This window comes from Scophthalmus maximus, chromosome 7 (genome assembly GCF_022379125.1).
Source record: "Scophthalmus maximus strain ysfricsl-2021 chromosome 7, ASM2237912v1, whole genome shotgun sequence".
NCBI lineage: Eukaryota > Metazoa > Chordata > Actinopteri > Pleuronectiformes > Scophthalmidae > Scophthalmus > Scophthalmus maximus.
In genome coordinates, this window is record NC_061521.1 from 6,884,687 (window position 1) to 7,156,804 (window position 272,118).

The 272,118-nt window shown below is 42.7% G+C and overlaps 3 protein-coding genes, 174 non-coding genes and 2 pseudogenes across 179 annotated transcripts; 176 read left to right on the top strand and 3 right to left on the bottom strand.

The window, feature by feature from the left end:
* Nucleotides 1-16,156: 16,156 nt before the first annotated feature.
* LOC118315843 (paired box protein Pax-6-like) lies at nucleotides 16,157-34,600 on the bottom strand. 3 transcript variants are annotated; one of them, XM_035643452.2, is made up of 10 exons: nucleotides 34,552-34,600; nucleotides 28,066-28,196; nucleotides 26,942-27,157; nucleotides 24,776-24,938; nucleotides 21,662-21,814; nucleotides 21,128-21,210; nucleotides 20,605-20,755; nucleotides 18,942-19,051; nucleotides 17,879-18,020; nucleotides 16,157-17,188 (listed from the first exon to the last, which is right to left on the bottom strand). In XM_035643452.2, exons 1-10 carry the CDS (start codon nucleotides 34,562-34,564, stop codon nucleotides 17,103-17,105), a joined length of 1,248 nt encoding a protein of 415 aa, XP_035499345.2. In that variant the 5' UTR covers nucleotides 34,565-34,600; the 3' UTR covers nucleotides 16,157-17,102. The 3 variants fall into 3 exon arrangements, with proteins under 3 accessions (XP_035499345.2, XP_035499348.1, XP_035499347.1); XM_035643455.2 differs by lacking the exons at nucleotides 24,776-24,938; nucleotides 26,942-27,157; nucleotides 28,066-28,196; nucleotides 34,552-34,600 and adding an exon at nucleotides 23,792-23,932; XM_035643454.2 differs by lacking the exons at nucleotides 24,776-24,938; nucleotides 26,942-27,157; nucleotides 28,066-28,196; nucleotides 34,552-34,600 and adding an exon at nucleotides 23,568-23,775.
* Nucleotides 34,601-64,458: 29,858 nt separating this feature from the next.
* LOC118315660 (zinc finger protein 135) lies at nucleotides 64,459-69,194 on the top strand. The gene is made up of 2 exons (XM_035643120.1): nucleotides 64,459-64,709; nucleotides 67,816-69,194. Exons 1-2 carry the CDS (start codon nucleotides 64,544-64,546, stop codon nucleotides 68,481-68,483), a joined length of 834 nt encoding a protein of 277 aa, XP_035499013.1. The 5' UTR covers nucleotides 64,459-64,543; the 3' UTR covers nucleotides 68,484-69,194.
* Nucleotides 69,195-75,414: 6,220 nt separating this feature from the next.
* Nucleotides 75,415-75,487, top strand: trnav-aac. The gene has a single exon. It is a non-coding gene; the product is annotated as a tRNA-Val (tRNA).
* Nucleotides 75,488-76,395: 908 nt separating this feature from the next.
* On the top strand, nucleotides 76,396-76,468 carry trnav-cac. Its single transcript has one exon. It is a non-coding gene; the product is annotated as a tRNA-Val (tRNA).
* Nucleotides 76,469-77,267: 799 nt separating this feature from the next.
* Nucleotides 77,268-77,340, top strand: trnav-aac. Its single transcript has one exon. It is a non-coding gene; the product is annotated as a tRNA-Val (tRNA).
* A 908-nt stretch (nucleotides 77,341-78,248) lies between these two features.
* Nucleotides 78,249-78,321, top strand: trnav-cac. Its single transcript has one exon. It is a non-coding gene; the product is annotated as a tRNA-Val (tRNA).
* Nucleotides 78,322-79,656: 1,335 nt separating this feature from the next.
* trnav-aac lies at nucleotides 79,657-79,729 on the top strand. Its single transcript has one exon. It is a non-coding gene; the product is annotated as a tRNA-Val (tRNA).
* A 908-nt stretch (nucleotides 79,730-80,637) lies between these two features.
* trnav-cac lies at nucleotides 80,638-80,710 on the top strand. The gene has a single exon. It is a non-coding gene; the product is annotated as a tRNA-Val (tRNA).
* Nucleotides 80,711-81,524: 814 nt separating this feature from the next.
* Nucleotides 81,525-81,597, top strand: trnav-aac. Its single transcript has one exon. It is a non-coding gene; the product is annotated as a tRNA-Val (tRNA).
* Nucleotides 81,598-82,505: 908 nt separating this feature from the next.
* trnav-cac lies at nucleotides 82,506-82,578 on the top strand. The gene has a single exon. It is a non-coding gene; the product is annotated as a tRNA-Val (tRNA).
* A 335-nt stretch (nucleotides 82,579-82,913) lies between these two features.
* On the top strand, nucleotides 82,914-82,985 carry trnad-guc. Its single transcript has one exon. It is a non-coding gene; the product is annotated as a tRNA-Asp (tRNA).
* A 1,396-nt stretch (nucleotides 82,986-84,381) lies between these two features.
* trnav-cac lies at nucleotides 84,382-84,454 on the top strand. Its single transcript has one exon. It is a non-coding gene; the product is annotated as a tRNA-Val (tRNA).
* Nucleotides 84,455-84,789: 335 nt separating this feature from the next.
* On the top strand, nucleotides 84,790-84,861 carry trnad-guc. Its single transcript has one exon. It is a non-coding gene; the product is annotated as a tRNA-Asp (tRNA).
* A 392-nt stretch (nucleotides 84,862-85,253) lies between these two features.
* On the top strand, nucleotides 85,254-85,326 carry trnav-aac. The gene has a single exon. It is a non-coding gene; the product is annotated as a tRNA-Val (tRNA).
* Nucleotides 85,327-86,235: 909 nt separating this feature from the next.
* Nucleotides 86,236-86,308, top strand: trnav-cac. Its single transcript has one exon. It is a non-coding gene; the product is annotated as a tRNA-Val (tRNA).
* Nucleotides 86,309-86,643: 335 nt separating this feature from the next.
* Nucleotides 86,644-86,715, top strand: trnad-guc. The gene has a single exon. It is a non-coding gene; the product is annotated as a tRNA-Asp (tRNA).
* A 1,396-nt stretch (nucleotides 86,716-88,111) lies between these two features.
* Nucleotides 88,112-88,184, top strand: trnav-cac. The gene has a single exon. It is a non-coding gene; the product is annotated as a tRNA-Val (tRNA).
* A 336-nt stretch (nucleotides 88,185-88,520) lies between these two features.
* Nucleotides 88,521-88,592, top strand: trnad-guc. Its single transcript has one exon. It is a non-coding gene; the product is annotated as a tRNA-Asp (tRNA).
* Nucleotides 88,593-89,001: 409 nt separating this feature from the next.
* On the top strand, nucleotides 89,002-89,074 carry trnav-aac. Its single transcript has one exon. It is a non-coding gene; the product is annotated as a tRNA-Val (tRNA).
* Nucleotides 89,075-89,982: 908 nt separating this feature from the next.
* Nucleotides 89,983-90,055, top strand: trnav-cac. Its single transcript has one exon. It is a non-coding gene; the product is annotated as a tRNA-Val (tRNA).
* A 336-nt stretch (nucleotides 90,056-90,391) lies between these two features.
* trnad-guc lies at nucleotides 90,392-90,463 on the top strand. The gene has a single exon. It is a non-coding gene; the product is annotated as a tRNA-Asp (tRNA).
* A 519-nt stretch (nucleotides 90,464-90,982) lies between these two features.
* On the top strand, nucleotides 90,983-91,055 carry trnav-cac. Its single transcript has one exon. It is a non-coding gene; the product is annotated as a tRNA-Val (tRNA).
* A 335-nt stretch (nucleotides 91,056-91,390) lies between these two features.
* trnad-guc lies at nucleotides 91,391-91,462 on the top strand. Its single transcript has one exon. It is a non-coding gene; the product is annotated as a tRNA-Asp (tRNA).
* Nucleotides 91,463-92,451: 989 nt separating this feature from the next.
* trnav-aac lies at nucleotides 92,452-92,524 on the top strand. Its single transcript has one exon. It is a non-coding gene; the product is annotated as a tRNA-Val (tRNA).
* A 908-nt stretch (nucleotides 92,525-93,432) lies between these two features.
* trnav-cac lies at nucleotides 93,433-93,505 on the top strand. The gene has a single exon. It is a non-coding gene; the product is annotated as a tRNA-Val (tRNA).
* A 335-nt stretch (nucleotides 93,506-93,840) lies between these two features.
* Nucleotides 93,841-93,912, top strand: trnad-guc. Its single transcript has one exon. It is a non-coding gene; the product is annotated as a tRNA-Asp (tRNA).
* A 1,396-nt stretch (nucleotides 93,913-95,308) lies between these two features.
* Nucleotides 95,309-95,381, top strand: trnav-cac. The gene has a single exon. It is a non-coding gene; the product is annotated as a tRNA-Val (tRNA).
* A 335-nt stretch (nucleotides 95,382-95,716) lies between these two features.
* On the top strand, nucleotides 95,717-95,788 carry trnad-guc. The gene has a single exon. It is a non-coding gene; the product is annotated as a tRNA-Asp (tRNA).
* Nucleotides 95,789-96,203: 415 nt separating this feature from the next.
* On the top strand, nucleotides 96,204-96,276 carry trnav-aac. Its single transcript has one exon. It is a non-coding gene; the product is annotated as a tRNA-Val (tRNA).
* Nucleotides 96,277-97,185: 909 nt separating this feature from the next.
* Nucleotides 97,186-97,258, top strand: trnav-cac. Its single transcript has one exon. It is a non-coding gene; the product is annotated as a tRNA-Val (tRNA).
* A 335-nt stretch (nucleotides 97,259-97,593) lies between these two features.
* trnad-guc lies at nucleotides 97,594-97,665 on the top strand. The gene has a single exon. It is a non-coding gene; the product is annotated as a tRNA-Asp (tRNA).
* Nucleotides 97,666-98,080: 415 nt separating this feature from the next.
* trnav-aac lies at nucleotides 98,081-98,153 on the top strand. Its single transcript has one exon. It is a non-coding gene; the product is annotated as a tRNA-Val (tRNA).
* Nucleotides 98,154-99,062: 909 nt separating this feature from the next.
* On the top strand, nucleotides 99,063-99,135 carry trnav-cac. Its single transcript has one exon. It is a non-coding gene; the product is annotated as a tRNA-Val (tRNA).
* A 1,803-nt stretch (nucleotides 99,136-100,938) lies between these two features.
* On the top strand, nucleotides 100,939-101,011 carry trnav-cac. Its single transcript has one exon. It is a non-coding gene; the product is annotated as a tRNA-Val (tRNA).
* Nucleotides 101,012-101,346: 335 nt separating this feature from the next.
* Nucleotides 101,347-101,418, top strand: trnad-guc. The gene has a single exon. It is a non-coding gene; the product is annotated as a tRNA-Asp (tRNA).
* A 415-nt stretch (nucleotides 101,419-101,833) lies between these two features.
* trnav-aac lies at nucleotides 101,834-101,906 on the top strand. The gene has a single exon. It is a non-coding gene; the product is annotated as a tRNA-Val (tRNA).
* A 909-nt stretch (nucleotides 101,907-102,815) lies between these two features.
* trnav-cac lies at nucleotides 102,816-102,888 on the top strand. Its single transcript has one exon. It is a non-coding gene; the product is annotated as a tRNA-Val (tRNA).
* A 335-nt stretch (nucleotides 102,889-103,223) lies between these two features.
* trnad-guc lies at nucleotides 103,224-103,295 on the top strand. Its single transcript has one exon. It is a non-coding gene; the product is annotated as a tRNA-Asp (tRNA).
* A 415-nt stretch (nucleotides 103,296-103,710) lies between these two features.
* Nucleotides 103,711-103,783, top strand: trnav-aac. The gene has a single exon. It is a non-coding gene; the product is annotated as a tRNA-Val (tRNA).
* A 909-nt stretch (nucleotides 103,784-104,692) lies between these two features.
* trnav-cac lies at nucleotides 104,693-104,765 on the top strand. Its single transcript has one exon. It is a non-coding gene; the product is annotated as a tRNA-Val (tRNA).
* Nucleotides 104,766-106,568: 1,803 nt separating this feature from the next.
* trnav-cac lies at nucleotides 106,569-106,641 on the top strand. Its single transcript has one exon. It is a non-coding gene; the product is annotated as a tRNA-Val (tRNA).
* A 335-nt stretch (nucleotides 106,642-106,976) lies between these two features.
* On the top strand, nucleotides 106,977-107,048 carry trnad-guc. The gene has a single exon. It is a non-coding gene; the product is annotated as a tRNA-Asp (tRNA).
* Nucleotides 107,049-108,429: 1,381 nt separating this feature from the next.
* On the top strand, nucleotides 108,430-108,502 carry trnav-cac. Its single transcript has one exon. It is a non-coding gene; the product is annotated as a tRNA-Val (tRNA).
* A 335-nt stretch (nucleotides 108,503-108,837) lies between these two features.
* Nucleotides 108,838-108,909, top strand: trnad-guc. Its single transcript has one exon. It is a non-coding gene; the product is annotated as a tRNA-Asp (tRNA).
* A 525-nt stretch (nucleotides 108,910-109,434) lies between these two features.
* trnav-cac lies at nucleotides 109,435-109,507 on the top strand. Its single transcript has one exon. It is a non-coding gene; the product is annotated as a tRNA-Val (tRNA).
* A 335-nt stretch (nucleotides 109,508-109,842) lies between these two features.
* On the top strand, nucleotides 109,843-109,914 carry trnad-guc. The gene has a single exon. It is a non-coding gene; the product is annotated as a tRNA-Asp (tRNA).
* A 562-nt stretch (nucleotides 109,915-110,476) lies between these two features.
* Nucleotides 110,477-110,549, top strand: trnav-aac. The gene has a single exon. It is a non-coding gene; the product is annotated as a tRNA-Val (tRNA).
* Nucleotides 110,550-111,459: 910 nt separating this feature from the next.
* Nucleotides 111,460-111,532, top strand: trnav-cac. The gene has a single exon. It is a non-coding gene; the product is annotated as a tRNA-Val (tRNA).
* Nucleotides 111,533-113,320: 1,788 nt separating this feature from the next.
* Nucleotides 113,321-113,393, top strand: trnav-cac. Its single transcript has one exon. It is a non-coding gene; the product is annotated as a tRNA-Val (tRNA).
* An 814-nt stretch (nucleotides 113,394-114,207) lies between these two features.
* trnav-aac lies at nucleotides 114,208-114,280 on the top strand. Its single transcript has one exon. It is a non-coding gene; the product is annotated as a tRNA-Val (tRNA).
* A 909-nt stretch (nucleotides 114,281-115,189) lies between these two features.
* Nucleotides 115,190-115,262, top strand: trnav-cac. Its single transcript has one exon. It is a non-coding gene; the product is annotated as a tRNA-Val (tRNA).
* Nucleotides 115,263-115,597: 335 nt separating this feature from the next.
* trnad-guc lies at nucleotides 115,598-115,669 on the top strand. Its single transcript has one exon. It is a non-coding gene; the product is annotated as a tRNA-Asp (tRNA).
* A 1,397-nt stretch (nucleotides 115,670-117,066) lies between these two features.
* Nucleotides 117,067-117,139, top strand: trnav-cac. The gene has a single exon. It is a non-coding gene; the product is annotated as a tRNA-Val (tRNA).
* A 335-nt stretch (nucleotides 117,140-117,474) lies between these two features.
* trnad-guc lies at nucleotides 117,475-117,546 on the top strand. The gene has a single exon. It is a non-coding gene; the product is annotated as a tRNA-Asp (tRNA).
* Nucleotides 117,547-117,938: 392 nt separating this feature from the next.
* On the top strand, nucleotides 117,939-118,011 carry trnav-aac. The gene has a single exon. It is a non-coding gene; the product is annotated as a tRNA-Val (tRNA).
* Nucleotides 118,012-118,920: 909 nt separating this feature from the next.
* On the top strand, nucleotides 118,921-118,993 carry trnav-cac. Its single transcript has one exon. It is a non-coding gene; the product is annotated as a tRNA-Val (tRNA).
* A 335-nt stretch (nucleotides 118,994-119,328) lies between these two features.
* Nucleotides 119,329-119,400, top strand: trnad-guc. The gene has a single exon. It is a non-coding gene; the product is annotated as a tRNA-Asp (tRNA).
* A 415-nt stretch (nucleotides 119,401-119,815) lies between these two features.
* Nucleotides 119,816-119,888, top strand: trnav-aac. The gene has a single exon. It is a non-coding gene; the product is annotated as a tRNA-Val (tRNA).
* A 908-nt stretch (nucleotides 119,889-120,796) lies between these two features.
* trnav-cac lies at nucleotides 120,797-120,869 on the top strand. The gene has a single exon. It is a non-coding gene; the product is annotated as a tRNA-Val (tRNA).
* A 335-nt stretch (nucleotides 120,870-121,204) lies between these two features.
* On the top strand, nucleotides 121,205-121,276 carry trnad-guc. Its single transcript has one exon. It is a non-coding gene; the product is annotated as a tRNA-Asp (tRNA).
* A 415-nt stretch (nucleotides 121,277-121,691) lies between these two features.
* Nucleotides 121,692-121,764, top strand: trnav-aac. The gene has a single exon. It is a non-coding gene; the product is annotated as a tRNA-Val (tRNA).
* Nucleotides 121,765-122,672: 908 nt separating this feature from the next.
* On the top strand, nucleotides 122,673-122,745 carry trnav-cac. Its single transcript has one exon. It is a non-coding gene; the product is annotated as a tRNA-Val (tRNA).
* A 334-nt stretch (nucleotides 122,746-123,079) lies between these two features.
* Nucleotides 123,080-123,151, top strand: trnad-guc. Its single transcript has one exon. It is a non-coding gene; the product is annotated as a tRNA-Asp (tRNA).
* A 392-nt stretch (nucleotides 123,152-123,543) lies between these two features.
* On the top strand, nucleotides 123,544-123,616 carry trnav-cac. Its single transcript has one exon. It is a non-coding gene; the product is annotated as a tRNA-Val (tRNA).
* A 909-nt stretch (nucleotides 123,617-124,525) lies between these two features.
* Nucleotides 124,526-124,598, top strand: trnav-cac. The gene has a single exon. It is a non-coding gene; the product is annotated as a tRNA-Val (tRNA).
* A 335-nt stretch (nucleotides 124,599-124,933) lies between these two features.
* Nucleotides 124,934-125,005, top strand: trnad-guc. Its single transcript has one exon. It is a non-coding gene; the product is annotated as a tRNA-Asp (tRNA).
* Nucleotides 125,006-125,397: 392 nt separating this feature from the next.
* On the top strand, nucleotides 125,398-125,470 carry trnav-aac. The gene has a single exon. It is a non-coding gene; the product is annotated as a tRNA-Val (tRNA).
* A 908-nt stretch (nucleotides 125,471-126,378) lies between these two features.
* trnav-cac lies at nucleotides 126,379-126,451 on the top strand. The gene has a single exon. It is a non-coding gene; the product is annotated as a tRNA-Val (tRNA).
* Nucleotides 126,452-126,785: 334 nt separating this feature from the next.
* Nucleotides 126,786-126,857, top strand: trnad-guc. Its single transcript has one exon. It is a non-coding gene; the product is annotated as a tRNA-Asp (tRNA).
* Nucleotides 126,858-127,249: 392 nt separating this feature from the next.
* trnav-aac lies at nucleotides 127,250-127,322 on the top strand. Its single transcript has one exon. It is a non-coding gene; the product is annotated as a tRNA-Val (tRNA).
* A 900-nt stretch (nucleotides 127,323-128,222) lies between these two features.
* Nucleotides 128,223-128,295, top strand: trnav-cac. Its single transcript has one exon. It is a non-coding gene; the product is annotated as a tRNA-Val (tRNA).
* A 334-nt stretch (nucleotides 128,296-128,629) lies between these two features.
* Nucleotides 128,630-128,701, top strand: trnad-guc. The gene has a single exon. It is a non-coding gene; the product is annotated as a tRNA-Asp (tRNA).
* Nucleotides 128,702-129,116: 415 nt separating this feature from the next.
* trnav-aac lies at nucleotides 129,117-129,189 on the top strand. Its single transcript has one exon. It is a non-coding gene; the product is annotated as a tRNA-Val (tRNA).
* A 900-nt stretch (nucleotides 129,190-130,089) lies between these two features.
* trnav-cac lies at nucleotides 130,090-130,162 on the top strand. The gene has a single exon. It is a non-coding gene; the product is annotated as a tRNA-Val (tRNA).
* A 335-nt stretch (nucleotides 130,163-130,497) lies between these two features.
* Nucleotides 130,498-130,569, top strand: trnad-guc. The gene has a single exon. It is a non-coding gene; the product is annotated as a tRNA-Asp (tRNA).
* Nucleotides 130,570-130,992: 423 nt separating this feature from the next.
* Nucleotides 130,993-131,065, top strand: trnav-aac. The gene has a single exon. It is a non-coding gene; the product is annotated as a tRNA-Val (tRNA).
* Nucleotides 131,066-131,973: 908 nt separating this feature from the next.
* Nucleotides 131,974-132,046, top strand: trnav-cac. Its single transcript has one exon. It is a non-coding gene; the product is annotated as a tRNA-Val (tRNA).
* A 6,493-nt stretch (nucleotides 132,047-138,539) lies between these two features.
* On the bottom strand, nucleotides 138,540-144,679 carry ska1 (spindle and kinetochore associated complex subunit 1). Its single transcript, XM_035621619.2, has 7 exons — nucleotides 144,573-144,679; nucleotides 143,447-143,532; nucleotides 143,216-143,331; nucleotides 142,030-142,124; nucleotides 140,125-140,262; nucleotides 139,469-139,638; nucleotides 138,540-139,033 (listed from the first exon to the last, which is right to left on the bottom strand). Exons 2-7 carry the CDS (start codon nucleotides 143,526-143,528, stop codon nucleotides 138,885-138,887), a joined length of 750 nt encoding a protein of 249 aa, XP_035477512.2. The 5' UTR covers nucleotides 143,529-143,532; nucleotides 144,573-144,679; the 3' UTR covers nucleotides 138,540-138,884.
* Nucleotides 144,680-155,107: 10,428 nt separating this feature from the next.
* LOC118293254 lies at nucleotides 155,108-155,226 on the top strand. Its single transcript, XR_004787212.2, has one exon. It is a non-coding gene; the product is annotated as a 5S ribosomal RNA (ribosomal RNA).
* A 430-nt stretch (nucleotides 155,227-155,656) lies between these two features.
* On the top strand, nucleotides 155,657-155,775 carry LOC118293261. Its single transcript, XR_004787219.2, has one exon. It is a non-coding gene; the product is annotated as a 5S ribosomal RNA (ribosomal RNA).
* A 430-nt stretch (nucleotides 155,776-156,205) lies between these two features.
* LOC118293269 lies at nucleotides 156,206-156,324 on the top strand (annotated as a pseudogene).
* A 430-nt stretch (nucleotides 156,325-156,754) lies between these two features.
* Nucleotides 156,755-156,873, top strand: LOC118316035. Its single transcript, XR_004795042.2, has one exon. It is a non-coding gene; the product is annotated as a 5S ribosomal RNA (ribosomal RNA).
* Nucleotides 156,874-157,303: 430 nt separating this feature from the next.
* LOC118316012 lies at nucleotides 157,304-157,422 on the top strand. The gene has a single exon (XR_004795019.2). It is a non-coding gene; the product is annotated as a 5S ribosomal RNA (ribosomal RNA).
* Nucleotides 157,423-157,852: 430 nt separating this feature from the next.
* On the top strand, nucleotides 157,853-157,971 carry LOC118316024. Its single transcript, XR_004795031.2, has one exon. It is a non-coding gene; the product is annotated as a 5S ribosomal RNA (ribosomal RNA).
* A 436-nt stretch (nucleotides 157,972-158,407) lies between these two features.
* Nucleotides 158,408-158,526, top strand: LOC124850147. Its single transcript, XR_007031051.1, has one exon. It is a non-coding gene; the product is annotated as a 5S ribosomal RNA (ribosomal RNA).
* Nucleotides 158,527-158,960: 434 nt separating this feature from the next.
* Nucleotides 158,961-159,079, top strand: LOC124850149. Its single transcript, XR_007031053.1, has one exon. It is a non-coding gene; the product is annotated as a 5S ribosomal RNA (ribosomal RNA).
* A 429-nt stretch (nucleotides 159,080-159,508) lies between these two features.
* Nucleotides 159,509-159,627, top strand: LOC124850148. The gene has a single exon (XR_007031052.1). It is a non-coding gene; the product is annotated as a 5S ribosomal RNA (ribosomal RNA).
* A 430-nt stretch (nucleotides 159,628-160,057) lies between these two features.
* Nucleotides 160,058-160,176, top strand: LOC124850154. The gene has a single exon (XR_007031059.1). It is a non-coding gene; the product is annotated as a 5S ribosomal RNA (ribosomal RNA).
* A 430-nt stretch (nucleotides 160,177-160,606) lies between these two features.
* On the top strand, nucleotides 160,607-160,725 carry LOC124850152. Its single transcript, XR_007031056.1, has one exon. It is a non-coding gene; the product is annotated as a 5S ribosomal RNA (ribosomal RNA).
* Nucleotides 160,726-161,160: 435 nt separating this feature from the next.
* Nucleotides 161,161-161,279, top strand: LOC124850153. The gene has a single exon (XR_007031058.1). It is a non-coding gene; the product is annotated as a 5S ribosomal RNA (ribosomal RNA).
* Nucleotides 161,280-161,715: 436 nt separating this feature from the next.
* On the top strand, nucleotides 161,716-161,834 carry LOC124850156. The gene has a single exon (XR_007031061.1). It is a non-coding gene; the product is annotated as a 5S ribosomal RNA (ribosomal RNA).
* A 435-nt stretch (nucleotides 161,835-162,269) lies between these two features.
* LOC124850163 lies at nucleotides 162,270-162,388 on the top strand. The gene has a single exon (XR_007031068.1). It is a non-coding gene; the product is annotated as a 5S ribosomal RNA (ribosomal RNA).
* A 436-nt stretch (nucleotides 162,389-162,824) lies between these two features.
* Nucleotides 162,825-162,943, top strand: LOC124850155. The gene has a single exon (XR_007031060.1). It is a non-coding gene; the product is annotated as a 5S ribosomal RNA (ribosomal RNA).
* Nucleotides 162,944-163,373: 430 nt separating this feature from the next.
* On the top strand, nucleotides 163,374-163,492 carry LOC124850157. Its single transcript, XR_007031062.1, has one exon. It is a non-coding gene; the product is annotated as a 5S ribosomal RNA (ribosomal RNA).
* A 434-nt stretch (nucleotides 163,493-163,926) lies between these two features.
* LOC124850150 lies at nucleotides 163,927-164,045 on the top strand. The gene has a single exon (XR_007031054.1). It is a non-coding gene; the product is annotated as a 5S ribosomal RNA (ribosomal RNA).
* Nucleotides 164,046-164,474: 429 nt separating this feature from the next.
* Nucleotides 164,475-164,593, top strand: LOC124850174. Its single transcript, XR_007031079.1, has one exon. It is a non-coding gene; the product is annotated as a 5S ribosomal RNA (ribosomal RNA).
* A 430-nt stretch (nucleotides 164,594-165,023) lies between these two features.
* On the top strand, nucleotides 165,024-165,142 carry LOC124850185. The gene has a single exon (XR_007031090.1). It is a non-coding gene; the product is annotated as a 5S ribosomal RNA (ribosomal RNA).
* Nucleotides 165,143-165,577: 435 nt separating this feature from the next.
* On the top strand, nucleotides 165,578-165,696 carry LOC124850158. The gene has a single exon (XR_007031063.1). It is a non-coding gene; the product is annotated as a 5S ribosomal RNA (ribosomal RNA).
* A 435-nt stretch (nucleotides 165,697-166,131) lies between these two features.
* Nucleotides 166,132-166,250, top strand: LOC124850196. Its single transcript, XR_007031101.1, has one exon. It is a non-coding gene; the product is annotated as a 5S ribosomal RNA (ribosomal RNA).
* A 429-nt stretch (nucleotides 166,251-166,679) lies between these two features.
* On the top strand, nucleotides 166,680-166,798 carry LOC124850207. Its single transcript, XR_007031112.1, has one exon. It is a non-coding gene; the product is annotated as a 5S ribosomal RNA (ribosomal RNA).
* Nucleotides 166,799-167,228: 430 nt separating this feature from the next.
* On the top strand, nucleotides 167,229-167,345 carry LOC124850343. The gene has a single exon (XR_007031250.1). It is a non-coding gene; the product is annotated as a 5S ribosomal RNA (ribosomal RNA).
* A 434-nt stretch (nucleotides 167,346-167,779) lies between these two features.
* LOC124850151 lies at nucleotides 167,780-167,898 on the top strand. The gene has a single exon (XR_007031055.1). It is a non-coding gene; the product is annotated as a 5S ribosomal RNA (ribosomal RNA).
* Nucleotides 167,899-168,328: 430 nt separating this feature from the next.
* LOC124850344 lies at nucleotides 168,329-168,445 on the top strand. The gene has a single exon (XR_007031251.1). It is a non-coding gene; the product is annotated as a 5S ribosomal RNA (ribosomal RNA).
* Nucleotides 168,446-168,880: 435 nt separating this feature from the next.
* LOC118316097 lies at nucleotides 168,881-168,999 on the top strand. The gene has a single exon (XR_004795100.2). It is a non-coding gene; the product is annotated as a 5S ribosomal RNA (ribosomal RNA).
* Nucleotides 169,000-169,434: 435 nt separating this feature from the next.
* On the top strand, nucleotides 169,435-169,553 carry LOC118316026. Its single transcript, XR_004795033.2, has one exon. It is a non-coding gene; the product is annotated as a 5S ribosomal RNA (ribosomal RNA).
* A 429-nt stretch (nucleotides 169,554-169,982) lies between these two features.
* LOC118316108 lies at nucleotides 169,983-170,101 on the top strand. The gene has a single exon (XR_004795111.1). It is a non-coding gene; the product is annotated as a 5S ribosomal RNA (ribosomal RNA).
* A 430-nt stretch (nucleotides 170,102-170,531) lies between these two features.
* Nucleotides 170,532-170,648, top strand: LOC118316119. The gene has a single exon (XR_004795122.2). It is a non-coding gene; the product is annotated as a 5S ribosomal RNA (ribosomal RNA).
* A 434-nt stretch (nucleotides 170,649-171,082) lies between these two features.
* LOC118316130 lies at nucleotides 171,083-171,201 on the top strand. Its single transcript, XR_004795133.2, has one exon. It is a non-coding gene; the product is annotated as a 5S ribosomal RNA (ribosomal RNA).
* A 429-nt stretch (nucleotides 171,202-171,630) lies between these two features.
* Nucleotides 171,631-171,749, top strand: LOC118316027. Its single transcript, XR_004795034.2, has one exon. It is a non-coding gene; the product is annotated as a 5S ribosomal RNA (ribosomal RNA).
* Nucleotides 171,750-172,179: 430 nt separating this feature from the next.
* LOC118316009 lies at nucleotides 172,180-172,298 on the top strand. Its single transcript, XR_004795016.2, has one exon. It is a non-coding gene; the product is annotated as a 5S ribosomal RNA (ribosomal RNA).
* Nucleotides 172,299-172,728: 430 nt separating this feature from the next.
* On the top strand, nucleotides 172,729-172,847 carry LOC118316020. The gene has a single exon (XR_004795027.1). It is a non-coding gene; the product is annotated as a 5S ribosomal RNA (ribosomal RNA).
* A 435-nt stretch (nucleotides 172,848-173,282) lies between these two features.
* LOC118316015 lies at nucleotides 173,283-173,401 on the top strand. Its single transcript, XR_004795022.2, has one exon. It is a non-coding gene; the product is annotated as a 5S ribosomal RNA (ribosomal RNA).
* Nucleotides 173,402-173,837: 436 nt separating this feature from the next.
* Nucleotides 173,838-173,956, top strand: LOC118316031. Its single transcript, XR_004795038.1, has one exon. It is a non-coding gene; the product is annotated as a 5S ribosomal RNA (ribosomal RNA).
* Nucleotides 173,957-174,390: 434 nt separating this feature from the next.
* LOC118316039 lies at nucleotides 174,391-174,509 on the top strand. Its single transcript, XR_004795043.2, has one exon. It is a non-coding gene; the product is annotated as a 5S ribosomal RNA (ribosomal RNA).
* Nucleotides 174,510-174,938: 429 nt separating this feature from the next.
* On the top strand, nucleotides 174,939-175,057 carry LOC118316042. The gene has a single exon (XR_004795046.2). It is a non-coding gene; the product is annotated as a 5S ribosomal RNA (ribosomal RNA).
* A 430-nt stretch (nucleotides 175,058-175,487) lies between these two features.
* Nucleotides 175,488-175,606, top strand: LOC118316053. The gene has a single exon (XR_004795057.2). It is a non-coding gene; the product is annotated as a 5S ribosomal RNA (ribosomal RNA).
* Nucleotides 175,607-176,036: 430 nt separating this feature from the next.
* On the top strand, nucleotides 176,037-176,155 carry LOC118316064. Its single transcript, XR_004795068.1, has one exon. It is a non-coding gene; the product is annotated as a 5S ribosomal RNA (ribosomal RNA).
* Nucleotides 176,156-176,590: 435 nt separating this feature from the next.
* Nucleotides 176,591-176,709, top strand: LOC118316075. Its single transcript, XR_004795079.1, has one exon. It is a non-coding gene; the product is annotated as a 5S ribosomal RNA (ribosomal RNA).
* A 436-nt stretch (nucleotides 176,710-177,145) lies between these two features.
* Nucleotides 177,146-177,264, top strand: LOC118316086. The gene has a single exon (XR_004795089.1). It is a non-coding gene; the product is annotated as a 5S ribosomal RNA (ribosomal RNA).
* A 435-nt stretch (nucleotides 177,265-177,699) lies between these two features.
* On the top strand, nucleotides 177,700-177,818 carry LOC118316096. Its single transcript, XR_004795099.2, has one exon. It is a non-coding gene; the product is annotated as a 5S ribosomal RNA (ribosomal RNA).
* Nucleotides 177,819-178,254: 436 nt separating this feature from the next.
* On the top strand, nucleotides 178,255-178,373 carry LOC118316098. Its single transcript, XR_004795101.1, has one exon. It is a non-coding gene; the product is annotated as a 5S ribosomal RNA (ribosomal RNA).
* Nucleotides 178,374-178,808: 435 nt separating this feature from the next.
* LOC118316099 lies at nucleotides 178,809-178,927 on the top strand. Its single transcript, XR_004795102.2, has one exon. It is a non-coding gene; the product is annotated as a 5S ribosomal RNA (ribosomal RNA).
* A 436-nt stretch (nucleotides 178,928-179,363) lies between these two features.
* LOC118316100 lies at nucleotides 179,364-179,482 on the top strand. Its single transcript, XR_004795103.1, has one exon. It is a non-coding gene; the product is annotated as a 5S ribosomal RNA (ribosomal RNA).
* A 436-nt stretch (nucleotides 179,483-179,918) lies between these two features.
* Nucleotides 179,919-180,037, top strand: LOC118316101. The gene has a single exon (XR_004795104.2). It is a non-coding gene; the product is annotated as a 5S ribosomal RNA (ribosomal RNA).
* A 430-nt stretch (nucleotides 180,038-180,467) lies between these two features.
* Nucleotides 180,468-180,586, top strand: LOC118316102. The gene has a single exon (XR_004795105.1). It is a non-coding gene; the product is annotated as a 5S ribosomal RNA (ribosomal RNA).
* Nucleotides 180,587-181,021: 435 nt separating this feature from the next.
* LOC118316103 lies at nucleotides 181,022-181,140 on the top strand. The gene has a single exon (XR_004795106.1). It is a non-coding gene; the product is annotated as a 5S ribosomal RNA (ribosomal RNA).
* Nucleotides 181,141-181,576: 436 nt separating this feature from the next.
* Nucleotides 181,577-181,695, top strand: LOC118316104. The gene has a single exon (XR_004795107.1). It is a non-coding gene; the product is annotated as a 5S ribosomal RNA (ribosomal RNA).
* A 435-nt stretch (nucleotides 181,696-182,130) lies between these two features.
* On the top strand, nucleotides 182,131-182,249 carry LOC118316105. Its single transcript, XR_004795108.2, has one exon. It is a non-coding gene; the product is annotated as a 5S ribosomal RNA (ribosomal RNA).
* A 436-nt stretch (nucleotides 182,250-182,685) lies between these two features.
* LOC118316106 lies at nucleotides 182,686-182,804 on the top strand. The gene has a single exon (XR_004795109.1). It is a non-coding gene; the product is annotated as a 5S ribosomal RNA (ribosomal RNA).
* A 436-nt stretch (nucleotides 182,805-183,240) lies between these two features.
* LOC118316107 lies at nucleotides 183,241-183,359 on the top strand. Its single transcript, XR_004795110.2, has one exon. It is a non-coding gene; the product is annotated as a 5S ribosomal RNA (ribosomal RNA).
* A 430-nt stretch (nucleotides 183,360-183,789) lies between these two features.
* LOC118316109 lies at nucleotides 183,790-183,908 on the top strand. The gene has a single exon (XR_004795112.1). It is a non-coding gene; the product is annotated as a 5S ribosomal RNA (ribosomal RNA).
* Nucleotides 183,909-184,343: 435 nt separating this feature from the next.
* LOC118316110 lies at nucleotides 184,344-184,462 on the top strand. The gene has a single exon (XR_004795113.1). It is a non-coding gene; the product is annotated as a 5S ribosomal RNA (ribosomal RNA).
* A 436-nt stretch (nucleotides 184,463-184,898) lies between these two features.
* LOC118316111 lies at nucleotides 184,899-185,017 on the top strand. The gene has a single exon (XR_004795114.1). It is a non-coding gene; the product is annotated as a 5S ribosomal RNA (ribosomal RNA).
* Nucleotides 185,018-185,453: 436 nt separating this feature from the next.
* On the top strand, nucleotides 185,454-185,572 carry LOC118316112. The gene has a single exon (XR_004795115.2). It is a non-coding gene; the product is annotated as a 5S ribosomal RNA (ribosomal RNA).
* A 430-nt stretch (nucleotides 185,573-186,002) lies between these two features.
* Nucleotides 186,003-186,121, top strand: LOC118316113. The gene has a single exon (XR_004795116.1). It is a non-coding gene; the product is annotated as a 5S ribosomal RNA (ribosomal RNA).
* A 435-nt stretch (nucleotides 186,122-186,556) lies between these two features.
* Nucleotides 186,557-186,675, top strand: LOC118316114. Its single transcript, XR_004795117.1, has one exon. It is a non-coding gene; the product is annotated as a 5S ribosomal RNA (ribosomal RNA).
* Nucleotides 186,676-187,110: 435 nt separating this feature from the next.
* Nucleotides 187,111-187,229, top strand: LOC118316115. The gene has a single exon (XR_004795118.1). It is a non-coding gene; the product is annotated as a 5S ribosomal RNA (ribosomal RNA).
* A 436-nt stretch (nucleotides 187,230-187,665) lies between these two features.
* Nucleotides 187,666-187,784, top strand: LOC118316116. The gene has a single exon (XR_004795119.1). It is a non-coding gene; the product is annotated as a 5S ribosomal RNA (ribosomal RNA).
* A 435-nt stretch (nucleotides 187,785-188,219) lies between these two features.
* On the top strand, nucleotides 188,220-188,338 carry LOC118316117. Its single transcript, XR_004795120.2, has one exon. It is a non-coding gene; the product is annotated as a 5S ribosomal RNA (ribosomal RNA).
* Nucleotides 188,339-188,774: 436 nt separating this feature from the next.
* LOC118316118 lies at nucleotides 188,775-188,893 on the top strand. Its single transcript, XR_004795121.1, has one exon. It is a non-coding gene; the product is annotated as a 5S ribosomal RNA (ribosomal RNA).
* A 436-nt stretch (nucleotides 188,894-189,329) lies between these two features.
* LOC118316120 lies at nucleotides 189,330-189,448 on the top strand. The gene has a single exon (XR_004795123.2). It is a non-coding gene; the product is annotated as a 5S ribosomal RNA (ribosomal RNA).
* A 430-nt stretch (nucleotides 189,449-189,878) lies between these two features.
* Nucleotides 189,879-189,997, top strand: LOC118316121. The gene has a single exon (XR_004795124.1). It is a non-coding gene; the product is annotated as a 5S ribosomal RNA (ribosomal RNA).
* A 435-nt stretch (nucleotides 189,998-190,432) lies between these two features.
* LOC118316122 lies at nucleotides 190,433-190,551 on the top strand. Its single transcript, XR_004795125.1, has one exon. It is a non-coding gene; the product is annotated as a 5S ribosomal RNA (ribosomal RNA).
* A 436-nt stretch (nucleotides 190,552-190,987) lies between these two features.
* LOC118316123 lies at nucleotides 190,988-191,106 on the top strand. Its single transcript, XR_004795126.2, has one exon. It is a non-coding gene; the product is annotated as a 5S ribosomal RNA (ribosomal RNA).
* A 435-nt stretch (nucleotides 191,107-191,541) lies between these two features.
* On the top strand, nucleotides 191,542-191,660 carry LOC118316124. Its single transcript, XR_004795127.2, has one exon. It is a non-coding gene; the product is annotated as a 5S ribosomal RNA (ribosomal RNA).
* A 436-nt stretch (nucleotides 191,661-192,096) lies between these two features.
* LOC118316010 lies at nucleotides 192,097-192,215 on the top strand. Its single transcript, XR_004795017.2, has one exon. It is a non-coding gene; the product is annotated as a 5S ribosomal RNA (ribosomal RNA).
* A 436-nt stretch (nucleotides 192,216-192,651) lies between these two features.
* LOC118316125 lies at nucleotides 192,652-192,770 on the top strand. The gene has a single exon (XR_004795128.2). It is a non-coding gene; the product is annotated as a 5S ribosomal RNA (ribosomal RNA).
* Nucleotides 192,771-193,200: 430 nt separating this feature from the next.
* Nucleotides 193,201-193,319, top strand: LOC118316126. The gene has a single exon (XR_004795129.1). It is a non-coding gene; the product is annotated as a 5S ribosomal RNA (ribosomal RNA).
* A 435-nt stretch (nucleotides 193,320-193,754) lies between these two features.
* Nucleotides 193,755-193,873, top strand: LOC118316127. The gene has a single exon (XR_004795130.1). It is a non-coding gene; the product is annotated as a 5S ribosomal RNA (ribosomal RNA).
* Nucleotides 193,874-194,309: 436 nt separating this feature from the next.
* Nucleotides 194,310-194,428, top strand: LOC118316017. Its single transcript, XR_004795024.2, has one exon. It is a non-coding gene; the product is annotated as a 5S ribosomal RNA (ribosomal RNA).
* Nucleotides 194,429-194,864: 436 nt separating this feature from the next.
* On the top strand, nucleotides 194,865-194,983 carry LOC118316013. Its single transcript, XR_004795020.2, has one exon. It is a non-coding gene; the product is annotated as a 5S ribosomal RNA (ribosomal RNA).
* A 429-nt stretch (nucleotides 194,984-195,412) lies between these two features.
* LOC118316128 lies at nucleotides 195,413-195,531 on the top strand. The gene has a single exon (XR_004795131.2). It is a non-coding gene; the product is annotated as a 5S ribosomal RNA (ribosomal RNA).
* A 430-nt stretch (nucleotides 195,532-195,961) lies between these two features.
* LOC118316018 lies at nucleotides 195,962-196,080 on the top strand. Its single transcript, XR_004795025.2, has one exon. It is a non-coding gene; the product is annotated as a 5S ribosomal RNA (ribosomal RNA).
* Nucleotides 196,081-196,515: 435 nt separating this feature from the next.
* On the top strand, nucleotides 196,516-196,634 carry LOC118316019. The gene has a single exon (XR_004795026.2). It is a non-coding gene; the product is annotated as a 5S ribosomal RNA (ribosomal RNA).
* A 430-nt stretch (nucleotides 196,635-197,064) lies between these two features.
* Nucleotides 197,065-197,183, top strand: LOC118316030. The gene has a single exon (XR_004795037.2). It is a non-coding gene; the product is annotated as a 5S ribosomal RNA (ribosomal RNA).
* A 435-nt stretch (nucleotides 197,184-197,618) lies between these two features.
* On the top strand, nucleotides 197,619-197,737 carry LOC118316021. Its single transcript, XR_004795028.2, has one exon. It is a non-coding gene; the product is annotated as a 5S ribosomal RNA (ribosomal RNA).
* A 435-nt stretch (nucleotides 197,738-198,172) lies between these two features.
* LOC118316022 lies at nucleotides 198,173-198,291 on the top strand. The gene has a single exon (XR_004795029.2). It is a non-coding gene; the product is annotated as a 5S ribosomal RNA (ribosomal RNA).
* A 429-nt stretch (nucleotides 198,292-198,720) lies between these two features.
* On the top strand, nucleotides 198,721-198,839 carry LOC118316025. The gene has a single exon (XR_004795032.2). It is a non-coding gene; the product is annotated as a 5S ribosomal RNA (ribosomal RNA).
* A 429-nt stretch (nucleotides 198,840-199,268) lies between these two features.
* On the top strand, nucleotides 199,269-199,387 carry LOC118316036. Its single transcript, XR_007031299.1, has one exon. It is a non-coding gene; the product is annotated as a 5S ribosomal RNA (ribosomal RNA).
* Nucleotides 199,388-199,823: 436 nt separating this feature from the next.
* On the top strand, nucleotides 199,824-199,942 carry LOC118316032. The gene has a single exon (XR_004795039.2). It is a non-coding gene; the product is annotated as a 5S ribosomal RNA (ribosomal RNA).
* A 435-nt stretch (nucleotides 199,943-200,377) lies between these two features.
* LOC118316023 lies at nucleotides 200,378-200,496 on the top strand. The gene has a single exon (XR_004795030.2). It is a non-coding gene; the product is annotated as a 5S ribosomal RNA (ribosomal RNA).
* Nucleotides 200,497-200,932: 436 nt separating this feature from the next.
* On the top strand, nucleotides 200,933-201,051 carry LOC118316033. Its single transcript, XR_004795040.2, has one exon. It is a non-coding gene; the product is annotated as a 5S ribosomal RNA (ribosomal RNA).
* A 436-nt stretch (nucleotides 201,052-201,487) lies between these two features.
* LOC118316129 lies at nucleotides 201,488-201,606 on the top strand. The gene has a single exon (XR_004795132.1). It is a non-coding gene; the product is annotated as a 5S ribosomal RNA (ribosomal RNA).
* Nucleotides 201,607-202,040: 434 nt separating this feature from the next.
* On the top strand, nucleotides 202,041-202,159 carry LOC118316131. The gene has a single exon (XR_004795134.2). It is a non-coding gene; the product is annotated as a 5S ribosomal RNA (ribosomal RNA).
* Nucleotides 202,160-202,588: 429 nt separating this feature from the next.
* Nucleotides 202,589-202,707, top strand: LOC118316014. The gene has a single exon (XR_004795021.2). It is a non-coding gene; the product is annotated as a 5S ribosomal RNA (ribosomal RNA).
* Nucleotides 202,708-203,142: 435 nt separating this feature from the next.
* LOC118316037 lies at nucleotides 203,143-203,261 on the top strand. Its single transcript, XR_007031057.1, has one exon. It is a non-coding gene; the product is annotated as a 5S ribosomal RNA (ribosomal RNA).
* A 429-nt stretch (nucleotides 203,262-203,690) lies between these two features.
* Nucleotides 203,691-203,809, top strand: LOC118316132. The gene has a single exon (XR_004795135.1). It is a non-coding gene; the product is annotated as a 5S ribosomal RNA (ribosomal RNA).
* Nucleotides 203,810-204,244: 435 nt separating this feature from the next.
* On the top strand, nucleotides 204,245-204,363 carry LOC118316133. Its single transcript, XR_004795136.2, has one exon. It is a non-coding gene; the product is annotated as a 5S ribosomal RNA (ribosomal RNA).
* Nucleotides 204,364-204,792: 429 nt separating this feature from the next.
* LOC118316134 lies at nucleotides 204,793-204,911 on the top strand. Its single transcript, XR_004795137.1, has one exon. It is a non-coding gene; the product is annotated as a 5S ribosomal RNA (ribosomal RNA).
* A 436-nt stretch (nucleotides 204,912-205,347) lies between these two features.
* LOC118316016 lies at nucleotides 205,348-205,466 on the top strand. The gene has a single exon (XR_004795023.2). It is a non-coding gene; the product is annotated as a 5S ribosomal RNA (ribosomal RNA).
* Nucleotides 205,467-205,902: 436 nt separating this feature from the next.
* On the top strand, nucleotides 205,903-206,021 carry LOC118316135. Its single transcript, XR_004795138.2, has one exon. It is a non-coding gene; the product is annotated as a 5S ribosomal RNA (ribosomal RNA).
* Nucleotides 206,022-206,456: 435 nt separating this feature from the next.
* On the top strand, nucleotides 206,457-206,575 carry LOC118316004. The gene has a single exon (XR_004795011.1). It is a non-coding gene; the product is annotated as a 5S ribosomal RNA (ribosomal RNA).
* A 435-nt stretch (nucleotides 206,576-207,010) lies between these two features.
* LOC118316005 lies at nucleotides 207,011-207,129 on the top strand. The gene has a single exon (XR_004795012.2). It is a non-coding gene; the product is annotated as a 5S ribosomal RNA (ribosomal RNA).
* A 429-nt stretch (nucleotides 207,130-207,558) lies between these two features.
* LOC118316006 lies at nucleotides 207,559-207,677 on the top strand. The gene has a single exon (XR_004795013.1). It is a non-coding gene; the product is annotated as a 5S ribosomal RNA (ribosomal RNA).
* Nucleotides 207,678-208,113: 436 nt separating this feature from the next.
* On the top strand, nucleotides 208,114-208,232 carry LOC118316007. Its single transcript, XR_004795014.1, has one exon. It is a non-coding gene; the product is annotated as a 5S ribosomal RNA (ribosomal RNA).
* Nucleotides 208,233-208,668: 436 nt separating this feature from the next.
* Nucleotides 208,669-208,787, top strand: LOC118316008. The gene has a single exon (XR_004795015.2). It is a non-coding gene; the product is annotated as a 5S ribosomal RNA (ribosomal RNA).
* Nucleotides 208,788-215,068: 6,281 nt separating this feature from the next.
* Nucleotides 215,069-215,187, top strand: LOC118293280. Its single transcript, XR_004787238.2, has one exon. It is a non-coding gene; the product is annotated as a 5S ribosomal RNA (ribosomal RNA).
* A 436-nt stretch (nucleotides 215,188-215,623) lies between these two features.
* LOC118293292 lies at nucleotides 215,624-215,742 on the top strand. Its single transcript, XR_004787249.2, has one exon. It is a non-coding gene; the product is annotated as a 5S ribosomal RNA (ribosomal RNA).
* Nucleotides 215,743-246,911: 31,169 nt separating this feature from the next.
* LOC118316038 lies at nucleotides 246,912-247,029 on the bottom strand (annotated as a pseudogene).
* Between the last annotated feature and the right edge of the window lie 25,089 nt (nucleotides 247,030-272,118).

Below are 272,118 nucleotides of genomic sequence, written 5' to 3' on the forward strand. Positions count from 1 at the left end.
TAAACTGAAACACAAACAACACATGTGCTGCGCTAGCACAGTTACATATATATAATTAAACTATACATATACACATATAATATATGTAATTCAAAACTGATATATACAGTATATATATATATAACTAATAAAAGTATGTGCATTTAATATCCTAATTTAAAGCCTGACCTTGCCACAATACAGTTAGATATTATATCAAATATCTAACTCATTTTATCAAAAAGACATTTATGTGCCAAACCATATCTGCATTTATTGATGATTAATATGTTGATTGTCCTTGGCCCAGTTTTGGATCCATCTCTGCCGATAGCGGGCCCATCACACATTCTTTGTGAAGCACCAGTTCAGTTCTGTTAATCTTTCTCTGTCTGACTTTTTCTCTCTTTGCCGCATGTGTGACACGTCGTTCCTGCAGTTCCAAAAAAATTCCAAGGATTTGGGGATTTTTTAATCTTTATTGAACCGCCTCTCCTCTCGGATAAATCCCTCCATTTTATTAATGAGGAGTCCATCACAGTGATGAAGCTTTAAGTGTAATTGTGGCATCTGTGTGTGTGTGTGTGTGTGTGCGTGTGTGCGTTGTGTGTGTATGTGTCTGTGCGTGTGTTGCTATCCTGGTGAGAGTTTAAAGAATGTGACAGAGGGAGTTAGTCCCTGCTCAAATGGAAACATATTTCTGTTCTTTGGGCAGAGTTGTGTATTTATGTGTGTTTGTGGTTGTTGATGTGTTATGTGTGTGACTGCTCTGTTGATTGTTGGGTATGAGATACACTTTCACACAGGCCACAAAACTTTTATTTGTGTAGTAACTGTTAAAGAATGCATGATCAGGCTGATTTATTAATAACATCCTGTTTAAAATACCACCCCCCAGGCATAAAAACCTTTGATATGTCAGTTAATATTATGCTTAACACAGACGTAATGTATGTTATACATAAAATATAAAATGTTATACCCGTTTATTATTATTATTATTATATTATTGTTGTTGTTTATTTAATGAATCTGTTTATATAATTAAACATATCATCAGATTTTTTTTAACATGGTGCACCAGACAGAGATTACGCAATGTCAATTATACTCTTACCATATGAGTATCTGTTCACAAAAAACATAATACAGTATAATATAATATAAAAAATTTGACTTTGTATTTGAACCCCACCTTCAGACACATGAATTGAGTCTAAGTAAAAGCAACAGCAGTATCTAAATACAGCGTAGGTGATTTTCTTTAATAATGTACATTGCTTCATAAACGGGCCACGTTGCGTTCAATTAGACAAGGCTGAGTTATTAGAAGTGAAAGGAAATCTTTCTAAAAAATTTTAACAGTTCCCAACTTCAGTTTGTCTGTTCCCATCAGTAGTTGTCATGGTGACAGGCTGCAGTATAGGATCAGGGTTTAAATAAGAATGACGCAAAACTAACATTTAAAATGAGTAATGCTTCATTTCCTGCGCTGCACAATGATCATTTGATGAATAATTATTCATCCTGAACCTTCTCGTTTTTAGCCTATTGGTCCCATTTGTGTCGGACTCGGCAGTCTGGAAATTGAATGTAAGTGTTGTCCTGCTTGTCGCGTTAAAACTGGGGTTTTAATTACAGCCAATCAGCATCACAACTGTGGACTGCAGTGAAGCTCCTCTAATGACTGAAGTGTTGGGCCGTTGTTGTTTATTGTGTGTTGGATTGGTTTCAGCGGTTGTGACACGTGAGGCACGAAGCGCCGGTGTATCAGATGCATCGTAACAAGCACTTTGCCCAAGCGGTTACAAGCCTCGTCAAAGTGTGCAGTCGTCCATTCAGAGCTCAGGGGAGGACAGTAAACACCGGCACACGTTATTTGGGGTAAATGTTGATCCAAGGCAAAGTTAGAGATTCTTAGAACACCCAGCTCTGGCCAACACACTCCGGTTAGCAGCACTGACAGCCATTCAGTTTGTTAAGTCAGCGTTACGCTCCCGTCGTTATGAGTCAAGCTGAACTCTTGACTGAACGTCCTCGCTGGAATTCACTCCATTCTGTCACTCATTCATCCTCGGCAGCGACGAGCTAAGCCCGCGGCGCTGAGGGCTTCAGGTGGTGAATCCCGGCCGCTGAATGGTTTCATAGACCTGCTCGGCGTTCGTATTTAGATCGGCCGCGGCTGTATTGAGATGTACTGAGCCGTATTAAGACGTGGGCGCGGTGCATTGAGAAGCACTGAGGTTGAAGTGAGATGTTTTGAGCCATATTTAAATTGTACTGAAGCCGTATTGAAGCTGTATTGAGATGTATCAGAGCACAGCTAATTGAAGCTGAGCAGCAGAGAATGTTGTGCTTTGTCGCCAGACGGGATTGTCCATGCTGCAGCAGTACGGCATTGTGGCCTAAAGGGATCCTTCATGCTATTGTGGCGTAAGGAGATTGTCCACAGTCGAAGGTAAGAAAAGGAGGAGAAGCCACGAAGCGGAGGAGCACTCGAGCCGCCAGAGGTGATGTAAGTCCGCCCGCCTGTGTGTTGTCCGTCTGAGCTCTCCGTCCCAATAGGAGGGCCGGGCTCGGATTAAATGTGTCCAGTGTGTGGCCCAGTGCAGCCTGGCCGTGTGATGTGTGGCCCCGGGCCAGTCGTGGATCAGTTTGACCTCCGCATTTGATGTGCAGAGCAGCCTGACCCTTTTTTTGTCCCCGGAGAAGAGCTTATAATGCCGAGAGTAAAGACTTTTACAAGTCTCCGCCCGCGCAGGAGCTGCTGCGACACACCGACATTCTGCTGCACCACGTCACCAGGCAGTCCAACATTTCTCTCTATTTATCACAGTATGACCTTCCTCCAGACATGTCCAATACCTGATATTTCAGCTAGCTCAGCGATGTCAGTTTCATTTTTAAAAGTTCATAAGTTTTACTAGACATTTATTTGTCAAAAGAGCATTGTGAGTTTGGAATTTTTGTCATGCTGTCAAGACAGTAAACAGTTTTCTATTGAACTACTCCCCAGCAGTTATGGACTGAGCCAAGAATATTATATATTTAATTATATAATAATTATAACAATCAGTCTGACAGATCTTTTTACAACAGTTACACAACGGTTCCTGTTCTCGCTCCTCTCACCAACCGGTCACAGCTCCACCCCCTTTATATGCCCAACATTCATCACCACTTCATTATTAAAATGAACACTTTACTGCAAGAAATCAAACATTGTACAACATCTAAGTTATGGCCAATATATAATAATAATAATATTAATAATAATAATAGTATATTTATACTTTAAGAAACTTTTAAGAACTGTTAACAAGAATAATTTTGTCAGTTTTCAACTGATTTTACAGCTGCAACTCAAAGGCAGGGGCCTGTTCCAGGAAGCAGGTTTAAAAATCTTTGAAGTTGAACCTGAACTCTGACTTGATCTACTCTCAGATGGGAAACTCTGAATTTTCGGTTCCAGAAAAGCAGTTCTGAGTTAGTTAGATCAACTCTAATTGTTTTCACACGGAGTTACGCGTTTGCCCGCTGAACAGAGAAACGCCATCATCAATGGAGCTCCGATACTACGAGTCACCATGGCAACACAGGCGGAAACAAAGTCCTCCTATGTCACGCCGTTAGAGTTGGAGATACGACTTTGTGCTTATGGAGAAAATAATTTCATTCTGAGAAAGAGGAGAATCACAGCTGCAGCTGGTGAGGAGAGACAGTTACTGCCCGGGTCGACTTGTAAGACTGAATAAAATAATCAAATGATTTAAAACATTCTTATATTTTCTCCACAAATGTCTTGTCTTAGATGCTGGCACAATGGTTAGTGACACTGTCGATTCTTGTTGCTCACGTCTGAAAAACGTGCAATGTTATTTCATCATTTGTAATTTAGTTTCAATCTTACTGGCACAAAAATAACGTGGCTGCACCTGAAAATGAATTATAAGAACATAGTGCAGATAGGCAAGGCATATGGTTTTGATCAGATTCCACGTGTTAAACAAAGAAAACATCAGTGGCTATTTCAACTTGTTGTACAGAAAACTCGACATTAAAATGCTATAAATAAGGTCGGAGAATATTGTTCAGATATGTGATAGATTGTGAGAGAAATGGAAAAGTTCTACTAAGTAGTCATCGGAGAATAAAAGCATCTACATGGGGTCTAAACATCCTCTGCTTCCATATCGATCGGGTTGACGAGGAAAGGGCACGTCAAAGGGAGGAGTTAAGGAGAAACTCAAGAAAATCTGCCAGCGAGCAGGTTAGGTTCCCAGCGTCAGTTACCATGGTAACTGACCTACAGTTTAAGTTCATTCGCTTTCTGGGACGGAAAACCCATAGATTCCCTCTTTCCGGGGTTGAAATACCCTGAGTATAAGCAAAACCTGCTTCCTGGAACAGGCCCCTGGGAAAATCATCGAATAAGATCTTAACAAAGTCATAGAAGAAGCTGTCGAGTGTTAAACAACAGATCATTGCACGATAACCTCAGATCCAAGCCCATAGACATAGATTTCTTTTCCTTTAAAAATATACCTTAGACGACCAAAAAAATTCATCATCAACATCAAATACCAGATACACAAATGTCGATGTGCCAAATCATCCCCATTATGGACTAAACAAAAAATATCCATGCCAAAAAACTTAATATACTTATGTCTGACATATTCTAGCCCCTTGTTTAGTCTTTTATTATTTGTTGTTTTATATTTTTCTTTATGAATTAATTAATGATTTAATGATTTATTTTTCTCCTTGACATGATATTGTACTTTAATACCTGCATTGTTGTGAGTAAATTCTTTCTCCTCAAGTCTTCATCTTAAAGGTTTACATATTGCTGTAGTAGTCTTCACATAACGAGTGTGAGCAATGTCTCTGTATTTCGGGTTTTGTATAATGTACATTTAAATAAAGTTTAAAAAAATAAAATAAATTACTTTCTCCACGGCCAAGGCACCTGAGGGGCCGACTGGATGTGAACATGTTCCAGGGTCTTGCCTTACATAGTGGACGAGAGGCAATTTGCAAATGATTAATTCACTAATTCATGGAAAAAATCATATTTTTGGTTGTTTACCTTGTTTTGGTCAACACCTTTCCAGGGCTTCCACCTGGTAACCCTGTGTTTCACGTCACAACCTGAGTGAGGACATTGAGATTGGCTTTCGCTCTTGCTTTATCTGGCTTTGTTGGGGGGCGTGTCAGACGCTTTATTATTCTTTTCAGAGCTTATTTTTTCAGCTCCAGTTTGAATCGTTCACAAGAGTTGTGAAACTGGACGTTCTTGTTTCGGAAACCTCAATTTAAAGTGAAACGTTTTGAAATGAGGTCCCTGGTCCTTGTCGAAGCCTTGAGCTTTGATCATCACATCCTGATCCACTGCAGGAACTTTGCCCAAAACCCATATTTCTGAAGGGTACCGAACATAGTGCTGCCCAATGAGGGATATTTTTGGCGTACTGAGTAAGAAATTTAATAGTTTTTAAAAGTGTTATCAGATGAATCCGGATCAGGTCAGTGCAGTGTATCAGCTTTCTGCGTACAATGGAGTCATCTTGCAGTGTGTATGTTGGCGAAGATATTATTATATAGATGGGCGAATGATATTGGATGATGGTTATTACACAATTAAGGATCCTGCTGAATCCATCCATCCATTATGTATACCGCTTCATCCTTTGAGGGTGGTGGGGAATATGAAAAAAAATATATTCCAAATGTTTGACATGTGCATTATATGTATGTGTATGTAATGTGTAAGAAAAAAACTGTGTACTCAGTAACTGTTGTAGTGGAGCTGTGAGAATACTCAAATGGTTTCATTTACTTCCCTGTAAAGAGGTAAGGGGTTGGGGGGTTGAATGAGTGAATAATTGCTTTGATAGGATCCCCCCATTGGTTCAATAATTCTCTGCTGACAGTTGACAAGCTTCCATTGTGGTCCCAACCTCCAGGTCTTTTATTTAGTTGTTATCGGAGGCCGCAGGACAGCAGCTCTCAGCACAATACGCGTTTATTTATTAAGGCCCGTGTGTCCAGGGATCTCTGGGGGGGGGAAATCCCACTGGTTGAAATAAAGACGTCAAAGTGAATCAGACACTGAACTGATTCCCATCTGCTGCGAGAGGTTTCATTTCAGTTTGCCTTTATCTCTCGGTGTGTCCACTCTGTCCGTCTGTCTCTTTATTTGTCTCTAAACAGGCCGAGTGCCTCCCTGTCACAATACACTCCTGCGGTGATTACCATGCAAATGTATTTTCATTAGGATGTAAATGATCAACATAATGATGATTTTTAATTAGAATGTAAATGATGATTATTTGTATGAAGATATCAGCAGCTGTGGGAGAGGACTGTGACAGCGGGCTGTTGTCTCTGACTGAATGGAGAGATGGCTGCTCTTTCATTCATCCACTGACAATATTCTGTTCTTCCCTCCTCTTTCCTCCCTCTATTTCTGTCTCTGTTCCTCCTGCCTGAGGACTCCAAATTGGGTATGCGTATTTTTTTGTTGTCTCTGAATTAAACCCTTCACATTTGAAGCACTGAATGTTTTTTTGCATTGAAATTATGTTTCTGAATTTGGACCCTCTTAATTCAGCACTTCAAAATTTGAAAAAACTGATTTTCAGAGTCTGTTGAGACAGCTCCGCTTCCACCGTTGTGGTGAAATCCAGTTGCGTTTGACCTCTGTGCAGTGCGGGCGGTCATTGTTTTGAAACTGAAACTTTTTCAACAAGGGTCATTAGAATCATTGGAGTCACCTTTGTCCACACAGTTTCTTTTTTTGGGGGGGGGCTGACAAGAGGCTGTCTCCGGGGAGGAGCTGTTAGGACAACATTGTCAGTGGGAGAAAGATGGTGTCTCAGACCCGCTCCTCTGTTGAGGGATGGTTTCTCTATTTTGACATATGTCTGTGTTTGACATATACTATGACCTGGATGAATGAGAATCTGAAAATCATCCAACCATCGTGCAAGTTATGGTGAAGTGTACTGGTTCATTTTAATGTGTGCGACTCGGTCCTGGTCATTGCACATGACCTCATTTGCTGTTAGTGACGCTGTAACATGTCTGATCAGGATGTGCTGGGTATGTCTTTTTATCGTGGCTCAAATGTTACGCTCAGTGACCTGTGTTTTTTGAGTTTTAGATCAGTGACTATCAACGACTAGCTGCTCAGTTTGAAAGGCCCCCTCCCATCTCAGAGAAACTTTTCCAAGCATTCACAAATGAATGATAAAACTGGCCTGCATTTCTTACCAAGTATAGTGAGTATAGCTTTTTTTCCTTTTACTTTACCAGTGTAAAAAACGCCCAAAGCACTTAAAGTCACCATGTATCTAGAATCATGAGTCCAACCTACACCAGGGACTAAATGAGCATAGGACAGGAAGTGTTGCTACTTTTTTATAGAGTGACGTCTAAAAACAAAGAAAAGCATAGAATCAACCACCCCTGGGGGTCATCTGGCACTTGAAGGCAGCTGGGCCCTGTTCTTCTTATGTGTGGCAATTAAATCAATTTTGAATTCACAGCCCTCTTGGCATGTTGCTGGTTTTTGAAACTTTAGTTAGGTCGGGAGCAGGTGATGGTAATGGTCTCCAGCTAAAAGCCTCAACAAATAAATAAATTAATGGACCTGCTACTCATGGCCGATACCAATACCGATAACCGATAATAATTTTAAATTTTGGTATTTTAAAAATAACTGTAGCTGTAGTTTATGCACCCCTGAGGGTGAGCTAAGATGACTTGTTTAACATCCCTATCCCCAACATTTGGCATCCCTATTGTTAACACAACTAAAACAAAGAACAGTTCTGACCCAAAGGTATTTTTTCACAAATCAAATATTCTGCATATGAATTCAAAATAAATTAAATGCACTGATAATCTCAAATCAGACCTGTTGATGTATTAAACACTGTATTAAAGTAATTGTAACAAAAAACGTGCATCCCTCAATACAAAATATAAGCATAAAGACAAGTCTATGGCTGCTTAGTCTGCCTACAAAACATTGGCAGAAGGCATGTACAGTAGTTGGCGTTCACATTTTCACAAATCAACAAAGCAAATACCTTTCATATCTCAGCTCAGAATATGTGTGTGTGTCAGTCAGTCATATCTCAGGAACCGTTCATCTTATCAGTCTCACACTTGTCATGTGTGTTGTTTAGGGACCAAGGAAGCACAGTGCTGGACACACATTACGTTCAGTGTTGAATCAACAGCTGAACAGCTGTGGAGCAGCTCAGTAAAGACGTTGCCAACCGTGCTAGTCTAGCGGCCCGATATATATTGTGCATCCCTAATTATCACGTAGGGCTGCTCATCGAAATAGTTGGCAAGTAATTTCAGCATCGATTATTCGGGTCTGCTATGATGCACGGCATGCGTTGTGGCAACATCTCCATACAGTTGGGGCAGTAAGCCCATTCATCCATGAGTAAGCCAGCCAATATAGATCATGTGATGAATTACAGAAAATGTGTCCGTACGAATTTGAAAGATCTGTCTCTTTACTTGACTCACTCCTCGATTCTGAAACCAGCAGTGAAGAAGAGCATAGAGAAGGGGAAGCTGAGGATCTCAACGGCCAAGTGAGGAGAGAGGTCCTCGCATACTTTGGTGGAGGCCCCTTGCCAAAGAAGAAAACCCACTACATGGGTGGAATGCTAACGAGAATAGATCCCACCATGGCCAGGTTGGCAAAGTCCTACTTATGCATCCCTGGCACCTCAACACCATCTGAGCCCACTTCAAGATAGAAGCAACATAGCTTACAAGAAGAGAAACAGTATTAGCCCGGACAATGCAAAGTTCTTTGTGAGTGAGTGTATTCCTGCAGAACCATTCCTCCATAGTCAAGTTCTACCTCCATGGCCTGTTGAGGAGCAGTTTGATGTCAAAGCCTGTTAAACACTTGGTTTGTTTTTGTATTTATTCATTTTTTAAACCATTGTTCAACTCATTTTTTAAACTGAAGAGAAACAGGTTTTTGTTTTGAGAAAAAGTGTCAAAGACCTGCTATGTACACTTTTTAAAGCACTCTTGATGTAGCATACAATTGCTTTTTTTTGGCAAGTTGTCTGATAGAGCATTGTACAAGAAGACAAGGTAATACATTTAGTTTTTTTAATAATATGTTGGATATTCTAAAATGTTATCTTTTTATCCAATTATAATCATTTAATCAAAGTAATAATGGACAGATTAATCGATTATCAAAATAGTTGATAGTTGCAGCCCTATTATCAAGTGCTGTGAATGTAGATGTAAAAGGGGATTTAATAAAAGGGAAACAAAAGAACAGACCTCCAGTCTTTTACAGGGAAGAAATAAACAAGATCCAAATCTCAGGAGATCAAAAACCTAAACACAGGAACGTGGACATAAAGCACTTAGCTGATACATGGCATGGCATGGCTTAACATAGAGACAACCAGAAATAAACAGGGGATCCAACAAGAACAAATGGAGGCACAACGACTATATACACACACAAGAGTGCACAGGCTACCAGACACAGATGAGACACATTTGGAACAGGTGCAAACGATCACAGAGAAACACAAGAGCGCAAAGTAACGGAAAACCAGACACAGGAGCACAGGAAATGAATTACACAATAAAACAGGAAGTACAAAACGCAAGATGCACACAACACAAGGGATCACAAGAAAGTAACTTAACATAAACCAGGACACAAAGGAAGGGCAATCACAGAAATCATACACAATAAAGTCTACGAAGAAACAAAGGTTCACAAGAGTCTCAAAAGGTCAACAAGAAACAAAAGTCTTGGTCCTCGCGGACCATGACAGTAACATTTTCATGGCCCAGTGAGCCATCTTCCATGTTACCATCAGAAGGATTGAGTGAGGTGCAGGATTCAAGATTTGATGGTCAACAAACTACGTATTCCTCCAGATGTTTGCTACAGATATATCAGACATTAGCTTCTGTTCTCTCTGTTGTCACTTAGATTATGAACTTTTAGACAACAGGCGAGTGAATCAGCTTCTGAGTGATCTGCTGCTCTGCAGTAGAGGGAACGGTTAGCTGCAGCAATGCATATTGGGAAAGTACTGGAGCCTCGCTACGAAATCCCCTCATGCACCAACGTCAGTTCAAAGATCATGCCAGATATTTATGAACAGGAAAAGATGGCGATTGTGAACAATTTATCAAAGGCAACTTCTGTTGCCCTCACCACAGACGGATGGACGTCCAGGGCAACGGAAAGCTCCTTGAGTGTGACTGCTCACTACATAACAGCGGAGTGGGAGATGCAGAGTCTAGTGCTGCAAACACGTCCCCTCTATGAGAGTCGCACAGGCACAAGTCTGGCCCAGGCTGAAGACAAGGATTCTGCAATCCATGGCCCCAAGCGAAGAAGACAGCGTTATCACTACAGATGTCAAGGCTGCCATTAGAGGAGACCTGAATCCCAGATACACTGACCCTACCTTCGTAGATCTACTGCACCGGATCCGAGGTCTCAGGCATCTCCCCAACAAAAGAAGTCAGCCATGGAGGAGCTTTTCGAGGAGACCTTTGCGAGCACAGACACAGGCAAGAAGACGTTTGCCAACACCATTAAAGAGGAGGTGGCATCATTCAAGGTAGCAAGTGGCATTCCAGTGGATCACCATCCACTGGAATGGTGGAATATCAGTGAGTGTAAATACCCTCATATTGCTATGATGGCAAGACACTACCTTGCTGTTCCTGGCACTTCAGTAACTAGCGAAAGGGGGTTTCTCCACAGCAAGGGACAACGATGTCCGCTCTCTTCCGAGACAATGTAGACATCCTCATCTTGTTGAAAAAGAATTTGAAGTTATGCTGTAGAAGCAATTTTTTTCCAGCTATTGCTTTTGCACTTTAACATTAGAATTCAATATTGAATATTTTATTTTAATATATTCTTTAAACATTACTCATCTTGAATGTTATTTATTTTAATTTAATACCATGGGCAAAAGTTCTGTATTAAAGGTTTTCTGGAAGTTGTGTAATTAATAAATGGAATCCGTGATACGATCCGAGCCGTGACTTTTGTGATCCATTGCACCCCTAGTGTGAACCATAAACCAAAGATGGATGACGTGTCTCCGTTATAACTATACCTTGCACAATATCTCCTTTTGTTGCACATCTGTCGGCTAAACCCGAAATACTCCTGTATCACCGAATTTTGGCTTTTCTCTGCTAATGCAATGTTATTCTTTGGTTTCACCCGCGTGCTGTTGGTGGGCGTATACGTAGTCACCCTGGACAACCTCTAATTGGTGAGAATGACTAGTACGTGTGCAGCACAGCATTTTTGATTGGTGGAAATGTATAAATCCTAGGTAGGATGCGCTGCATTATAACACATTCTAAATTACAGCCTTTTGCGACTGGCAAATGATTGATCGTTCAGCCCTAGTCTCCATGATCTCCCATTGTGCAAAAAAGTCGCAGATACTAGTGCCGCTCATGCTTTTAATGACATCGGGAGCCAGAGTCTGTGCAGTAGTGATTGTTGTGTGGAGCCTCAGTATGGAATGACAACAATGGATGTGCTATACCAACCGTAACAATCTACTGTACCTATTAGATTTGTTGATAATGTTCAAGTTATAGCTTTGACTGCTGACTGCCATCCTTATTATAGTTATTTATATTGTAGTCCTTGAAGTGTTCCCGAATGACAATTGTGAGTTCAAATTCATGTGGATACTGCTATCACAACTTTAATGGTTTTCTCTTCAATTTTTTTCTGATTGTAGGTTTTGAAACAATTCCCCCAAATGAAATGACATCACCAATACCTTCTAGAACGACACAGATTAGTGTCTTGATGTTACGCTCCTATCAGCTGGATGAAACATTCATGACACTCAGTATGACATGACAACCCTATGGACAAGTGAGGTGAAGGTGAAGTGCAAAGAAATATCAAAATTTCGATTCAATATTAACTGGGTTTCGTGTTAGGGGGCAATTTTGTTTTAGGTTTAAACGGTCACACCATTAAGGTTAACTTTGTTGTCATGGTTACAGTAAAGTCCCTCTCACACTGGCCAAAAACCCAGTTTAATCCCGCTAACACCCGGCTTTTTTTAGTGTGAACGGGGTACTTTATTTCAACCTTTCAGCGGACATACACGGCCTCATCAGGCGGTCTCTCATTACACAGTGGCCATAAACTGTTGGTAACATGAATGATGTGCGGATCCCATTCTCCATGTGGCTGCAGCTACGTACACAAATACAGCGTGCAGCGCCAACCTTCTTCTTCTCTCACACACACACACTTCAAAACCCATATGGCCACCTGCTTAAAGGGCCAGGCTTGGCACCTAACACTGCGCTGAGTTTTCTAAACTTTGAAAGAGTGACAAGGAAAAGATATAAGGTAACATTGACCACTGGCTCAATGGCTACCATGCTCTCTGTTGTTTACGACACTGTTCTTCTTCTTTGTTTTATAGCGTGCACCGCTCTCTACTGCGGGTCAACCCGCGTTTAAAAAACCCGGGTCTACACGATAATTTTGGTGTGAAAGAGGTATAATTAACACTTTGTTAAGGTTTTGGCATGACTGTGGTGATACCTGTTCCACCTGACCTTGCCCTACACAGATTGTGTCATTCTGTAATATCACCTGACTTCCTCCTTTGCTGCTGTCATTATCATCACTTTGACGGCTTGAAGGTTTTGTCATGCGAACGGAAACAGATTTCATTTTGCTGTAACAACTGATGTCACTTTTCCTGTTGGGAGTACAGTCTCAAAGCTCCAGCAGAATCCAAGGGGTCAGGCTTGTCTAGTGTAGTCATTTGGTCTTCATAAGGAAAATGTTAATTTTCATGGATGAAAAATAGCTTAAAAAAGAAAAGGTGTGGATAAGCCTTGCAAACACTGCAGGGTGTGGCTGATCACCTTGTGCGCGCAGACACACACACACACACACACACACACACACACACCAGGATAACCTAATGATCTTGTCATCCCTCTTGTTTCAGTGATGGAAGGTAGCTCGCCATCATTGATCACTCTCCCAATGCTCTGCGATGATTAGAATTCCTATAATGCTGTTTGATGCAGACAGTAATTGATAGGTGCTGACATGATGTGGATTGTGTGAGATGTAATGGAATGAAACTTTTCAGAGTGAAGCTGCAGGTCATCTGTCTTGGATCCCTTCTCTCTTTCTCTTCCTGACAGCCATCAGCTCTTCTTTCTCTCTCTCTTTTTCCCAGTCTTTTGTTAGGTAAATGAGGAGAGTTGACCCCATTCTCATTTTGCAGCCACCCGCTGGCCGATGGAAGGCAGAAAGAAATGACAGGCTGAATGAATGAATGAAACAGAGGGAGAGAATGAATAGTCTTTTTCTTTTCAACAAAGCCTCACTTCTGAATTTGTAGTATATGAATTTTGTGTGAACCTTCATGTGTCTGTGTAGTTGTGCGTGCATGCTAACATTACAATACTCTCAGTATTTTGAATGCCCGTTGCTGGTTTATTGTCAGTTTCCATCGCTAGTCTCATAGAGCTCAAACCTGACTTCACGCAATTCTTATCAACTCATAAAGTTGGAAAGTCGAACGTTATGGATGAGAGAATGAATGTATGTATGGAACATTCAAAGATATAAAAACTAGAAAAATGTGTAGTGTAGTAAGGCTCTGAGTAGAGCGCATACCTCCCAGGCCCAACAGTCTTCTTAAATTCAATCACACCGCACCAAACTCCACCCACTTTGAAGCAATTATACGTATATAAATCAAATAAAATGCATAAAAATGATAGCAAAACATATACATTTCACCTCATAATGTTGACATTATTCTGTTTAATTCTGCAATTCGAATTAAAATATAACTCTACATGTAGGCGTGTAAATGCTAGACAATGTTGCTCGATGGCCAGGGGAGTGCACACCTTTGGAAGTTGGCATGTGCTGTACAAGGCGCGCACAGAGTTGCTGGCTTGATATGTCAGGCTTGTTGATTGTCGCAATGCAAAATATTTTCAGATCATTTACCTATAATTCACTCAGATTAGCTCACGACATCTTTGGTCAACTCGCAGATGATCAGCATCATACACCAAGCGTTATATGCGCCCTTGTGCTGTGGTAAAGTGCACAGGTGGATGAGCCCTAACACCGCTGGTGGTGGTGAACCAGGGTGAACTGATCCAGTACCAGCAGAAAAAATACCAGTGCAACACCGCCTGCACATATTTTTTCATCCATATCAGTGACGGAGACTTTACCTTGACCTCCTTGCAGCCATCGATCTTCTTGCGGTGATGAGTGTTTTTTTAAAGCAATTCTAATATCGAAGCGGTTAATCTATATTTCAGTGACTTTTTACTCTTCAATGCCATTTTCATGAATAAACACTCCCTGACATGGAGCAGGAAGCAAATCCTTATATGGTATTATTGGGGTATTGATCGATCCACGAGCACGCTCTCTCAAATATGCACAGGTGGCATTCATAGTGTTTACGCATGTAATTTACACACTTTTCTGAAGATCGAAATGTTTGATGAATCCGACGTCGCCTGTTCTCATGGTACAAACAAATGTATGAGAAAATTAGGATGAGAATATGAAAATGTTTTCGCATGAGGCCCATTGCCTTGAGACCTTTTATATATTAAACCCGAAAATATTGTGCTGTGAGTGTCTAATCATGAACTGTTAAATGATGCTATGCCTACATACTGTATGGGTATATATCATCAACGCAAAACTGCCTGTCTTTTAGGTAGGACATGAACAAATGCAGAGCATTGCCACTGATACCCTAGAACAGGTGCTGGTTGCAGTCTATGTTAATATAATAAATGCTGCAGTTCCTCAAGTTAAAAGAGAAGTTTCTGTGTCTATGTTACGCTGTTGAGGAATGTAAGGGGGTTGGAGACAGTGCTTCGGCCCTGGAGAAAGTGAAACTTCTCCCCTCCTTCCTGACTACGTCTGGACGCCAAGCAGGAAAAGATCAACAGTATGACAAAGTGTTGGTGCTATTTCTCTTTTTTCTTTCAAAAGAATCGACACTGCAAGGATAGTTATGATAATATGATGAGCTGCTACCACGCTACCACCTTGTCTCTTCATCTCAACCCTCATTCATCTGTTGCTGTCTATGTTTTCCTGCAAAAACCTTGCCTTAATGTATACATGAATGCAAAAACCTGCTATATAATGACAGGCAGAGTTCATGCCATCAGATGAACAGCCAGCGCAGGGTTCTAACAGTCTACAGTTCTGAGTGACCGTAGTTGCCCCCTGCCATTTTAGCTTTGATTTACCCATTTCATTTCACAGTTTAATGCTGACCTTACACGCCCAGCCTTCTGATGTCAATAAGCACCATGTTTAGGAGACAGGACTGCTTCAGAGTACCTGCAGTGCTCCTCATCATTGATGGGAGGGATGAGCAGCATTTACTGTTTTGATTGTGGTGCTTGAGGGCAACACTCAACTTCCCTGTGGTCATGTGCATAGTTCCTCAATAAAAGCAGCAATTTTACCACTTTTTAGCACATCCCGGCCACCACACCTTGGCTGCTTTTGTGTCTGCATGGTGCATTCGGGATTTGAAAGGTGTCAAATGACTCTACACAATGCGATCTGGCCTGTGTGTAGTGGTCATCACGCAGCCCCAAAATTAACCATGGTTGTTTGATTGGGAGATACCGTGTCTGTGAACGGCATTGCATTTGATTCACATCATTTTCAGTATGAAAGACTTCCCCTTGGTCTGTTGGGCAATAACTGCTGCATCTTTCTGGTTCTTAACTTACTATAAATTCTTTACAAATGTATTTTAATTTTAAAGGTTTGCCACCTATTATAAAGACTTGATATATAACACACTATATAGCTAGAATTGTGCTCAGAGATCTGAATCCATCAGTTTTTCAAGGTCCACTCCAAAATTGGGTTGGTGCCCCACTTTGCACAAAATGTCAGGTAAATTGGTTTGGTAATTTTTCAGTATTTACTGCCGACAGACAGACAGTAGACAAACAAATGGCAATGAAAACACTAGAATGGCACTCATTAGATCACATTCCTCCACCGAGGCCAAATCCCCACCAAGGCTCTTAATAAAAAATCCATTACAATAATGTAGAAAGCAACACAGAAGATAATTGAAATAACTTTATTAAGGAAACCCTTCCAGACCACTGGAGAAGACAAATACTTGACACTTTGAAATAAGAAACAGATTTACATCCCGGCACAATCTAATGTTTACTGTTTTTATAAGCTAGCAAAGTGTTTTCTGTTCTGTCTCCATTTCACTGTCAAATCTCTGGACGTTGGAGCTTTTGGAATTAGAACAAACTTAACCTCCATCCAGATTCCATCCATGTCAGGGCTTTTACAATACCAAACACAGACCACCAGATTCCACATTCTGAAATTCTGTACACATCCCAGGCCAGGGATTTTGGGATCTGCTGATGAAACAAATTCACAGCAGACAATTCTTTTTCAAGTTTCATTAAATGATTCCCTTTACTCTCAAGTCGACATTTTTGTTTTTGCTAAAAATACACCAACATGATATAAATAAGGAACTTAAAGTAGAGGTAATATGCTGTCCCACAGAATGTCCCAATGGACACTGACCAGTTTATTCCAGTTTGGAGTTCATTCTCCCCAAGGACGGTCCACCTTCCTGAGCTTCCTGAGTACAGCTCAGGCTGGAGCTTTTCATTCTGGGCCAGTGCCAGTGTCCTACCAGCCACGCAGATGTGGAGAGAAGACTCCTCAAGACCTTTGATCCAGTTGCAGCAGAACCTGCAAAAGTTTACACTAATATTAAAAGCTTTCTACTGGAAGGAGCGCTCAAACTCCCTCTTTCCTGCTTGTCTCCAGAATTTGGTTTGAATATTTTTCTTGCGAGCATTAATGAGTCTAATTTCTTCATATTCATTTGCTGTGGTGCCGTGGCTTTCATTCAATAACGGGTCTTTTTCACATTGAAGTTGTAAACTAGGGATAAAGCAAGCTTTGATGACCCATTCAGTCTTGATTACTGATGATCACTGCAGGCAAAAAAACAATGTCGTCAGAAGTGACATCACTGCAGACGGGACCAGTAATGTGACATGTCTGCTTCACTTCCCGGAACTTGCACTGGAACTGAGACGCCCGGGGAAATCAGACCTGGTTAAAGAACAGGAAACAAAAACATTTTTAAGGTCTCTCCTAAATGAACACAAAGTCATTTTTCGAGGCAACACAGTTGCACTCGAAGGTAGTGCAAAGACAGAAGCAGATTGAGGTCTTTCCATACTAATAAAGTCCACACAGGCCAATAATGAAACCGCTTCATTGGAAGCTCTAAGAGGAGGTACAGTGTAGGATTTAACATGTGTTTGCAATAACAATCAACAAAGAATAAAATGTGAATTATTGATTCATTTTTAAACAATTTTTTTAAATGTGGCGTGTTGTATGTTTTAGCTTGAATCTGACAGGCTCTGCTGGACCTTCGTTCATTACAAACGAATCCACAGAACTTTAACGTTAATTTGAGTGAAAATTAATATGTTTCCCAAAAATCAGGCATGACAGAAGATTTGGGCATATTAGTATAAAAGGATTCACAACAGTTTAACAATGTTTCCATCTGATTGAATGGTGTGGAAAATAGGATAAAACATGATATATTGTGTAGTGGTTCTGAAAATATTTAGAAAGGCCATGTTTTAATAGCTATACGACTCATTATCATGTTTGTGTGTAAGAAATCTATATTAATCTGTCCTGTCTGATCAAACTATAAATTATTACTCCTCCTTTTAGCACACACAGAGGGGAAGGTATGTAGAATGTAAAAAGGTATCTTCCTACCTGTTGACGACGTTGCAGAGGATGTCATCGATTGGCTGTTGATGTGTGGCTGCATGTGTGGAGGAGTATATGTCTCGTAACTTCTTCCATTTACAGTGGGGCTGGTGGGCAGCATGCAGGAATACGAGGTATGGCTGGATGCCTGGAAACGTGAATGAATTGAACCCATTAAAACAGCAGAATGTAACATCCTGCTTCATAACTGTCAAGGTTATTTCTTTAACTGCCACTTTAACTACTAATGCTGCACCGCTGGAGCAAATCCCGATTGACATCTGAAATGGATGGATGGATAAATAGATAGACAGATAGATAGATAGATAGATAGACAGATAGTAGGGATGAACCGAAATGAAAATTGTTGGCCGAAACCAAACAAAATTAAACAATTTTTAATTTATTTTGCCAAATTTTTCACCATTGAATAAATTAAATTGCCTCAATTAGATTTTTTCCTTAAAAGATCAAGACAAAATACATTTACATATCACTGAACTTCTTTTTCCCTGGCAAATATTATACCAGGTAAGCACAATATAACTTAATAGAAAAATAAATTGGAACAAAATAAAATAAGATATATATAATATTGTAGAGAGAGAAGTTTGTGCCAAGTTATCTTTGTGTTATTCTCTGACATTTTCAATGCTTCCACACTGGCGATATGTTGGTTCGCGCACCTCATTCTTATTTTCACTTGTTCGGCCGAACACCTAAAGTGCTTTTTTTTGCTATTTTCGGCCAAACAATTCCGGGGGCCGAACATCTGGTGCCTCCCTAATAGATGGATGGATGGATAGACAGAAAGATAATTTTTTGAACCCGATAGGTGGGGTACACCCTGGAACACTGAGAACGTTGAATTATGCAATATTTAAATATCAGCTGGACTGGTCGTGTGTACCAGGCAGCCCAAGCTGAAGTCAGATTGAGACACACTGGAGACATTTCCATTGTCATGCAAGAGTCTTTTGAAGATGCCATCTTTTGTTCTGGTGTTGTAGTGCTTGTATGCAGACGGTGGATTAGATGTGTATTGTTTCGTCTTGTGAAAGGATCTTACTTGCATGGGCAGGCTGGCTGCCATACTGAAGCTGGGCATGGCTGGTATGCTATAGCTGTTGGACAGAACTGGGTCTGGCCTCCCCAACACAGATCCTGATGAGAAGGACACTGGAGAGATAGGAAGGGGGAAAAGGTTTGAACAAAGAAAATTTGTATCGTATCCCATGAGGCAATCGTATAACCGGGGAGAGATATTTGGTCCAAGTAATTTTTTTTTTTTATCTCTAAGTCACATGTATCTAGTTTTGATGCACAGAACTGACCACCTGAGCTTCTGTGGTAGAGCAGATAATCCATTAATTCTTTAGTTAGTGGGGTAAGTGGTTTGATCCCATCTCCTCCAGGCCACAGGCCACCATGTATATTTTAATGTGACATTGATCAGACCTTAAAGAAATTGTGCATAGGAGAAATAACAATCATCACTTTGGCCAAAAGCAGAAATGTTTTCATACAACAGCTGATACAGTGCCTGTGATTCACAAAATGCCTTTTCTTTAAACAAGGAATATATGTATTTAAAATGTTAAATGTTGTCTAAACAGCCACACAAGAACGTCACCTAACTAAAATACATTAAAACCTGGAACCATATGTTCAGAGGATGAGTACACAAGATTACAGATTTTGTTTGTGTTTTGCCTTTTCCCAGTCTGGGTTTTCTCAATGTCCCCCCTAACCCATAACCCCTAAACCCTGAACCAACACTTCATTGATGTCACTTGTAAGCGATTGAGTGGGAGAGTCTGAATGGCCTGATCTTGTATAAACAGGAAGTGGACAGCAGCTTACCTTCACCACTGTGACAGCGCAAAAACCTCTTGCTGACTCTGGTGGGTTTAGGACTTTTTATTTTCCGAATTTTACTCTCATCACAGCCAAGGCACTTGAGGAACTAACTGGGTAATCCGTCAGGCAAAGTCTGCATCTGATTTACAGAAAGTGGGCATAAAGGGCTGAAAAAGTCTGCGAGCGAGCACTTGACGACTTTACGGATTTACTGGGAACTCGCCTCAGAGTCCATGAGCGTGGACATTGAGATTGGGCCTTAGTGTGTGCTGCTGGCTGGGCGTGACCTCTGGTAATAATTGGTGGAAGGTGCAGACCTTCCACCAATTATTCCACACAGGGCACTGATCTCTCAATCATCTACTCACCTGCTGCAGTATTTAAGGACCGTCTGATAACCATCTTACCTTGTGGCATTCACACCTTCAGCCAACCTCTGCCTCAACCTGGCCACAATCTGTGTCCTAATCTGTGTTTGTGTCAGGATCATCTGCACATCTCTCTTTGTCAAGCACTGCCAGCTCCCCTGCCACACTTCTACCTGGATCCCCTCTGGAGCTTCTTTTGTCTGCACTCCAGGATTCCCATCCGAGGAAAACATTGTGGGCCACTTCACTGGAGAGTGTACATTTCCTCACAACTTCATGGGTATTTGTTCTTTTTTTTTACTCATCTTTGGTATTACACTGTTGTGCTCTTACAACGTGTCCCGAGAATTGTGCTCTGCCTTAGGAAACATTTGATGACTCTATTTGGAAATTCCCAGTTCTGGAAACTATAAGCTACTTGATATTGACACATTTTGAATGGTACCAAAGTGACATAAGGGGTTGGTGGACTGAGCATTAGAATACTGTTGGTGTCATCAGTACCTGGTGTCGCAGGCTGTGGTAGAGGCTGGTAAACACTGGCGTTGAAGCTGCTGCTAATGGGGATGTGGCTGGAGGAGTTGGACACCTGACGACGTTGGTTTCTCAGCTTCTCCTCTCGTCTCCACTTTGCTCGTCTGTTGGAAAACCAAACCTACATGTGCCAGCACAGAAGAGGACCGGTTATTATAAGGTTGAAGGATAAAGTTCACATTCTACTGACATGCGCATATGTAAAATGAGATTACTCTGTATATATTCCACTTCAGCCCATGCTCGCTGTGAAATACCCTTCCTAAACCAATTTCAATGTAATGTAATTGGAAAATACGTTCTAATGTCTATCTGAGTTAGGCTTCAACTAGCTAAGATACCCACTTGTCTTGTCTAACTCAGACTGCCGAGGCCTATTGTTGGCTTCAGCTGAACCTCTGAATATATTTCTGCACAGAACGTATAACAAGGACTGTGGATCTTGTCCTGGAACACTTGAATTAGTGAAAGTATAATAAATACAAGAACCTACCTGTATTCTTGCCTCTGGAAGATCTATTTTGTTGGCAAGGCGTTCTCGGGCGAACACATCTGGATAGTGAGTCCTTTCAAATTCTGGAGTAAAAACACATTGTGTCATTAAGTAATAACTGATATATCAAGATAGTAAATATGACAAAATTGAAGCAATGGTTTTGTCTGAAGAACAAGACAGGGGAAATAAATACAATCAAAAACAATTTGAAATAGTGTATTTTTCCTTTTGTTATATTCTCACTTTCCATGACAAATGAAGCTATTATGATAGATTAGCATCAGTTGCACAGGTAAATTACAGTACCACAGGAAACACTGCGACATCTGCACATAGGTGATTTTTTTATATAGTGTGGGTGTCGAGTCTCTGGTACTTTTATTTTGGGGGTCGGGCTAAAAGGTTTGGGAACTGCTGACTAGGGATTTAAGCTGCACAGTTCACACATACAGTATGTGAATAAATGTATGTATATGGGTATGTGATGTCCTTCGCAGATGTATGGTGCACTGATGAACAACTAGAAGTTACCTTTCTCCAGTGCTTCTATCTGGTCTTGTGTGAAAGACGTTCTGTTCCTCTGTAGTTTCCGCTTCAGCTGCAGTCTCATCTGAGTCTCCTCCGAGTCGTCCCCGTTGGAGCTGACTGATATGGTGCTCTCCGCTGCCTCTGCCTGTGGACACTCTGTGCCAGGGAGGACAGTAGAACCAAAGCAGAAGTAGTAGGAAATCTTAAGTAAACCAATAACACCAGATAAAAAGCTGAATATTCTCCCCTGAATGTCATTATTATTATCATTTGCATTATTTTATTAGGGTTCACACTTTAGGGGTATAACCCTACAGTTTTTGTGTTGGTCCAGAGAAATCATTATTATTCTCATTACCTCTAATTCCCGTGAGCTGGAATAAGACAAAACTACGAAACTTTGCGCATCAACTGAAAATGTTAAGATGTGCATTGGCTTATAAAACCTTAATTATCAAAATTGGCCACATAGTGGCACTATAGTTAAGGCCCAAAAATGTAATTTTGGAAAGACCATGCCCCTCACATTGTGACTATGATTGACTTGAAATTTGCCACACGTGAAGTTCAATGTGCTCTACAAAAAACATTTTGCACTAATTAGTATAAACTGAAAAAACAGTGATATGAATAGAGCTTTTGAAATTTTTACTTCATCAACAATAAATAAGATATACAGCCTTAAGGGACTCAGTTTTTTATTACTATAAATGAACAAGATTGGTCAAAAAACTTGGCCGCTACTAGCCAACATGTCTTCGCAAAGGACGGGGCTTAGAGGGAATATTAGCCATAAATCAATAACCATTTGTCCAATCTGCACAAATGTTGGTACATAGCTTACAGCTGTGATTAGCTACCTTTCTGCTTGAAGCATTTCATAACCAACCTTAAGGGGGCGCCACAAATTCCACAAATATGTATCTCAACAACCACTGAACAGAATTGAACCAAAGTTGGTGTGCATGCTCTGGGGGGCAAGTATTGATCAAAATTTGAGACGCCATCTTGATTCGTCAAAGTGTGTGTGGCCCATAGCAAGCATGCTAATGACTCAAGATGCCAATTACCTATCATGACCCAACTCACTGGCGACCTCTCATGCCATCGGTTGAACATACACACAGAGTTTGGTTTACTTCTGATGAAGGGGAGACAAATGGCAGAAGGTTTGAACACTCCAATCGCGCTTGCAGTTATATCTCGCATTATTAGGGTTCAAACCCCCACAGGGGTAGAACCCCTTTTGTTTTTGTGTTGGTCCATAGAAACTATTATTATTATTCTTGTTGTTCTCCTGAGATAGAATGAGACAAAACTAAGAAACTTTGCGCAATAACTGAAAATGATATGTTATATTAATTTTTATAATTATTATTATGGCTCCATCATACGCCATCATATGGCTGTTATCACTGATTATCAATCAATACACTTGATTTGTATAGTCCTTTTTATGAAAACAATGTAACACAAAGAGCTTTACAGGTAAAAAACAATTAAGAAAACAATACCCCCCACCCTCATCGCCTGTAAGCCAACCACTGGCCTCCAAAATATTTTACCAGACAGATTTCCAGCTGCAGCTGGTTATAGTGACAAAGCTGATGAACACGATACTGCTCAGTTTATATCTTTTTCTTTTAAACTTCAACTGTATGGTTACACTTATTTGCTCTTTCCTCTGTATTCCAACATATTTCATTTTGTCAAATTAGCATTTTCAAGTGCAATGCTATGAGAAGCTATGAGACGCTGCACAGCCAAACAGGTATAAAGCAACGACAACTGAAGCAATGGCTGCAGTATATGGTGCTTTACTAAAAACCAGGCTTGTGATCGAACAATGTAATACGTAATATTCCAATCCGTGTAATTAAACCAAGTGCATGAGTTAGATACAGGGCACCTGAGAGTGGAGATCTCCCACGCGTGATCTCTGAGCAGAAGAGGGCTTGACTCCCGCTCCCTGTGGAACTTGTGTTATTTGTGGTGCTAGCCTAATTATTCATTATCCCCAGCAGACAGAGCCTCCGAAAGAGAATGAAGCCATTGCTCAGTGTCACAGTCAGTCAGGCAGAAAGAGACACAAATGCGAGCAGACGACCCCCCCCCCTCCTCCTATGCACACACATTGACGAGCACAAACATGCTGTGGACTGGTGGGGAGGCAGCAGCCGTGGCAGTATAGCATGACTCCGTTTCACTGTTGTAAATCCCATGGTGCTGGAGGAGGAACAGCAGCATATGAGCTGACTCCACTCAGCAAATGGGGCCCTGAGTCACAACCGAAATTGTATTTCTTTTGTTCTTTTTGTCCTTCTTTCTCTCCTTCTTTCTTTCCTTTGTTTCCTTTGATTTTACTTTGATGTTAAGTAATTTGGTGCAGGCAGGCAGAGCCAGGATTATAAATTAGTACTCAAGTGTTGTGGGACACGCAATATGAACACAAGCTTTCACTGGAATAAAGGTGCATGAGCAGTCAAAAGGAAGGATGCTGTCTTATATCATGATCATCAATAGCATGCACGCAGAGACAGTATGTGTCTTGTGCTGCTCTTGAGTATGGTGTACAGAACTCAGATTTTCAACAGCGAAAGTTAATGATTGTGTCCAAGTGCTTTGTAATGTTTTCAACTCCACGATAAAATGAATGTACAATGAAAGAGTTTAACAAAAATAACCTTGATTTTAATTTCCTACTGTCAACTGCATCATATTGTCCGCATCAGTTTGATTTGTGTTGCGCCAAATCACAACATACAGTATCTCAATGCTCTTTACATAGTGAGGTGGAGACCTCACAATATTACAGAGAAACACAACAGTTCCCACAATGAGCAGCTCTGAGACTGTGGAGAGAAAAAACTCCCTTTTAACAGGAAGAAATCTCGACCAGAACCAGGCTCAGTGGGCGAAACATCTGCTGCGACCGGTCAGGGATGAAGTTTGATTGTGTATTTAGCCTTCACCAGGTCTTCCCCCGTTCACACACTTCCAAAACAGTATGTTCTCGACCCAGAGACTGTGTGGTGTCTGCCCTGAGAGTCACAGCAGCAGCAGTCCCGGTATTACAGTAGTAATAAGGTGGGAGCAGCAAATGATTTAGTGTCTTACCAGTGGGAGTGAGCGTAGTCCCGGCATACCACCCCGACCGTCCTCCCCAGGTGGTTTGTCCATTGAGCATCTTGAGTTTGTCAAACATCCCCTCAACCCCCACTGTGCCCATCTGCTGCTTGTCACTGGTCAAGTTCCTGAGCACCCGGTTTATGGATGAAACCTGCCGATAAAACACAACGTGAGTACACAAGACAAACTCTTGAATATGAAAGGCATCGGTGGACAGAACCTAAGGAACCGAAACACAGTATTTCTGACCCAGAGTCAACCTTCAGCCTGCCTGGTCATGTCCATTAAAAGAAAACACTACAGAGATCTACTGAGCTCTGTTACTTCCACTTCGTGAAGAGGTGATACCTGTCATGTTGTGCCTCAGCCTTTTCATTATTTCATGATGTCATTCATTTCACAATAAACTATCAACCAGTATAGTCTAATATTAGTCAAATAGTCTGCCCCCAACCACCAAACATCACTGGGATGGTACCATGTTGAAAGAAAAAGACAGCAGCTTCCCAACAGCACAACTGTGTAAATCCTCTCAACTTTGTAGTTCCTTTCAATTTCAATCCAAACTCCACAAATGTCTCGTAACTACACTACTTGGCTATATACAGATAGCTGTATATATATATATATATATATATATATATATATATATATATATATATATATATATATATATATATATTCTGCTGTCAGAACTGTCCATGAAGTTTGAGAGGACTGTTTCTTGTCTGATCTGCATGAAGGAAGCTGTTGGACTGAAGAAATACAATCCTAAAATGGTCTTGCTTTACTGAACAGCAGCGCAGAGAAGCACAAGGGACAAGACAGTTGCTCAGTTCATGTACAGCTAATATATATTGTTGGACAAAAGAAAATCCTCAGAACTCCCAACAGCGATCATTGACACATTGGAGGAGGACCAAAGGGAATTTAGTCCTCCTCCAATTTGGACACTTTGGATTACGATGACATGACACTGTCTAAAATTAATCTCATGACTCCGCCATGTGTTTCCTAACATGTGGCATGGTGGCATCGAGTCTCTGCGAGGGGTTTCAATTCTGAATTCTGCCTTGGGATGTGTATTGGTCACTAGCACCCGTGGCTTTTAGGCTCCCATGCCCAAGATTGCGAGTGCGAGACCCGACCAGTGCGATCAGAAAAAAACAAGCCGCATAGTGGGCGAGTCAATTCTCCTCACATTTTTTTCTTTGGTTCACTCAAGACTGCCACACCCCCCGGTCGAAAATACGTTCCCACGGCGATGGTTACAGACCTTTTCTTCTCATTATGAGCAGAAGCCAAAATTTTGTTTTTTTAAGACTCTTATTGTCATCATAATTTTGAATTTTCACGGGCAAGTGTCACATCACGGTAACTCATAAGGAAGTCATCTCAAAAACAGAAGCAAAGCACTGCATTATGGAACATTTCGTAAAGATTATTGCCGTGTAGAAAGCACCCCCTCCTATGGTTCACTCAGTGGTGAGCAGTAATTTGATATTTCAGAATCAACTGGAAAATTTCATTTGCACCATTTCTGTCAGTTATTGAGCGGTGCAATGTTAATCTTAAATGTGTTGCACTGTGTGATTTTTTAGCAGAAAGTAGTGGATAAACATACATAAGTTTATGTAGCATAATATTGTAAATAGAGAGACTTTTCGTACACAGTCAATGGTCATGCTTTGTATACTTTCATTACTTTTCTGCTCTTTAACTTGACTTGATTTTGAACTTTCAAGTGTCCGAGAGTCAATATAAAGTATGAGGCTGTTGCTGCCTTCAAATGAAACTCATGAGTTCATGGTTATGGAAGTCGTGTGCACAGGGTGCTTGGTGTTAAAGTGGTAAGTTGCTAGTCAACATAGACAATAATATTAACATTACTGTCAGCCTGTAGACGACACAGAGGCTTGAAACTACATACAGGAATTACAACGCAGCCTGTTATAAAATGCTGAGAAAAAATGACAACAGCCTCCTGTGTTTGACTCTGTGAAATATAAATGTGTGTCAGTTTGGTACACACCAGTCCTGACTTTTGATATGTAATTTAAATAAAATCTATATTAAATACATGTGACAGCTCAACTGGTTTTTGTGCCCCACCTCCTGCTGATACATTGTACCAAATAGAACATAATCTCTTACACTGGGTATGTTGTCGTTGGTGCAGACCCCTTCTGCCAGCAGTCGGTCCCTGATCTCCCAAGCGAAAATTGACGGACACTCTCTCTTGTACAGAGCGATCTTTCCCACCACCTCAGGAGTGGCGACCCTGGGTTTACTGCCTCCTATGGCCCGAGGACGAATCGAACCGGTCTCGTAATACCGGCCCAAGATCTTACTTACACAGCCGTTAGACACCTGGAACGAAGATAGTACATAATTAATATCTACACATTATTTGGATGGTCCAAAGAATGATAACAATGGTTAAAGTGGATCAACGCCAATTGACCACATCACAGTCGGTTTATAGGCGTTGGATCGTACTACTCGTTGAATATAGTTGAATTAAGCCTTCGATGGCTCCAGAGGGAGCTGTACACATCTGATATACTGCCTCAACTGATGTCACTCTAGTCAGCTGCGGTTAGTGCTACAAGACTAGGTGGCGGATTTTGATTCACGGTGGTTTTAAGGTTCTCTTTCCGTCAGTGGTGTTGGAAAATGTGATAAAAAGAAAGTGTTTTTGATTTATTTTAACATTCAGAAATTTCCCTTGGCAACAACAAGCGTGTCCAGACGTGTGCATCACTTTTAAGTGTCCACTTGAATCACTTCCATTTCGATGCGGCCTATTTTACAGCTCTTTTTCTTAATGAGTTGTGTTGCGGTCTTTGCCGTGCATTTCTTTAAATGCTGTACATGTGTTGTCAAATTGATGAAGAGGTTTTCTTAATTTGTTTGTCTTTTGTCTATTTGCATGTGTTTATAAGTCTTGAGGCAACACCTTAACATGCCCGAATCCCCCAACCAATGGTTGGTGGTTGAGTTGTATTGGGGATAGTGAAGGCCCCAGGGTTTGACAAGGAGGAAGAATTTGTGGAATTAGAATAAGAATATCTCTGGTTCACTGCTGCATCAGTTTATAAACATATTTTTACAGTGTCCATTTTATGTCAGACAATGTAAAAAGAAGCATGCTAAATCCGTGCTAATGCTAAATACTTAGTGACTCTACATCACCGTCCAGCAGTCTTAATTCACACAGTTACATGTAAACATATATGATATATGTCATACAGCAACTCTCAACATGATGAGTTTACCTGCAATATTCTGGATATGTCACAGGGTCGAGCCCCACTGTGCGCCAGCTCCACTATCTTCTGCCTGGTAGAATCAGGTAGAGGCCTCCCGTTCACAAACACACCGCCCAGCTGGTTTACTCCACTGTGACCTACACACACACACACACAGAAGAAATGGATTTCAGTAATTGGTTAACTCTATTTCACAAGCAGACACATTGAGTGTTAATGAAGAGAGAAGTGTAACTAGGATGAACGAGCCACGTTGATCAGGCACATGCATGAGAAGAGTGCGGAGAAAAGGGGAACAGGTGAGGAGTAATAATCTGATACACTCAGCTTTATTCATTTGAGTCATAGTATTTTCCTCATAAAACAGATAATTGATGAATAAAAAACTGTATTAATCCATTTTAATAAAATCTTAATAACCGTTCATCTTTTCTTCTGTAAATTTGTATTTTCAAAGGACTTATTAGGAAATACAAATTGCTCCTACCGACAGCAATTTCCTGCTCTTTGCTTTCGCTTTATTCCTATGGAGACTTTCAAAGCATAATTCTGACAACCAAGATAGGAAGTGCGACCCTGGAGCAACAATAATTGGCAGATTGAAACGATGGTCACAGGGTCTCATTCTGTCACGTCAAAAAATTCTGACAGCTGGCCAGCGAAGAGCAAAACTGTTCAGTTTGAGCACTGCCGCCGAGTTCCAGTTTACAGGTGGAGAGGATGGCGCTTGAGATCAGCTGTCTGCTCATCAACACATTGACGCTCTGACATGTTTCTCTCGGCGGCACCGGCAGCAGATGTTCGTCGTGCTGTGATACTGTGCAGGTTAAGTAGGGATTTACGCTGAATCAATTGTCTATTGTCTGTTAATGGCTCTTTGGGGAAAGCATATTGCAGATTTATAAATCTCTCAACGGGACATTACTAAATCATGTGCCCCCACCCACGCACACACACACACACACTGCCCTGTCTCCATTATTTAGGACATTACACTGTCGTGTACACTATTGGAGACTTACTCGAACCCTTAACCCGCCTCCTAAACCTGGGCTGATGTCAATCAGAGGTTTCACTAAAGACACCCATCATCACAGGAAAGACTAACATGAATATGAATAACAATTATTATATTTGTGTCAATGTTTTGTATTTTACACAAAGGTACAATATTTAAGTATTTGGGAAAAACACTGCAATGATTTCAATCTTATCACAAGTCCGAGAATACATTTTTTCTTTACAAAAACGTGAAATAAGATTGCTGATGTTGGGGGGAGATTTTTGTTGTGCTTGCAGTGATTTTTTTTTTTACATAAGTTGTACAATGTTTATGCAAATCACTACTGGTGAGATAAATATTTTAACTAATAGATATCACCACAGAACTTCTCCAGTTGGTTAAAAACATTAAGAAAAATATTTTTCCTATACAATTTTCCTCAAACTTTATATTATATTCTATATTATATGTTGATTACGCATTATCTATTTAAAAATGCTCGAATGTGCATACATTTCCAGAAGGGAGATCAGATTGTTGAATGGCAAGGTTCAAAATTCAAGTTAGGGTAAGGCAAAATCTTTTTTAGCCATTTACATAAAGCAGAAAATACTACCAACAGCCTTTAGCGATAAAATGTTAAATAAATTAGGCTGTGAATACATTAACCAACCCCTCTGTAAAAATCAGGGGGAATAAAACTGGAAAGTACTGCGAATTTCGTGATTCTAAAATTGAGATCTGTGTTGGGGACGCAAAATAGCACAAAATCCCAAAGTTGACTTGAATGCAATAACAACAAAAATGTTTTTGCGTGTTAGTGTCTCAAACTGTGGTTTGAGCAATATTTTTCTTGAGCAGCAGCTCAGGTTAGCGTCATTTAATCAATGAGCTCTTTACTTTTTTCCAGACACATCCCAACATGGCCATTAGATTTAAAGAAGCACAGAAAACAGTTATGTCCTGTGCAACCAGCAGCTGTCACCTTTGTGAAGAAGAACATTGAAACCATCCTCTGCTACCAGTGTTTCCTTAATTTCCTTGTGATCAATACATTTTCTACTTTAAATATCTATCACACATTAAACAAGAACTGATGGCGTCAATCGCTTGTTCACAGATATAAATATCATCCGTGTTTGCGTTTGCCAAGATCATCTAATTCTTTATAATTGCTAATCAAGGGAATGATTGGTGGTTTGATTAAAACAGAAGGCAGTCCTGCGCTGGGTCTGGGCGGTTGGAGGCCGATGGGAGATTCTCTGTGACCACCACACACAGGAGTGGAGACACTGATACACCTGACCCCGTCGGGGTGCTGAACTTCTCCCCTGCCTAATTAAATTACAGGAGGAGCCTGTTGCACATTACAGTAAAACGTAGCGTCTAAAGCAAACTAAAATGAATAAGAAATAAAAACAAAACATATTGATACAAGTGTATGGTTGTTAACTTTAGTGCGCAACGCTGGCTCACTTTAGCCTCCAACTCTCCCTCACGCCCGTCTCACATCATGTTCACTTTGTGTTCATGGGCTCCGCGGTTTTTCGCCGCAGAAATTGTTAATCATGGTGTCATCTCCCCGAGGAACACACCCGGGCTTTCCTCTGCTGACACACAATTAATAGACAGACATATGGACTCAATTTGGCTGAGGTCCCTCTGTGGCACACACGCACGCACACACACACACACACACACACACTCAGAGCGGGCAGACGGGCCCGTGGGAGCTGCTCAGCAGCTTTCACTTTAAATCAGCTCATTCACTCTGAGCCTGACTTCAATTAATTTTCACTTTCACCATGTACATGAAATGTTATTATCAACAAAGTCGTCCGAATCAAAATCAAACACAGTCACAGGGTGTTCCCTGATTGGACAGCCCATTCAGCGAATCACATTAACAATCAGCTTCTTCTAAAACTGATAGCGGTCCCTGTTTCAACAATCGTTATTGTTAAACAACTTGGTTTGTGGTTTGGTTTTAAATAATGATCTGGAGTGGAGATTTATCGTCATGGTTGCAATGATTCAAACTAAGGTTCGGTTTGGGGGGTTAACAGAAATCATAATTACGACGACCCATGGAGCGCTTCATTTTGGGAACTTGCTGTCATTTGCCTTGTTCCTGTGGCAAATTTTGCACCGTCTGTCGAGTCGGAATAACACTTTAGATGAATGAATTTCCCATTGGTATAAAATCAATCTTGCTGCAGATCCGTAGAGGCAATACTTTTAGACTCTCTTTTTTTTTAAATTGAAGATGGGACAATAGGTTTGTATAGAATACCACTTCCATTCATCTTCTAACTTCATGGGCCATCAGAAACTCGAAGAGTCTGCAGATTCACAACTGGGGAAACCTCCACTCCACGATCTCCTCTGAATGCACACACTCTCACTGTTTAGGCCTTGACACTGACCTCTGCATAGAAATGTGTTACCACTTCTCACAAAGCACTTCAATATCTCTAATAGACCATAAAGCACCTCATGCATTGGAGCGATTATAGAGTTTGATTGACAGCTAGTACCATGCATGGTTGTAGGTGTATGTGGGCACGCAGCGGACGAACTCTCAGTCAGACCCAACAGCAGCTACGTCTGGTTTAAAAATAAAAAAATGGCGCTGATGAAAATGCTTAACTCGAGGCTTCAAAGTGGCAGTTCCCAAACCGATGGGTGACATCACTTCACTACATGACCACTGGGAGAGGACATCACCGACTGTCACAATCAATCCCAGCAAACCCTGGGAAGAGGTCACAGGTCAACGACCGAGAGTGGTGGTCGGAGAAGAACCATGGAGAACAGTCACATACGTTTTGACCATCTCAGATCCGTTTGCCTACAAGGACCCAAGATGTGGGTGAAAGCTCCGAAAAATATTCTGTTGTTGTGCAGTCATTGTCAGATTTATTCCAAACCTGTTTTTCAAAATAAAAAGTCTAAATGTATAAAACATCAAGAACAGAGTCCGCTCAATTTCTTTCTGTAATAGCCAAAAGTATGCCAAAGTATTTTAAAAATCAAACATTAAAGTATAGGCAATATATTTCTCCCAACTTGTGTAAAACATCTTGTCCCAACCTTTTATTATGATTATGATGATGATTGCTTTTGGCTCGCTCGCCAATGAGCTACATGGCTAATAACTGACTTGATGGAAGTGATGGGGGCTTATGAGGAGGGGGCTCGGACATGCAGATATTTTGCGTTGTTGATGGCGCGTGACATTGCAATGTTTGTAGTTTCTGCAATGTCCGCAATTTGGAACCCAGCCAGTAATATTAGAAAATCGAAAAATCCTCTTGTCCAAATTTATTTTTTGGACTTTAAAAAAATATATATTTTGGTTTACACAGTGTGCGTCTCTGAAATTCTTCAGTTGTTATATATTTTACAGCAATAGTTTAACATAATGGACTGTCAAGTTCATAAAATACTTGAGAAACTAGACCAACGCTGTCTTCTACCCATGTACTGTGTATACTGCACACACACACACACACACAAACACACACACACGATATAACACGTGGTTCATTCATATGGATCGATGTGTCCTTGGGCAAGACACTTAACCATGAATTGCCTCTGACGGCTCTTCTGACAGTGTGTGAATGTGACAGAGACACACACATAGCAGGGCACGTGTGAATGTGTGTGAATGTGACTTCTGCTGTGGAGCACTTTGATCATTTACCATTGATGATCTGTCCACCATCAGTTTCCGATCGCCACCCTCCCGCTGCTCCACTCTCACTGTCTGGAATTTGAGCTGATTCAAAGGAAGGTGGTGTGATAAAGGCACCAAGTCGGACAACTTACACCCAGTGCTCCTGTCCAACAGGGACCTGGCTACAATTTGGGAATGCGCGGCACCTATCCGGTAACATCCGGGGTGAGATGGACACGAGCGGGTGAGAGAAGCGTGGCGAAGGGGGAACAGGCAAAGACACACACACAGAGAGAGAAATGATGCACACACCTTCACTGCAGACGGCATGGACCTCTTGTCCCGCAGTAAGGAAGAAGAAATGAGGCGGATGTCACTGTCAGTCCCACCCAGAAGCTTTGACACAGCACAGCATTGTGACTTCATACGTTACAGTGACATTCAAAGGTCCAATCAGTCGCCCCCGATGAAAGTCGACATTCACAGGCAATACATGACAAAAGAGCCACTGAACTGATCCGACCGTGCGTTTTAGGCCGAGTCCAATTTATTGCCACTTATTTTTGTAGTTGAATCCATGATTCATTAGTAATATGGTATTCACCAGAAGACAACATGACAACATCGCTGTCATGAAGTCCGTCAACAGGCACAAGACCAGACGCCTCTTTCTCTTTCTTGATGTTGCCACATTCCCAGGCTGGTGAGTATACAATGTCATTAACATCGACATAAAACAAACACAGAACTACAAAAAAAAAAAAAAAAAGTCATCGCACACCTGATCCAAAAAGAGTCAAAAGAAACAGTGTGTTTGGGAGTAGAACCTTTTCATTTGACTCTAAATCGCTGTTGCACCGAATCGAGACTCGTTCCTATTTCAGCTGGCGGCTTGTATTGTTTCTGTGACGCAGATCTTTTATTAAAAAAAAACAACATTTAACTTAATTTTAAAAAAGACATTCTATCGTCATTACACAGAGAAAGATTTCAAACATCCATTCCTTATGGCAAATTGCAAAATCAACAACACCACCGACACGCTTTTTTTTCTTCGTATGGCACCAAATAAAATCTATGTGCCGAGCAGCAACAACCGTGTGGGCACACATCATCACATCCAGCAGTTATCGATGTGGTCGACTTTAGCTCCTCCACTGTGAAGTTTTTCCACCTTGTGTAAATATTTTGTCATCTGTTTTTTTGTTTTGGGAATAATAAAAGGATCTTGATTTTTAAAAAAGCAGGGCGTATTTAGGGGACTGATATCTATTTTTGGTTTTATTTAAGGAGACTGGTCGGGCCTGAGCAGAGGTTTGCGCTCTCCTGAGCGCCATTCTAGTTTTCACATTGTTTTTATGTTTCAATATTTTTGCACATTGTATATAAAAATGTCAGTTATAGCTGGTTTAGGACCCAAGATGTTGAGAGATATTTCAGAGAAAATTAGAGAACAATTTAAGAGAAATGCAGTTGTGACTTAATCATAGCGAGAAATGGAATTACAGCAACAGCTTCAGGTTTGACTGTCTGTCGTGTAGTTTGTATTTCATTAATTTTTTTTTATTTTCCTCCTGACACGTCGTGATTAACAATTTAGGGAAGGTGCTTATGTTGTGGCTTGATTCTATTTGTCCTGGGTCGACAGCAATCTCTCTTATCTTAGCCACCGTAGGTATATCTTCTTCTTCAAATTCTTAATGAGAAGTATCAAATGTAATTATCCACACACGTTTAGCTGTACATACAGTGACATCGAATGCATAAATATTAATTCCAACAAATATAGGTTTGAGATGTGACTCACTGTTTTGCATCATGGAAGCCACGCCAGTCTCCCAGCTTGTCTGGCTCCTGTAATCTGTACAGAAAGAAAACACACTGTGACTTTGTGCAGCACACACACACACACACACATACACACACACACACTCACACACACACACACACACACACATAACACCACACACACACATACACACATACACACACCAGACACACACACACATAACACCACACACATACACACACACACACACACACACACACACACACACACACACACACACACACACACACATAACACCACACACACACACACACACATCCATGTTCTACAGCAGTGACAAACAGTAACGGAAAATAACACCTCTGATTTTCCTTTTTTACACGTGTTTGTAGAAAGATTATAGAGGAAATAGTCAAACTTTTTCATTATGAGAGAAAAAAACTGTCTGGACCGACTGGCTGAACGCCACGCCACCCCGGGATTACTTCATATGCTAATGTATGATAATGTCCACAAAGTTATGAGTCAGACCAGTGTGCAGCCACTGTAGTGTAGATATAAGAGTTTGTCCACACTGCACTGAAGGCTGGAATGCTGAAAATGAGAAAATCAGTGTGTATAAAAATATGGAATATTAAGACATGACTTGATCTATCTATGTAAAGAAGAACACAACACACGCAATTGTTTGTTTTTTTATTAAACAAAACGTAATTCAGGCTCATTCAGAGTTAAATGCTGAATCGTGTGGAGGACGCACGCAAATGTGACACATCATCTGAGAGTGAGATCACGTCCAGTAACACATTCTGATAAATATCCTCATTGCTGTGAAGAAGATTTACATGCAGGGCTGAAATTGTGAAGACCAAAAAAAATCCCAAATCATTAATCCAATAAAAAAATCTAAATCATACAAAGAAATGGCCATCAGAAAAAATGGCCTTTATCATATGATCATGAAATTGAAATTGATCCTGATATATATTTGTTTTTCCCCTTTTATCAAGCGGTGTTAAAACATTACATTTTTAAAAATGTGTTTACATATAAGCATAGGTAGATAGATTATATATATTGAATTTTGTGATTTTTGTTTTGTTATATATATTTTTGTTTTTGATTCTTAACAATTGGGGTCCATATAAAATGAAGACAACCTCCCAGGTTGTCTTCATTTTTTAATCAGACGATTAAAATCCCAAAATGAGACGCTGTTGTAAAATGTAGTGTATGAATGCTTATTAGTAGTTTATTAGTAATTATTGGTGTGTTGCTACAGGGCAGTGTGCAGTTTGTTGTTGTTTTAGTCTATGTATGCATGTGTGTGTGTGTGTGTGTGTGTGTGTGTGTGTGTGTGTGTGTGTGTGTGTGTGTTTGTGTTTGTGTGCGTGTGTGTGTGTGTGTGTGTGTGTGGTTGTGTGATTGCATAGAGACCTGAGACCTGAGTTCTTTTATATATGTATTCCATGTATGCACTACTTTTGTGTTGTTGTTTTTTTAACAGCAGTCACTGTGTGTGTGTGTGTGTGTGTGTGTGTGTGTCCTAAAAAATGTCCCCATGGCACAACAAAGTATATGTAATCTTAACTTACAGTTGCAGACATTTGTATGATTTGAAGTTTACTCCTACGACCATGAGACCAGAGAACGGTCGGATGTTATCAATGATGACTGTTCACACCCCACAAATTCAGAACTCTCCGACGGAGTGTGTGTCCATCAGACCGCAGCCCGGTCCTCCAACCGAACATAGAAAAAAAGGGCTTCATACGGATCCTGCTCCTGACACTCTTTGTCATCAACGACCTGGATTAATGAACATGAAGCGGCTCCGCGCGCGCGCGCACGCACGCAGGCACACACACACTCACGCACGCACGCACACATACACACACACACACACACTCACGCACACACACACAGAGAGAGAGAGACAGGACGGGCTGCGGGCGCGCTGTCCCCGCTGTACCTCTGCGCCCTGGTGCCAGTGAATGGGGACAAAGCGCCGGAGGAGCGGAGCCGCGGCTCGGCTCGGTAAATACCCGCCGGGGCTTTGTGATTCCGCGGGACTTCCATGTCGCTCCCTCGTTAGCTGCGGCTCGTAAAAAAAAAAAAAGCCCCGCGACAACAAAGCCGCGGCGGGGAGCCCAATTTGACCAGCGCAGAGCACATGAAAGGGGTTTCTGTGGAGCGGCCCCGTCGACAATGTGGAAAAGTTTCATTCAGCGCTGACGTGTGGGGAGAAGAGGAGAGCAGAGACACCGAGCGCCACCGCAACCACCAGCATCATTTTAAGAAACAGAATAAGATTAATTACAAATAACAATTTACGTCCAGTAGAGGGAAATCGGAAAACACAGACGTGGTGGTGATCTGTGTCCGCACTCAGCGCATCTTAAGATAACATGGCGCAACACCAGGCGGCCGCGCGCGCCGCGTCTCCGAGGACGCAGAGGAAACTTAAACGAAACACGAAAAGTTGTTGAGTTAAAGGAAGGGACATGAATAGACTGTTGAACGTATAAACGCGACCAGCGCGATGTCTATGTCCCTGCTGTCCGTTGTGTCAAAGTCATGTACACATTTAATAATGATTAATAAAAAAAACAACTTTCCGCAGAGAGGTAACGGGGAAATCAGCCGATGCGCATAATCTGTAGCCGCGTGTTAAATAGATCTGCATGTTCTCGGTCGCGGTGGTGTTCGGCCTACTGAAACTTTTTGAGGCGAGGGGCAGTGCAAGTCGCACAGGTGGTGCCCACCAGATCCGCGCCGTGGCTCAGGTGGCGCAACAACAACAACACCGCTCACGCGCCGGATGATCCACGATGCGGTTAATTGGCTGCGATTTAATTAAGACCATAATTAAGAGGCGACCGAGATCATCAGCTAAGACGACCCCCCCCCCCCCCCCCAAAAAAAAGTAAAATATATATATATAATAAAAATAAATGAATCCATCCCGGAATCATTTGAAAATATCAAAATGACAGAGCCGTGGTGTCCGCGCGGCGCGGGCCTCTCCGGCTGCATGGAGGCCCGGACCACACACACACACACACACACACGTTTAAATCGTCCAGAGGTTCACACTATCTATTTAATTGTCAATTATAGAAACAAACGCATTGCTTCCAACTCGTGTTTTTCAGCTGACGATCAAAAAGAAAGAGAGAAACAGAACAATGCGATAAACGTGAAGGCCTTGACTCTCTGCTGTACAGACATAAAATGAAGGCGAAAGCGGTTCATTTTTCTTGAACTGTGTAGCCAATGTAACTGTTAAAAAGCCTGTGTATGTATTATCCAACGCCAAGTTAGCTACGCTGTAGGACACTACGGGTAAATTAATGAAAAACAAAAAAAAACTTCCTTCCTTAAATGACCGATTTGTGTTTTGTTTTTTTAGCGTTTTTTTAACCACATATCAGAAATCTGCTACAGAGACGCAGTCTGGTCCAGGATGTGTGACGACAGGGTGAAGGAGAACAGAATGGAAGAAGAAAAAAACCCAGAAGAAACAGTGCCAGAGGGGATGAGGTCGTTATGTAGTGCGGCATCAGTGAGGGAGGGGTGCGTCAATAAAGCCCGCAAGAAAAACTTTATGTACAAAGTGGCAGAGGATCACAGGTGTCCCGACACTGATCCACATCCCGCATCCATCAGCTCGCCGTGCTCCCACTGTCTCTGTTGCTCTGCTTGTCCGGTGTGTGTGTGTGCCCTCCACAGTGTTGCTCTCTCTCTCTCTCACACACACACACACACACACACACACACACACACCAGTGTCTCTGGATTTGTTCAGGTGGACCCTGTGAGTCCGGAATCTGTTGTTGGTACATGGGACTGTTTGAGTTCCACTTGTAATAAATCCAGATGAAATCCACAGATGTTCTACTCTCCCTCTCAGGTCTTTCTGTCACTCTGTCCCTCTCTCCTCCTCTTGTCTCACTGCTCCTCTCTCTTAAAGCTTCTCAACGGATCAGTTGTTTTTATTTTCTATGAATTTATAAAACCGTCCTTTTTTTCCCTTTTTTAAAAAACAAACAACCTTTTACCCTTGTCATCCTTACTTCACATTAGACTCAACAACAACGTTGTCCTCCGCTCTTCGCCTTGTCCTAATCTGCTAAACACACCAACTTTTGAACTCATGTGCTCGGACTGATGGAGAGACAGAAGAGAGAGAGAGAGAGAGAGAGAGAGAGAGAGAGAGAGAGAGAGAGACAGAGAGAGAGAGAGAGGGAGAAAGAGAGAGAGCAAGCTTACCTTTCTGTGGCATGCTGTAGAGAAGTAAAGTTTTGGTGCGTTTAGTTTTCCAACAGCTCCTTTCTTCTATTCTTCCCTCCAATTAGTTTCTCCTTGACTGAAGAGACAAGTGCAGAGAGAGACAGAGCTGGTCCTCTGAGGAGGAGGAGGAGGGAGGGAGGAGGGAGGAGGAAGGGAGGAGGGAGGTAGAGTGGGAGGGCCCAGAGAGAGAGAGAGAGAGAGAGAGAGGGGAGGGGAGCTGGAGTTCGTTCACAAAGTGATAGAGGTAAGTGTGTGTGTGTGTGTGTGTGTGTGTGTGTGTGTGTGTGTGTGTGTGTGTGTGTCTGTGTGTGTGTGTGTGTGTGTGTGTGTGTGTGAGAGACAGAGGGAGAGTCCTGTGTCCCTCAGTTGATTGGCTCGAAGAAGGCAGACGTTCACACTAACTCGGTGTGGACACAATATCCACCGAGTTGCCTCCAGGCTCCATGTTACATGTTCCCTCCCTCCTGCTCTCCTCTCTCCTCCCGTCCTATCTCCAGTCCGGTCCGGTCCAGTCGTCCGGTCGGTCAGTGTATGAAAGGAGGCACACCTGAATGGACACGATCTCCATCACTCTCCCTGTTGCCTGCCAGAGCTATAATGGTAATTAATAATAACTTTTATTAACAAATAAAATATTTGTGATCGGAGGTCATATTCGGTGTAGACTTTACATTTTCATTTGAAATTATTACCATTATTAATGTATCATTTGTGTTTAGGTAAGATGACAATAAATCCCCTTCATTTTCCCAACTGCTTTTACTCTGGCAAGTATTCTGATTGTTTATGTCATTGTCTCCAGACACACATTTAAAAGAGACTTTTCTATCTAATTTGTGCTTCAGTATCTTTTACCCTTGCAATTAGTAAAAAACTACCTAAATTCTTAGCATATTAAGCATTTAGCATATTAATGATCGGTGTCTTTGTCGAGGAGAGAAGCTGAGAATCCAATAATTACACCTTCAAGAAAGTTTTTCCAAGGGAGCCGGACAGGAGGCTTCAGGCAAATGTGAGTCAGAATCTGGAAAGTATATACAGGTTGTGAATCAGCTGAATCTCTTCACACTCACATTCAGGGGAGTTTGGATATCCAATCATGCTATTAGAACTTGGAGGAGGTCTTTGACCGTCTCACTGATGTAAACCCACTCCGTGTAGGAAGTGTCTGTAATGCAGGTGGAGTCCGATGCACTTCGCCAGAAATTTCTTCCTTTGGCATTGATGCTAGTTTCTGTGTGAATGTATGATGGTCACTGCTACTACTAATGAAAGAGTTGTGGTAGTATTGGGGAAAAAAATAGAAAAAAGTGCAGTAGTAGTAGTAGTAGTGCTGCAGTATAGGTCTTAAAACCCCCACCTCCCCATGTTATTGGGTGGGACTTGAACCAAACTACAAAGTCAAATTACATGTCGAAAACAATTTTTCTCAAAAATGATTTCTGTCAATTTAATTTATTTTAATGCCCCAGTGTATAATTTGTGTACATTTCTGGCGGCATCTGGTGTTAAAGTTGCAAACCGCAACCAACTGAGCATCCGACAGGGGACATTTTATGGTGGCACACCGCAAATTCCATTTCCATTATTTAACTTGTTCAAAGTTGACGAAAAAACATTGGTTCTTTGTTGCAGGTGATTTTAGATATATGAACCCATAGTTATTGACAATATATTACATTTCTGTGAATATACGTTCTTCTAAATATTACACACTGTAGCTTTAAGTTTTTCCTCACTCAAGTCGAGGGTTAAGGACATAAGATGTGGCACCTTGTACAGATTGTTAAGCACTTTTGTCGTTGGTGATTATCGGCTCTACAAATAAAGTTTTATTTATTAATTTGATGATTTGATGATTTGCGTTTAGAATATGTTTTATTTTATTAACATGTAGACAACGTAAAAAATAGCAAATTCAATTCTGAAAAAGTTTGTTCTGAATGTTCAAATTTTTATGTACAAATGTGTAGCTTTTCACTTTTTGTGATATCTGAGCAGCAGCACTGTCGCTGACATTGAGTGGTGTAAATGTTTGAATACTTAGAAAAAGAATACAGTGTTTTCTCACTCAAATCTGGCACTGGACTTGTTGGATTTGTTGCATGTCATCCTACCCCAGCTCTCTAAACTCTCTACACTGTTCCTATAATGACGGCTAAAGATATATGTAAAAAAAATACAATACAATTCACAAAACATCTCAATATTTACTTAAGTCAGTGTCAAACCACCAAATGCCATAGGAGAGCGGGACAGTACGGTACATATAAAAACACTTTAGAGTAACTGAACAGCACTGTACATTTCTCTTGAAAAATACCTGACATCCTCACTGACCCTCTGTGGCAGTATAGTCTGACTCTGACATACACTACTGCTCAAAAAGTTTTGGAACGCCCCCCTCCCCTCTTTATAAGTCCATATCACAGACTCACGAGTTTGGCCTTGTTTTCTCTTTAACAGCTGAATATTCACCGCAGACAAAAGTCAAAGTAATTCAGCAGCACCCAGCATGCCAAGACTGAGGATAGGACCACTTACCTCGGCCGCATCAAATACATATATGAATATAAAAAATGATATATGACTTGTTCTTGTTTCTGTCATGTTTTATTTTGCATGCATCCATTTGATATCTGACGATGGTCAGAAAAGTTTGAATTTGTAAGCACTAAAGCCAACCTGATTTGGAATCAGAGAACTTTATCTCTGCGTGGCAAATATGCAAAAAACAAAAACTGCACATTACCAAGTTACAGGCCTTGATGTTCACATCTTTTAGATGGAAGACATCAGAGAGTAGATTATTCAAAAAAGGCTGGAAAATATTTCTGAAAATATTAATCCAAGACTTTTCTATACGATGTTTTGTAGACATCCATTACAATGATCAGCACTTTCTTGATTTCGTAGGGGTAGTGGCTGTGAAGAAAAGTGACAGGATCCCTGAAAAAAAACTCTTGCTACATGAATCTGCATGTACAGGTTCAGCAGCCCAATAGGTGCATGGTTGCAGGTATAGGTGGACGACCAGTGGATGAGCTCTCTGTCAAGGCCCTCTTCCCGCTCCTCCAAATATAGTTACTTTTGGTTTTAAAAAAAACAAGTTTGCGCTTGCCAAAATGCTTTAGCTTTGGGTGGCCGTGCTGCCTTGCTTCAGCTGCTTTGTGTGCACAATACTTGGACCCTTTCCGTTCATATGCCTCATCTACAGCAGTCTCCCAGGACACGGTTAGCTCCATGATGCATAAGGACATTTATGAGATAGGCCACAAGACCATAACTTTTCATAACTTCGTTTTCATGTTCATTTTAGTATTTGCATATTGACTACCCATTTCCCCCTTTCCAACTCTTGATACTCAGCTTCTTCATCCAAATTCAAGCCACCGTCAACTTTTCAGAAGCCAGCATTCACACTGCAATATCTTCAGTCATGGCCTTTTGTAGTTTTCTGTTAAGTCCCTCCTCCTTGCTGAGTGTGTGTGGCAGTAGGGGAATTTCTGCTTAAAAGCTATTGTTCCCGGTTTCCTCATCGCCAGATTGTTCTGCCTGTTCTGTGGTACACGGCCAACCTCTCGCCTGGGATCTGTTTTTGACTCTTGTGACTGTTGCTCATCACTCAACCTCCTCTCTTCTGCCTCAGAAACTTCAACCAGCTTTTATTGGTTCGGAGTCCAGCCACGACTAGAAGCTGTACACCATTACGCCAAACGCCAGTCGCAATCCATTTAGCCTCGCCACTTCTCCTCTGCCAACCTTTTCAGCCCTTCACCTCTCATCACATTATTATTCTGTGAAACTTTCTTTCAAACCTTTAAATTGCTTCCTGAGTCTGTGGTCTGCACTAGATCCAGATCTCTCTGAATTCAACTCCTCTGCCTGTGCTCTTGGTCCCATTCCAACCACCTTTTTTTTTCTCGATATCTACAATATTAGACTAACTAGTGAACGGGTGGACAGATCTTTATGAAACTTTTATTACATTTCACTCGTCTCTTTAAAAATGCATTTACAGGTGACCTATAAACTACATGACCATACATATACAAACTGAAGCCAATTAGTAGACCACATTTGACCTTTTAATGTAAAACTCCATGGTCATATAACCAGTATTTGTGGAAAAGTGACCATAACTCTGGAAATGGGTTATACAGTATTTGACGGAATTTTTTTATTAAATAGCCATATGGGTTCATAGAACAATAACTGTAATGAATTTGATAATGACATGAACATTTTTGTCATTTTCTGATGATTTGGCAGCATGGCACCATGATGTGTTGTGGTTCGACATGGAAATCAAAGACCAGTTTGACAGGGTTAGGTTTAATCTCTTCCTTTCATGCGGCCACCTGACTTCCCCTTTTGCTCCTGTCATCGTTACTACGGCCACTAGAGGTCGCTAATGATGAAATCTAACTATGACTCTAAATGACGATCTATGGGGTTGTTCTTTTTAGGAAAGTCTTGATTTTAAAGGATACGTTTGTTATGCTGCTTCACTTAAATCCATGTTAGGAGATTTTTTAAGCACTTTCTCTCATATTAATTGAAACTCTCGTAACATACCGATAGCAATGAATAAATTAAAGAATCTGACATAGAAAGTGCTACAAACAAAAAGTGGTTGGATACTGCTACTCTTTGGTGAAAGCGGTTAATTTTCTTGAACTGTGTAGCCAACGTAACAGTTAAAAAGCTTGTGTATGTATTATCCAACGCCAAGTTAGCTACACTGTATGACACTACAGGTAAGTTAAGCTGCGTTCCATTATACCTCTTGGAATTCGGAGCCCGGAAGTAGGGGTGGTGATTTTCTTTCTGACCTTGGAAATTGCAACTGTTGAAATTCCAACAAATCCAACTGGGAGGTCTCAGAATTCCAAGATTATACTGGAACGATAAACCTGAGTTCCGAGGTATAATGGAACACAGGGTAAACCAACACTATGTTGGCTTGTGTGTAATCATAGCTAATTGTGTGTTCACCGGGTGTCTTCATTGTAGTAGTGAGCAAATGTCATTTGATTGTTCATATTGTTCATATTAGCTGTGAATGGGACGTAGCGTTACGTGATCTTGAATGTAGTCTAACTAACGTTATCTTTGTGTACGCCTGGTGTCTGCAGTGAAGTTGTGAGAAAAAGGAAAAAATTATTTTACTTTCCTTTTACAGTAAATTAATATGTTGTGTGAATAATACTCTGTATTTTATTACAATATGGACTGGGAAGATGATCCATGGCGTCCTGATCAGGAGACTGAGTCTGTGTCATCTCAGGAGCAGGACCATGCTCGCAGGGCCTGGACTACAATCACCACCAAGAATGATGGCTCAATTCTGTACGTTGTGTTATAAGTAATCCTATCATTTTAGTTAATAAAGTTATAGGTGCGAAATCTGGTGTCCCTCCCCCAACCACTCAGGAGCTAGAGAAGCGAGTCACACTGCAATTGTCACAATAAGTCATTATACAGCCATATGAAAGTGTGGCTTGTCCACCAACACAAATGCACTAACAAATCACTAAAACAATAATACTTGGCTCACACAAAAGTAGACATAGAAAACTATCGTCAATGTTTGTCACTGCATAAAATGCAAAAAGTGTTTGTCAGTCTTTGACAGTAATGTTGTTTTGTGACCCGTCAGCCCACAGACCTGTTACGATGCTAAAGAGCTAGGAAACGGCAGACACGGTTTTTCCTTTTATGTACATATGACGTTTATGCTATAATATAAATATATATATATATATATATATATATATATATATATATATATATATATATATATATATATATATATATATATATATATATATATATATATATATATATATATATATATATATAAGTCTCTTGTGGCAGCCTTGAAACACAGCAGTCAGTAATTTGGCCTGTAACGGGACGGGGACTGCAAATCTAGTTTTCTGTGACTTTGAGAGTCTCATACTTAATTTTGTAATTGGTATTTGGTGAAATAACAATCAGTAATGTATCTTTTGATTCTTTTGTCTTATTATACCTATTTGCTATTTGTAAAAATATATTTATGTTCATATTAAACTCACAGTGCATTGAATAACTTAGTTGCAGTGTAAGGTTCAGGCAACTCTAGGAAGCTCAGTTTTTTGAGTAATTGATAGAGGAATTTCTTTTCCAAATTCACTGCTGGCTTGTTTTAAATTTCATGTCATGTCTTTTTTCCCTACATTTAACTCACATTCTGTTTAAATAAAAGGTTTCCCTCTCTTCGCTACACAGCTGACAGAATAATAATACCTGTTCCACTGCCTGTTCATGTTCATACTAATCACATATTTCATCTTGATGTGTCATGACACAACACTATGAATAGTTTTTATATGTTATATATATATATATATATATATATAATCCTAGCACACGTGTCCTTGTTGCGCTCTTTCAGGGGCATAACATTTATTTACCTATTTTCCATCTTGTTTTAAAGAGATTAGAGTTCTGAAAAACTCTGATGTGATTACATTCCCCTAAAAACAATGTTCCCAATAAAAAAGAAGCCTGTTAGCTGTTCTTCAAAAGTACAACGTTGCCCGTTTGCTTGTCTTTAACAATGACCCACTAACTCAAAACTGCTATTTTAACCTGTTTTGCATCATTGGCGACAACAGATTTTCAATTCGTTGTGCCCTCTTGTAAATTCTGCATGAGCGTTAGGGAACCCTCCATCTTTACATTGTAACTGTCAATGTAAATGTCATTCCCTGTCCATGCCAAGTGATTAACCCTTTTAACCCTCTCGTGTTCAGATCAATCGAGACAGATGTTAATAAAATTAGGAGGGCTTCTCTGCATCACAGTGCACTACGCTGCTTATCACAGGTGATTCATTCCTCAGTCGACATCTTACATTAAAGGTTGAATGGCCCTGCCTAACTTGCACTGGGAAATTGCATCATTTTAGTTATTTGTTTTATCCATAACTCCCTAATTATGTCTTCTCTCTGGTGTCATATTAACACAGTACTTACAATGTCCGGCGGGTCACAGCATATTTTAACATGAGCTGTAGCACTTGGCAGAACTGAGTTCATTGCCATGGAATGAGCCGCAGAAACTCAGTTCACTTGAAGTTTTTATGAGACTATACCCGAGTATTTGCATTTTCACTAGTGATTGATAAACCAATAAAACTCGTTAATATGTCTGTGTCCATGCATGTTTGAACTGTAAATGTTTCAGTTCTCTTTTGAAAGCGAGTTCAGAATTTCATTCGTACTTGTCACGCAAACATTATGGTCATTACAATAATCCCTGAATGACAAAACTAACCAGCCAACAGCAATATGTGCGTGTGATCAAACCTGTCAGCAGACATATAACTCTAATGATGAGGCTGCTGAGTATGTCCAGTTAGCTCACTTTGCACACTCAGAAATCTTTTGCTAATCTAGATAACATTCAGGTGTTTCTCAACTATACAAAATCCACACAGTCCACTTAATATTTGGGAGGCACCACACACTAATTTTGACATTAGACACCTTTCGTACTATGGCCTATTGGTCCATGGAAAGAAAACATTAGTCACTGGTGAGCAATGAGTGCTGGGTTAGGTTGGGCAATGAACGATGCACCAGTTTGAAGAGCCTCTGAAGGTCCTTGCCTCTGAATTGGGACTAAGCTTGTATGAATAGTTGGCAATTACCTTTCTTGCAAAAGCAACATCTGCTGACCTACTCCTTTTCTCCCATCAGAATGCCTTTGGCCACTAGGGGGAAGCTGCCATTTGAGCATAAACATGTGCCGTTTTGAGCCACTTGCTGAATTGACTGATGCTGTTGTTTTTCTTGTGCAGTCAACACAGTCGTTTGACGGAGCATTTGCATATGCCAGGGGTCGCTCCTGTGCTTAATTTTATTCAGAGCAGCAGTGGTAAATGCATTACTATAATTGGCAGTTGTGAGTATGTTCATATTTTAGCCAGTTCACGTCATCCACACATTCAGATGTGCTCTTCTTGTGGCTATCTGTCTCTCGGCGGTGAATGGGAATGAAGTGATGCAGGCTAATGTATTATCAGATGCTGCTGACCTGAACATTAAACTCATGTCCTGTGTTCTCTATTAGTCATATTAATGTCTTTAAATGCATGTCTGTAACAGGGTGATATCTCTCCATCCCTCCCTCCTCATTCTCTGCCTTTCCCTCTCCCTTCCTTCATCACTCCCTCCCTTTGTCCATTCATCTTTGCTTTGTACCAGTCCTCTCATCAGGATCTGCAATTCAGTGATATCTCCCTGTGCCTTATTCCTGCTATGAGGCTGTCGCACAGCACATACTGTTTGTTTGCCATACGGTATCGAAAGGTAAAAATAACAGATTGAAAAAAGGTTTTAATGTCGTTTATGTTTTGTCCTGTGCTTCTTTGGGTTTTGATTCAATTTGTCTGGGTCATGATTTTGGTATGAAATATAATGCTACTCTTTGTGTAGCAACAAAAACTACATACAGGTTCTGTGAGGCCCATTATATGTTAATAGGTTCAAGGAATATTAATCATTAGCCTGTGAATATAGCTGTATAAACCTCCTTGTCCTTTGGGTCCTTAAAATAAGGTAAAATGATAAGGCAACCTCATAGAGATGTGATGTCAGTTCCTGCTCGAGACTTAAGATAACACAAATATCATAATAAAAAACTTGTATTATAAAGGAAAGATGGTAATCTTAACCAGGCAGAGGCAGGCTGATGAGAGCTCTAACCATGTTGCATTTTGGAAAATTAAAGATGCCTTATTAAGTGTGCTTGACCCATATAAAAGGGGAAGGTAAATATCAGGTTATCTGAGGTGCTGCTTCCTCAATACTGACCTTTCTTGTGAGACATCTGTCCGTTCACCAGACCAACATTCATGAATGGTTGTGGAATCTCTCTTTTTGAAATTCAAAGGAAATTATGGACGGCCATAAAATACCTCTGGATGCAAACGGCTAGACCAGCAACCAATCAGGTCAATGGAACATGTGATGTTGCATATCACCAAACACTGTTGGTTGGTTCCTCTTCTTTTAGAGAAAATATACCATCTAGTTCCTTTAATACAGTCGTAAGAGTGGATTTAACATCAGCAGCAGCCAACTTGGTTTGGGCACAGCTCTATCCTTCATTGTATCATAACAAGATAATCATAAGAAGATAAAGTAAGGCCACAGTTATGTTTCAAGTTCACTCAACCCTTTCTGCCAGGTTCATTTAATTTCTTAGTCTCAGCTGTTTCCAGTGTAGTTTAGTGTTGCTTAGCCCATTTACACATTGCAAAGTAAATTCCCACACTGTTAATTGATATCTATAGAAGCTCTAGTGGAAACTGGATTGCTGTGTTTCTTGATCCATCCTTCATCGTCACATACAATTATCTGCAGTCACTGCACTGCAATAATTAACAGTTTCCTGTTAAAATTAACAGTCCCACAGCAACAATTAACAGCTCTAACCAATAGATGACTGTGATGCTCATGGAACACGACAATGCTCAGGTCGTGGTACGTGTGTTCAAGTTCAAAGACCTTGTGTACACATCACGACATGTTGAGGTGAAGGATATAAGGTCCTGCTTTGGATTTCAAGCAACTTGGGAATTTGATAGGAGCCAAAGGGTTTGTATGTCAAGTCTTTCATACTCCAGAGGAGTCCAGACCCAGGGAACCAGATGAAAGTGTCCAGTGTTTAAATTATACAAAATGATATTCTGCACAACTTTAACACCAGATCGTTTTCAGCAGGTTGCATCAAATCTCAGCCACCTGTGAAATTGAGCAAGTTCAACCTTCAAACTAGCACTTACTGACATCTCTCAGCATTGTGAGGACTATCGCAGATTATCAGGACTAATTAAAATCATACCACAGCTAGGTGGTGTAAACTGGTTGCTCAACTTTTCCTCCATCCCTCGCCAAGCCCTTCTCTTTTTGATTGAGGTGAAATGTCAGACCTTTTCTTCGGTATATCTGATTTGTGCATGTGAGTCCTGTATTTGTTTTGAGCCGTGAACAAAAAAAGCACATAAAAGAACATCAGGTTCTAAGGATTAGCCACTTCTTAACATTTCCACCTGACTGTCACATGACTTGTAGAAATAGCAGCATCACTGTCATCAGGGAGCAGATCAGTAGCCCTGCAATTACTGCTGCTGTCAGAGGTCTACTTCATCTCTGCAAATGAAGGGGGGGATTAATTCACTGGCACACTCTGATGGACAGCAGCTGAAAGAAGAAACAGCATCTGCTTGACCCTGATTGACAGAAACTCATGTGAACACTGCTCTCTGTCCTCAGCTCCTCCTCCACCCCCTCTGCTTCTCCTCAGTCCTCCTATACACTGCTCCTTCTCCAGCACTTCCTCTTCTTTGTCCTCCTCTTCTCCCTGTCATCTTCATTCCTACCAACTCTGCCCCCTTCCAACTTTTCCTCCAATTCTACCTTCCTCCACCTCCACATCCTCCCCTTCCTCCTCCTCATGTCTCAGAAGCAGAGTTTCTGTCTGATGCTGACAGCTAACAAGTAATTACAGGTAATCATCTAAACAGACAGTAATTACTTCAATGAGAGGGGGGAGGGGGGTGTCTTTACAATATTGTGAGTTGCTGCCTAGCCCTTGACTTGGTTTTGTAAGTCCTTCACCAAGCAGCAGCGCACATGCCTGCACACACACACACACACACACACACACACACACACACACACACACACACACACACACACACACACACACACACAGGCAACTTTGATTATGTGACTTTCAGGAAATTTTCTTTCACTTACATTGATTCACTGTACCGAACCTTAATACACACACACACGTCAGTACTCCTGCACTTCCACACACATCCTGCACACGTTGCATTCACGAACCTGTGGTCCCTCTGTTGAAACCTGTCCTCTGGTGATGCATGTGAATATCCTTCTTAAACTCAGCCTGACTGACTCTTGGTCAGTGACCTTTGACCTCTTCCCAGTAGCTCAGTCGTTGAGCCTTTTGACCAACATCTATAGACGAGCATTATCCTGAAATCGTCCGGTGTACATAAACATGCATAGAAGCCCATAGATGCTGTGATGGCATAGGTAAAACAACGCTTGCATACATTTCTATCTGCCCAGAAACTATTTCTTCTTACTCAATGCTGTCATGGTTGCTATTAGGGTGTGTGTGTGTGGTGAGAACAACTTGAGAGTACAGAAGGATTGAGGACTGATCTCTATATTTACCTCACTGATGTTAGATTTCTTTCCAGTGACACATTATTGAGTTGATTGTCACTTTGCTGTTTTGAACATTACTCTTGCTCCTCTAATATAAGTAATTGTCATGTCAGATTCTCCATATCATGTTTTATATATAAAATATGATATATTGAAACTTCCTGCAGTAACATATATATTTATGGTCAATATGTTTCTCCATATCCTACATCTTATCCACGCTATGTAATTTTCTTTCTCATTCTCATTCTAAATTTTCCATTTCTCATTTGCAATAATTCACTACATTTTAACAGTCAGGTGGACAAATAATAAAATCTGCACTAATCAAGATCAGTAAAAATGACTGAATAGTGCAATTAGAATGTATCAGAGACAAGAGCTTTCACTTTTCTCTGTGTAGAGGTTTCTTTTAAAAGTGTCAGATCAGTCAACCTCCGTCAGTCTTTTGTCAGTCAGTCCGACAGATGTCAGAGAGAGAGGTGGATGGTTGAGGTGGTGACTTAAAGGCTGTCTTGCCTGTCATAAAAATGGTAAGGTAAAGTAAGTTTAATGGCCAGAATACACTGCTGTGAACCACAGAGCCCCCCTGACAATAACCATTGGTTAAGTAAGACTTTTGGATCTGATTCCAAACAGGTTAGTGTTGGCTTCAATCTTCCCATAATGTCATCGTACTTTCTTCATCATAAAAATGATTGAAATTAAAATTTTGGAGCGTTCGTCCTCCGTCCAATTGCAGATTCATTTTGAACACTGTCGATGCTGCTTTGAAGCACAAAAATTGGATCAATGCGAGTCATTAATTGTTGACCAACAACTCTGAAAGATATTCTTGTCGTCTTTGTAATAACTTCAGACATTTCTCAAAACTTTCAGTGAATATTTAAAACACCCAGGAAGTAAATCTCATTATTCATATCACAAACTCTATCTCGTTGAGCTCCTGTCCAAACAAGACCTCTTCTGTTTGTATTCCCCTCTCCCACCAAGTTAACAAAAAAATAAATTGTTTTATAGAATATATAAATGTAACTTTATCTCACACATGCTGCCTTTCTGTTCTTTTTCAATAAGACCACAGACCTCACATCAACCCCTCAACAACACTACCATTGTTATGTAAGATATTTTCACTAACCATTTTATTTTCTTTAAAAGCAGTCAGACCTACAAAGTCATTCAGTTATGCAGAGCTGTCAGAGATATTTAATAGTTCATATCAATTGATTCATTGTCAGATTGTTTTTTTTCCACAAATTTTTACAAGCCATGATGACAGATTTTATGTCTGACAATTAGAAACCTTTATATCGATATTCTGAACATGTATGAAATATGGGCCTAATCAAGTCAAATTGACCCAGAGCGGTAATTTCATTACTGGTGTCCAATCTTTTAAAATGCAGACCGGATTGCCGTGCGACTGCCCAGTCAATTATTTATATCATCTATGTAATATCGGTGTTGCTAACACCTTCTGAGTGAAAACAGAATGAATGCGACTGCGAACAGGAGCCACTCGAGGTCAAACTGCACCATTAATGTAAAGTGGCTTTTGGTGTAGTTTGGAATTTATATACCAGCATTTAGAAAATGAGTATCCTTCATGAAAATAACTCAAATCACATTGACAGAAGGGCCTTTAATAATTGAATCATCCATGTTGAACTGATTTTTAATGTAATCAGGTTTAGCCTGTGTATTCCTTGAGGTGAGAACAGTCAGTCATGCTCATGTTTCTTTTTGAATATGACTTTATCACTGCTGAGTGACATCTTGTTAACATCAGTTCAAATGTGGCAGCACTGTTCTGTCAGACTCTCACAGAGTGAGAGACCACAGCCATGGTGGAACAGCGAGGGAGCGAGAGGTGAGACAACTTTGGTCTGTGATAGCAGTAAAAACTTAAGGTATCACATCATGGATCAAAAATGCAGATTCAAAACAAAGTGATTAAAAGTGGAGGTGCTGACAGTGTAGTTCTGGAGATTGGTTTCTGGACATGCAATGTTTTCAAATGAGCAATAAGATTTTGACATATATGTATATTATGAATATGTAGAAAAGAGGCGTAATCATCAGTGAAATGTGTCTTATTGGGTTTGTACGTCTTCACTTACATTTGGCTCCCATCTGTTCCTTCTTTCAGACAAGCAGCTGAATACTGAGCCACCGCCGTGTTAATCCACATCCCTCCGCCGTGCTCTTGACACAGAGAGACCATCATTCATCTTTAGAGTGGTGACATCTGCCGTCTCAGTGTGATGGGTGATCTCTCTTCTCGCTCTAATGACGATTATCTTTAATTCGCAGTCTCAATTAACAGCTTACTGCAGGTCAGTGATTAACAATTAGCTGATAAAGACCCCGACACACTAACAGGCCCAGGGAAGGGGGCTGAAGAGCCCCATCACAGAAAATGTTCAAACTCAAGTTCTTCATTCTTTTTTTTATAAGGCAGGATTTTTTGCAAAGAAAATACTTTATAACATTAGGAAGGCGCCAAAATCATCCACGATATAATCATATTATATTGCTTAAAAGAGCGCTGAATGTTAAAAGGTGTCAGGAAGATGGAGGAGGACTTAAAGAGGCTCGGGGAGCAGGGCCACACCACAAGCACACTTGATCACAAATCATCTGAGCCTACACATACCTGGTCGCTCTGTTTGTCTCAGATTTCTTGACCCGCCCTTTCCCTTCAGGCTCATCCCTCTTTCTACTCATTCCTACCCATATCCTGTCATCCCTTTTTATTCAGTATGGTGCATACATCTCATTTCTCAGTCTAGGTACTGGTGTGCTGCTGGGTGTCTCCCTCAGCCCAGTCTAGACCAGCCGATCAGACACATCTTTACCTCCACCCTTTCCGTCAGGCCAATACATCCATTTCCATTAAGATCTTTAAAGACCCCCTTCAGTCATGTTTTGAAGTATATAAAAATAATCAGCTATGCCTAATATTTGGTTTAACATTGTTAAAACCCTCTGAAATGGGGCTGGAAACCATCCACTCTCTCTCCCTCCTTGAGGTATTCTGAGACTATGAATATTCATGATATGCAAATAACAAAGGCTACGCGGCCCGCCCACCACAGCTGCTCGCACTAGGTTGACCGGTGGAAGAATGTGCGCAACAAGATGGCTAGAGGCAACATCGGCGACATTCAGGAACAAAACCTTCGGGGACTGCTAACGCTAACGCTAACTGTATGCTGACACACGTGCCGTCCACTCGTGGATGCTAATGCTAATGCTAACTGTCTGCTGACACACCTGCCGTCCTCTCGTGGATGCTAATGCTAACGCTAACCGTCTGCTGACACACCTGCCGTCCTCTCGTGGATGCAGCACAGAGCTACAACTTTAGAGAGCCAAGTGACGCTTTTTGTGCTACAGCAAAGCAGGGAACGTGCATGAAAGGACAAAGTCTTTTCCTTAAAAACAGTAAATAGTGGCCAGTGAACTTAATAGCATAAGGAGAGTTGAAACACCCGCCCTCCACCCACACACACACACACACACAGAGCACAAAAATACCTTGCTATATCCCTCCCCCTCTCTTTCACTCCACCCACACACACAGTTAATAGCTGCTAAGAAATCACATTTGGTAAATTGCGTTGTGGCACTAACCTTTTCTCTAGTAATTAAATGAGTGAGGAGAGGAGGCCTGCCTTAATGAAGTCAGCAATTTACTATTACGTTCCCACGCACATACAGGCGCACAACCATCCACCATCCACCAACAGATCTGACTGCAGAGGATCTTCTTATAAACATTATTTTAATTGGATGTTTTAATTTGTTGATAATCAAATTTCCATATTGCTAAGGGTTTTCCCCACGATTAAACTAAATATGAGCTGAGATGAGAGTCAAATCATAAACAGTAAGCTCAGAAGAAATGTCAGAAATGAATGGGGGCATTCGAGGGTGAGGTGGTGGGGATGGTATTTTAACTGAAAGGAAGCGCTGGCCTCCATTACAGTTCCTCGTCATGATTCTGCTTTTGACTTTCATGGACACGGACAATAGCGAGGCTTATTTACTGTGAGCTAATCTTGAGATGACAGGCAGGTTAATGCCACAATGCCCTTCTGGAGTCTGAGGATGAAGCTCCCCACTTACAGGGCAGTCTACACTCAAGCTCTCCCCTCATGAAATTTGGATTATGACTGAAATAAAATGTGATTAAGGCTAGACACTCATACTACTATAGTTTAGCTGTAGGGGAAGGGGAAGGTAAGGCAGGGTAACGTATAAGACTGACATCTACATCTTGAGCCTCTAAAACAGAATCTTCTGGAAACGCTGCTGGCCCCATTTTACATGACATTACATTCATTTAACAGACGCTTTTGTCCAAAGCGACTTACAATAACTTCATTCAACTATGAAGATATTACCCAAAAGTGCCAGAATTGAGTAAATAAACATTTATCAAATAGGCAAAAACAGCTTCAAGTGCTCATTTAGATAAATAAAATAAAAAATTCAGGGAGCAAGGTGCAGCCTGAACGGGTGAGATTTCAGACTGCGACGGAAGCATCGAAGGGGTTCTGCTGTCCTGAAGTCAATGGGGAGCTTGTTCCACCATTGAAGAACCAGGAAGGAAAACAGACAGGATTCAGATGAGCAGTTGCCGCTGCCTCCTCGCAGTGAGGGAGTAGTTAGCCATTTGGCTGACTGGGGTGTACGTTTTTACCGTTTTCTGGATGTAGGAAGGGCCTTAACCATTCGCAGTACGGTAGGCGACTACCAGTGCCTTGAATCAGATTCAAGCCACCACTAGAAGCCAGTGCAGGGCGCGATGTAGTGTGGGAGAAGTTTGGTAGGTTGCAGACCAACCGGACCACTGCATTCTGGATGAGCTGCAGAGGTCAGATGGCACATGTCGGCAGACCAGCTAGGAGGGAATTGCAGGAGTCCAGGCACAAGATGACAAGAGCCTGCACCAATACCTGTGTTGCCTTCTCTGTGAGGAACGGACGTGTCCTCCTGATGTTGTGGGGGATGAATCTGAAGGAGCAGGTCGACACTGCGATGGTCGTCCAGTGTCACACCCAGGTTCCTTGCAGTTTAAGCAAGGGCCACCACAGAGTTCTCAGTGGTGATGGAGAGGTCGTTGATGGGAGACACCTTCCCTAGGAGGAAAAGCACCTCGGTCTTGTCCAGATTGAGCTTCAGGTGGTGCGGCGACATCCACTGAGAAATGTCAGCCAGACATGCAGAGATTCATGCTGCTACCTGGGTTTCAAATTGTGGAAAGGACCACACATGAGTTGGGTGTCATCTGCATAGCTATGGTAGGAAAAGCCATGTGAGTGAATGACAGAGCCCAATGACCTGGTGTACAGAGAGGAGAGGATGGGGCCCAGAACAGAGCCCTGAGGGACCCCAGTAGTGAGGTTGCAGGGTTCAGTCACAGATCCTCTCTAAGTTACCCTGTTAGTGTGGTCCTTGAGGTAGGATGCAAACAGGGAGAGTGCTGAGCTTGAGACTCCCAGTTGTTGGAGGGTGGAAAGGCGGATCTGGTGGTTCACTGTGTCAAAAGCTGCTGAAAGGTTGAGTAGGGTGACAACACAGGAGAGGGAGGCTGCGTGGAGTTAGTCTGAAGACTCTGGGGTTGTGTTTTAGTCTGGATGAAGAGAAACAATGACACAGATACCTACATTATCTTTCTGATTAGTTGTTATCAGTCATCACTCAACTACTAGCAGTGAATGCAAAGTGTTTCTTACAGTGTTTTCTATTTTCTATAATTAAGCAACAAACACGAGAGATTGTGTGAAGAAAACATATTAGTGTGGACATAACCTAAAGATGCAAGCGACTTAAATTCACAGCAGAGATTGTGAAGGAAGCTCAGACATCCAAAGGGATGTCGGAGAAGAACTGCTGCTGCTTTGACCTAAAACTCCACTGTTTTAATGTGAAGGAACAGCAATGCAATCAGAGCTCTTTCTGGATGTTCCAGCTGCTAAGTCAAACTCCAAGAGTGAGAGTGAGCCCGGACTTCCTGCAAGAGGAGAGAGAGAGAGAGAGAGAGAGAGAGAGAGAGAGAGTAAAAGTCCAAACAATGGGAGAGAGAAAACACAAATTTAGTGACATGTAATGTAAAAAAGAAATTATATATATAATACATTTTACAAAAACACTTAATTTACATGTTTTTAGAGACAGTCCAGTTCAAAACAGTGGCTGTGCATACTTCACTTTTAAAAACCAATCGGGCCAGTTAAAAGTTGTGCAAAATGCAATTCATCATCATTGGCAGAACAAATCATTTTTTTCGTAGCACGAACATTTTTTAAAAGCTTTTATGTTTTATCAAATCTGAACTCATACATTAATATGTATTAATACATTAACATTAATCGCCATCTTTTCTTCACCTAAAAGAAAGTTTAGGAGCCTCCACTTTTCTTTTATTGTTTTTCTTTTAGCCAGCTCCCATAATAAAAACCCAGCAATAGCAGCTCTAACTAAAATCTTTATGAAGGAGGAAGGTTTTAAGTCTAACTTTAAATGTGGAGAGGGTGTCTGCCTCCCTGGTTCCAGAGGAGAGGAGCCTGGTGGCTGAAGGCTCTGCCTCCCCTTCTACATTTACACACTCTCAACCACAAGTAGTCCTGACTTTACAGAGCGAAGTGATCTATCGGGACAATATGAACTATGAGCCCAGTGAGATATGATGGAGCCTGATTATTAAGGGCTTTGTAGGTGAGGAGCAGGATTTTGAATTCTATTCTGAATTTTACAGGAAGCCAATGCAGAGATGCTAACAATGGAGAAATATGATCTCTTTTTCTAGTTCCTGTCAGAACTCGTGCTGCTGCCTTTTGGATTAACTGGAGGCTTTTCACAGACTTATTGGGGAAACATCCTAACAGTAATGAATTACAGTAGTCCTCAGTTTTGTCTGAATTTAGAAGTAAACAATGACATGTCATCCAGGCCTTTATGTCTTTAAGAAAATCCTGAAGTTTGCGTACGTGATTTTCACCTGGCTTCATAGATAAATAAAGCTGGGTGTCATCTGCATAATGTTAATCTAATGAGTGAGTTTTTCACTCAAACCTTGTCCCTGCTCGTTAACATGTTGCAGAAACACACCCCATGCACTAACTGTGTGCGTGCGTGTGTGTGTGTGTGTGTGCGTGTGTGTGTGTGTGCATGTGTGCGTGTGTGTGTGTGTGCCTGTGTTTGTGCCTTCAGGGTGACTAACGGGCCCCCCAAGTGTCAACAATTCCTCCCTGCTCATGTAAAACCCAATTCACAGGTGAGTTTCAACACAACTGGGCATTGTTTCATGAGTTCTCAATAAAAATACAAGCAACATGAACATTACTCTATGAGCGCAGCAGCCATGTGGTGAACCCAGAGGAAAGTCTGGATGCAGAAAAATAAGGTAACATATTCTCATGAAGTACTGACTATTCATGTTCATCTTGAATAATGGATCAACCAGCTAAGTGTGTCAGAGTCTGCAACATCAGCTCTGGATCTTGGCTCAGAATCCAGCTCGCCACTGACTGTGATGTTTTGTCCTCTCTCTGGGTCAGGAGGCCTCCAGCTGCTCCAACAGTCCCTTGGCTGGTGTACACGTTCAGGGTTTCAGTGTGTGTGTGTGTGTGTGTGTGTGTGTGTGTGTGTGTACTGTATCGTGTGGTAATGGATGACATGCTTCAGTTGATGTGGAACAGCTCAGCTTCCCTCAGGATGTTGTCAGCAGTAACAACTCTCTCTCCTTCCTCCCAGGCCTGGGACAAACTTACAGGGATAACAACCTTTTGAAATACGTTCTTTAAGCACTGTTACGTGTGACATTGTGAACAATAATACTTGGTATATAATACGTGATTACCAAAACCCTCATTTTCTTTCAGAGTAATCAACTCTGGTTCAATAATCAAAGGTGGGTGGAACTCATTGGGTTCACTGTGGGAGTCCCATCTGTGTCAGAGTGGTATTTCATGCAGTCTTAACACCAAGTCGTCCAACTCAAAGGGCAGACTATGCCGTATGTCGTATGGGATAAAATCGACCAAATCAACCGTTTCCTAAAATAGCACCCCTACTTGTGACAGGAGGTACACCACAAATACTTTTAGCCTCAGAGAATTGTAGGGTTTTATTTGCTTTAGCAACGCATGGTTGGTGAGGTTGTAAAGGTCAGTGTGATGGTTAGGGTTAGTGTGACATGGCAGAGAATCAGCACGATTACTTTACAGAATATAAGTAAATCCATTTAAATACACAAACTTCACGGACTTACCAGGTCCACCGCTGACCTCTAGTTGCAGTGTACATCACGGCCGCTAGAGGTCTGCGCTCTTTAAAACAACCACATAGGTCGTAATAAGCTGCTTGAACATTGACCTTATCTTGTATTTTTTTGGTGGACAGTCTTAAATGTGTATTGGAAATTTCAAATACAGCTTATACTGCTGTAGACCTTGTTCATACCTGGTATAAACAATGCAACTTAAGTGATCAGATCTCACTTGACCAAGGAAACTTCGGTATGTGCAGGAGACTAGTCAGTGAATGACCCGCGCTAACAATTGGGACACACATCAGTTCTGTTTGCAAAGACCAAACAATGTTTATATTTTTTAACCAATGGCAGGCAGCAAATCGTTTTATCTGCTTAGTCTGCCGTAGATTAAAAGAAGAAGAAATCATATCCATACAGACTGGATCATTACGTTACATTTATTTAACAGACGCTTTTGTATAAGCGACTTAAATTAAGTGCATTATATATATATATATATATATATATATATATATATATATATATATATAATTGATGATATATATATCAATTCAGGGAGAAGGTGCAGTCTGAACAGGTGAGTTTTCAGTCTGCGATTGAAGCATTGAAGGGATTCTGCTGACCTGATGTCAATGGGGAGCTTGTTCTACCATTGAGGAACCAGGACAGAAAAAAGTCGGGGTTTGGATGAGTCTCTATGGGCTTTTAAAAATTTTCAGACATCATGGACAAAGCCAGGTTATGTGATATGTATGTGACTATTTGCAACTGAGTTGAAGACCTGGCTAAACCCCTAACCTTGGGAAGGTAGAAAATAAATTCGGCACATTGTTTTTGGACCCAAAATTACAAGTACATACCTCTCTCTTGGGTTTCCAATAAAAAATACTATGTTTAAATCTCTCCAAGGCATAGACAAATCTACATTCAGCTAATTTGTTTGAGAAAGCTGCAGAAAAGGCATAATCTCATATTCTGAAATATCATCAACCCCAGTTTGCTGTTGTTTTGTTGCGATAATTCCAATTTCTGGCCAATCTGTAATATTAGCTCTTTAATCTGTTGTACTTATTAAATATATTGCATTTTTGGATCAGTCTGAACGATTTCCTCTTGGCAAATTCATCACCCTCACTCTCACTGAAATCACTCTGTTTCTAAAAGACCATTTCATTAACTTCATCCATTAAGTTCAAAATTGAAAATCTAATTGAGGAATGGCTGTGTGTGTGTGTGTGTGTGTGCGTGTGTGTGCGTGCGTCCGTGTGTGTATGTGTGTGAGTGTGTTTGTTAAAGAGAGAAAGAGCATGCGTGTATGTCCAGTGAATAAAAGAAAGCTTTTAATTGCATTGTTCTTTGATCAATGCATGTTTATTAGTGGGTGAAAGCCACATTAACCTTTCCATCGGCCCTGACATTTCCGCTCCTCCTAAATGGAGAATTAAAGACCATTGAAAAGTCATTAGTCAAATTTACTGCTTCTCTTGGCTGGTCAGCCATTAGAGAGGCTGCAAGACCACAGAACGCTGTTCACAGTCTCCTGCCAAGTCTTTTTATTGTTTAAAGCAGAAGTACGTGTGGACAAATGAAGAGCACAGGACCGCCTGGTTGTTATTTAAAAGTAGGTGAGCATCTCACCTTGAGTATTACCTACCACATCTCTCAGTACAGAGAGTGTGCAGCCATCTCACTACAGAAGAACATGAGGAAGTTAGTGGCTTAGTTAGCATTTTTCTTGAAGAATTTTCTTGTTTTCTGCTTAAAAAGCGAATCATCATCGAAGGCCTGTATTTCAGCAGATGTGGAGTCACTGCTATTACTTGAATGCCTTTACTCCATCTGTGACTATATCCAGTTTCCAATGTCTCTCCGAGGCCTCTCTATATCAAAATTTTATCATTTGGATTGGTCTCCTCCAATGACAAAGCATATTGGGCTCAGTGTACACTATCGCATTTCACAGTACCACTTGCAGGTTCTGAATTATGTGCTTTATAGTCATTTGGTTGGGGACCATATGGAGAGAACAACAAAAAATGGGGTAGCAAAACCTCAACTTTGCTCCCCCCATTTGAATACTGTGAACGAATTTGCTCCACTTGCTCTTTTGTTCAGATAGACATGTTTGAACTATCTGAATGTCAATACGTTTTCCAGAAAATGTTGGTCAAATTTGTGGTATTGCATGTGTCTCCTCAGGCTTGTCTTGGACTTTTTACTGCAGGTCTATTGATGGTATTAGGGATTTCCAATTTATCAACATAGGCTTGATCTTCCAATCCACAGCTATGTTTGTAACATTTCTACCCATACTGCAGACACTGGGGATGTTTTAAATGCGCAATAGCAGATTCAAAGGGCCTGAGTTGGTTGTGCATCCAGCATTTTGAGGTTTGTTTCAGCAGCAAACGGAAGTTATACAGCTGTAATCAAGAACTACTTTCCTAAGAGCCACGTAAATACTTCCGCTTGCACCCATCTAGCCTCCTTTTTTTCCTTTATGTGTTGACAACTGGTAAGCTTTTCACCACCGCTCAAACATGTTCAAGTATTTGTCCATGTAAATTCAACACGGACGCATGTGACTTATGATTTTGCTATTTACAATTTAAATGCACATTTATTTGTCAATTTTTCTACTTTGTATATTGCACATTGCATGTTGGCTATTATGTACCCATCATGTTGAGTGCCCATCAACACAAAGTGATTTTCTGACAATGTGCTCAACCTGTTCAAAAATGTATTTGATCATTATGTTAAACAACATTGGACTGCACACTCTACCCTGCGGGGTTCCATTTTCTACTGAATAAATATTTCAATATTCCACACATGTCACTGATGGAGCAACAAAACCATTGCTCCCCCAGCTGGGACCTCGAATACCATTCATTACGGACAAGACTTGCTTTTTTCCTCCCTCTTTTGCTTGGTTAAATTTTCTGTTTCGCCTTTTTGGAACACTTTTTTTCTTCCTTGTCAAAGGCTGTCGTTGCATGTTTGTTGGTGAGAAGGACACTGACCCAGTGGCCATTTGTCTTCTGGGGACCGGCTTATTGCTCCTGCTGAACTTCACAGCATACACACACAGCAGGCAACACATGCGTATTTCATTTTTAAAATTGGAGAAATGGAGAAGCAGCAGGGGATGGCCTGGGGGGCAGATGCCACAGGCAAAGGTTGTCACTGACGCTCTCTCTGTCGTACAGCCACATATAAATGCAGCTAAGATGTGCTTCACATTCTGAGAAGATGCAACAGATTGGTCACCATCTCTTGCAGGTCCATAGGTGGATTCTTCCAGTGCTACTTGTCCATCCAACCATTCAAATGCCCCTATGGATTCTTCCAGTGCTACTTGTCCATCCAACCATTCAAATGCCTTTTTGGTTGCGCATTAAACAGGTCAATCCAGTGTTTGGAGTTGGTGCATGTGGTGAAAAAAGACGGGAGAAAAAGACAACCAGACAAACATGGGATGAATTGCTGTTCAACAAAATGCTGGAGGTAGACAACAAAGTCCTGCTCCTGCATCTAGTCACTAACATTGGCTGTGCCAAATAAATAGAGGAATGTCCGCTGATTTTCTGAAGAACCACTCACCTTAAGAATTGTGATGAAAAGTTACCATCTGAAATATCTCTGCCAGGTCTGAGATCAATCGGATAAGGAGTTGTTCAGCAACTGCAGACACACAGACAAATGGACAGATTCTGCATTTATCACTAGGAATAATAACTCTGGCCCTGTTCAGACCTGGCCTGAACATCCATCACAACTCCTGACTTTATCAGTTCACGTCTGGCATTAGAATGTGTCCCCACACGTTTCCAGTGACCACCTGCTCTATATGCAAATAAACATATACATCCTGGTAACCAAGTTCAAATGATGTTGTTTTAGTCAGTGTATGACACGCTGATTCATGATCAATGTGTGTGTGAGTGTGTGCGTTCGTGTATGTGTTTGAGAGAGAGACAGAGTTGCCAGGAGAAGCTGACTGAATGGATGCGCTGTGTGCAGCTGTACAGTAATTTAAAAGAAAATCAGTATGTGTCAGTCTACTCTGCTGATATTGTGGCCACAAACAGTTCAATGTATGTGAGAAACTGAAATAATGAAATTGGAGTGGGTAAGAGGAAGGGGTGTATGGATCAGAAAATGTCAGAGAAATTTCCTTGATTTTTAAATTGTTTTAATTTATTAAAACTAACATAAGAAGGTATGATGTTTTTTTCTTTTACTTTAAACAATGATGGAGCTATACTTGACCCACCTGGGGTGTCTTGTTAGCTGCATACAAAACAAAAGCAGCTCCTAGATTATTGTTTTTGCATCAATTCGAACCTTGGTTTCCATGTTTAGCATGAATCAACCCGCTAAGAACTCATGGGATGAAGTGGTTCGGAAAAGGCAATAGGAAGGACAATCCGAATCCACCCTTGGACTGATTGTGTGTGTGTGTGTGTGTGTGTGTGTGTGCAGCAGTGAGGGTGATAGATGTTAAGTGACTTCACTCAAATAAAGATGGTGTAAGGTAGGACAGTCTGTTCATATTGCTAATATTTGAGAGAATGCTTCCTTAAGACATTAGAAAGGGGTGGATATCTGTAACTATAAAGTACGAGAAGAGGAAATGCTTCAAGAAAACAGTGACGTATTGAAGAAAAATGATAGAATCCAACTCTTGCTGCTGAGATAACTTTCATTAGTGGACTGTGTGGAGAGGAAAACACAACTTAAAAAATATTCTCAAAAGAATGCTTTACTATTATTATTTGTTTTCTTATTCAATTGTATTTACATATTCTAAATAAACATTTCAATCAATCAATCTATCAATCAAAAAACCAATATTGTTGCTCTAATTTGTGCAGATGAAAAGTGGCATAAGTGGATTTGTGAAGAAATCCAATCTATATTTTCACCTGTGCACTTGCAAGATGTGTTTGTTGGATTGTCAGTGTGGAAAAGTTGCAAAACTTATTCGACGGAATTCCCTTATTACATCAAATAAGTTTGGGAGGAAGTTGTTGAAACCAATCAGTCATCTGACAAGCACTTCACATGAAGCATACATGTCCCTAAAGGAAATACGTGCTGACCTTCTCTTTACAGAGGAGGCTTCATGCACTGATGATGCCACCGTAGTCATGTAACCATTTAGAGCGGTCGCACCAACAATAAATTAACACATGCTGCACAAAATGATTGTCATCTGTAAACAGCTACTTATCCAGTGAACGATCGGGAACTCGCGCTGGTGCAGAGAATCAGCGTATCACTCTGCAAATGGCTCAGTATTACCTGGCCGAAGTACACTTGAAAAAAAAGTGCAAATTTAAATGGCTGTCTGCCAGAAAACTAAATCAATGAAAAAATACATCCTTTAGCGTACAATTGAACACATATATATATATTTTTGGTAACTTTTTAAAATGTGTCGAAAAATTTGTTTTTCGGTGGTCCCCTCTGCAACAGTGGGACTCCGATTTTCACTACTTCCATTTCTCGGCTGTGGCTCAGCAATGGCTCAGCAGATAGAGTCGTTTGTCCACCAACCCGAAGGCTGATCGATCCCAGCTTCCGCCAATCCACATGCCGTTGTGGCATGACACTTAACCCTAAATAGCCTCTGACGGCTCTTCCTTACCACGCACTGTATGAATGTGTGTGAATGGGTGAATGTGACTTTCCTGTAAGGTGCTTTGATTGGTCTATATGACTAGAAAAGCGCTAAATAAATACAGTCCATTTACCATTCTCCTTCAAACTCCGTTAAATGACATTGCCGATCAGCATCTCCATAAGGTAAGATGTTAACTATGCCTAAGTACAATATGGTATACAACCCCACTTCAAAATCACTGAACTATCCCTTTAATGTAATAAAACCATTTATAGTTTTAAAATGATTTACATCCGCATCATCTCAGGTCTTCATAAATATCCTACATATTCCAAATCATGTAGGAATTTTGTTGATTATTTTTCGTTTTATTATAAGTTTCCTGTTTTTGGGGTAGTTTTAGAAATTTCCAATACTCCTCCGCGCGGAATCGTGACGTCACAGTCGCGCGCCAAAGGCAGAACGTTGGAGCCTGGAGCCACACAGAGCCGAGCTCGTCATCTTGTTGTTGTCGGGAGAAGTCGTGCGTCCTGCGCGACGATGTGTAAGATCCGAGCTCTGCGGGCGCTGGTGGACCAGCGGCTGGGCGCGGCGGTGGAGGAGATCTTCAGGCTGTTCGAGGCGACGCTGGCGGAGTACGAGGAGGAGATCGAGAGGCAGCGCGGTCTGCTGGAGGCGGCGGCGGAGCGGCCCGTCAACAAGGCGGGTATGTGGAGGCTTGCTGTGTGATCTCGGTGACACGTGTGAACCGGAATCCGCTCCAAAGTACCTTGCACCTGCCAAAACGAGCAACCTGTGAGAACATTCGAACGAGTGGCAAAAGAATGAACCAAAAAGGCATGCGTGGATGTTGAGTGTGAATTATTCACTCCACACAGCTTTGAGAAGTGGGCACGTTCAGTGTGTGTAGGCAGGTTCCGGAACTGAGGAGACCGGAAACACGTGACCTCCACTCCACAATAAGGAAGTAGCTGCGTGATTCTCGATTTCAGAAAAAGAAAAAAAGAACTCAAATTAGTGTTATCAAATCATATTTCAGTATCTTAGTCAAACTAATGTAATTGAGAAGATAAATATATATTTTTTATTATTATTATTTTTATATAGTAAATGATAGCGGTGCTTATCCACACTCTCACTCCATATCACTTGGTGGCGGTAATGCACCAATTTGTTGTTTGCCAACCGCCAAAAAAAGAAAAACTCAAGACGAAGATACGCGGCAATAAACGATTAGTTTGAACAAAAACAAACTAACATGGAAAACCATTTCAATAGGTTTCATCACAAGGTGGAGGTCATCTGTTTCAGGTCCAGGTGGAGCTCCACAGCTGCAGCGGTCTGAAGCCACACCCTCTTTTGAGTGAGCTGGGGTCTTCGCCAGGAAGCATCTGCAGGCTCATTTAGGGCTGGGCGATATAACGATGATTGTCGCGAAATAACTTTTCCTCGATAGAAATATAAGACACGTCAAAATAATGTTGATAGAACTCATTCCATCCATGTTTTGACAGCCAATGATAATTTGAATAGCGCCATGCTGAGCCAATCATGTGGCTGGAACCACGTTACGTTAGGTTGACGCACACAGTCGGAGAAGCAGCCGGCAGCAGCTCACATGTTAATGTTTGGGCTACTGTGGTCGTGTACCCCAGGAGTGAGGGCGAGATAAAAGACAAAATGACGACAGGAAATGTTAACTTAAGCGACAGGAAGAAGATTAGATTAGTTGATTCCTGACGGATGACAATGTTGATGCTTTTACTGTCTCACTGCAGGAGGAGAAGACGGGACAGGGTGACGATAAACAAATGAAACCTAAATACCGTATCTTTTATTGAAAAATGAATTATCAATGAACAATTGAGTCTGATTGAGCTCATCACACATTAACTACTTCTCTCTGCTTTAGCAGGAGAAGCCGTCTTGCATGACTTCAGCTTCACTTCAAATAAGTTTGATCATCAAAAGGGAAAAAATACCAACTTCAAATTTCTCTGCTTATTTACAGTATATTCTTAGGGTGGATTTTAAATATCAAAAATTTTGTAGAGTGGTTATTTTCTTTTCTAGATATTTAATCATTATATTAACATTTCACTTTATAGAAAACGACTTTAGGATGTGGCTTAACCAAATTTATCTGCAGAAATCAGCGTTTCTTCTCATATCAAGAACTTTATCAATGGTTTTGACAGTGTAGTATTAATCAATGACTCGGCCTCTTCCACATGAACATGGTCATAGCTGGGAAAGAAAACCCAGGATTGACTGAGACAGTTGATGTCCAGCTTTGTAGTAAAGTTATCATGACGGCGGAAGAGCAAGCTCATTTCAAACCACAGGCGCCGGTACGTTAATGCGTGACATAGACAGTCAGGTCCTGGCAGATGAATAGAAACCTCCTGGCAGGTCTTCACGTCCTTACAGATAACCGATAAGCAGAACCGAAATTTACCTTCATCCCACGGGGTATATGGGAAAAAACCCTGGCCCTACTGTCCTCATTGTCTCTCTCCCTAATTCTCCTCGGGGGCTTGTCGCTCCGTCATTGTCGTGTCAAAATAAAAGCTGTCGTCGCAGAGACAATTGCGATATTTAATACAATTCTGAAGCAGCGGCGGCAATAATTTTGCCATATGAACATAGCGGAAAGCTGCTGAGAGAAATGTTATCCAAAAGTGTCGACACCGTTTGTGAGCTGCGCCTGTGACACAGCAGTGTTCCTACAAACACAATGGCGATTACCGAGGTCAATAAAAAACGATCGCGCTGATTTTCATGTATCGTGCGATAAGTCGATAATGTAATCATCGCGACAGGCCTAGTGGTGGAGGACCATGGTGGTCGCGAGCTGGATCAGTCAAGAGCTCTCGGAGGTCAGGCAAGTGCAAGAGAGGATGGATAAGGCTAACCTTATAGCAGACGTGCTAGGAAGATATAAAGCAATGTAATTACCATGAATATTTTGAAGCTACATAAAAATACCAACAAATCTGAGCGACACTCTACCATCCCTACTTAGATTTGCTGCAGTTCTGTGGTTGTCTGAACTCCCCCCTGGTGCTCGACTCCTCCTGCAGTTGATCTGCAGATTCCTGTACGCAGTCGCAAATCTACACATTTGCTGATTCTTTTACACATATACAAATCTGATAAGGCACACACAGAGTGAGATGCAGTTCCACAGCTCGGACACAAATAATATTACTACAACATTGGCCCCATAGGTGAGCATTCAAATGAGTCTGTGTGATCTGCTCTTCTGTCTCATCCTGCTGTCTAAACCTTGTAGCTGTCAATTTAGCCCACGTCGAGCCTCCCTTAGTGGCCGCTGGATTTCCAGACCTTTACATATTGTGGATTTAATGTAAAAATAATATCTTATTCACCATAATCACACACACACACAAACACACACATTTATTTGTTTTTTCTCCCGCATTAATCTTTACACCCCGCAAGCAGAAATGGAATTTTAGAACCTAGGAATTTTGCAAATGGATTTAAAATGTATGACAGAAATATATTTAAAAGATGTATTCAGACAAGTCTCTCAGTATTTGACAGTGCTCACAGCCTCGAGTCTTTGTTGCTGCACACAGAGGATCTTCAAACTAAATACAATATATTGTGAAATGTCGATCTGTCATTAATTTACGATGCAATCTAAACAACACATGCTCGTGCATCTGTTACTGTTGAGTCAGAGGCCAAATAGTTTTGTTGTGAAATTACTATTTACCTTTATTTTGCTTGAAAATAAAATGCTTATGTAGCAACTTACCTTTCTTTTTTCCTTCTCCTTTTAGAGGTTGCACCACTGTTGACAGTTAAACAAGAGGCCCCCTCTGAGCAACAGGGGGCAGCAGAGCCCCTGTACATTAAAGAGGAAGAGGAAGAATTCTGGAGGAGTCAGGAAGGACCGCAGCGGCAAGGACCGGAGGAGGACGACATGGCCATGGTCCCATTGGTTGCTGTCTCTGCTAAGATGGAAGGCGGTGAAGAGAAAGCTCAGGAGAACCGAGAGGCGGAGCCTGCAGCCAGCAGCTCGGAGCAGCAGATGGAGGCCGACTCTTCTGAGTCTGAGACTGAGTGCAGTGACGACGATGCGAAGGCGACCAGTGAACCTCAGCGAGGTGCAACTTTTGTCAAACAAAACGAAGTCCATATCATCGTGGAAAAATGTCTCTGCAACATTGGCAGGAAAATGTACAGGTGCTCCGAGTGTAATAAAAGGTTCAGCCTGAAGGGATCTCTGCAGAGACACATCAGAGTTCATACAGGAGAGAAACCATTCCCCTGCACGGTGTGCGGAAAGAAATTTGGCCGGAAACAGCATTTGCAGGAACATTTGATCATCCACACAGGAGAGCGACCGTTCAGTTGTTCGGTGTGCGGCAAAAAGTTCCGTTACAAGGCGGGCATGAGGAAGCACATGAGAACACACGAGTGTAACTGTGGAGACATTCACACGTGACGGCTCACGCGGGTTTATCCTGATCGGCCTCTCCTCCCTCACATCTGACTCTGTGGCTCAGATGCAGACTGAATATGTACATCTCAGTTTCTTTGTTAACGTGTTGGATGTGAAAAGTTCATTCTTGTCCTTGGAAACACAAATTACCTTCATGATTAATTTACTATCATTTTCCCAATGGTGAACAAATAGTTTCTTGCCGAGCTAACTAAGAAAACTCCAACCTGATGACCATGAGTGGGAGGTCAAAAGCTCCAGAAAGAGCTGTTGACTTGAGTTAACGTTATTTTGTTTTTGCTTCATATTCTGTTAAAATGTGATCCGAGACAAATTGCCTTGTCATGTCTTCAGCTTTTACTTTTTACATTTAACTTTTTACGTTTGACTTCTATCATTGTCTGTTTGAATGTACATTTCCCGAAGGTGAAATGTCAGTTAGTGAACAGGGATTCATGCTGTGATGATTTAAGAGAAAGATAAATTACTGATCATTTTTGAATACCATGTCAAATTACAGATGATCCGACAGGACGCAGATTTTATCTTTATATTGTGAACTGCAGGTTTTTTTCTCCACACGTTTGGACAGCTGTTTGGGTTTTTTTTATCCGGAAAGTATCAAAACGACAAGTACACGCGAGTGCCTGGTATTACGAACTATTACTGCATGATGCACTAAAATTTGTATTCCAATAAAATAGTTGCAATCAATGCATTTTAGTCCTTGTAATATTTACAGTAGTGGTTACACTGTCGCTTCAGTATTTGGAGGTGATGACTTGTATAGTTGGTACTTGGGTCATTCACGAACTCAGCGTTGGTTCCTCTAAATTACAAAACTTGTACTACCTTCCATTTTTGCAAGAAATATTTCCATTCTACGTAAGAGTTCCAGGTAACTTGATATGTGGATAAACTAGCAATGTAAGCGTTTCTTAACATTTCAAAATTGTTACCTGACAGAGTACAGCAAAACCCATTTACCAATCCCATTCACCTCTATTTTATTAAATCAAAGTTAGCAATCTAGTAAAACCAAAAGTATTTTTTCTGGAAGGAAGACAAGACTGAGTGGGTTTTTGTAGTTTAATATTGTTACGGTCACAACTAACATTGATAAAAAAAAAAAACATTCTGGCTCAATCTTGTGACCAGTTGCCATAACCGAGGATCTGTTTTTAACTAAAACTATTTTATTTACAGGAACATAATTAAATTAATTGCCAAATTTTCTCAAAACTATCAGAGACAGGTAGCCAGCCAAAAAGAGGGAGATGTGTGGGCGTTGCAGCTATAGGCCGTAGGACCCACAACTTCCCATAATCTATCCAAAACTTTTAAAGAAACTAAACTGGAAATAAAGCCGTGAAAATAGGACTGCCAGACTCCCCGCCTCAACGAGAAAGAAAGAAAAATAAAAGGCAAACTAAGCACTGAGGTGCAGGCTACTTACGATTCCTCACAATTCAATCAAGGGGAGAAGCACAGACAAAAGAAATGGTTGTGTCAAAATAAAAGCCGTCATGGCAGATCCACCGATCGGGAGGAGCGCGTAACGATGTGGATACAGATATTTCCTGTTATGGATATTTTAACAGTGGCAATTTGTTCTGTTGGGGATGTAAATATGGACTCTTCTTGTGAACAAGGTAAACATGACCCCATTTGCAGGCAGAATAAGAGCTGGTTGACTTTCCGAAAATGCTTCATTGCTTCCTATCTTATCCCCTTTAGCATAGAATAAAAGGAAAGGAGATAATGTTTTTGTAGATTGTAGTTGCACCAGGGCAGAACCACAGAGCATCTATTTTATATTTGTGTCACGATTCCAAATTGTATGGATATCTTTGCTTGATTGGCTGAGGCCCAAATCCATCAATACACATTTCTTCTCTGTCACATCTGTCCATAAGTCATTTAACATAATACACTATAAAAAAGAAACAATATAAATGTCTGACTATCATCTTTGCTCAAATCTTTTTTTCATTCAATTATTATTTTTATTGCTACACACTTTCTCTACCCTGTTATTATTTCAACACATTTATCTTTATTTTCAACAACATCTGTGTTGTTGTTCGTTCCTGTGAGTAACAGATGGTGAAATGTTCCCCTGTTGAAACTGAAAACTCGGCGTGATTCTGTTTGTCACTGTACTTACCCCACATGTTATAAAACAAGCCCTGTGGTAACTGCAATCAGATTCTCTCAACACCGCGGTTATCTTTTCCTAACTCCAATACTGTTTCAGATTTACCAGTGCTCAACAGCAACTTCACTACTGCTACTGCTAGATGCAATTTAACATTTTTTGGGGGTTACCAGATCAATGTCAAGTATCCATCCATCCATTATCTTTACCCCTTTATCCATTAAGGGTCGCCTGGGTGCTGGAGCCCATGTCAAGTATCCTCCACGTCTAATCCACATCTAATCTCTTCATCGTAATAACCAATATTTTGGATAAAATTACAGTTTAAGTGGCAAGATTGTTCAAGATGCATCAATATATTGGTAGGGAGTATTCAGCATCACTTTGACCCTGGTAGGGACATGTCCCTACTGTCTACACCCAAATATATACGGACGGCTAGGCTGTAAGTGCTGCAAGACGCTTAAGAGAGTGGAAAGGAATTGTAAAAACTATTAGGAAGTAACAGGGGCTGCACGGTGGTGTAGTGGTTAGCACCTTCGCCTCACAGCAAGAAGGTTCTGGGTTCGAATCCCGGTTCAACCAGGGCCTTTCTGTGTGGAGTTTGCATGTTCTCCCCGTGTATGCGTGGGTTCTCTCCGGGTTCTCCGGCTTCTTCCCACACACCAAAGACATGCAGAATGGGGTTAGGTTCATTGGAGACTCTAAATTGACCGTAGGTGTGAATGTGAGAGTGAATGATTGTCCGTGTCTGTATGTGGCCCTGCGATAGGCTGGCGACCTGTCCAGGGTGAACCCCGCCTCTCGCCCAATGTCAGCTGGGATTGGCTCCAGCGACCCCCCGCGACCCTTAAATGGATAAAGCGGTAGACGATGAATGAATGATGAATTAGGAAGTAACATAGTAAGACATGTTACTTCCGATGAATGAATGATGAATTAGGAAGTAACATAGTAAGACATTTGCTATCAGTCTGCTTTCTATACTGTATGTTATAACAATGAAGGGATACAGATGCAGTCCAAGAAGACAAAGACATTAATAAAGTAAGATAAGACTTTATTGACCCCCAGAGGGGAACTTCATTTGTTACAGCAGTGCTGCATATTTATATGATTAAAAAAATACAGTACAGTAGACATAGTATGGAATAAAAGTGATTCTCATTATCTTGATTTTGCTTTTCTTCCAGCAAAAGACTGTGAACACAAAAACACAAAGTCTTTCACTTGTACAGCAGTGACTCAATCTGATTGATATAAATAAGTTGAAGCAATTAAAGTCAGCTCAAGGTTATAGGTGAAAATGGGGTCATGATTACGATAATGCTAATGTCTAGGGCTGCCCCCTAAAAGTGAATGATTCAATGCAGCAAGATGTCGATAATGGAAAATCAAGGCTTTGTCTTAAAATGAGAAAACCCCAAAATCGGTGATGGAATTAAAAGATGGGTGACTGGAACGGAGGGCAGCACAACGTCAGACAGCGTGAATACATGGACAGACCACTTCTGCTGTGCTGATGCTCTGCTGCCCTCTACTGCCCCTCGCTACACTTGCACAGAAAATTGTCAAGAAAAAAAAAAGTGATTACCTCACTTGGGATGGGGTGGGTTTGAGCTGTGCTGAACCTGAAATACAATTTATCCAAATGTCTGGTTGTGCCTATATTAATTTGTCTTGTTATTTTAGATTTATATGCAGATGCTGAGCACCCCCACATGTTACAGAGAAACAAGAGCACCTCTGCAGCAACCAGTAGGGAGAGCAGCTCCAATGACTTGTTTCTGCGAAGAGTGAAGAGCGCAGCAGTCGACGCAGCAGTCGACTAGAGCTCTGACCACCGTTACAGGTGCACAACAAACTAAATAATGCAAAAATGAAATCCCCCTTCCAAGTATTTGTGCTTGGTGACGATTCTGTCGGTCCAGGTTTATCTTTTGTCTCTTGGCAATAAGCCTCTTGCATTTCGAGGGAGAGCCCTCTAACGGTGGGGATCCGGTTCAAATGTGGTCAAATGGGCCACTCGCGCTTGTGAAGCTAACAATTTATTGATTTAAAAAAATCTATAATTTTTATATTATATATTTGGAAATTGACTCGCAGCCCGCACTGAGTGACGGTGGGGGCCGCCAGTTGCCCATGCCTGCTTTAGCTTCTACATTTGTGATAAAATATTTTGTCAAAGGACAGGTTTGGGCACACACACAAGAACAATCACACTGGAGAGAAGCCATTATCCTGCACATTATGTCAAAAACACTTCATCCAGAGTGGAGTTCTGGTCAAACACATGAGATCTCACACAGGAGAAAAGCCATACAGTTGCTTGGTGTGTAAATAAGCTGCTTGGTGTGGGGTAATAATAATGACTCCTCAAATGAAACCAGAAATTGAAGTGAGACAAAGTGACAACCGAACGTGTCATCACCCATTGTGAACTGACAATTTAAGTCTCAAGTTTAGCATTTTGGCCATCTTTGTTATTTGGAACCAGATATAGGATTGATGGTGAGTCTGACTGAGAGTTCTTCCACTGCGCACCCACCTACACCCACAACCATGCACCGCTTGAGTCGGTCCCCCATGGTTGAAAACGGCGTCGCTAAAGTGCCCTCTAGAGTGACAAAAACAAGAGGAAGTTCCCTATTGGCTGCCATTCACATGGCATAATAATGCCATGTGAATTTTGAGTGCCCTCTAGGGTGCCCATTCATGCAATAAATTATGACGATGTGCCCTTTAGAGCAAGAAAATTTGATAATGTGTCTTAATGAGTGGAGAAAACGTGATGCAGTGCCTTATAAGGTGCCCTTCCACTGGTCTAAACTTGACGTCCCCTATATGGGTGCTCTTCCAATGGAAAAGGGTGCCGTTATGAAGTGCCCTGTATGCCGCCCCTACAGGACAGTGCCCCAAAGGAGGCTATTTGTGTTTTTGTAGCGTTACTTCAGCAGAGCAGCTCTCAGTCTGTCACCCAGCAGTGCACTTTTCAAAAGAAAAAATATGACAATAACTGTGGGTGCACTTACAATGGGATAAACTCAAGTAACCTCTTAGATGCCCTTCCGGGTAAGAAGTCTATTTCATCATACTTGACGCATTGTACCTTTTTGCATGTTGGTGGGGCCCCATGTCATGCAGTAGGTGCCCTTTTTTCCCGCCCCTGCCCCTCAAGCAGCCTGAGTCCGCCACTGCAACTGTATACCTGCGTGTCCTGCAGGCAAAATTCAGTTACATTGCTACTCGCTCTATCATATTGGGCCAAGCGAAGACACTGCAATGTTGCCTCTGAGCTTTCATTTTTCATTAATATCAAGAACCGAATTTCTTTCATTCAAATCCTCAAAAAATGTATTAATTGTTTGTGAGGATGTGTCACATGTGGGGGATAAACTTAACTGAACTGAAACTACCAAAGATCTTATGTTGTTTTGACAGAGAAAAGGGCTTACTCAGCAGGGTCGACCTCTGCAATGTTGTGACTGTATAAAAATATATAATTCTCAGATGTTGATGTGGATGTCACCTTCAGAAGTGAGGCTTTGCAGATGGGGGTGGTGATTACTAAAGTAGCTGCTGAATCGTAACTGCAGAACTGCAGATTAAGAAAATTGGACTCCCAGTTTCACAGTGAGCTTGAATGCCTTTACTCTATCTGTGATTATGAATTTAACTCAAAGGCTTCTTTGTATCACAATCCAATCTTTTCCGTGATGCAGCTTAGTGCTGATTTGGTACCCAGAGGCCGTTTCTGTAGTGTAGTGGCCATCATGTTCGCCTGACACAGGAAAAGTGGGGCACTGCAAATGGGGCTTAGTGCTGCATTTCACCAAATCAGGTGCTGATTCAGCACACAACAGCTGTTTCCGTACTGTAGTGGTCATCACGTTCGCTTCACACGCGAAAGGTCCCCAGCTCGAAACAGGGCGGAAACAACCGTTGTCTCCCTCTGGGTTGGCTTAAAAGAAGTAGAGTAAAACTTTGTGCACACTTGCTCGACGCATATAGCAATTGCCTTTTTTTTTAGGCATAGTTGTGATTCTTGATAAAGACAACTCAATCTCCATCGCCATGGATATCAGTTTCATTGAGTGGGGCTTTGCAGATGGGGGTGGTGACCAGATCCTGGGGAAGGTTATTAGCTAACTGTAAGCTTATTTATCTGATGTGCATATATCAAAGCTCTACAATGTCATAGTCACCCAGAGTAGAGTCCGATGCGGGCATTGGCTGACATGGCCCTCCGGATGGCGTTTGGGCGTTGTGATATCTGTGAAGTCCTCGTTAGTATAGTGGACAGTATCTCCGCCTGTCACGCGGAAGACATGGTTTCGATTCCCCGACGGGGAGTTTGACAGTCTTCTTGACCTGGAACCCTCTAATATCATATGCTGGAGTAGCAAAAGGTACCTATACTTGTGACTGTGCATAAAGGCTGGTGTATCAAAAGGTATAGTCGTGTGTATAAAGATACTTCACGGTCACACACAATTTATGTAGATGTCAACTTCAGAAGTGAGGCTTAGCAATTGGCGGTGGTGACTACTATAGCAGCCGGAATCTCTGCTTGTGCAAGAGTTGCTTTAATTTTCATAACTGCTAAACCGTCACTGCAGGCCTGCATTTTAAGCAAGGCAGACTAACTGGTTCACGATGATCTGGAATGCCTTTACTCTATCGGTGATTAATATCCTTGTAACTGAATGGCCTCTTTATATCACAATCCAGTGCTGTATAACGCTGTGTCAGGTGCTGATTCAGCACTCCACGGACGTTTCCGTAGTGTAGTGGTCATCACGTTCGCCTAACACGCGAAAGGTCCCCTGTTCGAAACTGGGCGGAAACAACCGTGGTCTCTCTCTGGGTTTGTTCCAAAGAAGAAGAGTGAGAAAAATGCATTCTTTTGACTGTGGATGAAGAAACCGCATCCTCAGTTTCCATTCTTGTGAATGTTGCCTTCAGAAAGTGGGTCTTTGCAGAGTCGTAGGAGGATTAGAGACAACTGAAGGGAAGCTGCTGATTTGGTACCATCGTCCCTTTCTGCAGTTTGAAGGTGAAAAGGTCATCGCGTTCGTCCAACTTACCTCATGTGGATGGATGAGCCAGACAAGGTCAAAATGCTGTACGACATGACAGGAGCCAAGAGAAGATCCGTTCTTCCTTTGCAATGAAAGCAGCCGCTCGGTGTGATGGGGAGATCCACTCGGGATCAGGGATGACCAGCAGAGGTAGGTCTTCAATCCCACCTGGGGTTTACTCTGATAATCTTGCACCTCTTGTAATGTCTGCCAGTAGGCTTCAAATTTACAACCAGAAAGGAATGCACAAAGATACAAACAAGCGCTGATAATTGAAAAGGACATTATTGTCCTTGTCCTCCAGCTTAGGGTGCAATGCAGATATTGATTGATTAGTGCAGTACCTGTATGCCACCACATGGCTGGTAGGCGTACCGAAAAGTCCTTGGCAGTAAAGCGGCCTGTACCTCTGCGCGTCACACGGTTAAGGGTTTTTATTTTCTTGCTTCAGCACCAAACAGCTGAATATGTAACGCAAACCGATATGAATTCACTGGTTCACAGTGAGCTAGCCTTTACTCTAAATGTGATAAATATCCAAATATCCACTTATGAATCTTTCCTCGGATATCTTCATGGCTTCGTTACAGCGCAAGCCAATTATTTAGATGAAAATGCAAATGGGGCTCAGTGCTGCATTTCAGCAAATCAGGTGCTGATGCAGCACACAACAGCTGTTTCCGTAGTGTAGTGGTCATCACGTTCGCCTCACACGCGAAAGGTCCCCAGCTCGAAACTGGGCGGAAACAACCGTTGTCTCCCTCTGGGTTGGCTTTAAAGAAGTAGAGTCAAACTTTGTGGTCGACGCAAATAGCAATTGTCTTTTTTTTTAGGCATAGTTGTGATTCTTGATAAAGACAACTCAATCTCCATCGCCATGGATATCAGTTTCATTGAGTGGGGCTATGCAGATGGGGGTGGTGACTAGATCCTGGGGAAGGTTATTAGCTAACTGTAAGCTTATTCATCTCATGTGCATATATCAAAGCTCTACAATGTCATAGTCACCCAGAGTAGAGTCCGATACGGGCATTGGCTGACATGGCCCTCCGGATGCCGTTTTGGCAAAGTACCACCTGTGAAGTCCTCGTTAGTATAGTGGACAATATCTCCACCTGTCACGCGGAAAACCGGGGTTCGGTTCCCCGACGGGGAGTTTGACAGTCCTGGGAACCTCTAATATCATATGCTGGAGTAGCAAAAGGTACCTATACTTGTGACTGTGTGTAACGGCTGGTGTATCAAAAGGTATAGTCGTGTGTACAATTTATGTAGATGTCAACTTCAGAAGTGAGGCTTAGCAATTGGCGGTGGTGACTACTATAGCGGCCTGAATCTCTGCTTGTGCAAGAGTTGCTTTAGTTTTCATAACTGCTAAACCGTCACTGCATGCCTGCATTTTAAGCAAGGCAGACTAACTGGTTCACGATGATCTGAAATGCCTTTACTCTATCGGTGATTAATATCCTTGTAACTGAATGGTCTCTTTATATCACAATCCAGTGCTGTATAACGGAGTGTCAGGTGCTGATTCAACACTCCATGGACGTTTCCGTAGTGTAGTGGTCATCACGTTCGCCTAACACGCGAAAGGTCCCCAGTTCGAAACTGGGCGGAAACAACCGTGGTCTCTCTCTGGGTTTGTTCCAAAGAAGAAGAGTCAGAAAAATGCATTCTTTTGACTGTGGATGAAGAAACCGCATCCTCAGTTTCCATCCTTGTGAATGTTGCCTTCAGAAAGTGGGTCTTTGCAGAGTCGTAGGAGGATTAGAGACAACTGAAGGGTAGCTGCTGATTCGGTACCATCGTCCCTTTCTGCAGTTTGAAGGTGAAAAGGTCATCGCGTTCGTCCAACTTACCTCATGTGGATGGATGAGCCAGACAAGGTCAAAATGCTGAAAGACATGACAGGTGCCAAGAGAAGATCCGTTCTTCCTTTGCAATGAAAGCAGCCGCTCGGTGTGATGGGGAGATCCACTCGGGATCAGGGATGACCAGCAGAGGTAGGTCTTGAATCCCACCTGGGGTGTACTCTGATAATCTTGCACCTCTTGTAATGTCTGCCAGTAGGCTTCAAATTTACAACCAGAAAGGAATGCACAAAGATACAAACAAGCGCTGATAATTGAAAAGGACACTATTGTCCTTGTCCTCCAGCTTAGGGTGCAATGCAGATATTGATTGATTAGTGCAGTACCTGTATGCCACCACATGGCTGGTAGGCGTACCGAAAAGTCCTTGGCAGTAAAGCGGCCTGTACCTCTGCCCGTCACACGGTTAAGGGTTTTTATTTTCTTGCTTCAGCACCAAACAGCTGAATATGTAACGCAAACCGAGATGAATTCACTGGTTCACAGTGAGTTAGCCTTTACTCTAAATGTGATAAATATCCAAATATCCACTTATGAATCTCTCCTCGGATATCTTCATGGCTTCGTTACAGCGCAAGCCAATTATTTAGATGAAAATGCAAATGGGGCTCAGTGCTGCATTTCAGCAAATCAGGTGCTGATGCAGCACACAACAGCTGTTTCCGTAGTGTAGTGGTCATCACGTTCGCCTCACACGCGAAAGGTCCCCAGCTCGAAACTGGGCGGAAACAACCGTTGTCTCCCTCTGGGTTGGCTTTAAAGAAGTAGAGTCAAACTTTGTGGTCGACGCAAATAGCAATTGTCTTTTTTTTTAGGCATAGTTGTGATTCTTGATAAAGACAACTCAATCTCCATCGCCATGGATATCAGTTTCATTGAGTGGGGCTATGCAGATGGGGGTGGTGACTAGATCCTGGGGAAGGTTATTAGCTAACTGTAAGCTTATTCATCTGATGTGCATATATCAAAGCTCTACAATGTCATAGTCACCCAGAGTAGAGTCCGATACGGGCATTGGCTGACATGGCCCTCCAGATGCCGTTTTGGCAAAGTACCACCTGTGAAGTCCTCGTTAGTATAGTGGACAGTATCTCCACCTGTCACGCGGAAAACCGGGGTTCGGTTCCCCGACGGGGAGTTTGACAGTCCTGGGACCCTCTAATATCATATGCTGGAGTAGCAAAAGGTACCTATACTTGTGACTGTGCATAACGGCTGGTGTATCAAAAGGTATAGTCGTGTGTACAATTTATGTAGATGTCAACTTCAGAAGTGAGGCTTAGCAATTGGCGGTGGTGACTACTATAGCGGCCTGAATCTCTGCTTGTGCAAGAGTTGCTTTAGTTTTCATAACTGCTAAACTGTCACTGCATGCCTGCATTTTAAGCAAGGCAGACTAACTGGTTCACGATGATCTGGAATGCCTTTACTCTATCGGTGATTAATATCCTTGTAACTGAATGGCCTCTTTATATCACAATCCAGTGCTGTATAACGCTGTGTCAGGTGCTGATTCAGCAATCCATGGACGTTTCCGTAGTGTAGTGGTCATCACGTTCGCCTAACACGCGAAAGGTCCCCTGTTCGAAACTGGGGGAAAACAACCATGGTCTCTCTCTGGGTTTGTTCCAAAGAAGAAGAGTGAGAAAAATTTGACAGTCCTGGGACCCTCGAATATCATATGCTGGAGTAGCAAAAGGTACCTATACTTGTGACTGTGCATAACGGCTGGTGTATCAAAAGGTAATGTCGTGTGTATAAAGATACCTCACGGTCAAACACAATTTATGTAGATGTCAACTTCTGAAGTGAGGCTTTGCAATTGGCGGTGGTGACTACTATAGCGGCCTGAATCTCTGCTTGTGCAAGAGTTGCTTTAGTTTTCATAACTGCTAAACCGTCACTGCATGCCTGCATTTTAAGCAAGGCAGACTAACTGGTTCAGGATGATCTGGAATGCCTTTACTCTATCGGTGATTAATATCCTTGTAACTGAATGCCCTTTTTATATCACAATCCAGTGCTGTATAACGCTGTGTCAGGTGCTGATTCAACACTCCACGGACGTTTCTGTAGTGTAGTGGTCATCACGTTCGCCTAACACGTGAAAGGTCCCCTGTTCGAAACTGGGCGGAAACAACCGTGGTCTCTCTCTGGGTTTGTTCCAAAGACGAAGAGTGAGAAAAATGCATTCTTTTGACTGTGGATGAAGAAACCGCATCCTCAGTTTCCATTCTTGTGAATGTTGCCTTCAGAAAGTGGGTCTTTGCAGAGTCGTAGGAGGATTAGAGACAACTGAAGGGTAGCTGCTGATTCGGTACCATCGTCCCTTTCTGCAGTTTGAAGGTGAAAAGGTCATCGCGTTCGTCCAACTTACCTCATGTGGATGGATGAGCCAGACAAGGTCAAAATGCTGAAAGACATGACAGGTGCCAAGAGAAGATCCGTTCTTCCTTTGCAATGAAAGCAGCCGCTCGGTGTGATGGGGAGATCCACTCGGGATCAGGAATGACCAGCAGAGGTAGGTCTTGAATCCCACCTGGGGTGTACTCTGATAATCTTGCACCTCTTGTAATGTCAGCCAGTAGGCTTCAAATTTACAACCAGAAAGGAATGCACAAAGATACAAACAAGCGCTGATATTTGAAAAGGACATTATTGTCCTTGTCCTCCAGCTTAGGGTACAATGCAGATATTGATTGATTAGTGCAGTACCTGTATGCCACCACATGGCTGGTAGGCGTACCGAAAAGTCCTTGGCAGTATAGCGGCCTGTACCTCTGCCCGTCACACGGTTAAGGGTTTTTATTTTCTTGCTTCAGCACCAAACAGCTGAATATTTAACGCAAACCGAGATGAATTCACTGGTTCACAGTGAGCTAGCCTTTACTCTAAATGTGATAAATATCCAAATATCCACTTATGAATCTCTCCTCGGATATCTTCATGGCCTCTTTACAGCGCAAGCCAATTATTTAGATGAAAATGCAAGTGGGGCTCAGTGCTGCATTTCACCAAATCAGGTGCTGATGCAGCACACAACAGCCGTTTCCGTAGTGTAGTGGTCATCACGTTCGCCTCACACGCGAAAGGTCCCCAGCTCGAAACTGGGCGGAAACAACCGTTGTCTCCCTCTGCGTTGGCTTTAAAGAAGTAGAGTCAAACTTTGTGGTCGACGCAAATAGCAATTGTCTTTTTTTTTAGGCATAGTTGTGATTCTTGATAAAGACAACTCAATCTCCATCGCCATGGATATCAGTTTCATTGAGTGGGGCTTTGCAGATGGGGGTGGTGACTAGATCCTGGGGAAGGTTATTAGCTAACTGTAAGCTTATTCATCTGATGTGCATATATCAAAGCTCTACAATGTCATAGTCACCCAGAGTAGAGTTCGATGCGGGCATTGGCTGACATGGCCCTCCGGATGCCGTTTTGGCAAAGTACCACCTGTGAAGTCCTCGTTAGTATAGTGGACAGTATCTCCGCCTGTCACGTGGAAGACCGGGGTTCGACGGGGAGTTTGACAGTCCTGGGACCCTCGAATATCATATGCTGGAGTAGCAAAAGGTACCTATACTTGTGACTGTGCATAACGGCTGGTGTATCAAAAGGTAATGTCGTGTGTATAAAGATACCTCACGGCCAAACACAATTTATGTAGATGTCAACTTCAGAAGTGAGGCTTAGCAATTGGCGGTGGTGACTACTATAGCGGCCTGAATCTCTGCTTGTGCAAGAGTTGCTTTAGTTTTCATAACTGCTAAACCGTCACTGCATGCCTGCATTTTAAGCAAGGCAGACTAACTGGTTCACGATGATCTGGAATGCCTTTACTCTATCGGTGATTAATATCCTTGTAACTGAATGGCCTCTTTATATCACAATCCAGTGCTGTATAACGCTGTGTCAGGTGCTGATTCAGCACTCCACGGACGTTTCTGTAGTGTAGTGGTCATCACGTTCGCCTAACACGCGAAAGGTCCCCTGTTCGAAACTGGGCGGAAACAACCGTGGTCTCTCTCTGGGTTTGTTCCAAAGAAGAAGAGTGAGAAAAATGCATTCTTTTGACTGTGGATGAAGAAACCGCATCCTCAGTTTCCATTCTTGTGAATGTTGCCTTCAGAAAGTGGGTCTTTGCAGAGTCGTAGGAGGATTAGAGACAACTGAAGGGTAGCTGCTGATTCGGTACCATCGTCCCTTTCTGCAGTTTGAAGGTGAAAAGGTCATCGCGTTCGTCCAACTTACCTCATGTGGATGGATGAGCCAGACAAGGTCAAAATGCTGAAAGACATGACAGGTGCCAAGAGAAGATCCGTTCTTCCTTTGCAATGAAAGCAGCCGCTCGGTGTGATGGGGAGATCCACTCGGAATCAGGGATGACCAGCAGAGGTAGGTCTTGAATCCCACCTGGGGTGTACTCTGATAATCTTGCACCTCTTGTAATGTCAGCCAGTAGGCTTCAAATTTACAACCAGAAAGGAATGCACAAAGATACAAACAAGCGCTGATATTTGAAAAGGACATTATTGTCCTTGTCCTCCAGCTTAGGGTGCAATGCAGATATTGATTGATTAGTGCAGTACCTGTATGCCACCACATGGCTGGTAGGCGTACCGAAAAGTCCTTGGCAGTATAGCGGCCTGTACCTCTGCCCGTCACACGGTTAAGGGTTTTTATTTTCTTGCTTCAGCACCAAACAGCTGAATATTTAACGCAAACCGAGATGAATTCACTGGTTCACAGTGAGCTAGCCTTTACTCTAAATGTGATAAATATCCAAATATCCACTTATGAATCTCTCCTCGGATATCTTCATGGCCTCTTTACAGCGCAAGCCAATTATTTAGATGAAAATGCAAGTGGGGCTCAGTGCTGCATTTCACCAAATCAGGTGCTGATGCAGCACACAACAGCCGTTTCCGTAGTGTAGTGGTCATCACGTTCGCCTCACACGCGAAAGGTCCCCAGCTCGAAACTGGGCGGAAACAACCGTTGTCTCCCTCTGGGTTGGCTTTAAAGAAGTAGAGTCAAACTTTGTGGTCGACGCAAATAGCAATTGTCTTTTTTTTTAGGCATAGTTGTGATTCTTGATAAAGACAACTCAATCTCCATCGCCATGGATATCAGTTTCATTGAGTGGGGCTTTGCAGATGGGGGTGGTGACTAGATCCTGGGGAAGGTTATTAGCTAACTGTAAGCTTATTCATCTGATGTGCATATATCAAAGCTCTACAATGTCATAGTCACCCAGGGTAGAGTTCGATGCGGGCATTGGCTGACATGGCCCTCCGGATGCCGTTTTGGCAAAGTAACACCTGTGAAGTCCTCGTTAGTATAGTGGACAGTATCTCCGCCTGTCACGCGGAAGACCGGGGTTCGATTCCCCGACGGGGAGTTTGACAGTCCTGGGACCCTCGAATATCATATGCTGGAGTAGCAAAAGGTACCTATACTTGTGACTGTGCATAACGGCTGGTGTATCAAAAGGTAATGTCGTGTGTATAAAGATACCTCACGGCCAAATACAATTTATGTAGATGTCAACTTCTGAAGTGAGGCTTAGCAATTGGCGGTGGTGACTACTATAGCGGCCTGAATCTCTGCTTGTGCAAGAGTTGCTTTAGTTTTCATAACTGCTAAACCGTCACTGCATGCCTGCATTTTAAGCAAGGCAGACTAACTGGTTCACGATGATCTGGAATGCCTTTACTCTATCGGTGATTAATATCCTTGTAACTGAATGGCCTCTTTATATCACAATCCAGTGCTGTATAACGCTGTGTCAGGTGCTGATTCAGCACTCCACGGACGTTTCTGTAGTGTAGTGGTCATCACGTTCTTCTAACACGCGAAAGGTCCCCTGTTCGAAACTGGGTGGAAACAACCGTGGTCTCTCTCTGGGTTTGTTCCAAAGAAGAAGAGTGAGAAAAATGCATTCTTTTGACTGTGGATGAAGAAACCGCATCCTCAGTTTCCATTCTTGTGAATGTTGCCTTCAGAAAGTGGGTCTTTGCAGAGTCGTAGGAGGATTAGAGACAACTGAAGGGTAGCTGCTGATTCGGTACCATCGTCCCTTTCTGCAGTTTGAAGGTGAAAAGGTCATCGCGTTCGTCCAACTTACCTCATGTGGATGGATGAGCCAGACAAGGTCAAAATGCTGAAAGACATGACAGGTGCCAAGAGAAGATCCGTTCTTCCTTTGCAATGAAAGCAGCCGCTCGGTGTGATGGGGAGATCCACTCGGGATCAGGGATGACCAGCAGAGGTAGGTCTTGAATCCCACCTGGGGTGTACTCTGATAATCTTGCACCTCTTGTAATGTCAGCCAGTAGGCTTCAAATTTACAACCAGAAAGGAATGCACAAAGATACAAACAAGCGCTGATATTTGAAAAGGACATTATTGTCCTTGTCCTCCAGCTTAGGGTGCAATGCAGATATTGATTGATTAGTGCAGTACCTGTATGCCACCACATGGCTGGTAGGCGTACCGAAAAGTCCTTGGCAGTATAGCGGCCTGTACCTCTGCCCGTCACACGGTTAAGGGTTTTTATTTTCTTGCTTCAGCACCAAACAGCTGAATATTTAACGCAAACCGAGATGAATTCACTGGTTCACAGTGAGCTAGCCTTTACTCTAAATGTGATAAATATCCAAATATCCACTTATGAATCTCTCCTCGGATATCTTCATGGCCTCTTTACAGCGCAAGCCAATTATTTAGATGAAAATGCAAGTGGGGCTCAGTGCTGCATTTCACCAAATCAGGTGCTGATGCAGCACACAACAGCCGTTTCCGTAGTGTAGTGGTCATCACGTTCGCCTCACACGCGAAAGGTCCCCAGCTCGAAACTGGGCGGAAACAACCGTTGTCTCCCTCTGGGTTGGCTTTAAAGAAGTAGAGTCAAACTTTGTGGTCGACGCAAATAGCAATTGTCTTTTTTTTTAGGCATAGTTGTGATTCTTGATAAAGACAACTCAATCTCCATCGCCATGGATATCAGTTTCATTGAGTGGGGCTTTGCAGATGGGGGTGGTGACTAGATCCTGGGGAAGGTTATTAGCTAACTGTAAGCTTATTCATCTGATGTGCATATATCAAAGCTCTACAATGTCATAGTCACCCAGAGTAGAGTCCGATGCGGGCATTGGCTGACATGGCCCTCCGGATGCCGTTTTGGCAAAGTACCACCTGTGAAGTCCTCGTTAGTATAGTGGACAGTATCTCCGCCTGTCACGCGGAAGACCGGGGTTCAATTCCCCGACGGGGAGTTTGACAGTCCTGGGACCCTCTAATATCATATGCTGGAGTAGCAAAAGGTACCTATACTTGTGACTGTGTATAACGGCTGGTGTATCAAAAGGTATAGTCGTGTGTACAATTTATGTAGATGTCAACTTCAGAAGTGAGGCTTAGCAATTGGCGGTGGTGACTACTATAGCGGCCTGAATCTCTGCTTGTGCAAGAGTTGCTTTAGTTTTCATAACTGCTTAACCGTCACTGCATGCCTGCATTTTAAGCAAGGCAGACTAACTGGTTCACGATGATCTGGAATGCCTTTACTCTATCGGTGATTAATATCCTTTTAACTGAATGGCCTCTTTATATCACAATCCAGTGCTGTATAACGCTGTGTCAGGTGCTGATTCAGCACTCCACGGACGTTTCTGTAGTGTAGTGGTCATCACGTTCGCCTAACACGCGAAAGGTCCCCTGTTCGAAACTGGGCGGAAACAACCGTGGTCTCTCTCTGCGTTTGTTCCAAAGAAGAAGAGTCAGACAAATGCATTCTTTTGACTGTGGATGAAGAAACCGCATCCTCAGTTTCCATCCTTGTGAATGTTGCCTTCAGAAAGTGGGTCTTTGCAGAGTCGTAGGAGGATTAGAGACAACTGAAGGGTAGCTGCTGATTCGGTACCATCGTCCCTTTCTGCAGTTTGAAGGTGAAAAGGTCATCGCGTTCGTCCAACTTACCTCATGTGGATGGATGAGCCAGACAAGGTCAAAATGCTGAAAGACATGACAGGTGCCAAGAGAAGATCCGTTCTTCCTTTGCAATGAAAGCAGCCGCTCGGTGTGATGGGGAGATCCACTCGGGATCAGGGATGACCAGCAGAGGTAGGTCTTGAATCCCACCTGGGGTGTACTCTGATAATCTTGCACCTCTTGTAATGTCAGCCAGTAGGCTTCAAATTTACAACCAGAAAGGAATGCACAAAGATACAAAACAAGCGCTGATATTTGAAAAGGACATTATTGTCCTTGTCCTCCAGCTTAGGGTGCAATGCAGATATTGATTGATTAGTGCAGTACCTGTATGCCACCACATGGCTGGTAGGCGTACCGAAAAGTCCTTGGCAGTATAGCGGCCTGTACCTCTGCCCGTCACACGGTTAAGGGTTTTTATTTTCTTGCTTCAGCACCAAACAGCTGAATATTTAACGCAAACCGAGATGAATTCACTGGTTCACAGTGAGCTAGCCTTTACTCTAAATGTGATAAATATCCAAATATCCACTTATGAATCTCTCCTCGGATATCTTCATGGCCTCTTTACAGCGCAAGCCAATTATTTAGATGAAAATGCAAGTGGGGCTCAGTGCTGCATTTCACCAAATCAGGTGCTGATGCAGCACACAACAGCCGTTTCCGTAGTGTAGTGGTCATCACGTTCGCCTCACACGCGAAAGGTCCCCAGCTCGAAACTGGGCGGAAACAACCGTTGTCTCCCTCTGGGTTGGCTTTAAAGAAGTAGAGTCAAACTTTGTGGTCGACGCAAATAGCAATTGTCTTTTTTTTTAGGCATAGTTGTGATTCTTGATAAAGACAACTCAATCTCCATCGCCATGGATATCAGTTTCATTGAGTGGGGCTTTGCAGATGGGGGTGGTGACTAGATCCTGGGGAAGGTTATTAGCTAACTGTAAGCTTATTCATCTGATGTGCATATATCAAAGCTCTACAATGTCATAGTCACCCAGAGTAGAGTCCGATGCGGGCATTGGCTGACATGGCCCTCCGGATGCCGTTTTGGCAAAGTAACACCTGTGAAGTCCTTGTTAGTATAGTGGACAGTATCTCCGCCTGTCACGCGGAAGACCGGGGTTCGATTCCCCGACGGGGAGTTTGACAGTCCTGGGACCCTCTAATATCATATGCTGGAGTAGCAAAAGGTACCTATACTTGTGACTGTGCATAACGGCTGGTGTATCAAAAGGTAATGTCGTGTGTATAAAGATACCTCACGGCCAAACACAATTTATGTAGATGTCAACTTCTGAAGTGAGGCTTAGCAATTGGCGGTGGTGACTACTATAGCGGCCTGAATCTCTGCTTGTGCAAGAGTTGCTTTAGTTTTCATAACTGCTAAACCGTCACTGCATGCCTGCATTTTAAGCAAGGCAGACTAACTGGTTCACGATGATCTGGAATGCCTTTACTCTATCGGTGATTAATATCCTTGTAACTGAATGGCCTCTTTATATCACAATCCAGTGCTGTATAACGCTGTGTCAGGTTCTGATTCAGCACTCCACGGACTTTTCTGTAGTGTAGTGGTCATCACGTTCTTCTAACACGCGAAAGGTCCCCTGTTCGAAACTGGGTGGAAACAACCGTGGTCTCTCTCTGGGTTTGTTCCAAAGAAGAAGAGTGAGAAAAATGCATTCTTTTGACTGTGGATGAAGAAACCGCATCCTCAGTTTCCATTCTTGTGAATGTTGCCTTCAGAAAGTGGGTCTTTGCAGAGTCGTAGGAGGATTAGAGACAACTGAAGGGTAGCTGCTGATTCGGTACCATCGTCCCTTTCTGCAGTTTGAAGGTGAAAAGGTCATCGCGTTCGTCCAACTTACCTCATGTGGATGGATGAGCCAGACAAGGTCAAAATGCTGAAAGACATGACAGGTGCCAAGAGAAGATCCGTTCTTCCTTTGCAATGAAAGCAGCCGCTCGGTGTGATGGGGAGATCCACTCGGGATCAGGGATGACCAGCAGAGGTAGGTCTTGAATCCCACCTGGGGTGTACTCTGATAATCTTGCACCTCTTGTAATGTCAGCCAGTAGGCTTCAAATTTACAACCAGAAAGGAATGCACAAAGATACAAACAAGCGCTGATATTTGAAAAGGACATTATTGTCCTTGTCCTCCAGCTTAGGGTGCAATGCAGATATTGATTGATTAGTGCAGTACCTGTATGCCACCACATGGCTGGTAGGCGTACCGAAAAGTCCTTGGCAGTATAGCGGCCTGTACCTCTGCCCGTCACACGGTTAAGGGTTTTTATTTTCTTGCTTCAGCACCAAACAGCTGAATATTTAACGCAAACCGAGATGAATTCACTGGTTCACAGTGAGCTAGCCTTTACTCTAAATGTGATAAATATCCAAATATCCACTTATGAATCTCTCCTCGGATATCTTCATGGCCTCTTTACAGCGCAAGCCAATTATTTAGATGAAAATGCAAGTGGGGCTCAGTGCTGCATTTCACCAAATCAGGTGCTGATGCAGCACACAACAGCCGTTTCCGTAGTGTAGTGGTCATCACGTTCGCCTCACACGCGAAAGGTCCCCAGCTCGAAACTGGGCGGAAACAACCGTTGTCTCCCTCTGGGTTGGCTTTAAAGAAGTAGAGTCAAACTTTGTGGTCGACGCAAATAGCAATTGTCTTTTTTTTTTAGGCATAGTTGTGATTCTTGATAAAGACAACTCAATCTCCATCGCCATGGATATCAGTTTCATTGAGTGGGGCTTTGCAGATGGGGGTGGTGACTAGATCCTGGGGAAGGTTATTAGCTAACTGTAAGCTTATTCATCTGATGTGCATATATCAAAGCTCTACAATGTCATAGTCACCCAGAGTAGAGTTCGATGCGGGCATTGGCTGACATGGCCCTCCGGATGCCGTTTTGGCAAAGTACCACCTGTGAAGTCCTCGTTAGTATAGTGGACAGTATCTCCGCCTGTCACGCGGAAGACCGGGGTTCGATTCCCCGACGGGGAGTTTGACAGTCCTGGGACCCTCGAATATCATATGCTGGAGTAGCAAAAGGTACCTATACTTGTGACTGTGTATAACGGCTGGTGTATCAAAAGGTAATGTCGTGTGTATAAAGATACCTCACGGTCAAACACAATTTATGTAGATGTCAACTTCTGAAGTGAGGCTTAGCAATTAGTGACTACTATAGCGGCCTGAATCTCTGCTTGTGCAAGAGTTGCTTTAGTTTTCATAACTGCTAAACCGTCACTGCATGCCTGCATTTTAAGCAAGGCAGACTAACTGGTTCACGATGATCTGGAATGCCTTTACTCTATCGGTGATTAATATCCTTGTAACTGAATGGCCTCTTCATATCACAATCCAGTGCTGTATAACGCTGTGTCAGGTGCTGATTCAGCACTCCACGGACGTTTCTGTAGTGTAGTGGTCATCACGTTCGCCTAACACGCGAAAGGTCCCCTGTTCGAAACTGGGCGGAAACAACCGTGGTCTCTCTCTGGGTTTGTTCCAAAGAAGAAGAGTGAGAAAAATGCATTCTTTTGACTGTGGATGAAGAAACCGCATCCTCAGTTTCCATTCTTGTGAATGTTGCCTTCAGAAAGTGGGTCTTTGCAGAGTCGTAGGAGGATTAGAGACAACTGAAGGGTAGCTGCTGATTCGGTACCATCGTCCCTTTCTGCAGTTTGAAGGTGAAAAGCTCATCGCGTTCGTCCAACTTACCTCATGTGGATGGATGAGCCAGACAAGGTCAAAATGCTGAAAGACATGACAGGTGCCAAGAGAAGATCCGTTCTTCCTTTGCAATGAAAGCAACCGCTCGGTGTGATGGGGAGATCCACTCGGAATCAGGGATGACCAGCAGAGGTAGGTCTTGAATCCCACCTGGGGTGTACTCTGATAATCTTGCACCTCTTGTAATGTCAGCCAGTAGGCTTCAAATTTACAACCAGAAAGGAATGCACAAAGATACAAACAAGCGCTGATATTTGAAAAGGACATTATTGTCCTTGTCCTCCAGCTTAGGGTGCAATGCAGATATTGATTGATTAGTGCAGTACCTGTATGCCACCACATGGCTGGTAGGCGTACCGAAAAGTCCTTGGCAGTATAGCGGCCTGTACCTCTGCCCGTCACACGGTTAAGGGTTTTTATTTTCTTGCTTCAGCACCAAACAGCTGAATATTTAACGCAAACCGAGATGAATTCACTGGTTCACAGTGAGCTAGCCTTTACTCTAAATGTGATAAATATCCAAATATCCACTTATGAATCTCTCCTCGGATATCTTCATGGCCTCTTTACAGCGCAAGCCAATTATTTAGATGAAAATGCAAGTGGGGCTCAGTGCTGCATTTCACCAAATCAGGTGCTGATGCAGCACACAACAGCCGTTTCCGTAGTGTAGTGGTCATCACGTTCGCCTCACACGCGAAAGGTCCCCAGCTCGAAACTGGGCGGAAACAACCGTTGTCTCCCTCTGGGTTGGCTTTAAAGAAGTAGAGTCAAACTTTGTGGTCGACGCAAATAGCAATTGTCTTTTTTTTTTAGGCATAGTTGTGATTCTTGATAAAGACAACTCAATCTCCATCGCCATGGATATCAGTTTCATTGAGTGGGGCTTTGCAGATGGGGGTGGTGACTAGATCCTGGGGAAGGTTATTAGCTAACTGTAAGCTTATTCATCTGATGTGCATATATCAAAGCTCTACAATGTCATAGTCACCCAGAGTAGAGTTCGATGCGGGCATTGGCTGACATGGCCCTCCGGATGCCGTTTTGGCAAAGTACCACCTGTGAAGTCCTCGTTAGTATAGTGGACAGTATCTCCGCCTGTCACGCGGAAGACCGGGGTTCGATTCCCCGACGGGGAGTTTGACAGTCCTGGGACCCTCGAATATCATATGCTGGAGTAGCAAAAGGTACCTATACTTGTGACTGTGTATAACGGCTGGTGTATCAAAAGGTAATGTCGTGTGTATAAAGATACCTCACGGTCAAACACAATTTATGTAGATGTCAACTTCTGAAGTGAGGCTTAGCAATTAGTGACTACTATAGCGGCCTGAATCTCTGCTTGTGCAAGAGTTGCTTTAGTTTTCATAACTGCTAAACCGTCACTGCATGCCTGCATTTTAAGCAAGGCAGACTAACTGGTTCACGATGATCTGGAATGCCTTTACTCTATCGGTGATTAATATCCTTGTAACTGAATGGCCTCTTCATATCACAATCCAGTGTGAGCTAGCCTTTACTCTAAATGTGATAAATATCCAAATATCCACTTATGAATCTCTCCTCGGATATCTTCATGGCCTCTTTACAGCGCAAATGCAAATGGGGCTCAGTGCTGCATTTCACCAAATCAGGTGCTGATGCAGCACACAACAGCTGTTTCCGTAGTGTAGTGGTCATCACGTTCGCCTCACACGCGAAAGGTCCCCAGCTCGAAACTGGGCGGAAACAACCGTTGTCTCCCTCTGGGTTGGCTTTAAAGAAGTAGAGTCAAACTTTGTGGTCGACGCAAATAGCAATTGTCTTTTTTTTTAGGCATAGTTGTGATTCTTGATAAAGACAACTCAATCTCCATCGCCATGGATATCAGTTTCATTGAGTGGGGCTTTGCAGATGGGGGTGGTGACTAGATCCTGGGGAAGGTTATTAGCTAACTGTAAGCTTATTCATCTGATGTGCATATATCAAAGCTCTACAATGTCATAGTCACCCAGAGTAGAGTTCGATGCGGGCATTGGCTGACATGGCCCTCCGGATGCCGTTTTGGCAAAGTACCACCTGTGAAGTCCTCGTTAGTATAGTGGACAGTATCTCCGCCTGTCACGCGGAAGACCGGGGTTCGATTCCCCGACGGGGAGTTTGACAGTCCTGGGACCCTCGAATATCATATGCTGGAGTAGCAAATTATTGTCCTTGTCCTCCAGCTTAGGGTACAATGCAGATATTGATTGATTAGTGCAGTACCTGTATGCCACCACATGGCTGGTAGGCGTACAGAAAAGGCCTTGGCAGTATAGCGGCCTGTACCTCTGCCCGTCACACGGTTAAGGGTTTTTATTTTCTTGCTTCAGCACCAAACAGCTGAATATTTAACGCAAACCGAGATGAATTCACTGGTTCACAGTGAGCTAGCCTTTACTCTAAATGTGATAAATATCCAAATATCCACTTATGAATCTCTCCTCGGATATCTTCATGGCCTCTTTACAGCGCAAGCCAATTATTTAGATGAAAATGCAAATGGGGCTCAGTGCTGCATTTCACCAAATCAGGTGCTGATGCAGCACACAACAGCCGTTTCCGTAGTGTAGTGGTCATTACGTTCGCCTCACACGCGAAAGGTCCCCAGCTCCAAACTGGGCGGAAACAACCGTTGTCTCTCTCTCCTCGTTAGTATAGTGGACAGTATCTCCGCCTGTCACGCGGAAGACCGGGGTTCGATTCCCCGACGGGAGTTTGACAGTCCTGGGACCCTCTAATATCATATGCGGTAGTAGCAAAAGGTACCTATACTTGTGACTGTGTATAACGGCTGGTGTATCAAAAGGTATAGTCGTGTGTACAATTTATGTAGATGTCAACTTCAGAAGTGAGGCTTAGCAATTGGCGGTGGTGACTACTATAGCGGCCTGAATCTCTGCTTGTGCAAGAGTTGCTTTAGTTTTCATAACTGCTAAACCGTCACTGCATGCCTGCATTTTAAGCAAGGCAGACTAACTGGTTCACGATGATCTGGAATGCCTTTACTCTATCGGTGATTAATATCCTTGTAACTGAATGGCCTCTTTATATCACAATCCAGTGCTGTATAACGCTGTGTCAGGTGCTGATTCAGCACTCCACGGACGTTTCTGTAGTGTAGTGGTCATCACGTTCGCCTAACACGCGAAAGGTCCCCTGTTCGAAACTGGGCGGAAACAACCGTGGTCTCTCTCTGGGTTTGTTCCAAAGAAGAAGAGTGAGAAAAATGCATTCTTTTGACTGTGGATGAAGAAACCGCATCCTCAGTTTCCATTCTTGTGAATGTTGCCTTCAGAAAGTGGGTCTTTGCAGAGTCGTAGGAGGATTAGAGACAACTGAAGGGTAGCTGCTGATTCGGTACCATCGTCCCTTTCTGCAGTTTGAAGGTGAAAAGGTCATCGCGTTCGTCCAACTTACCTCATGTGGATGGATGAGCCAGACAAGGTCAAAATGCTGAAAGACATGACAGGTGCCAAGAGAAGATCCGTTCTTCCTTTGCAATGAAAGCAGCCGCTCGGTGTGATGGGGAGATCCACTCGGAATCAGGGATGACCAGCAGAGGTAGGTCTTGAATCCCACCTGGGGTGTACTCTGATAATCTTGCACCTCTTGTAATGTCAGCCAGTAGGCTTCAAATTTACAACCAGAAAGGAATGCACAAAGATACAAACAAGCGCTGATATTTGAAAAGGACATTATTGTCCTTGTCCTCCAGCTTAGGGTGCAATGCAGATATTGATTGATTAGTGCAGTACCTGTATGCCACCACATGGCTGGTAGGCGTACCGAAAAGTCCTTGGCAGTATAGCGGCCTGTACCTCTGCCCGTCACACGGTTAAGGGTTTTTATTTTCTTGCTTCAGCACCAAACAGCTGAATATTTAACGCAAACCGAGATGAATTCACTGGTTCACAGTGAGCTAGCCTTTACTCTAAATGTGATAAATATCCAAATATCCACTTATGAATCTCTCCTCGGATATCTTCATGGCCTCTTTACAGCGCAAGCCAATTATTTAGATGAAAATGCAAGTGGGGCTCAGTGCTGCATTTCACCAAATCAGGTGCTGATGCAGCACACAACAGCCGTTTCCGTAGTGTAGTGGTCATCACGTTCGCCTCACACGCGAAAGGTCCCCAGCTCGAAACTGGGCGGAAACAACCGTTGTCTCCCTCTGGGTTGGCTTTAAAGAAGTAGAGTCAAACTTTGTGGTCGACGCAAATAGCAATTGTCTTTTTTTTTAGGCATAGTTGTGATTCTTGATAAAGACAACTCAATCTCCATCGCCATGGATATCAGTTTCATTGAGTGGGGCTTTGCAGATGGGGGTGGTGACTAGATCCTGGGGAAGGTTATTAGCTAACTGTAAGCTTATTCATCTGATGTGCATATATCAAAGCTCTACAATGTCATAGTCACCCAGGGTAGAGTTCGATGCGGGCATTGGCTGACATGGCCCTCCGGATGCCGTTTTGGCAAAGTAACACCTGTGAAGTCCTCGTTAGTATAGTGGACAGTATCTCCGCCTGTCACGCGGAAGACCGGGGTTCGATTCCCCGACGGGGAGTTTGACAGTCCTGGGACCCTCGAATATCATATGCTGGAGTAGCAAAAGGTACCTATACTTGTGACTGTGCATAACGGCTGGTGTATCAAAAGGTAATGTCGTGTGTATAAAGATACCTCACGGCCAAATACAATTTATGTAGATGTCAACTTCTGAAGTGAGGCTTAGCAATTGGCGGTGGTGACTACTATAGCGGCCTGAATCTCTGCTTGTGCAAGAGTTGCTTTAGTTTTCATAACTGCTAAACCGTCACTGCATGCCTGCATTTTAAGCAAGGCAGACTAACTGGTTCACGATGATCTGGAATGCCTTTACTCTATCGGTGATTAATATCCTTGTAACTGAATGGCCTCTTTATATCACAATCCAGTGCTGTATAACGCTGTGTCAGGTGCTGATTCAGCACTCCACGGACGTTTCTGTAGTGTAGTGGTCATCACGTTCTTCTAACACGCGAAAGGTCCCCTGTTCGAAACTGGGTGGAAACAACCGTGGTCTCTCTCTGGGTTTGTTCCAAAGAAGAAGAGTGAGAAAAATGCATTCTTTTGACTGTGGATGAAGAAACCGCATCCTCAGTTTCCATTCTTGTGAATGTTGCCTTCAGAAAGTGGGTCTTTGCAGAGTCGTAGGAGGATTAGAGACAACTGAAGGGTAGCTGCTGATTCGGTACCATCGTCCCTTTCTGCAGTTTGAAGGTGAAAAGGTCATCGCGTTCGTCCAACTTACCTCATGTGGATGGATGAGCCAGACAAGGTCAAAATGCTGAAAGACATGACAGGTGCCAAGAGAAGATCCGTTCTTCCTTTGCAATGAAAGCAGCCGCTCGGTGTGATGGGGAGATCCACTCGGGATCAGGGATGACCAGCAGAGGTAGGTCTTGAATCCCACCTGGGGTGTACTCTGATAATCTTGCACCTCTTGTAATGTCAGCCAGTAGGCTTCAAATTTACAACCAGAAAGGAATGCACAAAGATACAAACAAGCGCTGATATTTGAAAAGGACATTATTGTCCTTGTCCTCCAGCTTAGGGTGCAATGCAGATATTGATTGATTAGTGCAGTACCTGTATGCCACCACATGGCTGGTAGGCGTACCGAAAAGTCCTTGGCAGTATAGCGGCCTGTACCTCTGCCCGTCACACGGTTAAGGGTTTTTATTTTCTTGCTTCAGCACCAAACAGCTGAATATTTAACGCAAACCGAGATGAATTCACTGGTTCACAGTGAGCTAGCCTTTACTCTAAATGTGATAAATATCCAAATATCCACTTATGAATCTCTCCTCGGATATCTTCATGGCCTCTTTACAGCGCAAGCCAATTATTTAGATGAAAATGCAAGTGGGGCTCAGTGCTGCATTTCACCAAATCAGGTGCTGATGCAGCACACAACAGCCGTTTCCGTAGTGTAGTGGTCATCACGTTCGCCTCACACGCGAAAGGTCCCCAGCTCGAAACTGGGCGGAAACAACCATTGTCTCCCTCTGGGTTGGCTTTAAAGAAGTAGAGTCAAACTTTGTGGTCGACGCAAATAGCAATTGTCTTTTTTTTTAGGCATAGTTGTGATTCTTGATAAAGACAACTCAATCTCCATCGCCATGGATATCAGTTTCATTGAGTGGGGCTTTGCAGATGGGGGTGGTGACTAGATCCTGGGGAAGGTTATTAGCTAACTGTAAGCTTATTCATCTGATGTGCATATATCAAAGCTCTACAATGTCATAGTCACCCAGAGTAGAGTCCGATGCGGGCATTGGCTGACATGGCCCTCCGGATGCCGTTTTGGCAAAGTAACACCTGTGAAGTCCTCGTTAGTATAGTGGACAGTATCTCCGCCTGTCACGCGGAAGACCGGGGTTCGATTCCCCGACGGGGAGTTTGACAGTCCTGGGACCCTCTAATATCATATGCTGGAGTAGCAAAAGGTACCTATACTTGTGACTGTGCATAACGGCTGGTGTATCAAAAGGTAATGTCGTGTGTATAAAGATACCTCACGGCCAAACACAATTTATGTAGATGTCAACTTCTGAAGTGAGGCTTAGCAATTGGCGGTGGTGACTACTATAGCGGCCTGAATCTCTGCTTGTGCAAGAGTTGCTTTAGTTTTCATAACTGCTAAACCGTCACTGCATGCCTGCATTTTAAGCAAGGCAGACTAACTGGTTCACGATGATCTGGAATGCCTTTACTCTATCGGTGATTAATATCCTTGTAACTGAATGGCCTCTTTATATCACAATCCAGTGCTGTATAACGCTGTGTCAGGTGCTGATTCAGCACTCCACGGACGTTTCTGTAGTGTAGTGGTCATCACGTTCGCCTAACACGCGAAAGGTCCCCTGTTCGAAACTGGGCGGAAACAACCGTGGTCTCTCTCTGCGTTTGTTCCAAAGAAGAAGAGTCAGACAAATGCATTCTTTTGACTGTGGATGAAGAAACCGCATCCTCAGTTTCCATCCTTGTGAATGTTGCCTTCAGAAAGTGGGTCTTTGCAGAGTCGTAGGAGGATTAGAGACAACTGAAGGGTAGCTGCTGATTCGGTACCATCGTCCCTTTCTGCAGTTTGAAGGTGAAAAGGTCATCGCGTTCGTCCAACTTACCTCATGTGGATGGATGAGCCAGACAAGGTCAAAATGCTGAAAGACATGACAGGTGCCAAGAGAAGATCCGTTCTTCCTTTGCAATGAAAGCAGCCGCTCGGTGTGATGGGGAGATCCACTCGGGATCAGGGATGACCAGCAGAGGTAGGTCTTGAATCCCACCTGGGGTGTACTCTGATAATCTTGCACCTCTTGTAATGTCAGCCAGTAGGCTTCAAATTTACAACCAGAAAGGAATGCACAAAGATACAAAACAAGCGCTGATATTTGAAAAGGACATTATTGTCCTTGTCCTCCAGCTTAGGGTGCAATGCAGATATTGATTGATTAGTGCAGTACCTGTATGCCACCACATGGCTGGTAGGCGTACCGAAATGTCCTTGGCAGTATAGCGGCCTGTACCTCTGCCCGTCACACGGTTAAGGGTTTTTATTTTCTTGCTTCAGCACCAAACAGCTGAATATTTAACGCAAACCGAGATGAATTCACTGGTTCACAGTGAGCTAGCCTTTACTCTAAATGTGATAAATATCCAAATATCCACTTATGAATCTCTCCTCGGATATCTTCATGGCCTCTTTACAGCGCAAGCCAATTATTTAGATGAAAATGCAAGTGGGGCTCAGTGCTGCATTTCACCAAATCAGGTGCTGATGCAGCACACAACAGCCGTTTCCGTAGTGTAGTGGTCATCACGTTCGCCTCACACGCGAAAGGTCCCCAGCTCGAAACTGGGCGGAAACAACCGTTGTCTCCCTCTGGGTTGGCTTTAAAGAAGTAGAGTCAAACTTTGTGGTCGACGCAAATAGCAATTGTCTTTTTTTTTAGGCATAGTTGTGATTCTTGATAAAGACAACTCAATCTCCATCGCCATGGATATCAGTTTCATTGAGTGGGGCTTTGCAGATGGGGGTGGTGACTAGATCCTGGGGAAGGTTATTAGCTAACTGTAAGCTTATTCATCTGATGTGCATATATCAAAGCTCTACAATGTCATAGTCACCCAGAGTAGAGTCCGATGCGGGCATTGGCTGACATGGCCCTCCGGATGCCGTTTTGGCAAAGTAACACCTGTGAAGTCCTTGTTAGTATAGTGGACAGTATCTCCGCCTGTCACGCGGAAGACCGGGGTTCGATTCCCCGACGGGGAGTTTGACAGTCCTGGGACCCTCTAATATCATATGCTGGAGTAGCAAAAGGTACCTATACTTGTGACTGTGCATAACGGCTGGTGTATCAAAAGGTAATGTCGTGTGTATAAAGATACCTCACGGCCAAACACAATTTATGTAGATGTCAACTTCTGAAGTGAGGCTTAGCAATTGGCGGTGGTGACTACTATAGCGGCCTGAATCTCTGCTTGTGCAAGAGTTGCTTTAGTTTTCATAACTGCTAAACCGTCACTGCATGCCTGCATTTTAAGCAAGGCAGACTAACTGGTTCACGATGATCTGGAATGCCTTTACTCTATCGGTGATTAATATCCTTGTAACTGAATGGCCTCTTTATATCACAATCCAGTGCTGTATAACGCTGTGTCAGGTGCTGATTCAGCACTCCACGGACGTTTCTGTAGTGTAGTGGTCATCACGTTCGCCTAACACGCGAAAGGTCCCCTGTTCGAAACTGGGCGGAAACAACCGTGGTCTCTCTCTGCGTTTGTTCCAAAGAAGAAGAGTCAGACAAATGCATTCTTTTGACTGTGGATGAAGAAACCGCATCCTCAGTTTCCATCCTTGTGAATGTTGCCTTCAGAAAGTGGGTCTTTGCAGAGTCGTAGGAGGATTAGAGACAACTGAAGGGTAGCTGCTGATTCGGTACCATCGTCCCTTTCTGCAGTTTGAAGGTGAAAAGGTCATCGCGTTCGTCCAACTTACCTCATGTGGATGGATGAGCCAGACAAGGTCAAAATGCTGAAAGACATGACAGGTGCCAAGAGAAGATCCGTTCTTCCTTTGCAATGAAAGCAGCCGCTCGGTGTGATGGGGAGATCCACTCGGGATCAGGGATGACCAGCAGAGGTAGGTCTTGAATCCCACCTGGGGTGTACTCTGATAATCTTGCACCTCTTGTAATGTCAGCCAGTAGGCTTCAAATTTACAACCAGAAAGGAATGCACAAAGATACAAAACAAGCGCTGATATTTGAAAAGGACATTATTGTCCTTGTCCTCCAGCTTAGGGTGCAATGCAGATATTGATTGATTAGTGCAGTACCTGTATGCCACCACATGGCTGGTAGGCGTACCGAAAAGTCCTTGGCAGTATAGCGGCCTGTACCTCTGCCCGTCACACGGTTAAGGGTTTTTATTTTCTTGCTTCAGCACCAAACAGCTGAATATTTAACGCAAACCGAGATGAATTCACTGGTTCACAGTGAGCTAGCCTTTACTCTAAATGTGATAAATATCCAAATATCCACTTATGAATCTCTCCTCGGATATCTTCATGGCCTCTTTACAGCGCAAGCCAATTATTTAGATGAAAATGCAAGTGGGGCTCAGTGCTGCATTTCACCAAATCAGGTGCTGATGCAGCACACAACAGCCGTTTCCGTAGTGTAGTGGTCATCACGTTCGCCTCACACGCGAAAGGTCCCCAGCTCGAAACTGGGCGGAAACAACCGTTGTCTCCCTCTGGGTTGGCTTTAAAGAAGTAGAGTCAAACTTTGTGGTCGACGCAAATAGCAATTGTCTTTTTTTTTAGGCATAGTTGTGATTCTTGATAAAGACAACTCAATCTCCATCGCCATGGATATCAGTTTCATTGAGTGGGGCTTTGCAGATGGGGGTGGTGACTAGATCCTGGGGAAGGTTATTAGCTAACTGTAAGCTTATTCATCTGATGTGCATATATCAAAGCTCTACAATGTCATAGTCACCCAGAGTAGAGTCCGATGCGGGCATTGGCTGACATGGCCCTCCGGATGCCGTTTTGGCAAAGTAACACCTGTGAAGTCCATGTTAGTATAGTGGACAGTATCTCCGCCTGTCACGCGGAAGACCGGGGTTCGATTCCCCGACGGGGAGTTTGACAGTCCTGGGACCCTCTAATATCATATGCTGGAGTAGCAAAAGGTACCTATACTTGTGACTGTGCATAACGGCTGGTGTATCAAAAGGTAATGTCGTGTGTATAAAGATACCTCACGGCCAAACACAATTTATGTAGATGTCAACTTCTGAAGTGAGGCTTAGCAATTGGCGGTGGTGACTACTATAGCGGCCTGAATCTCTGCTTGTGCAAGAGTTGCTTTAGTTTTCATAACTGCTAAACCGTCACTGCATGCCTGCATTTTAAGCAAGGCAGACTAACTGGTTCACGATGATCTGGAATGCCTTTACTCTATCGGTGATTAATATCCTTGTAACTGAATGGCCTCTTTATATCACAATCCAGTGCTGTATAACGCTGTGTCAGGTTCTGATTCAGCACTCCACGGACGTTTCTGTAGTGTAGTGGTCATCACGTTCTTCTAACACGCGAAAGGTCCCCTGTTCGAAACTGGGTGGAAACAACCGTGGTCTCTCTCTGGGTTTGTTCCAAAGAAGAAGAGTGAGAAAAATGCATTCTTTTGACTGTGGATGAAGAAACCGCATCCTCAGTTTCCATTCTTGTGAATGTTGCCTTCAGAAAGTGGGTCTTTGCAGAGTCGTAGGAGGATTAGAGACAACTGAAGGGTAGCTGCTGATTCGGTACCATCGTCCCTTTCTGCAGTTTGAAGGTGAAAAGGTCATCGCGTTCGTCCAACTTACCTCATGTGGATGGATGAGCCAGACAAGGTCAAAATGCTGAAAGACATGACAGGTGCCAAGAGAAGATCCGTTCTTCCTTTGCAATGAAAGCAGCCGCTCGGTGTGATGGGGAGATCCACTCGGGATCAGGGATGACCAGCAGAGGTAGGTCTTGAATCCCACCTGGGGTGTACTCTGATAATCTTGCACCTCTTGTAATGTCAGCCAGTAGGCTTCAAATTTACAACCAGAAAGGAATGCACAAAGATACAAACAAGCGCTGATATTTGAAAAGGACATTATTGTCCTTGTCCTCCAGCTTAGGGTGCAATGCAGATATTGATTGATTAGTGCAGTACCTGTATGCCACCACATGGCTGGTAGGCGTACCGAAAAGTCCTTGGCAGTATAGCGGCCTGTACCTCTGCCCGTCACACGGTTAAGGGTTTTTATTTTCTTGCTTCAGCACCAAACAGCTGAATATTTAACGCAAACCGAGATGAATTCACTGGTTCACAGTGAGCTAGCCTTTACTCTAAATGTGATAAATATCCAAATATCCACTTATGAATCTCTCCTCGGATATCTTCATGGCCTCTTTACAGCGCAAGCCAATTATTTAGATGAAAATGCAAGTGGGGCTCAGTGCTGCATTTCACCAAATCAGGTGCTGATGCAGCACACAACAGCCGTTTCCGTAGTGTAGTGGTCATCACGTTCGCCTCACACGCGAAAGGTCCCCAGCTCGAAACTGGGCGGAAACAACCATTGTCTCCCTCTGGGTTGGCTTTAAAGAAGTAGAGTCAAACTTTGTGGTCGACGCAAATAGCAATTGTCTTTTTTTTTAGGCATAGTTGTGATTCTTGATAAAGACAACTCAATCTCCATCGCCATGGATATCAGTTTCATTGAGTGGGGCTTTGCAGATGGGGGTGGTGACTAGATCCTGGGGAAGGTTATTAGCTAACTGTAAGCTTATTCATCTGATGTGCATATATCAAAGCTCTACAATGTCATAGTCACCCAGAGTAGAGTCCGATGCGGGCATTGGCTGACATGGCCCTCCGGATGCCGTTTTGGCAAAGTAACACCTGTGAAGTCCTCGTTAGTATAGTGGACAGTATCTCCGCCTGTCACGCGGAAGACCGGGGTTCGATTCCCCGACGGGGAGTTTGACAGTCCTGGGACCCTCTAATATCATATGCTGGAGTAGCAAAAGGTACCTATACTTGTGACTGTGCATAACGGCTGGTGTATCAAAAGGTAATGTCGTGTGTATAAAGATACCTCACGGCCAAACACAATTTATGTAGATGTCAACTTCTGAAGTGAGGCTTAGCAATTGGCGGTGGTGACTACTATAGCGGCCTGAATCTCTGCTTGTGCAAGAGTTGCTTTAGTTTTCATAACTGCTAAACCGTCACTGCATGCCTGCATTTTAAGCAAGGCAGACTAACTGGTTCACGATGATCTGGAATGCCTTTACTCTATCGGTGATTAATATCCTTGTAACTGAATGGCCTCTTTATATCACAATCCAGTGCTGTATAACGCTGTGTCAGGTGCTGATTCAGCACTCCACGGACGTTTCTGTAGTGTAGTGGTCATCACGTTCGCCTAACACGCGAAAGGTCCCCTGTTCGAAACTGGGCGGAAACAACCGTGGTCTCTCTCTGCGTTTGTTCCAAAGAAGAAGAGTCAGACAAATGCATTCTTTTGACTGTGGATGAAGAAACCGCATCCTCAGTTTCCATCCTTGTGAATGTTGCCTTCAGAAAGTGGGTCTTTGCAGAGTCGTAGGAGGATTAGAGACAACTGAAGGGTAGCTGCTGATTCGGTACCATCGTCCCTTTCTGCAGTTTGAAGGTGAAAAGGTCATCGCGTTCGTCCAACTTACCTCATGTGGATGGATGAGCCAGACAAGGTCAAAATGCTGAAAGACATGACAGGTGCCAAGAGAAGATCCGTTCTTCCTTTGCAATGAAAGCAGCCGCTCGGTGTGATGGGGAGATCCACTCGGGATCAGGGATGACCAGCAGAGGTAGGTCTTGAATCCCACCTGGGGTGTACTCTGATAATCTTGCACCTCTTGTAATGTCAGCCAGTAGGCTTCAAATTTACAACCAGAAAGGAATGCACAAAGATACAAAACAAGCGCTGATATTTGAAAAGGACATTATTGTCCTTGTCCTCCAGCTTAGGGTGCAATGCAGATATTGATTGATTAGTGCAGTACCTGTATGCCACCACATGGCTGGTAGGCGTACCGAAATGTCCTTGGCAGTATAGCGGCCTGTACCTCTGCCCGTCACACGGTTAAGGGTTTTTATTTTCTTGCTTCAGCACCAAACAGCTGAATATTTAACGCAAACCGAGATGAATTCACTGGTTCACAGTGAGCTAGCCTTTACTCTAAATGTGATAAATATCCAAATATCCACTTATGAATCTCTCCTCGGATATCTTCATGGCCTCTTTACAGCGCAAGCCAATTATTTAGATGAAAATGCAAGTGGGGCTCAGTGCTGCATTTCACCAAATCAGGTGCTGATGCAGCACACAACAGCCGTTTCCGTAGTGTAGTGGTCATCACGTTCGCCTCACACGCGAAAGGTCCCCAGCTCGAAACTGGGCGGAAACAACCGTTGTCTCCCTCTGGGTTGGCTTTAAAGAAGTAGAGTCAAACTTTGTGGTCGACGCAAATAGCAATTGTCTTTTTTTTTAGGCATAGTTGTGATTCTTGATAAAGACAACTCAATCTCCATCGCCATGGATATCAGTTTCATTGAGTGGGGCTTTGCAGATGGGGGTGGTGACTAGATCCTGGGGAAGGTTATTAGCTAACTGTAAGCTTATTCATCTGATGTGCATATATCAAAGCTCTACAATGTCATAGTCACCCAGAGTAGAGTCCGATGCGGGCATTGGCTGACATGGCCCTCCGGATGCCGTTTTGGCAAAGTAACACCTGTGAAGTCCTTGTTAGTATAGTGGACAGTATCTCCGCCTGTCACGCGGAAGACCGGGGTTCGATTCCCCGACGGGGAGTTTGACAGTCCTGGGACCCTCTAATATCATATGCTGGAGTAGCAAAAGGTACCTATACTTGTGACTGTGCATAACGGCTGGTGTATCAAAAGGTAATGTCGTGTGTATAAAGATACCTCACGGCCAAACACAATTTATGTAGATGTCAACTTCTGAAGTGAGGCTTAGCAATTGGCGGTGGTGACTACTATAGCGGCCTGAATCTCTGCTTGTGCAAGAGTTGCTTTAGTTTTCATAACTGCTAAACCGTCACTGCATGCCTGCATTTTAAGCAAGGCAGACTAACTGGTTCACGATGATCTGGAATGCCTTTACTCTATCGGTGATTAATATCCTTGTAACTGAATGGCCTCTTTATATCACAATCCAGTGCTGTATAACGCTGTGTCAGGTGCTGATTCAGCACTCCACGGACGTTTCTGTAGTGTAGTGGTCATCACGTTCGCCTAACACGCGAAAGGTCCCCTGTTCGAAACTGGGCGGAAACAACCGTGGTCTCTCTCTGCGTTTGTTCCAAAGAAGAAGAGTCAGACAAATGCATTCTTTTGACTGTGGATGAAGAAACCGCATCCTCAGTTTCCATCCTTGTGAATGTTGCCTTCAGAAAGTGGGTCTTTGCAGAGTCGTAGGAGGATTAGAGACAACTGAAGGGTAGCTGCTGATTCGGTACCATCGTCCCTTTCTGCAGTTTGAAGGTGAAAAGGTCATCGCGTTCGTCCAACTTACCTCATGTGGATGGATGAGCCAGACAAGGTCAAAATGCTGAAAGACATGACAGGTGCCAAGAGAAGATCCGTTCTTCCTTTGCAATGAAAGCAGCCGCTCGGTGTGATGGGGAGATCCACTCGGGATCAGGGATGACCAGCAGAGGTAGGTCTTGAATCCCACCTGGGGTGTACTCTGATAATCTTGCACCTCTTGTAATGTCAGCCAGTAGGCTTCAAATTTACAACCAGAAAGGAATGCACAAAGATACAAAACAAGCGCTGATATTTGAAAAGGACATTATTGTCCTTGTCCTCCAGCTTAGGGTGCAATGCAGATATTGATTGATTAGTGCAGTACCTGTATGCCACCACATGGCTGGTAGGCGTACCGAAAAGTCCTTGGCAGTATAGCGGCCTGTACCTCTGCCCGTCACACGGTTAAGGGTTTTTATTTTCTTGCTTCAGCACCAAACAGCTGAATATTTAACGCAAACCGAGATGAATTCACTGGTTCACAGTGAGCTAGCCTTTACTCTAAATGTGATAAATATCCAAATATCCACTTATGAATCTCTCCTCGGATATCTTCATGGCCTCTTTACAGCGCAAGCCAATTATTTAGATGAAAATGCAAGTGGGGCTCAGTGCTGCATTTCACCAAATCAGGTGCTGATGCAGCACACAACAGCCGTTTCCGTAGTGTAGTGGTCATCACGTTCGCCTCACACGCGAAAGGTCCCCAGCTCGAAACTGGGCGGAAACAACCGTTGTCTCCCTCTGGGTTGGCTTTAAAGAAGTAGAGTCAAACTTTGTGGTCGACGCAAATAGCAATTGTCTTTTTTTTTAGGCATAGTTGTGATTCTTGATAAAGACAACTCAATCTCCATCGCCATGGATATCAGTTTCATTGAGTGGGGCTTTGCAGATGGGGGTGGTGACTAGATCCTGGGGAAGGTTATTAGCTAACTGTAAGCTTATTCATCTGATGTGCATATATCAAAGCTCTACAATGTCATAGTCACCCAGAGTAGAGTCCGATGCGGGCATTGGCTGACATGGCCCTCCGGATGCCGTTTTGGCAAAGTAACACCTGTGAAGTCCATGTTAGTATAGTGGACAGTATCTCCGCCTGTCACGCGGAAGACCGGGGTTCGATTCCCCGACGGGGAGTTTGACAGTCCTGGGACCCTCTAATATCATATGCTGGAGTAGCAAAAGGTACCTATACTTGTGACTGTGCATAACGGCTGGTGTATCAAAAGGTAATGTCGTGTGTATAAAGATACCTCACGGCCAAACACAATTTATGTAGATGTCAACTTCTGAAGTGAGGCTTAGCAATTGGCGGTGGTGACTACTATAGCGGCCTGAATCTCTGCTTGTGCAAGAGTTGCTTTAGTTTTCATAACTGCTAAACCGTCACTGCATGCCTGCATTTTAAGCAAGGCAGACTAACTGGTTCACGATGATCTGGAATGCCTTTACTCTATCGGTGATTAATATCCTTGTAACTGAATGGCCTCTTTATATCACAATCCAGTGCTGTATAACGCTGTGTCAGGTTCTGATTCAGCACTCCACGGACGTTTCTGTAGTGTAGTGGTCATCACGTTCTTCTAACACGCGAAAGGTCCCCTGTTCGAAACTGGGTGGAAACAACCGTGGTCTCTCTCTGGGTTTGTTCCAAAGAAGAAGAGTGAGAAAAATGCATTCTTTTGACTGTGGATGAAGAAACCGCATCCTCAGTTTCCATTCTTGTGAATGTTGCCTTCAGAAAGTGGGTCTTTGCAGAGTCGTAGGAGGATTAGAGACAACTGAAGGGTAGCTGCTGATTCGGTACCATCGTCCCTTTCTGCAGTTTGAAGGTGAAAAGGTCATCGCGTTCGTCCAACTTACCTCATGTGGATGGATGAGCCAGACAAGGTCAAAATGCTGAAAGACATGACAGGTGCCAAGAGAAGATCCGTTCTTCCTTTGCAATGAAAGCAGCCGCTCGGTGTGATGGGGAGATCCACTCGGGATCAGGGATGACCAGCAGAGGTAGGTCTTGAATCCCACCTGGGGTGTACTCTGATAATCTTGCACCTCTTGTAATGTCAGCCAGTAGGCTTCAAATTTACAACCAGAAAGGAATGCACAAAGATACAAACAAGCGCTGATATTTGAAAAGGACATTATTGTCCTTGTCCTCCAGCTTAGGGTGCAATGCAGATATTGATTGATTAGTGCAGTACCTGTATGCCACCACATGGCTGGTAGGCGTACCGAAAAGTCCTTGGCAGTATAGCGGCCTGTACCTCTGCCCGTCACACGGTTAAGGGTTTTTATTTTCTTGCTTCAGCACCAAACAGCTGAATATTTAACGCAAACCGAGATGAATTCACTGGTTCACAGTGAGCTAGCCTTTACTCTAAATGTGATAAATATCCAAATATCCACTTATGAATCTCTCCTCGGATATCTTCATGGCCTCTTTACAGCGCAAGCCAATTATTTAGATGAAAATGCAAGTGGGGCTCAGTGCTGCATTTCACCAAATCAGGTGCTGATGCAGCACACAACAGCCGTTTCCGTAGTGTAGTGGTCATCACGTTCGCCTCACACGCGAAAGGTCCCCAGCTCGAAACTGGGCGGAAACAACCATTGTCTCCCTCTGGGTTGGCTTTAAAGAAGTAGAGTCAAACTTTGTGGTCGACGCAAATAGCAATTGTCTTTTTTTTTAGGCATAGTTGTGATTCTTGATAAAGACAACTCAATCTCCATCGCCATGGATATCAGTTTCATTGAGTGGGGCTTTGCAGATGGGGGTGGTGACTAGATCCTGGGGAAGGTTATTAGCTAACTGTAAGCTTATTCATCTGATGTGCATATATCAAAGCTCTACAATGTCATAGTCACCCAGAGTAGAGTTCGATGCGGGCATTGGCTGACATGGCCCTCCGGATGCCGTTTTGGCAAAGTAACACCTGTGAAGTCCTCGTTAGTATAGTGGACAGTATCTCCGCCTGTCACGCGGAAGACCGGGGTTCGATTCCCTGACGGGGAGTTTGACAGTCTTCTTGACCTGGAACCCTCTAATATCATATGCTGGAGTAGCAAAAGGTACCTATACTTGTGACTGTGCATAACGGCTGGTGTATCAAAAGGTATAGTCGTGTGTACAATTTATGTAGATGTCAACTTCAGAAGTGAGGCTTAGCAATTGGCGGTGGTGACTACTATAGCGGCCTGAATCTCTGCTTGTGCAAGAGTTGCTTTAGTTTTCATAACTGCTAAACTGTCACTGCATGCCTGCATTTTAAGCAAGGCAGACTAACTGGTTCACGATGATCTGGAATGCCTTTACTCTATCGGTGATTAATATCCTTGTAACTGAATGGCCTCTTTATATCACAATCCAGTGCTGTATAACGCTGTGTCAGGTGCTGATTCAGCAATCCATGGACGTTTCCGTTGTGTAGTGGTCATCACGTTCGCCTAACACGCGAAAGGTCCCCTGTTCGAAACTGGGGGAAAACAACCATGGTCTCTCTCTGGGTTTGTTCCAAAGAAGAAGAGTGAGAAAAATGCATTCTTTTGACTGTGGATGAAGAAACCGCATCCTCAGTTTCCATTCTTGTGAATGTTGCCTTCAGAAAGTGGGTCTTTGCAGAGTCGTAGGAGGATTAGAGACAACTGAAGGGTAGCTGCTGATTCGGTACCATCGTCCCTTTCTGCAGTTTGAAGGTGAAAAGGTCATCGCGTTCGTCCAACTTACCTCATGTGGATGGATGAGCCAGACAAGGTCAAAATGCTGAAAGACATGACAGGTGCCAAGAGAAGATCCGTTCTTCCTTTGCAATGAAAGCAGCCGCTCGGTGTGATGGGGAGATCCACTCGGGATCAGGGATGACCAGCAGAGGTAGGTCTTGAATCCCACCTGGGGTGTACTCTGATAATCTTGCACCTCTTGTAATGTCAGCCAGTAGGCTTCAAATTTACAACCAGAAAGGAATGCACAAAGATACAAACAAGCGCTGATATTTGAAAAGGACATTATTGTCCTTGTCCTCCAGCTTAGGGTACAATGCAGATATTGATTGATTAGTGCAGTACCTGTATGCCACCACATGGCTGGTAGGCGTACCGAAAAGTCCTTGGCAGTATAGCGGCCTGTACCTCTGCCCGTCACACGGTTAAGGGTTTTTATTTTCTTGCTTCAGCACCAAACAGCTGAATATTTAACGCAAACCGAGATGAATTCACTGGTTCACAGTGAGCTAGCCTTTACTCTAAATGTGATAAATATCCAAATATCCACTTATGAATCTCTCCTCGGATATCTTCATGGCCTCTTTACAGCGCAAGCCAATTATTTAGATGAAAATGCAAGTGGGGCTCAGTGCTGCATTTCACCAAATCAGGTGCTGATGCAGCACACAACAGCCGTTTCCGTAGTGTAGTGGTCATCACGTTCGCCTCACACGCGAAAGGTCCCCAGCTCGAAACTGGGCGGAAACAACCGTTGTCTCCCTCTGGGTTGGCTTTAAAGAAGTAGAGTCAAACTTTGTGGTCGACGCAAATAGCAATTGTCTTTTTTTTTAGGCATAGTTGTGATTCTTGATAAAGACAACTCAATCTCCATCGCCATGGATATCAGTTTCATTGAGTGGGGCTTTGCAGATGGGGGTGGTGACTAGATCCTGGGGAAGGTTATTAGCTAACTGTAAGCTTATTCATCTGATGTGCATATATCAAAGCTCTACAATGTCATAGTCACCCAGAGTAGAGTTCGATGCGGGCATTGGCTGACATGGCCCTCCGGATGCCGTTTTGGCAAAGTACCACCTGTGAAGTCCTCGTTAGTATAGTGGACAGTATCTCCGCCTGTCACGCGGAAGACCGGGGTTCGATTCCCCGACGGGGAGTTTGACAGTCCTGGGACCCTCGAATATCATATGCTGGAGTAGCAAAAGGTACCTATACTTGTGACTGTGCATAAAGGCTGGTGTATCAAAAGGTAATGTCGTGTGTATAAAGATACCTCACGGCCAAACACAATTTATGTAGATGTCAACTTCTGAAGTGAGGCTTAGCAATTGGCGGTGGTGACTACTATAGCGGCCTGAATCTCTGCTTGTGCAAGAGTTGCTTTAGTTTTCATAACTGCTAAACCGTCACTGCATGCCTGCATTTTAAGCAAGGCAGACTAACTGGTTCACGATGATCTGGAATGCCTTTACTCTATCGGTGATTAATATCCTTGTAACTGAATGGCCTCTTCATATCACAATCCAGTGTGAGCTAGCCTTTACTCTAAATGTGATATATATCCAAATATCCACTTATGAATCTCTCCTCGGATATCTTCATGGCCTCTTTACAGCGCAAATGCAAATGGGGCTCAGTGCTGCATTTCACCAAATCAGGTGCTGATGCAGCACACAACAGCTGTTTCCGTAGTGTAGTGGTCATCACGTTCGCCTCACACGCGAAAGGTCCCCAGCTCGAAACTGGGCGGAAACAACCGTTGTCTCCCTCTGGGTTGGCTTTAAAGAAGTAGAGTCAAACTTTGTGGTCGACGCAAATAGCAATTGTCTTTTTTTTTAGGCATAGTTGTGATTCTTGATAAAGACAACTCAATCTCCATCGCCATGGATATCAGTTTCATTGAGTGGGGCTTTGCAGATGGGGGTGGTGACTAGATCCTGGGGAAGGTTATTAGCTAACTGTAAGCTTATTCATCTGATGTGCATATATCAAAGCTCTACAATGTCATAGTCACCCAGAGTAGAGTTCGATGCGGGCATTGGCTGACATGGCCCTCCGGATGCCGTTTTGGCAAAGTACCACGTGTGAAGTCCTCGTTAGTATAGTGGACAGTATCTCCGCCTGTCACGCGGAAGACCGGGGTTCGATTCCCCGACGGGGAGTTTGACAGTCCTGGGACCCTCGAATATCATATGCTGGAGTAGTAAATTATTGTCCTTGTCCTCCAGCTTAGGGTACAATGCAGATATTGATTGATTAGTGCAGTACCTGTATGCCACCACATGGCTGGTAGGCGTACAGAAAAGGCCTTGGCAGTATAGCGGCCTGTACCTCTGCCCGTCACACGGTTAAGGGTTTTTATTTTCTTGCTTCAGCACCAAACAGCTGAATATTTAACGCAAACCGAGATGAATTCACTGGTTCACAGTGAGCTAGCCTTTACTCTAAATGTGATAAATATCCAAATATCCACTTAGCAATTGGCGGTGGTGACTACTATAGCGGCCTGAATCTCTACTTGTGCAAGAGTTGCTTTAGTTTTCATAACTGCTAAACTGTCACTGCATGCCTGCATTTTAAGCAAGGCAGACTAACTGGTTCACGATGATCTGGAATGCCTTTACTCTATCGGTGATTAATATCCTTGTAACTGAATGGCCTCTTTATATCACAATCCAGTGCTGTATAACGCTGTGTCAGGTGCTGATTCAGCACTCCATGGACGTTTCCGTAGTGTAGTGGTCATCACGTTCGCCTAACACGCGAAAGGTCCCCAGTTCGAAACTGGGCGGAAACAACCGTGGTCTCTCTCTGGGTTTGTTCCAAAGAAGAAGAGTCAGACAAATGCATTCTCTTGACTGTGGATGAAGAAACCGCATCCTCAGTTTCCATCCTTGTGAATGTTGCCTTCAGAAAGTGGGTCTTTGCAGAGTCGTAGGAGGATTAGAGACAACTGAAGGGTAGCTGCTGATTCGGTACCATCGTCCCTTTCTGCAGTTTGAAGGTGAAAAGGTCATCGCGTTCGTCCAACTTACCTCATGTGGATGGATGAGCCAGACAAGGTCAAAATGCTGAAAGACATGACAGGTGCCAAGAGAAGATCCGTTCTTCCTTTGCAATGAAAGCAGCCGCTCGGTGTGATGGGGAGATCCACTCGGGATCAGGGATGACCAGCAGAGGTAGGTCTTGAATCCCACCTGGGGTGTACTCTGATAATCTTGCATCTCTTGTAATGTCAGCCAGTAGGCTTCAAATTTACAACCAGAAAGGAATGCACAAAGATACAAACAAGCGCTGATATTTGAAAAAAGGACATTATTGTCCTTGTCCTCCAGCTTAGGGTGCAATGCAGATATTGATTGATTAGTGCAGTACCTGTATGCCACCACATGGCTGGTAGGCGTACCGAAAAGTCCTTGGCAGTATAGCGGCCCGTACCTCTGCCCGTCACACGGTTAAGGGTTTTTATTTTCTTGCTTCAGCACCAAACAGCTGAATATTTAACGCAAACCGAGATGAATTCACTGGTTCACAGTGAGCTAGCCTTTACTCTAAATGTGATAAATATCCAAATATCCACTTATGAATCTCTCCTCGGATATCTTCATGGCCTCTTTACAGCGCAAGCCAATTATTTAGATGAAAATGCAAATGGGGCTCAGTGCTGCATTTCACCAAATCAGGTGCTGATGCAGCACACAACAGCTGTTTCCGTAGTGTAGTGGTCATTACGTTCGCCTCACACGCGAAAGGTCCCCAGCTCGAAACTGGGCGGAAACAACCGTTGTCTCCCTCTGGGTTGGCTTTAAAGAAGTAGAGTCAAACTTTGTGGTCGACGCAAATAGCAATTGTCTTTTTTTTTAGGCATAGTTGTGATTCTTGATAAAGACAACTCAATCTCCATCGCCATGGATATCAGTTTCATTGAGTGGGGCTTTGCAGATGGGGGTGTTGACTAGATCCTTGGGAAGGTTATTAGCTAACTGTAAGCTTATTCATCTGATGTGCATATATCAAAGCTCTACAATGTCATAGTCACCCAGAGTAGAGTCCGATGCGGGCATTGGCTGACATGGCCCTCCGGATGCCGTTTTGGCAAAGTAACACCTGTGAAGTCCTCGTTAGTATAGTGGACAGTATCTCCGCCTGTCACGCGGAAGACCGTGGTTCGATTCCCTGACGGGGAGTTTGACAGTCTTCTTGACCTGGAACCCTCTAATATCATATGCTGGAGTAGCAAAAGGTACCTATACTTGTGACTGTGCATAACGGCTGGTGTATCAAAAGGTATAGTCGTGTGTACAATTTATGTAGATGTCAACTTCAGAAGTGAGGCTTAGCAATTGGCGGTGGTGACTACTATAGCGGCCTGAATCTCTGCTTGTGCAAGAGTTGCTTTAGTTTTCATAACTGCTAAACTGTCACTGCATGCCTGCATTTTAAGCAAGGCAGACTAACTGGTTCACGATGATCTGGAATGCCTTTACTCTATCGGTGATTAATATCCTTGTAACTGAATGGCCTCTTTATATCACAATCCAGTGCTGTATAACGCTGTGTCAGGTGCTGATTCAGCAATCCATGGACGTTTCCGTAGTGTAGTGGTCATCACGTTCGCCTAACACGCGAAAGGTCCCCTGTTCGAAACTGGGGGAAAACAACCATGGTCTCTCTCTGGGTTTGTTCCAAAGAAGAAGAGTGAGAAAAATGCATTCTTTTGACTGTGGATGAAGAAACCGCATCCTCAGTTTCCATTCTTGTGAATGTTGCCTTCAGAAAGTGGGTCTTTGCAGAGTCGTAGGAGGATTAGAGACAACTGAAGGGTAGCTGCTGATTCGGTACCATCGTCCCTTTCTGCAGTTTGAAGGTGAAAAGGTCATCGCGTTCGTCCAACTTACCTCATGTGGATGGATGAGCCAGACAAGGTCAAAATGCTGAAAGACATGACAGGTGCCAAGAGAAGATCCGTTCTTCCTTTGCAATGAAAGCAGCCGCTCGGTGTGATGGGGAGATCCACTCGGGATCAGGGATGACCAGCAGAGGTAGGTCTTGAATCCCACCTGGGGTGTACTCTGATAATCTTGCACCTCTTGTAATGTCAGCCAGTAGGCTTCAAATTTACAACCAGAAAGGAATGCACAAAGATACAAACAAGCGCTGATATTTGAAAAGGACATTATTGTCCTTGTCCTCCAGCTTAGGGTACAATGCAGATATTGATTGATTAGTGCAGTACCTGTATGCCACCACATGGCTGGTAGGCGTACCGAAAAGTCCTTGGCAGTATAGCGGCCTGTACCTCTGCCCGTCACACGGTTAAGGGTTTTTATTTTCTTGCTTCAGCACCAAACAGCTGAATATTTAACGCAAACCGAGATGAATTCACTGGTTCACAGTGAGCTAGCCTTTACTCTAAATGTGATAAATATCCAAATATCCACTTATGAATCTCTCCTCGGATATCTTCATGGCCTCTTTACAGCGCAAGCCAATTATTTAGATGAAAATGCAAGTGGGGCTCAGTGCTGCATTTCACCAAATCAGGTGCTGATGCAGCACACAACAGCCGTTTCCGTAGTGTAGTGGTCATCACGTTCGCCTCACACGCGAAAGGTCCCCAGCTCGAAACTGGGCGGAAACAACCGTTGTCTCCCTCTGGGTTGGCTTTAAAGAAGTAGAGTCAAACTTTGTGGTCGACGCAAATAGCAATTGTCTTTTTTTTTAGGCATAGTTGTGATTCTTGATAAAGACAACTCAATCTCCATCGCCATGGATATCAGTTTCATTGAGTGGGGCTTTGCAGATGGGGGTGGTGACTAGATCCTGGGGAAGGTTATTAGCTAACTGTAAGCTTATTCATCTGATGTGCATATATCAAAGCTCTACAATGTCATAGTCACCCAGAGTAGAGTTCGATGCGGGCATTGGCTGACATGGCCCTCCGGATGCCGTTTTGGCAAAGTAACACCTGTGAAGTCCTCGTTAGTATAGTGGACAGTATCTCCGCCTGTCACGTGGAAGACCGGGGTTCGACGGGGAGTTTGACAGTCCTGGGACCCTCGAATATCATATGCTGGAGTAGCAAAAGGTACCTATACTTGTGACTGAGCATAACGGCTGGTGTATCAAAAGGTAATGTCGTGTGTATAAAGATACCTCACGGCCAAACACAATTTATGTAGATGTCAACTTCTGAAGTGAGGCTTTGCAATTGGCGGTGGTGACTACTATAGCGGCCTGAATCTCTGCTTGTGCAAGAGTTGCTTTAGTTTTCATAACTGCTAAACCGTCACTGCATGCCTGCATTTTAAGCAAGGCAGACTAACTGGTTCACGATGATCTGGAATGCCTTTACTCTATCGGTGATTAATATCCTTGTAACTGAATGCCCTTTTTATATCACAATCCAGTGCTGTATAACGCTGTGTCAGGTGCTGATTCAACACTCCACGGACGTTTCTGTAGTGTAGTGGTCATCACGTTCGCCTAACACGTGAAAGGTCCCCTGTTCGAAACTGGGCGGAAACAACCGTGGTCTCTCTCTGGGTTTGTTCCAAAGACGAAGAGTGAGAAAAATGCATTCTTTTGACTGTGGATGAAGAAACCGCATCCTCAGTTTCCATTCTTGTGAATGTTGCCTTCAGAAAGTGGGTCTTTGCAGAGTCGTAGGAGGATTAGAGACAACTGAAGGGTAGCTGCTGATTCGGTACCATCGTCCCTTTCTGCAGTTTGAAGGTGAAAAGGTCATCGCGTTCGTCCAACTTACCTCATGTGGATGGATGAGCCAGACAAGGTCAAAATGCTGAAAGACATGACAGGTGCCAAGAGAAGATCCGTTCTTCCTTTGCAATGAAAGCAGCCGCTCGGTGTGATGGGGAGATCCACTCGGGATCAGGGATGACCAGCAGAGGTAGGTCTTGAATCCCACCTGGGGTGTACTCTGATAATCTTGCACCTCTTGTAATGTCAGCCAGTAGGCTTCAAATTTACAACCAGAAAGGAATGCACAAAGATACAAAACAAGCGCTGATATTTGAAAAGGACATTATTGTCCTTGTCCTCCAGCTTAGGGTGCAATGCAGATATTGATTGATTAGTGCAGTACCTGTATGCCACCACATGGCTGGTAGGCGTACCGAAAAGTCCTTGGCAGTATAGCGGCCTGTACCTCTGCCCGTCACACGGTTAAGGGTTTTTATTTTCTTGCTTCAGCACCAAACAGCTGAATATTTAACGCAAACCGAGATGAATTCACTGGTTCACAGTGAGCTAGCCTTTACTCTAAATGTGATAAATATCCAAATATCCACTTATGAATCTCTCCTCGGATATCTTCATGGCCTCTTTACAGCGCAAGCCAATTATTTAGATGAAAATGCAAGTGGGGCTCAGTGCTGCATTTCACCAAATCAGGTGCTGATGCAGCACACAACAGCCGTTTCCGTAGTGTAGTGGTCATCACGTTCGCCTCACACGCGAAAGGTCCACAGCTCGAAACTGGGCGGAAATAACCGTTGTCTCCCTCTGGGTTGGCTTTAAAGAAGTAGAGTCAAACTTTGTGGTCGACGCAAATAGCAATTGTCTTTTTTTTTAGGCATAGTTGTGATTCTTGATAAAGACAACTCAATCTCCATCGCCATGGATATCAGTTTCATTGAGTGGGGCTTTGCAGATGGGGGTGGTGACTAGATCCTGGGGAAGGTTATTAGCTAACTGTAAGCTTATTCATCTGATGTGCATATATCAAAGCTCTACAATGTCATAGTCACCCAGAGTAGAGTTCGATGCGGGCATTGGCTGACATGGCCCTCCGGATGCCGTTTTGGCAAAGTAACACCTGTGAAGTCCTCGTTAGTATAGTGGACAGTATCTCCGCCTGTCACGCGGAAGACCGGGGTTCGATTCCCCGACGGGGAGTTTGACAGTCCTGGGACCCTCGAATATCATATGCTGGAGTAGCAAAAGGTACCTATACTTGTGACTGTGCATAACGGCTGGTGTATCAAAAGGTAATGTCGTGTGTATAAAGATACCTCACGGCCAAACACAATTTATGTAGATGTCAACTTCTGAAGTGAGGCTTAGCAATTGGCGGTGGTGACTACTATAGCGGCCTGAATCTCTGCTTGTGCAAGAGTTGCTTTAGTTTTCATAACTGCTAAACCGTCACTGCATGCCTGCATTTTAAGCAAGGCAGACTAACTGGTTCACGATGATCTGGAATGCCTTTACTCTATCGGTGATTAATATCCTTGTAACTGAATGGCCTCTTTATATCACAATCCAGTGCTGTATAACGCTGTGTCAGGTGCTGATTCAGCACTCCACGGACGTTTCTGTACTGTAGTGGTCATCACGTTCGCCTAACACGCGAAAGGTCCCCTGTTCGAAACTGGGCGGAAACAACCGTGGTCTCTCTCTGGGTTTGTTCCAAAGAAGAAGAGTCAGACAAATGCATTCTTTTGACTGTGGATGAAGAAACCGCATCCTCAGTTTCCATCCTTGTGAATGTTGCCTTCAGAAAGTGGGTCTTTGCAGAGTCGTAGGAGGATTAGAGACAACTGAAGGGTAGCTGCTGATTCGGTACCATCGTCCCTTTCTGCAGTTTGAAGGTGAAAAGGTCATCGCGTTCGTCCAACTTACCTCATGTGGATGGATGAGCCAGACAAGGTCAAAATGCTGAAAGACATGACAGGTGCCAAGAGAAGATCCGTTCTTCCTTTGCAATGAAAGCAGCCGCTCGGTGTGATGGGGAGATCCACTCGGGATCAGGGATGACCAGCAGAGGTAGGTCTTGAATCCCACCTGGGGTGTACTCTGATAATCTTGCACCTCTTGTAATGTCAGCCAGTAGGCTTCAAATTTACAACCAGAAAGGAATGCACAAAGATACAAAACAAGCGCTGATATTTGAAAAGGACATTATTGTCCTTGTCCTCCAGCTTAGGGTGCAATGCAGATATTGATTGATTAGTGCAGTACCTGTATGCCACCACATGGCTGGTAGGCGTACCGAAAAGTCCTTGGCAGTATAGCGGCCTGTACCTCTGCCCGTCACACGGTTAAGGGTTTTTATTTTCTTGCTTCAGCACCAAACAGCTGAATATTTAACGCAAACCGAGATGAATTCACTGGTTCACAGTGAGCTAGCCTTTACTCTAAATGTGATAAATATCCAAATATCCACTTATGAATCTCTCCTCGGATATCTTCATGGCCTCTTTACAGCGCAAGCCAATTATTTAGATGAAAATGCAAGTGGGGCTCAGTGCTGCATTTCACCAAATCAGGTGCTGATGTAGCACACAACAGCCGTTTCCGTAGTGTAGTGGTCATCACGTTCGCCTCACACGCGAAAGGTCCCCAGCTCGAAACTGGGCGGAAACAACCGTTGTCTCCCTCTGGGTTGGCTTTAAAGAAGTAGAGTCAAACTTTGTGGTCGACGCAAATAGCAATTGTCTTTTTTTTTAGGCATAGTTGTGATTCTTGATAAAGACAACTCAATCTCCATCGCCATGGATATCAGTTTCATTGAGTGGGGCTTTGCAGATGGGGGTGGTGACTAGATCCTGGGGAAGGTTATTAGCTAACTGTAAGCTTATTCATCTGATGTGCATATATCAAAGCTCTACAATGTCATAGTCACCCAGAGTAGAGTCCGATGCGGGCATTGGCTGACATGGCCCTCCGGATGCCGTTTTGGCAAAGTAACACCTGTGAAGTCCTTGTTAGTATAGTGGACAGTATCTCCGCCTGTCACGCGGAAGACCGGGGTTCGATTCCCCGACGGGGAGTTTGACAGTCCTGGGACCCTCTAATATCATATGCTGGAGTAGCAAAAGGTACCTATACTTGTGACTGTGTATAACGGCTGGTGTATCAAAAGGTATAGTCGTGTGTACAATTTATGTAGATGTCAACTTCAGAAGTGAGGCTTAGCAATTGGCGGTGGTGACTACTATAGCGGCCTGAATCTCTGCTTGTGCAAGAGTTGCTTTAGTTTTCATAACTGCTAAACCGTCACTGCATGCCTGCATTTTAAGCAAGGCAGACTAACTGGTTCACGATGATCTGGAATGCCTTTACTCTATCGGTGATTAATATCCTTGTAACTGAATGGCCTCTTTATATCACAATCCAGTGCTGTATAACGCTGTGTCAGGTGCTGATTCAGCACTCCACGGACGTTTCTGTAGTGTAGTGGTCATCACGTTCGCCTAACACGCGAAAGGTCCCCTGTTCGAAACTGGGCGGAAACAACCGTGGTCTCTCTCTGGGTTTGTTCCAAAGAAGAAGAGTCAGACAAATGCATTCTTTTGACTGTGGATGAAGAAACCGCATCCTCAGTTTCCATCCTTGTGAATGTTGCCTTCAGAAAGTGGGTCTTTGCAGAGTCGTAGGAGGATTAGAGACAACTGAAGGGTAGCTGCTGATTCGGTACCATCGTCCCTTTCTGCAGTTTGAAGGTGAAAAGGTCATCGCGTTCGTCCAACTTACCTCATGTGGATGGATGAGCCAGACAAGGTCAAAATGCTGAAAGACATGACAGGTGCCAAGAGAAGATCCGTTCTTCCTTTGCAATGAAAGCAGCCGCTCGGTGTGATGGGGAGATCCACTCGGGATCAGGGATGACCAGCAGAGGTAGGTCTTGAATCCCACCTGGGGTGTACTCTGATAATCTTGCACCTCTTGTAATGTCAGCCAGTAGGCTTCAAATTTACAACCAGAAAGGAATGCACAAAGATACAAAACAAGCGCTGATATTTGAAAAGGACATTATTGTCCTTGTCCTCCAGCTTAGGGTGCAATGCAGATATTGATTGATTAGTGCAGTACCTGTATGCCACCACATGGCTGGTAGGCGTACCGAAAAGTCCTTGGCAGTATAGCGGCCTGTACCTCTGCCCGTCACACGGTTAAGGGTTTTTATTTTCTTGCTTCAGCACCAAACAGCTGAATATTTAACGCAAACCGAGATGAATTCACTGGTTCACAGTGAGCTAGCCTTTACTCTAAATGTGATAAATATCCAAATATCCACTTATGAATCTCTCCTCGGATATCTTCATGGCCTCTTTACAGCGCAAGCCAATTATTTAGATGAAAATGCAAGTGGGGCTCAGTGCTGCATTTCACCAAATCAGGTGCTGATGCAGCACACAACAGCCGTTTCCGTAGTGTAGTGGTCATCACGTTCGCCTCACACGCGAAAGGTCCCCAGCTCGAAACTGGGCGGAAACAACCGTTGTCTCCCTCTGGGTTGGCTTTAAAGAAGTAGAGTCAAACTTTGTGGTCGACGCAAATAGCAATTGTCTTTTTTTTTAGGCATAGTTGTGATTCTTGATAAAGACAACTCAATCTCCATCGCCATGGATATCAGTTTCATTGAGTGGGGCTTTGCAGATGGGGGTGGTGACTAGATCCTGGGGAAGGTTATTAGCTAACTGTAAGCTTATTCATCTGATGTGCATATATCAAAGCTCTACAATGTCATAGTCACCCAGAGTAGAGTTCGATGCGGGCATTGGCTGACATGGCCCTCCGGATGCCGTTTTGGCAAAGTAACACCTGTGAAGTCCTCGTTAGTATAGTGGACAGTATCTCCGCCTGTCACGCGGAAGACCGGGGTTCGATTCCCCGACGGGGAGTTTGACAGTCCTGGGACCCTCGAATATCATATGCTGGAGTAGCAAAAGGTACCTATACTTGTGACTGTGCATAACGGCTGGTGTATCAAAAGGTAATGTCGTGTGTATAAAGATACCTCACGGCCAAACACAATTTATGTAGATGTCAACTTCTGAAGTGAGGCTTAGCAATTGGCGGTGGTGACTACTATAGCGGCCTGAATCTCTGCTTGTGCAAGAGTTGCTTTAGTTTTCATAACTGCTAAACCGTCACTGCATGCCTGCATTTTAAGCAAGGCAGACTAACTGGTTCACGATGATCTGGAATGCCTTTACTCTATCGGTGATTAATATCCTTGTAACTGAATGGCCTCTTTATATCACAATCCAGTGCTGTATAACGCTGTGTCAGGTGCTGATTCAGCACTCCACGGACGTTTCTGTAGTGTAGTGGTCATCACGTTCGCCTAACACGCGAAAGGTCCCCTGTTCGAAACTGGGCGGAAACAACCGTGGTCTCTCTCTGGGTTTGTTCCAAAGAAGAAGAGTGAGAAAAATGCATTCTTTTGACTGTGGATGAAGAAACCGCATCCTCAGTTTCCATTCTTGTGAATGTTGCCTTCAGAAAGTGGGTCTTTGCAGAGTCGTAGGAGGATTAGAGACAGCTGAAGGGTAGCTGCTGATTCGGTACCATCGTCCCTTTCTGCAGTTTGAAGGTGAAAAGGTCATCGCGTTCGTCCAACTTACCTCATGTGGATGGATGAGCCAGACAAGGTCAAAATGCTGAAAGACATGACAGGTGCCAAGAGAAGATCCGTTCTTCCTTTGCAATGAAAGCAGCCGCTCGGTGTGATGGGGAGATCCACTCGGGATCAGGGATGACCAGCAGAGGTAGGTCTTGAATCCCACCTGGGGTGTACTCTGATAATCTTGCACCTCTTGTAATGTCAGCCAGTAGGCTTCAAATTTACAACCAGAAAGGAATGCACAAAGATACAAACAAGCGCTGATATTTGAAAAGGACATTATTGTCCTTGTCCTCCAGCTTAGGGTGCAATGCAGATATTGATTGATTAGTGCAGTACCTGTATGCCACCACATGGCTGGTAGGCGTACCGAAAAGTCCTTGGCAGTATAGCGGCCCGTACCTCTGCCCGTCACACGGTTAAGGGTTTTTATTTTCTTGCTTCAGCACCAAACAGCTGAATATTTAACGCAAACCGAGATGAATTCACTGGTTCACAGTGAGCTAGCCTTTACTCTAAATGTGATAAATATCCAAATATCCACTTATGAATCTCTCCTCGGATATCTTCATGGCCTCTTTACAGCGCAAGCCAATTATTTAGATGAAAATGCAAGTGGGGCTCAGTGCTGCATTTCACCAAATCAGGTGCTGATGCAGCACACAACAGCCGTTTCCGTAGTGTAGTGGTCATCACGTTCGCCTCACACGCGAAAGGTCCCCAGCTCGAAACTGGGCGGAAACAACCGTTGTCTCCCTCTGGGTTGGCTTTAAAGAAGTAGAGTAAAACTTTGTGGTCGACGCAAATAGCAATTGTCTTTTTTTTTAGGCATAGTTGTGATTCTTGATAAAGACAACTCAATCTCCATCGCCATGGATATCAGTTTCATTGAGTGGGGCTTTGCAGATGGGGGTGGTGACTAGATCCTGGGGAAGGTTATTAGCTAACTGTAAGCTTATTCATCTGATGTGCATATATCAAAGCTCTACAATGTCATAGTCACCCAGAGTAGAGTTCGATGCGGGCATTGGCTGACATGGCCCTCCGGATGCCGTTTTGGCAAAGTAACACCTGTGAAGTCCTCGTTAGTATAGTGGACAGTATCTCCGCCTGTCACGCGGAAGACCGGGGTTCGATTCCCCGACGGGGAGTTTGACAGTCCTGGGACCCTCGAATATCATATGCTGGAGTAGCAAAAGGTACCTATACTTGTGACTGTGCATAACGGCTGGTGTATCAAAAGGTAATGTCGTGTGTATAAAGATACCTCACGGCCAAACACAATTTATGTAGATGTCAACTTCTGAAGTGAGGCTTAGCAATTGGCGGTGGTGACTACTATAGCGGCCTGAATCTCTGCTTGTGCAAGAGTTGCTTTAGTTTTCATAACTGCTAAACCGTCACTGCATGCCTGCATTTTAAGCAAGGCAGACTAACTGGTTCACGATGATCTGGAATGCCTTTACTCTATCGGTGATTAATATCCTTGTAACTGAATGGCCTCTTTATATCACAATCCAGTGCTGTATAACGCTGTGTCAGGTGCTGATTCAGCACTCCACGGACGTTTCTGTAGTGTAGTGGTCATCACGTTCGCCTAACACGCGAAAGGTCCCCTGTTCGAAACTGGGCGGAAACAACCGTGGTCTCTCTCTGGGTTTGTTCCAAAGAAGAAGAGTGAGAAAAATGCATTCTTTTGACTGTGGATGAAGAAACCGCATCCTCAGTTTCCATTCTTGTGAATGTTGCCTTCAGAAAGTGGGTCTTTGCAGAGTCGTAGGAGGATTAGAGACAACTGAAGGGTAGCTGCTGATTCGGTACCATCGTCCCTTTCTGCAGTTTGAAGGTGAAAAGCTCATCGCGTTCGTCCAACTTACCTCATGTGGATGGATGAGCCAGACAAGGTCAAAATGCTGAAAGACATGACAGGTGCCAAGAGAAGATCCGTTCTTCCTTTGCAATGAAAGCAGCCGCTCGGTGTGATGGGGAGATCCACTCGGGATCAGGGATGACCAGCAGAGGTAGGTCTTGAATCCCACCTGGGGTGTACTCTGATAATCTTGCACCTCTTGTAATGTCAGCCAGTAGGCTTCAAATTTACAACCAGAAAGGAATGCACAAAGATACAAACAAGCGCTGATATTTGAAAAGGACATTATTGTCCTTGTCCTCCAGCTTAGGGTGCAATGCAGATATTGATTGATTAGTGCAGTACCTGTATGCCACCACATGGCTGGTAGGCGTACCGAAAAGTCCTTGGCAGTATAGCGGCCCGTACCTCTGCCCGTCACACGGTTAAGGGTTTTTATTTTCTTGCTTCAGCACCAAACAGCTGAATATTTAACGCAAACCGAGATGAATTCACTGGTTCACAGTGAGCTAGCCTTTACTCTAAATGTGATAAATATCCAAATATCCACTTATGAATCTCTCCTCGGGTATATTCATGGCCTCTTTACAGCGCAAGCCAATTATTTAGATGAAAATGCAAATGGGGCTCAGTGCTGCATTTCACCAAATAAGGTGCTGATGCAGCACACAACAGCTGTTTCCGTAGTGTAGTGGTCATTACGTTCGCCTCACACGCGAAAGGTCCCCAGCTCGAAACTGGGCGGAAACAACCGTTGTCTCCCTCTGGGTTGGCTTTAAAGAAGTAGAGTCAAACTTTGTGGTCGACGCAAATAGCAATTGTTTTTTTTTTAGGCATAGTTGTGATTCTTGATAAAGACAACTCAATCTCCATCGCCATGGATATCAGTTTCATTGAGTGGGGCTTTGCAGATGGGGGTGGTGAGTAGATCCTGGGGAAGGTTATTAGCTAACTGTAAGCTTATTCATCTGATGTGCATATATCAAAGCTCTACAATGTCATAGTCACCCAGAGTAGAGTCCGATGCGGGCATTGGCTGACATGGCCCTCCGGATGCCGTTTTGGCAAAGTAACACCTGTGAAGTCCTCGTTAGTATAGTGGACAGTATCTCCGCCTGTCACGCGGAAGACCGGGGTTCGATTCCCCGACGGGGAGTTTGACAGTCCTGGGACCCTCGAATATCATATGCTGGAGTAGCAAAAGGTACCTATACTTGTGACTGTGTATAACGGCTGGTGTATCAAAAGGTATAGTCGTGTGTACAATTTATGTAGATGTCAACTTCAGAAGTGAGGCTTAGCAATTGGCGGTGGTGACTACTATAGCGGCCTGAATCTCTGCTTGTGCAAGAGTTGCTTTAGTTTTCATAACTGCTAAACCGTCACTGCATGCCTGCATTTTAAGCAAGGCAGACTAACTGGTTCACGATGATCTGGAATGCCTTTACTCTATCGGTGATTAATATCCTTGTAACTGAATGGCCTCTTTATATCACAATCCAGTGCTGTATAACGCTGTGTCAGGTGCTGATTCAGCACTCCACGGACGTTTCTGTAGTGTAGTGGTCATCACGTTCGCCTAACACGCGAAAGGTCCCCTGTTCGAAACTGGGCGGAAACAACCGTGGTCTCTCTCTGGGTTTGTTCCAAAGAAGAAGAGTGAGAAAAATGCATTCTTTTGACTGTGGATGAAGAAACCGCATCCTCAGTTTCCATTCTTGTGAATGTTGCCTTCAGAAAGTGGGTCTTTGCAGAGTCGTAGGAGGATTAGAGACAGCTGAAGGGTAGCTGCTGATTCGGTACCATCGTCCCTTTCTGCAGTTTGAAGGTGAAAAGGTCATCGCGTTCGTCCAACTTACCTCATGTGGATGGATGAGCCAGACAAGGTCAAAATGCTGAAAGACATGACAGGTGCCAAGAGAAGATCCGTTCTTCCTTTGCAATGAAAGCAGCCGCTCGGTGTGATGGGGAGATCCACTCGGGATCAGGGATGACCAGCAGAGGTAGGTCTTGAATCCCACCTGGGGTGTACTCTGATAATCTTGCACCTCTTGTAATGTCAGCCAGTAGGCTTCAAATTTACAACCAGAAAGGAATGCACAAAGATACAAAACAAGCGCTGATATTTGAAAAGGACATTATTGTCCTTGTCCTCCAGCTTAGGGTGCAATGCAGATATTGATTGATTAGTGCAGTACCTGTATGCCACCACATGGCTGGTAGGCGTACCGAAAAGTCCTTGGCAGTATAGCGGCCTGTACATCTGCCCGTCACACGGTTAAGGGTTTTTATTTTCTTGCTTCAGCACCAAACAGCTGAATATTTAACGCAAACCGAGATGAATTCACTGGTTCACAGTGAGCTAGCCTTTACTCTAAATGTGATAAATATCCAAATATCCACTTATGAATCTCTCCTCGGATATCTTCATGGCCTCTTTACAGCGCAAGCCAATTATTTAGATGAAAATGCAAGTGGGGCTCAGTGCTGCATTTCACCAAATCAGGTGCTGATGCAGCACACAACAGCCGTTTCCGTAGTGTAGTGGTCATCACGTTCGCCTCACACGCGAAAGGTCCACAGCTCGAAACTGGGCGGAAATAACCGTTGTCTCCCTCTGGGTTGGCTTTAAAGAAGTAGAGTCAAACTTTGTGGTCGACGCAAATAGCAATTGTCTTTTTTTTTAGGCATAGTTGTGATTCTTGATAAAGACAACTCAATCTCCATCGCCATGGATATCAGTTTCATTGAGTGGGGCTTTGCAGATGGGGGTGGTGACTAGATCCTGGGGAAGGTTATTAGCTAACTGTAAGCTTATTCATCTGATGTGCATATATCAAAGCTCTACAATGTCATAGTCACCCAGAGTAGAGTTCGATGCGGGCATTGGCTGACATGGCCCTCCGGATGCCGTTTTGGCAAAGTAACACCTGTGAAGTCCTCGTTAGTATAGTGGACAGTATCTCCGCCTGTCACGCGGAAGACCGGGGTTCGATTCCCCGACGGGGAGTTTGACAGTCCTGGGACCCTCGAATATCATATGCTGGAGTAGCAAAAGGTACCTATACTTGTGACTGTGCATAACGGCTGGTGTATCAAAAGGTATAGTCGTGTGTACAATTTATGTAGATGTCAACTTCAGAAGTGAGGCTTAGCAATTGGCGGTGGTGACTACTATAGCGGCCTGAATCTCTGCTTGTGCAAGAGTTGCTTTAGTTTTCATAACTGCTAAACCCTCACTGCATGCCTGCATTTTAAGCAAGGCAGACTAACTGGTTCACGATGATCTGGAATGCCTTTACTCTATCGGTGATTAATATCCTTGTAACTGAATGGCCTCTTTATATCACAATCCAGTGCTGTATAACGCTGTGTCAGGTGCTGATTCAGCACTCCACGGACGTTTCTGTAGTGTAGTGGTCATCACGTTCGCCTAACACGCGAAAGGTCCCCTGTTCGAAACTGGGCGGAAACAACCGTGGTCTCTCTCTGGGTTTGTTCCAAAGAAGAAGAGTGAGAAAAATGCATTCTTTTGACTGTGGATGAAGAAACCGCATCCTCAGTTTCCATTCTTGTGAATGTTGCCTTCAGAAAGTGGGTCTTTGCAGAGTCGTAGGAGGATTAGAGACAACTGAAGGGTAGCTGCTGATTCGGTACCATCGTCCCTTTCTGCAGTTTGAAGGTGAAAAGGTCATCGCGTTCGTCCAACTTACCTCATGTGGATGGATGAGCCAGACAAGGTCAAAATGCTGAAAGACATGACAGGTGCCAAGAGAAGATCCGTTCTTCCTTTGCAATGAAAGCAGCCGCTCGGTGTGATGGGGAGATCCACTCGGGATCAGGGATGACCAGCAGAGGTAGGTCTTGAATCCCACCTGGGGTGTACTCTGATAATCTTGCACCTCTTGTAATGTCAGCCAGTAGGCTTCAAATTTACAACCAGAAAGGAATGCACAAAGATACAAACAAGCGCTGATATTTGAAAAGGACATTATTGTCCTTGTCCTCCAGCTTAGGGTGCAATGCAGATATTGATTGATTAGTGCAGTACCTGTATGCCACCACATGGCTGGTAGGCGTACCGAAAAGTCCTTGGCAGTATAGCGGCCTGTACCTCTGCCCGTCACACGGTTAAGGGTTTTTATTTTCTTGCTTCAGCACCAAACAGCTGAATATTTAACGCAAACCGAGATGAATTCACTGGTTCACAGTGAGCTAGCCTTTACTCTAAATGTGATAAATATCCAAATATCCACTTATGAATCTCTCCTCGGATATCTTCATGGCCTCTTTACAGCGCAAGCCAATTATTTAGATGAAAATGCAAGTGGGGCTCAGTGCTGCATTTCACCAAATCAGGTGCTGATGCAGCACACAACAGCCGTTTCCGTAGTGTAGTGGTCATCACGTTCGCCTCACACGCGAAAGGTCCCCAGCTCGAAACTGGGCGGAAACAACCGTTGTCTCCCTCTGGGTTGGCTTTAAAGAAGTAGAGTCAAACTTTGTGGTCGACGCAAATAGCAATTGTCTTTTTTTTTAGGCATAGTTGTGATTCTTGATAAAGACAACTCAATCTCCATCGCCATGGATATCAGTTTCATTGAGTGGGGCTTTGCAGATGGGGGTGGTGACTAGATCCTGGGGAAGGTTATTAGCTAACTGTAAGCTTATTCATCTGATGTGCATATATCAAAGCTCTACAATGTCATAGTCACCCAGAGTAGAGTCGATGCGGGCATTGGCTGACATGGCCCTCCGGATGCCGTTTTGGCAAAGTAACACCTGTGAAGTCCTCGTTAGTATAGTGGACAGTATCTCCGCCTGTCACGCGGAAGACCGGGGTTCGATTCCCCGACGGGGAGTTTGACAGTCCTGGGACCCTCGAATATCATATGCTGGAGTAGCAAAAGGTACCTATACTTGTGACTGTGCATAACGGCTGGTGTATCAAAAGGTATAGTCGTGTGTACAATTTATGTAGATGTCAACTTCAGAAGTGAGGCTTAGCAATTGGCGGTGGTGACTACTATAGCGGCCTGAATCTCTGCTTGTGCAAGAGTTGCTTTAGTTTTCATAACTGCTAAACCGTCACTGCATGCCTGCATTTTAAGCAAGGCAGACTAACTGGTTCACGATGATCTGGAATGCCTTTACTCTATCGGTGATTAATATCCTTGTAACTGAATGGCCTCTTTATATCACAATCCAGTGCTGTATAACGCTGTGTCAGGTGCTGATTCAGCACTCCACGGACGTTTCTGTAGTGTAGTGGTCATCACGTTCGCCTAACACGCGAAAGGTCCCCTGTTCGAAACTGGGCGGAAACAACCGTGGTCTCTCTCTGGGTTTGTTCCAAAGAAGAAGAGTGAGAAAAATGCATTCTTTTGACTGTGGATGAAGAAACCGCATCCTCAGTTTCCATTCTTGTGAATGTTGCCTTCAGAAAGTGGGTCTTTGCAGAGTCGTAGGAGGATTAGAGACAACTGAAGGGTAGCTGCTGATTCGGTACCATCGTCCCTTTCTGCAGTTTGAAGGTGAAAAGGTCATCGCGTTCGTCCAACTTACCTCATGTGGATGGATGAGCCAGACAAGGTCAAAATGCTGAAAGACATGACAGGTGCCAAGAGAAGATCCGTTCTTCCTTTGCAATGAAAGCAGCCGCTCGGTGTGATGGGGAGATCCACTCGGGATCAGGGATGACCAGCAGAGGTAGGTCTTGAATCCCACCTGGGGTGTACTCTGATAATCTTGCACCTCTTGTAATGTCAGCCAGTAGGCTTCAAATTTACAACCAGAAAGGAATGCACAAAGATACAAACAAGCGCTGATATTTGAAAAGGACATTATTGTCCTTGTCCTCCAGCTTAGGGTGCAATGCAGATATTGATTGATTAGTGCAGTACCTGTATGCCACCACATGGCTGGTAGGCGTACCGAAAAGTCCTTGGCAGTATAGCGGCCTGTACCTCTGCCCGTCACACGGTTAAGGGTTTTTATTTTCTTGCTTCAGCACCAAACAGCTGAATATTTAACGCAAACCGAGATGAATTCACTGGTTCACAGTGAGCTAGCCTTTACTCTAAATGTGATAAATATCCACTTATGAATCTCTCCTCGGATATCTTCATGGCCTCTTTACAGCGCAAGCCAATTATTTAGATGAAAATGCAAATGGGGCTCAGTGCTGCATTTCACCAAATCAGGTGCTGATGCAGCACACAACAGCCGTTTCCGTAGTGTAGTGGTCATCACGTTCGCCTCACACGCGAAAGGTCCCCAGCTCGAAACTGGGCGGAAACAACCGTTGTCTCCCTCTGGGTTGGCTTTAAAGAAGTAGAGTCAAACTTTGTGGTCGACGCAAATAGCAATTGTCTTTTTTTTAGGCATAGTTGTGATTCTTGATAAAGACAACTCAATCTCCATCGCCATGGATATCAGTTTCATTGAGTGGGGCTTTGCAGATGGGGGTGGTGACTAGATCCTGGGGAAGGTTATTAGCTAACTGTAAGCTTATTAATCTGATGTGCATATATCAAAGCTCTACAATGTCATAGTCACCCAGAGTAGAGTCCGATGCGGGCATTGGCTGACATGGCCCTCCGGATGCCGTTTTGGCAAAGTAACACCTGTGAAGTCCTCGTTAGTATAGTGGACAGTATCTCCGCCTGTCACGCGGAAGACCGGGGTTCGATTCCCCGACGGGGAGTTTGACAGTCCTGGGACCCTCGAATATCATATGCTGGAGTAGCAAAAGGTAACTATACTTGTGACTGTGTATAACGGCTGGTGTATCAAAAGGTAATGTCGTGTGTATAAAGATACCTCACGGCCAAACACAATTTATGTAGATGTCAACTTCAGAAGTGAGGCTTAGCAATTGGCGGTGGTGACTACTATAGCGGCCTGAATCTCTGCTTGTGCAAGAGTTGCTTTAGTTTTCATAACTGCTAAACCGTCACTGCATGCCTGCATTTTAAGCAAGGCAGACTAACTGGTTCACGATGATCTGGAATGCCTTTACTCTATCGGTGATTAATATCCTTGTAACTGAATGGCCTCTTTATATCACAATCCAGTGCTGTATAACGCTGTGTCAGGTGCTGATTCAGCACTCCACGGACGTTTCCGTAGTGTAGTGGTCATCACGTTCGCCTAACACGCGAAAGGTCCACTGTTCGAAACTGGGCGGAAACAACCGTGGTCTCTCTCTGGGTTTGTTCCAAAGAAGAAGAGTCAGAAAAATGCATTCTTTTGACTGTGGATGAAGAAACCGCATCCTCAGTTTCCATTCTTGTGAATGTTGCCTTCAGAAAGTGGGTCTTTGCAGAGTCGTAGGAGGATTAGAGACAACTGAAGGGTAGCTGCTGATTCGGTACCATCGTCCCTTTCCGCAGTTTGAAGGTGAACGGGTCATCGCGTTCGTCCAACTTACGTCATGTGGATGGATGAGCCAGACAAGGTCAAAATGCTTTAAGACATGACAGGAGCCAAGAGAAGATCCGTTCTTCCTTTGCAATGAAAGCAGCCGCTCGGTGTGATGGGGAGATCCACTCGGGATCAGGGATGACCAGCAGAGGTAGGTCTTGAATCCCACCTGGGGTGTACTCTGATAATCTTGCACCTCTTGTAATGTCAGCCAGTAGGCTTCAAATTTACAACCAGAAAGGAATGCACAAAGATACAAACAAGCGCTGATATTTGAAAAGGACATTATTGTCCTTGTCCTCCAGCTTAGGGTGCAATGCAGATATTGATTGATTAGTGCAGTACCTGTATGCCACCACATGGCTGCTAGGCGTACCGAAAAGTCCTTGGCAGTATAGCGGCCCGTACCTCTGCCCGTCACACGGTTAAGGGTTTTTATTTTCTTGCTTCAGCACCAAACAGCTGAATATTTAACGCAAACTGAGATGAATTCACTGGTTCACAGTGAGCTAGCCTTTACTCTAAATGTGATAAATATCCACTTATGAATCTCTCCTCGGATATCTTCATGGCCTCTTTACAGCGCAAGCCAATTATTTAGATGAAAATGCAAATGGGGCTCAGTGCTGCATTTCACCAAATCAGGTGCTGATGCAGCACACAACAGCTGTTTCCGTAGTGTAGTGGTCATCACGTTCCCCTCACACGCGAAAGGTCCCCAGCTCGAAACTGGGCGGAAACAACCGTTGTCTCCCTCTGGGTTGGCTTTAAAGAAGTAGAGTCAAACTTTGTGGTCGACGCAAATAGCAATTGTCTTTTTTTTTAGGCATAGTTGTGATTCTTGATAAAGACAACTCAATCTCCATCGCCATGGATATCAGTTTCATTGAGTGGGGCTTTGCAGATGGGGGTGGTGACTAGATCCTGGGGAAGGTTATTAGCTAACTGTAAGCTTATTCATCTGATGTGCATATATCAAAGCTCTACAATGTCATAGTCACCCAGAGTAGAGTCCGATGCGGGCATTGGCTGACATGGCCCTCCGAATGCCGTTTTGGCAAAGTAACACCTGTTAAGTCCTCGTTAGTATAGTGGACAGTATCTCCGCCTGTCACGCGGAAGACCGGGGTTTGATTCCCCGACGGGGAGTTTGAAAGTCTTCTTGACCTGGAACCCTCTAATATCATATGCTGGAGTAGCAAAAGGTACCTATACTTGTGACTTTGCATAACGGCTTGTGTATCAAAAGGTGATGTCGTGTGTACAAAGATACCTCACGGTCAAACACAATTTATGTAGATGTCAACTTCAGAAGTGAGGCTTAGCAATTGGCGGTGGTGACTACTATAGCGGCCTGAATCTCTGCTTGTGCAAGAGTTGCTTTAGTTTTCATAACTGCTAAACCGTCACTGCATGCCTGCATTTTAAGCAAGGCAGACTAACTGGTTCACGATGATCTGGAATGCCTTTACTCTATCGGTGATTAATATCCTTTTAACTGAATGGCCTCTTTATATCACAATCCAGTGCTGTATAACGCTGTGTCAGGTGCTGATTCAGCACTCCACGGACGTTTCCGTAGTGTAGTGGTCATCACGTTCGCCTAACACGCGAAGGGTCCCCAGTTCGAAACTGGGCGGAAACAACCGTGGTCTCTCTCTGGGTTTGTTCCAAAGAAGAAGAGTCAGAAAAATGCATTCTTTTGACTGTGGATGAAGAAACCGCATCCTCAGTTTCCATTCTTGTGAATGTTGCCTTCAGAAAGTGGGTCTTTGCAGAATCGTAGGAGGATTAGAGACAACTGAAGGGTAGCTGCTGATTCGGTACCATCGTCCCTTTCTGCAGTTTGAAGGTGAAAAGGTCATCGCGTTCGTCCAACTTACCTCATGTGGATGGATGAGCCAGACAAGGTCAAAATGCTGAAAGACATGACAGGTGCCAAGAGAAGATCCGTTCTTCCTTTGCAATGAAAGCAGCCGCTCGGTGTGATGGGGAGATCCACTCGGGATCAGGGATGACCAGCAGAGGTAGGTCTTGAATCCCACCTGGGGTGTACTCTGATAATCTTGCACCTCTTGTAATGTCAGCAAGTAGGCTTCAAATTTACAACCAGAAAGGAATGCACAAAGATACAAACAAGCGCTGATATTTGAAAAGGACATTATTGTCCTTGTCCTCCAGCTTAGGGTGCAATGCAGATATTGATTGATTAGTGCAGTACCTGTATGCCACCACATGGCTGCTAGGCGTACCGAAAAGTCCTTGGCAGTATAGCGGCCCGTACCTCTGCCCGTCACACGGTTAAGGGTTTTTATTTTCTTGCTTCAGCACCAAACAGCTGAATATTTAACGCAAACCGAGATGAATTCACTGGTTCACAGTGAGCTAGCCTTTACTCTAAATGTGATAAATATCCAAATATCCACTTATGAATCTCTCCTCGGATATCTTCATGGCCTCTTTACAGCGCAAGCCAATTATTTAGATGAAAATGCAAATGGGGCTCAGTGCTGCATTTCACCAAATCAGGTGCTGATGCAGCACACAACAGCTGTTTCCGTAGTGTAGTGGTCATCACGTTCGCCTCACACGCGAAAGGTCCCCAGCTCGAAACTGGGTGGAAACAACCGTGGTCTCTCTCTGGGTTCGTTCCAAAGAAGAAGAGTCAGAAAAATGCGTTCTTTTGACTGTGGATAAAGAGACCTCATCCTCAGACTCCATCCTTGTGAATGTTGCCTTGTGCAAGGTGCTGATTCAGCATACGAAGGACGTTTCCGTAGTGAAGTGGTCATCACATTCGCCTCACGCGCGAAAGGTCCCCAGTTCGAAACTGGGACGAAACAACCATGGTCTCTTTCTGGGTTCGTCTCAAAGAAGAAGAGTCCGAAAAATGCATTCCTTTGACTGTGGACAAAAGTTAGTCATGGAGTTCCACAAGGTTCTGTTCTGGGAATGAACTTTTCACTTAATACAAGCTTCCTTGAGGCAATATTATAAGAAAGAAATTGGTTCAGTAAACACCTGAGCAGCTCTTACTATAAGCTTTGTCAAAGAGGAAGGTTTTAAGTCTAACCTTAAATGTGTAGAGGGTGTTTGCCTCCCTGACACAAACTTGGAGCTAGTTCCAGAGGAGAGGAGCCTGATGGCTGAAGGCGCTGCCTCACATTCTACTCTTACCCACTCTCCGAACCACAAGCAGATACATTTTCTCTGAACTTTGACCTTTCACCAAACAAATTTTTCAGTTTTTAGGTTTTCAAGTCTTAGCTTATACTCCGGAAGAGACAAATGCCCTTTGCCCAAAGATCAAACCAAGCAAAGGTTCATAAGAGATTAAAGATCAAAAATATAAACTGGAGCCAGGTCATGGAGAACCATAAAGATGAAGAATTTGTTTGGTGAAAGGTCAAAGTTCAGAAAAAATGTATCTCCTACTTTAATTTTTTTTCTTGGAGTTGACTTTGAAGTAGGAGTTCTCCAAATTGGTTCAGTGAAAAGTATAAGACATGAGGAAGAGGAACTTATTCAGTATTTCGTTGGAGTCAAAGTTCAAATTTTCAGATAAATGTATCTAAACGTGGAATTGTACAATACAAGTATTTTACACAGCTTTAACACTCTTGTATCATCCAACCAAAACATATTAATGTGCTGTCATATCATTAAATGACAAAATTTATGCCAAGCCAATCATGCGAATGGATTTGCTTTGTTTGATTTGATCACAGTTTAATAAGACAACACAAAGTGTAGTGCTTGTGAATTGTCTGTCAAATAATTAAAAAAAGTTTCATCAAAGCCCCCCCAAAACAGACACAAACACTCCAGACTTTCTAGGGCGCTAAGAGCTTATTTTACTTTGCAATTTAGGTATAGGTAGGCTATAATGGCAATTAATAAAATGATATGCTAATAGCAATTTTTTAACATGTATCTGATATAGGAAATAAATAAAAAGATTTTTTTTTTTTAAAGACATCATCATAAAAGAAGAACACAGAAAAAACGTGAAAGAAGAGTGAAGCAAACACGATCATGTATCTTTCAGGACCTTAGAATCACTGAGATTCTGTCCTTCCCCTAACAAGGCACAACGACATTCAGATGGCAACTCACTTAACCACGGCTCACATACAATGGTTCACATACCGCAGTCTCTGTCGCATTCATTGACTGTTTTTCTGACACCAGTATATATTTATGTATATGGGTTGAGATGCATCCACATACAGACAAAACATAAAGATTAACTTAATATTTCTCACTGATGCGTGTATTAATGGCAGTGTAAAACGAGATACTCCACTGATTCCTCTATTTGAAAATAGCGTTGCAGCGATATCCAGTTTCAAGGTATACTACAGTGGAGGATTTGGTGGATATCATACTGTAAACATTTGCTTATTATGGGTTTATGTAAAAAAAATTATAATAAGGAACGGAGAGTCTTACCTGCGCATGCGCATCTGCTCATCAACCGGCGCCACACGCTTCAGAAGTCAGAGTAGAAAATATTGCAGTGAGAGGCGACTCTACTTATCTTCACTCCTCTCCCAAAATAAGGAAAATCCCTAGTTTGGGATTACGTTGTATATCCAAAAAATGGACGCAGTGTTGTCCTGGAGGATGGAAATCCAACATGTAAGAAATGTGGGCGCAAAGTGGCTGCTAAAGGAGAAACACATCCAACATGTTCGCTCATAATGAAAATAACTATTAGTTGCAGTTGGAAACAAAACACTTCAACCAAATAAAACAGTAAAATGTATTTCTCTCCCATTTATTTAGTCCAAAAGACAGTTTGATTTACAAGAGAAATTCCTTTTTTTAAGGTCCTGCTCCTTTTTTCCTCCCAATTTCTGTTCTGGTGAACAGGTTCTTACTTATTTTCAAAAGGGAGCCTTTTTACACATACCTCCAAAAGCATTTGTTTGACCAAACTAAAAAAGCCCTTCTGTTGTTATTCATTTAAGGGTTATTGTAACTGATACTGAATAATAATAATGGTGAATTACCGTATACCATGGTAACCATGATAATTGCTAAGACGGTTATCATAACGTGAAAATCTCATAGCGTTGCAACCCTATTTGACAGTTCTCACATAATCCTGATGGATGTCGGCCTATTAAGTGCAGTGTTTTGTTCAGCTTGGTGTCCCACTCTCAGCCTCATCAGCATATCTTCTCTTTGGTGCTCCCTTTTACTAACCTCACTGTGCCCACTTCTCGCTGCACTGCATAGGTGTCGTCCTGTGATTGCTGTATCATAAACTGTGCTGCCAATTTTTTGTGATTTTTCCTTTGATTATTGCTTTTGGTTCAGATTTAGAGGTGATATATCCATGATTTCCTCATTAACTTTATCTCATTAACTGTATCCTGCCTACTGTGAGATGTAATTGACGGTTATTAAATTAATGATGAATTGGAACCAGTGCAAAGAATAACCTGTCTGATTAGTAACTCTTCAATTTTCTGTAGTGCAGTTACAATTGCCATCATCTAGACTGTATCCACTGACAAATGATCTGATATTCTTTTTTTAATGGAAACTTGTAAAGTTGGAATGCAAAAAAAAAAAAATCCTGTGCACCCTGTATAAGGATCCTTGGACCCATGTGTATATACTGACACAAATCAGTATATATGTTTATAACCTATCCCCAACCAAGACTGCAACATTTCCAAAACTTTTATTCAATTGTATTTTTTCCAGAATATAGAAATCAACTTACACTGATTGGAGCATCCAAGGTTGAGTAACTGGTAATGATACTGAAGGGATAAATCCTTTCTGGTCTTATGTTGTGTCTCTCACTACTTTCTCACTGCTCCATGCAAAATACTCCAGGTTGACCCTTTCACTCTCCCAAAATGAAATAAGTACTTTTCTTTGTTGGATGTTTATCTACTGAATGCCCCTCAAGATCTGCCTATTAGTTCATGATTAAGTATTAATGTATTAAATGTAGTGGAATTTCACCTATGTAAACCTGAAGAGCAGACACAGGAGTCATAGTAATGAGCTTGTTGCTGCTAAAACATAAGCAATACGGCCATAGTTTAAAACTGATCCAATCAGCGCTATATACATTTTTTTTTTTGCAGATCCGTCCGCTCCCCATTCTGACCCTGTTAGACATCTCAATACATTCAATGAACATTAAAGGGCCCATATTATGCCCCCTTTTACACAAGTTACATTGGTTTTCAGGTGTGTGCACTACATGTCTTTGCCATTCCATGTCAAAACATCTCAAGGATCAAGCCACACAGCACCCTCCCTTTTTGTATAAACAGCCCTGTGAGACTATGGTCGATTCCAGCGCTTTTCTGCTCACATCTCGCCCCCCTCCCTTCGTGTACCACAAAGCCCTGCCTCGCTCCTCCCCGGGTCTGCTGCGCAACTACGGGCGTTGCGCTGCCATGATAACAGTCGCACGTGACAAGGCACATACAGGACGTAGAGACCCGGCCGGCCGCAAGTCTAGCTACGCCGGCCGGCCGCGAGTCCAGCTACGCCGGCCGGAACACATATCGTGATACAGTTTTCAGCCATATCGCCCAGCCCTAGAGCACATACGATCTTGAAAACGTACATTTGTCTACGCCGGGGCTTCACCTCGGACAGTTGGAAAGGCTCCGTCTGTCAAAGAGAGATGGGTAGCCAGTCTGGCGTTATGTTGGTCTGTACATCCAACAACAGAGCAAACATTATTATATCTTTTGGCCATGCCCGCGGTCGTCGTTCGCTTGCGAGGAGAAAATTATGGCGTAGAGGCGATCTGTTTTTCCGCACTTCAAGGGGGGAGGTGCTGCTCAGGTTGGGGGCGTGGTTGCCCCAGTAGCAGGAGTCAACTTACATCACTTGACGCCCGGGCTGTGAATGGCTCGTTTACAGACCGTCTGCACGGCCAACCCAAACCACGAACCAACGACTCATTGTTTTCTTTTCAGTCTTCGTGGGCTGGCAGACACCCCAGATAACCAAATATACGTGGAGGCAGGCTGAAAAGGTGCCTGGAGCATAATATGGGCCCTTTAATGTTTTATTTTTTTCTACTGGAAACTTGAAACCCTGTGAATATGACAATTTTCAACTACATTGACTGCCTTTTCTAATTTTCCACCATAGAATTGATATTCTTTCCCCTTTTCAACAAGGCACCATCATCAGCAAACAATCAGGGTTCCCACGGATCAGAGAATTTCTGGAATATCAGGGAATTTTCCAGACATCGCAAGTCAGGGAATATCAGAGAATTTAGTTTGTAGCATGTTTCAAGTTGCCATTTATCAAACTTTTTGTTGTTGTTATGGTTACTTTTTTTACCCAGTGCCCATTTACTAATCGTCAACAACCAAATCACTTCAGTTAAGATATGCAGTCTGCTTAGGCTGACCATATTTTCAAACCTCCAAACACTTTAAGTTTACTGCAAACCCACATATATGAACTCATGGTACAACTGGATTTTTTATCAGCATGTCTTTTTTTTATAGTACTGCTGTGTCTCTGAGAGCTAACAAACTAATTTAATTGCATAACTACAATGACATGAAGCCTCTTATTTTATTAGCTTGAATACATCCAAATCAAATGTGTTCAGTAAGGGCCTTAAGACCTGGTTGATTCTTTATATTGAAGATTGTGAGCTTTTGGCTTATGGCGAATTTCGATGTTTCGCCATGAGAAAAAAATAATCTGTTGTTACTCCACACCATATGGTTAGATCCTTTTCAAATTTCACGTTTGATAAGTCCTGGCCTGAGCATATCTACATGCCAATTAGTAGTCCTGATCATTACGCCAACCCCCGACCACAGGAAATAAGCCTTTTGTGACAATCATCATTTCATATACATGAAATTTTGAATGGTGTGGTCCGGCAACAAGGCCTCGTCAGCTGCACACCCCAATGGTTGAGGTGCGGGGGCCGTCCATTGCCGCTTGCAGTTATGAGTGTGAATCAGGTAGAAACCGTGGATGAAAAGGTGATGCCAGTGAACCGAGCACATGTGCTAGCGGCAACTTCAACAGACATACTTGTCAGACGTATCCTGATGATTAAACAAAGTGAATGTGGGGCTACAGTGGCTCTCCAATGTGCAAGACAAAATCAACGCAATGCTTAAAAAAAATTTAGTTATTCGAAATTAAAGTCAAGGCGACGTTTCAGCTTTCCCGGCTTTGGAGAGTTTTCTGTCCAACGACATGACCCTCGATGATGGAGTCTGGATGAGGAACCCAGTCTCCTTCGAAACCTCTGAAATACAAAAGGACTTCACTGTTGAAGTCTAAGAGTTTAATAGAGTTACCTTGTGCCAAAATTTCAGATATACCACTGATTTCAGAAAGTAACCAAAATTGGACTTTTGGATAAAGCAGTATGGTGAATACCCTGCGCTTTCCGACAAGTCTGTGGGCTTCTTCCTTCCTTTTTTTTTTAACCACGTGTCAGAAAGGCTTCTCTTTACTTGCCATCATAAAAACAAAATACAGAGGCAGGATGGATGTGGAGCCAAACCTAAGACTGAAGATAGTGTTAGACCTCGATTGACCCAGACATCGAAGGACTGTGTTCGAAGAGGCAGACGCACTGTTCTCATTAGGCTTATGTAAGTTGTCAATAGTCACCAACATGCTCACCAACTGTTTGTGTGTGTTTGAATGAGGTACAGTTGTTATTCTCAAAGTTCTCACTTGCTCTTTGAGTGCGTGTGTGTATGCCGTTTAAGTTGTATGAGAGCTGTGAGGAATAGTTTAAGTTCCAGTTGTAGTGCTACCCTGGTGTTATAATATTCTTATTCTTCTTAATATCATCATTATGCGTAGCCAAATAAGGGTGGCCTATATTACTGTATCTCATAGTGGTGGTACTTGGAGAGCCAAATATGTTCTGAGGTGGTACATTGTGTAAATAGTTTGAGAACAATGTGCTAGAGGTTTCTTCTGTGCTGTTGTTAAGTGCTTGCTCATTATGATAACTGTTGGGCTTCTTGATATCGAAGGTCTCAAACCTTACAATGTAAAGTGCCTTGAGATAATGTATCTTGTGATGTGGCACTGTACCAATAAAAAAATTGAATTGAATGATTATCACAAGTAAGTATGCATGATTTTCAAGCTGTTCATAACAGGTGATCTTTGCTTTTATTTTTAGCAAGTTTTGTTGACATTTTTAACAACGCAAGAAAAAAAAGAAAAATCTATTTTATACATTACATACATGATTACAGATAACAATAAATGTATACTTTAGGTGACAGCTTTAGTGGACTCATAAGGGGCTCTTTCCAGTTTAATTTTGTCCGGTACAGAATTACAGTTAATTACAGGGCAATGTTCAAAGCAAAAAATAACACAATGAGGCCACTGACCTTATGTAACTGCAGTGTGAGTGTACATAATATAAAGAAAATCTGAACTGAAAGCATAATGTGCAATTGAATCTTGAACACTTATAACAACAAAAAGCGGGTGAGGCCTCCCCCTCGCAGCTCCCGCAGCCGCTGGCAATGTCGTAGCATGTTCAGAATCCCCTGAAATCGTTTGTCCACCCTCACCTGTGTAAATTCCCGAATGTCGTCTTCCACCACAAAATACTGACCTGCAAGACAACACATTTGTTTTTAGATTGAATTTTCTGATGAAATTATTTCAATATCCCCTGGGGTATTGGCTAAAACTAGCATAAACTTTCAATAGTTACTAGAGTGTTGAATAGACTTTTGTGTCCCCTGAAAAAGGTATAGCATGTATACGTTGTCAAAGTTGATAAATGTGTTGTATTTATTATGTCTTGTCAAAGTGAAGTTTTTGATTTGCTTATGTTTTCTTAAGTTGCAAGGAGTTTTGCCTGCTGCTGCAGGTGATGAATGAATGAGAAAATTACTTTTTTTTTTACACAAGACATTGCATTCACCTTTCCCAATATCATACACATTTATGGTAATAACTACATTGAGACCAGTTAACATGTTAATAACAATAATTCAAGGAGATGCAAAATCCATCAGTCACACACTTTCAGCTTTCGGTTTACCTTTTGTGTCTTTCATCTCCTGGTCCTTGAAGCGCTGGTACAGCTTGCGTGAATGATTGTTCAGAGATCTCACTGACTGATGGAAGATCTTGTACTTGGCTGTTACAGCTGTGTTAATGCTCTGCACCGCAGCATTAAGTTGATCATATGAAACACGTCCTTTCATGTACCTAAGTGGCACACACACACACACACACACACACACACACACACACACACACACACACACACACACACACACACACACACACACACACACACACACACACACACACACACACACACACACACACACACACACACACACACACACACACACACACACACACACACACACACACACACACACACACGTCACTCTGACTGCACTTGTTGGAGCAGAAGAGAGCACTGCAGTTGGTATAGCTACATCGCTGACTCTGGTAAAGAAGGTCTGGGTTAAATTCCATGCCATTAAGCAAGGTTACCTGCCTCAATGACAGACGAGGTTTGCCCAGAATATTGAATGACCCACTACTTCAACTACTTTTACTGGCTTAGATTTTGACTGCTCCTGACCAGGCGTAACTACAAATTGTATGCAAAAAACATAAAGCAATGTTACAATATGTCCGCAAATAATCTTAACATGTTGGATATCAGTGAGGGATACTTACTGAGGGATTTTCTCAAACTCTGGCATAGTGATAAACTCCATCTCCCTGGCATAGCTCTTGTTGGTCTTTTTCACATCGTCTGTTTGGGCAGGTTGAACTTCTGCTGCTTCCTTTTTAGTCATTACATGTTCATTTCCACTGAGAGGCAAAAGGAACATTTGTCAGCAGTCATTCAGAGCGTAAAGCATGCTCTGATACCTGGATAGCCCAGAAGAAAATAAAAAGAAGCTGGGGAGGAAGGTAGCTTCTTCTTTGTTTTAGGGATAAGTACACCTATATCCGTGTGAATTATTCCTTTCACTTACTATATGCCGTATGTTTCCTGACTATGTTGTCGTTTTATCAGTTTGTATATGCTGATTATCTATTCAAAAGTTTTTTCTTCTTCGACTTTGCTTGGCATCTTATTTTTGATCCACCGTCTTTACTCCATAAACCTCTCTGCAAAGTCTAACTTATTACACTTCATTTTGTATTTATATAATATATAATTGCGTGATTACTTCCCATTAGTGTGTCCCCTGTGCGTACAGTGCTATTGCATGTTTTCCTGTCGTGAGAGAAGGAAACTGTGTCTTTTGTTCTGCCTTGAGTTCAAGGGCTTTGTTCTTGTTAAAGGACTCTTAAGCTGCATTTCCAGGAACTTTCCCCAGGAAGTAGGAACCTTTGCAGGAACTCTGCACTTACATGACAGGGACCAGTGTACAAATTAAGGCCCAGGAATATCTTCTTTTTTTTTTTAAGCCCAACAAGTCCCTGCTTGGGGGGTTATAATATAATTCTACATATATTCATGTACCTGTTAAACGTTATTGCGCAATGGCCAGGGGAGCACACTTCTTTGGCCGTTGGCATGCATGTGTAGTGTGACCATGGGAAGGTCATCTTTGTGTGATGACCTTCCCATGGTCATCAATCCGTGCACCTGTTGGGCACAGGTGCACGGAGTTGCTGGCCTGATATGTCTGTTTTTTTCTGCCACGTTTGGCTATTTTCTACTGCTACTCAGGGACAGATGCTTTGCTCCGGGTGTGGCCTAGGGGCTCCATAGCTCCATATTTAATATCACCTACATGCATCAAATTTTGTAGGCATGTGGAGCTCCTCAAGACAAACAACTTTTGTTACGCATTGCATCAACCATACTTAATAGGAAGTGAGTTATTTTCGATTTTGTGTGTTTTGACACGTGTTATATTTTAACCAACTCGACTTTCACACAAGCAACATCAAAATTGGTGTGTCTAAAGATAGACATTATTATAATTAGTAGTAATATTCTTATTTCCAAAAGTAAGTCGCTTTTTTAATGCTCAGAAACTCATGAAACTTTGCACATGCGTCTCAGATTTTAGAGTGGCAAATTGGCTCAAAAGTGACCAATACGACACTAAACAAGGAACCCCCGGGAACATTTCACCTATACATTCATGTTATCAGCCCTTGAGCTACTAAAAAGTCTAGTGGAGCCTTACCCTAGACCCAAAAAGTAAGTCCTCCATTTTGAATTAAATATGCAATTTTTCCATTAGGAAAGGTCGTACTCCTCCAAGAAAAGTAATCAGATCGAACTTGATACTTTATCAGTCTAGTCTAAATTACAAAGGTTTTCTGGTTTCGTTGAACAGTGGTTCTATCTGCTCCAAATTTCACGTTTGATAGGAGTCCCAAACAACGTGCATCTATCCTGCACCCCTACATGCAAAGTGGTGTGAGGGCCCGTTCAAATGCAGCTTTGCTTAGGGCCCCAAGCATCAACTGGTGGAGGGACCCTATACAAGGAATTATAATATACATTTTTTGGAACGTATTTTGGGGGTCTTCAACTTATGACTGTTTCAATTAAAATTGGCAAATTGTTTTTATGAAGAAATAAAATAGAAAAAACAAACATGCGGCACTCACTTTGCTGGGCCTTTCTTCATAGGCATGTGTGCAGGTATGTTGTCCTTCATGTGATGGACATCCTCCACATCCTTCTTGAATAACTCTTCAAGTTCCTGAGACACAAACATATGATTTGTACTTCAACTTGGTTCTTCATTAAGTACAGTTCAGATCATAAGTATTTGGACAGTTACATATTTTTTTTTCTTCTTTGGGCTCTGTGTATCGGCACATTCAATGTATATTAGATTAAAGTCTCAGCTTCAATTTGAGTGAAATTACATCAATATAGAAAGAACAGTGTGGGAGTTGTAGCCCTGTAATTTGACATTTACACATCAAATCAAACAAAATCATATTATATTATATCCTATTATATTTAATATTTTTTGTAAAATCCTTTGCCGTCAATGACTGCCTGAAGTCTCCCAGAACTTCACTTCAGCCTATTCCAGTTCTTCCTTTTTGTGGGGCCTCTGTGTTTAGTTTGGTTTTTAGATCTTTGGTTGCTTTGGCGGTATTTTTATGATTATTGTCCTTCTGAACGATAATAGGTTGTCCAAATAGATTCCGATGGATTTGAAAGAATCTGAGCACAGGATGCTTGCTTTTAGCAATGAAATGTGTTCTATAAATAAAATGTATTATCATTATTATTATTATTATTATACCTCTGCACTCTGTTTCCACTGTCAGCAAACCAACAACTTTTGAAATCTCTGATATATTCACATTTTTTATAGCTCTAATATCTTCATGTGCATAGTCACCTCTTCCCTTCTCATATTGACAGAAAAGATCACTTCATTCCAAATGGCAAATCTGTCCACGCAGGGCCACATGCATGAACATTAAAAGTCTACCTGTCCAAATGCTTATAGCCTCGACTCTGTTTTGAAATAGTGTCTCCATTACCAGAGAGCTTTAAGAAATTGATCTTAACACACGTTTACACATATTTTAGTTACAATTCTTTAACATAATTAATGTGTCAATACTAAATAAATTGATACCAACTAAAATGAGTTAAATATGTACATTGGCCTCAAACAAAACACCACAATGTCCAAGTTGAAATGTTTGCATCAATGAAAACAGACCAAAAAGGGCATGTGGCTGGTTGAGCCTGGTGCACAACTGAATGAAATTGACTGTGTGAGAAGCAGTGCTTATTGACACGCAATTTGTGCAAGCCTCCATTTACCTTCAGAGACCTTAGTTGCTCCTTCTGTTGGCCAACACATTTTTCAAACTCCTCTAAAAGTCTCTCCAGTGCAAAACACTCTTGTCCAAGTTTTCTTTTCATGTTTTGAGGCAACTCTAAATGCGGAGAGAGAGAAAGAAGGCCACAATGACATGTTTATTACACAGTAATGAAACTGAAGAAACCAAGAGTTAACCTGTGTCTTGTCTCATAGAAATCACTGTACCATACCAACAACTGACAGATCCAGCATGCGTCGTAGGGTTGATATCCTGTCACCAATGTGGTGGCTGATATTCTCTAGCTCACTCATTTTCCTGAAGAAGGGCACAGTCACAAACAATATAAACATTAGTAAATATAGAAATAATAGTGTGAGGTCACACAAAACTGTACAATTACAAACAATACAAATGTTAAAAAAATAAATCAAGATCACTCTTTCAAAGGAAATCAACCATCCATCAATGGGCGACTGCAGTTGAGTTGGAAAGAAATTCACAGATTGGGACTCCCCGGATAAATGGATTGTATCTATAAAGTGCTTTACTAGTTTTATTTGACCACTCAAAGTGTCTACAGCACAAGTCACAGGGCTCCAGAGTGCGACCAAAAGTCGGTGCAGTGCGACAAAAAATTGGCCTTGGTCGACATAAAGTCGGTCTAATCGAGTGCAGGCGCAAAGCGGCAGGTTTTACAAAATCATTGTGGGAGAAATTAAATTAAATGCATAAAATATAAAACAAAGTAATCACGTAATTTGAAATAGGATATCATCAAATACCTGAACAAGTGTGCTGTGAAATAATTCCCGAATTCATAATCCACCTCATGTTCCCCTATAGGAGCTTTAATGGGGATGTGTGTGCAATAGTCAGAGCACAGATAGCAGCAGAATAATCTACAGCACAAATCATTATCGGGAATCCTTTAGAAAATATATGTTCTGTGTGTCGGCCTGCTGCTATGCATATAAAAATATATTTATTTTTTTGTACGGCAAGTCATGTGATCGCATACAAACAGTATTGATCGTGAGAACATGTAAACAAGCCTGCGAACTGCACATCAGACAGTGTTGTTGATCACACGATCGGTATCACCGATGGATAACATTAAAGTGTCCGGTTGAACCTCTTGAACCGACACCGTGTGAACTTCAGAAGTTGAAGTGATCCAGAGTTGGGTCAACTTCAACTGGTTAGAGCAGCGGCTACGTCAGCGACGCTACCAGTTCACCACGGAGAGCGTCGGCAGCCCGAGCTTCTTCGGGCGTAACGGCAAACCGGACTCGAATTGGCTGCGTCCGTAAGCAAGAAAATAGCTTCAACAGTGAGTTTTCATTCGGATAACTTACCCAAAGACGATTCACCGACACTGCTCTGATTTCCCGTTTGAAAATTGCGGCAGCCTTCTTCTTCTTCTGCTTCTTCCGCTTCTTGCTCTTCTTCTACTGAGTTTCCGTCAGGCTGTACATGTTAGAGCGCAATGCTGCCCCCCACAGTCTAAGAGTGGCTATTTCATCTGTATTCTTTTCCATAGTCAGGTGTAGGAATATGGAGGCTCTGACTCATTAGTACACAAGAGTTGTTTCATCCAACAAACGTAAGACACTTTACTGTCAGTAATGTAATGTAATGTACATGTACATGTACTTCCATGTTGTATAACGTTGAATGAATGAATGAATGAAGGAAGGAACACGTAACTTCACCGACAACAGGTGGACACTTTCCAGTAACGTTATTAACTGGTGTTTTTTTATTTCCATGGATCACTTTGACAGGTTTTTGAACTACATTGATTCATTTGATTGAATACTGTAAAATGTAAATAAATACTGATTAAAAATACAAGAAATCAACATATTCACAAACTTTTAACGAATGAGGAAGTGTGTCTATATATATATATATATATATATATATATATATATATATATATATATATATATATATATACATATATATGATTTCAATCATTGCCACCCCTTTCCTTGATTTGACATTTTAGCTTCTAAATACTAAAATCTGAGTATAATAGAGAATACTTTTTTAAATTTTGTTTCAGTTTTGGAAAAATAATCATATTGTAGGCCAAAGGAATTTCCTTTATGGTAATTTTACTATTCTCAAATGTCACAAAATATCAAAAATCTTACCACAAAGGTATGTATGAGTTAAGAAGATATACTTTTTTATCATATCTCATCCTGTTTTTCTCTCACATGGTGTGTCACAGACCCACATGTGAAGAAATTTTATTTTTTTCCCCTGGGAGGATCAAAGTGGCGACCTGGAGGTTCCGTCTGTCAGGATCCAACTGATGGAGCTGAACTCCTGAAGGACAAACCTCCTCTGCACTTCTGAGAGAGGACACAGTCCAACAAGATGTCTTGAGTGTTGTCCGCCAAAGAGACAGGACAGAGATAATCCAGAATATAAAATTGACTTTGTCCTTCTTTTTATTGTGTAAGATCTGTATATTTCAGCTATAATATCCTTATTTAAACTTGCCTTCTTTGGTATTTCTTTATATTTGCTTTAAACTCTGAATCAGAATTGTCTTTATTGACACATTCAAGGACCTTGCCTCTGGTTTTACATTGCTCTTTGTGAAGTGATACAAATAGACTTACAGCAGGAACGCGGAGAACAAAATCTGAACAAATAAGTTAAACATCAATTAACCCCAGGTGTTTCAAAATGCCGCAGCCAGACTCTTAACCAGGTCCAAAAGGAGGGAGCATATTTCACCGGTTTTAATATCACTTCATTATATCACCTCCCAGTCAGTTTTAGAATTGATTTAAAAATTGTAATGATTACTTGTAAGGCTCGTAGGGGGCTAGCTCCAGAATACATAACTGACCTACTGACCCCTGAGCCTGTATGCACCCTTAGATCCTATGGTATAGGTCATTCCTCGGTCTAACCTTAAAACTAAAGGTGACCAGAGGTACAGTCAAATTGTCAAATTTGTTTAGGAAGTTTCTTAAATCCTGGAATGACCCGTAAGTATGTCATCAGCAGCCAAGAGAAGAGCTGTAAGGATTCTCCAAATGCTTAGGAAATGTGCATTAATGCTTCCTTTCCTAGCTCCTTTAGCATAGGGTACGCTGGACTAATTGCTGCACCAATATTTAACGTGACGTGCCATACACGGACGTAACCGATTAAATCTTAAGTAGAAGAAGAGAAAGTAGAAGAAGAAGAGGATGAATATGACTGAGAAGAAAACGCAAGTCTTCATGTAAATTACCGTTGCATATGAAGCATTAACATCTAATGTCACGAGGTGTCATGTGGATAAATATGAGTGGACAGGAACGAGAGCAAACATTCTCAATGTGACAACATTTTCCTTTCAGTTTCGTAGCCAAGATTTTTGTATTTATTTCAATTCCGACCTTCGTAATGAATTAATAGTTTTCACCGTGTTGTCCATGTTTAGCCTCAATCAACTCATTAAGAATTCACGTGACGAAGTAGCCTAGAAGACGCTTCTTCATTTCTGAAGAGTCCAATCTTCAGAAATGTATAGTTTCACCATGGCAGACGCATGTCAACAACATCCGCCGTCGCATAATGACCTAGTTTAGTAACAGTGGAGTCGGATTCTCTGAGCAGCGCTGTCTGCTTCTCTTAAGTCCTATGAATCCTCCGCACCTTTCCTTGACCGTATGACGTTTTCCACTGAGGTCAAGGAAAAGTGGATGAGAAATAGACGATAGACAATCCCAATCTACCCCAGGGCCCCTCAGTTATGGACTGACCTGCCAGAGGAGATCAGGGAAACAACACACTGTTGTCTTTCAAGTCACTTTTAAAAACCCACTATTTTACACTTGCTTTTTATTGAGTTTACTGTTTGTTTTTATTTGGTTCACTGTTTATTTCTAGCTTGGTTGCCTCTCTTCTTTACTTTATGTAAAGTGCTTTGTGACTTGTTTTGAAAAGCAATATGAATAACAATATTATCATTATTAATAATAATATTATGTATTTAAGTCAACTGTTCTGTATGTTGTAAACTTGATGAGTACTTCCTGTCGGACAAGACGCAGCAGGTGAAGCTGGGGAAACATGTCTCTGACCCTGGCGGCCATCATCTCTTAGGACCTTGAGTGGGAGCTGAACAATCATCTCATCAAAAAGCAGAGGATGTACTTTCTGCGGCAGCTGAAGAAATTCTACCTGCCAAAGACAATGATGGTGCCTTTCTACACGGACATCATTGAGTCCATCCTCACCTCCTCCATCACTGTCCCTGCTGCCACTGCCAAGGACCAGGGCAGACAGCAACATATCATTTGTTAATTTGCTCTGCAGAGAAGGTGATCGGCTGCAAACTGCCATCCCTTCTTGACCTGTACTCATCCAGGACTCTGAGGCATGCAGGTAAGATCGCAGCTGACCTCTCCCATAATCTGTTCGTGATGCTCCCCTCTGGCAGAAGGCTGTGGTCCATTAGGACCAAAACCTCTCGCCATAAGACCAGCTTCTTCCCCTCTGCAGCCGGACTTAACAACACGTTCAGAGAACCCCACTGACACTGACCTCCCACCCTGGACATTATGTGTTTCATTAAACGCACACACATCATCCATGATCATTCCACAACTTGCATCTGCTACTGAACATCTTGCACAGCTGTAAATCTCAGCAACACTGCACACCTTGTCACTTTTAATATTTTTATATAGTTTTACTTTTTATATACATTTTTTATTGTACAGTTTACTTCAATTAATTGCTCTTCTCTTGTACTTACAGTGCTTGTTTTTTAATTTAATTTGCTTATCCTCCCTTATTTTTCAAATTTTTTTATTGACTATGTTTGTTATGCAGTAGTCACCGAATCAAAATCCTTGTATGTTAGAACCTACTTAAACACGATTCTGGATGTAAGAGTTGTTTTAACACTGTAAAACAGATTGAAGTCTTCATCTCAGTGATCACCTGTGAGAAGAAACTCTTCTTTGTCTGGTTGTTGAAGAGTAATATTACATACTTTATTTTACTGATATTACTTTCTATACTTACTACGCTTCCCTCTATACAATCCTCTACACAGCTAATGATGTACAGATATTTCAGACTGAAATCCTGTAGAGTTTCACATGCCTATTTTCTGAATTCAGCAAAATGGACGGTGGACAAAAAAATGCTGCAAGCTGATTGGCTGTCAATGAATTTGAATCTGCTGCTGGCCTCCGCGGAGTCCGGCCTGGTTAGTACTTGGATCGGAGACCGCCTTGGAATACCAGGTGCTGTAAGCTTTTTATCCCCATCCTCAAATGCTGCTGCCTATCGTGATGGAAAGAAAGGACTTGGAATAACAGGGGTCTACCTCACTATTTTCTTTTGTATTGTATAGCCTGTACATCGTGCTCTCTTCTGTCTTTAGATTTTAACCTATTTTTTTCCCCTTAGGGTACACAGAAAAATCCTTTCAGTTCTTGGTGGCTGGTTTCTTTTTTTTCCTTCTGTGAAGTTGGCTATGATTTTTTTGTCAGTGATGGGCTTAAATGCAAAAAAAAAAAATGAGTGTGATCCTACATTTCCCTATTGGTCTTGGAATGGTTGGGTTTTACACAAATATAAATCAATGACAACACAATTTGACACTCATCAGAACTACTAGTCTACTTGTGGAATATATAAAGAGCCTGAGTTAGCAAGGAAAAATTGCTTATGGCCATACCAGCCCGAATACACCTGATCAAGGAGCAGGTGTGTGACTGAGAGCAGGAGAGTGGGTAGTGTGCTGATCGAGAACAAAGAGACTTTTTTTGTGAATTTCAAGTCGTTTTTCCCAACATTGTTGGTGGTTTTTTGTTGAACTGTTTTTTTTTCTTTGTCGGGTTCCCCCCGCAGTGTTTTGCTGCTTGGGGGAACTCGTAAAATGTTTGTGTTTGGACGCAACATGGCCACCGAAAAGGGAACGGACACAGACCAAGAGAGAAAGGAAGACGGACAAAGAGGGAAAGAATCTAGAGACAAAGAGGTGAAAGATGAAAAAGAATTAACAGCGAGGATTGAAATAATTTGTGAGGAAAAACTGACAGTCATGGAGAAACTGCGAAAGCCTGCCGAGAGATTGTGGCGTGCAGGAGTACAGGACTAGAAACACAATGAAAACGGCAGAGGGACTGGAGAAAATAATGGACGGATTTAGAATCAAAGACACAAGAGTGGTTGGACGGGGTCTGAGAAATAATGAGATGGTTGTTTCATTCATGAGCCCCCGAGCCTACATTGAGGACATGGACATTATTGAGAATCTCATGAGCTGAGGGGGTTCAGCGCGTATCACGAATCAAGAGGAGAATGTGGCCGGGGACAGAGGTGGTGGACGGAACGAGACTTTTACAAGTTAAATTCAGCAATGGAGGTGCGTTCACTGCCATCTTCCACACGGTGGGTGGGCCAGAATATTTCAGGGTGATTCACGACAGACAGGAGAAGGTGCGCAGGCTGTGCATACAGCCGGGGCACAGTTTTAAAGAGTGCCCGGAGTTTAAGTGCTACAGGTGCGGGACGCACGCGAAGACGAAGAAGACGGGGGGAAAAAATGAAGTGGGTATTTTTTTCTGGTGCTTAGCACTTTTTTGTTTATTCACGATCAGCATCTGTTCCTTTAATGCGAATGGGCTAAGGAGTGTTATTTCACGACAGCAAACCTGGCTGGCATGTAAAGTTGATATTTTATGTTTGCAGGAAACTCATTGGAGTGACGAATGTATGAGTGAGATCAGGATTGAGTGGGAGGGGGGAGTGTTCGTCAATCACGGCAGCAGCAAGGCCAGAGGAGTGGCGATCTTGGTGGAGTGGGGAGTGATCGAGTGTGTGACTGAGTGTGTGAATGATGGGGACGGGAGGTTACTGGGGATTTCATTTAGATTTGGGAAAAAAATATTTGAAGTCAATTAACATTTATGCACCAAACGAGGAGAAACAAAGGATGGAGTTTTTTGAGAGAATGGGAAGTGTGTCGGATGACGGATGTGTGGTGGTGGGAGATTTCAATGTGTGATTGAAATCTTTCTTTATGAGTTTAAATCTGTATTTGTATCCTTTTTATCAGATTTTGGGGGGACCAGCAAAATTATGACAAGATACTGACGGTTCAGATTGAGCTAGATGGAGAAGAGGCAGTCACATCGATGGAATTGATGACGTGTGTCCGAGAGCTGTGTGGAGGACTGATCGCATGCAGAGTCACGGGAGAAAAGAAATACGAGCTGGATAAAAAGGAGAATGTGGCCGGGAACAAGGATTGCAGACGGGACAAGGTTCGTAAAAGTACAATTTAATGATACGGTGCAGTCTCTCCCTTACTCAGTCAAATTCATCACTGTTACAGGCCCTGAATATTTCTGTGTCATTCATGACCGACAGGTTAAAGTTTGTAGGATGTGCATTCAGCCGGGCCACATACTCAGAGAGTGCCCCGAATTAACGTGTCACAAATGCGGCGTCCAGGGGCCTTTTGCGAGAGAGTGCGTAAAAAATATCAAAGAGATGTGTGCTGTGCCACAACGCGCAGGAAAACTGTATGTGCATCAGAAACAGTGAAGACGAGGTCCCGAATGAGTCTGAGGGAGGCAGCAGCCGCTGGCAAGGCTGATGCGCCGAACACCAGCGCGGAGCGGCCGGCCCCGAATGGCACCGACGCGCCAGAGCTGCGCTCCAGCCTGGTAGAGGGAGCGCAAAGCCAAGCGAGGCACACTGAAGCCGGGCCGGGGCCTGAGATGATCCCTGAGCCGGCTGATCTCCCTGCCTCAAACGAGTCACTGACTCCGACTGCGGCAACAAGCTCCTCGGTAGCAAATGTCACGGCTCCCTCGACATCCGCTGCGCAGCCACCTGATCCCCAGACACCCGACTCAGACATGGACCTCGTTCAAATTCGAAAGAGACATAATACGGACCGACAAACTAGACAGGGGAAAAAACTAACCAAGTCAAAAACAAAACGATGATCTGCAAACCCTGGTTAATTTTACAAGTTCTACTAATGGCAACACTTCTCTCACTCAATGCCCGTGGGCTCCGCAGCAGAGAAAAACGAAATCAGATTTTCAAAAAAATTAAATGTGATGTACTATGTCTGAAAGAAACGAAATGGGATGAGGAAATTGCTAAACATATTAACAATCAGTGAAGTGGACCAACTTTCTCCGCACATGGCAAAATGCTCACATGTGGTGTAGCAACACTGTGCAAAGAAAATGTGCTTGAAAATGTGGTTTGTGTACATAAAGATCCCAATGGAAGAATAATAGTGGTCGACCCGAAGAAAAATGACAAAACATACAGAATAATCAATGTATATGCCCCAAATCAAGACAAAGAGAGAAAACTTTCTTTAAAGATATAGTAAAATGGCATATTGAAGACTGTCTCATTATAGGCGATTTCAACACAGTGCTCAACAAAATGGTTATATCAATAAGCAATACTTAAAGAAATGATACCAGCAGACAAATCCTACTGAACATAATGAAAGAAAAAAATCTCGTAGACTCCTGGAGAGTAATGGAACCCAACAAAAAAGAATTTTCACGCAACAAAATAGTAGAAGGTATATAGAAACAATCCAGAATAGACTTCTGTTTAGCAACATCCGCCATAGTTTCTCAAATAACCAACATCTCATATACAACCAACAGCTTCAGTGATCACTCCTTCCTGGAGGTGAGGTTGAAGGGACCAGGAGAACCCAGGAATGGGGGACACTGGTGCCTCAATAGCAGCCTCTGTGAAGAAGAGAAATTTAAGAGGAAAATCAACAACCTTCTCAAAGCTTTTTCAGAAGAGAATCCCTTCGTTGAGGATCTGTTGCAGTGGTGAGAGGGAGCCAAACAAAGAATCAAAAAAGCATGCATAAACTACAGTAAGCAAAAAAGATGGTTAGGAAATAAGGAAGAAATAGAAATCAGAGAAAAATTCAAAAAAGAAACAGAGCAAATCCAACAACAAACCAATTATAACAAACAAATATGTATTTCTAAAAAATAAACTTGATGATATGGAGAAAAAGAAGTGCAAAGGAGCTATTTTTGGAAGCAAAGCTAAACACTTGGCCGAAGGGGAAAAATGCACATCCTACTTTCTAGGATTAGAAAAAAGAAGACAAGCAAAACATTTATTAAAGAACCGAAGAACAATGAAGGGAACAGACACGGAAGCAATTTTACAGACAGCACAAAACTTTTATCAAAAACTATTCACAAGCAATAAAATACAGGAGGGAGACATGCAGGAGACAATGAACAGTTTGGAAAAACAAATATCACCGGAGGACAGAGAATTGTGCGACTCACCCATCTCATTAAAGGAAATAGAAACAGCCATAGATAACTTAAACAAAAACAAAAGCCCAGGTACAGACGGTCTTTGTTTTAGACAAATTTGGATTTGGCAATACATTCACAAATTGGATCAAACTACTTTACAACAATGCATACAGTTGTCAGATGTAACGGTCTCACAACAAACAAATTCAAACTTCTAAGATCTATAAGACAGGGTTGTCCCCTCTCCTCCCTACTGTACAGCCTAGTGGCCGAACCCCTTGCCTGCCTAATCAACCAGGACAAAGGAATCAGGGGCATAACATCTCCCACAGGACCACAAAGCAAAATCCTGCAATACGCAAACTACACCAACATCACAGTACAGGACAAAGCTGAGAGGCAAGGTTGTGGTTGCCAACTCCCTCGTGCTCTCAAAGCTGAATCACACCCTGGCAGTTTATGACATTCCCGGACACATCCTAACCAGCATAAACAATAGCATCACTTCTTTTCTCTGGGGCAGCAAGAGCAATTTAATTGCTCACAGGACTAAAATAAACAACTATAAAAATGGAGGACTCAATCTAATAGACATTACGACGAAAAAACATGCAACCAGAATCAAAGTCATCCAAAAATACCTGCAGACATCAAACAAACGTGTGGAAAAATTACTTTCAGGAAACCCTAGCATCTGTTGGCGACTGCAAAGATTTCAACTTATGTCAGACACATCCCCAAAAAAACAATCAAGTTTTGAAAAGGCAGATGTGAAAAACAGAGCACAGCTCCTACAGCTCCCCATCTTCCACAACCCAGAGCTCGCAAGCATGGGCCGCTCCTTCTCCTGCAGCCCCCTATCAGCAGCAGGTATCAACACCTTAAATGACACCTTCAGTGAAGGGAAAATCAGTGAAGAAAAAATATCAAACACAATCAAATCTAAATCAATCAAAAAGTCGAAAAAAATAATGTGAAACACTGTGTGATAAAATAGCAGATGGCCTGCCTCTGGAGTGGAGGCAGGCCTTTTTCAAAATACACACGATGCAGAATGATGCTCTGGATTTCCCCCTGACAACTGGCTCAGAACCCAAAAGTTTCCTAGAAATCAAAACCAAATTCTGGTACACCACCCTCCTGAGACGAATAATAAAAAGACCCACCTCAGAATCAAACTGGCAAATACAGTTCCCCAACAAAAACATTCCCACAATCTGGCACAACCTTTTTTCAGCACTCAATAACCACCAATCTGCAAACACATATTTCAAAATTAGGCACAGGAGGATCTTCACGAGCGTCATTCTGCACCAAATAAACAAAAATAAATATGGGAGAGACTGTACCGTATGTGGTTGAAAAGAGGAAGACCTTGAGTCACTCTTCCTCCAGTGTCCCGTCTGCATCAACTTCACAGACCGAATCCAAGATCTCCTCCAGAACTGTTGCAGCCTCAGGATCGGCAGCTCAACCGACTGGCACTGGGTTCTCCTCTTTGGACTGACAATCAAGACAATAGTTGTGAACAATCCCCTCATTAACACAATTCTCTCACTCACCAGACACACCATCTTCACCGCCAGGAACTACAAACTGTAAGAGAACAAGGACATGGACAGATGGACACTCTTTACAGAAACATTCAAACAACACATACACACCATCTACACAATGGACAAAGGAGAGTTTGCAAAATGTTCAAAACAAACACAAACATAATCCGGACAAGGACAGGAAACATGATTTTCAATTTCTAGTCAAACATATCTTGTACATTTGTTTTTCAGTTTTTTGGTTTTGTTTTTCAATTGCATTCTTACTTGTGTCACAATAAATGTATAATTATTTTTACATAAATTTGGTTTTTCGTTCTTTTTCTTTCCCATGCATCTATCCGCATTTTGTGGTATGGTGGTGTGCTATGTTTAGTTATTTATTTTTACTTTTTTGTGTTGATGGGTGGGGTACTGGACACCTGGGGGTTTGTGTAAATATATCTTGTAAATGAGAATGAGTGTTTGTAATTTTGAGATCTTTTTAATAATAATTTTTAAACAAATACGCCCGATCTCGTCTGATCTCGAAAGCTAAGCAGGGTCGGGCCTGGTTAGTACTTGGATGGGAGACCGCCTGGGAATACCAGGTGCTGTAAGCATTTTATCCCCACCTTTAACCAGCTGGTGCTGCCTATCATGATGGAAAGAAATGACTTGGAATAAAAGGGGTCTACCTCATTATTTTCTTTTGGATTGTATAGCCTGTACCGCGTGCTCTCTTCTGTCTTTACATTGGAACCTATTTTTTCCCCTCAGAGTGCACAGAAAAATGCTTTCAGTTCATTCCATACCGTTTCAGTTTTGCACCTGGTTTCTTTTATTTTCCTTCTGTAAAGTTGGCTATGATTTTTTTGTTACTGATGGGCTTAAATGCAAAATAAAATTCCTGTGAAGCTACATTTCCCTATTGGTCTTGGAATTGTTGGGTTTTACACAAATGTAAATCAATGACAACAGAATTTGACAGTCCTTAGAACTGCTAGTTGACTTGTGGAATATATAAAGAGCCTGAGTTGGCAGGGAAAACTTGCTTACGGCCATACCAGCCTGAATACGCCCGATCTCGTCTGATCTCGGAAGCTAAGCAGGGTCGGGCCTGGTTAGTACTTGGATGGGAGACCGCCTGGGTATACCTTGCGCTGTAAGCATTTTATCCCCACCTTTAACCAGCTGGTGCTGTCTATCGTGATGGAAAGAAATGACTTGGAATAACAGGGGTCTACCTCATTATTTTCTTTTGGATTGTATAGCCTGTACCGCGTGCTCTCTTCTGTCTTTACATTTGAACCTATTATTTCACCTTAGGGTACGCAGAAAAATGCTTTCAATTCATTCCATACCGTTTCAGTTTTGCACCTGGTTTCTTTTATTTTCATTCTGTAAAGTTGGCTATGATTTTTTTGTCAGTGATGGGCTTAAATGCAAAATAAAATTCCTGTGAACCTACATTTCCCTATTGGTCTTGGAATTGTTGGGTTTTACACAAATATAAATCAATGACAACAGAATTTGACAGTCATTAGAACTGCTAGTTGACTTGTGGAATATATAAAGAGCCTGAGTCGGCAGGGAAAACTTGCTTACGGCCATACCAGCCTGAATACGCCCGATCTCGTCTGATCTCGGAAGCTAAGCAGGGTCGGGCCTGGTTAGTACTTGGATGGGAGACCGCCTGGGAATACCAGGTGCTGTAAGCATTTTATCCCCACCTTTAACCAGCTGGTGCTGCCTATCATGATGGAAAGAAATGACTTGGAATAAAAGGGGTCTACCTCATTATTTTCTTTTGGATTGTATAGCCTGTACCGCGTGCTCTCTTCTGTCTTTACATTGGAACCTATTTTTTCCCCTCAGAGTGCACAGAAAAATGCTTTCAGTTCATTCCATACCGTTTCAGTTTTGCACCTGGTTTCTTTTATTTTCCTTCTGTAAAGTTGGCTATGATTTTTTTGTTACTGATGGGCTTAAATGCAAAATAAAATTCCTGTGAAGCTACATTTCCCTATTGGTCTTGGAATTGTTGGGTTTTACACAAATGTAAATCAATGACAACAGAATTTGACAGTCCTTAGAACTGCTAGTTGACTTGTGGAATATATAAAGAGCCTGAGTTGGCAGGGAAAACTTGCTTACGGCCATACCAGCCTGAATACGTCCGATCTCGTCTGATCTCGGAAGCTAAGCAGGGTCGGGCCTGGTTAGTACTTGGATGGGAGACCGCCTGGGTATACCTTGCGCTGTAAGCATTTTATCCCCACCTTTAACCAGCTGGTGCTGTCTATCGTGATGGAAAGAAATGACTTGGAATAACAGGGGTCTACCTCATTATTTTCTTTTGGATTGTATAGCCTGTACCGCGTGCTCTCTTCTGTCTTTAGATTTGAACCTATTTTTTCCCCTCAGAGTGCACAGAAAAATGCTTTCAGTTCATTCCATACCGTTTCAGTTTTGCACCTGGTTTCTTTTATTTTCATTCTTTGAAGTTTGCTATGATTTTTTGTCACTGATGGGCTTAAATGCAAAATAAAATTCCTGTGAACCTACATTTCCCTATTGGTCTTGGAATTGTTGGGTTTTACACAAAATATAAATCAATGACAACAGAATTTGACAGTCATTAGAACTGCTAGTTGACTTGTGGAATATATAAAGAGCCTGAGTTGGCAGGGAAAAATTGCTTACGGCCATACCAGCCTGAATACGCCCGATCTCGTCTGATCTCGGAAGCTAAACAGGGTCGGGCCTGGTTAGTACTTGGATGGGCGACCTCCTGGGAATACCAAGTGCTGTAAGCATTTTATCCCCACCTTTAACCAGCTGGTGCTGCCTATCATGATGGAAAGAAATGACTTGGAATAACAGGGGTCTACCTCATTATTTTCTTTTGGATTGTATAGCCTGTACCGCGTGCTCTCTTCTGTCTTTACATTTGAACCTATTATTTCACCTTAGGGTACGCAGAAAAATGCTTTCAATTCATTCCATACCGTTTCAGTTTTGCACCTGGTTTCTTTTATTTTCATTCTGTAAAGTTGGCTATGATTTTTTTGTCAGTGATGGGCTTAAATGCAAAATAAAATTCCTGTGAACCTACATTTCCCTATTGGTCTTGGAATTGTTGGGTTTTACACAAATATAAATCAATGACAACAGAATTTGACAGTCATTAGAACTGCTAGTTGACTTGTGGAATATATAAAGAGCCTGAGTCGGCAGGGAAAACTTGCTTACGGCCATACCAGCCTGAATACGCCCGATCTCGTCTGATCTCGGAAGCTAAGCAGGGTCGGGCCTGGTTAGTACTTGGATGGGAGACCGCCTGGGTATACCTTGCGCTGTAAGCATTTTATCCCCACCTTTAACCAGCTGGTGCTGTCTATCGTGATGGAAAGAAATGACTTGGAATAAAAGGGGTCTACCTCATTATTTTCTTTTGGATTGTATAGCCTGTACCGCGTGCTCTCTTCTGTCTTTACATTGGAACCTATTTTTTCCCCTCAGAGTGCACAGAAAAATGCTTTCAGTTCATTCCATACCGTTTCAGTTTTGCACCTGGTTTCTTTTATTTTCCTTCTGTAAAGTTGGCTATGATTTTTTTGTTACTGATGGGCTTAAATGCAAAATAAAATTCCTGTGAAGCTACATTTCCCTATTGGTCTTGGAATTGTTGGGTTTTACACAAATGTAAATCAATGACAACAGAATTTGACAGTCCTTAGAACTGCTAGTTGACTTGTGGAATATATAAAGAGCCTGAGTTGGCAGGGAAAACTTGCTTACGGCCATACCAGCCTGAATACGCCCGATCTCGTCTGATCTCGGAAGCTAAGCAGGGTCGGGCCTGGTTAGTACTTGGATGGGAGACCGCCTGGGAATACCAGGTGCTGTAAGCATTTTATCCCCATCTTTAACCAGCAGATGGTGCTGCTGCCTATCGTGATGGAAAGAAATGACTTGGAATAACAGGGGTCTACCTCATTATTTTCTTTTGGATTGTATAGCCTGTACCGCGTGCTCTCTTCTGTCTTTACATTTGAACCTATTATTTCCCCTTAGGGTACGCAGAAAAATGCTTTCAATTCATTCCATACCGTTTCAGTTTTGCACCTGGTTTCTTTTATTTTCATTCTGTAAAGTTGGCTATGATTTTTTTGTCACTGATGGGCTTAAATGCAAAATAAAATTCCTGTGAACCTACATTTCCCTATTGGTCTTGGAATTGTTGGGTTTTACACAAATATAAATCAATGACAACAGAATTTGACAGTCATTAGAACTGCTAGTTGACTTGTGGAATATATAAAGAGCCTGAGTTGGCAGGGAAAAATTGCTTACGGCCATACCAGCCTGAATACGCCCGATCTCGTCTGATCTCGGAAGCTAAGCAGGGTCGGGCCTGGTTAGTACTTGGATGGGAGACCGCCTGGGAATACCAGGTGCTGTAAGCATTTTATCCCCATCTTTAACCAGCAGATGGTGCTGCTGCCTATCGTGATGGAAAGAAATGACTTGGAATAACAGGGGTCTACCTCATTATTTTCTTTTGGATTGTATAGCCTGTACCGCGTGCTCTCTTCTGTCTTTACATTTGAACCTATTATTTCCCCTTAGGGTACGCAGAAAAATGCTTTCAATTCATTCCATACCGTTTCAGTTTTGCACCTGGCTTCTTTTATTGTCATTCTTTGAAGTTTGCTATGATTTTTTGTCAGTGATGGGCTTAAATGCAAAATAAAATTCCTTGAACCTACATTTCCTTATTGGTCTTGGAATTGTTGGGTTTTACACAAATATAAATCAATGACAACAGAATTTGACAGTCATTAGAACTGCTAGTTGACTTGTGGAATATATAAAGAGCCTCAGTTGGCAGGGAAAAATTGCTTACGGCCATACCAGCCTGAATACGCCTGATCTCGTCTGATCTCGGAAGCTAAGCAGGGTCGGGCCTGGTTAGTACTTGGATGGGAGACCGCCTGGGAATACCAGGTGCTGTAAGCATTTTATCCCCACCTTTAACCAGCTGGTGCTGCCTATCGTGATGGAAAGAAATGACTTGGAATAACAGGGGTCTACCTCATTATTTTCTTTTGGATTGTATAGCCTGTACCGCATGCTCTCTTCTGTCTTTACATTTGAACCTATTTTTTCCCCTCAGAGTGCACAGAAAAATGCTTTCAGTTCATTCCATACCGTTTCAGTTTTGCACCTGGCTTCTTTTATTGTCATTCTTTGAAGTTTGCTATGATTTTTTGTCAGTGATGGGCTTAAATGCAAAATAAAATTCCTGTGAACCTACATTTCCCTATTGGTCTTGGAATTGTTGGGTTTTACACAAATATAAATCAATGACAACAGAATTTGACAGTCATTAGAACTGCTAGTTGACTTGTGGAATATATAAAGAGCCTGAGTTGGCAGGGAAAAATTGCTTACGGCCATACCAGCCTGAATATGCCCGATCTCGTCTGATCTCGGAAGCTAAGCAGGGTCGGGCCTGGTTAGTACTTGGATGGGAGACCGCCTGGGAATACCAGGTGCTGTAAGCATTTTATCCCCACCTTTAACCAGCTGGTGCTGCCTATCGTGATGGAAAGAAATGACTTGGAATAACAGGGGTCTACCTCATTATTTTCTTTTGGATTGTATAGCCTGTACCGCATGCTCTCTTCTGTCTTTACATTTGAACCTATTTTTTCCCCTCAGAGTGCACAGAAAAATGCTTTCAGTTCATTCCATACCGTTTCAGTTTTGCACCTGGTTTCTTTTATTTTCATTCTGTAAAGTTGGCTATGATTCTTTTGTCAGTGATGGGCTTAAATGCAAAATAAAATTCCTGTGAACCTACATTTCCCTATTGGTCTTGGAATTGTTGGGTTTTACACAAATATAAATCAATGACAACAGAATTTGACAGTCATTAGAACTGCTAGTTGACTTGTGAAATATATAAACAGCCTGAGTTGTTAGGGAAAACTTGCTTACGGCCATACCAGCCTGAATACGCCCGATCTCGTCTGATCTCGGAAGCTAAGCAGGGTCGGGCCTGGTTAGTACTTGGATGGGAGACCGCCTGGGAATACCAGGTGCTGTAAGAATTTTATCCCCACCTTTAACCAGCTGGTGCTGCCTATCGTGATGGAAAGAAATGACTTGGAATAATAGGGGTCTACCTCATTATTTTCTTTTGGATTGTATAGCCTGTACCGCGTGCTCTCTTCTGTCTTTACATTTGAACCTATTTTTTCCCCTCAGAGTGCACAGGAAAATGCTTTCAGTTCATTCCATACCGTTTCAGTTTTGCACCTGGTTTCTTTTATTTTCATTCTGTAAAGTTGGCTATGATTCTTTTGTCAGTGATGGGCTTAAATGCAAAATAAAATTCCTGTGAACCTACATTTCCCTATTGGTCTTGGAATTGTTGGGTTTTACACAAATATAAATCAATGACAACAGAATTTGACAGTCATTAGAACTGCTAGTTGACTTGTGGAATATATAAAGAGCCTGAGTTGGCAGGGAAAAATTGCTTACGGCCATACCAGCCTGAATACGCCCGATCTCGTCTGATCTCGGAAGCTAAGCAGGGTCGGGCCTGGTTAGTACTTGGATGGGAGACCGCCTGGGAATACCAGGTGCTGTAAGCATTTTATCCCCATCTTTAACCAGCAGATGGTGCTGCTGCCTATCGTGATGGAAAGAAATGACTTGGAATAACAGGGGTCTACCTCATTATTTTCTTTTGGATTGTATAGCCTGTACCGCGTGCTCTCTTCTGTCTTTACATTTGAACCTATTATTTCCCCTTAGGGTACGCAGAAAAATGCTTTCAATTCATTCCATACCGTTTCAGTTTTGCACCTGGCTTCTTTTATTGTCATTCTTTGAAGTTTGCTATGATTTTTTGTCAGTGATGGGCTTAAATGCAAAATAAAATTCCTGTGAACCTACATTTCCCTATTGGTCTTGGAATTGTTGGGTTTTACACAAATATAAATCAATGACAACAGAATTTGACAGTCATTAGAACTGCTAGTTGACTTGTGGAATATATAAAGAGCCTGAGTTGGCAGGGAAAAATTGCTTACGGCCATACCAGCCTGAATACGCCCGATCTCGTCTGATCTCGGAAGCTAAGCAGGGTCGGGCCTGGTTAGTACTTGGATGGGAGACCGCCTGGGAATACCAGGTGCTGTAAGCATTTTATCCCCATCTTTAACCAGCAGATGGTGCTGCTGCCTATCGTGATGGAAAGAAATGACTTGGAATAACAGGGGTCTACCTCATTATTTTCTTTTGGATTGTATAGCCTGTACCGCGTGCTCTCTTCTGTCTTTACATTTGAACCTATTATTTCCCCTTAGGGTACGCAGAAAAATGCTTTCAATTCATTCCATACCGTTTCAGTTTTGCACCTGGTTTCTTTTATTTTCATTCTGTAAAGTTGGCTATGATTTTTTTGTCACTGATGGGCTTAAATGCAAAATAAAATTCCTGTGAACCTACATTTCCCTATTGGTCTTGGAATTGTTGGGTTTTACACAAATATAAATCAATGACAACAGAATTTGACAGTCATTAGAACTGCTAGTTGACTTGTGGAATATATAAAGAGCCTGAGTTGGCAGGGAAAAATTGCTTACGGCCATACCAGCCTGAATACGCCCGATCTCGTCTGATCTCGGAAGCTAAGCAGGGTCGGGCCTGGTTAGTACTTGGATGGGAGACCGCCTGGGAATACCAGGTGCTGTAAGCATTTTATCCCCATCTTTAACCAGCAGATGGTGCTGCTGCCTATCGTGATGGAAAGAAATGACTTGGAATAACAGGGGTCTACCTCATTATTTTCTTTTGGATTGTATAGCCTGTACCGCGTGCTCTCTTCTGTCTTTACATTTGAACCTATTATTTCCCCTTAGGGTACGCAGAAAAATGCTTTCAATTCATTCCATACCGTTTCAGTTTTGCACCTGGCTTCTTTTATTGTCATTCTTTGAAGTTTGCTATGATTTTTTGTCAGTGATGGGCTTAAATGCAAAATAAAATTCCTGTGAACCTACATTTCCCTATTGGTCTTGGAATTGTTGGGTTTTACACAAATATAAATCAATGACAACAGAATTTGACAGTCATTAGAACTGCTAGTTGACTTGTGGAATATATAAAGAGCCTGAGTTGGCAGGGAAAAATTGCTTACGGCCATACCAGCCTGAATACGCCCGATCTCGTCTGATCTCGGAAGCTAAGCAGGGTCGGGCCTGGTTAGTACTTGGATGGGAGACCGCCTGGGAATACCAGGTGCTGTAAGCATTTTATCCCCATCTTTAACCAGCAGATGGTGCTGCTGCCTATCGTGATGGAAAGAAATGACTTGGAATAACAGGGGTCTACCTCATTATTTTCTTTTGGATTGTATAGCCTGTACCGCGTGCTCTCTTCTGTCTTTACATTTGAACCTATTATTTCCCCTTAGGGTACGCAGAAAAATGCTTTCAATTCATTCCATACCGTTTCAGTTTTGCACCTGGTTTCTTTTATTTTCATTCTGTAAAGTTGGCTATGATTTTTTTGTCACTGATGGGCTTAAATGCAAAATAAAATTCCTGTGAACCTACATTTCCCTATTGGTCTTGGAATTGTTGGGTTTTACACAAATATAAATCAATGACAACAGAATTTGACAGTCATTAGAACTGCTAGTTGACTTGTGAAATATATAAACAGCCTGAGTTGTTAGGGAAAACTTGCTTACGGCCATACCAGCCTGAATACGCCCGATCTCGTCTGATCTCGGAAGCTAAGCAGGGTCGGGCCTGGTTAGTACTTGGATGGGAGACCGCCTGGGAATACCAGGTGCTGTAAGAATTTTATCCCCACCTTTAACCAGCTGGTGCTGCCTATCGTGATGGAAAGAAATGACTTGGAATAACAGGGGTCTACCTCATTATTTTCTTTTGGATTGTATAGCCTGTACCGCGTGCTCTCTTCTGTCTTTACATTTGAACCTATTTTTTCCCCTCAGAGTGCACAGAAAAATGCTTTCAGTTCATTCCATACCGTTTCAGTTTTGCACCTGGTTTCTTTTATTTTCATTCTGTAAAGTTGGCTATGATTCTTTTGTCAGTGATGGGCTTAAATGCAAAATAAAATTCCTGTGAACCTACATTTCCCTATTGGTCTTGGAATTGTTGGGTTTTACACAAATATAAATCAATGACAACAGAATTTGACAGTCATTAGAACTGCTAGTTGACTTGTGGAATATATAAAGAGCCTGAGTTGGCAGGGAAAACTTGCTTACGGCCATACCAGCATGAATACGCCCGATCTCGTCTGATCTCGGAAGCTAAGCAGGGTCGGGCCTGGTTAGTACTTGGATGGGAGACCGCCTGGGAATACCAGGTGCTGTAAGCATTTTATCCCCATCTTTAACCAGCAGATGGTGCTGCTGCCTATCGTGATGGAAAGAAATGACTTGGAATAACAGGGGTCTACCTCATTATTTTCTTTTGGATTGTATAGCCTGTACCGCGTGCTCTCTTCTGTCTTTACATTTGAACCTATTATTTCCCCTTAGGGTACGCAGAAAAATGCTTTCAATTCATTCCATACCGTTTCAGTTTTGCACCTGGCTTCTTTTATTGTCATTCTTTGAAGTTTGCTATGATTTTTTGTCAGTGATGGGCTTAAATGCAAAATAAAATTCCTTGAACCTACATTTCCTTATTGGTCTTGGAATTGTTGGGTTTTACACAAATATAAATCAATGACAACAGAATTTGACAGTCATTAGAACTGCTAGTTGACTTGTGGAATATATAAAGAGCCTCAGTTGGCAGGGAAAAATTGCTTACGGCCATACCAGCCTGAATACGCCTGATCTCGTCTGATCTCGGAAGCTAAGCAGGGTCGGGCCTGGTTAGTACTTGGATGGGAGACCGCCTGGGAATACCAGGTGCTGTAAGCATTTTATCCCCACCTTTAACCAGCTGGTGCTGCCTATCGTGATGGAAAGAAATGACTTGGAATAACAGGGGTCTACCTCATTATTTTCTTTTGGATTGTATAGCCTGTACCGCATGCTCTCTTCTGTCTTTACATTTGAACCTATTTTTTCCCCTCAGAGTGCACAGAAAAATGCTTTCAGTTCATTCCATACCGTTTCAGTTTTGCACCTGGCTTCTTTTATTGTCATTCTTTGAAGTTTGCTATGATTTTTTGTCAGTGATGGGCTTAAATGCAAAATAAAATTCCTGTGAACCTACATTTCCCTATTGGTCTTGGAATTGTTGGGTTTTACACAAATATAAATCAATGACAACAGAATTTGACAGTCATTAGAACTGCTAGTTGACTTGTGGAATATATAAAGAGCCTGAGTTGGCAGGGAAAAATTGCTTACGGCCATACCAGCCTGAATACGCCCGATCTCGTCTGATCTCGGAAGCTAAGCAGGGTCGGGCCTGGTTAGTACTTGGATGGGAGACCGCCTGGGAATACCAGGTGCTGTAAGCATTTTATCCCCACCTTTAACCAGCTGGTGCTGCCTATCGTGATGGAAAGAAATGACTTGGAATAACAGGGGTCTACCTCATTATTTTCTTTTGGATTGTATAGCCTGTACCGCATGCTCTCTTCTGTCTTTACATTTGAACCTATTTTTTCCCCTCAGAGTGCACAGAAAAATGCTTTCAGTTCATTCCATACCGTTTCAGTTTTGCACCTGGTTTCTTTTATTTTCATTCTGTAAAGTTGGCTATGATTCTTTTGTCAGTGATGGGCTTAAATGCAAAATAAAATTCCTGTGAACCTACATTTCCCTATTGGTCTTGGAATTGTTGGGTTTTACACAAATATAAATCAATGACAACAGAATTTGACAGTCATTAGAACTGCTAGTTGACTTGTGGAATATATAAAGAGCCTGAGTTGGCAGGGAAAACTTGCTTACGGCCATACCAGCCTGAATACGCCCGATCTCGTCTGATCTCGGAAGCTAAGCAGGGTCGGGCCTGGTTAGTACTTGGATGGGAGACCGCCTGGGAATACCAGGTGCTGTAAGCATTTTATCCCCATCTTTAACCAGCAGATGGTGCTGCTGCCTATCGTGATGGAAAGAAATGACTTGGAATAACAGGGGTCTACCTCATTATTTTCTTTTGGATTGTATAGCCTGTACCGCGTGCTCTCTTCTGTCTTTACATTTGAACCTATTATTTCCCCTTAGGGTACGCAGAAAAATGCTTTCAATTCATTCCATACCATTTCAGTTTTGCACCTGGCTTCTTTTATTGTCATTCTTTGAAGTTTGCTATGATTTTTTGTCAGTGATGGGCTTAAATGCAAAATAAAATTCCTGTGAACCTACATTTCCCTATTGGTCTTGGAATTGTTGGGTTTTACACAAATATAAATCAATGACAACAGAATTTGACAGTCATTAGAACTTCTAGTTGACTTGTGGAATATATAAAGAGCCTGAGTTGGCAGGGAAAATTTGCTTACGGCCATACCAGCATGAATACGCCCGATCTCGTCTGATCTCGGAAGCTAAGCAGGGTCGGGCCTGGTTAGTACTTGGATGGGAGACCGCCTGGGAATACCAGGTGCTGTAAGCATTTTATCCCCATCTTTAACCAGCAGATGGTGCTGCTGCCTATCGTGATGGAAAGAAATGACTTGGAATAACAGGGGTCTACCTCATTATTTTCTTTTGGATTGTATAGCCTGTACCGCGTGCTCTCTTCTGTCTTTACATTTGAACCTATTATTTCCCCTTAGGGTACGCAGAAAAATGCTTTCAATTCATTCCATACCGTTTCAGTTTTGCACCTGGCTTCTTTTATTGTCATTCTTTGAAGTTTGCTATGATTTTTTGTCAGTGATGGGCTTAAATGCAAAATAAAATTCCTGTGAACCTACATTTCCCTATTGGTCTTGGAATTGTTGGGTTTTACACAAATATAAATCAATGACAACAGAATTTGACAGTCATTAGAACTGCTAGTTGACTTGTGGAATATATAAAGAGCCTGAGTTGGCAGGGAAAAATTGCTTACGGCCATACCAGCCTGAATACGCCCGATCTCGTCTGATCTCGGAAGCTAAGCAGGGTCGGGCCTGGTTAGTACTTGGATGGGAGACCGCCTGGGAATACCAGGTGCTGTAAGCATTTTATCCCCACCTTTAACCAGCTGGTGCTGCCTATCGTGATGGAAAGAAATGACTTGGAATAACAGGGGTCTACCTCATTATTTTCTTTTGGATTGTATAGCCTGTACCGCATGCTCTCTTCTGTCTTTACATTTGAACCTATTTTTTCCCCTCAGAGTGCACAGAAAAATGCTTTCAGTTCATTCCATACCGTTTCAGTTTTGCACCTGGCTTCTTTTATTGTCATTCTTTGAAGTTTGCTATGATTTTTTGTCAGTGATGGGCTTAAATGCAAAATAAAATTCCTGTGAACCTACATTTCCCTATTGGTCTTGGAATTGTTGGGTTTTACACAAATATAAATCAATGACAACAGAATTTGACAGTCATTAGAACTGCTAGTTGACTTGTGGAATATATAAAGAGCCTGAGTTGGCAGGGAAAAATTGCTTACGGCCATACCAGCCTGAATACGCCCGATCTCGTCTGATCTCGGAAGCTAAGCAGGGTCGGGCCTGGTTAGTACTTGGATGGGAGACCGCCTGGGAATACCAGGTGCTGTAAGCATTTTATCCCCACCTTTAACCAGCTGGTGCTGCCTATCGTGATGGAAAGAAATGACTTGGAATAACAGGGGTCTACCTCATTATTTTCTTTTGGATTGTATAGCCTGTACCGCATGCTCTCTTCTGTCTTTACATTTGAACCTATTTTTTCCCCTCAGAGTGCACAGAAAAATGCTTTCAGTTCATTCCATACCGTTTCAGTTTTGCACCTGGTTTCTTTTATTTTCATTCTGTAAAGTTGGCTATGATTCTTTTGTCAGTGATGGGCTTAAATGCAAAATAAAATTCCTGTGAACCTACATTTCCCTATTGGTCTTGGAATTGTTGGGTTTTACACAAATATAAATCAATGACAACAGAATTTGACAGTCATTAGAACTGCTAGTTGACTTGTGGAATATATAAAGAGCCTGAGTTGGCAGGGAAAACTTGCTTACGGCTATCAGCCTGAATACGCCCGATCTCGTCTGATCTCGGAAGCTAAGCAGGGTCGGGCCTGGTTAGTACTTGGATGGGAGACCGCCTGGGAATACCAGGTGCTGTAAGCATTTTATCCCCATCTTTAACCAGCAGATGGTGCTGCTGCCTATCGTGATGGAAAGAAATGACTTGGAATAACAGGGGTCTACCTCATTATTTTCTTTTGGATTGTATAGCCTGTACCGCGTGCTCTCTTCTGTCTTTACATTTGAACCTATTATTTCCCCTTAGGGTACGCAGAAAAATGCTTTCAATTCATTCCATACCGTTTCAGTTTTGCACCTGGCTTCTTTTATTGTCATTCTTTGAAGTTTGCTATGATTTTTTGTCAGTGATGGGCTTAAATGCAAAATAAAATTCCTTGAACCTACATTTCCTTATTGGTCTTGGAATTGTTGGGTTTTACACAAATATAAATCAATGACAACAGAATTTGACAGTCATTAGAACTGCTAGTTGACTTGTGGAATATATAAAGAGCCTCAGTTGGCAGGGAAAAATTGCTTACGGCCATACCAGCCTGAATACGCCTGATCTCGTCTGATCTCGGAAGCTAAGCAGGGTCGGGCCTGGTTAGTACTTGGATGGGAGACCGCCTGGGAATACCAGGTGCTGTAAGCATTTTATCCCCACCTTTAACCAGCTGGTGCTGCCTATCGTGATGGAAAGAAATGACTTGGAATAACAGGGGTCTACCTCATTATTTTCTTTTGGATTGTATAGCCTGTACCGCATGCTCTCTTCTGTCTTTACATTTGAACCTATTTTTTCCCCTCAGAGTGCACAGAAAAATGCTTTCAGTTCATTCCATACCGTTTCAGTTTTGCACCTGGTTTCTTTTATTTTCATTCTGTAAAGTTGGCTATGATTCTTTTGTCAGTGATGGGCTTAAATGCAAAATAAAATTCCTGTGAACCTACATTTCCCTATTGGTCTTGGAATTGTTGGGTTTTACACAAATATAAATCAATGACAACAGAATTTGACAGTCATTAGAACTGCTAGTTGACTTGTGGAATATATAAAGAGCCTGAGTTGGCAGGGAAAACTTGCTTACGGCTATCAGCCTGAATACGCCCGATCTCGTCTGATCTCGGAAGCTAAGCAGGGTCGGGCCTGGTTAGTACTTGGATGGGAGACCGCCTGGGAATACCAGGTGCTGTAAGCATTTTATCCCCATCTTTAACCAGCAGATGGTGCTGCTGCCTATCGTGATGGAAAGAAATGACTTGGAATAACAGGGGTCTACCTCATTATTTTCTTTTGGATTGTATAGCCTGTACCGCGTGCTCTCTTCTGTCTTTACATTTGAACCTATTATTTCCCCTTAGGGTACGCAGAAAAATGCTTTCAATTCATTCCATACCATTTCAGTTTTGCACCTGGCTTCTTTTATTGTCATTCTTTGAAGTTTGCTATGATTTTTTGTCAGTGATGGGCTTAAATGCAAAATAAAATTCCTGTGAACCTACATTTCCCTATTGGTCTTGGAATTGTTGGGTTTTACACAAATATAAATCAATGACAACAGAATTTGACAGTCATTAGAACTTCTAGTTGACTTGTGGAATATATAAAGAGCCTGAGTTGGCAGGGAAAATTTGCTTACGGCCATACCAGCATGAATACGCCCGATCTCGTCTGATCTCGGAAGCTAAGCAGGGTCGGGCCTGGTTAGTACTTGGATGGGAGACCGCCTGGGAATACCAGGTGCTGTAAGCATTTTATCCCCATCTTTAACCAGCAGATGGTGCTGCTGCCTATCGTGATGGAAAGAAATGACTTGGAATAACAGGGGTCTACCTCATTATTTTCTTTTGGATTGTATAGCCTGTACCGCGTGCTCTCTTCTGTCTTTACATTTGAACCTATTATTTCCCCTTAGGGTACGCAGAAAAATGCTTTCAATTCATTCCATACCGTTTCAGTTTTGCACCTGGCTTCTTTTATTGTCATTCTTTGAAGTTTGCTATGATTTTTTGTCAGTGATGGGCTTAAATGCAAAATAAAATTCCTGTGAACCTACATTTCCCTATTGGTCTTGGAATTGTTGGGTTTTACACAAATATAAATCAATGACAACAGAATTTGACAGTCATTAGAACTGCTAGTTGACTTGTGGAATATATAAAGAGCCTGAGTTGGCAGGGAAAAATTGCTTACGGCCATACCAGCCTGAATACGCCCGATCTCGTCTGATCTCGGAAGCTAAGCAGGGTCGGGCCTGGTTAGTACTTGGATGGGAGACCGCCTGGGAATACCAGGTGCTGTAAGCATTTTATCCCCACCTTTAACCAGCTGGTGCTGCCTATCGTGATGGAAAGAAATGACTTGGAATAACAGGGGTCTACCTCATTATTTTCTTTTGGATTGTATAGCCTGTACCGCATGCTCTCTTCTGTCTTTACATTTGAACCTATTTTTTCCCCTCAGAGTGCACAGAAAAATGCTTTCAGTTCATTCCATACCGTTTCAGTTTTGCACCTGGCTTCTTTTATTGTCATTCTTTGAAGTTTGCTATGATTTTTTGTCAGTGATGGGCTTAAATGCAAAATAAAATTCCTGTGAACCTACATTTCCCTATTGGTCTTGGAATTGTTGGGTTTTACACAAATATAAATCAATGACAACAGAATTTGACAGTCATTAGAACTGCTAGTTGACTTGTGGAATATATAAAGAGCCTGAGTTGGCAGGGAAAAATTGCTTACGGCCATACCAGCCTGAATACGCCCGATCTCGTCTGATCTCGGAAGCTAAGCAGGGTCGGGCCTGGTTAGTACTTGGATGGGAGACCGCCTGGGAATACCAGGTGCTGTAAGCATTTTATCCCCACCTTTAACCAGCTGGTGCTGCCTATCGTGATGGAAAGAAATGACTTGGAATAACAGGGGTCTACCTCATTATTTTCTTTTGGATTGTATAGCCTGTACCGCATGCTCTCTTCTGTCTTTACATTTGAACCTATTTTTTCCCCTCAGAGTGCACAGAAAAATGCTTTCAGTTCATTCCATACCGTTTCAGTTTTGCACCTGGTTTCTTTTATTTTCATTCTGTAAAGTTGGCTATGATTCTTTTGTCAGTGATGGGCTTAAATGCAAAATAAAATTCCTGTGAACCTACATTTCCCTATTGGTCTTGGAATTGTTGGGTTTTACACAAATATAAATCAATGACAACAGAATTTGACAGTCATTAGAACTGCTAGTTGACTTGTGGAATATATAAAGAGCCTGAGTTGGCAGGGAAAACTTGCTTACGGCTATCAGCCTGAATACGCCCGATCTCGTCTGATCTCGGAAGCTAAGCAGGGTCGGGCCTGGTTAGTACTTGGATGGGAGACCGCCTGGGAATACCAGGTGCTGTAAGCATTTTATCCCCATCTTTAACCAGCAGATGGTGCTGCTGCCTATCGTGATGGAAAGAAATGACTTGGAATAACAGGGGTCTACCTCATTATTTTCTTTTGGATTGTATAGCCTGTACCGCGTGCTCTCTTCTGTCTTTACATTTGAACCTATTATTTCCCCTTAGGGTACGCAGAAAAATGCTTTCAATTCATTCCATACCGTTTCAGTTTTGCACCTGGCTTCTTTTATTGTCATTCTTTGAAGTTTGCTATGATTTTTTGTCAGTGATGGGCTTAAATGCAAAATAAAATTCCTTGAACCTACATTTCCTTATTGGTCTTGGAATTGTTGGGTTTTACACAAATATAAATCAATGACAACAGAATTTGACAGTCATTAGAACTGCTAGTTGACTTGTGGAATATATAAAGAGCCTCAGTTGGCAGGGAAAAATTGCTTACGGCCATACCAGCCTGAATACGCCTGATCTCGTCTGATCTCGGAAGCTAAGCAGGGTCGGGCCTGGTTAGTACTTGGATGGGAGACCGCCTGGGAATACCAGGTGCTGTAAGCATTTTATCCCCACCTTTAACCAGCTGGTGCTGCCTATCGTGATGGAAAGAAATGACTTGGAATAACAGGGGTCTACCTCATTATTTTCTTTTGGATTGTATAGCCTGTACCGCATGCTCTCTTCTGTCTTTACATTTGAACCTATTTTTTCCCCTCAGAGTGCACAGAAAAATGCTTTCAGTTCATTCCATACCGTTTCAGTTTTGCACCTGGCTTCTTTTATTGTCATTCTTTGAAGTTTGCTATGATTTTTTGTCAGTGATGGGCTTAAATGCAAAATAAAATTCCTGTGAACCTACATTTCCCTATTGGTCTTGGAATTGTTGGGTTTTACACAAATATAAATCAATGACAACAGAATTTGACAGTCATTAGAACTGCTAGTTGACTTGTGGAATATATAAAGAGCCTGAGTTGGCAGGGAAAAATTGCTTACGGCCATACCAGCCTGAATATGCCCGATCTCGTCTGATCTCGGAAGCTAAGCAGGGTCGGGCCTGGTTAGTACTTGGATGGGAGACCGCCTGGGAATACCAGGTGCTGTAAGCATTTTATCCCCACCTTTAACCAGCTGGTGCTGCCTATCGTGATGGAAAGAAATGACTTGGAATAACAGGGGTCTACCTCATTATTTTCTTTTGGATTGTATAGCCTGTACCGCATGCTCTCTTCTGTCTTTACATTTGAACCTATTTTTTCCCCTCAGAGTGCACAGAAAAATGCTTTCAGTTCATTCCATACCGTTTCAGTTTTGCACCTGGTTTCTTTTATTTTCATTCTGTAAAGTTGGCTATGATTCTTTTGTCAGTGATGGGCTTAAATGCAAAATAAAATTCCTGTGAACCTACATTTCCCTATTGGTCTTGGAATTGTTGGGTTTTACACAAATATAAATCAATGACAACAGAATTTGACAGTCATTAGAACTGCTAGTTGACTTGTGAAATATATAAACAGCCTGAGTTGTTAGGGAAAACTTGCTTACGGCCATACCAGCCTGAATACGCCCGATCTCGTCTGATCTCGGAAGCTAAGCAGGGTCGGGCCTGGTTAGTACTTGGATGGGAGACCGCCTGGGAATACCAGGTGCTGTAAGAATTTTATCCCCACCTTTAACCAGCTGGTGCTGCCTATCGTGATGGAAAGAAATGACTTGGAATAATAGGGGTCTACCTCATTATTTTCTTTTGGATTGTATAGCCTGTACCGCGTGCTCTCTTCTGTCTTTACATTTGAACCTATTTTTTCCCCTCAGAGTGCACAGGAAAATGCTTTCAGTTCATTCCATACCGTTTCAGTTTTGCACCTGGTTTCTTTTATTTTCATTCTGTAAAGTTGGCTATGATTCTTTTGTCAGTGATGGGCTTAAATGCAAAATAAAATTCCTGTGAACCTACATTTCCCTATTGGTCTTGGAATTGTTGGGTTTTACACAAATATAAATCAATGACAACAGAATTTGACAGTCATTAGAACTGCTAGTTGACTTGTGGAATATATAAAGAGCCTGAGTTGGCAGGGAAAAATTGCTTACGGCCATACCAGCCTGAATACGCCCGATCTCGTCTGATCTCGGAAGCTAAGCAGGGTCGGGCCTGGTTAGTACTTGGATGGGAGACCGCCTGGGAATACCAGGTGCTGTAAGCATTTTATCCCCATCTTTAACCAGCAGATGGTGCTGCTGCCTATCGTGATGGAAAGAAATGACTTGGAATAACAGGGGTCTACCTCATTATTTTCTTTTGGATTGTATAGCCTGTACCGCGTGCTCTCTTCTGTCTTTACATTTGAACCTATTATTTCCCCTTAGGGTACGCAGAAAAATGCTTTCAATTCATTCCATACCGTTTCAGTTTTGCACCTGGCTTCTTTTATTGTCATTCTTTGAAGTTTGCTATGATTTTTTGTCAGTGATGGGCTTAAATGCAAAATAAAATTCCTGTGAACCTACATTTCCCTATTGGTCTTGGAATTGTTGGGTTTTACACAAATATAAATCAATGACAACAGAATTTGACAGTCATTAGAACTGCTAGTTGACTTGTGGAATATATAAAGAGCCTGAGTTGGCAGGGAAAAATTGCTTACGGCCATACCAGCCTGAATACGCCCGATCTCGTCTGATCTCGGAAGCTAAGCAGGGTCGGGCCTGGTTAGTACTTGGATGGGAGACCGCCTGGGAATACCAGGTGCTGTAAGCATTTTATCCCCATCTTTAACCAGCAGATGGTGCTGCTGCCTATCGTGATGGAAAGAAATGACTTGGAATAACAGGGGTCTACCTCATTATTTTCTTTTGGATTGTATAGCCTGTACCGCGTGCTCTCTTCTGTCTTTACATTTGAACCTATTATTTCCCCTTAGGGTACGCAGAAAAATGCTTTCAATTCATTCCATACCGTTTCAGTTTTGCACCTGGTTTCTTTTATTTTCATTCTGTAAAGTTGGCTATGATTTTTTTGTCACTGATGGGCTTAAATGCAAAATAAAATTCCTGTGAACCTACATTTCCCTATTGGTCTTGGAATTGTTGGGTTTTACACAAATATAAATCAATGACAACAGAATTTGACAGTCATTAGAACTGCTAGTTGACTTGTGGAATATATAAAGAGCCTGAGTTGGCAGGGAAAAATTGCTTACGGCCATACCAGCCTGAATACGCCCGATCTCGTCTGATCTCGGAAGCTAAGCAGGGTCGGGCCTGGTTAGTACTTGGATGGGAGACCGCCTGGGAATACCAGGTGCTGTAAGCATTTTATCCCCATCTTTAACCAGCAGATGGTGCTGCTGCCTATCGTGATGGAAAGAAATGACTTGGAATAACAGGGGTCTACCTCATTATTTTCTTTTGGATTGTATAGCCTGTACCGCGTGCTCTCTTCTGTCTTTACATTTGAACCTATTATTTCCCCTTAGGGTACGCAGAAAAATGCTTTCAATTCATTCCATACCGTTTCAGTTTTGCACCTGGCTTCTTTTATTGTCATTCTTTGAAGTTTGCTATGATTTTTTGTCAGTGATGGGCTTAAATGCAAAATAAAATTCCTTGAACCTACATTTCCTTATTGGTCTTGGAATTGTTGGGTTTTACACAAATATAAATCAATGACAACAGAATTTGACAGTCATTAGAACTGCTAGTTGACTTGTGGAATATATAAAGAGCCTCAGTTGGCAGGGAAAAATTGCTTACGGCCATACCAGCCTGAATACGCCTGATCTCGTCTGATCTCGGAAGCTAAGCAGGGTCGGGCCTGGTTAGTACTTGGATGGGAGACCGCCTGGGAATACCAGGTGCTGTAAGCATTTTATCCCCACCTTTAACCAGCTGGTGCTGCCTATCGTGATGGAAAGAAATGACTTGGAATAACAGGGGTCTACCTCATTATTTTCTTTTGGATTGTATAGCCTGTACCGCATGCTCTCTTCTGTCTTTACATTTGAACCTATTTTTTCCCCTCAGAGTGCACAGAAAAATGCTTTCAGTTCATTCCATACCGTTTCAGTTTTGCACCTGGCTTCTTTTATTGTCATTCTTTGAAGTTTGCTATGATTTTTTGTCAGTGATGGGCTTAAATGCAAAATAAAATTCCTGTGAACCTACATTTCCCTATTGGTCTTGGAATTGTTGGGTTTTACACAAATATAAATCAATGACAACAGAATTTGACAGTCATTAGAACTGCTAGTTGACTTGTGGAATATATAAAGAGCCTGAGTTGGCAGGGAAAAATTGCTTACGGCCATACCAGCCTGAATATGCCCGATCTCGTCTGATCTCGGAAGCTAAGCAGGGTCGGGCCTGGTTAGTACTTGGATGGGAGACCGCCTGGGAATACCAGGTGCTGTAAGCATTTTATCCCCACCTTTAACCAGCTGGTGCTGCCTATCGTGATGGAAAGAAATGACTTGGAATAACAGGGGTCTACCTCATTATTTTCTTTTGGATTGTATAGCCTGTACCGCATGCTCTCTTCTGTCTTTACATTTGAACCTATTTTTTCCCCTCAGAGTGCACAGAAAAATGCTTTCAGTTCATTCCATACCGTTTCAGTTTTGCACCTGGTTTCTTTTATTTTCATTCTGTAAAGTTGGCTATGATTCTTTTGTCAGTGATGGGCTTAAATGCAAAATAAAATTCCTGTGAACCTACATTTCCCTATTGGTCTTGGAATTGTTGGGTTTTACACAAATATAAATCAATGACAACAGAATTTGACAGTCATTAGAACTGCTAGTTGACTTGTGAAATATATAAACAGCCTGAGTTGTTAGGGAAAACTTGCTTACGGCCATACCAGCCTGAATACGCCCGATCTCGTCTGATCTCGGAAGCTAAGCAGGGTCGGGCCTGGTTAGTACTTGGATGGGAGACCGCCTGGGAATACCAGGTGCTGTAAGAATTTTATCCCCACCTTTAACCAGCTGGTGCTGCCTATCGTGATGGAAAGAAATGACTTGGAATAATAGGGGTCTACCTCATTATTTTCTTTTGGATTGTATAGCCTGTACCGCGTGCTCTCTTCTGTCTTTACATTTGAACCTATTTTTTCCCCTCAGAGTGCACAGGAAAATGCTTTCAGTTCATTCCATACCGTTTCAGTTTTGCACCTGGTTTCTTTTATTTTCATTCTGTAAAGTTGGCTATGATTCTTTTGTCAGTGATGGGCTTAAATGCAAAATAAAATTCCTGTGAACCTACATTTCCCTATTGGTCTTGGAATTGTTGGGTTTTACACAAATATAAATCAATGACAACAGAATTTGACAGTCATTAGAACTGCTAGTTGACTTGTGGAATATATAAAGAGCCTGAGTTGGCAGGGAAAAATTGCTTACGGCCATACCAGCCTGAATACGCCCGATCTCGTCTGATCTCGGAAGCTAAGCAGGGTCGGGCCTGGTTAGTACTTGGATGGGAGACCGCCTGGGAATACCAGGTGCTGTAAGCATTTTATCCCCATCTTTAACCAGCAGATGGTGCTGCTGCCTATCGTGATGGAAAGAAATGACTTGGAATAACAGGGGTCTACCTCATTATTTTCTTTTGGATTGTATAGCCTGTACCGCGTGCTCTCTTCTGTCTTTACATTTGAACCTATTATTTCCCCTTAGGGTACGCAGAAAAATGCTTTCAATTCATTCCATACCGTTTCAGTTTTGCACCTGGCTTCTTTTATTGTCATTCTTTGAAGTTTGCTATGATTTTTTGTCAGTGATGGGCTTAAATGCAAAATAAAATTCCTGTGAACCTACATTTCCCTATTGGTCTTGGAATTGTTGGGTTTTACACAAATATAAATCAATGACAACAGAATTTGACAGTCATTAGAACTGCTAGTTGACTTGTGGAATATATAAAGAGCCTGAGTTGGCAGGGAAAAATTGCTTACGGCCATACCAGCCTGAATACGCCCGATCTCGTCTGATCTCGGAAGCTAAGCAGGGTCGGGCCTGGTTAGTACTTGGATGGGAGACCGCCTGGGAATACCAGGTGCTGTAAGCATTTTATCCCCATCTTTAACCAGCAGATGGTGCTGCTGCCTATCGTGATGGAAAGAAATGACTTGGAATAACAGGGGTCTACCTCATTATTTTCTTTTGGATTGTATAGCCTGTACCGCGTGCTCTCTTCTGTCTTTACATTTGAACCTATTATTTCCCCTTAGGGTACGCAGAAAAATGCTTTCAATTCATTCCATACCGTTTCAGTTTTGCACCTGGTTTCTTTTATTTTCATTCTGTAAAGTTGGCTATGATTTTTTTGTCACTGATGGGCTTAAATGCAAAATAAAATTCCTGTGAACCTACATTTCCCTATTGGTCTTGGAATTGTTGGGTTTTACACAAATATAAATCAATGACAACAGAATTTGACAGTCATTAGAACTGCTAGTTGACTTGTGGAATATATAAAGAGCCTGAGTTGGCAGGGAAAAATTGCTTACGGCCATACCAGCCTGAATACGCCCGATCTCGTCTGATCTCGGAAGCTAAGCAGGGTCGGGCCTGGTTAGTACTTGGATGGGAGACCGCCTGGGAATACCAGGTGCTGTAAGCATTTTATCCCCATCTTTAACCAGCAGATGGTGCTGCTGCCTATCGTGATGGAAAGAAATGACTTGGAATAACAGGGGTCTACCTCATTATTTTCTTTTGGATTGTATAGCCTGTACCGCGTGCTCTCTTCTGTCTTTACATTTGAACCTATTATTTCCCCTTAGGGTACGCAGAAAAATGCTTTCAATTCATTCCATACCGTTTCAGTTTTGCACCTGGCTTCTTTTATTGTCATTCTTTGAAGTTTGCTATGATTTTTTGTCAGTGATGGGCTTAAATGCAAAATAAAATTCCTGTGAACCTACATTTCCCTATTGGTCTTGGAATTGTTGGGTTTTACACAAATATAAATCAATGACAACAGAATTTGACAGTCATTAGAACTGCTAGTTGACTTGTGGAATATATAAAGAGCCTGAGTTGGCAGGGAAAAATTGCTTACGGCCATACCAGCCTGAATACCCCCGATCTCGTCTGATCTCGGAAGCTAAGCAGGGTCGGGCCTGGTTAGTACTTGGATGGGAGACCGCCTGGGAATACCAGGTGCTGTAAGCATTTTATCCCCATCTTTAACCAGCAGATGGTGCTGCTGCCTATCGTGATGGAAAGAAATGACTTGGAATAACAGGGGTCTACCTCATTATTTTCTTTTGGATTGTATAGCCTGTACCGCGTGCTCTCTTCTGTCTTTACATTTGAACCTATTATTTCCCCTTAGGGTACGCAGAAAAATGCTTTCAATTCATTCCATACCGTTTCAGTTTTGCACCTGGTTTCTTTTATTTTCATTCTGTAAAGTTGGCTATGATTTTTTTGTCACTGATGGGCTTAAATGCAAAATAAAATTCCTGTGAACCTACATTTCCCTATTGGTCTTGGAATTGTTGGGTTTTACACAAATATAAATCAATGACAACAGAATTTGACAGTCATTAGAACTGCTAGTTGACTTGTGGAATATATAAAGAGCCTGAGTTGGCAGGGAAAAATTGCTTACGGCCATACCAGCCTGAATACGCCCGATCTCGTCTGATCTCGGAAGCTAAGCAGGGTCGGGCCTGGTTAGTACTTGGATGGGAGACCGCCTGGGAATACCAGGTGCTGTAAGCATTTTATCCCCATCTTTAACCAGCAGATGGTGCTGCTGCCTATCGTGATGGAAAGAAGTGACTTGGAATAACAGGGGTCTACCTCATTATTTTCTTTTGGATTGTATAGCCTGTACCGCGTGCTCTCTTCTGTCTTTACATTTGAACCTATTATTTCCCCTAAGGGTACGCAGAAAAATGCTTTCAATTCATTCCATACCGTTTCAGTTTTGCACCTGGCTTCTTTTATTGTCATTCTTTGAAGTTTGCTATGATTTTTTGTCAGTGATGGGCTTAAATGCAAAATGAAATTCCTGTGAACCTACATTTCCCTATTGGTCTTGGAATTGTTGGGTTTTACACAAATATAAATCAATGACAACAGAATTTGACAGTCATTAGAACTGCTAGTTGACTTGTGGAATATATAAAGAGCCTGAGTTGGCAGGGAAAAATTGCTTACGGCCATACCAGCCTGAATACGCCCGATCTCGTCTGATCTCGGAAGCTAAGCAGGGTCGGGCCTGGTTAGTACTTGGATGGAAGACCGCCTGGGAATACCAGGTGCTGTAAGCATTTTATCCCCATCTTTAACCAGCAGATGGTGCTGCTGCCTATCGTGATGGAAAGAAATGACTTGGAATAACAGGGGTCTACCTCATTATTTTCTTTTGGATTGTATAGCCTGTACCGCGTGCTCTCTTCTGTCTTTACATTTGAACCTATTATTTCCCCTTAGGGTACGCAGAAAAATGCTTTCAATTCATTCCATACCGTTTCAGTTTTGCACCTGGTTTCTTTTATTTTCATTCTGTAAAGTTGGCTATGATTTTTTTGTCAGTGATGGGCTTAAATGCAAAATAAAATTCCTGTGAACCTACATTTCCCTATTGGTCTTGGAATTGTTGGGTTTTACACAAATATAAATCAATGACAACAGAATTTGACAGTCATTAGAACTGCTAGTTGACTTGTGAAATATATAAACAGCCTGAGTTGTTAGGGAAAACTTGCTTACGGCCATACCAGCCTGAATACGCCCGATCTCGTCTGATCTCGGAAGCTAAGCAGGGTCGGGCCTGGTTAGTACTTGGATGGGAGACCGCCTGGGAATACCAGGTGCTGTAAGCATTTTATCCCCATCTTTAACCAGCAGATGGTGCTGCTGCCTATCGTGATGGAAAGAAATGACTTGGAATAACAGGGGTCTACCTCATTATTTTCTTTTGGATTGTATAGCCTGTACCGCGTGCTCTCTTCTGTCTTTACATTTGAACCTATTATTTCCGCTTAGGGTACGCAGAAAAATGCTTTCAATTCATTCCATACCGTTTCAGTTTTGCACCTGGTTTCTTTTATTTTCATTCTGTAAAGTTGGCTATGATTTTTTTGTCACTGATGGGCTTAAATGCAAAATAAAATTCCTGTGAACCTACATTTCCCTATTGGTCTTGGAATTGTTGGGTTTTACACAAATATAAATCAATGACAACAGAATTTGACAGTCATTAGAACTGCTAGTTGACTTGTGAAATATATAAACAGCCTGAGTTGTTAGGGAAAACTTGCTTACGGCCATACCAGCCTGAATACGCCCGATCTCGTCTGATCTCGGAAGCTAAGCAGGGTCGGGCCTGGTTAGTACTTGGATGGGAGACCGCCTGGGAATACCAGGTGCTGTAAGAATTTTATCCCCACCTTTAACCAGCTGGTGCTGCCTATCGTGATGGAAAGAAATGACTTGGAATAATAGGGGTCTACCTCATTATTTTCTTTTGGATTGTATAGCCTGTACCGCGTGCTCTCTTCTGTCTTTACATTTGAACCTATTTTTTCCCCTCAGAGTGCACAGAAAAATGCTTTCAGTTCATTCCATACCGTTTCAGTTTTGCACCTGGTTTCTTTTATTTTCATTCTGTAAAGTTGGCTATGATTCTTTTGTCAGTGATGGGCTTAAATGCAAAATAAAATTCCTGTGAACCTACATTTCCCTATTGGTCTTGGAATTGTTGGGTTTTACACAAATATAAATCAATGACAACAGAATTTGACAGTCATTAGAACTGCTAGTTGACTTGTGGAATATATAAAGAGCCTGAGTTGGCAGGGAAAAATTGCTTACGGCCATACCAGCCTGAATACGCCCGATCTCGTCTGATCTCGGAAGCTAAGCAGGGTCGGGCCTGGTTAGTACTTGGATGGGAGACCGCCTGGGAATACCAGGTGCTGTAAGCATTTTATCCCCATCTTTAACCAGCAGATGGTGCTGCTGCCTATCGTGATGGAAAGAAATGACTTGGAATAACAGGGGTCTACCTCATTATTTTCTTTTGGATTGTATAGCCTGTACCGCGTGCTCTCTTCTGTCTTTACATTTGAACCTATTATTTCCCCTTAGGGTACGCAGAAAAATGCTTTCAATTCATTCCATACCGTTTCAGTTTTGCACCTGGCTTCTTTTATTGTCATTCTTTGAAGTTTGCTATGATTTTTTGTCAGTGATGGGCTTAAATGCAAAATAAAATTCCTGTGAACCTACATTTCCCTATTGGTCTTGGAATTGTTGGGTTTTACACAAATATAAATCAATGACAACAGAATTTGACAGTCATTAGAACTGCTAGTTGACTTGTGGAATATATAAAGAGCCTGAGTTGGCAGGGAAAAATTGCTTACGGCCATACCAGCCTGAATACGCCCGATCTCGTCTGATCTCGGAAGCTAAGCAGGGTCGGGCCTGGTTAGTACTTGGATGGGAGACCGCCTGGGAATACCAGGTGCTGTAAGCATTTTATCCCCATCTTTAACCAGCAGATGGTGCGGCTGCCTATCGTGATGGAAAGAAATGACTTGGAATAACAGGGGTCTACCTCATTATTTTCTTTTGGATTGTATAGCCTGTACCGCGTGCTCTCTTCTGTCTTTACATTTGAACCTATTATTTCCCCTTAGGGTACGCAGAAAAATGCTTTCAATTCATTCCATACCGTTTCAGTTTTGCACCTGGTTTCTTTTATTTTCATTCTGTAAAGTTGGCTATGATTTTTTTGTCACTGATGGGCTTAAATGCAAAATAAAATTCCTGTGAACCTACATTTCCCTATTGGTCTTGGAATTGTTGGGTTTTACACAAATATAAATCAATGACAACAGAATTTGACAGTCATTAGAACTGCTAGTTGACTTGTGGAATATATAAAGAGCCTGAGTTGGCAGGGAAAAATTGCTTACGGCCATACCAGCCTGAATACGCCCGATCTCGTCTGATCTCGGAAGCTAAGCAGGGTCGGGCCTGGTTAGTACTTGGATGGGAGACCGCCTGGGAATACCAGGTGCTGTAAGCATTTTATCCCCATCTTTAACCAGCAGATGGTGCTGCTGCCTATCGTGATGGAAAGAAGTGACTTGGAATAACAGGGGTCTACCTCATTATTTTCTTTTGGATTGTATAGCCTGTACCGCGTGCTCTCTTCTGTCTTTACATTTGAACCTATTATTTCCCCTAAGGGTACGCAGAAAAATGCTTTCAATTCATTCCATACCGTTTCAGTTTTGCACCTGGCTTCTTTTATTGTCATTCTTTGAAGTTTGCTATGATTTTTTGTCAGTGATGGGCTTAAATGCAAAATAAAATTCCTGTGAACCTACATTTCCCTATTGGTCTTGGAATTGTTGGGTTTTACACAAATATAAATCAATGACAACAGAATTTGACAGTCATTAGAACTGCTAGTTGACTTGTGGAATATATAAAGAGCCTGAGTTGGCAGGGAAAAATTGCTTACGGCCATACCAGCCTGAATACGCCCGATCTCGTCTGATCTCGGAAGCTAAGCAGGGTCGGGCCTGGTTAGTACTTGGATGGAAGACCGCCTGGGAATACCAGGTGCTGTAAGCATTTTATCCCCATCTTTAACCAGCAGATGGTGCTGCTGCCTATCGTGATGGAAAGAAATGACTTGGAATAACAGGGGTCTACCTCATTATTTTCTTTTGGATTGTATAGCCTGTACCGCGTGCTCTCTTCTGTCTTTACATTTGAACCTATTATTTCCCCTTAGGGTACGCAGAAAAATGCTTTCAATTCATTCCATACCGTTTCAGTTTTGCACCTGGTTTCTTTTATTTTCATTCTGTAAAGTTGGCTATGATTTTTTTGTCAGTGATGGGCTTAAATGCAAAATAAAATTCCTGTGAACCTACATTTCCCTATTGGTCTTGGAATTGTTGGGTTTTACACAAATATAAATCAATGACAACAGAATTTGACAGTCATTAGAACTGCTAGTTGACTTGTGAAATATATAAACAGCCTGAGTTGTTAGGGAAAACTTGCTTACGGCCATACCAGCCTGAATACGCCCGATCTCGTCTGATCTCGGAAGCTAAGCAGGGTCGGGCCTGGTTAGTACTTGGATGGGAGACCGCCTGGGAATACCAGGTGCTGTAAGCATTTTATCCCCATCTTTAACCAGCAGATGGTGCTGCTGCCTATCGTGATGGAAAGAAATGACTTGGAATAACAGGGGTCTACCTCATTATTTTCTTTTGGATTGTATAGCCTGTACCGCGTGCTCTCTTCTGTCTTTACATTTGAACCTATTATTTCCCCTTAGGGTACGCAGAAAAATGCTTTCAATTCATTCCATACCGTTTCAGTTTTGCACCTGGTTTCTTTTATTTTCATTCTGTAAAGTTGGCTATGATTTTTTTGTCACTGATGGGCTTAAATGCAAAATAAAATTCCTGTGAACCTACATTTCCCTATTGGTCTTGGAATTGTTGGGTTTTACACAAATATAAATCAATGACAACAGAATTTGACAGTCATTAGAACTGCTAGTTGACTTGTGAAATATATAAACAGCCTGAGTTGTTAGGGAAAACTTGCTTACGGCCATACCAGCCTGAATACGCCCGATCTCGTCTGATCTCGGAAGCTAAGCAGGGTTGGGCCTGGTTAGTACTTGGATGGGAGACCGCCTGGGAATACCAGGTGCTGTAAGAATTTTATCCCCACCTTTAACCAGCTGGTGCTGCCTATCGTGATGGAAAGAAATGACTTGGAATAATAGGGGTCTACCTCATTATTTTCTTTTGGATTGTATAGCCTGTACCGCGTGCTCTCTTCTGTCTTTACATTTGAACCTATTTTTTCCCCTCAGAGTGCACAGAAAAATGCTTTCAGTTCATTCCATACCGTTTCAGTTTTGCACCTGGTTTCTTTTATTTTCATTCTGTAAAGTTGGCTATGATTCTTTTGTCAGTGATGGGCTTAAATGCAAAATAAAATTCCTGTGAACCTACATTTCCCTATTGGTCTTGGAATTGTTGGGTTTTACACAAATATAAATCAATGACAACAGAATTTGACAGTCATTAGAACTGCTAGTTGACTTGTGGAATATATAAAGAGCCTGAGTTGGCAGGGAAAAATTGCTTACGGCCATACCAGCCTGAATACGCCCGATCTCGTCTGATCTCGGAAGCTAAGCAGGGTCGGGCCTGGTTAGTACTTGGATGGGAGACCGCCTGGGAATACCAGGTGCTGTAAGCATTTTATCCCCATCTTTAACCAGCAGATGGTGCTGCTGCCTATCGTGATGGAAAGAAATGACTTGGAATAACAGGGGTCTACCTCATTATTTTCTTTTGGATTGTATAGCCTGTACCGCGTGCTCTCTTCTGTCTTTACATTTGAACCTATTATTTCCCCTTAGGGTACGCAGAAAAATGCTTTCAATTCATTCCATACCGTTTCAGTTTTGCACCTGGCTTCTTTTATTGTCATTCTTTGAAGTTTGCTATGATTTTTTGTCAGTGATGGGCTTAAATGCAAAATAAAATTCCTGTGAACCTACATTTCCCTATTGGTCTTGGAATTGTTGGGTTTTACACAAATATAAATCAATGACAACAGAATTTGACAGTCATTAGAACTGCTAGTTGACTTGTGGAATATATAAAGAGCCTGAGTTGGCAGGGAAAAATTGCTTACGGCCATACCAGCCTGAATACGCCCGATCTCGTCTGATCTCGGAAGCTAAGCAGGGTCGGGCCTGGTTAGTACTTGGATGGGAGACCGCCTGGGAATACCAGGTGCTGTAAGCATTTTATCCCCATCTTTAACCAGCAGATGGTGCTGCTGCCTATCGTGATGGAAAGAAATGACTTGGAATAACAGGGGTCTACCTCATTATTTTCTTTTGGATTGTATAGCCTGTACCGCGTGCTCTCTTCTGTCTTTACATTTGAACCTATTATTTCCCCTTAGGGTACGCAGAAAAATGCTTTCAATTCATTCCATACCGTTTCAGTTTTGCACCTGGTTTCTTTTATTTTCATTCTGTAAAGTTGGCTATGATTTTTTTGTCAGTGATGGGCTTAAATGCAAAATAAAATTCCTGTGAACCTACATTTCCCTATTGGTCTTGGAATTGTTGGGTTTTACACAAATATAAATCAATGACAACAGAATTTGACAGTCATTAGAACTGCTAGTTGACTTGTGAAATATATAAACAGCCTGAGTTGTTAGGGAAAACTTGCTTACGGCCATACCAGCCTGAATACGCCCGATCTCGTCTGATCTCGGAAGCTAAGCAGGGTCGGGCCTGGTTAGTACTTGGATGGGAGACCGCCTGGGAATACCAGGTGCTGTAAGCATTTTATCCCCATCTTTAACCAGCAGATGGTGCTGCTGCCTATCGTGATGGAAAGAAATGACTTGGAATAACAGGGGTCTACCTCATTATTTTCTTTTGGATTGTATAGCCTGTACCGCGTGCTCTCTTCTGTCTTTACATTTGAACCTATTATTTCCGCTTAGGGTACGCAGAAAAATGCTTTCAATTCATTCCATACCGTTTCAGTTTTGCACCTGGTTTCTTTTATTTTCATTCTGTAAAGTTGGCTATGATTTTTTTGTCACTGATGGGCTTAAATGCAAAATAAAATTCCTGTGAACCTACATTTCCCTATTGGTCTTGGAATTGTTGGGTTTTACACAAATATAAATCAATGACAACAGAATTTGACAGTCATTAGAACTGCTAGTTGACTTGTGAAATATATAAACAGCCTGAGTTGTTAGGGAAAACTTGCTTACGGCCATACCAGCCTGAATACGCCCGATCTCGTCTGATCTCGGAAGCTAAGCAGGGTCGGGCCTGGTTAGTACTTGGATGGGAGACCGCCTGGGAATACCAGGTGCTGTAAGAATTTTATCCCCACCTTTAACCAGCTGGTGCTGCCTATCGTGATGGAAAGAAATGACTTGGAATAATAGGGGTCTACCTCATTATTTTCTTTTGGATTGTATAGCCTGTACCGCGTGCTCTCTTCTGTCTTTACATTTGAACCTATTTTTTCCCCTCAGAGTGCACAGAAAAATGCTTTCAGTTCATTCCATACCGTTTCAGTTTTGCACCTGGTTTCTTTTATTTTCATTCTGTAAAGTTGGCTATGATTCTTTTGTCAGTGATGGGCTTAAATGCAAAATAAAATTCCTGTGAACCTACATTTCCCTATTGGTCTTGGAATTGTTGGGTTTTACACAAATATAAATCAATGACAACAGAATTTGACAGTCATTAGAACTGCTAGTTGACTTGTGGAATATATAAAGAGCCTGAGTTGGCAGGGAAAAATTGCTTACGGCCATACCAGCCTGAATACGCCCGATCTCGTCTGATCTCGGAAGCTAAGCAGGGTCGGGCCTGGTTAGTACTTGGATGGGAGACCGCCTGGGAATACCAGGTGCTGTAAGCATTTTATCCCCATCTTTAACCAGCAGATGGTGCTGCTGCCTATCGTGATGGAAAGAAATGACTTGGAATAACAGGGGTCTACCTCATTATTTTCTTTTGGATTGTATAGCCTGTACCGCGTGCTCTCTTCTGTCTTTACATTTGAACCTATTATTTCCCCTTAGGGTACGCAGAAAAATGCTTTCAATTCATTCCATACCGTTTCAGTTTTGCACCTGGTTTCTTTTATTGTCATTCTTTGAAGTTTGCTATGATTTTTTGTCAGTGATGGGCTTAAATGCAAAATAAAATTCCTGTGAACCTACATTTCCCTATTGGTCTTGGAATTGTTGGGTTTTACACAAATATAAATCAATGACAACAGAATTTGACAGTCATTAGAACTGCTAGTTGACTTGTGGAATATATAAAGAGCCTGAGTTGGCAGGGAAAAATTGCTTACGGCCATACCAGCCTGAATACGCCCGATCTCGTCTGATCTCGGAAGCTAAGCAGGGTCGGGCCTGGTTAGTACTTGGATGGGAGACCGCCTGGGAATACCAGGTGCTGTAAGCATTTTATCCCCATCTTTAACCAGCAGATGGTGCTGCTGCCTATCGTGATGGAAAGAAATGACTTGGAATAACAGGGGTCTACCTCATTATTTTCTTTTGGATTGTATAGCCTGTACCGCGTGCTCTCTTCTGTCTTTACATTTGAACCTATTATTTCCCCTTAGGGTACGCAGAAAAATGCTTTCAATTCATTCCATACCGTTTCAGTTTTGCACCTGGCTTCTTTTATTGTCATTCTTTGAAGTTTGCTATGATTTTTTGTCAGTGATGGGCTTAAATGCAAAATAAAATTCCTGTGAACCTACATTTCCCTATTGGTCTTGGAATTGTTGGGTTTTACACAAATATAAATCAATGACAACAGAATTTGACAGTCATTAGAACTGCTAGTTGACTTGTGGAATATATAAAGAGCCTGAGTTGGCAGGGAAAAATTGCTTACGGCCATACCAGCCTGAATACGCCCGATCTCGTCTGATCTCGGAAGCTAAGCAGGGTCGGGCCTGGTTAGTACTTGGATGGGAGACCGCCTGGGAATACCAGGTGCTGTAAGCATTTTATCCCCATCTTTAACCAGCAGATGGTGCTGCTGCCTATCGTGATGGAAAGAAATGACTTGGAATAACAGGGGTCTACCTCATTATTTTCTTTTGGATTGTATAGCCTGTACCGCGTGCTCTCTTCTGTCTTTACATTTGAACCTATTATTTCCCCTTAGGGTACGCAGAAAAATGCTTTCAATTCATTCCATACCGTTTCAGTTTTGCACCTGGTTTCTTTTATTTTCATTCTGTAAAGTTGGCTATGATTTTTTTGTCACTGATGGGCTTAAATGCAAAATAAAATTCCTGTGAACCTACATTTCCCTATTGGTCTTGGAATTGTTGGGTTTTACACAAATATAAATCAATGACAACAGAATTTGACAGTCATTAGAACTGCTAGTTGACTTGTGGAATATATAAAGAGCCTGAGTTGGCAGGGAAAAATTGCTTACGGCCATACCAGCCTGAATACGCCCGATCTCGTCTGATCTCGGAAGCTAAGCAGGGTCGGGCCTGGTTAGTACTTGGATGGGAGACCGCCTGGGAATACCAGGTGCTGTAAGCATTTTATCCCCATCTTTAACCAGCAGATGGTGCTGCTGCCTATCGTGATGGAAAGAAGTGACTTGGAATAACAGGGGTCTACCTCATTATTTTCTTTTGGATTGTATAGCCTGTACCGCGTGCTCTCTTCTGTCTTTACATTTGAACCTATTATTTCCCCTAAGGGTACGCAGAAAAATGCTTTCAATTCATTCCATACCGTTTCAGTTTTGCACCTGGCTTCTTTTATTGTCATTCTTTGAAGTTTGCTATGATTTTTTGTCAGTGATGGGCTTAAATGCAAAATAAAATTCCTGTGAACCTACATTTCCCTATTGGTCTTGGAATTGTTGGGTTTTACACAAATATAAATCAATGACAACAGAATTTGACAGTCATTAGAACTGCTAGTTGACTTGTGGAATATATAAAGAGCCTGAGTTGGCAGGGAAAAATTGCTTACGGCCATACCAGCCTGAATACGCCCGATCTCGTCTGATCTCGGAAGCTAAGCAGGGTCGGGCCTGGTTAGTACTTGGATGGAAGACCGCCTGGGAATACCAGGTGCTGTAAGCATTTTATCCCCATCTTTAACCAGCAGATGGTGCTGCTGCCTATCGTGATGGAAAGAAATGACTTGGAATAACAGGGGTCTACCTCATTATTTTCTTTTGGATTGTATAGCCTGTACCGCGTGCTCTCTTCTGTCTTTACATTTGAACCTATTATTTCCCCTTAGGGTACGCAGAAAAATGCTTTCAATTCATTCCATACCGTTTCAGTTTTGCACCTGGTTTCTTTTATTTTCATTCTGTAAAGTTGGCTATGATTTTTTTGTCAGTGATGGGCTTAAATGCAAAATAAAATTCCTGTGAACCTACATTTCCCTATTGGTCTTGGAATTGTTGGGTTTTACACAAATATAAATCAATGACAACAGAATTTGACAGTCATTAGAACTGCTAGTTGACTTGTGAAATATATAAACAGCCTGAGTTGTTAGGGAAAACTTGCTTACGGCCATACCAGCCTGAATACGCCCGATCTCGTCTGATCTCGGAAGCTAAGCAGGGTCGGGCCTGGTTAGTACTTGGATGGGAGACCGCCTGGGAATACCAGGTGCTGTAAGCATTTTATCCCCATCTTTAACCAGCAGATGGTGCTGCTGCCTATCGTGATGGAAAGAAATGACTTGGAATAACAGGGGTCTACCTCATTATTTTCTTTTGGATTGTATAGCCTGTACCGCGTGCTCTCTTCTGTCTTTACATTTGAACCTATTATTTCCCCTTAGGGTACGCAGAAAAATCCTTTCAATTCATTCCATACCGTTTCAGTTTTGCACCTGGTTTCTTTTATTTTCATTCTGTAAAGTTGGCTATGATTTTTTTGTCACTGATGGGCTTAAATGCAAAATAAAATTCCTGTGAACCTACATTTCCCTATTGGTCTTGGAATTGTTGGGTTTTACACAAATATAAATCAATGACAACAGAATTTGACAGTCATTAGAACTGCTAGTTGACTTGTGAAATATATAAACAGCCTGAGTTGTTAGGGAAAACTTGCTTACGGCCATACCAGCCTGAATACGCCCGATCTCGTCTGATCTCGGAAGCTAAGCAGGGTCGGGCCTGGTTAGTACTTGGATGGGAGACCGCCTGGGAATACCAGGTGCTGTAAGAATTTTATCCCCACCTTTAACCAGCTGGTGCTGCCTATCGTGATGGAAAGAAATGACTTGGAATAATAGGGGTCTACCTCATTATTTTCTTTTGGATTGTATAGCCTGTACCGCGTGCTCTCTTCTGTCTTTACATTTGAACCTATTTTTTCCCCTCAGAGTGCACAGAAAAATGCTTTCAGTTCATTCCATACCGTTTCAGTTTTGCACCTGGTTTCTTTTATTTTCATTCTGTAAAGTTGGCTATGATTCTTTTGTCAGTGATGGGCTTAAATGCAAAATAAAATTCCTGTGAACCTACATTTCCCTATTGGTCTTGGAATTGTTGGGTTTTACACAAATATAAATCAATGACAACAGAATTTGACAGTCATTAGAACTGCTAGTTGACTTGTGGAATATATAAAGAGCCTGAGTTGGCAGGGAAAAATTGCTTACGGCCATACCAGCCTGAATACGCCCGATCTCGTCTGATCTCGGAAGCTAAGCAGGGTCGGGCCTGGTTAGTACTTGGATGGGAGACCGCCTGGGAATACCAGGTGCTGTAAGCATTTTATCCCCATCTTTAACCAGCAGATGGTGCTGCTGCCTATCGTGATGGAAAGAAATGACTTGGAATAACAGGGGTCTACCTCATTATTTTCTTTTGGATTGTATAGCCTGTACCGCGTGCTCTCTTCTGTCTTTACATTTGAACCTATTATTTCCCCTTAGGGTACGCAGAAAAATGCTTTCAATTCATTCCATACCGTTTCAGTTTTGCACCTGGCTTCTTTTATTGTCATTCTTTGAAGTTTGCTATGATTTTTTGTCAGTGATGGGCTTAAATGCAAAATAAAATTCCTGTGAACCTACATTTCCCTATTGGTCTTGGAATTGTTGGGTTTTACACAAATATAAATCAATGACAACAGAATTTGACAGTCATTAGAACTGCTAGTTGACTTGTGGAATATATAAAGAGCCTGAGTTGGCAGGGAAAAATTGCTTACGGCCATACCAGCCTGAATACGCCCGATCTCGTCTGATCTCGGAAGCTAAGCAGGGTCGGGCCTGGTTAGTACTTGGATGGGAGACCGCCTGGGAATACCAGGTGCTGTAAGCATTTTATCCCCATCTTTAACCAGCAGATGGTGCTGCTGCCTATCGTGATGGAAAGAAATGACTTGGAATAACAGGGGTCTACCTCATTATTTTCTTTTGGATTGTATAGCCTGTACCGCGTGCTCTCTTCTGTCTTTACATTTGAACCTATTATTTCCCCTTAGGGTACGCAGAAAAATGCTTTCAATTCATTCCATACCGTTTCAGTTTTGCACCTGGTTTCTTTTATTTTCATTCTGTAAAGTTGGCTATGATTTTTTTGTCACTGATGGGCTTAAATGCAAAATAAAATTCCTGTGAACCTACATTTCCCTATTGGTCTTGGAATTGTTGGGTTTTACACAAATATAAATCAATGACAACAGAATTTGACAGTCATTAGAACTGCTAGTTGACTTGTGGAATATATAAAGAGCCTGAGTTGGCAGGGAAAAATTGCTTACGGCCATACCAGCCTGAATACGCCCGATCTCGTCTGATCTCGGAAGCTAAGCAGGGTCGGGCCTGGTTAGTACTTGGATGGGAGACCGCCTGGGAATACCAGGTGCTGAAAGCATTTTATCCCCATCTTTAACCAGCAGATGGTGCTGCTGCCTATCGTGATGGAAAGAAGTGACTTGGAATAACAGGGGTCTACCTCATTATTTTCTTTTGGATTGTATAGCCTGTACCGCGTGCTCTCTTCTGTCTTTACATTTGAACCTATTATTTCCCCTAAGGGTACGCAGAAAAATGCTTTCAATTCATTCCATACCGTTTCAGTTTTGCACCTGGCTTCTTTTATTGTCATTCTTTGAAGTTTGCTATGATTTTTTGTCAGTGATGGGCTTAAATGCAAAATAAAATTCCTGTGAACCTACATTTCCCTATTGGTCTTGGAATTGTTGGGTTTTACACAAATATAAATCAATGACAACAGAATTTGACAGTCATTAGAACTGCTAGTTGACTTGTGGAATATATAAAGAGCCTGAGTTGGCAGGGAAAAATTGCTTACGGCCATACCAGCCTGAATACGCCCGATCTCGTCTGATCTCGGAAGCTAAGCAGGGTCGGGCCTGGTTAGTACTTGGATGGAAGACCGCCTGGGAATACCAGGTGCTGTAAGCATTTTATCCCCATCTTTAACCAGCAGATGGTGCTGCTGCCTATCGTGATGGAAAGAAATGACTTGGAATAACAGGGGTCTACCTCATTATTTTCTTTTGGATTGTATAGCCTGTACCGCGTGCTCTCTTCTGTCTTTACATTTGAACCTATTATTTCCCCTTAGGGTACGCAGAAAAATGCTTTCAATTCATTCCATACCGTTTCAGTTTTGCACCTGGTTTCTTTTATTTTCATTCTGTAAAGTTGGCTATGATTTTTTTGTCAGTGATGGGCTTAAATGCAAAATAAAATTCCTGTGAACCTACATTTCCCTATTGGTCTTGGAATTGTTGGGTTTTACACAAATATAAATCAATGACAACAGAATTTGACAGTCATTAGAACTGCTAGTTGACTTGTGAAATATATAAACAGCCTGAGTTGTTAGGGAAAACTTGCTTACGGCCATACCAGCCTGAATACGCCCGATCTCGTCTGATCTCGGAAGCTAAGCAGGGTCGGGCCTGGTTAGTACTTGGATGGGAGACCGCCTGGGAATACCAGGTGCTGTAAGCATTTTATCCCCATCTTTAACCAGCAGATGGTGCTGCTGCCTATCGTGATGGAAAGAAATGACTTGGAATAACAGGGGTCTACCTCATTATTTTCTTTTGGATTGTATAGCCTGTACCGCGTGCTCTCTTCTGTCTTTACATTTGAACCTATTATTTCCCCTTAGGGTACGCAGAAAAATGCTTTCAATTCATTCCATACCGTTTCAGTTTTGCACCTGGTTTCTTTTATTTTCATTCTGTAAAGTTGGCTATGATTTTTTTGTCACTGATGGGCTTAAATGCAAAATAAAATTCCTGTGAACCTACATTTCCCTATTGGTCTTGGAATTGTTGGGTTTTACACAAATATAAATCAATGACAACAGAATTTGACAGTCATTAGAACTGCTAGTTGACTTGTGAAATATATAAACAGCCTGAGTTGTTAGGGAAAACTTGCTTACGGCCATACCAGCCTGAATACGCCCGATCTCGTCTGATCTCGGAAGCTAAGCAGGGTTGGGCCTGGTTAGTACTTGGATGGGAGACCGCCTGGGAATACCAGGTGCTGTAAGAATTTTATCCCCACCTTTAACCAGCTGGTGCTGCCTATCGTGATGGAAAGAAATGACTTGGAATAATAGGGGTCTACCTCATTATTTTCTTTTGGATTGTATAGCCTGTACCGCGTGCTCTCTTCTGTCTTTACATTTGAACCTATTTTTTCCCCTCAGAGTGCACAGAAAAATGCTTTCAGTTCATTCCATACCGTTTCAGTTTTGCACCTGGTTTCTTTTATTTTCATTCTGTAAAGTTGGCTATGATTCTTTTGTCAGTGATGGGCTTAAATGCAAAATAAAATTCCTGTGAACCTACATTTCCCTATTGGTCTTGGAATTGTTGGGTTTTACACAAATATAAATCAATGACAACAGAATTTGACAGTCATTAGAACTGCTAGTTGACTTGTGGAATATATAAAGAGCCTGAGTTGGCAGGGAAAAATTGCTTACGGCCATACCAGCCTGAATACGCCCGATCTCGTCTGATCTCGGAAGCTAAGCAGGGTCGGGCCTGGTTAGTACTTGGATGGGAGACCGCCTGGGAATACCAGGTGCTGTAAGCATTTTATCCCCATCTTTAACCAGCAGATGGTGCTGCTGCCTATCGTGATGGAAAGAAATGACTTGGAATAACAGGGGTCTACCTCATTATTTTCTTTTGGATTGTATAGCCTGTACCGCGTGCTCTCTTCTGTCTTTACATTTGAACCTATTATTTCCCCTTAGGGTACGCAGAAAAATGCTTTCAATTCATTCCATACCGTTTCAGTTTTGCACCTGGCTTCTTTTATTGTCATTCTTTGAAGTTTGCTATGATTTTTTGTCAGTGATGGGCTTAAATGCAAAATAAAATTCCTGTGAACCTACATTTCCCTATTGGTCTTGGAATTGTTGGGTTTTACACAAATATAAATCAATGACAACAGAATTTGACAGTCATTAGAACTGCTAGTTGACTTGTGGAATATATAAAGAGCCTGAGTTGGCAGGGAAAAATTGCTTACGGCCATACCAGCCTGAATACGCCCGATCTCGTCTGATCTCGGAAGCTAAGCAGGGTCGGGCCTGGTTAGTACTTGGATGGGAGACCGCCTGGGAATACCAGGTGCTGTAAGCATTTTATCCCCATCTTTAACCAGCAGATGGTGCTGCTGCCTATCGTGATGGAAAGAAATGACTTGGAATAACAGGGGTCTACCTCATTATTTTCTTTTGGATTGTATAGCCTGTACCGCGTGCTCTCTTCTGTCTTTACATTTGAACCTATTATTTCCCCTTAGGGTACGCAGAAAAATGCTTTCAATTCATTCCATACCGTTTCAGTTTTGCACCTGGTTTCTTTTATTTTCATTCTGTAAAGTTGGCTATGATTTTTTTGTCACTGATGGGCTTAAATGCAAAATAAAATTCCTGTGAACCTACATTTCCCTATTGGTCTTGGAATTGTTGGGTTTTACACAAATATAAATCAATGACAACAGAATTTGACAGTCATTAGAACTGCTAGTTGACTTGTGGAATATATAAAGAGCCTGAGTTGGCAGGGAAAACTTGCTTACGGCCATACCAGCCTGAATACGCCCGATCTCGTCTGATCTCGGAAGCTAAGCAGGGTCGGGCCTGGTTAGTACTTGGATGGGAGACCGCCTGGGAATACCAGGTGCTGTAAGCATTTTATCCCCATCTTTAACCAGCAGATGGTGCTGCTGCCTATCGTGATGGAAAGAAATGACTTGGAATAACAGGGGTCTACCTCATTATTTTCTTTTGGATTGTATAGCCTGTACCGCGTGCTCTCTTCTGTCTTTACATTTGAACCTATTTTTTCCCCTCAGAGTGCACAGAAAAATGCTTTCAGTTCATTCCATACCGTTTCAGTTTTGCACCTGGTTTCTTTTATTTTCATTCTGTAAAGTTGGCTATGATTTTTTTGTCAGTGATGGGCTTAAATGCAAAATAAAATTCCTGTGAACCTACATTTCCCTATTGGTCTTGGAATTGTTGGGTTTTACACAAATATAAATCAATGACAACAGAATTTGACAGTCATTAGAACTGCTAGTTGACTTGTGAAATATATAAACAGCCTGAGTTGTTAGGGAAAACTTGCTTACGGCCATACCAGCCTGAATACGCCTGATCTCGTCTGATCTCGGAAGCTAAGCAGGGTCGGGCCTGGTTAGTACTTGGATGGGAGACCGCCTGGGAATACCAGGCGCTGTAAGAATTTTATCCCCACCTTTAACCAGCTGGTGCTGCCTATCGTGATGGAAAGAAATGACTTGGAATAACAGGGGTCTACCTCATTATTTTCTTTTGGATTGTATAGCCTGTACCGCGTGCTCTCTTCTGTCTTTACATTTGAACCTATTATTTCCCCTTAGGGTACGCAGAAAAATGCTTTCAATTCATTCCATACCGTTTCAGTTTTGCACCTGGCTTCTTTTATTGTCATTCTTTGAAGTTTGCTATGATTTTTTGTCAGTGATGGGCTTAAATGCAAAATAAAATTCCTGTGAACCTACATTTCCCTATTGGTCTTGGAATTGTTGGGTTTTACACAAATATAAATCAATGACAACAGAATTTGACAGTCATTAGAACTGCTAGTTGACTTGTGAAATATATAAACAGCCTGAGTTGTTAGGGAAAACTTGCTTACGGCCATACCAGCCTGAATACGCCCGATCTCGTCTGATCTCGGAAGCTAAGCAGGGTCGGGCCTGGTTAGTACTTGGATGGGAGACCGCCTGGGAATACCAGGTGCTGTAAGAATTTTATCCCCACCTTTAACCAGCTGGTGCTGCCTATCGTGATGGAAAGAAATGACTTGGAATAACAGGGGTCTACCTCATTATTTTCTTTTGGATTGTATAGCCTGTACCGCGTGCTCTCTTCTGTCTTTACATTTGAACCTATTTTTTCCCCTCAGAGTGCACAGAAAAATGCTTTCAGTTCATTCCATACCGTTTCAGTTTTGCACCTGGTTTCTTTTATTTTCATTCTGTAAAGTTGGCTATGATTCTTTTGTCAGTGATGGGCTTAAATGCAAAATAAAATTCCTGTGAACCTACATTTCCCTATTGGTCTTGGAATTGTTGGGTTTTACACAAATATAAATCAATGACAACAGAATTTGACAGCCATTAGAACTGCTAGTTGACTTGTGGAATATATAAAGAGCCTGAGTTGGCAGGGAAAACTTGCTTACGGCCATACCAGCATGAATACGCCCGATCTCGTCTGATCTCGGAAGCTAAGCACGGTCGGGCCTGGTTAGTACTTGGATGGGAGACCGCCTGGGAATACCAGGTGCTGTAAGCATTTTATCCCCATCTTTAACCAGCAGATGGTGCTGCTGCCTATCGTGATGGAAAGAAATGACTTGGAATAACAGGGGTCTACCTCATTATTTTCTTTTGGATTTTATAGCCTGTACCGCGTGCTCTCTTCTGTCTTTACATTTGAACCTATTATTTCCCCTTAGGGTACGCAGAAAAATGCTTTCAATTCATTCCATACCGTTTCAGTTTTGCACCTGGCTTCTTTTATTGTCATTCTTTGAAGTTTGCTATGATTTTTTGTCAGTGATGGGCTTAAATGCAAAATAAAATTCCTGTGAACCTACATTTCCCTATTGGTCTTGGAATTGTTGGGTTTTACACAAATATAAATCAATGACAACAGAATTTGACAGTCATTAGAACTGCTAGTTGACTTGTGGAATATATAAAGAGCCTGAGTTGGCAGGGAAAAATTGCTTACGGCCATACCAGCCTGAATACGCCCGATCTCGTCTGATCTCGGAAGCTAAGCAGGGTCGGGCCTGGTTAGTACTTGGATGGGAGACCGCCTGGGAATACCAGGTGCTGTAAGAATTTTATCCCCACCTTTAACCAGCTGGTGCTGCCTATCGTGATGGAAAGAAATGACTTGGAATAACAGGGGTCTACCTCATTATTTTCTTTTGGATTGTATAGCCTGTACCGCGTGCTCTCTTCTGTCTTTACATTTGAACCTATTTTTTCCCCTCAGAGTGCACAGAAAAATGCTTTCAGTTCATTCCATACCGTTTCAGTTTTGCACCTGGTTTCTTTTATTTTCATTCTGTAAAGTTGGCTATGATTCTTTTGTCAGTGATGGGCTTAAATGCAAAATAAAATTCCTGTGAACCTACATTTCCCTATTGGTCTTGGAATTGTTGGGTTTTACACAAATATAAATCAATGACAACAGAATTTGACAGTCATTAGAACTGCTAGTTGACTTGTGGAATATATAAAGAGCCTGAGTTGGCAGGGAAAACTTGCTTACGGCCATACCAGCATGAATACGCCCGATCTCGTCTGATCTCGGAAGCTAAGCACGGTCGGGCCTGGTTAGTACTTGGATGGGAGACCGCCTGGGAATACCAGGTGCTGTAAGCATTTTATCCCCATCTTTAACCAGCAGATGGTGCTGCTGCCTATCGTGATGGAAAGAAATGACTTGGAATAACAGGGGTCTACCTCATTATTTTCTTTTGGATTGTATAGCCTGTACCGCGTGCTCTCTTCTGTCTTTACATTTGAACCTATTATTTCCCCTTAGGGTACGCAGAAAAATGCTTTCAATTCATTCCATACCGTTTCAGTTTTGCACCTGGCTTCTTTTATTGTCATTCTTTGAAGTTTGCTATGATTTTTTGTCAGTGATGGGCTTAAATGCAAAATAAAATTCCTGTGAACCTACATTTCCCTATTGGTCTTGGAATTGTTGGGTTTTACACAAATATAAATCAATGACAACAGAATTTGACAGTCATTAGAACTGCTAGTTGACTTGTGGAATATATAAAGAGCCTGAGTTGGCAGGGAAAAATTGCTTACGGCCATACCAGCCTGAATACGCCCGATCTCGTCTGATCTCGGAAGCTAAGCAGGGTCGGGCCTGGTTAGTACTTGGATGGGAGACCGCCTGGGAATACCAGGTGCTGTAAGCATTTTATCCCCATCTTTAACCAGCAGATGGTGCTGCTGCCTATCGTGATGGAAAGAAATGACTTGGAATAACAGGGGTCTACCTCATTATTTTCTTTTGGATTGTATAGCCTGTACCGCGTGCTCTCTTCTGTCTTTACATTTGAACCTATTATTTCCCCTTAGGGTACGCAGAAAAATGCTTTCAATTCATTCCATACCGTTTCAGTTTTGCACCTGGCTTCTTTTATTGTCATTCTTTGAAGTTTGCTATGATTTTTTGTCAGTGATGGGCTTAAATGCAAAATAAAATTCCTGTGAACCTACATTTCCCTATTGGTCTTGGAATTGTTGGGTTTTACACAAATATAAATCAATGACAACAGAATTTGACAGTCATTAGAACTGCTAGTTGACTTGTGGAATATATAAAGAGCCTCAGTTGGCAGGGAAAAATTGCTTACGGCCATACCAGCCTGAATACGCCTGATCTCGTCTGATCTCAGAAGCTAAGCAGGGTCGGGCCTGGTTAGTACTTGGATGGGAGACCGCCTGGGAATACCAGGTGCTGTAAGCATTTTATCCCCACCTTTAACCAGCTGGTGCTGCCTATCGTGATGGAAAGAAATGACTTGGAATAACAGGGGTCTACCTCATTATTTTCTTTTGGATTGTATAGCCTGTACCGCATGCTCTCTTCTGTCTTTACATTTGAACCTATTTTTTCCCCTCAGAGTGCACAGAAAAATGCTTTCAGTTCATTCCATACCGTTTCAGTTTTGCACCTGGCTTCTTTTATTGTCATTCTTTGAAGTTTGCTATGATTTTTTGTCAGTGATGGGCTTAAATGCAAAATAAAATTCCTGTGAACCTACATTTCCCTATTGGTCTTGGAATTGTTGGGTTTTACACAAATATAAATCAATGACAACAGAATTTGACAGTCATTAGAACTGCTAGTTGACTTGTGGAATATATAAAGAGCCTGAGTTGGCAGGGAAAAATTGCTTACGGCCATACCAGCCTGAATACGCCCGATCTCGTCTGATCTCGGAAGCTAAGCAGGGTCGGGCCTGGTTAGTACTTGGATGGGAGACCGCCTGGGAATACCAGGTGCTGTAAGCATTTTATCCCCACCTTTAACCAGCTGGTGCTGCCTATCGTGATGGAAAGAAATGACTTGGAATAACAGGGGTCTACCTCATTATTTTCTTTTGGATTGTATAGCCTGTACCGCATGCTCTCTTCTGTCTTTACATTTGAACCTATTTTTTCCCCTCAGAGTGCACAGAAAAATGCTTTCAGTTCATTCCATACCGTTTCAGTTTTGCACCTGGCTTCTTTTATTGTCATTCTTTGAAGTTTGCTATGATTTTTTGTCAGTGATGGGCTTAAATGCAAAATAAAATTCCTGTGAACCTACATTTCCCTATTGGTCTTGGAATTGTTGGGTTTTACACAAATATAAATCAATGACAACAGAATTTGACAGTCATTAGAACTGCTAGTTGACTTGTGGAATATATAAAGAGCCTGAGTTGGCAGGGAAAAATTGCTTACGGCCATACCAGCCTGAATACGCCCGATCTCGTCTGATCTCGGAAGCTAAGCAGGGTCGGGCCTGGTTAGTACTTGGATGGGAGACCGCCTGGGAATACCAGGTGCTGTAAGCATTTTATCCCCATCTTTAACCAGCAGATGGTGCTGCTGCCTATCGTGATGGAAAGAAATGACTTGGAATAACAGGGGTCTACCTCATTATTTTCTTTTGGATTGTATAGCCTGTACCGCGTGCTCTCTTCTGTCTTTACATTTGAACCTATTATTTCCCCTTAAGGTACGCAGAAAAATGCTTTCAATTCATTCCATACCGTTTCAGTTTTGCACCTGGTTTCTTTTATTTTCATTCTGTAAAGTTGGCTATGATTTTTTTGTCAGTGATGGGCTTAAATGCAAAATAAAATTCCTGTGAACCTACATTTCCCTATTGGTCTTGGAATTGTTGGGTTTTACACAAATATAAATCAATGACAACAGAATTTGACAGTCATTAGAACTGCTAGTTGACTTGTGGAATATATAAAGAGCCTGAGTTGTTAGGGAAAACTTGCTTACGGCCATACCAGCCTGAATACGCCCGATCTCGTCTGATCTCGGAAGCTAAGCAGGGTCGGGCCTGGTTAGTACTTGGATGGGAGACCGCCTGGGAATACCAGGTGCTGTAAGCATTTTATCCCCATCTTTAACCAGCAGATGGTGCTGCTGCCTATCGTGATGGAAAGAAATGACTTGGAATAACAGGGGTCTACCTCATTATTTTCTTTTGGATTGTATAGCCTGTACCGCGTGCTCTCTTCTGTCTTTACATTTGAACCTATTTTTTCCCCTCAGAGTGCACAGAAAAATGCTTTCAGTTCATTCCATACCGTTTCAGTTTTGCACCTGGCTTCTTTTATTGTCATTCTTTGAAGTTTGCTATGATTTTTTGTCAGTGATGGGCTTAAATGCAAAATAAAATTCCTGTGAACCTACATTTCCCTATTGGTCTTGGAATTGTTGGGTTTTACACAAATATAAATCAATGACAACAGAATTTGACAGTCATTAGAACTGCTAGTTGACTTGTGGAATATATAAAGAGCCTGAGTTGGCAGGGAAAAATTGCTTACGGCCATACCAGCCTGAATACGCCCGATCTCGTCTGATCTCGGAAGCTAAGCAGGGTCGGGCCTGGTTAGTACTTGGATGGGAGACCGCCTGGGAATACCAGGTGCTGTAAGCATTTTATCCCCATCTTTAACCAGCAGATGGTGCTGCTGCCTATCGTGATGGAAAGAAATGACTTGGAATAACAGGGGTCTACCTCATTATTTTCTTTTGGATTGTATAGCCTGTACCGCGTGCTCTCTTCTGTCTTTACATTTGAACCTATTATTTCACCTTAGGGTACGCAGAAAAATGCTTTCAATTCATTCCATACCGTTTCAGTTTTGCACCTGGTTTCTTTTATTTTCATTCTGTAAAGTTGGCTATGATTTTTTTGTCAGTGATGGGCTTAAATGCAAAATAAAATTCCTGTGAACCTACATTTCCCTATTGGTCTTGGAATTGTTGGGTTTTACACAAATATAAATCAATGACAACAGAATTTGACAGTCATTAGAACTGCTAGTTGACTTGTGGAATATATAAACAGCCTGAGTTGGCAGGGAAAAATTGCTTACGGCCATACCAGCCTGAATACGCCCGATCTCGTCTGATCTCGGAAGCTAAGCAGGGTTGGGCCTGGTTAGTACTTGGATGGGAGACCGCCTGGGAATACCAGGTGCTGTAAGCATTTTATCCCCATCTTTAACCAGCAGATGGTGCTGCTGCCTATCGTGATGGAAAGAAATGACTTGGAATAACAGGGGTCTACCTCATTATTTTCTTTTGGATTGTATAGCCTGTACCGCGTGCTCTCTTCTGTCTTTACATTTGAACCTATTTTTTCCCCTCAGAGTGCACAGAAAAATGCTTTCAGTTCATTCCATACCGTTTCAGTTTTGCACCTGGTTTCTTTTATTTTCATTCTGTAAAGTTGGCTATGATTTTTTTGTCAGTGATGGGCTTAAATGCAAAATAAAATTCCTGTGAACCTACATTTCCCTATTGGTCTTGGAATTGTTGGGTTTTACACAAATATAAATCAATGACAACAGAATTTGACAGTCATTAGAACTGCTAGTTGACTTGTGGAATATATAAAGAGCCTGAGTTGGCAGGGAAAAATTGCTTACGGCCATACCAGCCTGAATACGCCCGATCTCGTCTGATCTCGGAAGCTAAGCAGGGTCGGGCCTGGTTAGTACTTGGATGGGAGACCGCCTGGGAATACCAGGTGCTGTAAGCATTTTATCCCCATCTTTAACCAGCAGATGGTGCTGCTGCCTATCGTGATGGAAAGAAATGACTTGGAATAACAGGGGTCTACCTCATTATTTTCTTTTGGATTGTATAGCCTGTACCGCGTGCTCTCTTCTGTCTTTACATTTGAACCTATTATTTCCCCTTAGGGTACGCAGAAAAATGCTTTCAATTCATTCCATACCGTTTCAGTTTTGCACCTGGCTTCTTTTATTGTCATTCTTTGAAGTTTGCTATGATTTTTTGTCAGTGATGGGCTTAAATGCAAAATAAAATTCCTTGAACCTACATTTCCCTATTGGTCTTGGAATTGTTGGGTTTTACACAAATATAAATCAATGACAACAGAATTTGACAGTCATTAGAACTGCTAGTTGACTTGTGGAATATATAAAGAGCCTCAGTTGGCAGGGAAAAATTGCTTACGGCCATACCAGCCTGAATACGCCTGATCTCGTCTGATCTCGGAAGCTAAGCAGGGTCGGGCCTGGTTAGTACTTGGATGGGAGACCGCCTGGGAATACCAGGTGCTGTAAGCATTTTATCCCCACCTTTAACCAGCTGGTGCTGCCTATCGTGATGGAAAGAAATGACTTGGAATAACAGGGGTCTACCTCATTATTTTCTTTTGGATTGTATAGCCTGTACCGCATGCTCTCTTCTGTCTTTACATTTGAACCTATTTTTTCCCCTCAGAGTGCACAGAAAAATGCTTTCAGTTCATTCCATACCGTTTCAGTTTTGCACCTGGCTTCTTTTATTGTCATTCTTTGAAGTTTGCTATGATTTTTTGTCAGTGATGGGCTTAAATGCAAAATAAAATTCCTGTGAACCTACATTTCCCTATTGGTCTTGGAATTGTTGGGTTTTACACAAATATAAATCAATGACAACAGAATTTGACAGTCATTAGAACTGCTAGTTGACTTGTGGAATATATAAAGAGCCTGAGTTGGCAGGGAAAAATTGCTTACGGCCATACCAGCCTGAATACGCCCGATCTCGTCTGATCTCGGAAGCTAAGCAGGGTCGGGCCTGGTTAGTACTTGGATGGGAGACCGCCTGGGAATACCAGGTGCTGTAAGCATTTTATCCCCATCTTTAACCAGCAGATGGTGCTGCTGCCTATCGTGATGGAAAGAAATGACTTGGAATAACAGGGGTCTACCTCATTATTTTCTTTTGGATTGTATAGCCTGTACCGCGTGCTCTCTTCTGTCTTTACATTTGAACCTATTATTTCCCCTTAAGGTACGCAGAAAAATGCTTTCAATTCATTCCATACCGTTTCAGTTTTGCACCTGGTTTCTTTTATTTTCATTCTGTAAAGTTGGCTATGATTTTTTTGTCAGTGATGGGCTTAAATGCAAAATAAAATTCCTTGAACCTACATTTCCCTATTGGTCTTGGAATTGTTGGGTTTTACACAAATATAAATCAATGACAACAGAATTTGACAGTCATTAGAACTGCTAGTTGACTTGTGGAATATATAAATAGCCTCAGTTGGCAGGGAAAAATTGCTTACGGCCATACCAGCCTGAATACGCCTGATCTCGTCTGATCTCGGAAGCTAAGCAGGGTCGGGCCTGGTTAGTACTTGGATGGGAGACCGCCTGGGAATACCAGGTGCTGTAAGCATTTTATCCCCACCTTTAACCAGCTGGTGCTGCCTATCGTGATGGAAAGAAATGACTTGGAATAACAGGGGTCTACCTCATTATTTTCTTTTGGATTGTATAGCCTGTACCGCATGCTCTCTTCTGTCTTTACATTTGAACCTATTTTTTCCCCTCAGAGTGCACAGAAAAATGCTTTCAGTTCATTCCATACCGTTTCAGTTTTGCACCTGGCTTCTTTTATTGTCATTCTTTGAAGTTTGCTATGATTTTTTGTCAGTGATGGGCTTAAATGCAAAATAAAATTCCTGTGAACCTACATTTCCCTATTGGTCTTGGAATTGTTGGGTTTTACACAAATATAAATCAATGACAACAGAATTTGACAGTCATTAGAACTGCTAGTTGACTTGTGGAATATATAAAGAGCCTGAGTTGGCAGGGAAAAATTGCTTACGGCCATACCAGCCTGAATACGCCCGATCTCGTCTGATCTCGGAAGCTAAGCAGGGTCGGGCCTGGTTAGTACTTGGATGGGAGACCGCCTGGGAATACCAGGTGCTGTAAGCATTTTATCCCCATCTTTAACCAGCAGATGGTGCTGCTGCCTATCGTGATGGAAAGAAATGACTTGGAATAACAGGGGTCTACCTCATTATTTTCTTTTGGATTGTATAGCCTGTACCGCGTGCTCTCTTCTGTCTTTACATTTGAACCTATTATTTCCCCTTAAGGTACGCAGAAAAATGCTTTCAATTCATTCCATACCGTTTCAGTTTTGCACCTGGTTTCTTTTATTTTCATTCTGTAAAGTTGGCTATGATTTTTTTGTCAGTGATGGGCTTAAATGCAAAATAAAATTCCTTGAACCTACATTTCCCTATTGGTCTTGGAATTGTTGGGTTTTACACAAATATAAATCAATGACAACAGAATTTGACAGTCATTAGAACTGCTAGTTGACTTGTGGAATATATAAATAGCCTCAGTTGGCAGGGAAAAATTGCTTACGGCCATACCAGCCTGAATACGCCTGATCTCGTCTGATCTCGGAAGCTAAGCAGGGTCGGGCCTGGTTAGTACTTGGATGGGAGACCGCCTGGGAATACCAGGTGCTGTAAGCATTTTATCCCCACCTTTAACCAGCTGGTGCTGCCTATCGTGATGGAAAGAAATGACTTGGAATAACAGGGGTCTACCTCATTATTTTCTTTTGGATTGTATAGCCTGTACCGCATGCTCTCTTCTGTCTTTACATTTGAACCTATTTTTTCCCCTCAGAGTGCACAGAAAAATGCTTTCAGTTCATTCCATACCGTTTCAGTTTTGCACCTGGCTTCTTTTATTGTCATTCTTTGAAGTTTGCTATGATTTTTTGTCAGTGATGGGCTTAAATGCAAAATAAAATTCCTGTGAACCTACATTTCCCTATTGGTCTTGGAATTGTTGGGTTTTACACAAATATAAATCAATGACAACAGAATTTGACAGTCATTAGAACTGCTAGTTGACTTGTGGAATATATAAAGAGCCTGAGTTGGCAGGGAAAAATTGCTTACGGCCATACCAGCCTGAATACGCCCGATCTCGTCTGATCTCGGAAGCTAAGCAGGGTCGGGCCTGGTTAGTACTTGGATGGGAGACCGCCTGGGAATACCAGGTGCTGTAAGCATTTTATCCCCATCTTTAACCAGCAGATGGTGCTGCTGCCTATCGTGATGGAAAGAAATGACTTGGAATAACAGGGGTCTACCTCATTATTTTCTTTTGGATTGTATAGCCTGTACCGCGTGCTCTCTTCTGTCTTTACATTTGAACCTATTATTTCCCCTTAAGGTACGCAGAAAAATGCTTTCAATTCATTCCATACCGTTTCAGTTTTGCACCTGGTTTCTTTTATTTTCATTCTGTAAAGTTGGCTATGATTTTTTTGTCAGTGATGGGCTTAAATGCAAAATAAAATTCCTGTGAACCTACATTTCCCTATTGGTCTTGGAATTGTTGGGTTTTACACAAATATAAATCAATGACAACAGAATTTGACAGTCATTAGAACTGCTAGTTGACTTGTGGAATATATAAAGAGCCTGAGTTGTTAGGGAAAACTTGCTTACGGCCATACCAGCCTGAATACGCCCGATCTCGTCTGATCTCGGAAGCTAAGCAGGGTCGGGCCTGGTTAGTACTTGGATGGGAGACCGCCTGGGAATACCAGGTGCTGTAAGCATTTTATCCCCATCTTTAACCAGCAGATGGTGCTGCTGCCTATCGTGATGGAAAGAAATGACTTGGAATAACAGGGGTCTACCTCATTATTTTCTTTTGGATTGTATAGCCTGTACCGCGTGCTCTCTTCTGTCTTTACATTTGAACCTATTATTTCACCTTAGGGTACGCAGAAAAATGCTTTCAATTCATTCCATACCGTTTCAGTTTTGCACCTGGTTTCTTTTATTTTCATTCTGTAAAGTTGGCTATGATTTTTTTGTCAGTGATGGGCTTAAATGCAAAATAAAATTCCTGTGAACCTACATTTCCCTATTGGTCTTGGAATTGTTGGGTTTTACACAAATATAAATCAATGACAACAGAATTTGACAGTCATTAGAACTGCTAGTTGACTTGTGGAATATATAAACAGCCTGAGTTGGCAGGGAAAAATTGCTTACGGCCATACCAGCCTGAATACGCCCGATCTCGTCTGATCTCGGAAGCTAAGCAGGGTTGGGCCTGGTTAGTACTTGGATGGGAGACCGCCTGGGAATACCAGGTGCTGTAAGCATTTTATCCCCATCTTTAACCAGCAGATGGTGCTGCTGCCTATCGTGATGGAAAGAAATGACTTGGAATAACAGGGGTCTACCTCATTATTTTCTTTTGGATTGTATAGCCTGTACCGCGTGCTCTCTTCTGTCTTTACATTTGAACCTATTTTTTCCCCTCAGAGTGCACAGAAAAATGCTTTCAGTTCATTCCATACCGTTTCAGTTTTGCACCTGGCTTCTTTTATTGTCATTCTTTGAAGTTTGCTATGATTTTTTGTCAGTGATGGGCTTAAATGCAAAATAAAATTCCTGTGAACCTACATTTCCCTATTGGTCTTGGAATTGTTGGGTTTTACACAAATATAAATCAATGACAACAGAATTTGACAGTCATTAGAACTGCTAGTTGACTTGTGGAATATATAAAGAGCCTGAGTTGGCAGGGAAAAATTGCTTACGGCCATACCAGCCTGAATACGCCCGATCTCGTCTGATCTCGGAAGCTAAGCAGGGTCGGGCCTGGTTAGTACTTGGATGGGAGACCGCCTGGGAATACCAGGTGCTGTAAGCATTTTATCCCCATCTTTAACCAGCAGATGGTGCTGCTGCCTATCGTGATGGAAAGAAATGACTTGGAATAACAGGGGTCTACCTCATTATTTTCTTTTGGATTGTATAGCCTGTACCGCGTGCTCTCTTCTGTCTTTACATTTGAACCTATTATTTCCCCTTAAGGTACGCAGAAAAATGCTTTCAATTCATTCCATACCGTTTCAGTTTTGCACCTGGTTTCTTTTATTTTCATTCTGTAAAGTTGGCTATGATTTTTTTGTCAGTGATGGGCTTAAATGCAAAATAAAATTCCTTGAACCTACATTTCCCTATTGGTCTTGGAATTGTTGGGTTTTACACAAATATAAATCAATGACAACAGAATTTGACAGTCATTAGAACTGCTAGTTGACTTGTGGAATATATAAATAGCCTCAGTTGGCAGGGAAAAATTGCTTACGGCCATACCAGCCTGAATACGCCTGATCTCGTCTGATCTCGGAAGCTAAGCAGGGTCGGGCCTGGTTAGTACTTGGATGGGAGACCGCCTGGGAATACCAGGTGCTGTAAGCATTTTATCCCCACCTTTAACCAGCTGGTGCTGCCTATCGTGATGGAAAGAAATGACTTGGAATAACAGGGGTCTACCTCATTATTTTCTTTTGGATTGTATAGCCTGTACCGCATGCTCTCTTCTGTCTTTACATTTGAACCTATTTTTTCCCCTCAGAGTGCACAGAAAAATGCTTTCAGTTCATTCCATACCGTTTCAGTTTTGCACCTGGCTTCTTTTATTGTCATTCTTTGAAGTTTGCTATGATTTTTTGTCAGTGATGGGCTTAAATGCAAAATAAAATTCCTGTGAACCTACATTTCCCTATTGGTCTTGGAATTGTTGGGTTTTACACAAATATAAATCAATGACAACAGAATTTGACAGTCATTAGAACTGCTAGTTGACTTGTGGAATATATAAAGAGCCTGAGTTGGCAGGGAAAAATTGCTTACGGCCATACCAGCCTGAATACGCCCGATCTCGTCTGATCTCGGAAGCTAAGCAGGGTCGGGCCTGGTTAGTACTTGGATGGGAGACCGCCTGGGAATACCAGGTGCTGTAAGCATTTTATCCCCATCTTTAACCAGCAGATGGTGCTGCTGCCTATCGTGATGGAAAGAAATGACTTGGAATAACAGGGGTCTACCTCATTATTTTCTTTTGGATTGTATAGCCTGTACCGCGTGCTCTCTTCTGTCTTTACATTTGAACCTATTATTTCCCCTTAAGGTACGCAGAAAAATGCTTTCAATTCATTCCATACCGTTTCAGTTTTGCACCTGGTTTCTTTTATTTTCATTCTGTAAAGTTGGCTATGATTTTTTTGTCAGTGATGGGCTTAAATGCAAAATAAAATTCCTGTGAACCTACATTTCCCTATTGGTCTTGGAATTGTTGGGTTTTACACAAATATAAATCAATGACAACAGAATTTGACAGTCATTAGAACTGCTAGTTGACTTGTGGAATATATAAAGAGCCTGAGTTGTTAGGGAAAACTTGCTTACGGCCATACCAGCCTGAATACGCCCGATCTCGTCTGATCTCGGAAGCTAAGCAGGGTCGGGCCTGGTTAGTACTTGGATGGGAGACCGCCTGGGAATACCAGGTGCTGTAAGCATTTTATCCCCATCTTTAACCAGCAGATGGTGCTGCTGCCTATCGTGATGGAAAGAAATGACTTGGAATAACAGGGGTCTACCTCATTATTTTCTTTTGGATTGTATAGCCTGTACCGCGTGCTCTCTTCTGTCTTTACATTTGAACCTATTATTTCACCTTAGGGTACGCAGAAAAATGCTTTCAATTCATTCCATACCGTTTCAGTTTTGCACCTGGTTTCTTTTATTTTCATTCTGTAAAGTTGGCTATGATTTTTTTGTCAGTGATGGGCTTAAATGCAAAATAAAATTCCTGTGAACCTACATTTCCCTATTGGTCTTGGAATTGTTGGGTTTTACACAAATATAAATCAATGACAACAGAATTTGACAGTCATTAGAACTGCTAGTTGACTTGTGGAATATATAAACAGCCTGAGTTGGCAGGGAAAAATTGCTTACGGCCATACCAGCCTGAATACGCCCGATCTCGTCTGATCTCGGAAGCTAAGCAGGGTTGGGCCTGGTTAGTACTTGGATGGGAGACCGCCTGGGAATACCAGGTGCTGTAAGCATTTTATCCCCATCTTTAACCAGCAGATGGTGCTGCTGCCTATCGTGATGGAAAGAAATGACTTGGAATAACAGGGGTCTACCTCATTATTTTCTTTTGGATTGTATAGCCTGTACCGCGTGCTCTCTTCTGTCTTTACATTTGAACCTATTTTTTCCCCTCAGAGTGCACAGAAAAATGCTTTCAGTTCATTCCATACCGTTTCAGTTTTGCACCTGGTTTCTTTTATTTTCATTCTGTAAAGTTGGCTATGATTTTTTTGTCAGTGATGGGCTTAAATGCAAAATAAAATTCCTGTGAACCTACATTTCCCTATTGGTCTTGGAATTGTTGGGTTTTACACAAATATAAATCAATGACAACAGAATTTGACAGTCATTAGAACTGCTAGTTGACTTGTGGAATATATAAAGAGCCTGAGTTGGCAGGGAAAACTTGCTTACGGCCATACCAGCCTGAATACGCCCGATCAAGGTGCAGGTGTGTGAGGCAGAGAGGCAAAAGTTTGGAGGAGCAGGAGGAAAAGCCTTAGTACTGCACAGTTTTTCTTTTTCTTTTTGGGAATTTCGTGCAGACCGAGACTTGGTTCAATCTTTTTGTGATAGAGGCATTTTTTTCTTACCCCCCTGACATCGGTTGGTGTTAGGGGAGGAGTGTGTTTGTTTTGTTTGTTTGAACGGACAATGGCGGAGAACGGAGGAGCGGGGATAGAGAGATTCAGGAGGAACTTGACGGTGATGGTGGAGATGCAGGGTGGAGAGAAACTGACGACGATGGAAGTGCTACGAGCGGTGAAAAAAGATTGTGGAACAGTTGTCGGCTGCCGTGCGCGAGATGCGGGCAGGCTGGAGATCACAATGGAGACAGAGGATGGGAGGATGAGACTAATGGACGGCATTAAAGTGAGAAATGTGCGGATACTGGGAAAGGAGATGAATGACAACGAGATGGTGGTTTCGTTCCTTAACCTGCCAGTATATATTGAAGACGGACTAATCCTGGACAGACTGAGGGAGTGGGGAGTCAGCGCGGTGTCTGACATAAAAAGGAGGAGATGGCCGGGGACAGACGTGGCGGACGGGACGCGCTTCATGAAAGTGAAGTTTACAGATGAAGTGCGATCCCTGCCATACTCCACCAGATTCAACACCATAGAGGGGGTTGAACACTTCCGGGTACTCCACGACCGACAGGAGAGAGTGTGTCGGCTCTGTATTAAGCCGGGTCATATTTACCGCGAGTGCCCCGAACTGAAGTGCTTTAAATGCGGCGAAAGAGGTCATTACGCCCGCGAGTGTCGGAGAACTGAGGAGGAAGAAGAAGTAGCAGAGGTGCAGACAGAGGACGAGAGGGACGGGAGAGGAGAGGACCCAGCGAAAACAGACGGAGCAGACGGAGCGACTGAGCCAAAGGATGGAGAGGCGGAGGGGCTGGTGGCAGGTGCGGAGGAAGAGAGCCAGCTAGAGGGGATCCGAGAGGAGATGACGGAGGCAGCAGAGGAGCTGACTAGACAGGAGGAGATGGTAGTTGGAGGTGGCCAGGTGTCGGGAGCGTCGAGGTTGGCGGAGGAAGGAGGAGAGACAGGTGAAGCGGCGGAGGGGCGACGAGATGATGGCCATGACCTGGACGTGGAGGAGATGGAGGAGGGCAAACCAACAGGAGAGAAGAGGAAAGCTGAGACATTAAAGAACGGGGGTGCCAGTGAGGGGATGAGGAAGAAGCTATGAAGCGGGTAAGACTACTTTGCTGTCTGTGTTTAGGCTTTTGTTTTGTCTCATGGTCACCGTTTTGTCATTAAATGTAAACGGGTTAAGGGATATGGGGAAATTAGACAAACTATTAAAATTATATGATTTTGGTATTTTGTGTGTTCAGGAAACTTATTGGGATGATGGAATAGTAGAAAAGGTGAGGGAGAGATGGAAGGGGGGGATGTATTACAGTAATGGGGCAGCGAATGCAAGAGGGGTGGCCATATTGGTGAAAAGTGATGGGCTAGACAATATAGAGCAGGTGTATAAGGATAGTAGGGGGAGGGTTTTAAGCATAGAATTTGATTACATGGATACAAGGTTTAGTTTAATAAATGTGTACATGCCAGTGGTGGAGGAGGAGAAAAGAAAGGTCATTACGGAAATAGAGCCGCTGTGTACACCAAACTGCATAATGATGGGGGATTTCAACACAAAGTTGAGTAGGCTTGATGTGGGGAAGGGTGGAGTGTTTAGGAAGGTAAAATCTGGGAAAATGTTGGTAGAGATGATGGAGAAAGGAAGATTAGTGGATGTTTGGAGATATGATAATTCAGATAGGAGGGAGTACTCGTGGAGGCAGGTAAGAGGGGGGGTGCTGAAGCAGTCTAGAATTGATTTGTTATTAGTTAAAGAGGACATCATGAGATATATAGATAATACGAGGTATAGTTTTAATACGCTCAGTGATCATGCGGCACTATTGTTTAAAATAAGGGTGGGTAGGCGAGGGGCTGGAGGAGGACAGTGGATTATGAATGATAGTATCATGGAGGATGAACAATACAATAAGCAGATGAGGGAAATGTTAAGTGAAAAACTTGAGTATGTAAATAGTATTGGGGCAGATAGTATAGATGTGGGGGAGTGGTGGGAAGGATTAAAAGAGGAGGTCAAGATTTTGAGTATTAGATATGCGAGGAAGAGGAATAAGGCAATGAGGGAGAAAGAAAAGGTGTTGAGAGAGAAGTTGAACAGAGAAATGAGTAGAGCTGAGGATGAGCCAGGGTACAGCATAGTGGAGTTTTTAAAGGCTAGGGCTGAATTGGTTAAATTTGAAAGAGACAAATGTAGGGGAGCAATTATAAGAAGCAAGGCAAGATACACGATAGAAGGGGAGAGATGCACAGCTTTTTTTTTAGGGCAGGAGAAGAGGAAACAGAGTCGGACATATATATCAGAGTTGGTGGATGATACTGGGAAGACAGTCAGTGATTATGTAGAGGTGTTGGAGATAGTGAAGAATTATTTTGAGGATCTATTTAGGAAAGGTGAAGTTGATGAGGGGTGCATGAAGGGTGTGTTAGAGAATATAGAGGCAAAGCTAGGATTAGAGGATAGGGAGAAATGTGAGGGGGATATAACTGAGGGGGAGATTCAGGAGGCGATAGGGGGCCTGACAGGTGGGAAGAGTCCTGGAAGTGATGGTTTAGGAGGGGGATTTTATAAAGCATATAAGGATCTACTGGGGCCAATATTGTTGACAGTGTATCGATATATTGAGAGGAGGAATAGATTGCCGCAAACTATGGGGTTGGGGGTGGTAACGCTTATATACAAGAGTAAGGGGAGCAAATTAGATTTGGGGAATTATAGACCGATAAGCGTGTTGAACAACGATTATAAGATTTTGGCTAGGGTCTTAGCCAATAGGATTAGGGTTGTGATAGGGGGGATAATAGGGCCGTCACAAAGTTACGGTGTACCTGGGAGGGATATAGCAGACAGTATAAGTACCATAAGAGATGTGATACATTTTATGAAGACTGATGGACAGGGAGGGATAGTGTTAAGTTTGGATTTGAGCAAGGCTTTTGATAGGGTGGAGCATGGGTTTTTGTTTGAAGCACTGACGGGATTTGGTTTTGGGGAGAGGATGGTTGGGTGGATTAGACGTATATATAGGGAAGCAAGGAGTTGTGTTAAATTAAATGGGGTTCTTACAGACAGTTTTAGGATAGAGAGGTCAGTGAGGCAGGGGTGCCCACTGAGCTCATTATTATATGCATTATCAGTGGAGCCGTTGGCAAACATGATCAAGAAAGATGTGGGAATAAAGGGAATAGAGTTAGAGCAGGGACACACAGTTAAAATAAACAATTATGCGGATGACACGACCATCACAGTGAGAGATAGGATGAGTATAGGGAGGGTAATGGAGTTAATAGAGGTGTATGGGAAGGCGGCGGGGGCTAAGGTAAATGTAGGTAAATCTGAGGTTATGTATATAGGGGATGTAGAGAGGTGTGGGTTGGAGTTTAGGGTTAGGGAGGATTGCATTAAAATGCTAGGAGTTTATCTAGGGGTGAAGGAGTCAGTAGGGAGGGATTTAACATGGACGGCTGTGTTGAATAAGATGAGGGGTGTGTGTGGGTTATGGAAGAATAGGAGGTTAAAGCTGAAGGGAAAGGTTGTAGTTATAAATTCTCTAATAATGTCTATAGGGGTGTATGTGTTGAGGGTACTGGATATGCCTATTTGGGTTAAAAATGACATGCAGAAGATAATAGTGGACTTCCTGTGGGAGGGGAAAGGAGTGCGGATTGCGTACAAAACCTTGATTGGGAAAATAAAACAAGGAGGATTAAGATTAGTGGATTTAGGTGCGAGGCAGAATGCTATTCGGATAAAAACTATCATTAAATATCTATATGGGGAAACTGAATATGGGTGGAAGATTATATTCAAACAACAATTGCAAAGGTGTGGGAGGATGGGAGATAATTTCTTACTAATGAAAACTAAAAGAACAATGACAGCAGGGATGACAGAGGTGTATAAAGAGGCACTAGAGGCATGGGGATCCTTAATTAAACACCTGGATTACAAGTGTGAGGATTTAGAAGATATTATTAACCAACCTTTGTTCATGAACAATAAAATTAAGCTAAACAATAGTGTCTTGTATTATAAGTTATTGTTTGACGCTGGTATACGACAGGTGAAGGATATAATGTATGAGGTGATACCGGGATTTTTGAGGGGTGAGTGTATTTATGATAGTGTGTGTGAAGTGAAGGAAGATGTTAGTATGAAAGAAATGGACAGCATCTACAGCAAAATCAAAACAAGTTTACCAGAGAGGTGGAGAGTAATCATAGAAAGAAGTATAGTTAATAAGAAGGTGAAAACAATACCAGAATTGTATATAGAAAAGGAGAGTTGGAGGAAAAATGTTAGTATGTTGACTGTGAAAAATGTTTATGATATTTTGACAGAGGAGGAGTTTCAGGCTCCAGCAGCAGAAAAAGTTTGGGGGGAGGTGTTTCCCCAGTTGAAAAAGACGGACATATGGGCAAGTTTGAATGTGAAGTATAATAGCCTTGAATGTGAAAATAGTGACTTTATGTTGCGACACAACCGAATATATACAAATGTGGTGATGCATAAAATAAAGCATGACATAAGCAGTGAATGTGATGTGTGTCACGGTGGCCATGAGACCTTTTTACATTTCTTTTTGGATTGTAGAGAGCTACAGGTTTTTTTTGATTATTTAAGACAGCTGGTAGCCGCCCGATGGGAATTGGACAGCAGCCTGTGGAAGAACTGGAGAACTTTTTTTTTGTTTGGCGTCCCAGGAAATCAGAAAGGAGTAAATGTAGGTTTGCTGAACTATATTTTGAGTCACGCACGGCGTGCGGTTATTCTAAGGAGGAATTATGCATGTTTTGAAAAGAAAAAATTGGATGTACAAACCTTATTTGAAATTATTGTTAAAAGGGACATCAATATGATTTTTAAATATGCTGATGTAGAGGCAGAAGGTTTTTTTGCTGATGGCAACACTCTGATTAATGTGGGGGAAAATGGTGATTTGATTTTTCATTTTTAATGGGTGTATTTGGTGTTTTTGATTTGTCAGTTGCCTACCTCCTTATAGGATTAGGTTGGAGAGGGGTGTTGTTGTTTGTTTTTTTGTACCATTGTTAAAATGTACCATTGATAAAATGTAAAATATTTTGCAGAGACTTAATAATAAAAAAAAAAAATACAAAAAAAAAATACGCCCGATCTCGTCTGATCTCGGAAGCTAAGCAGGGTCGGGCCTGGTTAGTACTTGGATGGGAGACCGCCTGGGAATACCAGGTGCTGTAAGCATTTTATCCCCACCTTTAACCAGCTGGTGCTGCCTATCGTGATGGAAAGAAATGACTTGGAATAACAGGGGTCTACCTCATTATTTTCTTTTGGATTGTATAGCCTGTACCGCGTGCTCTCTTCTGACTTTACATTTGAACCTATTTTTTCCCCTTAGGGTACGCAGAAAAATGCTTTCAATTCATTCCATACCGTTTCAGTTTTGCACCTGGTTTCCTTTATTTTCATTCTGTAAAGTTGGCTATGATTCTTTTGTCACTGATGGGCTTAAATGCAAAATAAAATTCCTGTGAACCTACATTTCCCTATTGGTCTTGGAATTGTTGGGTTTTACACAAATATAAATCAATGACAACAGAATTTGACAGTCCTTAGAACTGCTAGTTGACTTGTGGAATATATAAAGAGCCTGAGTTGGCAGGGAAATATTGCTTACGGCCATACCAGCCTGAATACGCCCGATCTCGTCTGATCTCGGAAGCTAAGCATGGTCGGGCCTGGTTAGTACTTGGATGGGAGACCGCCTGGGAATACCAGGTGCAGTAAGCATTTTATCCCCATCTTTAACCAGCAGATGGTGCTGCTGCCTATCGTGATGGAAAGAAATGACTTGGAATAACAGGGGTCTACCTCATTATTTTCTTTTGGATTGTATAGCCTATACCGCGTGCTCTCTTCTGTCTTTACATTTGAACCTATTTTTTCCCCTCAGAGTGCACAGAAAAATGCTTTCAGTTCATTCCATACCGTTTCAGTTTTGCACCTGGTTTCTTTTATTTTCATTCTGTAAAGTTGGCTATGATTTTTTTGTCAGTGATGGGCTTAAATGCAAAATAAAATTCCTGTGAACCTACATTTCCCTATTGGTCTTGGAATTGTTGGGTTTTACACAAATATAAATCAATGACAACAGAATTTGACAGTCATTAGAACTGCTAGTTGACTTGTGGAATATATAAAGAGCCTGAGTTGTTAGGGAAAACTTGCTTACGGCCATACCAGCCTGAATACGCCCAATCTCGTCTGATCTCGGAAGCTAAGCAGGGTCGGGCCTGGTTAGTACTTGGATGGGAGACTGCCTGGGAATACCAGGTGCTGTAAGCATTTTATCCCCACCTTTAACCAGCTGGTGCTGCCTATCGTGATGGAAAGAAATGACTTGGAATAAAAGGGGTCTACCTCATTATTTTCTTTTGGATTGTATAGCCTGTACCCCGTGCTCTCTTCTGACTTTACATTTGAACCTATTTTTTCCCCTTAGGGTACGCAGAAAAATGCTTTCAATTCATTCCATACCGTTTCAGTTTCGCACCTGGTTTCTTTTATTTTCATTCTGTAAAGTTGGCTATGATTCTTTTGTCACTGATGGGCTTAAATGCAAAATAAAATTCCTGTGAACCTACATTTCCCTATTGGTCTTGGAATTGTTGGGTTTTACACAAATATAAATCAATGACAACAGAATTTGACAGTTATTAGAACTGCTAGTTGACTTGTGGAATATATAAAGAGCCTGAGTTGGCAGGGAAAAATTGCTTACGGCCATACCAGCCTGAATACGCCCGATCAAGGTGCAGGTGTGTGAGGCAGAGAGGCAAAAGTTTGGAGGAGCAGGAGGAAAAGCCTTAGTGCTGCACAGTTTTTCTTTTCTGGGAATTTCGTGCAGACCGAGACCTGGTTCAATCATTTTGTGATAGAGGCATTTTTTTCTTACCCCCCTGACATCAGTTGGTGTTAGGGGAGGAGTGTTTGTGTTTTGTTTGTTTGAACGGACAATGGCGGAGAACGGAGGAGCGGGGATAGAGAGATTCAGGAGGAACTTGACGGTGATGGTGGAGATGCAGGGTGGAGAAAAGCTGACGATGATGGAAGTACTACGAGCGGTGAAAAAAGATTGTGGAACAGTTGTCGGCTGCCGTGCGCGAGATGCGGGAAGGCTGGACATCACAATGGAGACAGAGGATGGGAAGATGAAACTAATGGACGGCATTAAAGTGAGAAATGTGCGGATACTGGGAAAGGAGATGAATGACAACGAGATGGTGGTTTCGTTCCTTAACCTGCCAGTATATATTGAAGACGGACTCATCCTGGATAGACTGAGGGAGTGGGGAGTCAGCGCGGTGTCTGACATAAAAAGGAGGAGATGACGGACAAAGAAGGCAAGAAGCAGGTGAGAAAGAAGTGACATGATAAAGAATTAACAGCACGAATCGAAATAATTGGAGAAGGAAAGATAACAGTAATGGAGATGTTGAGGGAAACGGCGAAAGTGTGTGGAGAGATTGTGGCGTGTAGGAATACGGGAATCAATAAATATGAAATCACAATGAAAACGGCGGAGGGACTGGAAAAAATAATGGACGGGTATAGAATTAGAGATATGAGAGTGGTTGGACGGGGCCTGATGGACAATGCAATGGTGGTCTCATTCATGAGCCTCCCAGCTTATATTGAGGACATGGACATCATTCAGAAGCTCATGACCTGGGGGGATCAGTCCGTATCACGAATCAAGAGGAGAATGTGGCCGGGTACAGAAGTAGTGGATGGAACGAGATTTTCAAAAGTCAAATTCACTAAGGAGGTTAGTTCACTGCCATATTCGACAAAATTTAACGGGGTGGGTGGGCCGGAATATTTTAGGGTACTCCACGACAGACAGGAGAAGGTGTGCAGGCTGTGCATACAGCCGGGGCACATCTTTAAAGAGTGCCCAGAATTTAAATGCTACAGGTGCGGGACGCAGGGGCACTATGCACAGGAGTGCCATCGGCAGCAGAATGGAGGAGCCACACACACCCCGGAGACCACTGAGGCAGAGAGGTCGAGGACGAGAGGAGGAGACAGCGGGACAACAGGAGGACGGAGACACGGTGGGAGGAGAGAGAGCGGAGAGAAAGAGGCGAGCAGAGGCAAGGAAGCGGCGGTGGAAGGAGAGCGGAGGGGGACTGACGGCGCTGCTGGGAGAGGAGGAAAGAAAAATGTGAGTGATGAAATGTACTCTGACCTGACAGAGCGAAGGAGAAGGAAACGAAAGGAGCGTCGACAAGAGGAAGAGGCTGTTGGGTGGCAGGTTAACGGAGAGAAAGGAGAAGAAGAAGACGGGGGACAAAGTAAAATGAAGTGTGTGTTTTTTTCTGGTGCTTAGCACTTTTTTTGTTACTCATGATCAGAATCTGTTCCTTTAATGCGAATGGGCAAAGGAGTGTTTTTAGACGACAGCAAACCTGGCTGGCATGTAAAGTTGATATTTTATATTTGCAAGAAACTCATTGGAGTGACGAATGTATGAATGAGATCAGGAGTGAGTGGGAGGGGGGAGTGTTCTTCAAATCACGGCAGCAGCAAGGCGCAGGAGCGACGCCTCGAGGGGCGTGGTGCGGAAATTAATGGAAAATAAAAACGTGATTGATGTATGGAGGGAGAGAAATCCTGAGGGGAGAGAATTCACCAGAAGACAAATAGTGAAAAACACATTAAAACAAAGTCGGATTGATCTGATTTTAAGCTCTGCTATTTTAGAAGGAGTAATAGGGAGCATAGATTTTAAAGTTAATACTGTAAGTGATCACGTAATGGTGGATTTTAGCATGTCAACTGGGAGTGAGGTTAGGGGAGGGGGTGTTTGGTGTCTGAATAAGGAACTTTTGAAAGAGAAGGGATATCAGACTAAAATTAGAGATTTTATTAACGGCTGGATGATTGGGTGCGAGAGGGGAGGGGATATAGGGGAAAGATGGGGGGGGTTAAAGATGGCATCAAAAAGTTGAGTATTAAAGGGCCCATATTATGCCCCCTTTTACACAAGTTACATTGGTTTTCAGGTGCATGTCTTTGCCCTTCCATGTCAAAACACCTCAAGGATCAAGCCACACAGCACCCTCCTCTTTCTGTATAAACAGCCCTGTGAGACTATGGTCGATTCCAGCGCTTTCCTGCTCACTCCTCGCCCCCCTCCCTTCGTGTTCTGCAAAGCTCCGCCTCGCTCCTCCCCGGGTCTGCTGCGCAACTACGGCGCTGCGCTGCCATGACAACAGTCGCACGTAACAAGGCACATACACGACGTAGAGACCCGAGCACGTTCTCCATAATTACACACAGAGCATAAGGGGCTGGATGATAGAACGTTAACGACATTCCGGCCGCGAGTCTAGCTCCGCCGGCCGATAGCCGTGAGTTCCGCCGGCCGGTAGCCGCGAGCTACGCTGGCAGGCGGTCGTGAGCAGCTGCGAGCGGCGAGCTCCGCCGGTAGCCAGTAGCTACGCTGGCCGGTAGCCGCGAGCCCTGCCGGCTACCGGGTTGCGAGTCTAGCTTGGCCATGCCCGCGGTCATCGTTCGCTTGCGGGGAGAAAATTATGGCATAGACGCGATCTGTTTTTCCGCACTTCAAGGGGGAGGTGCTGCTCAGGTTGGGGGCTCGGTCGCCCCAGTAGCAGGAGTCAACTTACGTCACTTGACGCCCGGGCTGTGAACGGCTCGTTTACAGACCGTCTGCACGATCAACCCAAACCACGAATCAACGACTCATTGTTTTCTTTTCATTCTCCGTGGGCTGGCAGACACCCCAGATAACAAAATATACGTGGAGGCAGGGTGAAAAGGTGCCTGGAGCATAATATGGCCCCTTTAAATATAGCTGGTATAGGAGCAGGAAGCAGACGGAGGAGGAGAGGAAGCTTAAGAAGTGTTTAGAGGTGGAAGTGGAGATGGTAGAAAGGATTGTAGATCATGATCTCACTGAATTTAACAGAATTTTAGGGGAGCTGGCGAAGTGGGAAACGAGGAGGTGTGTGGGGGCGATGGTGAGGAGCAGAGCGAAGCATGTGGTGGAGGGAGAGAAGTGTACATGTTTTTTTTGGGGTGGAGAGAAATAGACAAAAGAAATGTTATATAGAGGAAGTGAAGGGTGGAGATGGTGTTGGTATTAAAGGCTTGGAGGGTATAGTAGGGTGTGTTTATGGGTTTTTTTCAGATCTATTTTCAAAGGAGGTACCGGATCAGAGTAGTGTGGACAACATATTGGGGAGGGTAGAGGGGAGAATTAGTCTGAATGAATGTGAGATGTGTGAGAAGCGGATAGAGATAGGGGAGATTGAAAGTGCAATAAACGAGTTGGGGAAAAATAAGAGTCGAGGGTAAGATGGTTTGATTTGGGAATTTTATGTTGTTTTTAAAGAAGAAATGCTGCCTGTGTTGTATAAATTGTATGAATGGATGGAGGAGAAGGATAAAGCACCTATGAGTTTGGTTACGGGGGTGATAACAGAAATTCACAAAAAGGGGAAAAAAAACAATCTTGCGAACTATAGGCCGCTGAGCATTTTGAATGCGGACTATAAAATACTGGCAAAAATACTGGCTAACAGAATGAAGGGGGTGATAGGCATGGTTGTATCGCAGACGCAGGCATATAGTATACCGGGGAGGGACATAGCAGACACTACAAGTTCGATTCGAGATGTTATAGAGCACATGAGGGGAAAGGCGATAGGGATAATGGTTAATTTGGATATAATAAAGCTTTTGAAAGGGTGGATACAGTTATTTGTTTAAATTGCTGGGTGTGTTTGGTTTTGGGAACAGTTTTTTAGGGTGGATAAAATGACTTTACACAGGATTGGTGAGTTGTGTGAAGGTGAATGGGATAGTGACAGACTGATTCAGACTAGGGAGGTCAGTGAGACAGGGGTGCCCAATGTCTGCTCTTCTATATGCATTATCTCGGGAGCCGTTGGCAGTTATTTTAACAGGAAATAATAATATTAGGGGGATTGATCTACCGGGTGGTGGGATTAGCCTTGTTTATCAGTACGCTGATGACACAACTATAACTGTGCAGGATGCTGGAAGTGTGAGAGAGGTATTTAAGGATTTGGAACTGTATGGGAGAGCGTCGGTGCCAGGGTGAATGTGGTAAATCTGAAATAATGTATTTTGGTGGGGGAGTGCAGGAGAAGGTGAATCTTGGATTAGCAGAAAAGGAAGATTACTTGAGGATCCTGGGTGTGCTGTTGGGGAGGGATTGGAAGGGTGGAAGGGACAGGTTATATGAACAGATGACAAACAAAATAAGGACAACTCTGGGATACTGGAAACAGCGAAAGTTAAAATTAAGGAGGAAGGTTTTCGTGGTGAACACGCTCATTTTGAGAAAACTTGTGTATGTGATGATTGTATTGGATGTACCAGAGAATGTGTATAAAACTGTTGACGGGATAATTAGGGATTTTTTTATGGGAAGGAAAGGGTGTAAGGATAGCGGGGGAGGTGTTAGAGAACGAATATAATGATGGGGGATTGAAATTGGTTGAAATTAGGACGAAAGTGAAAGCACCGAGAAGAAAGATGATGGTCAGATATTTAAAGAAAACTGACGATCAAGTCTGGAACATTTTCTTGAAAGAGGCTTTTAAAAAAAACTGGTGGGTGTGAGGAGGGCGGTATTTTTATGGTGATGAAAAAGGGGATGATGAGTAATATGTCCGATTTTTATAAGGAGGTTCCGAGTGCATGGGGTGAGTTTGTGAAATATGTTAAGTATGACTGTGTGAATGTGAGGCAGGTGTGGAACCAGCCTGTGTTTTTTAATCCTCGTATATGCTGTGAGGGTAAAGTGTTGCAGGCGGGGCTGAGATTTGAGAGAGATCTGGCATACGAGTTCGTGCCAGGTTTTATGAGGCCCCAAGTGATTGTGGATGAGGTGTGTGAGAATGGTGGAGAGATGGAAATCGGTAAAGCGGAGGAGATTTTTGAGAAAATTAAAAGAGGGATGCCGCAGCACTGGCTGAGCATGGTGGAGAGGGAGGGATGGGTGAGTGGAGAGAAGGAAGTAGACATGTACATTAGGGAGGGAAAAGGGACAAGTATAAAAAATGTAACATTAAAATTTATTTATAAGAGGCTAAAAGGTGGCCAGGTGAGGAGACCGGCCGCTGAGACTGTGTGGGAGAGAGTGTTGGGTGGAATGAATGTGAAAAAGATTTGGGAAAACTTGAGTGAAGTGGAATTCAGTTGAGTGTGAGAATTTGCGTCACAGCAGGGTGTTCAATAATTATGTAATTAGTAGGTTTGATGTGAGTAGAAGGAAAGAGTGTGAAGTGTATGGGGTGGAGACGGAGATGTGTATGCATGAGTTTTTTGAGTGTGGTGGATTGAGTGTGTTCTTTGGAAAGCGGAAAGAGTTAATAAAAAAACGATGGGAAAAATGGTGCATGGATAGGATGGAATGGAAGGAGCTGTGGCTGTTTGGAGTGACTGGGAGAGTGAAAGGCTGCAATGTGTGTTTGTTAAATTTTGTCTTAAGTCACGCCATGTTTGCTGTCAAGCTAAAATGAAACATGGCCCAATATGAAAAAAAGAGAGCGGATGTCTAGTGCATTGTTAAAGGGACAGTGAAGAGGGATGTGGAGGCAATGTTTTGCTATATGGACGAGAAACTGTTTCATTATAATTTTGTAAAAGGAAGCACCTTAGTTAAAATAGATCTGGAGGGTAATGACCCTGGACTTTGATTAGACACCCCTGGACTGTTTGTTTTGGGCCCTACAGTAAGGAGCTTATTTTTGTTCAGTCTTTTTGTTTGGGAGTGCAATATGGCTGTTTAAACGTGCATGACTGAAAGAGGAGTTATTTTGTTTGTGTTCTAACTATGGGGCATACCTTTGGGTTTGGATAAGGGCAAATATCCTGTTATTTCTCCGGCTGACTGAGTGTTAGACTGGTTGTAGGTGTATTGTTTTACTACCCTTAAGAACTGTAAAATGGAAGTGAATATGTGGACAGTGACTTGTAAAGGACAATTATTTATGAAAATCCTACTACAATGTAAAGAAATTTGTACATATAATTTAGTTGGAGTAATTTTTGAGGACCTAGGATAGGTAAGTTATAGAGTGTTTTTAGTTCTTTTGTTTGACCTAAGTGTTATTTTTGCTGTAGGTCGATTAATATAAATGATTTGTACTGTCTGTTACAGATTTTATAACATCGAGTGGACAATGTATTTGTATTAACAGTATGTTGACTTTTTTCCCTGTATTTAAAATATGTATATTTTCATAATAAAAGACAAAAAAACAAATACGCCCGATATCATCTGATCTCGTAAGTTATGCAGGGTCGGGCCTGGTTAGTACTTGGATGGGAGACCACCTGGGAATACCAGGTGCTGTAAGCATTTTATCCCCATCTTTAAATGCTGCTGCCTATCATGATGGAAAGTAAAGACTTGGAATAACTGGGGTCTACCTCACTATTTTCTTTGGGATTGTATAGCCTGTACCTCGTAATCTCTTCTTTCTTTACATTTTAACCTATTTTTTCCCCTTAGGGTACACAGAAAAATCCTTTCAGTTCATTCCATACCGTTTCAGTTTTGCACCTGGTTTCTTTTATTTGTATTCTGTGAAGTTGGCTATGATTTTTTTGTCAGTGATGGGCTTAAATGCAAAATAAAATTCCTGTGAACTTACATTTCCCTATTGGTCTTGGAATTGTTGGGTTTTACACAAATATCAGTCAATGACAACAGAATTTGACAGTCATTAGAACTGCTAGTTGACTTGTGGAACATATAAAGACCCTGAGTTGGCAAGGAAAAATCGCTTATTGCCATACCAGCCTGTATACGCCCGATGAAGGTGCAGGTGTGTGACTGGGAGCAGGAGAGTGGGTATTTTGTTAGTGAGAGAACAGAGACAATTATTAATTTCCAAGTCATTTTTTCCCCACATGGTTGGTGGTTTTTTGTTGTATATTCTTTTTTTCTTTGTCGGACTCCCCCTGCAGTGTTTCACTGCTTGGGGGAAAAAGTTTGTATTTGGACGGAACATGGAACGGAAACAGACAGCACGAGAAAGGATGACGGACACAGAAAACAAGAAACAAGTGATAAAGAAGTGAAATATGATAAAGAATTAACAGCACAAATCAAAATAATTGGAAGGAAAGATTACAGTAATGGAGATAGAGAGAAACGGCAAAAGTGTGTTGAGAGATTGTGGTGTGTAGGAATACAGGAATCAGTACATATGAAATCACACAGTATGCAAATAGTATGTAAATACGAATGTATGTTCTAATTTTAGAACTTTTGGAAAAAATAAGCTTCCTCACTATTTTGTTTTGAATTGTATAGCCTGTACGTGCTCTCTTCCGTCAATACATTTTAACCTATTTTTTCGTTAAAGTGTACAACAATCCTTTGAGTTCATTCAATTCTGTTTGAGTTTTGGCCTTGGTTTCTTCTTTTTACTTGCTGTGAGGTTGGCCATAATATTGTCAGTGATGGGCTTGAATGTAAAAAAATGTATATCAATGATAATAGAATTTGACAGTAATGTGAACCGCTAGTCGACTTGTGAAATATATAAAATGCCTGAGTTGGCATGGAAAAAATAATTACGGCCATACAAGCCTGAATACGCCCGATCATGTTTGCGCAGACACGGAAGGAGAGAGAGAGAGGTCCTGACAGAGTGAGGGAGTTGGAGGGAAAACTTTCTTTCTTGGTTTTGTTTTTCCTTCATGAGTTGAAGTCTGAATTTAAGTTTGATATATATAAATATGTACCTCTTAAAAAACAAACTGACAATTGAGAAAAACTACTGTCAAGGAGTAATAATTCGAAGCAAAGCTAAACTTTTGGCAGAGAAATATACGACATCCTATTTTCTACGACTGGAAAAAAAGTAATCCCAATATGGATTAGGGAGTAACCATTGATGTCAGTTAGAAGGAAGGATGGGTGATGTTTGGACAAATTATCCATACAATTTATTAATAACAAACAACAAGGGTCACTGCCCTGCAAAAACTTGGGACACAAACCACGCTTGCCACAATCAGGCAGAGGCCGCTCTATAATGAAAAACCGAACAAAAAGGTTACATAATTAAAGGACAATGACAATAAGACAAGACTGCAAAACAAAAACACCTTCAGTTTGTGGTAAAAAGGAGTAAAACCACAAAGTACACGATAAAGGTACACAAGCCACAGTTCTTCACCAAGCTGCCAGTCTGCACACCACGCATGTGGAGAGAGGACAGAGGAATCTCAGGGGTCTCCTCCATGCCTTTAACTCCAGGGGCTGAGTGAGCACACCTGTGCTCACTTAATCAATCACTGGGGCAGCCACCTGCAGAAAGACAGGGAGGAGACACACCCACACACACACACACACACACACACACACACACCAACAATAACAACACCCCTGCATAACACATAAATTACAGCAAGCAAAAAAGATTGTTAGAAAACAAGGAGGGAATAGAAAACAGAGTACAATTCAAAAAAGAAACAGAACAAATCGAACAACAACCAAATTACGAAAGATAGAAAATATATATTTCTAAAAAACAATCTCGATGACATTGAGTAAAAGAATTGTTAAGGAGCAATAATTTGAAGCAAAGTAAAACATTTGGCAGAAGGAGAAAAGTGCACGTCCTATTTTCTAGGACTGGAAAAAATAGACAAACTAAAACATTTATTAAAGAATTGAAAAACAATTAAGGAAAAATTGTAACAGACGCAGAAGAAATTTTACAAACAGCACAACACTTATGAAAAACTATTCACAAGCAATAAAGTACAGGAGGGAGACATGCAAGACACAATTAACAGTCTGAAAAAGCAAATATCACCAGAGGACAGAGAATGGTGCGACTCACCCAGCTCATTAAAAGAAATAGAAACAGCAATAGAAAACAAAAGGCCAGGTACAGACAGTCTAATAGAATTTTATCAGACATTCAGAAACAGTTTGCCTCCCATCCTACTACAAATATACATCAACATGCAAAGCAGAGGTTGCACTCCTGAGACCTTGACACTCGGCCTGATAACTGTGATATACAAGAACAGAGGGGACTCAGCCCTGCTCGAAAACTACAGACCCATCAGTTTATTGGACTGAACTTATCCAATTGTATGGATAATTTGTCCAATTGTATGGATAATTTGTCCAACAAATGTCACCCATCCTTCTTGTGATGTTGGTGTGGTCTGCATATTGTAGGATTTTGCTTTGTGATCCTGTGGGAGATGTTATGCCCCTGATCTCTTTTGTCCAGGTTGATTAAGCAGGCGAGGGGTTTGGCGGCCAGGCGAGGAGAGGGGACAGCCCTGTCTTACCGATCTTAGAATTTTGAGTTTGTTTGTTGTGAGACCGTTACATCTGACACAACTGTATGCATTGTTGTAAAGTAATTTGATCCAATTTGTGAATGTATTGCGAAATCCAAATCTACACATAAGAAATTGTGTTCTACCCTGTCAAATACTTTTTCTAAATCTACCCCTAAATAAATGCCCCCTTGTTTGTTCATGTTTCTTTGACTGAGAGAATGGTGTCTGCGATGTCTCGCCCAGGAATACTATAAGCTTGAGACCAGTTAACTATGGATGCTATGACTGATTTTAATTTCTTTTCTAATGTAGCAATAGCCTAAGTTCAGGAAGGAAGACTACTCTCATGCTCCGGCTGTGATTTAATTCTCATTCATCCTGGCTGTCAGGCACTCACGCATGCGCACTATGAGTTTCGTCACTGCTGTGATCAGCCGTTAGTCAGCTGGTCCCTTCCATCCAATAGCATTGCAACACACCTGCCTCATTGGCCTATAGTCTTGCTGCTGTCTGTTTAAATTAGGTTTCTCTCCTTGCATTAGTCCTTTCATGCTGCTGTTCTGCGTACCCTCCACCTCCCCATCACCGCCCAGTCTGTGCAGTCTCAGGGGATTCTTCAATCCATCAACCCATCAGGTCATCAACCACCATAACCACCAGAGTCTTGACTCCATGTTGGGGATCTACTTTGGTGCTGCCAGGACCGATGCCCTCTGCCACATATCTCCCCCATGGAGTCTAAGCAGCAAAGACTCTATCAATATTGTGTTCAATAAACTGATGGGTCTGTAGTTTTCGAGCAGGGCTCTGTCCCCTCTGTTCCTGTATATCACAGTTATCAGGCCGAGTGTCAAGGACTCAGGACATGCAACCTCTGCTTTGCATGTTGATGTATATTTGTAGTAGGATGGGAGTTAAACTGTTTCTGAACGTCTGATAAAATTCTGTTAGACTGTCTGTACTTGGGCTTTTGTTTTTGTTTAAATTCTGTATAACTGTTTCTATTTATTTTAATGTTGGGTGAGTCGCACCATTCTCTGTCCTCTGGTGATATTTGCTTTTTCAGACTATTAATTGTGTCTTGCATGTCTCCCTCCTGTACTTTATTGTGTGTGAATAGTTTTTCATAAGTGTTGTGCTGTTTGTAAAATTTCTTCTGTCTGTTACAATTTTTCCTTCATTGTTTTTCATTTCTGTAATAAATGTTTTAGTTTGTCTCCTTTTTTCCAGTCCTAAAAAATAGGACGTGCACATTTCTCCTTCTGACAAATGTTTCGCTTTGCTTCAAATTATTGCTCCTCAACAATTCTTTTTCTTAATGTCATCGATTTAGTTTTTTAGAAATACATATATTCTTATTTTGTAATTTGGTTGTTGTTCGATTTGTTCTGTTTCTTTTTTGAATTGTTCTCTGATTTCTATTCCCTCCTTGTTTTTTAAAATCTAACATCTTTTTTGCTTGCTGTAATTTATTTGTTATGTAGGGGTGATGTCACTGTTGGTGTGTGTGTGTGTGTGTGTGTGTGTGGCTCCTCCCTGTCTTTCTCCAGGTGGCTACCCCAGTGATTGATCAAGTGAGTACAGGTGTGCTCACTCAGCCCCTGGAGTTAAAGGCATGGAGGAGACCCCTGAGATGCCTCTGTCCTCTCTCCACCTGCGTGGTGTGCAGACTGGCAGCTTGGTGAAGAACTGTGGCTCGTGGCCCTTCTGTACCTTAATTGTGTACCTTGTGGTTTTACTCCTTTTTAACGCAAAAGGAGGATGTTTTCAAGCTCGCTTTTTGTCTCAAGTTTTTGCAGGGCAATGAACCTTGTTGTTTCTGTTTCAATTATTAATAAATCGTATGGATAATTTGTCCAGCAAACGTCTCACATCCTTCCTTCTACCTAACTAACATCAATGTTTACTCCCTAATCCATATTGGGACGTAACATATTTGGGGGTTTGTCCAGGATCAGAAGGAAGTGGGAGATTGTTTTTTGCTAAACAAACTGTGTGGTTGAGCATTTCCAGCGACTGCGGTAGTGAGTATTGGTTTTAAGTGTCTAGTTTTAAATTGCCATCAATGAAACAACTTCTTCAGAAGGGTTAGGGCGGGTGATCAGCTGGGCTGTTTCCGCCTTTCCTTCGGCACTCTTTTATCATTTTGCCTTTTTTTATTTTCGAGGTAATCCTGGGGATGGGAGCAAATCTCTCGAGCCCGGCACGCCTCAGAAGGTAAAGTTTGGAATTAGGTAGAATCTGAGGAAGGTTTTTTTTTTTTTAATTGTTTTTTTTAACAATGTCTTTATTGATTTTTTTTTATGACATTCACAAGATATTGTTAATGTGTATTACAATAAATTTCAACGTTGTTTAACAAGTCCCCCCGCCAGCCCACAACATAATTACTCTCTTAACATCTGTTTGACTATGAGATAATAACAAAAACATAAAGCAAATTATATGATAGTATCGTATGTACAGACAACTGGTACCTCTAGCAAAGTTATGACATGCATAAATAAAAAATAACATTTTGCTATTGGCCCCCATGACATGCCCCAGTCTCTACCCCCCTTCTGGGGTTCACCACTAGTTGGATTTTTAGGTATTCTGTCCCGCATGTTCCTTCTTTAGAAGCTCCCCTACACTGCAAAAACTGGGATTGGGGTTGATTCATATTTATTAAATAAATACGAGTAACCTTTGCTTAATAAAATGTAATATGTGGTGTATGGTATCACATTGGGTTTATTTCAGCAAATTTATATTGTTTTTTAATTGAATTTTACTCAAATTTCTTACATCAGCAAAGTAAAAGATGACGAAAAATTATGAAAACTACTCATTGAAAGTTGTGAGGTTTTAATCAACTTTACCTCTAACCCAAGGCTTTTTGCACCGGACATCAGACATCATTAAAGAAACAGGTTTAGCTCGTTTGCTATCTCCCTGATGTCTGCTTATCTCTCACCCCTAACCCGGTGATGGCCTTCAACCCTGTCACACTTCCCTCACGTTGTTCTGCAACAACAGCAAGCCTCCAGCTTCCTCCTGTTGGCATCTTTACTCTCCCTGAGCTCGTGCTGCACCCCCCTCAGCTGTAGTCTGTCCTGTTCTTTTCTGTCATCTTCTTGTTCAGAAGTCCTTTGGTTTATTCTGTTATGCAGTCAGTCATATTGTTTATGTCCTCCCCATGTGTTCACAAAGCACATCCCACTCCGTAGACTCAGAGCAGTCCTGCAGGGCCTCATTGGCCTCCTGTGTCCACTTCTTTGGTCTTTAAACAGAGCTGGTTCACCAAGTAGTCCTAATACACCAACTATTTCTCCTACAAGGAAGACGTTTAACAAGCAACTGAAATATTCCCAGAGAAATCTAATTGTTTTTGCCTTATATAGGGCCCCCTCTGCAATTTGTGGTCTTATACTCCAATCTACTGGCCGAACGTCGGAGGTCAATTTGATGACCGATAAACAATAAAAATGAGTCACCCAGGTAAGTACAACATGGAAATAGAGACTGGCTCAACAGGGTAGACGCTGTAGTCAGCACGCGGAGGTTAAGTCACATGTAATTATCAAGCCAAGGGTGTTTCATGAGCTAGTAACTATCTAACTCTGCAGGAGCTCAGCCGACATGGCTGTTAAATAGAAAGTGATTTATCTTACCTTGCCAAAGACGCTCGTCTCGTTTCATCGTCGTCCGATATGGCTAACCGCACACAATATCGAAACGTTTGGTTTGGTCAGTCAGAAAGTTCCGTAGTGCCTCTCCACCTCTCTGAATGCCTGATTCCCTGCACCCCCGCTGCAAACGTTAACTAGTTCCATCCAAAGGACACGCCCCCTGGCCCACGTTTCACATACGTCACTACTAATACGTGGTGGGTAATGAGCAGCGTCATGTGTCGGGGGTGTGTCGACTATACGTGGCAGTGATGTTTGCGCAACATCAGTAATTTATTCATCACGTGACTCATGCATTTTTGGACCGCCGACTTCATGAATACGTATGACTTCCGTTCCGTGTCGTTAATGACGCGTCAACACGTCTTAACATGGCAAAAAATGCCGTCTTGACACGTTTTCACATCTTGACACGACCGTTTTTGACGTGACGAGGCGCATTTTCTACGACGATATTTTCTCTTTTGGCCTTCCATATACAATGGAGGGCTGCTAAATGTGACAACACCGGACTCTCACAACGTCAACATTACCTGCTCCGTTCCAAAATTAGACTATATTATCATTAATTCAATATTAAACTGTGTTGTTCTGTTGGAAAATACTGCGAATTAAAAAGGTGGCTAGTGAAGTATAAAAAAGTGTTTTAAAAAAAAGACGTTTCCTTTGTTAAGATATGAGTTGGGGGAAAGTTCGCTACCCTATAAGCACAGCATGTGCATGTGAAATGCCACAGGCTGAACCATATAATGGTGAAATTAAGTCATACTGGTGTTCTCAAGCCGTGTTTTGATTGTGTCAGTAGTCAATTTAAAGCAAAGATAACGGCATCTAACCTGTTACAATTATTCATGTGTTTACGCCCCTTAACTGTGGTATAATGAGTGTATATCACGGCCTGTAGTGATCTATTTCTTTTATAAAACTTTTACAACTAACGAATACCAAAAAGTAGTCCCTCCAGCTGCCCGCACAGGTCACGGCAGTTGCTATACTGGGAACACACTGTAGCGTTCCTCAGTAAGAAGGCTACGAGAAGGGAGCTCGGTTCGCCTGCAATTTTTGTTCGTAGGTGTTTTGTTGTGCGCCAAATGCCGTCCAAGCTGGCCGTGTGCTTTGAGTTCTTGTTAGTTTCCTCAACTTCATTCCATAGCTACACCATAGAGCTACTCGCGTTTACTCACGGCGTTACTTCCTGAGTCGCGGAGTGTGCAAACTGATTCAACTTCATAGTCGTGGTATATTGAGTGTATACCATGACTATGAACCAATCAGATCGCTTGATTTGAGCTACCCGAGAGAGTAGAATGGTCCACCTCACGTCAAACTCAATCTGACAGTTTTATTACCCCCCACCCCTAGACGATGGAGGTGTGTGGGGCTATGCATTTAACTATGCCTCCCACGAACTGTGTCTGTAACAGCTCGAGAAGGATGAGAATTTGGGGGCTCTTTCAATCGAAGCCACGCCCACAGCAATGGACTGGAGCGTGCTAACTACGGTGGGGATAAACCATTTAAATCAATGCTGGCTGGTCTGCTCTGAAGAAACGAATGGTTCACCCCCTAGTGCATTTGTGTATACATCTTTCTATACAAAATGTTCTCCGCCCTCCATATATGCACTTCCTTCCGGTCACGAAGCAGTTAATTCATTCATTTATCCGTTCAACAGCTTAATTATTCTCTTCTTTAAATCTAAACCTATACATAGTTGAAGTGTGAAGAAACTTCCCTCTTGAGAGGGGAGGAGGGTGACCGCGATTCGCTCAATTCTTTTATTGACCGAATTGTGCAATCAAACATGAGCATCAGCGTCAACAGTAATCTGCATGTAGTAGCGCAAATCATAAGAAACCCTCATGGTGCCGGTAAAAGACTTTTAGCAGAAACATTAGACAGCGAAATCTTAAAAAAGAAGAGATGTTTTCTATACGTTGTCGATAATGAGCACAACAGTCTGTGTTTTGCTATGAATTTAGCTCATCTACTCAACCCTTACATCACAGATAACGAAGCGCTAACGATTGGTAACAGCATGCAAAATAGAGCTATGACACGGCTGTAACTCTGAGTGATATACCGAAATTTGAAGCCCAACTCAACTGTAAAATTGTTGTTATTCAGGACCGATGCTAAATGCACTCTTTCTAAATTTGTAACCGACAGCCCTAGGAAAGACGATACTCTGTTCCTGTTTCCGCATGAAAACCACTATTACAGCATCATCAGCGCAAAAGCCTTTCTCGGATGTAAAAACGTGTGTAATTATTGTTATGAGGGATATAACAATCTGGCAACGCACAGATGTCCGGGTCATTGTAGCGTGTGTTTACACCCGAGTTGCACCGGTCATCCCATACGTGCCTTAGTCTGTCCTGACTGTAATAGAACGTGTCGCTCACCTTTGTGTTTTAACAACCATAAAGAGCCAAAAGACAGACCCCTGGTTCAGAAATGCGTCAGTCAATGCAACATCTTTTAAAAATGTCTTAATTGCAACTGGTGTTACTACGTCCCCCTGACTGGTCAAATTAAAACGCACACCATTGTTACATACAGCCGTTGAAATCTAGAAGCAAAGGGTGTGCACGCCCTTTTTCTGGTATGTACAAAAACACTGGACGGTAAAATATGGAACGCTTATGGGGAAGATTGTGCTGTACGCTTCATCCTGCATTTCAGGAGGCCCCTGTTCAAAAACTCTGTTTTCATCGCTCACAACTCCCGAGGCTTCGACAGTTACCTACTCATCAAAGCTATGCTAACGTTAAACATGCTTCCTGGTCTAACCATGCAAGGTAGTAAAGTCATTTGTTTCACAGACGATGATTACAAGCACAAGTATTTGGATTCGCTCAGCTTCCTCACCATGCGTATAGCTGACATGCCAAAAGCACTGGGGTTTGAAGATGCCGTCAAGGGCTTTTTTCCACACGGGTTTAGCTCCGGAAAAACGCTAAACTTCGTGGGTCCCCACCCTCCTCCTCAAACATATGGGCTACAGCGAATGAGTGGCGACGGTAAGAGGGAATTTGAAGCATGGTACGAGACGGTGCGTCACGGTACGTTTCATTTTAAAAAACGAAGCCGTTCGTTGCTGTCAAAACTATGTGGATATTCTCTTTGAAGCCTACTGCATTTTCAGAAAGGGCTACATCAGTGAGACAGGTGTAGACCCTTTCAGCTGCGTCACCATCGCATCCGCCTGCATGAAAGTGTTCCGTACAAATTTCTTAGAAGCAAACACGCTCGCCATCCCATCACCAGACAACTATCGCAGTCAGTTTGAGTCATTTTCAAACGTCAGCATCCAGTGGTTAGAGTGGGTAGCATTCAGCGAGAACATTTACATTCAGCACGCACAGATCCAGGGGGAGAAGGCCGTAGACAAATACTTTGTAGATGGCTACGCAGAGATGGGGGGGGGGGGTGAAATGTGCATGGGAGTTTCTGGGATGTTTTTATCACGGTTGTCCCTCATGTTTCCAGCCTCACGAGACCTGTCCTCTGACCGGCAAGCCGTTTGAAGAGTTGCATGCACTCTGCGAGGAGAAATTGCAGACGCTGCGCTCGGTCCACAGCCTGCGAGTCTTTGTCATGAGAGAACATGAGTGGCTTCAGATGAAAAAGCAAACCCAGCGGTTCAGGACTTCCTGAAACGTTACAACCCTCTGCAGCTTCTCTCCCTGCATGATGCTCTCTACGGGAGGAGAACCCAGCCCTGTCAAACTCAGATACACAGCAGCTGCTAATGAAACTGTACAGTATGTTGACGTGACTTCCCTGTACCGTTATGTTAACTGCACGTTTCCGTACCCCCTAGGAAACCCTGAAATCATCTACACTGATTTCAAAGAGTCTCAAAGCTACTTTGGTATCATTAAGGCGGATGTATACCCTCCCCGGGGGCTCTTTTTCCCTGTTTTACCCTACAGAACAGCCGCGGGTAAACTGGTGTTTACGCTCTGTCGCACATGCGCAGATCTGAATTACCAGGGAGGCGTGTGTGTGCATGACGACGAAACCAGGGCTTTGAGGGGTGTTTGAGTGACTCAAACGGAATTTAACAAAGCTCTGGAGCTGGGTTATCGTCTAGGTAAGATCACTGAAGTGTGGCATTTTGAGCAGCGCAGTGATTCTGTCTTTGTAGACTATATGCACACTTTCCTGAAGGGAAAACAGGAAGCCTCAGGTTACCCCGCCGATGCCTTAGATGAGGAAAGTAGAGCCCAATACATCAGGGACTACGAAACCAATCAGGGTATTTTGTTGGACGCTAACAAAATAAGTCTGAACGCTGCTAGAATCGGGTTTCCATGCATGTAAACGTGCACGTTTACGTTGTGAACGTTTTAAAAGGTAATATTCCTCTGACTTCTGCGCAATACAACAAGCTTAAAAAGCAGAAAGAGACGCTCAGACTGCTGGTTGCTAAAAGACCAAGTCTAAAACGCAAACGCAGTGCTCTGATGAATGAATCTTGGGGATTAATTTTGCCTCTGCTCGCAGCGGTCGTCCCCATCGTCGGTCATCTTATAGGAGGCCTTGTTAATAAAAACTAAAGAATGTCTCAGAGGTCAAGCCAAAAGTTGTTTCTGCTGACGCCTCAGCAGATGAGTCAAACCGTTGTGGTGGTTGAGACGTCGTCTGTGAGATGCATGGCGGAAAATTATTAGGATGTGCAAATGAGGACTATACTTAACGAAGCGGGTCAGGATCCATATGAAAAAATTAAAAAATACAATGCCTTGCTACAGAGATTTCTGGCCCTAAACCGACAAGGGGATGAGTTGAGGGTTTCTCCTGAAGGGGGCAGTGGAGGAGGAGGAGGAGGAGGAGGAAGAGCTTCTACGCATCGGGTGTAGAATGTGGAGGGGGAGCAGGATGAAATGAGAAAAGCCGCTGATGAAACGCTCCAGGATGTATTACTAAACTTGCCTCAGCGCAATCATTAAAATGTTCGGTATATCATGAATAAATTGTCTAAAAGTGAGAATGGTTGGACTTCTACGGGAGAGTTTATTTATCATGGAACAACAATCAAAGGCTCTCCCATGATTGACTTGTTTAAGAATTTAGCGTCTCCTTTTAATAAAAAATCCCCAGGTACGCAGTCCACAGGTTGGGAGCAATTTTTAAATTCACTATCAACACTCAACATTCCGCTGTCATCGGTGCCAAACCCCGTGCACACGAAAAATATAGATGTCTTAAAACCCCGGGTATAGTGGAGGAGGAGGAAGAAGTCACGCCGCCGAAAACAAAAAGAAGACGAGTTGTTTTATCCCCACGTTGGTTGGTAATGGAGTGAGATCGTAATATTAAATAAAAAAGAAAATAAACCATGACTTTGATACAGTTTATTTATTATTTCACACACTACGTTCACAATCTATGGCAATCTTTAAACATTTCCAGCGGACATACGCTGTGTCTGAAACATTCGGTTCTATATTTTCTCGAAAAGCAACGTTGATATTTTTTCACAAGATGAGACACCGCTTCATCATTTCTGGTCACATCATCATGATACATGGATAGTATATTCTCATAAGATAGGCCGCTGGCTCGATGACAGAAGTAATAAACACAATGTTGTCCGGATACGGTAGACAGGACATCTTGAAGCTGTTTCTTTTGGTAATATATATTACCAAAAGAAACAAAAGAAAAATTGTAATATAGTTTTGGGGTAGACATTAAATCTGGAGGAAAACCAAACGAGTCAAAAAAGGTGGCGCTTCCGTCACATTCCAAACTGAGGGTCCAAAAAAGTGGGTCGTCTGAAGGAGTGCATCAGCGACTGCAGTTGATCCGAGGCCCACACTCTGCCAAACTTGTCACCCACTAAATGTCTCAAGATACTGTCCAACTGATGGTTGTTCATTTTAGATCAAATCAGTAATAATCCACCAACACTCTTCGTTTGGAATCAATCTCCAAAATTGAGTCGTAACAAGCGTAAACTATCAGAGTGGTTGTATGAGGCAGTGGTGCCCTGAATCTCATCTCCAGTCTTAAACTCCCGTTGGAAATTGGGGATAAGGCATCAGAATCTTCTCCAGCGTTTAAGTTAAAACAAACAGTGAATACCCCTGCTCAAATTCTTCTCTGTTGATACTCAGCGGTAAATCTTTCAAGTGTCGTCCTGTGGACGTAAACATGTTATAAAACTCTCGGACTGAGATGCCGTGGTGAAACTGGGGCTGAAACGCTTTTGTAGGGATCTGACGACCATCCTGGCATAAAGCCATTTATTCAATGTCGTTATGAATAAAGTTAAACGGAGACTGCTTCCTGTAAACACTTGTGATTAACCATAGCAATAACTATGTACTTTGGCATGGTACCTAGGAAGAGATTCTCTTTATTGCATATTTTTGAATTTTCAGGGATGGAGTATGTTTTAACGTTTACTCTAGATAGAGGCTAAAGAGCATTGCACTTTTGCAATCCAGCCGCATGTCCTAAGCGTACAGCAGGTGAGACTGCGGTCTTCTTGATGGCATACTATGTCGCTGTAACAGTAGAGCTGATAATGTCCGGCTTTTATATCCGCGGGGTACGGAACTGAATTTGGAGCTGATTTTGGAACTGAATTTACCTTCATCTGAAACCATTCAAACGGTTTCATACCCATCATGTAGGCCAAAGGCTGAAATAATCTCATTTTGCAATTGGTGGTCGCTGCATAATCAAATCTCTTTTTAATTTTACAGTACTTAAAGGATACGTCCATTCCTAGTTCCCATGGATAGGAGTTCAACTCATCCTGAAGCTGATATAAGTCATCGTATTAGCCGCCTCTAATTTTTTGCCAATGTTTTTTGCCGTTATCACGTCTCCATTCAAAACGTGCATCCTCTTTGGGGAGGTTAAACCAGGTGTGAGGATATGTAATCTCCGTCGAAGCGACTTCAACCAGCCCTGCCAAATTAACATGCTAATCCAGATCCGTCGGATAATTAGAACTGGTATTATTTTTAAATACGCTGAGACTTGCGTTTGAAGGCAGATGGACGTAAAAGCCCTCTCCCTGTGATTGATCCATGACGCTTTGATGCTGAAATTACACTCTGCGGGCCAAAACTTTTCTGGCCAATTACCACATTTCACTAATTTCTGTTTCTCCCCTCTGACGACTCGCTCATCCAGCACACGCTCCATCGCGTAAATCTTATCAGGAGCCACATATACTTTTTGCAACTCTGCATCATAATCTTTGAGTCTGTAGACTGGGGGGAGACGTGGCACACATTCATGCACCGTAAACACCTCTTCGGTGACGCTCTGTTCGTATTTCTTATCAAACACACCCCTCACTTTGGAGATTCGTGCAACATCTCCCGGCTTAAAATTCATCTTTAACTTTTCGCTGTAGCGTTCAGGGATGGCTCCGTACAGGTTTTGAAAAACTTGGAGGGAATTTTCAACCGACGCCTGCATAGGTGCCATTTTTATACTTATATGATAGCTATGATTATATCCGTGAACCAAATCCTGCAAAACATCAAGGTACCTGCGGGTGTTTTTAGCCGTAAAATACCTCCACATTCTAGTTTTTAACGTACGGTTAAATCTTTCAACCACTGAGGCTTTCAGATCACTGGCTGTAGCAAAATTAATAACTCCTCTTTTCTTTAACGTGTTCTGAAAAGTCTTGTTGAAGAATTATTTACCAGCATCTGTTTGTAACTTTTCAGGAGTCCCGCTGTCTTCAAAAATTGAGTCAAACACTCCTCAAAGACCTCACATACGCCTTTTTGGTAAATACATCGATGACGGTTAATAAATAATTAGAGCCCTCATTATACTCACTCAAGGCCTGCATGTCGCACAAATCAGCCTGAAATTGATTGAGAGGTCTTGGTACAAAAACTCTGTTACTAGGAAAATGTATTCTGGCTGGTTTATGCAGCATATAGGTATCCTCCTCTGACTCTTGCCTTATCCACTTTTTCTCCAGTCTCATCTTTCAAAGCTCTACAGAGTCGCTCAAATCCACCGAGGCTTCCAGGGTGTGAAGGATCGTAATAAACTCTTTTCATGACATGGTTCCTCTAACCCTCGCAAACAAGCACTGAAAACATAAGAGCCGGAGGCTTTTTTTATTCATCAACATGTTTTATTCGAAAAAGTTTCATCGTTTCACTGCAAACAAATATTGAAAAACTTTTTTTTTCATGTTTTTAAAATACATACAGCCAGCTTCATCGCCACGGTTCCTATCGTCAACCTCCTGTAATAATGGAGTCTTCTCAATTCATCGAGTGCATCTATTGAGGGGTTTATTTGCATGCAATGTTTAACCACATCTACAAAGTGTACAGTCATCAGATCACACACGGTTAATGTTCCAATCTCCTGCATGCTTTTATGAAAAACCTTGGCTAACGATACTTCTGACCTAGTCTCATATCTTAAAACTGTATTGCACCAACATATCTCAAGGCATATTCAAGGCTGTCATACATGTGCATCGTACACGGTACATCATATTCTCAAATTTAATTATTTTAGCATCATCGGTACATTTGTTTTTGATAATCTTACACAAAACATCAATTTACACAGTAATAGCGGCATGTTCATTTATCGGCTGCTCTGATTTTCCAAAAAAATGTCCCATGATTTTATCCCTCGAGCAAGAACTCTGCAGATTTCTGCAAAATCTTGATTTTTCCCACTTCTCCTCTGGTCAGCTTGAAGAACACACGCAATGTTTTTTCATCAATGCGTCTCTCGCATCTCAGTTCGTACAGAAAAGCTTCAGTGAGACCGAGGTCTCTGCAGTCTGAGACTTTGATCTGATACGCTTCGAGGGTCTTCTGGACGGCGGGAATGAAACGATCATTCAAAAGGCGTTTGTTCATCTCGTGAAAGTTTGTCATGTAATAATAGTCTGGGGCATTCTCCAAACACTCGTGCTGATTCTAACTCGGGTGGTCCACTTGACAACCAAAACAGCTTTCTTTTCTGAAAATACGCAAAGCCTCGCTCAACAAATGAACCATTATAGATTTCACAGTTTTTTTAAGCTGTTGTCGCAGGTGACAGCCGCTGCTGCTGCTGCGGGCAACAGAGGAGGCCGACTCGCGGTTCCTGAGTGGAGAGTCTGGGGATGGTTCTTTGCCGCAATGAGGACCGTCACCACAGTCGCACACGATATCGCCGCCGTAATGCTCTTCATCAGACACGGTGGTAGATGACGGTGGTGTCAGTTCGTCTTCAGAGACAGGTGGAGAGGCTGGGGATGACAGCTGGCTAGGAGGGAGAGACATCGTTTCTTCTTTCAGAGTAACTGATGAATAAATCGGAAATGCCGGTTTCAGGGGACGGGGTTCTCGGATGTGACGCTGGATGAGGAGGAGGAGTTATGAAAAGAGATTTTTTTCAGAAAAAAAATCTCAGACGACGTCTGACTACTCTTGTAGAGTTCTTTAATCTTTCCTCCAGCATTTTCAACCAAACCGTCAGAGTTCGTACAGACACAGTTCGTTGGAGGCATAGTTAAATGCATAGTCCCATGCACCTCCATCATCTAGACCCCACTCCTCTCGAGGAGACGAGGTCTGGATTCGACACATATGGATCATTCGTTTCTTCCGGGCAGACCAGCCAGCATTGCCAGCAGGTGGAGGGGGAAGGGGGGGGTTTGATTGAGATTGAGTTGTGAGGTGGACCATTCTACTCTCTTACACGTTTTATAAGATTTAGTAAGAGAGAGTGAAAAGTTTTTGGAATTCATGTTTTACAACACTGGAACATATCTTTGCATTGACCGTTACATTTGACATTTTACTTATATGGTTCATGCATATTTTGTGTTAACATATTTATCATGGGTTAGGGTTAGTGGTAGACATTGCAGCTTTAATAAGTTTTAGGTCAGTGGGTGATTTTTACACCGTGATGAAAAAAAAAATTTCAGGCTCAAAGCAATACCACCATCAACATGACCAGAGAAATCATCATTCGGTGTTTGATGGTCTATCTTGGAGGATGTACAGATCAACTGTTAAAAGAGTATTATGTAAGTTGCAGTACATGTTAAAATACAAATAAGGTGATCTTTCTTTCTCTCTCTCTCTTCCTCCCTCCCATATTTAATGTCTTGATTAAGGTCAAAGTCAAATCACAAAATACATCCATCACTGTCATTATTCTGCCTCTGTGAACTGTGGAGGACATTATTCCTCTGTAAGACTTATGGGTTTTCTTTGAGCGTGTTTTTGTGTTTTAGCTCTTAAGTTTTATTTTGGAATTCATTTTCTGTTCCCCTACGTCTTGTTTTCTGTTACTCCAGCTTTCCTGTGTCTTCCACCCTTGTGATTGTCTAAACATCTTCCTGATGTGTTTCACTTGTGTTCAAGCATCCCTGGTTCCGTGTAGTTCATCTGGTTATTTTTGTCTCCTGTTATGTCTGCTCTGTGTTTTGATTTTGCTCTGTATTATGATTTGTTGGTGAGCTGATCCTTTTACCTACCTGGAATGAAAGTATGCTTTTCTCATACATTATCAGATTTTTCTGAAACATTGACTAAAAAGGGGGTTTATTGTCCAATGTTTGGAAGCAATTTGAGAGATGTTCAATTAAGACTTTGTCCTTTGTTGTATAGTCTGTAATACAATCTTCTTGCCATTTCAGTATGCTGATGAAGACAGTGTCTCACAGACATGACCTTAATTAAGTTTTGCAAATAAATGTGAAGCTCGGTGAGATACTGAGGGGGCAAGATTGTTGATGGCCTTGAATGTAAGGAGGAGGATCTTGTAGATGATGCGGTATTTGAAGGGGAGCCAGTGGAGTTGCTGCAGGACAGGTGTTATGTGACGGATGGAGGGGGATCTGGTAATGATACGGGCAGCAGTGTATATAGTGTGTATAATTAAGTTATATTGAGACAAAATATGAATTGATATCATTTACTTTAATTAGTGAATCCAAATATTTTTTATCCCAATAATGAATAAATATAAATACATTTGACTAAGATATTTAATAAATATAAATTAATTTAACCAAGATAATTAATCAAAATAAATTAATTCCATCCATATATTTAGTAAATACTAATTGAATTTCCCCAGACACTTAATAAATCTACCAGTTAAGGTGGTTCGGGCATCTGGTAAGGATGCCCCCTGGGCGCCTCCCCTGGGAGGTGTTCCAGGCACGTCCAGCTGGGAAGAGACCTCGGGGTAGACCCAGGACTAGGTGGAGAGATTATATCTCCACACTGGCCTGGGAACGCCTCGGGATCCCCCAGTCAGACCTGGTTAATGTGGCCCGGGAAAGGGAAGTTTGGGGCCCCCTACTGAAGCTGCTGCCCCCGCGACCCGACCACGGATAAGCGGTTGAAGATGAGATGAGATGACTTAATAAATCTAAATAACCTTAGCTTAGATAATTAGTAAATATAACCCAATGTTGCCAGAGATGTTGAGTTGGATTTACTAGCAATTTTGGGCTATATAACCTATTATTTGGCACACTCTTAATAAATCCAACATATTTAAATCATTACTCCTATTAACTTGTACAATATTTTTTTTGTTGAAATTTAACCATTTTATTCATTCCTTTTTAATCAAATTTGAATTCATTAAAATGTATTGAATTATATTACGTGTCACTTTGTTGCCATCATTTTTTTGAATAACCATTGGTCACATTTGTCACGGGGTATGTCGCCTTTTTGTATAAATCGGTTAAATGGCGCCTTTTTGTATAAATTGGTTAAATGGCTTCCAGTTTTTCTCATACATCTCCAATTTGTTTTTTAATACATATGTTAAACTCTCCTTGGACATAAATTGCCATATTCCTGATCCAAGCACCAATTGTAGGTGCCTCCATTTCTTCCACTTGAGAGCTATACTCCTTTTTTGCCTGCAAAATCAATGAATTTATATTCTTGCTCATCCTCCCACCTGCTTGTCTGGTTACCATGGGGTCAAGAGCTTTCAGTTGCTCAGCGCCCCACCTCTAGGACTCTCTGCCTCACTACATCCAACACTCCACTTCCATTACCACTTTCAAATCTCACCTGAAAACCCATCTTTTCAGACAGGCCTACTCCCTTTAATTTCATTTGCTTTGACTAGAAATACCCCAACCTTTCTCTTGTTTTTATTATTATTAGTAGTAGTAGTGCTTTTATGACTTCTTGTTGGATGGACTGAGTGTTTTTATTGTTGATTTTGTAAGGTGATCTTGAGTGTTGAGAAAGGCGCCCATAAATAAAATGAATTATTATTATTATTGATCACCTTCCTCCAGAATGCTTTAATATTGTCACACTCCCAGACACAGTGCATACATGTTCCTTTAGCCTTATTGCATTTGAACAAATGTCAGGTATATTACTGTTGTATTTATTTAATTTGACAGAGTTGTGTATGTCGGAATCAGCCAATTATATTGGAGTAACTTTAAATTAGAGTTTTCTGTTTATTTCTGAGACGCGTTGCAGTTGTTTTTCCAGTCGTTTTCAGAAATGTCCTCTTTTAAGTCCGCCCTCCATGTCTCAAGCTTGGCTATCGATGTTTCTCTAGAGCCAGATGCAAGCCAGTTATATATTGATGAAATCAAGCCCCTCCCAACACAACTGTTTGTGACAAGGACGAAAGTGCAGGAATTCAGATTGATTGGTTTTGCATAGAAGAAATAAAGTTTCGCACTTGTAGATATTTTAAAAAATGTTTACTTGGGATGTCATACATTAGAGAGATTTCTTCAATTTCTTCGCCTACTACTTATTCCTTTCTTTGCCCATGTCTGGAATCCTGCATCCAGCTTGCCTGGTTTAAATGAAACATTGCCCCACACTGGACTGAATTGTGACAGGGAATCCAATATGTTCATATATTCTTTTACCTCATACCATACATTAACCATTTTAAGAACTATAGGGTGAGCAGTATGTGTTCTTAAGTACTAAAATACAGATACAAATGCAATGGTACCTTAAAGGATCATGACTCCACGTCCATCCATGACGAAGTGTCTCCAGAAGAAAAATAGAACATTATAATTCTCAATTGTGCTGCTAAATAGTACCACTAAAGATTTGGACATTTCAGCCCCCCAGTATCAAATGGAAGATACAGCAGAGGTGAGCGGATTCTAGGAAATTTCTCATTCTATATAAATGTCCTGAAGAGTTATGTGATTTTCTTAAACATTATATCCTATATAGTCAACATTTTTTCAGAAATACTTATCCCCGTTGGTCAAAAGCAGCCTGGCAGTGAAGATCATCCTGTTGTTTCAGGAGTCCCCTGTCACACAGTTTCTTCCTCACGCCGTCATACTGCCTTTGCTGTTTGTAAACATCTGCTGATAATTCTGCTGTTTTTGTACATCACTTCTTTCTTCGCTCTCGTGGCCTTAAGGATGTTTTCTCTGTCTTTGTAATTGTTACGACCCAGCTCGTCTGGGGAAAGGGTGGTAACATAAAAAAACAGATTTGGTGGTTTGACTAAAATGATTTATCGTGAACAAAAGAAATATGATAGCAACAATTGTGTGTCTTAACTAAGGGAGGAGAAACAGGACGGGTGGATGCTGTTTAAAACAAAGAAACAAGTAAAACGAAAAGAGAACTCTATGAAAAGCAGAGTACAAACAAAACACATTAAATACAGCACCCCTGGTCCTAGTGTAACTAACAAAACCAAAACTCTAAAAGGTGAATGTGCACAAATCAATGATTACAAAACTAAGCCTGTCCAAATCTCCCATTCCCAAACGAAATTAACAAAGACCATCTATACCATACACACAACAATAGCACTAAATCTCTTGGTTCTATGCATCTATGCATACTGCCGAGTCAGCTGCCGCTAATGATGTGTCCAGTCCAATTTTAAGAGCAGGGTAACTCGTAATTGATGAGATGATTGGAGGACCGGACCAGGTGCCACTCCAACACATCCTGCTTTACATGCTTGGAGTGACAGGTTAGACACTGAATGGAGAGGGAATTATGGTCCCCACTGGTTGCCAACAGCAGGTTTTACAGTTAGCAGAAGAGCATATATGGTCTGGCTACCTTGGGGTTACTAAAACGTATGACCGTCTCTTAAGGAACTTCTTTTGGCCAGGTTTGAAGGTGGATGTGGTAAGTTTCTGCGGAACTTGCCACACCTGTTCGAACCACGAACAAAGTCAGATAATCAGTTCCAGTTGACGATAATGTGTGTTTCCACTCGGTATCCTGAGGCAATTCCGTTGAGGAAAATCACTGCACCAACTTCCCTGCCTGCCCCTCTCCGGAACCCTCACTCAATCCTGAGCCTCTTTGTGAGTAAGGTGAACCCATTCCTGAACCGTACTCACTGTTGTTCCCGTTCGATTCGGCTGAGTCGTTTCCCCCACTCCCTCCGAAAGACTCCGGAGGCTCGCAGCCGTCAGTGAACTGTTTCCTGTGCTTAGCATCAACTCAGATAAAAAGTCTGAAAATTCAGATAAAAATTCAGAGTATGGGCCTGGTGGTCGATATACAACGACTACAGTAACTGTTTTTTGACATTTCCAGCTTGGGTGAAAGAGGCTAAGAGTTAGGCTTTCAAATGAGTTAAAACTATGTTTAGGTCGAGGGTTAAGCAATAACTCTGATTGGTAGATTGCTGCTACTCCTCCTCCTCGGCCTGTGGTCCGAGGAATATGAGTATTATTATAAGAGGGAGATGTTGATTCATTTAAACTAACATATTCTTCTGGCTGTAGCCAGGTTTCAGTCATACAGAATAAATCAACGTGCTGATCAGTTATCAGATCATTCACTAACAAAGATTTAGATGGGAGTGACCTAATATTAAATAATCCACATTTTATTGTTCTATTCTTAGGTTCATTTATAGGCTTTGTGTTGATCTTTATGAGATTTGTGTGAATTACACCTCTTTTATTTACCTTTGGTTTAGATAGTTGAAGTGGTTGTGGGGCATAAATAGTAGGGATCGACCGATACAGATTTTTTAGGGCTGATGCCGATACCGATTTTTTTTTTTCATCAGCCTTAGCCGATGACCGACACGTGTCGATTTTCTTGAGCCGATATTTGGAGCCGATACTACTTTTGCTCCCTCAATTTAATAGTTAAATAGAATTAAATTCAGCTGGTTGTCTCGTCTGATCTGAGGTCTTAGTCAAAGTGGTGTTATGGCCAAAGCCGTGGCTACCTCCCTGGATAGAGGGAGACGAGGCTCACGTCACTCTGGAGCATCTCGGGAGTTCCCACCGCAATGGGACTCGTCCGGCCGCGAACGGGATCCCCTGCGCAAAGCCTGCGGCGCGGTCAGGGGATCCCGTTCGCGCACAGAGTCGGGCAGCCGCGCCCGACTCTGTGCGGGGCACGACGGGGGGCGCCGCCAGTCCCAGCCTGCCGAAGCAGAGAGGGGAAAGGCGGGGAAGAGAAGGAGGGTACGGGGGGAGAAGAGCCAGCCGACGAGCAGAGAGAGCGCGAGGACGTGGAGGATGCGTAAAACAGCAACCACGAGCCACATCGGCCGATGCCGATACACGTAAAAAACGCAAACATCGGCCGATATTATCGGCCGGCCGATATTATCGGCCGAACACTAATAAATAGTTTCTATGGGGTTTTGTGGGGGCGACAGCTGTAATAGAAGCGCAGAGAAGCGTGTAAGACTGCAACTCTGCTTCCTGGTCCCAACTCGGAAATGTCACGGGTTTGACCGTCTAGGTAACAGAGTCAGGTTTCCACAAATGAGAGTTGCTCCATCCAAAGTTGAATGAATGCCGTCTCTCCGTATCAGACCAGGAATTCTCCAAAAGGTGTGCCAGTTATCTATGAAGCCCACATTGTTATCTGGACACCACCTCGACAACCAGCGGTTTAGTGATGATGTACGGCTATACATGTCATCACTGTTCAAGTTGGGCAAGGGTCCAGAGAGTTCGACATTGTTCTTACATAAGTACACACCGAATCCATATTCATTTTCATGACCTCCGATTGGCGTAATCGGGTGTCGTTACTGCCGATGTGAATAATAATTTTACCATATCTACGTTTATCCTTAGCCAGCAGTTTTAGGTGGGATTAAACGTCGCCTGCTCTGGCCCCTGGGATACAGACTGTGGTCGCTGGTTTCGCTAACTTCACGTTCCTCAAAACCGAGTCACCAATGATCAGAGTTGTTTCCTCAGCGGGTGTGTCGAGAGGGGAGAAGTTATTAGAAACGTGAAGTGGTTGGTGGTGAACCGTTGGCTTCAGTTTAGGACTATGCCTCTTATTGGGGACAGTCACCCAGCCCTGTCCTCCCGGCTGCTCGGGAGCTGCTGAGGGAGCTGAAGGAGCTAAAGAAGCTACACTGGAGCGGCTCGCACCGGCTAGCGGGGACTGGCTAACAGTATCAGCTAATGACTTACTCTCCACGGTGCAGAGCCGCGCTTCTAACAGACTGAGCCTCGCCTCCATCCTAGCAAACAAACTACACTTACAAGTATCACTATCGCTAAAGGAGGCAGAGGAGTAACTAAACATGGAGAAAACAGAGCAGGAGAGGAAGAAGCCATTGTTAGCTGCTAAAGCTAACTAGCTAAGCTACGGTGCGGAGCGCAGATAAGAGCGTGTCAACTGCTGTGAGTTAGCGAGCGAGTCGCTAAAAGAGGAAGAGAGCTGTGAGTGTTTAGACTTAACAAGGGAGAGTGGAGCGGATAGTTTCCCAATAGTTAGAGGAAACCGCAGTGTTAAAGAGAGACAAGGAGGAGCGGTGGATAAACACAGTTCACAGAAGCGACAACAACCGGAAGTGACACAATACGTTACCGCGAGAGTTCTATTAATGTCCCCCCCTATGAATTACCCGAAAATATTCCGGGACTGTTACAGTGTTAAATTTAACAGAGTAAGGGAGAGAGTGCACCGTGTCATTAAATTTAACTTTCACAAACCTTGTCCCATCTGCAATTCCCTTTCCCGGCCATTCTCCTTTTTATCGGTGATGTCGCCGACACTCCCCTGCCGTGAAACTTGTCCAGTATCTCTCGTTTGATAGTTCTTTTCCAATTACACGTGTTGTACCCATTTCTCCAGTGACTCTACATGCAATCAGTCCTCTGCAAAGCTCTCTCACACACTTCATTAATTCCATCGCTGTGACTACTTCTTCACCATCAAGCTCCATTTGTCAATTTCTTCTTATAATCTTGCTTTTTGTTGCCATGTCCAATCTGTTAGTTCAGTCCATGTTTTATTGCCGTTGTCCTCAAAGCCGGTCCTGTGGTCGTTGTAGCCATTGTGTCCGTCCGAAAACTCGTCAACGAAAAAACTAATCAACTTAAATATTGTTTAAAACCCAACAAACCCAAGACCAATAGGGAAGTCTAGGTTCACAGGATTTTCTTTTTGCATTTAAACCATCACTGACAAAAATATGGCCAACCTCACAGCAGGAATTGTCTGCTGGTTAAAGATGGGGGGGGAAAAGAGCTAACAGCACCTGGTATTCCCAGGCGGTCCCCCATTCAAGTACTTACCAGGCCCGACCTGATTGGATTCCGAGATCAGACGAGATCGGGCGTATTCAGGCTAGTATAGCCGTAAGCAATTCTTCCATGCCAACTCAGGCTCTTTATATATATTCTAAAAGTCAACTACCGGTTCTGGTGACTGTCATATTCTGTTTTCATTGATTTAGATTTGTGTGAAACCAATAGGGAAATGTAGGTTCACAGGATTTGTTTTTGCATTTTAGACCATCACTGATGAAAATATGGCCAACCTCACAACAGGAATCCAAAACAAAGCAGTGAGGTAGTCCCCTCTTATTCCAAGTCCTTTACCCCCATCCCAGGCCAGCTCCCACCCAAGTACTAACCAGACCCAACCCTGTGTAGTTTCCGAGATCTGGCGTATTTAAAAAAAATCTTTTTACCATCTTCTGCATGTCATTTTTAACCCAAACAGGCATATCCATTACCCTCAACCCATGCACCCCTACAGAGAATTTATAACTACAACCTTTCCCTTCGGTTTTAATCCTCCTATTCTTCCATAACCCACACATCCCTCATCTTATTCAACACAGCCGTCCATGTTAAATCCCTCCCTACTGGCTCCTTCACACCTAAATAAACCCCTAACAATACAATACTCTCTAAAGCCCCTTTCTCACTGGCTAAAAACCCTGTTTAAACCCGCTAACACCCGGCGTTTTCTGCAGTGTGAAAGACGTTTGATTTGCATTCAGCCCCGGGTCAAATGAGTTCGCAATAGACTCGGGTAATAATCGGCTTCACCTCCGATCGCCATTGATGTGAACCTCACACCCGGGTGAACCCGCTAATGATGGAGGCAACGGAGGCTCGACTCCTCCGTCAGTAACTGCTGTTACCTCACCAGCTGTAGTAAAGAGACCTCTCGCATGTAGCTAGCTTGCTTAGCCTAGCTTTGGCTCATTGGTGGTAACAACTAACACAATCCAGATCATTGATGAGGTTCAGAACGGGGCACTTTACTTCAACCTTTCGGCGGACACACACGGCCTCATCAGGCCGTCTCTCATTACACAGTGGCCATAAACTGTCGGTAACATGGATGATGTCCAGAGCCCATTCTCCTTGTGGCTGCAGCTACGTACACAACCACAGCGCCAACCTTCTTCTTCTCTCATACACACACACTTCAAAACCCATATGGCCACCTGCCTAAAGGGCCAGGCTCGGCTCATAACACTGCACTGAGTTTCTATAGTTTGAAGCAGTGATAGTGACAAGTACAAGATCTAAGGTAACGTTGACCACCGGCTCACTGGCTACCATGCTTTCTGTTGTTTACTACACTGTTCTTCTACTTTGTTCAACGGTGCGCACCGCTCTCTACCGCCATCTATGGCCAACAACTGTTACTACACGATCATCAGACCCTGGTCTGCTCACAGTGTGAAAGAGGCCAATTGCCGATTAAACGCGGGTCAACCTGCGTTTAAAAAACCCGGTTCTACACGGTCATTTTGGTGTGAAAGAGGTATAACCGTAAACTCCAACGCACACCTCTCTACATCCCCTATATACATAACCTCAGATTTACCTAAATTTACCTTAGCCCCTGCCGCCTTCCCATACACCTCTATTTACTCTATTACCTTCCCTACAATCATCCTATCTCTCACTGTGATGGTCTGTCGCAGAGCACACCACCTAGCGGTGGAACCCCCACCCCCTCTCATACAGGTTTGCAGGACAAGTAATGTGGCGTTCGTTGTGGTGGCGTTTGTGACGAGCGCTGAGGTTGACTTTGTCAACTTTAATCCTCATAGGGTGATGCAAGCGCTCCATCTTTCAAAAGGCGAACAAGAAAAGATTGACGGTAACGTGCAGAACGGCTAAAGCCCCTGATTGATTCTGGCGTGGGTCCTTGCTCTGCTTTGTTTGTGCGGCCGTGTGTGTGTGGCGCGTATTCGTTTGTGCACGCATTTGATCCGGGCCTATTAATTTAGTTTTTATCTGTATTGAACAGTGACTGTAATGAGTTGTTTATCACGAAATGCATTTTTATGTTTGAGTTTGTGACTGACTTGGCTACAATACACAGAGAGAAACACAGGACTGGAATCCTTCCTCCGGCTGTTTTACTGCCCGAGGAAGTAAAAAAAGGGAAGTGAGTGTATCCCTGAAAAGTAGGCCTATAATTTGTCTGTTTCATTTTTAAACATTAACAATATATTTTAATGGTTAGACTGGCAACTAATATGTTTTATTTGTTTTCTCAAAAGGACCAGACCAGCCACTGTTTGTTACCCTTATTTTATCATTTTCTTTGGTCTTAGATGTTGTTTAACTGTTGATTTTGGCATTTGAGGTTCACCTGCAGTGAGAGTTCTATATTGTGAGTTAGCACCCACCCTGTACAAGGCCGTGCCCACGTTGACACACTACCCTCTCCTCGTGGTGGGACTGCACATGGTGATACTTTGGTGTGTATTTGTAACCCTAACACTGCATGATATTATGGATTTTTATTGATATTGTGTGTAGTCCCTGCTTCTGCAGTGTTGAGCCTGCTGTCTCCCACAGGCCTCCCTGGTGTGCGCGAGTAGGCCCAACCTTCTTAATTTGAGGATTTTGTTTGCCAACATCCAAACATGTCACTGTTTTCGTAGGTTGCCTCATGCCTTCGTTATTTTGTTTTTATATTGATTATTGTTAATAAACTCAAATTCATTTTCATATAAACACATGCCTCTTTTACAATTGTTCCTGCTTTCGGAAGTAAGAGTTGATCACAAGACATACTACTGAGGGTTTAAGGGATCCTCCTTCCCTTTAAGAGGGGGTGGCGTTGTCGAGTACGAGCAGGTATTCTCTGTTGCCTGGTACCAAAAGTGCTTCAAACAAAAACCCATGCTCCACTCTATCAAATGCCTTACTCAAATCCAAACTTAACACTATCACTCCCTGTCCATCAGTCTTCATAAAATTGATCACATCTCTTATGGTACTTTCCACTGCCCGCTATATCCCTCCCTGGTACACTGTAACTTCGTGACGGCCATATTATCCCCCCTATCACAACCCTAATCCTATTTGCTAAGACCCTGTCCAAAATCTTATAATCGTTGTTTAACACGCTTATCGGTCTATAATTCGCTCCCCTTATTCTTATATATAAGTGTTACCACCATCAACCCCATAGTTTGCGGCAATCTATTCCTCCTCTCAATATATCGATACACTTTTAAGAATATTGGCCCCAGTAGATCCTTATATACCTTGTAAAATCCCCTGCCTAAACCATCACTTCCGGGACTCTTCCCACCATGCATTCTCTAACACATCCGTCATACACCCCTCATCCACTTCATCTTTCCTAAATATAATCCTTCACTATCTCCAACACATCTACATAATCCCTGACTGTCTTCCCCGTATTATCCACCAACTCCGATATATATGTCCGACTCTGTTTCTTCTTCTCCTGCCCAAAAATAAAAGCTGTGCATCTCTCCCCTTCTATCGTGTATCTTGCCTTGCTTCTTATAATAGCTCCCCTACATGTTTCTCTCTCAAATTTAACCAATTCAGCCCTAGCCTTTAAAAACTTCACTAAGCTGTACCCTGGCTCATCCTCAGCTCTACTCATTTCTCTGTTCAACTTCTCCCTCAACACCTTTTCTTTCTCCCTTCTTGCCTTATTCCTCTTCCTCCAAATGTAATACTCAAAATCTTGACCACCTCTTTTATTTCTTCCCACCACTCCCCCACATCTATACTATCTTCCCTAATACTATTTATATACTCAAGTCTTTCACTCAACATCTCCCTCATCTGCTTATTGTATTGTTCATCCTCAATGATACTAGTATTCATAAACCACTGTCCTCCTCCACCTCCTCGCCTACCCAGCCTTCTTTTAAACAAGTGCCGCATGATCACTGAGCGTATTAAAACTATACCTAGTATTATTTATATATTTCATAATGACCTCTTTAACTAATAACAAATCAATTCTAGACTGCTTCAATACCCCCCCCCCCCCCCCCCCCCGCCATTACCTGCCTCCATGTGTACACCCTCCTATTTGAATTATAATATCTCCAAACATCCACTAACCTTCCTTCCACCATCATCTCTACTAACATTTTCCCAGATTTTACCTTCCTAAACACTCCATCCTTCCCCAAGCCTACTCAACTGTGTGTTGAAATCCCCCGTCACTATGCAGTTTGGTGTACACAGCGGCTGTAGTTCCACAAGAACCCCTCTTTTCTCACCCTCCCCTACCGGCATGAACACATTTATTAACCTAAACCTTGTATTCATATAATCAAATTCTATTCTTAAAACCCTCCCCCTACCATCCTTATACACCTGCTCTATATTATCAAGCCCATCATTTTCAACAATATGGCCACCCCTCTTGCATTCACTGCCCCATTACTGTAATAAATCCCCCCTTCCATCTCTCCCTCACCTTTTCTACTATCCCTGAACACACAAAATAACAAAATCATATAATTTTAATAGTTTGTCTAATTTCCCCATATCCCTTAACCCGTTTACATTCAATGACAAAACGGTGACCATTAGACCAAAACAAAACCCCAAAAAACAGACAGCAAAGTAGCTTTACCTGCTTTATAGCTTCTTCCTCATCCCCTCACTGGAACCCCCGTTCTATAATGTCCCAGCTTTCCTCCATCTCCTCCACATCCATGTCATTGCCATCGTCTTGTCCCTCCGTTGCTCCACATCTCTCTCCTCCTCCCCTTGCCAACTTCCATGCTCCCGACACCTGGCCACCTCCAAATACTATCTCCTCCTTTCTTGTCAACTCCTCTGCTGCCTCCGTCATCTCCTCTCGGATCCCCTTTGCTGGCTCTCTTCCTCCGACCTGCCACCAGCCCCTCCGCCTCTCCCTCCTTTGGCTGCACCTCTGCTTCTTCTTCTTCTTTGTGGAAGGAGGGTGAGGGTGGAGGAGCATGTGTGATTGAGTCTTTCCTGACCTTATTCTATCTATTTTTCTTTATTTTTGTTAATGTAATTAGTGGTTTAGTGGTGTTTAGTCGGGTTTAGCTTAGTCCATGTGGGTGTTTGTTGGTGCTTTTTTCCGGCCGGGCGGCGTCTGACGCCATGGTGGGTGGTGGTGGAGACTTCACCAGTCTCACTAAAAAGCACGGGATGGAGGTCGGGGCCGGGTCTCCGTGTAGCGTGGAGGAGGTCGCTCAGGCAGTGGGAGAGGTGATCAGACATGGTTCTGTCAAGTCTGCTGCTCGGATGAACCGAGCAGTCGTCTTGTTTTTAGAGACAGTGGAGCAGGTAAACCGCATGGTGGAGGTCGGAATCACCGGCAACGAAGTGTTCGAGCCGGTGATGCCGCTGACGCTGCTGGCGACGAAGATCACGATCTCTAATATTCCTCCGTTCACCAGTGACGAGTTCTTAGTGAGAGAACTGTCCAGACATGGGAAAGTGGTGTCGGGTGTTAAGAAGGTCTCCTCTGGGTGTAAAGACACATGAGAAGTAAAACACAATCTGATCTTACAGATCAGGAAGTGGTTAGATTGAAGAAAATGTTAAAAGTAAGAAAACAAATCTGTTAAAATGACGATGAACGCCCTGATTGGCACTGTATTCTGGTTTGTTGTTATCTGTGGTTTTTATCTCTCACCATTCATGAACAGTTTTAAGTTTGGGAGTTTAAACCTAAATGGTGCCAGGGAAATTTAAAAAAAGGGCTTTTGTTTTTGAAACATTTAAGATGAAGAAACTAGACGTCATGTTTCTACAAGAAACAGACAGTGACCTGGGGAACGAAGTCAGCTGGCGTCAAGAGTGGGAGGGAGAAGTTCTATTGAGCCACAACACGACATTCAGTGCTGGAGTGGGCTTCTTATTCTCAAAAAGCTTCACTCAGACCTCTCTGGAGGTGCAGCACGTCGTCCAGGGGCAGTGTCTTTTAGTAAAAGCCGGTTTTGGTCTTTTTAACATTGTCTTTATGAATATCTATGCTCCAACCAGCGGTGCAGAGAGAAAAGCTGTTTTTAGAAAGAGTTTGCAGTAAACTCGATGATTGTGGGCTGTTAAGTTATTTATTCTTAGACACGGAAAACAAGCTTTTAGATCGTTACCATGCATAGCCTCATCCAGTCTTGAAGCAGGTCTTGAAGCAACTGGTCTATTCCCATGGCCTGGTGGATGTTTGGAGAAGGATGCACACAAGCTCCAGACAGTTCACATGGTCCCACATAAAAGATAACAGAGTATCTTTGGCTCGGCTCGACCGATTTTATTGCTTTAAGCATCATTTTAGTGTTTTTAAATCATGTAGGATTTTGCCAGTTGGTTTTACTGACCATGCTTTAGGTTTATGTAAAGTTAATATCAAAAATATTTTAGCTAAGAGCGCTTACTGGCATTTTAATTCAATTTTAACCGTAGACCAAAGTTGCCTCTCTGTATAAGAGCCAACATCAAGAAAATGCAGAGTTGTTTGAGGGGTTCTGTGGTGGACTGCCTCAGGGCTCCAGGGAGACCAACTCTGAGCTGGAGTGTCCCCTGAAGATGGAGGAGCTGCAGGGTGCTCTGAAGAGCATGCGGGGCGGGAAGACACCAGGCATTGATGGCCTATCGGTCGAATTTTATGAAGCTTTCTGGGGCATTTTGAAGGGGCCATATTATGCTCCAGGCACCTTTTCAGCCTGCCTCCACGTATATTTTGTTACCTGGGGTGTCAGCCCACGGAGAATTAAAAGAAAACAATGAGTCGTTGATTCGTGGTTTGGGTTGATCGTGCAGACGGTCTGTAAACGAGCCATTCACAGCCCGGGCGTCAAGTGACGTAAGTTGACTCCTGCTACTGGGGCCCCAACCTGAGCAGCACCTCCCCCCTTGAAGTGCGGAAAAACAGATCGCGTCTACGCCGGCGTTTGGTCGCGGCTGCCGGCTTGCGGCGGAGGTCGCAGCTCCGGGCTTGCGGCGTTCGGTCGCGGCTGCCTGCGGTCGGTCGTGGCTCCTGGCTTGCGGCGGAAGTCGCGACTGCCGGCGTTCGGTCGCGGCTGCCGGCTTGCGGCGGAGCTCCCGGCTACCGGCATAGCTAGACTCGCGGCCGGGATGTCATTAACGTTCTATCGCCCAGCCCCTTGTGCTCTGTGTGTAATTATGGAGAAGGTGTTCGCTGGGCCTCCCGGGTCTCTACGTCATGTATGTGCCTTGTTACGTGCGACTGTTGTCATGGCAGCGGAACACGAAGGGAGGGGGGCGAGGAGTGAGCTGGAAAGCGCTGGAATCGACCATAGTCTCACAGGGCAGTTTATACAGAAAGAGCAGGGTGCTGTGTGGCTTGATCCTTGAGGTGTTTTGACATGGAATTGCAAAGACATGTAGTTCACACACCTGAAAACCAATGTAACTTGTGTAAAAGGGGCATAATATGGGCCCTTTAAAGAACGATGTTTTAGAAGTTTTTAATGAAAGCTTGCCCACTGGGTCAATGCCTTTAACCTGCCGCAGGGCTGTGATCGCCCTGTTGCCCAAGAAGGGAAACCTGTAAGAGATTGAAAACTGGCGTCCTGTGTCTCTCCTATGCACAGACTATAAAATCCTTTCAAAAGCCAATCGGCTGAGAAAAGCTATGGAGGTTTGGGTTCAGCGCTGGTCTCATTGCTAAGATCAAGGTGTTGTACGGTAACATTGAGAGTGTGCTGAAGTTTAATGGCAGTTTGTGTGCTCCTTTTAGGGTGCAGAGAGGTGTCAGGCAGGGCTGTGCCTTGTCTGGGATGCTCTATGCACTCTCCCTGGAACCCCTCCTCCACAAAATATAATCGAGCATTCATGGTCTGATTTTACCTGGTTTTAATAATAAAACCGTTTTATCTGCCTACGCTGATGATGTTGTTGTTTTTATAAAAAATCAGCACGATGTAGATATGGTGGATAAGATATCTACATCGTATTGCTCTAATCTCCTCTGCAAAGGTAAACTGGGAAAAGAGCGAAGCTTTTGCCGTGCGTGGGTGGTGTGGGGGTCTTCCCACTCTCCCACAGAGACTCACGTGGAAAAGAGATGGTATAAAATATCTCGGCATTTACCTGGGAGACGAAATTATAATGAAAAAGAACTGGGAAAACATCATTGAAAAAGTTGAAGGGAAATTAGCAAAATGGAAATGGCTTCATGCCCAGTCGTACAGAGGGAGAACGCTTGTTACAAACAATCTTGTTGCGTCTTGCTGTTGCACCGACTTGCCTGTTTGGACCCACCATTGGGTACGTTGGTCAACATCCAGGCAAAGATGGTCGACCTCTCACAAGATAAATTTCATTGGGTGCCACAATGTGTTTTGTTTTTACCCAGAAAGGACCATCAGGAGAACCCGGATCAACCTACCAAGACCAAGTGGCCCCGCTGCCGGTGTGTCACGACCGGGGGCCCCGCTGCCGGTGTGTCGGCAAGTGTGGTCGGTGTGTCCGATGCTGAGGGGTACAGGAGAGAGAGAGGGGAAACTTTACAAGCGGAGGCTGAAACTGTGACTGCAGAGAATGACAAGGGTGATGCAGGCAGAGCTGAGAAGGGACAGACTGGTGAGGTGGGGGGGTCAGTGCAGGGGAAGGCAGCTGAGATGGAACTGCAGGGCTGCAGTGTGGTGTTGGGCAACAGGCAGAGCTGAGCAGTAGTCAGGTGACTGAGATGGAGGCAGATTCGGAGTCTGACAATGTGTCTTTAGCAGACAGTATCTCCCAAAATAATGATTTGTATTCCCTAGAAGAGGTGAACCGCTTACTGGATGATGCTTTTGGCGGAGCAGTAGATATAAAAGACTATTTCCCAGATATAAAAAAGTTTATTCAGAGAGTGAGCACTCTAAAGAAGGTCGTAGGGTTCGACCTTCTGGATGAGAAGAAGCGTTACTGTGTGAGAAAACATGTCACTGCTCTGAGAAGAGGACTTAAAGGTGCTAAATTAATAAAGAGAAGGAAGACCTTTAAATAATCTCATCTCATCTCATCTTCAACCGCTTATTCGGATATAATCTCTCCACCTAGTCCTGGGTCTAGCCCGAGGTCTCTTCCCAGCTGGACGTGCCTGGAACACCTCCCAGGGGAGGTGCCCAGGGGGCATCCTTACCAGATGCCCGAACCACCTCAACTGGCTCCTTTCTACGCAAAGGAGCAGCGGCTCTACTCCGAGTTCCTCACGGATGACTGAGCTTCTCACCCTATCTCTAAGGGAGACACCAGCCACCTTTCTAAGGAAACCCATTTTGGCCGCTTGTACTCGCGCTCTCGTTTTTTTTTTTCTCGGTAGATCGAGAGCTTTGCCTTCCGGCTCAGCTCCCTTTTTGTCACAACGGTGCGGCAAAGCGAGTGCAATACCGCCTCCGCTGCTCCAATTCTCCAGCCAATCAAACCAAGCCATTGTCCCCTCACTCGCAAACATGACCCCGAGGTATTTAAACTCCTTCACTTGAGGTAAGGGCTCATTCCCTACCTGGAGTAGACAATCCACCGGTTTCCTGCTGAGAACCATGGCCTCAGATTTTGAGGTGCTGATTCTCATCCCAACTGCTCCACACTCGGCTGCAAACTGATCCAGAGACCACCCCGGTCTGCCACTCGTTTGGCACTGTACCCGACCTCCACGCAATGTTGCAGAGACGTGTCAACCAAGACTGCCCCTCCACACCCAAAGCTTTCAAAATTTCTGGGCGGATCTCAACCCCCAGGGCTTTGCCACTGTGAAGTTGTTTGACTACCACAGTGACCTCCGCCAGGGAAATTGACGATGATCCTCCATCAGCCTCCAACACTGCCTCTACCATTGAGGGTGTGTAAGTCGGATTCAGGAGTTCCTCAAAATGCTCCTTCCACCGCCCGATTACCTCCCTCAGTTGAGGTCAAAAGTGTCCCATCCTTACTGTACACAGCGTGGATGGTTCCCCGTTTCCCCCTCCTGAGATGTCGCATGGTTTTTTCAGAAGCATCTTGGTGCCGACCTAAAGTCCTTCTCCATGACTTCTCCGAACTTCTCCCACATCCGCTGTTTTGCCTCTGACACGGCAGAGGCTGCAGCCCTTCGGTGCCTTGCAACCGCTTCCGGAGTCCTCTGGGATAACATATCCCTAAAGGACTCCTTCTTCAGTCGGACTGCTTCCCTGACCACCGGTGTCCACCATGGAGTTCGAGGGTTACCACCCCTTGAGGCACCTAAGACCTTGAGACCACAGCTCACTGCCGCAGCTTCAGCAATGGAAGCTTTGAACATTTCCCACTCAGGTTCAATGCCCCCAACCTCCAAAGGAATGCCAGAAAAGCTCTGCCGGAGGTGTGAGTTGAGAATCTCCTGGATGGGGGCCTCCTCCAGACGTTCCCAGTTCACCCGCACTACACGTTTGGGCTTACCAGGCTTATCCAGAGTCTTCCCCCACCCCCAGATCCAACTCACCACCAGATGGTGATCAGTGGACAGCTCTGCCCCTCTCTTCACCCGAGTGTTGAAAACATGTGGCCTCAGATCAGATGAAACGATCACAAAATCGATCGACCTTTGGCCTAGGGTGCTCTGGTACCATGTACACTTATGAGCATCCTTATGTTCGAACATGGTGTTCATTATAGACAAACCATGGCTAGCACAGAAGTCTTATAACAAACAACCACTTGGGTTCCGATCAGGGAGGCCGTTCTTCCTAATCACGCCTCTCCAGGTGTCTCCATCATTGCCCACGTGGGCGTTGAAGCCTCCCAGCAGAACAACGGAGTCCCCTACTGGGGTCATATGCAGGACTCCATTGAGGGTCTCTAAGAAGGCTGAATACTCTGAACTGCTGTTGGCACAAACAACAGTCAGAGTTTTCCCCCCCCACCACCCGAAGGCGTAGGGAGGCGACCCTTTTGTCCACGGGGGTAAACTCCAACACAGCGGCGCTCAGCCGGTGGTTTGTGAGTATCCCAACACCCGCCCGGCCACTAGGCGCTCGCCGACGAGCCCGCTGCCTGGGCCTAGCTCCAGACGGGGGCCCCGGGCTTCCTCCGGGCTGGGTCCCTTTTCCTCTTCCTCTATTTTCCATGGCGTCTTTGTTAAACCATACTTAGTCTGGCCCCTCGCCTGAGACCACTCTGCCATGGGAAACCCTACCAGGAGCACTAGGCTCCAGACAACACAGCCCTCAGGTTCATAGGGACACACAAACCCCTCCACCAGGGTAAGGTGATGGTTCCTGGAGAGGCCTTTAAATAATGTTCACCTAAAAACACAACACTGGGTTTTTCATTTATGTTTTTCTCTATCCATCTTTTTCCTGATCTCTCCCTCTTCTATTCTTATGCAGGACTTACTAGTGGTTTCTTTAAATATAAACAGGGGGTAGAAGTGCTCAGAAAAGAGCTTTGGTGTCAGAGATCTGTACACAGAAAAGATCACGTTATTTTTTTGCAGGAAACAGTGACAGCCTGAATGAGACAGATTGGGGTCTATGGTGGGAGGGGCAACGTGTTCAGCCATGGCTCTAGCCTTAGTGCAGGAGTCGCCATCTTATTTTCCAAAAATATAAATGCAAAAATAATATCCAGCAAAGAGATTATGTCAGGCAGAGCTCTCCTGGTGAAGGCAAAGATACAGGATTTTATTTTCAATTTTATTAATATTTATGCTCAAAACAATGATCCTGAGCGTTTGGCCCTTTTTAAATCTTTAAAGCACGTTTTTAATAGTATTGATCAGGGTGCGAGTGTTGTACTTGGGGGGGATTGGAACTGTTACACTTCCACTTTATACAGGACAGGACAGGAGCCCCATCCATAATCATTTTTGTCTAATCTGGTAAACGAAGCTGACTTGGTGGGTGTGTGAAGGTTGAAGAATCTTTTAGTTAGACAATACACATGGATATAAATATTAGATGGCGGAGTTAGTGCATCTTACATTTCTGCTTCTTTTAACACATGTTGCAAAATGTCAAATCCTCCTTGTTGGTTTTTTTAAACAGCATTTACTTTTAACAGATATACTTGTATCGTCTACTCAAAGATCGAGATCTTTTTGGCACTTTAACGTTAAGCTTTTACATTATTTTAATTTCTGAGAATTTAAAATTATTTTGGGCTAACTGGAGATCCAGCAAAGCGGATTTACCCTCACTCACTCAGTGGTTGGAGGTAGGAAAAGGTCAGATCAGGGTGTTCTGCCAGCAGTACACCTCTTTCTCCATTGCAAATGTCAGGAGATCGTTGGAGAAGTTAGAGGCCGAGATCAAGGAGCTGGAGAGTGTGTATGGGCCACAAAATGACCTACTACGCTCAAAAAGGCAGCAACTGAACTCTTTTCTGCAGGAGAGGGCTAAAGGAGCGTTGGTCTGAGCCTGTTTAACCTCTCTCAGAGACATTGAGGAACCAACTACTCTCTTTGTAAAAGATTTTTTCTGGAGGACACTCAGCTTCACTCGGCCTCCTGACCCTGAACCTGGTATGCGGCTGTTTAAGGAACCATTATTTTCTAACTGTTTCCTGTCTGCCACTGTTTTCTCTTCAGCCATTTTGAGAAGTAGGTTTGTGGAGGCCGGCGTAGTGAAGCTGGGCCACTTCACGTCTGAGTCAGTGGAGCTGTTGGCTGAAGTCATGGGCATCAGGTCAACCAGAGTGTTGCGGAACCTGGTGGAGGAGGTGCTGCAGTCCCTATCTGCTCTGTTCCGGGCTCACGCTCAGAGTGGAGGTCTGGCCGACCAGAGTGTAGCTTCCCCTTCCTGAGTGCAAGTCTGGCTGTGGAGGGGTGGAGCGAGCGGAGCAGCCTGCTGTTTTCCATGAAGAAGCCAGCACTTGGAACATTCGGCTCCTATGGGGGGAAGCAGCTCTACTCCAGCTGCATAAAGGTCCTGAACCATCGTTCGCTTGCAGGAGTCAGAGAGTTGAAGTGGACTGAGGTTTTTGGTTCTGACGTTTCCCCAAAAGGTAGCTGGCGGGTCCTGTATAAGCCTCCTGTTGAGAAAAGGATGGCTGACATCAAGTGGAGGATTATACATGGAGCATTAACTACAAACAGATACTGAGCTCGCCTAGACGTGAGCGCTGGGGAGGGATGTCCTTTCAGTTCAAGTGTCTGGCCCGATGCAGACTCTGTCTGAGGGATTTGGTCGCAACCTGTCTGAGAATTGAACACTCCTTCTACGAACCACCAACAACATGGAGGGTTTCAGGGTTGTGTGGGGTGTCAAGGCAGGTCCTGTGCTCACTGGGGGAGGACGGCTCTCTCGTGCTGGACTTTTATTAGTGTTGGCATAAATATAGTGGATTGAACCAGTGTGAATGAACCAGTTTATTGGTTTGGTTTCATTCATTTATTTTGAAGTTGTTTTATTTAATTAAAAAAAAAGTGCCATGAATAAAGTTGCGATAAAAGTGTCTCCTGCCAGTCGTGGAGTACCCGACAGTGTTCGACCCCTTCTATAGTGTTGAATCTCGTTGAGTACGGTAGGGATCGCACTTCATCCGTAAATTTAACTTTCATGAAGCGCGTCCCCCCTCTGTCTCCATCGTAATCTCCAGTATGCCTGCATCACGCGCACGGCAGCGGACCAATGTTCCACTTTTTTTCTTTACAGCACTCAGTACTTCCATTGTTGTCAGCTTTTCTTCACCCTGCACCTAACAGGAGGAATCCAAATCAGAGTAGTGAGGTAGTCCCCTGTTATTCCAAGTCCTTTCTTCCCATCACGATAGGCAGCAGCAACATCTGCTGGTTAAAGATGGGGGAAAAAAAGCTCACTTAAGGATATTAATGTTGACATTATTATAACAGGTCAATTGGGATTTAAATACGCAGCCGTTGAAAGATTGCCAGCTGGAGTTTCAGTGGCTGAGGGATTGCAACAGACCCGGGCTGAAACTGGTGTTTTGGTTGTCAATACAGCATCCAGGCCATTTGAAATATAGAGACAAGTTGGTTTCAAGTTGTGTTAGCGCTGTTATTTTGAAATACTGCAGTACCCTACGCCAAGGGAGTGTGACTTGGACAAATTGTGTTAAAGGGAAGCTCTCAAGAAGAGCAGGTTTGTACAGGCAAAGGTGGTGCCAACGAAACTAAGCTGGGTATATCCAGGTCGTACTTTCATGAGCAAACCTAGAGAGTAACAGCTGGGTCTATAATATATATGTGAAGAAATTCACGAGAAAAGGAGTTATTTTGGATGGAGCGCTGTCCACTGTAAAGACAGAAGACCAGAGCACTACTGAGTTGAATCTCGGAAAATTACAATCTCTAGGGGGCAATAATAATATATATGTCTTATATACTGTATATATATATGCACAATTGTGTCGAAACCTTTGACGCTGTGGTGAACTTTGCAAAGTATGATATGAACTGCATTATTGTTCATTACAATTACACAACTGACCAGTACATGTGACACAGTATATACTCAATTGTAGAAGGAGAAAAGTGAGCACACACTTCCCTTTTCTTCAGAGTTTCTCTTAAAAAGAGATATTCAGAACATAAGAAGAGGGGTGAGCCGAGACCCACTCCTTCTTCAAGATTCACCTGATAAAGTCAAATGAGCCTTAGCTGGGAGAGAGAATAACCCAGAATGGACGTTTAAGTACAAAAACATTCCTGTCTAGTAAAAATATCTCTTAAAACATAACCAGACAATGCATGGATAATAACAACACATAGAAAAGTGACAAGTACATGTCAGTACTGTCCACAATAAGAAGCATAGTCCTAAACTGAAGCCCACGGTTCACCACCAATCACTTCACGTTTCTAATAAATTCTCCCGTCTCAACACACCCGCTGAGGAAACAACTCTGATCATTGGCGACTCTATTTTGAGGAACGTGAAGTTAGCGAAACCAGCGACCACAGTCTGTATCCCTGGGGACAGAGCAGGCGACGTTGAATCCTATCTAAAACAGCTGGCTAAGGATAAACGCAGATATGGTAAAATTATATGAAAAAGAATGTTAGTTTAAATGAATCAACACATAGTAATATAGTACTATATAGTAATACTAATATTCCTTGGACCACAGGCCGAGGAGGAGGGGTAGCAGCAATTTTCCAATCAGACTTATACCTCTTTCACGTTGTTTAAAGACCACCTTCCTGCGAGCAGACCAGTGTCTGATGATTGTGTAGTGACAGTTGGCGGCCATAGATGGCGGTAGAGAGCGGTGCGCGCCATAAAACAAAGAAGAACAGTGTAGTAAACAACAGAAAGCATGGTAGCCAGTGAGCCGGTGGTCAACGCTACCTTATATCTTGTACTTGTCACTCTTTCAAAGTTTACAAACTCAGCACAGTGTTACGAGCCGAGCATGGCCCTTTAAGCAGGTGGCCATATGGGTTTTGAAGTGTGTGTGTGTATGAGAGAAGAAGGTTGGCGCTGCACGCTGTGTTTGTGTATGTAGCTGCAGCCACAAGGAGAATGGGCTCCGCACATCATCTATGTGAACGACAGTTTATGGCCACTGTGTAATGAGAGACGGCCTGATGAGGCCGTGTATGTCCGCCGAAGGGTTGAAATAAAGTGCCCCGTTCTGAACCTCATCCATGATCTGGATTGTGTTAGTTGTTACCACCAACGAGCCAAAGCGAGCTAGCTACATGCAAGAGGTCTCTTTACTACAGCTGGTGAGGTAACAGTAGTTACCGACAGAGGAGTCGTGCCTTCATTGCCTCCGTCATCTTGCAAATTAGCGTGTTCACCCGGGTGTGACGTTCACATCAGTGCCGATCGGAGGTGAAGCCGATTATTACCCGGGTCTATTGCAGAGTCCTTTGACCCTGGGCTGAATGCTGATTAAACGTTTTCACAATGCAGAGAACGCCGGGTGTTAGCGGGTTCAAACTGGGTTTTTGGCCAGTGTGAAAGGGGCTTTATTGCTCAACCCCCGACTTAAACATAGTTTTTACTCATTTGAAAGCCTAACTCTAAGCCTCTTACACCCAAGCTGGAAATGTCAAAGAGCGTGTTTTAATGTTTGTGTTAAGAATGTCCATGTCCTTGTTTTCGTACAGTTTGTAGTTCCTGTCGGTGAAGATGGTGTGTCTGGTGAGTGAGAGTAATGTGTTGATGAGTGGATTGTTGACACCTGTTGTCTTGATTGTTAATCCAAAAAGGAGAGTCCGGTGCCAGTCAGTTGTGCGGTCGATCCTGAGGCTGGAGGAGTCCTTTTACTTGGTTTGTGAAGACAAAGCAGAAGGGACAGTGGAGGAAGAGGTGTTCCATGTCCTCCTCCTTTTCCCAACATACGTGCAGTCTCTCCCATATTCATTTTTGTCAATCTGATGCAGAATAACGCTAGTGAAGATCCTCCTGTGTCTTATTTTGAAGTCTGTTTTATTGTTGGCTGAAAACAGGCAGCTGGCGGCCGAACCACCTCACCTGCTTAATTAACCAGGACAAAGAAATCAAGGTCATCTCCAACAGGATCACAAAACAAAGTCCTACAATACGCAGACTGCACCAACATCAGAGTACAGGATGAAGACGGTATAGATAGGATATTAACACATTACAATTTACAGTAAAGCATCAGGAGCAAAAAAACAACACTCTTGTGAGTGCACCTGGGACATTACCAGGGGGCTGCAAGAGACAAAACATGGAAAGAGCTGATCAGTAAGATCAACAGCACACTGGGTCTGTGGAAGATGAGGGGGCTTACGCTGAGAGGCGAGGCGGTCGTTGCCAACTCCCTCATGCTCTCAATGAATCTGAATCACATCCTTGCAGTTCATGACATCCCCAGCCAGATCCTAACCAGTATGAATAATAGCATCACATTGTTTCTCTGGAGCAGTAAGAACAATTAATTGCTCACAGAACAATAAACAACAACTAAAAAAATGGAGGATTTAATCTAATAGACATAATGAAAAAACATGCAACGAGATGCAAAATCATCCAAAAAATATCTACAAAAATCAAAATTATGTGGAAAAATTATTTTCAAGAAACCCTGTCATCTGTATATCACTGCAAAGAATTCAATTTATGTCAGACACATCCACAATATCCTCACCTCCATCCATTCCAAAAATAAATGTTTGAGGCCTGGGGATTCGTGCGACCACTCCTCAAGGCAGATGTGAAAAACAGAGCACGGCTCCTACAGCTCCCCATTTTCCACAACCCAGAGTTCGCAAACCTGGGCCGCTCCTTCTCCTGCAGCCCCCTATCAGCAGCAGGTATCAACACCTTAAAAGACATCCTCAGTGAAAGGAAAATAAGGAGCAAATATCAAACAATAAAATCAAAGGCAATTAAGAAATCGAAAAAAGAATGTGAAACCCTTTGTAATAAAATAGCAGAAACCCTGCCTCTTGATTGGAGGCAGGCTTTCTTCAAAACATACGGTTTCCTCCTGAAAACCGGGCCAGAACCCAAAAGCTTCTAAGAAATAAAAAACAAATTCTGGTACACCACCCTCCTGAGGCAGGTAACGGGGTCAGCCCTATGTTCCCACAGCCCAGTTGTCCCACAGCCCTATGTTCCCACAGTCAAATGGTCCCACACCCCTATGTTCACACATTTCTAAGAAATTTTTTTTCACTGAAAATTAGGCCGTATGTTCCCACAGTTCTAGGACATTTTCAAAATTAAGGTTAAGGTAGGTGAACCTGTCTCCCGAAAGAAACAGGAAATGCACTCGCCGCCCACCCATCCCCATCATCCCGGTCCCGAAACGGCTGGCGGCGTCTGCCACGTCGGACCAGAGTCCAGTCATCATCAAAATGTCCCATGTCAGTGGGTAAGTGTTTGATATAAAATAAAATTGTATTCCATGAAAAAATCGTGTTCTTACGAAATAAAATGAAAAGTTTTTAAATAAACAACCTAGGAAGGTGAGTCAAGACTCATCAAAGTGTCCCATGTCAGTGGGTAAAGTAAGTATTTTGGAAATAAAATGAAATTGTGTTTTACGAAAAAAAAAACGTTTTCTTCAGAAAAAAAATACAAAAGTTTTTTAAATAAACAACTTAGGAAGGTGTGTCAAGGCAACGTTTCGACCCTGTCTGGGTGTTCTTCAGGCCTATGTGACACAAAAAACTGTAAGTTCGGTCTGGCTGGAGAGATATTGTCTGTCGCGGTTCGTGTGAGAAGTGAGCTCCCACTGAGGCTCCTCCTTTTATCTCCTCAGTTGAGCTCCTCCTCCTTTGTTCTCTGTTTGGTTTGTCTATTCGGTTTTTTACAAGTTTGTGTTTGAATCTTATTTTTCTTAACATTTTAACCCCTTAATCCCCAGACACGATGAAATAAAATGAATTTGATGCATATTATGAACTATTAAAATTCGTTTAACCCTATAATGCCCAAATGAATTAGTTGAAATTAATGTTTGTAATTAAGATATTTATTCTACATAGAAATGTTTTTAACCCTAAAATGTCCATATGAATTAACTGAAATGAATGTTGATTAGTGATAAATTTATTGTTCATAGAGATTGTTCTTATTTATATTTTAAATGAATTTATATTTGGAGTGTGATAAGATATTTAGGGCTTAGGATAAGGTTAAATTTAGTACATATGATGGTGGGTTAGGGTTAGGGTATGAGACCAGGTTTAGGATTAGGACTAGGATGAGGGTAGAGATTAGGGTTAGGGCAGGGATTAAGGTTAGGTGTGGAAAATTATCTCGATGAGACCTCCCAGTTCATCTGAGATGTTCTGGTTTGCTTCCACCCCACATCCATCGGTTCTGACAGAGTGGTGAATCAAAGGCAGTGCACTGGCCGACGCCTGTCGACTGCAACTCTCTACTTAGTCCTATTACTTGCATGCAGTACCATGTGTCCTCCTATTTTCAATAGTATTTGTGCCTAGACGAAGAAGGAGAAAAATAAACTATGCTTACACTGTCCGAAGCTGGAATCAAACTGCCAACCTTTGGGTTTTTGGCCATGCAACTTTACCTGGTGTACTACTGCCATTTTGCTGTCCTTTTATTATTAATTTGCTGTTATTCTGGATTTCCATAAGAGGGTTTGTAATTGTTTTTAGGCACTGGGTTTTCAGTTGCACTGCATTCTGAGTTTTTAAGTTAGCTTGTAATATCAACAAATTGAGATTGGTTTTCAGTTGTGCTGGTCGGTTCAGTCTGAAGATGCAGGACAGGAGGATGGTGATTCTTGCTGGTCCATGTTTTTGGTTTCTTGATTTTCACATCCTTGCAGGACAGGAGGATGGTGATTCTTGCTGGTCCATGTTCTTGGTGTCTTGATTTTCACATCCTTTTAGGACAGGAGGAAGGTGATTCTGGGTGGTCCGCGTGGATTGATCAAATCCACCGGCATGCTCTGTAGCTATTTGACCAACACAGAAAGCTCCACATTCTGTTTGTATCGTTCAACTTATTTATTCAAAACTGTTAGATTAGGGTTAGGCATATGAGCCAAAATTGGTTAAGGTTAGGAGCCAATGCCTAGGATAGCATGTAATATCAAAAAATAATTGAATCTTATGTATTCAGAACTCTTAGATTAGGGTCAGGCACATGGGCCAAAATTGGTTACGGTTAGGATCCGATGACTGGGATAGCTTGTAATATGAAAACATTGAAATAAGTTTTAAACTGTGCAAGACTCTGAGTCTTCTAGGCCCAGGCACTGGAGATAATCAGTTAGGATCCGGGTTGGTCAGCCATCTTGGGTTTTGATATTTGACAGCCGTCAGGAGTCATTCCCTGGAAGTCCGGTAATGGCATCACCATAGTATTGCCTTCCCAGCCAGACCAGGGAGCTGAGAGTACCAAAAATGCAGTTAATCTCAGGACTGCTGTATTAAAAGAAAAAAACTGTTGACGAATAGGTGAGTTAGGGCCTGAGATCAGGGTAAGGGTTAGGTTTAGGTTAGGAAGGGGTTTGGGATTCTTGATTTGTACTTCCAAAGGCGGTAACGTGGCAGTTTTACTTCATATCCAATAATTGTCTGAAGGTGAGGGTCGGCTTTGCCCCTCTGCTGATCAAATCTTGGTCTTTCCTTCTCAGGAGACATCTGGCCTCTCTGAGGAGTGTTGACTGCCTCTTCCCTGTGTCCTACGGGCGGGAAGCCAAGCAAATCCTCGAAGTCCTGCAAAGCGGACCTTTCAGTAGGAGGTTCAAAACTATTTGGGTTTAAAGGGCTTTCCTCCTCCTCCTCACTCAGTTCCAAAGAGAAATTCTCTGGAAGAACTGAATGTACTGTAACTGTTCCCCTACGTCTATTGCCCCTGTCCTGTCTCTGCTCTAGGGGCTCCGACTGTACAGGCTGCCAGTCTTGGTCTTGGGAGTGTTGTGAAGACTGAGACCTAATTCAACCTCTGGCTGGTCTCCTCAGTCATTGTGGCCACCGTCACTATGGTCTCACACAGTCCCTGAATGTGGTCTGTGTTTTCTGCCTTGGGCGGATTGTCACTGTCGCTCCTGGCTGTAATAAGCGCCTCCGCATTATCAATGACCTCCTGAGTCACATGGGGTAGATTGAGCCTGGCCAACCTAACGGCCACCTGAAAAGGTTCCCTCCAATCTCCAGTAAGGTGTCCCGAGAGTTCCCCAAAAAAACGTCTCCAAACCTGCTTCATAGTGTTCCTGCAGGATAAGTTGGGTAGTGTAGGCCCAATTTTCTGCATTTCCTTTCACCATGTCTAATGTTTTTTTCCGCTGGAGATGCAGGCCTTATCATGGTAGACAGGATCCTTGTCATTTTCAAGATCATCTTGGGTGGCTGTCTCCCTGCTTTAGGAGCCACATTTTGCAGGTGATGCACCATTTTAATCAGTGCATGTATCTTCCGAGTCAGTTGCCTAAACTGTGGATCTGCTTACTGTCTTTTGATCTGTTCAGACTCTCCAACCCGCGGAGGAACGACCGAACAGGTGGGTCTTCGGAAGTGTTGGCGCACCACTTCCGCAAAGGATCTGGATTGGGGACCAAAATGACGGGGGGTCTTGGGTGGAGGCCCTGGCCGGTTAGGTAAAGGGAACTGAACCTGTCTCCCGAAGGAAACAGGAAATGCACTTGCCGCCCACCCATCCCCATCATCCCGGTTCCTGGAACGGCTGGCGGTCCAGACGGCGGCGTCCGCCCAGAGTCCAGCCGTCATCAAAATGTCCCATGTCAGTGGGTAAGGTAAGTATGTTTGAAATAAAATTAAATTGTGTTCTATGAAAAAAATCATTTTCTTAAGAAATAAAATGAAAGGGTTAGGGCTACTGAATAATAGGTTGGGGGTAATTGGCTACCAAATTGGGAGAAAGGGGGATAAAATCTGATACAAATTCATGAAAAAGGAAATGTGGGAACATAGAGCCTAATTTTGGAATTAAAATCTTAGAAATGTGGGAACATATGGCTGTGGTAACATAGGCACGCGCACCAGGTAACAGGAAGACATACTTCAGAATGAACCTGGCAAATAAAATTCACAATCAAAAACATACCCACAATCTGGTACAACCTGTTTTCAGCACTCATTAACCATCGATGTGCAGACACAGTAAGTTCTTCACGAATGTCATTCTGCACCAGATTGACAAATATAAATATAGATAAGACTGCACCGTGTGTGGGGAAAAAGAGGAGGACTTTGAACACCTCTTCCTCCACTGTCCCGTCTGCACCAGCTTCGCAGACCATGTAAATGGACTCCTCCAGGACTGTTGCGGCCTCAGGATCGGCAGCACAACCAAATGGCACTGGACTCTCCTTTTTGGACTAATCAGCAAGACAACAGGTGTCAACGATCCACTCATCAACACATTACTCTCACTCACCAGACACACCATCTTCACCGCCAGGAACTACAAACTGTATGATAACCAGGACATGGACAGATGGAAGTTCTTCACGCAAACATTAAAACAACACATAAAGACCATCTACACAGTAGATTAAGGCCAGTTTGAAAAAATGTTCAAAAACGACACAAACATTAAAAAAAAAACATAAAAACATTTACACAATAGATATCAGATATTCAGAAACAACACAAACATTATCCAGACATCATATAAAGGAAACTAATTTATAGGGAGGCATATGTCGAACAAGGTTAATTCAAAGTGAGTGTTCATTTGTTTTGTTTTTCTTTTTCTTTTATATATTTCTTATTTATGTTTTCTTTACGTTTGTACATTTATTTAATTTTATTTATTGTTAAGTTTTTTTTGTTTTATCCATTCACTTATTTATGTTCATTTTCTGTTACGTAAGCATTTTTGTAGGGAGGGGGGTATTGATAACCCAGGGTTTTGTCTAAAAATATGTAAATAGTATGTAAATAAGAAAGTATGTTTGAATTTTGAGATCTTTTTGATAATAAAAAGAAAAACAAAAAGAAATATGTACGATCGCGTCTGATCTGAAAAGCTAAGCAGGGTTGGGCCTGGTTAGTACTTGGATGGGAGACCGCCTGGGAATACCAGGTGCTGTAAGCATTTTATCCCCACCTTTAACCAGCTGGTGCTGCCTATCGTGATGGAAAGAAATGACCTGGAATAACAGGGGTCTACCTCATTATTTTCTTTTGGATTGTATAGCCTGTACCGCGTGCTCTCTTCTGTCTTTACATTTGAACCTATTTTTTCCCCTTAGGGTACACAGAAAAATCCTTTCAGTTCATTCCATACGTTTCAGTTTTGCGCCTGGTTTCTTTCATTTTCATTCTTTGAAGTTGGCTATGATTTTTTTGGCAGTGATGGGCTTAAATGCAAAATAAAATTCCTGTGAACCTACATTTCCCTATTGATCTTGGATTTGTTGGGTTTTACACAAATATAAATCAATGACAACAGAATTTGACAGTCATTAGAACTGCTAGTTGACTTGTGGAATATATAAAGAGCCTGAGTTGGCAGGGAAAAATTGCTTACGGCCATACCAGCCTGAATACGCCCGATCAAGGTGCAGGTGTGACTGAGAGCAGGAGAGTGGGATTTTTTGTAGAGAGACAACAGAGAGTAGCAACTCTCAAGTAGTTTTTTCCCCACATTGTTGGTGGTTTTTTATTGTGTATTGTGATCTTCTTTGCGAGAAAGTGTGTGGAGAGATTGTGGCATGTAGGAATACGGGAATCAATAAATATGAAATCACAATGAAAACGGCAGAGGGACTGGAAAAAATAATGGACAGGTATAGACTTAGAGATATGAGAGTGGTTGGACGGGGCCTGATGGACAATGAAATGGTGGTCTCATTCATGAGCCTCCCAGCTTATATTGAAGACATGGAGATCATTCCGAAGCTCGTGAGCTGAGGGGTTCAGCCCGTGTCTAGTATCAGGAGGAGAATGTGGCCGGGTACAGAAGTAGTGGATGGAACGAGATTTTTAGTCAAAATCACTAAGGAGGTTAGTTCACTGCCATATTTGACCAAATTTAACACGGTGGGTGGGCCGGAATATTTTAGGGTACTTCACGACAGACAGGAGAAGGTGTGCAGGCTGTGCATACAGCCGGGGCACATCTTTAAAGAGTGCCCAGAATTTAAATGCTACAGGTGCGGGACGCAGGGGCACTATGCACGGGAGTGCGATCGGCAGCAGACGGGAGGAGCCACACACACCCCGGAGACCACTGAGGCGGAGGAGGAGGACGAGGACGAGAGAAGCACGAGGAGCAGGCGGAAGGACAACGGAAGGACGGAGACACGGCGGGACCGGAGGCGGAGAGCAGCGGGAGGAGAGAGAGCCGAGAGAAAGAGGCGAGCAGAGGCAAGGAAGCGGCGGTGGAAGGAGAGCCTCATCTTTCAAATGCTGCTTAACTAACTCTACCTGATCTTCTTCTGGCACTCTCATAACTTTGATAGCAGACTTCATCGCAGCCACCCATTCCCTTGACACATCCCCCATCCTTTACCGGGCAGCTTAAACCACAGCAGGGCTCTTTAGTGAATAACCATTGATGTTAGAATAACCATTGATGTTAGTTAGGTAGAAGGAATGATGGGTGACGTTTGTTGGACAAACTGTCCATACAATTTATTAATAACTAAAACAACACGGGTCATTGCCCTGCAAAAACTTGGGACAAAAACCGAGCTTGCCACAATCAGGCAGAGGCCGATCTATAATGAAAAACTGAACAAAAAGGTTACATAATTAAAGGACAATGTCAGTAAGACAAGACTGCAAAACGAAAACACCTTCATTATGCGGTAAAAAGGAGTAAAACCACAAAGAACACGATAAAAGTACACAAGCCACAGTTTTTCACCAAGCTGCCAGTCTGCACACCACGCATGTGGAGAGAGGACAGAGGCATCTCAGGGGTCTCCTCCATGCCTTTAACTCCAGGGGCTGAGTGAGAACACCTGTGCTCACTTAATCAATCACTGGGGCAGCCACCTGGAGAAAGACAGGGAGGAGACACACACACACACACACACACACACACACACACCAACAATAACAACACCCCTACATAACACATAAATTACAGCAAGCATTGTTCAGAGAACAATTCAAAAAAGAAACAGAACAAATCGAACAACAACCAAATTACGAAAGAAAGAAAATATGTATTTCTAAAAAACAAACTGGATGACATTAAGTAAAAGAAATGTTAAGGAGCATAATTTGAAGCAAAGCAAAACATTTGTAACAGACGCAGAAGAAATTTTACAAACAGCACAACACTTATGAAAAACTATTCACAAGCAATAAAGTACAGGAGGGAGACAAGCAAGACACAATTAACTGAAAAAGCAAATATCACCAGAGGACAGAGAATGGTGCGACTCACCCACCTCATTAAAAGAAATAGAAACAGCAATAGAAAACAAAAGGCCAGGTACAGACAGTCTAACAGAATTTTATCAGACATTCAGAAACAGTTTGGCTCCCATCCTACTACAAATATACATGCAAAGCATGCAGTGGTTGCACTCCTGAGTCCTTGACACTGGGCCTGATAACTGTGATATACAAGAACAGGGACAGAGCCCTGCTCGAAAACTACAGACCCATCAGTTTATTGAACACAGACTACAAAATTCTAACAAAAGTATTAGCAAACAGATTAAAATCAGTCATTGATTTGATTGTGTTTGATATTTTCACCTCAGTTATTTTCCCTTCACTGAGGATGTCATTTAAAGTGTTGATTCTTGCTGCTGATAGGGGCTGCAGGAGAAGGAGCGGCCCAGGTTTGCGAGCTCTGGGTTGTGGAAGATGGGGAGCTGTAGGAGCTGTGCTCTGTTCTTCACATCTACCTT

What these genes read in the sequence shown, in the direction of transcription:
- LOC118315660 (XM_035643120.1), top strand. Translation starts at nt 64,544, where the DNA reads ATGTGTAAGATCCGAGCTCTGCGGGCGCTGGTGGACCAGCGGCTGGGC. An exon ending in GCGGCCCGTCAACAAGGCGG is followed by an intron (nt 64,710 to 67,815) that starts GTATGTGGAGGC and finishes TTCTCCTTTTAG; the next exon opens with AGGTTGCACCACTGTTGACA.
- ska1 (XM_035621619.2), bottom strand. Translation starts at nt 143,528, where the DNA reads ATGAGTGAGCTAGAGAATATCAGCCACCACATTGGTGACAGGATATCA. An exon ending in GCTGGATCTGTCAGTTGTTG is followed by an intron (nt 143,332 to 143,446) that starts GTATGGTACAGT and finishes CTCCGCATTTAG; the next exon opens with AGTTGCCTCAAAACATGAAA. An exon ending in AGCAACTAAGGTCTCTGAAG is followed by an intron (nt 142,125 to 143,215) that starts GTAAATGGAGGC and finishes TTTGTGTCTCAG; the next exon opens with GAACTTGAAGAGTTATTCAA.
- LOC118315843 (XM_035643452.2), bottom strand. An exon ending in GATAGAAGCACTGGAGAAAG is followed by an intron (nt 21,211 to 21,661) that starts GTAACTTCTAGT and finishes TTTTTACTCCAG; the next exon opens with AATTTGAAAGGACTCACTAT. An exon ending in CAGCCAGCCTGCCCATGCAA is followed by an intron (nt 18,021 to 18,941) that starts GTAAGATCCTTT and finishes TCACGTTTCCAG; the next exon opens with GCATCCAGCCATACCTCGTA.